Source organism: Harpia harpyja, chromosome 21 (genome assembly GCF_026419915.1).
Source record: "Harpia harpyja isolate bHarHar1 chromosome 21, bHarHar1 primary haplotype, whole genome shotgun sequence".
Taxonomy (NCBI): domain Eukaryota; kingdom Metazoa; phylum Chordata; class Aves; order Accipitriformes; family Accipitridae; genus Harpia; species Harpia harpyja.
This window is the reverse complement of record NC_068960.1, coordinates 2,309,147-2,594,458: the sequence shown is the minus strand read 5'-3', so window position 1 is coordinate 2,594,458 and position 285,312 is coordinate 2,309,147. Positions and strand designations below refer to the sequence as shown.

General features: G+C 48.2%; 2 protein-coding genes and 1 long non-coding RNA gene across 5 annotated transcripts; 1 reads left to right on the top strand and 2 right to left on the bottom strand.

Annotated features, from left to right (window-relative positions):
• Positions 1 to 658: 658 nt before the first annotated feature.
• LOC128134828 (uncharacterized) lies at positions 659 to 10,374 on the bottom strand. Its single transcript, XR_008232849.1, has 4 exons — positions 10,120 to 10,374; positions 9,414 to 9,659; positions 9,033 to 9,309; positions 659 to 2,721 (listed from the first exon to the last, which is right to left on the bottom strand). It is a non-coding gene; the product is annotated as an uncharacterized LOC128134828 (long non-coding RNA).
• A 43,427-nt stretch (positions 10,375 to 53,801) lies between these two features.
• On the bottom strand, positions 53,802 to 59,377 carry SOX8 (SRY-box transcription factor 8). The gene is given in 4 exon segments (XM_052773292.1): positions 53,802 to 55,652; positions 55,654 to 56,147; positions 57,075 to 57,313; positions 58,579 to 59,377. Coding segments are annotated over 4 exon segments (1,419 nt in total). The 5' UTR covers positions 59,022 to 59,377; the 3' UTR covers positions 53,802 to 55,409.
• Positions 59,378 to 67,043: 7,666 nt separating this feature from the next.
• On the top strand, positions 67,044 to 273,775 carry LMF1 (lipase maturation factor 1). Of its 3 annotated transcripts, XM_052773479.1 has the most exons (11): positions 67,044 to 67,242; positions 77,647 to 77,956; positions 91,970 to 91,980; positions 127,141 to 127,289; positions 150,047 to 150,112; positions 207,761 to 207,928; positions 243,230 to 243,407; positions 246,460 to 246,613; positions 249,736 to 249,919; positions 260,234 to 260,346; positions 271,450 to 271,766. In XM_052773479.1, the coding sequence occupies exons 1-11, from the start codon at positions 67,062 to 67,064 to the stop codon at positions 271,622 to 271,624; spliced, it is 1,689 nt and encodes a 562-aa protein (XP_052629439.1). In that variant the 5' UTR covers positions 67,044 to 67,061; the 3' UTR covers positions 271,625 to 271,766. The 3 variants fall into 3 exon arrangements, with proteins under 3 accessions (XP_052629439.1, XP_052629438.1, XP_052629437.1); XM_052773478.1 differs by lacking the exons at positions 67,044 to 67,242; positions 77,647 to 77,956; positions 91,970 to 91,980 and adding an exon at positions 100,653 to 100,881 and having other exon boundaries at positions 271,450 to 271,775; XM_052773477.1 differs by lacking the exons at positions 67,044 to 67,242; positions 77,647 to 77,956; positions 91,970 to 91,980; positions 260,234 to 260,346 and adding an exon at positions 100,653 to 100,881 and having other exon boundaries at positions 271,450 to 273,775.
• The last annotated feature ends 11,537 nt before the right edge of the window (positions 273,776 to 285,312 follow it).

The following is a 285,312-nucleotide window of genomic DNA, read 5'->3' as shown; positions in this document are numbered from 1 at the left end:
CAAGTTTTTCTCCAGATGCAGCCAGTCCAGCAGGGAAGCTGGAGCAGAACCCAAAACTCCTCCTTCAGCCCAGTCTGGAGGGCGAGTTTGGGTTTGGGCTCAAACAGGAATACACGCCTGGAGACAGCAGAGCCCCAAGGCTGCATTGTTGGCCTCTCCTCTGGATCCTCCCATTGGCCTTGCTCTTGGATTTCATCCTCCTCTTCCTCACTTTCTCAGCCTCTAGAACCAAGACATAAATGTTTCCCCATTCTGTAGAGCATTTTGAACAACAGATGAAAAACATGACTGCTAAATATTAATATGTTCAGTGTAATGATCTTCTCTTCATGGAATAATCATTCATATTTATGGGGCAATTAACTGATGATAGATACTATTGAATATGCAATATGGGGACTAAAAATCCTGCAGCAACAAGGGCCTGATGCTGCATTTCTGACCCTTGCAAACCACTCGGTGAAGGAAATTAGTCTCATTAACTTTAATAGAGCCCTTAACCAGAGTTAACGGCCCTTACACAACCAAGTCTTCCTCACACACAAGGAAATGCGCTCCATCCCTCTACTTACAGCCTCTCCCAGCTCCACTGGCTTGTGCTTTGTAAACCCATGGTTTGTTTAAGGGCTCAATTGTATTTAAACGACAAAGACTCATCTGTAGCTGCAGTTCCACCATTTCAAAGCCATATTAAAAAACTGAGCTCTCATTTAGCATTTAAATCTGCAGAAGCATTTTCTCAGTTCCCTAGATGATTTGATTTTGCACAACTGGGATAGGAGACAACCTAAATCTGAGATACTGGGGAGTCGGGGGGGGAGGATTGTTTTTTTTTCCCACCTGACTGCAAAACCAGCAGCACGAAACAAGACCACAGGGTGGCAATTAAAGTAATTACAAAAAATTAGATCCCTCCCTCTTTTTCCCTCGCATAATGGCAGGTCATTAAAGTTAATAGTCAGGATCACATTTGTACATGTCAGCAAAAAGTCATTGCAGCATCTTTCATCTCCGCTACTGCACGCAACTTTCCTCCCATTCCTTCAGTCTCCGAGGGAGCAGCACGGTATGTTGGCTTCTGGGTTTGGGTTTTCTTCGTGTTACACCTGTTGCTGGGACTCGCCAGCAAAGGCTTCAAGGTGCTAAAACTAGTCTGTTGGGATAGGAAAGCTTTCAAGTACTCCGAATATTTCGAGGTCGGGGAGGAATTTGTGTTAGATGTAACCCCAGAGACGGCTCTGTCTGGAGCCGGAGGTGGGTATTCGGCAGAGCAAGGGGAAAACCAACTTGAAGCGCCTTTGATGGTGATGTGCCACTCCAAGGGGTTGTCTCCACCCCGCGCAGGCGGGTCCATCCCCGTGCCGTGCCACGGCTGCCCCGCGTTGAGCTGGCGGTCCCTCTGCGTGGGGGTGGCTTTGGTTTGGAGCATCTCTCCACCACCACTTCCCAACAGAGCAACCCACCCATTCTTGAAAAGACCCTGTGGGGTTTCCCGAAAGGAGAGAGCAGGCATTTGCATGGCAAAGGGATGATGCCAGCCGCTGCCAGTGCTCAGCGGGGCCATGTGTTTTCTAAGGGAGGGCTGACAGTTGCACAGGATTAATTTTAGTCCTGGTGACCATGGACGGGACCCGCGCATGCAGCATGGACCAGGCACAAGCCCTGTGCAGGATCAGTCATGAAGGGAAGCTCGTTATGGGAACTGAAGGGCAAAGAAGCCATTTTATTTCCGCTTTTTCCCTTGCAGTGCTGTGAGCCCAAAACAGACATGTGAGATAAATGAAATGTGCCTTTTGGGTAAGGGATCCAGGCAGAGGCATCGTTTGGGGTTCAGACTGAACGGGGAAGCCCATGGGTACCACACCTATCGTGTCTGATTAGCACAGAAAAGGGCCTGTTCTGGGTACGGACACAGGTCTCTTCACCGTAAAAACTGAGTATATCACAGTTTGTAAACTGGCCTGGGGCTCCCCATCGAGACAACGGCAGAGTCCAGCGTGCATTCCTGAGGCCACAGAGGGCTAAAAAGGCTGGAAATCAGGCACAGTCCTGCCTATATCCTCCTGTGAGCAACAGAAGATCCTCCGGAGTACTCTGCCTTGGCCCAAAGCATAGAGAAGGGCTGATGGATGTTCTCAAAGGAGCCAGGCCCTCCCGTGGCTGTCAGCACCTCTGTGGACACGTACACAGATGTTTAGGGTTGACTATCAAGCCACTTTGCTCCATCCCAAGCAGCACAAGCTGCTTTTCCCCTCCTAATGCCTCCACTCCCTCCATGCACACCAAACTGTTCACATCATGCTGTTTGTGGCGAGAAGCAAAGTCCTTCCAGGGGCTCTTGGCAGACGGCTTGTCTCTCTTGCTGGGCTCATTTTGACTTGCAGAAAGGAAGGACAAGAAGTGGGGTGCGGCTGGACTTGTTGCAGTCATCGTTCTTCTGCCCTTCTGTCCGAGGACGAAGCTTGCTTCTTTTCCCCGCTGGCATTTGTGCCTGTCTGGAGCAGGGAGGAAGACTTTGTCTCAGAGACACAGGCATCAGGGAGTAATAATCACTAACAAAGGGAAACTACTACATGCAGCGAACATGCAGAGAGATTGCTGATTTTATAGCAGCAAATGATACTAATAAATACGTGGGCCCCAGGGGAATCTGCCGTCACGAGGGAAGTTCCAGGTTTCAAACCACCAGCTGCTCCGGCCGGTCTGGTATCAGAGCATGACCTGAAAAAAAAAAAAAGGATTCTTATTTTACATTTGATCCCGGAGAGATGGATAGTGTCTGTTTTTGCTGAACTCATCAGCAGGCCTCTCTCGACGGCTGAGTATGCCAGAGGCTGTTGAATGATGCAGGCTTGATGTTATCCTAGGAGAAAATTTCATTTCCCCATTTTTACGCTGGAACGTCTCTGAACTGTTCCAGCTGTTTGGGAGTGAAGGTTCTTTGGGAATGATGCACCTCAGTCATACTCCTTTTCCTCTCCACAGATCAAAACTAGCAGTGACATGACAGCATGAGGCTTTCTGGAAGAAGGGAAGAAGTTCCTGCCATGGTCCTTTTGGGGCAAAAGGTGCCGAGTACTGAGATGTGTGCCTGGGAGGATGGCAGGGTCTGGAGCTGCTCTCCCTGCTCCTGCCATCCTTGGGCAAGGGCTACACTTTCCTCTGGTCCTCACTTGCCCAGCACGGATTTTGGGAGCCCCTTTGGAGACGTACACCCTTTCCTCTTTTGGAGGAATAACCTTGCATGGATTCACCAGCACGCCTGACTTCATTTGGGAACCAGCTTCACCTTCCCCTCCCAAAACCCAGAAGAGACGATGGCTTTGAACCCAATCTGATACGTTCCATGTAGCCATCGTAGAGGGTGACTGCCCCCAAAACTCTTATTTGAGCGAGGGCTCACAGCTCGGTTTGTCTTTTACCTTCTCTTCACACCTTGTATAACAGAGTATGTCTTTTGCAGCCAGGACTGCAACAGACAGTTGCAAGTCTGTCTTGTGGCTTCCAGTGGCCCTAAAAACTGCAAATAATATATGCTGGAAATTCCCTAGCCTTGCCCATGCTTTTGCTGTGTAAGCCTTAGTACCTCCCATATCATTAGTCCTCCTTTGGCAAACAGCTATTGTGCATTTGATACTTTTATCTTTTAACAGTTTTCCTTTACATTTTTCATCTGCTAAATTGCATTTTTGTGGGCTTGTCTCTCTCTTTTTATTTTAGTTTATGTTAGTTCTTTCCCCGGTGTAACTGTACTCTTAGGAAGATTTTAATTACCTTCCTTTAAAGCCAAATGACAAGTAGAGCATGTCATTTGTAGCTAAAGTATCACTTGAAAATGCAAAAGCCACGGCTTTATCGGGCTTAAAAGCTTTCCTGGAATATGTTCAAAAACTGCTGACTGGGCAAGATTAAACATCGCAATGTTAAGTAAAAGATCTCCGCATGTGGTATTCTTTTATTCCCCCGGGTGATCAAGTTAAACTGCAATGCAGCCCTCAGGCCTTCTTCTAAAATATTAAGTTTTTTTTCTCCTTTGTGCAATAGGGAGAGGGGCTGGGGCTTTGGTGATGAGAATCTCAAAACAACTGTACCCGAAAGCACAGGGGAGCTGAAGCCACGATGCCTTCAAAAGAGATCGGGTGTTTCTAGAGCAAAGCAGCGACAACAGAGGGCACCTGAGGAACAGCCCTTGTCCAAACACGCCGCTCCCACACGTCACGCTGAGCAAGAACCTCCGGCAAACCTGGGCGGATTTGTAATCCCGCGGCACAGAAACAGCCTGGCTGCATCAAGGCGTTAAGGGAAACCATTTGTTAAGATGATTTGTCGCGTGGGGGTCAGCAAACCCAGCAGGGAACCCATCTCTTAATTGCCGGGACAACGACTGAAAGTGGGACTGTGGCACGAGGTGAGCGGGACAACAGGAGCCCAACAGCAACGAGCGCCTTCCCTGCCTGGGGAGCCTTGTGCTTCGGAGCAGGGCCCCAAAATCCATAAATGCGGGAGGGATCTGCCTGTTTGGGTGTGCCGAGGGGATGCCCGTCCTCCCTGCACCCAAGGCTGCCAGGTCTGGGCTACTCATCAGCGCAACCTGTATTTTCTGGGACCAGCAAGCAGGTTATCCCAACCTCTTCTATCTGAGACCTCTTCTAACCAAGTCCCTGGGATCACCAACGGGGCTTGCACCTTTCCCCGTGGGTAAGACGCTGCGTGCAGACAGCAGGCAAACAGCCCGATGCAATAGCAGGAGCAGTAGGACAGCACGGGGTCTTTGCAAGGATCCAGCGGGCAGAAAGCTGGTGCTGGGAGAGAAAAAAGAGGTGGTGATAACCGAGATACCCGCGCACACCTGCAGACATGCAGAGGTGGCTCTCACAAGGCCCCGAAGCACCGCAGCGATTTGTTACGTGTCTGCGGTATAAACCTCCTTAATGTCAGCAGGGTGCTAAGAGCATCGAGAGAGTCTCTGCTCCAACGTAACGCAGCGCAACGGGCACTGAACAGCCCGTGCTGGGGTATTTCAACCAGGCGTGAGCATAACCCATCCCAGCGTAGCTACTAGAGCTTGGAGGTGTGAGCCATGCTGGTGGACCCTGGGGAGGCTGGGGATGGAGTGGGGACGTCACCCCATCAGGGGCAGACCCTCCACCCACCACCCGCAAGGAGCTTCGGTTTAGATTTCCCTGAAGGCTGTAGGGAGCGGAGGATCTCTTAATTTATGGTAACAGGTTTTCCCCTCCCTGAACACAGTGAGATGATCCTGATATGCTGGCCAAGAGCTCCTTAAAAATGCTTGGAAAGAAGAATTCTGGGATGTGGAGGGGAAACACTTATGGTTTAAAAGGCACATTGGACTTCCAGGTCTGTCCAGATTGTCTCTGAAGAAATCCTCTGAGAGCTTGGATTATTCATTTTTAATACGAACAGGAACCACCTGCCTGCAATCACACACATAAACTGTTTGTTACTTTGCAATGGAAGAGCAGCTTGCATGCTTTTTACTGTAATGTTTAACCCACTGTGTGTGTTTTGGAGCTTTTTCTTCTTTTAATTGAAAACACACTTTTCAGATGTGCCATGTGCTCGCCCCTATCTCCCCCCAGCCTCCCCAAAAAGCAGGAACAAATCCCAACCCTTGCAGAGGGTGCTCCGTGGTTTGAAGCGGGGCGATTTTGGCTGACAGAGCGAGTTGCAGGACTCAGTGTGCAAACAGCACCGAGGCAGGGCTGATAAAGGGCCCAGCTCACCCACTACATCGTCATGACAAGAGATCCACCGCACCTTTGCCCACTTCTCCTGCTCGCTGCCGACGAGCCCGCGCTTGGCACCCACCTTCACCTCCCTCTGACCAGCTTCTGCATCCCTTTGAGCCACTCCTAACAGCACAAACACCGAGCTGCTTCTCCCTTTTGCCCTCCTCCTTCCCCAAAATTCCCCAGGGTGATAGAGGGACACATCCTCATGTCTTCCTCCAATTGCTGAAACCTCCCGGGCTCGGATCTCCCAGGCAGGGAGCTCAGCCAGCAGCCGGGAGATGCTCTGTGCATCGTGTCCCACCGGCTCCCAGGCAGGACCCTGCAGAGAGAGGACAATCCCCAACGGGCCACCTTCTTCGCTCTCAATAACTATTTTGCATCACTCAAAGTAAACCTCAGAAAGTTCATTTTCACTTTTTAAAAACTCCTTTCAAAACCCACTGGAAAAAGAAAGCAGCTGACCAAACAGGGAGAGAAACAGGCAGAGGTCTTGGAGGAGGTCGCCCAGAAAGATTTCCATTTTTCTTTCTGCAGATTCATTGAACCTGATCAAGTTTCCCCAAAAACACCAATTAAGACTTCTAGATCATTTTCCCTTCTTTTTGGACAGACAGGCCAAGCAGTGCTCATCACCCCAAATTTTAACCAGCTGGGAAAACGCGGCGCTCAGTTTTGAGCCAAACGTCCAACATTGGGGTATTTTGTTGTTGTTCCTTCTTTTTCCTCTCCCTCCAATCAGGGAAATGCAACAGTTTGGCATCCTTGACCTGTGTGTATGTGTGTGTGTGAGTATGTGTGTAGCTGTGGGTGTCTTAGCAGCTAGAATCGCCTTTTGTCCCATTGGGTTTCCATAGGGACTGAGCATTCCCTTCAATAAAGGGCTCCAAATGAATGTAGCCTTCTCAGGGATATCATACAACCAGGCCTGCAAAAGCCTTTTATTGGGACATTCACCTCTGATGGGATAATTTTACCTATCGGATCACATAATCTCTTCCCCTGATGCTGAGCCAGGAAATGAAAAAAGACCAGTGGGGAGATTTTTGACTCAAGAGCCAGGTTCTGCTGCGATGACAGCCTTGATTACTTGGTCACAGTCGTCTTAAAAGACAAATACATCGAGCGAAGCCTAAAATTACAATGCACAACTAGACAATAGGTGGGGCAAGAAAGAGAGCAGTGCCCAGACACTTTTATATCAAATTATCAGCGTTTAGTCTATTCATAAATATTTCAGTGGGTTAGCTAGCTAGTGGAGCTCATCAGGCTGGAAGTGAAGATATCTTCTTTTGTTCAATTTTTGTCCGTGCCAGTAATATTTGGTGCAAACACAGGTGATTGAAAAAAACACAGAGGTTAAGAGGATTTAGGAGAAGAGGATTGAGATTAGCACACAAGCAAACTGAAATGTTAGCCTTCCTCCGCTCCCCGTGCCCTGACTTGTTACCACATATCCTTTTTCATGGGGTAACATAATCATAGCAAAGCGAAAGGTTGCGCAGCCGGGCAGAAGGTAATTAACAAATACCTGGTTGCGAGAATAAACTGTTTCTACCCCAGAAGAACAGAGCCGAGGTTTCCGCTAAACCCTTTGGGTGCAACTCATCAGCCCCACGAAAACAAAGCTACTAAGAGGCTGATGGCGAGTGCTCCCGCTGCTCTCTGCCCGGGGAACGGGTAATCGTGCTGCCACAGCACCAGTCCCGGGAGCAAGGAAGGGCTGAGTTGGTCCTTTCTGCCCAAAGGCAGGATCAGCTTCTCCTCTCTCCTTTCTGGCCAGTCTGCTCTTAATGCAGACAGACCTTCACAGGAGGGTGCTTCCCTGTAATGTTGCTTCGCTATCCTCCCCCCTTAGCAGCTTTCAGCAAAATTCAGTCTGAACCTCTTTTACTGAAATTTAAGCCCTCTCTTCTCTACCGTGCATGTGGGGAACTGATCGGTCCCTCTCTTTTTTTGCAGCAGTGTTTTGAAGATTGCTCTCATTTGCTTTTCCAGTTCTCTCTTCCTGAGGCCAACAACCCTCGTCCCTTTACTTTCTCCATCAGGTTGTTGATTCATGCTCAACTTGCAGCCTGTAATAATCTTCAGGCTGTTTTCTGAAGAACCCCTGCCTGTCCCGTTGTTTTGCACCTTTTCCAGTTGCCCATGGGTTATTCCTGCAGCACCTCACACGTGTTCCTCGGTACACCCTGCTTTGGGGGTCACCCACTCAGCCTTGTTGGGAGCACTTTGAGTTCCCACTTGGCACCCAGTATGAGGCAGTCCCTCCAGCACAAGGGTCACCTGCTCATTTAGTAAGCATACACTTAGTTAGGGTATCCTGATTGTTAATTAGAAGATTGAATAGCATCAGACCTTGGGCACATTCCTCAAGCCCATGGAATCCACTTTCCATATCCAGGTGAACCACCACTGGCTTCTCCCCCTGAGTTCCTCATTTCACACCCACCCTGACATAGACAGTGGTTTTGAAAGGCCAAATTGCAAAGTCTTGTACATCCACCAACAAAGCAAGTCCAATGTAAGTAATCTGCTTCATGTTTGCACTTCTGTCGCTGCACCTGAACAATTCAGCTTTTGAAAGATAAGGCATTTCCCTTCCAGAATGTCAGTGTTTTGCTGGAAAATGGTGGCTTATACTAAAATGTCACCATTGTTCTCCCAAAATAACTCATATGCTTGTATAACTTATTAGCTATAACCACTGAGCTGCTTGTCAAAACACCGGTTGTGTTCCCACTAGCCCATCTGAAAGGGCTGGGTCCTGTTCTTCCATTTTTCACTATAAATAAAATTACATTTTTTATATGAAATTCACATTATGGTTGCAGAGTTCATCTGACTCCTCAGTTAGGAAAATATCCCATTTGGTCTAAGCAAATATGCCAGAGCAGGGTGGCCAGCCTTCCTCGCCCCATGAGCCACAATGCAAAATCTCCACCACAGCAAAAGCTGCAAGATCCACGTCACATACAGCAAAAACCCTGAGGGGAGAAAGAGCTCTGGGGCATCATAAGGACTAAAGGCTGGGGGAGCAGAAAGGAGAACTACGGAGAATACATCCCTGATGGAAACTGGTCCCTTGACCCTGGATGGAGTCCAGCTCACCCCACCTGAATTCAAAAGCATGACTCCAAATTGACAGGAGTGCCACTCAATCAAAAATGCCTGTTTATAGCTTGTGCTTAGTGGAGGAAAGCCCTCTCCTTCACTGACAATCTGTATCTATTTATAGGGATCTGAGGGGTGGAAGACAGAAAGTCTCTTTGTGCTTACCTCGGGCTGATAATTTCTGGGAATTCCACCTTTCCCTTGCCCCACAAGTTCATTATTCACTTATTATGGGGAAGCAAGGCAAGGCAAAGGCATGCGATCCACTGACAAGTCACCTCCTAGGGTATTTTCTAGCCAGAGAAGGAAGTTGCAGCTGGGTTGGTAACAAAGACATCTTCCCTTTGATTTTCCCCCTGAGCCATTCCCTGCAGCTTCAGCTTGTTGCTTCAGTGTTGATCTGCCATTTCACCTCCACTGCGAGCCTTCCTTGAGAATATGCCTACATGAAAGAGAAGGAAAACCCACATGGGACGTTATTCTCTCACAGCCAGACAGAGCCATTATGATCATCAAGTCTGACTTCACACGTAATACAGGACATACCTTTCCACACCAAGCTTAGAAGCCCTGCGTGAGCCGTAGCAGATCTTTGTGAAAAACTCCTGGGGTTAAAGTCTTCAAGCGACGGAGAATCCGCAGCACACCTAAGTAATTCCCTGCTTGCTCCTACTGGTGTCTGCAGCTTGCAATTCCTGGAGAGGGCAAGGACAAAAGGCAGACACAGATCCTCGTTCCTCTGCGTCAGGAATGTTTAAATCTGCTGATGGGCACTGAAGGCAGTCTCCATTCCTGGAGAGACGAGAAGATCAGGCTCATTGCTAAGCTGCATCTTATTTATCACACAAAACCAGCATTTTGAGCTGTTTGTAAATTAATCGCTTTGAAAACAAAAACACTCCTGAAAGTCAGTATTTAAGAAAGGTCTGTGGTGGAAATGGGGATTTGGAAGGACTGGAACGAATGGGGAGGTCTTTTCCATGCTGTTTTGGAAAGAGCTAGAGCACCTCTGTCAGTACCAGGGTGGCAAACCAGCCCACCCGAACAGCACAGACCCTTAACTCAACCCACAATTTCCTCTCTCCCCCTTGTTGCCACTCCCAAGAATTAGCTAGCCAACAGCTCAGGGTGGGGACCATCTCGCTGAAATGCTGCCGCAGCATCATGGTGCTGTGCCGGAGGTTGCCCAGATCCACACACCCCCATAGGATTGCATATCCCCCGAGCAGGTCATTCCCAAACTTTGACTTACCGCCTCCTTCCTCTGGAACATCTCAAAACCGTGCCAAGGGGAGCGCCGGGTGCCGAAAGGGTTAATTGGGGCTATCTGCCGGTTCCTGGTGGAGGCTGGAGCATGTATGCCAGTGACCAATTAATCAGACCGGCCACTTTCCCCGGCTGCTCCAGCTGGGCTGTGTTATGATCCTGACCGCAAATAAAGACAGCAAGGAAGGACAACACAGGCTTTCAGTCGGGCAGATAACCCGGCCTCCATTCCCAGGCAGATCCCCCCAGTATCAAGCCCAAGAGAAGCAGATCACCCCCTCTCCCGGGGGGGAGGTTCAGAGTTCAGGCTCATTAGCGCAGGCTGAAGGAGAGCTAATCAGGGAGGAAGAGCTGATGTCAGAGCCCTGCTCACCCTGCCCTCTTCCCACCAGGGAGGAGAAGCCCTGGGCTCCCACACTGATGGCACGGCCATTAATTAGCTCATTGATGAGCCCTGGCCGCCCTGCCCTGGCACTGCCTCTCCTGCGCCCTGACCCTGGCTGGGGTGCAGGTGTGGGGCTCACCGTCGTGTGTCCCCCCCGGATTCCCCGCAAAACCCCTCAACCACATCGCAATGTGGGAAGGGAAAGGCCATGTCCACAGGTTTCATCACGGGTTGGCTTGAAGGAAAAAGTCATGTTTCGGGTGAAACACAATCTTTGTAGAAGCTGAAGGACCGCGTAGAAGCATGGCATTCGTTAAGGTCAGCGGCAAAATCCACACTGACTTTCCCAAGGTTGGGGTTTTAGCCTGGGGAGAAGGCAAACAGCAAAGCAGCGTCGCTTCATATCATCCGTGCAGAGCTACGGTATCATCCTGCAAACACTGCTTGCTGCTAAAGATGGACCAAGCTCCCCCCCCGCAGGAAAAGGGTTCGTTGCTTTGAAAATCATTACGGAAAGTTGGTGCAGTTGAGCAGTCCAGTCCGTAATAGCTTAATCCAAAAAGGGCTGCTAAAACGCACGATTTCAGTTCAGTCCAGCTGGGTCCTTGTGTTGCATTCGTCTCGGTGGTATTAGATGGCAGAGCAAGGGAGTGATATCAGGCGGGGGGTGGGGGGGGCAGAGACGGGACTCCCAGACATCTGCCACGCAAACCATATACAGCCAGTTGGCAGCAGCCAAAATCCTGAATCCATTGCACAGGGCAACAATTTGGGAGCCTCGACCCCGCTGCGGTGGGTTACTCAGGTGAGCCAGGTCTCTGCAAACACCTTCTCAGCCCAGGACAACTCGCAAAATCCTGGGTCTACACAGGGGGTTCACCTCTGGCTGGTAGAACCCCAAACAGACCACCGTGCCAGACCAGCCTGGAGCCAAAGGAGCATCACTTCGCTGTTAAAAACGTGCAGGGGAAGGGCTGCCCCTGGCTGGGTGCAGATGTCCAACTGCACCCGCACATTCCAGGCTGAATTCAATTTTCTGCTCCTCACCCAGGGCCCTGGAGAGCAGCAGCTGCCTCAGACTGCACCTAAGATGCATATAAATAGAGGCATAATACCTTATTATAAAGGAATGCATGCCTAAGCAGGAGATACTGTTACCTTCTGAGGAGGAAGGGGGAGGAGGCAAAATGCTGCACAGAGGAAGGAAAAGTAGGCTGACAGAGATCTAAATTGTCTTACAGTAACAAGATACTGTCAAGATAAAAAAAAAATCACATTAACCCACTCCTTTTGCATTGCAGCAAAATAAAGGGCCGAGTGCTGGCACCCCGCGTTGTGCCGTGCTGGGGGAGGTCCTGGGTTTGCTTCCAGGATGTTGGGATGAGCCCTACGTCCTCGACGGTGCGGCACAACCACGCACGGTTCCGCTGACGCCTCTGCACAGGGATACAGAGCAAAATCGGTGAATTGTGGAAACTACCACCACTGCACTGCAAGACTCGAGGCTAGGTTTTAATTGAAGGGCTGAAAGTTACTTTGGGTATAGGGGAGCATTTGGTCCATCCGACATGTTCCTGGGCATCCTGCCTCGGCAGCGTGTCCCGCGGCACGCAGGAGCCGGTACGAAACCCCTGCTCTGTATGACATCCCCACCGTGTGCGTGGAGCGTGGGAACCACCAGGCTAAGTGACATGGCAGAGGCCATGTGAGAAATCAGTGGCAGAGCAGAGCTCTGACCCTAGGTCCCCCTCCCCAGTCTGCTCTTTGTGCAATTTGGGGACAATCCTGCCCCTCGTTCGCAGCCAGCAAATGCAGGCAGACCTTGGTGCTCTGCCTCAAGATCTGGCAGAAATCCTGCCTGACATAAATCAGTGAGCAGCACCCAGCGAAGGAGAGCCGAGCCAGAGCCCGGCGTTCCCCAGCTGTGTGCCCTCTTCCAACACAGCAGTCCTTGAGGACCTCGTGGGTTTTTTCGAGGGTTGCCTTATAATTGCGCAGGTCCCTGCAGAGCCCCGCTGTCCCCACGGGCTGCGTCCCCAGCGCGCCGCACGCATGGCTGCTCAGGTAGGTTAGAGCAGAAACAAATCTGTGTTGGGCTGAGCTTGCCAGCGCTTCGGCTTTGATCTTCCCAGCTGGGGATGTGATGTAGCACCTGCAGAATTATACAGTAACGAGGGAAAGGAAAGTTTCTGGCAATTAAAAGGCACCGAAAGAGGAGGTTGGGAACCCATCAGGCAGCCCCGGCTCAGCGCAGCGCTCTGCGTGTCTCAGGTTTAGGGAGCTGGTTTTCAGAAGGATTTTTAAATTGTGTTTGCTTTTCCAAGACCTATTGCCTCGCCTTGGCACTTGCGCTCGAGCACCAGTATCCCCTGTTAGCTATTGCCATTGCACATCGAGAAAGGGAGGACGGGGCAGCCCCCGCAGCTGGCGATGCCCCTTCCCGGGGCTGCGGGGCAGTGGCCGTGCCCACCCATGCTGGTGGCCCCGCGTGGACCCCGGGACATCGCTCCACTCCTCTGGCCAACTTCTGAGGTTTCCTAGCAATATTACGTGCTACCTCAGAGCAAAGAAAACACATTTGTGGAGCATCTACTTTAGAACAAGGACGCAAACTGGTGCCAGCAACCATGGAAACCCCAGAGAAAACAACTGAAATTCATGTTTATGTGCAGCTCCCGGTAGCTGCAGCAATTGGATTCCCACATGAAAGGGGACCTTCGGTGGCCGCCGTACACGCTGACAAACCCTCCGGCTGTGACCTTCCATGGACGCGCTGTTTAATAAAGCCAGGGAGAGAGGGGAAATGTAAAGCTCTGTGTTCATTAGTTAATGTTCGCTAAAGTACTTGGTAGGTGAAGCTGAAAAGCCTTGTACAAAGGCTGGACGTTTCATCTTTTAGAGATATTCCTCAGCAAATTCAGGTATCAGCAACTTTGGGTTAGACAAGGACTGACTCAATGGCATTACACAGTGGTAAGGGAAGAGCAGGGCCTGGACCAGTTTAGTCTGCGGGATTTACACTGGGATAAAGCAGAGGGATGGGAAATGCACTCGAGACTTTTACCAACTGTCAGAGAGGTCAAACAAATTTCCAGATTGAACCCAGCCAGAGCAGTGAGTCCTTATTCCCTTGCAGCAAAACTGGATTAAGCCAGGCTCTGCAGTCTGAGTATTTCTATGTCCCTGACAGTGGATGCAGACTGTCATCAGCAGTCATGCGAATTTACACCACCGAAGACATGGCCCCCGGCTGACGGAAGCAAACATCCCGAGTCTGGTTGTCTTTGGGTTTTGTGAGAAGGCTTTTTGGGGAGAGGAGATGGTTTTCACGTTAAGGATCCTTCCATTTCTGATGGTTTGTGACAAGCATAATCCCATACTAATTAGATTTCAGTGCGTGTGTTGAAAGCACTGTGCACGTTTAGATCGGTTGGGGTTTACGGAGACTCTTGCTTGTTCTGCACAATTGTTTCAAAATTAATCCTTGGAAGCCAGAAAGCTCAAACAAGATAGAGCAGCCAGAAACCCAACAGCAACAAACAAAATCACTTTTTGTTTTTTAATTCTCCTGATCTAGTTGGGTACTAGGCAGGTTACAATTTCTGACATTACGCTACCACTCAAAAATGTCCCAAGCTGTCTACTTTCATTGCATCAATGATATCAGCTGTGTTGACCTGCTCTTAGATAGTTTTAATTCTGTTTGCTCTTGGCTAAACTCCGTTCCTAATCCTATTTTCACCCATTTCTATCCAATTTAATACAGCTTCTGTAAGTCAAAATTAATTACTCCATGTGCTCTCCCAGCCCTGTGGTCTAAAGGAATAATAGAGAAATCCCACCTCGTCATTAGCGGCACCTCATGGCTGCTCTCATCCAGGGAAGATGTGAGAGGGAAAGGGAGCTGCATAAAAAAATCGTAACACATTGCTCATTTTTGCAATTAGTATTTCATCCTCACAGCTCTCTCCTCAGTATGTCTCCACATGCCCATTTTCTCCTTATTAGATGGTGATACCCATGGAGGAACGCTGATCTCTTGGGGCAAAGCAGCAAGTCAGCACCTCCAGGTCACCTTCTCTCTTTTCCTTCACCTACTCAGAAATAGTTCATTTGCCTTTCATTTCCAGTATTAATTACTCCTTCTGTCCAACCTTTGCCAACGGGGCTCCCAAGGGGAGGAAGGGTAGTTGTCTGGTCACACGCGTCTCATGTTTCTTTAGTCAGGCCTCCTGGTTTATGACTTACCCCACCTAAAAATTGGGTTTGCTCTTTGCAGGGGTGTTGTATTTGAAGTAACTGAGATTCGTAAAGTATCCCGAAGATGTAAAGCAGAATTCTTACTAAACTCTAGAATAATTATTTTATCCCTGGTTTGTAGGCACCTAGGAGCTCCCCTATATTTATGATGATATTTATTCCTATTTTTTATTTCTAATTGTTTTAGCCTATGTGCATTCTCATGTCCTTCTTTTTCTTCTCTCTCTATAGATATCTCATAGACACACTACATAGCTGAGAGGTATTTGAAATTTGGGGTTCATTCTCTGGTTTGACTTCCATTTGACACACCACGTCAAGGACACAAGAGCTCACCCGGCCACTTACACTTGTACGACACATCCACACATCTGCAAAACCACCCTATCGCCAGGCACCTTGTGTAAGAGCAAACATTTGATTAATATAATATAATAAAGAGCTATATATGCAAACATCTTTTATCCTTCACGCAGACCACCAGAAGATTTTTTCATTACACACAGACCATGGATGGGATTAATCGTAACTTCAGTCACTGGAATTACAAAACTTGGGTAAAAGGAAGCTGTGCTAACTGGCCAGCAGTGCTCTGGCCAGGCACTGGACTTAGAAGAGGATTTGGTCTGGTTCTTAGGAGGATGGGCTGGCTGGAGCAAGGGGCAGCAGGGGATATTTTGGGGTGTTTCCTGAGCTCCTGCTCCTAGGATCTGTGAGCAGGTCCAAGTTATTGGGATTCCAGGGGGGCATCGCTTGCCTGGGGACACTGGTACGGGGTCTGCATACCCTCAGAGGGGAGAGCTTTGTTGCATGAGCCCTCTAATTCAGAAGGGGAAAAATTAAGGAAGAGTAGAGCAATAACATGGTGAAAGAGAAATAAGAAATGTTTGTGTCTCTCTGTGTAACTGTGCACACCCAGCAACCAGTCTGGCCCAGACTATTGCCTGTGTTGATGTGTTTCAGAGCTAATTATCCTTGTTGGAAATATACAGTGCAAAGCTTTAGAAGGAAACTTCAAACACAGTGTGACGGGATTCTCAGCCACGAGATGCAGAGGGGAAATTTCCTCCCTAGTATTCAGTAAATTGTATGCAGAGGGTAGTCAGAGTCCACCAGTAAAAATCAAATGGCTTTTCCTGGGAAGTGGAATGAACCACAAATATCAACTACATGATATTCCAGGGCTAAAAACATTCAGCCAATATAAAGGTTTGAATTTTCTATGTCAGAGAAGAAAATAAACCCACACTATAATAAAGCAAGGAGTTTACTTTCATATAGGATTAGATCAATCACGCTGGCCCATGCTCTGTACCAAAGGGTACGATCCAGTTACAGAAAAAGCTACTAATAATGTAAAAATCAGCACCATTAAGAAGATGCATTTCTGCCGTGTTCAGCTTGACACGATATCACTGCAATGCTCAGACGCATTATGCAGCATAGGCCATTTGGCATTTGAGGAAGCATTTGCTTGTCTTCTTTCTTAATCATCTTTAATGCACCTGTTAAACCTTCATTAGAGGATTTTGCATGCTCCAAAATATGGTTTGCAAGCCACAAAATAGCATTACAGATATTAGATAATCACGAGACATTCAATGTGAATATCTTTGCAAGAGCAGCACAGTATTTATGTGATGTTTATGAACAGCACGCAACTTCAGTTTGCTCTCAGAATAAATGCTGTGGTCATAATTTTTCTTTTACCGCCGCAGACTTCTTATTTCAATGGCTTTGATGAAGATACTTATAATTAAGCTGTTACAAAAAAGTCAGAATTAAGAGCAAGATGTTAAAGAAGAGAGATTGACATGCCAAGAAATTACTTTTCTATGCAACACGTGAGTGTCCTGCAGCTGACTATAACAGAGACAGATACTCATCTTGAGTAGCTGCGGTGTCCCAAGTATCAAGGAAAACATGTTTGGAGGCTGGAAGTCATCATTTTCCTATAACATTATGCTAACTCATGTAAACAAATTGAAAATGAAAGCTTTTGAAGAATAAACTTGACTTCCATCAATTTGTTTCCATTATATATGCTGCATTGTTTTCCTTTTAGCCTCAGTAGATTGTTCCTCTTTCAATTTTTCAGTAATTAGCACATCAGGGGCTATTGGTCAGAAAGTTGTTTTAGGATTCGCTTGCCACAAAGCGGTAAGACAGAAACACGCAGAACAGTATTGCGAGGCGTTGTGCCTTTCCTAAGTGCCTGGGTCTTATAGAAAATAACCTACTGTAGCTATTTCTTAATAGCGTTACCCCTTTAGCTTCAACAGCAGAAGTTCATGTTGCAGAGCTGACGTATTTTGCGCAGGACTGGCCAGAAAATTATGTTCCTTCCTAATGAAGAATGTCAAGGTTTCGCAAGTCCTTTTAATCCCCACCAAGGTTTTTGGAAACTATTTGTGAAAAAAAAAAAACAACCACAAAGAAGAGAAAGACCCTGATTGACCCACCCGTGCCACAGGAGCCAGTAGCTTGCTTGGTGGTAAAGCAACTCCCAAGGGAAGCAAAGAGTAAAACTGCTTGTTATATTTCATATGCTAACAGAGTTGTGTTCCTTAAAGATGATACTTAAGTGCTAAAATACAGCAAGCACAAAGGTGCTCCTTCATTCGTGGAAGCCATCATCTTAAAGTAATTAACTGGGGATTAGTAAGAAATGATGCCCAAACAAATGAGATACGGAAGGGCAAGAAATTGTATTCCTCTCTTGAACCTTGCGTTACGTGGAGAGCTGCCAGTGCAAACAGCAATGAGAACAGAGCGTTATGTCTTAAGAATAATGAAAAAATAAGATTGGCAATTAGAGCTGGATGGTTGTTTTCAAAACAAAGCATCTTGGGGGCGGACAGTGCTCCGCCTGCGACCAGCACTGTCCTCTTCTGCTGTCTGGTGTCCCGAGAGCTCGGCCTTTCTTCTCTCTCCGGTAGGATGCTACCATGGATTGCACGGGACTTGCTGCAGCTTCCACGACTGTAAATCAAAGGCTGTGTCAACAGCATGTCAGCGGCATGAAGGAATGGCGCTGCTCCTCATGCGAAGTTTTCTTCAAACAATCTCCTCCTTTCATTTGCCTTCCCGTGACTGATGCATAATTCAAGAAGCGAGCGCAGGAATCGCGGGTTTGCTGGGAATAAAACTGCACCGGCTATTGCGTGGGGAAGTTTTATCGCTGCGAAGCACCCATACGGCAGGGCTGGGCTGCCCTTGCTGGGAAGGGAGCGTAAGAACTGCTCGAGCACCACGTCCAAGGGTTGCTCCCATCAGGTTCTTTGCAGACTAAAGCCCCGGTCTGGCGTTGCCCCCCCCAGTGCAAATCTGGCCTCGAGCTCCCCCCCGGAGCTGTAAGCACAGCGCAGAGACCCAGCGCTCCCAGCCCTCCGCACGAGCCGGAGCACCCCAGGGAAATGACGAATCGACACAAAAATCCCGACCCCGCTCTCAATGAGCCCCGTGCCTCCCCCAAAACCTTCACGAGGCGCACGGGCTGCTGTCAAACCCCAGCGGCTCGTGTGTCCGTGCCACTCCTGTTGCCGATGTCCCGACAAACGCTGAATTTGCTCCCTTGGGAGCAGCCACCAGCCCTGCTGCTGCTGCTATTGAGGAACACCACAACCCAGCGCCCCGGGGCTCTGCCGGCAGCTATAAATCCGCTGACCTCTGCCACCCGCCGGCTCGGCAGCCCCTGGAAATCCAGCCTGCGCTTCGCTGCGCCGCAGCAGCCGAGCTCCCCCGGTAAAAGGCAGGCGGTCGCCTCGCAGACGCGGCGCGCGGCGCGGCGATTGCGCTGGGAACGAACCTGCCTTATTGGCAAGCCCATGTGGAGGAGAAGGAGGCAAGTTGTATAACCTGAGACCGGTAATTGAGTGTGTGTGTTAAGTAACTTTACAACCATGCTTCGCTAGGAAGCCAATAAAAGGGCAAAACACAATTGCCGGGTTTTAATTAAGAAGCGAACATTTAAATGAGGTGCATCATCTGTTTGTATTAAACGTGTTTAATTTAATTTGTTATAGTACACTTATTAAATAAATCAGCTTTATTGAATTTGCTATGCTGGTGGCATGCTGAACAGAAGTGAATGGAAAGAAGCCGGGTCTGGAATTTTCTTTTTAAATCAACCAAGGTTCTGTCTGCGTGCAGCGACACTCAGGAAGATTAATTCCAGTTAATTAAAGGTGTGAATTTAGAGCAGATCAGTTCAGCCACCCCAAAACTCTGAGCAGACCTCTTCATTCAGAATTCAAACGCCATTGATTCAGCTCAGCTTGATTCACTTGGCATGCAATGTAAGAAATTGAATTAAGGCCATTTGAAATCTGAATGAATGTCTGCACTGGCCTTTCTCGGGGTTTAATTTCTCCCCTTCTTTTTCCTGAGCATCTCCGTGTGGACCAGAGGTTTGCAGGAGCCATGCAGGCTGGGTCGGCAGCCTCCGCTCTCCCAACCTTCAGCCTTGTTAGGAATCGCCGGCAGCCAGAAAAGCAAAGTGCTGATGGTAATAAACTCCCCTGGCTGGCACTGCCTGGCTGATCTCTGCCCCGCTCTGTCCTCTCCCATCTTCACTCTGCTGTGGAAATGCAATATTTCAGCTCATTGCTACGGGAGATCCAGTATAGAGCTATTAATACGTACCAGCTGGGAAGAAATTTTCCTGCAAACTTCGGCCTCTGTCCAGACCGCAAATCACTGGATGCAGCAGCTCCTGGGGCCAGGACTCCGGCTGCCCACCGGTACCTGGCCTCGGGCTTCGGCTTCTGCATCTGCACCACGGATGGTCTTACACCTCGCCCGGGGAGCGGACGGACCCCCAGCTTCAATTCCCCCGGGCGCGGGGGTCAGAGACGCGTATCCAGCACCGGCGTATCCAAATGCAACCCCACCCCCCCCCAGCATCTGACATTTTGAAAAATGCCATTACGAGGCTCGGCCTTTTCCTGGCTCGCCTCCATCCCTGCGCACAGTCAAGTAATACCTACTTATTTCACAGGATAGCCAGGAAAGTTTCAAAGCCGCTCGCAAGCCCCTCCGAACTCCCCAGCCAAAGCAGCGAGGCCGAAGCGTCGAGCGTCGGGGAGCTCGCGAACACGGCATGTTGTCTCCGTTCCGGAGGGGAGAAGCAGGCGAGCATCCCTGCCGCCGGCCGCTGCCTCCCGGGGGGGGCCCGCACGCGTCGGAGCCCTCCCGCCACCGCCCCGCGTGAAAGAGCCCTTGCGGTCCCCGCTGCCGGGCGGCGAGGCAGCCCCTTGTCATCCCTTCAACTTTGTGCGCGCTTTTCCTGGGAGGAAAATGAAATTCCTGCCTTGGAATTGGCGCCGCCGTGCCAGAACGGCAGTGACCTCTGTAACCACACAAGATTTAGTGGTTACTTTATTTCAGCTGTAATGAGGCTTTGTAAACCACTAAAAGCCAAATGTTTTCTTCTCCTTTAACTCTTGGTGGATCGCGCGAAATAAATAACAGAACAGACGTGCTGTCTGTGCATGAATTGAGAATTCGCTTGAAATTACCCAGCGTCTGAAGTGGGTGAAACGGTGGTACTGAGAGCAGGTAGGTGCTGAGTGAGAAGTTATTTGGAGAAATGAGCCCTGAGCTCCTTCCAGCCGGTGCAGCCGCCGCTGGCCGGGGGCACGGGGAACGGCTCTGGGCGCACCGGGGAGAAACCAGTCTTCATCCCTGCGCCGAGACCCGTGGGGCGATTTCCTCCAAGCCTCGCTCAGGCACACGTGAGGGGTCACCTAAGCTCAGCCAGCATCATATCATGACTTTCCCGAGAAACGTTTGCTCATCCTTCTGATTTTCTCTCCAAGTTGCATCTGCAGGACGATCCCTTTGCATTAAAAAGGGGTCCTGGCTGCAGTCTGCCAACTAACACCACCTGCCTGGAGTACCAAAGACAGACACCGGCTGATAAATACAGTTGAAATAGTAGTTAGGGGCATGTTTTCAAAGATTAAATGCTCTTTCTTTAAATATACTCCTTATTCCAGAGCCTGCCTCGCCACAGTGGATAGCATTAAAGATGGTGATGATCAAAACACGCTGACGTGGCTGTGCCTTGTAGTGAACTTCTTCACCCTTTGCTGCTACTAAAAAAACCCAACCAGTTTCTGTGCTTTGGAACAAGTGTCCAAACGTTTGCCACTCCCGTACCAGCAAGCTGCGAGGGCTGCCGGGGCGGTGAGGTGGGATGTTTTGGGATTCAGCAGAAGGGCTGGGTGGCGGCAGTGTCTCCCCAGGACACAGGCGATGCCACCACCATGCCACTGCCATGCCGTTGCCGCTGGGAGCAATGGAGCCACACAGGATTCAGCCTGGGCGACCCAATTAATTTGGAACAACTGGAAACATCTTTCTCCAAGTTTAATTTGCTGCATGACTGAATACAGCCGGTGTGATGATTTAACGTGGGAGAGGGGCAGGGCCCCAGGCAGGATGATGGCACTGCATCATGGAAATGAGGGCTCATTTCAAGGTCCCTTCCCCAGATGGGCCATCGCGGGGTGCTGGGAGGCACGGGGCACCCAGTGATCAGGCTGCTTGTCTGTAAAGCCAACGCACGGCACCTGGTGCAGGGCACCGAGACCAGGGATCTGCTGCACAGCCTGCACCCAAAACGAGAAGGGCATGACTTCTACCTGCTGTTAGCAGAGACAGGCTGCTCATCACGTGTAATTATTAATTTATCAGAAAACGGTATCTTCTGCTATCCAGACAGCTGCAATGGCCTGTGCCTGCTATTCCTCCCCACAAGGTGAGTTCAGCTGCACGACTTACCCTCTGCTGTTGAGATCAGCCCTTTTGGGTGGAGATACCAGGAGTCTGCAGAGGGTGAATTGAAAGTCAGGATTGCTGGTTTCAACCCCCAGCTCGACCCCAAGTAGATAACAACAAGGGAGTAACGAGCTTTCATCAGAGGACTGATCTGCTCATGCTCAGCGAAGATCAAGAATTTCCATTAAATTCACCTTGTGGGTATTTTGTGCCCAACCCTTTGCCCAACCAACGCCGTGGAGCAAACAGTGGCTGGAACAAGGGACTGGTTTCAAAGTGTTGGAGGGATTCACCAGATTTTTTCCAAGCACACCGTCTCTTTGTTCGTGTTCTGGTAAACTAATCCAGCTTGATATTCCAGTTTTTGTTACAGCCATGACCTTTTCTATTCTAATTCACATATATAAATCTAACCATTTTGGCATCTGTTAACCTATTTGCTGTAACAATAATCTTGCATCAGTAAGTTCCACAAGTTTATAACCTATTGTACTGCACCAATTTTATTTAAATAGATAAAGTCAGATTCTCACCTGCACTAAGTTGGAGTGAAGTCAATTTATGCCATCAAAAGAACCGGCCCAAAGTTTTAATTTCATCAAACACCTCTTTGATCTTCTATTAGAGGAAAGGGAAAATAGAAGCACTTTATAACTGGAGGGCATTATGCCACACGTTTTATCTTCTTCTGCCTCTTAATCTTTCAGAGTGGAACTGTGCTGTCCCTTTTAACCGTTCCTGGCTAGAGACTCCCACCGCTGACTCTCTGGTCTGTACCGACCTTCAGGAAGGCCAGCGGATCACCTCTTTGTCTTGACCTGCAGGACGAAGCTCCTGCTGGGTTGTCCACTGTAAGAGGAGAAGACACCTACACATTGCAAACCTGTTTTAGGAAAGGCAGCAAGTAATTCCATACCTGCAGGGTGCCTTGCACCTCTCGGCGGTGTTGGGTGCAAGACAAGATTCTGCGCTACATGGACGTGGTCTTATCTAATCTCACTGCTCTCAGGTTAAGGAAGGACCTTATCCTGTCATTTGTTCTTGCTACTAGGAAGAACCATCTTCTCCGCATCTACGGTGCTTCACACGTAACACCAAACAAAGGCTTTACTGTGCAATACCCAGCCACATTCTCCTTCTCACCTTCCTCTTTAGTCCCTCCCTTGACCTCCCCGTGTTCCCCCAGATGAACCAGCTCTCGTCCCATCGAGCAGCCCCTCTGCAGCCAAACAAATTTCCTGTGTGTGCTCCCAACGTAATTTCTCTGTGATATGGCCTTTGGGTTGAAGAGGAACCTGGGAAGGTTTCTGGAAAGGCATCTTTATGCCTCCATTGTTGAGTGGGCCAAGGAACAAGTGGGCCAAGGAACACCATACGACAAGGCATTTTTCCAGTTAGACTCCTGTTTTTTATACATTTTTTTTGGTGTGAGATCAGTCTGAGCTACTGAAAGGGTCTGAAAGCTCAAACTAGGTCAATGTGCAGTGATTGCATTGTTGGATCGCTGCCTTGGTGATATGTATCTCACCAAGGACAAAGCCACGTTGCCTTGGCAGGCCTCTGAGCTATCATCTAAAGCTGATCGTTTTCTATTTCCACCAGCTGGGGCTGGATCTGAAACCCCAGGCAGTGATGGATGCATAAGCTGCCTACTCAATAAAACAGCTTACCTTGGAGCCGCAGGAATCCCCATGCTGGGCTTTGAGCAAGGAATTTAATCGAGTTGGGTCTCCCTTGTCTTCAGGAGTGACTCAGGCCAACTGCTTGAGAGGAAAGTGCGAACAGGCAGCCATGGGCCAACGTACCCAAAAGGGAAGTTTTGTCCTTACCCCTGTTAATTAGAGCTGTGCAGAGCACTGAAGCATGAGGATTTATAACCTTTCCCAACTATTGCTTCTGCGTTTCTCCTAAGGCTCTCCAGCTCAGGGTGCTGGTGTTACACCACCGTTCCTACTCCCTCCTGGAGCCCTCTGCTCCAGCGCATCTCTGGATCACCTGCCATGGCACAAGGCATCAGCAAGCCCAGACGGTGGTTGTGCAATAAGCTCTTGGAAACTCTGTAAGGTTAAGACATCCTTATAAACAGAAGAAGTGTTATAAAAATTGTATTTCCAACCCTTCGCCTCTCCCTGGGTGCCTTTGAGTCATGTTCTTAATGGCAAGGCAAAAACCCCCGAGCTTTTCATGTAGATGCTCTGTGCTGAGATCCACTCAACACTAGGAAGAGGGCACTGGGTTCTCTTCTGCTTTTACAGAGCCTACACAGGGGCATGTAAGATTTTTTCTAGAGGCTCTCTTGATGGGGACAGGAGGTAGATCTCAAGAAAGATTGATTTTTGGCATCTGACACTCATGCCAAGTTGCAGCCTTGTACTGCAGAAGTGGGGAGTGGAAGTCCCGAGGACTCAATGCGGGAAACTCTTATGTGCATCACACCCAAGCAGTCGCAGTGAGTTCAGCAGGACCACACACATGTGCAAGTACCACCTGGCTGAACAACAGGTACAGCGTCAGGGCCAAAGGGAGAATGAAGACAAAATCGCAGAGCATGGGTAGGCAGTGGTCTTCCACACCCTGCCCGAAGGCTTACCCAACAGAAGGGGAACCCTGCATTTATTCCCCACCCCCTACAGTTAACATAAATTAGTGAATCCAAACCCTACCTGCTGACCCAGTGTTGATGCAGCATCGTCAAACCAGCTCATGCTATTGACCTTGGCCTGTATTCTACACTCCTTTCAGCTAAAGCTGCATCTTCAGAGACAAAACAGGTGAAGTCAGGCTTAGTTAATTCATTTTAACTAACTTTTTGACTAAGTCTGATTTTTTCTTTGTCTAGGCAAAAGCAAGAATGGACTCATTCATGGTGTATAAGACCGTTGCCAGGCATACACCTGGAGCAGCAGAGGCTGTGACGAGAGCAAGCGGGTAATTATCACACAACCATAGCTGTGACCCACAGCAAGTCCCTACCAGCCAAGAGCTGGGGGTTACTCCCTGCACAGGCAGGAAAATCCATTGCGACCGTACATGAAGTAAGCCTGCACACTGAAAGAAGGTGTCTGCCACTTGGCTGTGCAACAGCAATCACGACAGAAGTCCCTGGCTTGTGAAGTTGTCAAACTGTAAAGTTAATGAGGTAGAAATGAGAGTTCGGTGCAGGCGTCTGAATGTTCGAATTACTCCCCAACGGGTTTGCCCTCCTCTTATTGCAGCCTGCGTAAATGAAGTGACTAAGGGTCTCCTTGGACTCTGGCCAACTTGCCACTGCTGCTGCAAAAAGTGTGCAGTCTTGTTTTGCAGATTAATAAATACGAAGTTGCCGGTGAAGGAAGAACATGTGGTTTCTAAGAACTAGACAAGCAGGAAAAGCAGACAGACATTACACTGCTCCTTGTCCTGGCGAAAAAATAAAAGCCATACAAGCCATGCATGCACAAACACCCTTCCACCAAGCACGGGAAAGCAGTGTTGGTGTGAGACAAAGCAGGGGTGTTTTCAGGAGGCTGGGGGATGCTGGGGGAGGCAAGGGCTCAGGTGCTAGATGGAAAAAGTTGGAGATTTTTGTGCTTTGCCACTGAAAGAGGAACTTAAACTGGATGCCTTTGGTTGGAGTTGAGGTCTGCTTTACCTGTGTGGAGGGACAAGTTGATGAACACACGGCTGGCATGCCAGCAGAAGAAACCACCTGGTGAAGGAAGACCTTCCCTTTTGGTACTGGTGAGTGGGTGGCTCTGTAGATAAACTCTTAGTAAGCATAGGTGTGCCTTTGCAGGAGCCCAAGGGCAGGACGAGTAACACCGCAGGTGGAAACAAAATCAAGAGACTTATGTGCTACGGAAAGGGATGAATTGAGACATCTGCAAACAGCCTTGCTGGCTGAGTAACTCATATATCCTTTTGGGAGCCCCACCATCTGACCTGCAACACTATGTTGAAGTGTAGGAAAAATATTAATCGTAGAGAGCAAGAGTAGAGTTAATCCCACAGAGACATTCGTGTCTAAGGATTGTGACTATGAGATTTTGTTCCTCAAAATCCTACCAAGTTCGCCTAGAGAAGTGGATCGTGGTCCTCATCATGGTCCTGAAAAGAATCATGCAAGACCTCCATGAGAAAAACTGAAGGAAGAGCACACACCACAAATTTTGAATCATTTCCTTAATTGACAGAAAGCTTAGAGAAACCTGGAGCAGGCGCTTGCGCTTTAGTGCAGCTTGAAGCCCCAACATAACCAGAAAGTTAGAGGTGTGCTGGTGATGTCCATGAGCTCAGTAAAATACCCTCCTCTTGAAACTAATTACTTCAAATAAATCCTGACTGCCCCTGCCTTACTGCTAAAGAATCAATGGGCCCCATTACAAAGCAGAGGCTCAAGGAACAACTTTTAGCTCAGGATACAAGCAAGTTCAAAGGGATTTGAAAGTGAGAACAAGGGCTGGAACAAGTCTTTCACTACTACTAAGGCCACAGGAGTGATCTAGTTAGGTTTAGAAGAGGATTTGGAGCCCATTGTTGTGTCTTCCCCACACCAGAGGAACTGATCCGTATGTCAACTTTGAGAATAGACATCCCAGCAAACCCAAACCATTACCGACGTGCTGATCATCATGTAAAACAGGCCAGGCCCTCACTGCTAACATCTGTATGCTCTGCATTATCAGCACCATCAAGTTTTCTCTACTTAAGGCTCGAATCCATCCCCAGTGCGTGTTATTTTGATAAAGAAGCAGCTGTTTAGATCCTGTATGGTATCCAGTGTGCAGACAAACACATGTAATGGCAGCCCAGGGGTACTCTGCTCTCTGCTGATGACACATACAGCAACAGGGAAATTGTGAAGATCAATTTTACACCTAATTTAACATGAGTTAACTTGTCTCTGTAAGTTTCCTAATGGAACACAGTCCCACTGCGTGTCACTTACAGCTGTTTCCTTTATTTTGTGACTTCCAAAATTGCCGACTTGCGACTTTAGGAAATTGCCAAGCTGTGACTTTGGATTTTGCCGACTCGTGCCTTCTAAGAGGCTCTGGAAAAGCTCCAGGGAAGCTCTGCGACAGCTCTGGGAGAGCTTTGAAGTGTCTCTTTGGGAGTGGGGATGTCCGAGATGATTCTAGAATATGTCCAGCTCTCAGATACCTCTAGGACAAGGTCAGCCCGGGCTCTAGAGAGGCTCTGAGGTGGTTTCAGAAAGTTCCTATGAGCTCCAGGAAGGACTCCCAGGAAGAGCCAGGACTGCTTCAGGAGCCTTTGTACTTGTGCTATGGGGATGGCCCTGTGGGGGTCCAAAGAAGCTCTGGGTAGCTCTTGGTTGCCTCTAGAAAGGCGCTGGGGTGCTCTGGAAAGCTCCAGGGAAGGTTTGGTTTGCCTCCAAAGCAGCTCTGGAAAGGCTCGTGTGAAGGTAATGGGGAGCACCATGAAGGGTCTAGAAATTCTGCAGGATCTACAAACCTCTACAGATCTGCAGATGCCGCAGTGCTACCCTGCAAAATCCAGTTGCAACTCGACAACTTTGCAGAGTTTCCACTTGGTAGCCTCAGGAGGCTGGGACTGCAGAATTCACATTTGTGACTCAGTGAATCACAAAGTCTGTGATTCACCGTGTTTTACTGATTCTTGCAAGTGTTTCACATTTGTGGGTTACAAATCTGAGGAGCTGTCAGTTGAAGGGCAATTTTCAAGCATCCTTCTGTTCCGTTGCTGTTGCTCCAACACCTCTGATGCTTCCTTCTCTCTCGGAGAGAAGAACCGGAATGCAAAGAGGACAGGGCTTGAGCCTTCCCACATACCTGCAGACCTTCCTCCTCTTCATTTATTTCTCCACAGATTCAGCAATTTTCCATGCACACAATTTTATTCTAAGTTACTTCTCCATGTTTAATCACTACTAGGAAGTCCGCACTTTCCTGCCTTCCCTTCTTCTCCCACAACAGATGACGTTTTCTTACAGGTTTCATACCAGTGTCCAAGGGCACAGGTTTTCATCTGCCTTGCCTTCTCTCTGCTTTAATATCTGCTTCCCTCCGTATCCCTTTACCTTCCCAAGCAGGAACTAGGGGCTTTATTCCACGTGTCTTCCAAGTCTTGCTGGATCTGTGATTTTAACTCCTGTTTTACCGCTAAGGCATTGCTTACACTTTGTATTAACCCCTAAAGAACAGGACTTCATGAGAGGGATTTCGGAAGGAATCAGATTGCAAAGTCAGCATGCCAGTCCAGTTTAATATCATACCAACATTTGCTTGTAATTCTTATTTAAGACATTTTCACCAAAGCACATTTTGGCCCCAGTCATTCAAAAAGGCACAAGAGTCTTATTTCCAAAGCACAAATCATACGAGAGATGCCAGTTCACGTGAGTCAAGTCAAGCGGGCCAGATTTTGTGGATCTGGCACCTCCTTAAAAGTGCTTTGCTCCATTGCTGGACTGGCTGTCCTCACTTGGGGACATCTTTCCCTGGGTCTCTTTTGCCACTCCTGGCTGTATTATACCTGCCCACCGCCTGCTTCTGCTACAGAGAAGGAGCCGAAGCCCCGTAGCCCTCGCCCGGTGCCATTAATAAGATGAGATCATTTTGCAGAAAAAAATAATCATTTTTTTCTTTTGCAGAAAGCCCCGCTAGCCCCTAACGCGCACGGGCTGGGACGTGCGCTGGCGACGGCTCCTTCCCACCTCCCCAGACACGGCTCCTCCGAGGAAGGCGAGCAGCCGCTCGCTCGGTGTCTGCCTCGCCTCGCAGGGCACGGAAACACGAGATCTTGTTCAGGGGGCAAATAATATATTTCCAGAGCGCAGATGAGTTTACACACTGCAAGGCAACACTCTTTTAAAGTGGTGGCAACAGCTCCTGTTCTGCAAACCTCGACTTTATTAGCTCCCATCCCAGAGCTGGAGCTCGAGGTTGCTTGGGTTTTTTTTAAACACAGGTTAAATGCTGCAAGGAATCAAAGCGCTGCTTCTTCCAGCTGTCTTAATCCTCGGAAAAACAGCACAGCGGTTTCTTCCTATTGCAGTAACTAAGTCTTGTTTCTGCTGTGTCCGAAGCTTGATCTTATGCCATGTTCCCAATTTTACATGCCAAAATCCTCATCTACCCAAAGATACAAATTAGGCACAGTTCGCATCGCCTTCTGTCTCTCCCATGCCTGTATTTCTCCCTTTTTCCTATGAGGGCCTTTTCATGTAGGCTGAGCCACCGGGAAAAATGTGAGCTGCCTCTCAGCTCCTTGGCTCCGTTGTATGGATGCTGGGATTATGTTGCAGATGTTGCGTGCGCTGAATGTGTAAGGATACTACATGGTGGTGTCACAGCTGGACATCCCATTAATAGGAACAATATTTGGTTTGAGCCATTTTAATTGAAACCACGGCTGTAGCAGCATGTATTTTTTTCTTAATCGTACGCAAACGTGTTCCTCTCGGCCCTCCCCGCCTCCTGTGCGACAGTTATTGCTCTAAGACATCTGGTTTCACAGTTCAACAAGCACAGGCGTATTTCCACCATGTAGTTCTTTGCTTGTTGACAGGGCAGAATTTTTTAATATGGGGTTACTATCATCCAGACTTCCTCCACCTCCTCATTTATGTGACGGATACCTCTAAACAGTCCCTCAGCTCCTCCATCTTCAATCTGCTGGCCCAGTTTTATTAGCTCGCATACATGACACCTCGATGTCTGATTTCCCGCTCCCCTCCCCTCCTAGGTGAAATCCAAACCCCAAACATGAACCGGACCTAATACTTTCTTTTTTTTTCCCTTTTGTTAAGGTCTGTTCCACAGAAACAAGGCCAGCAGCTTGGAGCCCCTTCGTGTTGCAAGTAATTTGCAAGTGGATATGAGGGCAGGACGAGCCCCCTCCCCGGTTCCTGACCAGGGCTGTAGGACAATGCAGAGCCGCTCTGGAATCTCTTTTTTTTTCACTATAACCTCAGATTTTGCACAGACTTTATACTTTGCAAACTGCAAACTGGTACCTGTGTGAATGCAAAGGGTACCGCCAGCTGCCAGGGCATTTCGGGCTTTGGCATTTTGCAACACAAATGGTTGCTTCACTATGTGCCACTGTCACCAGCTTTGCTGACGTCCAAAAAAAAAAAAAAAAGCCCTGCTCGGTGGCAAGGCCCTTCTCTGCAGGGTGGTTTGCAAAGGGGAATTGATTTGCAAGGGGAGAGGTGCCCTTCGCAGGGGAGCACCCTCACCCCCAGGACAGAGACACCAGTGGCACTTTTTGCCCCAGGCTGAGCTGCCCATCCAACCTCCCCCTTCACTTCTGAACATCAAAAAAAAGCAGTTTTATCACCAGCACACCCCAAGGCTCACCCCCTTGGTCCCTCCTGAAGAGTCACGTTCTCTCCCATCACGCTCCCTAATTTGTGCCTCACGCAGCCGAGGAAACCTGCACCAGTAGCTCCAGTCCGGCTCCATCCCCAGCATCCCGGAGCTGCTTCCAGCGTTTCCCCGTGGCACCGATCGGAATGGCATCGCACGGTGTAACTGTGACATCTCACGTAGTCACCGCGCTCAGCGAGTTAAGGTTTGCATCCTCCCGTCTTGGAGGGGTTTCTCCAGATACGAATTAACCCCTTCAGCATTGGACGAAAGCGTTCAGCCCCGGTCTAGAGACTGAAGGTGGGGACGTGACTTGCACGGGGCAGAGTGGAGGTGACACGAGCTACCAGCAACAGGGACACACATGTAGACTGTGAAGATGGAGTTAGTTTATGTAGATCATTGAGCAAATGAGAAAAGGCAGAGTTTATATTGCATTGGCCTGGAGGGAGCCCGGTGGCAAAGCAAGGACTGCAACCCAGAAGTCCTCGCTCTCCAAACCATCTTTTTTTCCCAGCCTAGAGCTGCATGTAAAATAACTCCAGCAGATACTCGTTATCTGAATTCATGCTCCACCTAAAAGGGATTTAAGCCTGGCTCACAGAGGTGCACTTTCACAGGAACAATTGCACCTGCTTGCCCAAGGTGTGAACTTGGGTCTTTATTTTCTTTTTAGGCTTTATTGTACAAAAAGGCAAAACTCAGAAAAAAGTAAAATTATTAGGTAAGGTAAAAACAAATTTTACCTTTCATTCTTGGTTTATTGGTTACTGGAAAATAAGTTTTACAAACTATCTCTTGCAAAGGACTTGTTTTCAGCTAGTTTATATAGTAGCTTTTGTTCACATAAAAATTTAGAAAGCTACTTTCCTCTTCTCCTTTCCCCCCCTCCAATACATAAGGGAGGTATTACAGTGTGAAATATATCTACCGCTAGCAGGGCTGTGTTGTGAAGCTAAAATGAACACAGTAAATTCTGAGAAGGAATTTGTTTAACCTATAACCTTAAAGTAATAAGTGGAGTGCTAAATGTTTTGGCTCACACTGATATATTTTTATAACACTTGGCAAGGCAGCTCGGAGTCTGAAAGAAAAACTTGAGTGCTGGAGAAACAGCTCGCTGCCTCTCCATCTCCGGGAGGCCGAGCCTTGGCCCAGCACAGACCCTGTCCCTCCATACGGGCACCAGGAACACGCGTGCGGCCACGTGTGCCCACGCGTGTGCACACGCGTGTGCCCGCGGCGGCCGCGGGAGTGGGACCGCGGGGGGATGGCGAAGCCGGCACGGCTCAACCCGGCGCGCCCCATCCAGCCTGCCTGGTTCAAGTTGCATTAGTTGCATTTGCTTTTTTTTTTTTTTTTTAATTTAATTAAAATCCCTCTGGAGGGTTTGGGAGAGAGCTGGGGCACTGGGAGCCGGTGCTTGAGATGGTGAGGGTCTTGCGGTGCTCGGTCCCCTCCGCGGGCAGCGGTGGCTCAACCTCGGCGCCGGCTGGGACTGACCCCGGGGGGCCCCGGTGCTCCCCCCCCAGTCCCCATCTGCCACTGGGAGCAATAATTACCCTCCTCCCTCCAGCACGCAAACACGTTTTCCCAAAGATTTAAGGGGGATTCAATACGCAGGCCTGGTTTTCCTTCATTAACACCCATTTGACATGGATTTCAATAACATCACCCCCTGCTCGTGCCACCACCGGCGCTGAGCAGCGGGAGCGCGGATGCTGCCGGTGTTTTGCCATCATCTCCCTCCCGTTCGGCACCAGCTTGAGCGGCGGGGCAGGGGGCAGCGGGTTGACCTCGGCTCCCCCCGCCGCTCCCTGGGTGGAAACCTGGAGTGACCTGGCCTGAAACCACGGAGCAGGAGTTTGCACGGCTGAGATGCAGACCAGGATTCGGCCCATCGCCTGGCGGGGGTCCAGGGTACAGTCTAGCCTGAAGCCCGCCTGTATACTTTGGTTGCAAACCCACGCGCCGCAGGTTAAAGCAAATCCTTCTTTCTTTCCAGACAACGTCACTCCTGTTGCATCTCAGCCCAAGGTGATATTTTTCCTGGGGAGAGACCAAGGGCGCAGCGTTTGAGCCGGGATGCAGAGCCACAGCGAGGTGCTGCCGCTGCCGGGGCAGGGCTTGCAGGGGGGGATGCGGGGATTCGGCTTCGGATCTCCATTTCTGGGGTCTGCAAAGGTGGGAAACGAGGGGATCTCCCACCTGGGAAACACCCCAAGGACCGTGGGCAGGCTGGATCCTGAGCAAGGCACTGGGGAGGTGGTATCCTCACAGTGCAGCAGATGGGAAAGTGGATTTTGGGGCGATCACCGGAGAGCCATGAGGTTTCCCAGTCCTCCCAGTCGGAGCTGCAGAGGCACGGCAAAGGGGGCTCACCTGTAACCCCTGATGCTGCCTTGATAAAGAGGAAAGTGTCTGCGCTCAGCCCAGGACAGCATGGGTCCCCTCCGGCGCTGGGTGCTGCCTGCCACCCCCTTCACTTGGGAAAACAGCATCTGACAAAGACCCTTCACGCGTCCTTAACTTAAATACATCTAGTGGCGCCCATTGCCGTAGCTGTGAGCATCCATGCCTCTCGTCCATGCAGGATACTGCCCTTGGGAATTAGAAAGCGTTAATATTCTGTGTTCAAAGATGGGGAAACTGAGTCACAGCACTATGAAGTGACTCTCTTCGGGGCTCATAGAAAGCCCATGGCAGGTCAGGGGGTGCCATGTGTCAGGACAACCTGAGAAGCTCGACCCGTCTCTGTCAGCCCTCTAAAGCTCATGGGAGACAAGGGGGGATCCATCTTCTGAATGGGGGTATTTGCCCTCCCGTTAGCAGCCCCCCAGGAAAGCATGCTGCTCCCCCAGGACCCCTACCCCAGGGAGCAGGGATGGCGGCAGCAGGAATGTTTCATGTCCCTAGTCCTCTTCTTATTTTTTTTTTTTTAATTTGGCATTATTAATCTCTGGGGGGGTATAAATAACCTTACTCACCCCTTCCCTGCCTCCACCTCCCAGATCATTTACTGTGGATTAATATTTGCTAGCTCGTTTGCACAGTAGCCTGTAGATTTTCAGCCTCCTCGCTGGAATGATGTTGACTTGCAGAGAAATTACAGGGGCTTTACCCTGGTACAAAGCAAACAGTGTGTGCTGTAATCAGACTCAACACCTCAGCAAATAATGAAAAGAGATATTATGTGGCTATAATTTCCACGCGGGATTAGGTGTTTGTCTTGTAAAGCATTCAGGTGCCGCCGGGTGTATAAACGAGTGTGTAATTATGGTCATCAGGTTAAACAGAGGGAGCAGGAATCCGACCCGGGGTTGGGGCGTGCACAGATGGGCCTGACGGTAGCTGTTAATTTGCAGCTATGAATGGCTCTTACAGGTCCGGGGTATTTGAGTGACTCGGCTTCTATTTATGGTTCCCGAAAGCGGAGCCCGATCCAAGGCTCGCGGGGGTCCGCAGGAGCCTTTCCACAGCCCTGCACTGAGCTCCCTTCAGTTTTGCTTATCTTATTTTCGGGGTAAATCAATCACGCGCTGTCCCCCTGGCTGGCACAAAGCCACTTTGTCACAGACCAGGAGATGGACCTCATCTGCCTGCGGGGTTTTTGTTAGATCAAGGAGGAAGACCCGGGATGGAAGAGCGTGGGGTGACACTGCTGTCCCAGAGACACATCCCAAAAAATGGCTCTTTGCTCTTCGGGTATGTTCTGGAGGGGTGTAGGGCACCAAGTGGGAAGGTGTGATGGGACAGGAGCACACACTGAATTTCCTCCTGAATCGGTGCTTTGTTCCCTAAAGGCTGAAGAAGGACCTGCCCATTTTGCCCTGGCCAGCCAAGAGCTGACAGCTATCCCTGGAAAAACCACCAAAGGCACCCAGGGCAGAAACATCCACCCACCACGAAAAGGTGGGGTGGTAACAGGCTCTTGCCAGCCAACCCCAACAGGGTCCAGCATGGGCCAACCAAAGCCCAGAAATGGAAACCAGGCAAAACCCAGACTGGGAATAGGGACTGGTTTGGGCTGGGAAGAAGTGTTTGTTGCTGTCAGAGACCCTATGGAAAAGTGATGGACTCAGCATCTCCGGATGGATAAAGGGCATGGGCTGCTGTTTGGACAGCGAGGCCCCACAAAGCACTCCCTCTTCGCCCCGTACAGAGATAACCTGATGGTACTTCATGGCCGACAAGACATTCCAATGCCATCCCAGCCTCTGGCTCTATGAAACCAATGCGTTTTGCCCTGCATGGGCTAAGCCTACCCAAGCAGCTCAAACCAGCGATCCAGCGTTCAAGCAAAAAGCCCTCCTGGACAGTTTGTTCCACCCTGTGTCCGTGCAGGGGACTGGAGCCGTAGGGACGAGGATGACTCCCAGGAGGCTCCCAGGCAGGGAGACGAGCAACTTTGCAAAGGAAGGAGCGTTGCACGGCGGCCGTGCTCAGCTCCCGGCTCGTGTCCCAGGTAGGCAGAGCCGGGCAGGAGCCCAGCCGCCGGGAGTGGGATGGAGGAGGATGGAGAAGGCTGGGCTGGCTGCCCGGCCGGGAGGACAGGGCGCTTGCCCAGGCTCTGGCACAGAAGCTGGAGGCTGAAGGGATGGTTTGCAGCCCCAGAAGCTGCCTGGAGCCGTCCCGGCTGCCCAGCCTGAATTTACCCCGTGGGGGAAGGCAGAAGAGCAATACACCCCCTCAGCACTCCCAGGGCATCCCCCGCTTTTCCCTGCCGACCCGACCCCATCGCGGGGGTTCCCCTGCACAGAGACCCCCCCACCGAACGCGGTGGGTCGGTGCCTGCAAGGAGACGGGTCCGCAGCATCCCCCGCCACCCTCAGCCACCTCCGCGCAAGGGGAGCAGCCGGGCCAAAACGTCTCCGCCGCGTTCACGCCTTCCCCGAAACGGAGTCGCAGCTTATTATAGCAAATGTTATTGCAGCGGTGAAAGAGGCTGCGTCCAGGAGCAGGCAATATCCTGCCTGAAATGTTCAGGGACCTCTGCCATGTGCACATTCTTCCACGGCATAATTAGGGTGGCAGGCGCTGGCGACAAGCGCGCAGTCTGCTCAGGACGGGGTTGTTGGGTTGTTTTTTTCTCTTCTCTTTGCAGGAGATTCACCTCAGATGGGGAACACACTAGTTTATTGAACACAAAATGTTCCAGAGGAAATCATTAAAGTGGGGTGGAGTGACAGAGCTCTCGGTTAATGTCACCTAAGAGAAAAAGGGCTTCCAGAAAGGAAGAATTCAGGAAAGCCCTAACGGACCCACATGCTCTCGGTGAAAAACGGGGACGTGAAGCTGACGCTCTCCCGGGAAAAGGCTGCAGCAAACCGATGGTTTCTGGGATCGGTACAAATAAAGCATAGCACTCGGTGCTGTACGGCAGGAGGGTCGGAGAGCCTTGCCGAGGGGTGGTGGCAGAGGGGACCTGTTAGCCGAGCCATGCTTGTGGTTGCCTCCAGCCAGGGATGCCGGTATTGGGGGAAACTGCCCCCACATCTTCTGAAGGCTATACCTTGGCTACAACATTATTTTCAAATTAAAAATTTCAACTATCTCTTTTCGATGCTGTAAGGCCTCTGATTTCAGCAGGGCCCGTGCATCCGTCCTTGTTGGAGACTCGTGCTTTCAGTAAAGGTCCTCGCAGCCGGAGTTGCTGGAGTTTGATGAGTCTGGGCTCCCGACCAGCCCCTCTGGTCGGTGCGTCTGCCCTACCTCCTCCCGTGCAAAGTCCCTGCTGCTTAGTAGGGGTTGGGTTCAGCCCATTCCCTTAACACAGACACAAGCGGCATCTCATAGGAAACTGGGATTCGTACTGTGAGTGGTCTTGGGACCACTCGCAAGGCTGGGCTGGGCGAAGATCTGCAGATCTTCAGGCCTGCTTGTACCGTAGCCTTCATGGGCAGTGAGCCCTGGGGTGCTCTGAGGGAGGGATGCTGTAGGTATGTGACTTGTAGTGTCCGGATGTTTGGTGCCCTGAAAGAGTCAACAACATATCTAATAATAATTCACTATTTAAGTCCACTTCAGCCAGGGAAACACAGGGTTTTAACCCAGACTAAGTAACCGTAAAGCCCATCTCCTTAGATTGCAGAAGAATTAAAGAGTTTAGGGGGAAAAATTTAACTACTGAGTAGGCTTGTGTTTGCTAAGGATGTCTGGAAATAACTTCTTCATTCATTCCATGCTAGGTGGGCATATGGGGGAAATGTGTTACCCTGGGCACTGTCTTGGGTTTCACGTTAAAGCATACATTTAATATTTAGCTTGTTGTTTTCCTGTTTCCTCTCTGGGGTGACCGAGTCCCCAGGGAGAAGCCTCCACAGCTATTTTGGAGCCGAAGTATGTGATTCATTTCAGGCGACCTATGCAAACAATAACATAAGTGCCTGTCATGCCTGTCCCCAAGAAGCGGAGGAAATCTGTCATGGTTTAAGCTCCTTGGTGGGCACATCACTGTACAGCAATTTTCTCACTGTGCAGCAATTTTCTCCCAGCAACCACAGGCGTGGGTGCCACGGTACCGCTGCCAGGCGTTTGCCAAGCTGATACTCCAGCCTTCAGCCCAAGCTGAAGTGCGAGTTTGGGGACTTCAACCCACTGGGAGCTGCTCCCTTCCCAAGCATCCATCCCTTTTGCCTCGTAGCTGCCAATCCCCTTACAGCCGTGGTCTCGCCTTCCCGTTGCAGCAGCCTATCCCACAGAAGAATAGCACAAAGCAACATGAAATATATGTCCCAGAAAAAAAGGGCTGTGCCTTGGCTAGAGAATGAATAGCCACCTCCCAGCTCTGTGCCAGTCGGGTTTTCTCTAAGAGGTCTGGCAAGGAGCAGGGACAGCGAGAGCATCCAGGGCTCGGTGGCCCTGGAGCAACCCGGCACAGCGGGTCACCCTTTCAAACCGGCTCCGTGCCCCAGCCGGCGCTGAGGCTGAGCGGGAAACCTCTTCACAGCAAAGCGGGGGGGATATTTATTACCCCTGTCAGGATTTGGGAGTCAGAGAGTGGCAGGAGAATACAAAATCCAAGCCCAGGGTACAAAATCCAAGCCTCTGAGGATAGGGAGGTTAAATAAAAGGGCTGTGTCCTGCAGGCCAGAGCCCACATCTCCCTCCCGCTCTTGAAAGATGGGTTTCTGGTCTTGCTGCCCGCATGGAGAAATTCTGTAAAAGCAGTGTCTACAACTTGGCCCATGGCTGCTCCTTCCATCCCCGTGGCACAGTCCCTGCCAGCCAGTATCCCTCCGAGCCCCGGCTTTGGCTGAACTGGGAGGTGGGTGCTGTCGTAGCGATGGAGGTGCGGCGGGCAGGGATAACACTATTCAAAAGACGGCAGGGTGGGATTCGCGTTCCCTTCAGCTTTTGCACCCTGCTTTCATCCCATCCAAAATGATCGCACCTTCTGCGGGCAAGGAGCAATGCGTTTGTAGCTACACGGGGCTGTCTCCTTCAGGAGGAGCCAGAGAGACGTGAGTAACGGGACCGCGGCCGCCCGCATCCCGCTTGGGCCAGGTTTGGCTGACACGATGCTGCCCGAGCCCCTTGTTCCAGCAGAAAACCAGGGACCCCCCCCCCAGGAGCAACACCCAGCACCCTCTCGAGGACTTACAGGCAGAAGGGACCTTTCCGATGGCATGCTGGGACCTTGGGAACGGGCCAAAGCGTTTTATTTGCTACAGGCGGAAAAGTTCTTCCCTGTTACGTAAAGCAACATCATCACGCCCAGTAAAAACGCAGCCACCTCTGGAAGTGCTCGGATTAGCCATGAGAGAGCAGGTTTCGGGTGCCCTCTGAGCCCCTATGCCAGTACAGCTCCGGCAGGGCAAGCGACTGGAGAGCTCGTGGGAGCTGGAGGGGATGCAAAGCTCTGGAATGAAAGGGAAGAGTATGTTGATCAGCTAAAGTTCAGATAGTTTCACAGAGGCAATTAATAGATAAAATTTAGGCAGCTAATTGCAACAGACGCAGCTGCATTTGCACAAAGAGGAACAGGATTTGTAAAAGTTGAAAAGACAAAGCTTTAAGGTCCTCATCCTCCAAACTCTACATCCAGAAATCCCTTGTGGGCCCAGCAGCAGAGACATTGATATCCACCAAGAGAGCTGTAAAACGATTCTCTCCCACCCTGGTACAGTTCCAAGCAGCCTCTACATGGAGCAAATGATGCAAATCAGTGCCCCTCTCTTTTGCATCTCATCTGCATGCCTCCTCTCGCACCGTGCTGGTCTGCCCACGCTGCAGCCCTCAGCTCGGGGTTGGGGGGGGCAAATGGGGAGGGACTGCCTAACTGGGATGGGGATAGGGATGGGGATGGGGATAGGGATGGGGATAGGGATGGGGATGAGGCATTGGTGCCGTCTCATCCGAGGCAGAGCCCAGCTTCAGAGCCAGCACCATCAGCTGGCATTTTCCTTCCTTGTCTCCTCTGTAGGAGCTGATGCGATTCAGCTTTGATCGTCTTTTAAAAAAGAATAAAAGTTGCAGGGGAGACTGATTTCAGGAGAAGATCCCTGGGTCTGGCTGGAGCGAGACGGCAGGCAGCAGGCTGCTTCACTGTCAGCAGAGACCACTTCATCTCCCCCTTCCCTGTGCCTGTGTGTTGTCTCCAGCATCCCTCCTCAGAGAAAAGGAAAAGCAGACGCTCACAGCAAAAAACCCCCCCTTTTGCTCTCGGAGCAGTCAAGCAGCTAGGAATAACTCCAAGGGGGTCCTCAAAAACAGCTGCTCCCCTCTTTGTGATCCTGGTTACGGGCCTGGGCAGCTCCTGAGAGCCGGGGTGGCTGTGACGAGCTGTGGCGTTCTCAGCCAGCAAAGCCGAGAGCGAGGGGCTGCAGGAAACACCGAGGGGGAGCAAAAGCACAGTCCCCCCCCCCCCAAGAGCCCCCAGCCCACCCACGGCCACCCACAGCCCCCAGCGGGCATGAGGGCATTTGCAAACCCTTCATATGGGATGATCACACGGAGTAATAATATTAATAAGAGTAATAAAACTCCATTCTAACTGCGATAGTGAAGCCGGAGTGTGGAAGAAAGAAAAAATTATGCAAATGAGGCTTATCGGCTGATCAGAATAACAAGTGAACTTGATCTGGAAGGGGGCAGCCTTCCTGGGTAATGAGGATTATTTACCCATGATTTCCCTTGCAAATCAGCAGCGGGTTCCCAGAGCCGGGCGTGCACCGGGCGATGCTCAGCGCCCAGCTACGCCTCTCCGGGGCCGCGGTGGAAAGCCTGGGGAGCACACGGGGCACTTGGCCAAGTCTTCAGCTTTTTGCAATAAAACGCTGATTCTCAGGTAGGCGCTTCCCTCCGCGTTGCCCCGGGGTTTGAGCCAGGTGCCTTACAGACACATCATTTTGCTTTTCGTGGCCACGCTGTGTGTGTAAAGCAAAGGAGAGTTCATGTCGTCCGCAGCCTTTGCTGAAGAGGGAGTTGCAAGCCACAGAAGCGAGTTTACATTTTGGCAATTAACAGTGTTCATAGCTATTTTTCACGTTATTAGCGGGCAGAGCATCTGTCCTGTATCATGGAACAGCACTCGCCAACAGCCTTGAAATCCTCTGCAGCAAGGCCGGGGTCTCAGCAGGCTGGTTGTCCTGTTTCCTCGGCTCCAAGGGATCGCCCTTTATTGAATCCAGCTTCCAAGCGGCGTTCAGAGAGCTGTCTCTTCAAGCTATTTGGGTCTTACCCATGCTTTCTGGGCCAGGACTATTCCCATATGCATGATCCATGTGTTCCAAAATATTAGTGTATTGGAAAGGTCCTAACTCAATTTCACTCTGCGTTTTCCAGACATTTATTAAAACAGTGAGCTGTGAAATTCTGCTGTGGATTCCCACCGGCTCAATTTGTGTCTGGGATGGAGGAACCTGGAGAAGACCCATCCAGCGCGTACCGGCACAGGGGACACCCTCACTGGGTGCTAACGGGAGTATCTCACAGGGATCCCACTGCAATCGGTGAAGTCAAAGCTTTTTCCTTCTGAATATTCAGTACAGGACGCAAGGAAATGTCACAAATAGCTGGAGCCTCGTTGTTTCTGCAACGAGTAGGACTCCAGGGAGCATCACCTCCCTTTTTATCGAGTGCCCCGGTTCCCAGCCCCAGCTCACTCTGCAGTCTGCTGCTGCCCCACGGGAGGAGCAGATACGTGGAAGAGGGAGCAGATGTACCACAGACATTGTGCTGGTGCTGCTGGAGCCAGGCGGTATGTCAGGATCGAGCCCATCCCGAGCTGTGTGTTATCTTCCCTGTGCATGCTCTTCCAGGCTTCTGGGAGCAGGATTTCAAGGTGTCACCCATCGGTGCAATCTACCACCAGGACCCTGGACCAGGCACGAAGGTGGAAGATCTCTGAGCTGAGGCTTCTGGTGGGGATACGTGGTCTTCAGGATGGGGGGTCCAGCAGAGGAGATCTTGCCCTCCCAAAGGTTTCTGGTGAGGGACCTGCAGCGGGACCGTGCGGGACCTCCCTTCCTTCCCACCCCAGCTCTGCCGGGGGGATTTTCCATGGGACAGAGGGACGTGGCTCCTTGTGAACAAGGGTTCGGCTCCAGAGACACCTGGCCGGTGTGGGGTGGGCACGTGGAGCTCCGCCGTGGGCAATCCCGCGCTGCCGGCAGCACAGAGGAGCCGCTACAGCCCTGGAGAGGGGACGGAGAAGTATGAGAAAAGGGGAACAACATTATTAAGGCCATGTGAATATTTGGGGCAGAAGGCCAAGTCTGGCAGGCTCAGTGTGCTGAAACCCACCACACCCATGCCCAACAATGCATATTCATTTTGGCGAACCGGGGGGGCGGAGGGCAGCCGCTCACATGCTTGCGCTAGGACTTTGTTCCAGAGCATCATGCTGTGGGACGGGGACGTCCCGGCACAAACATTGTCCCATTGTCCCTCTGCCCCAGTGCTCCCACAGTCCGGAGCTGGTCTCCAAAGAACAGATAGAGGAGGCAGTTCAGGGTCGTGTTTCCAACCTTGAGGCCATCTGCGCTGCATGAACTTGCCAAGTTCAGCATTGCTCACCCCAATAATCTACAGAAGGATTTGCACCATTGTTAAAAATGTAGAGGCCAGCTCGTTACAGGAGGTTATAGTTTAATTTCGGTGATGGTTTCGCCAGGAGTTGCTGTAATAAAGAGCTCAGGGCTTCGTGGGCTTTGGGTACTCTCAGGCCAGGTTCAGCTCTCGTTACCCTTGTGCAAACCCGAAGTAACGTTCCCGGTGTCAGGAAAGATGCTGCATGTTTGGAGGCTTATAGATGAAAATGGGATTTGGCCTAAGATTTCTCCCAACAAACCTTTCTCATGCAAATATGGCCATTTTGCACACGCCTTGAATACCAAATTAGTAATGTTTTACTGCTCAGTCTCACATTTCCCCCACGTAACCCACACCACCACGGCTGTCCGTGCTGAGTACTGGCACACGGCTTTCCCTGCCCCGAGGGTGGATTTTGCTGGTAGTGATTCCGCTCGCTGCAAAACCAAATTGCTGTTGTTACACCAATAGCAATGTTGACCCATCAGACGGGACGGCCAAGGGCTGCACATATGGGAATACTTGGCCATGGAAATTGGGAGGAGCAGAAGAAATCAGGATGAGACAGTGAACCCGGGAAGCTCACGAGGAGCTTTGCTCCGGCTCTTGGTTGTAGACGAAGGTGCCCGAGCATCACAGGACCGGGGAGGGGGCGGGTGTAAAACCCCCAGATTAGGTAAATGACCATTAGGCAGAAGTGCTGGAAGAGAATGGCATATTTCTGTCACGCCGACCGTAACCAAGGAGCGGACCCCTCAGCCCCCAGCCCCTTCAGGTGTCTGTGCCGGCCCAGAGCTGGGGGAATTTACTTTTGTCTGGCTCCGAGTCGTGCTGATCCCGCTGCAGCTGGGAGGGGATTTCCCGTCAGCTCCAACCCAGCTGCTTAAAAAACTCTTCCACTAAGTGAGCTAATATTTCATGAATAAATTGAAGTGGTCAAGTCCCATTTTGTGCAGAAAGCACGGTTCCCTGCCGATTAGCCTCCTTGGTACTTTCTGGGATATAAATAACTTCACAGGCTCATTCTCTGCGCCTTTCAAAATAAAAGCAACATTCAGTTATTTGATTTTTTTTTAATTTTATGCAAATGATCTTCTGTTCTGTGTTATTATGTAAACGAGCCAACTGAAATGGTAATGAGGCAACCCAGAAGTATGCATATATTAACTGCCGCTATAGAGCTTTACACCTACAGAAATGGCACTGAATTACATTTCTAAGGGAGGGACAGGTGTCCTGAGGGTAAAGATTTTACTCCAGGACTTGGTTACTTCTGAAATCCCTGTATATGAACGCTCCTTCCTACACAGTAATAGTCAAGCATTCAATTCGAAGAGCAAGTCAGCACTTCAGTCAGAAATTGCTTATTTTCAGTGTGGGAAAATGTGTTGCATTCAGTTACCATCAGTCTGTGCAGCAGCAGTTCACATCCCACCTCCTGTGCTCCAGCAAGTCTAGCTCAAAGCAGAGTCCACCTGAGTACAGACAGCACCAGATAACCCGCGATGAAGACAGACCTGCAGGAATTTTTCTCTCCGTGTGCTCCGTTGCAATAGGGGAACCTATGGAGAAACTATAGGAGAAACTATATAGTGCACTGCTCTAGGACTGGGGAGAAAAGAGCGTTTCTGGGCTTGGGTGAGCCCATGGGGTAATAGACATATAGGATGATACACACACAAGAGCAACTTTTTGAGTGCTTAAGGTAGAGGCAAAGCACATTTCCAAAGGTCACGCAGTCTCCAATGAAGTCCATGGCAAAACTCAATGGTGTTAAAGGAATTAAAATGTTTCTGCTCCCTAAACCACATCCTTGCATGCTCAGTGGGGTCCTCTGCCTGCTCTCCTCCAAGGTGCCACATGGGACACACCTCAAGCGAGAAAAACTGCCGTGAGAATAAGACAAGTAATATCTTCATTTTCTACACTCTTCAAGAATATTCAAGGGTTTTAACCAAGGTGAAAGCACCAGTTTCTCACCTTTATAAAACACCCTGCTAGAGCTGAAGCTCGGATCACAAGGGAGCAGATGCCTCAAATCCTTCCAAATCCCCATGTTGAGCAATGATGTTTGAAGCGATTAGAGGCACAGTGAGTACCGTTCCCAAGAAGGTAGAGCAGATGTTATACGCAGAGGTGCATTAAGCTCTCCGTTGCAGCTGGACTGCAGAAATGTTGGCCAAAGTCCATCTCAGTATGTCTGACTGCTATGACTGTTTGGCTCCAAACACAGTGGACTGGACCTATAACTTAACAACACGGATCCGTTTTTCACAGTTTGTGAACTCACCGCTGTGTCAGGAGCCGGAGTGAAGTCCAGGGACCTCCTGAAGGCAATGGGAGTCTTGTCCTTGATGTCAAGGCACCGGGAAGCTTAATATCTGTAGCTTTTCTTTAAAAATTAAATGAGAACCAGCAAATAATGGATAATTCGTGATAGGAAAAACTACACCAAGTGCCTAGGTCTGATCCAAAAGCCTGTGAAAGCCTTCTGCTGAGCCGACTGGGTTTTGGAACAAGCCCGTAGTGGTAATAAAAATAAATCCCTGTAATTAGGCAAAAGGAAAAATCCAAAAGATGCCATTTGAGCCATTTAGGGCTCCAAATCTGTACCCTGGGGCTTGGGCTGGGTGGCCCTGAAACCTCAGGAAATCCAGCGAGCCCACGGGAGGTGGGTCGTGGGGGTCCTCAGCCATCCCCGTGGGAGGAGATGAGGGAGCATCTTCTGCACCCCAGGTCTCAGCCTCCTGAAATGGCAATTCCCAAGGGAGCCGGGGTGCCCCGACCCTGAGCAGGATGAAGAGACGTCACCCAGTTTGGGATCTGGCTGTCCCGTTCCCGGTCTCTGGTGGCATTCCAGCCCCAGCTCTGCCTGCCTTTCCCTAAGAAAGCTCCATCTGCTCCACCGGCTCCATCCTTCCTTCCTGCAGGCATGCATACAACAGTCCTGGCCGGGCTGCTTCACCATCCAAGATATAAATGTCATTTCAGGCAACGCTACAGCCTTTTCTGCTTTGTCTGCTTTCCCTAGATTGTATTTTCCCAGGGATCTAGAAATTTATCACTTGGAAGGCATGGCCCAAAAAGCAGGATTTATTGCTCAGAAACCAGGAAACCCTGCCTTTTAAAGCATGTTTAAAGTTTATTTTTCACACTGGGATGAGGCAAATGTCACCAGCATCAGCACCAGGAGCGTATTGGGCCCCAACGTGAAGTTAGAGACGGGGACAAAATTCTGCCCAAAGTGGATATTTTAGGTTTGGAACTGACATATGTTACTTGCTTCTAGCAGGCTCTTTCCAGCCCAGACTGAGGTCTTTTCGTGGAGGCAGTGAAGCACCAAATGGGGAAAGGAGAAGGAGAAAGGAGACTGATTATTCTTGCCATCACCTGGTGAGCCTCATGATACAGTAATTGAACAGAAAGCTGAAATTAGGTAAAAAGAAAGACTTCTTTTTTTTTTTCTTCAGAGCAAACAGTTCAGCCGCAGAACTCTGCCACCGGCAGAGGCCAAGAGCAGAGCTGGGTTCAAAGGAGGGTTAGACAAATTCATGGAAAATATGCAACTTCTAGGCATAGCATTGAGGCAACGCAAGTGTCTTACAGCAATTGCTGATTGCCAGAGGCTGGCAGAGACCAGGGGAAGGGCTATTTTATACAAGCCCTGTTTGTTTCCCTGGTTTGAGGGGGGGTTTGTTTGCTACTGCATGGCAAACCTACGTGTGCCTTTGCAGGGTACTCCTGAGACAGACCTTTGCTCTCTTCCAGTGCAGATATTTCCATCTTCCCCCTTTCTTCCAAGCAGATCTGAATATCCATGCAGTTTGGGGCTGATGATTGTTTTAGCATTTCTTTTTTCTGGGGGGTTTCACAGGATCTTTCCTGCATTCCCAGAAATAGAACACAAACATCTACTGCTCGGATGTTTTGTTAAGTTATTTTCATTAAAAAAACAAACTTGCTTCCATCTGGGAATTTTGTTAAGTGTTTTAGATATGTTTTTAACTTCTCTGTATCCCATCACCAGGCGTGGATTTCAGCCAACTATTCCAGGGCTTGAACACACAGCTCTTAAGGGATGGTCGGAATCTGGCTCTGAAGCTCTCACCTGACTTCGTTCCGATAGACGTCGCTCCAAGCTCCTCCTCCGCAGATCTGATTTCTCCCAAATGTTGCGAATATCTGGATTCCTGCCTGAATTTTGTCCGTTTGGGTCCAGCTTTATCTCCGTCTCCATCTGGTGACCAGGAGAGGCTCTCAAAGCCAACAGACCTTCTGGGCTTCAGGTGGCCCCGGAGCAGCGAGAGCTTCGGAGGGACGGGAGCAAGACCTGGGGGACCTCGGCAGCCTGGGAAATTCCAACCCACCTGCGGAGAGTCTCATCGGGGGTTGCATTCGATCCTCCTCGTTAGGAAAAGGGGGTATTTGGAGGAAGAGGTGACTCACTGGTCTCCGACAGCACGTGGGTGACTCGCGGCTCAGCTCCAGGGGCCAAGATGCCACGATGATTGCAGGGAGAGTCGTCTTCGGTGGCAGAGCAAGTGGCGGTGGCATGCCCCGGCTCGGCAGGCACCAACGCTCCCCGGCCGATGTACCCCTCGTCGCTAATAACAGCTTTTCGTTTTGCCTCCTTCCCAGCTGCAGCATGAACGGAGGAGCGCAAATGGCAGGTTTTTTGTTTTTTTTTTTTTCTCCTTTCACAGTGTTAAGAAGCTGAAGTCTCAGGAGGAACATTACGATTTCCCGTGGAACCAGCTACCTTCCCACCTCTCTTTTTTTATTATTTTATTTTATTTTTGTTTGACATGCGTGCCTTTACTTTCCCGAATGAAGAGTGCCACTAACTACCTCTTAAAATATTATTACAGAAGGGCTGTATTCTACTGAGAATGGCATTTTTTGTAATAACCCCATTTTCCTTTTCACTTATTCTTACCTAAAAAGTTTCAGATTGCAGCTCATCCATCTCCCTGACACCCAAATCCCCTCTCACATTTTCAAATTTATATATATATTTTTTTAACCAGTTATTAGCTCATAGTACCCAGGGAAAAAAAAAACAAAAACAAAAGAGAAGCGTGAGAAAGGGCCAGGCCTTGAGCAGAGGCGCGAGATGCTTGTGTGGGTACATCAATTTGGGCTGCTGTTTTGGGGAGATTTGTTGCAAACGGGTGGCTGCGGAGCCTGTTTTCTCTCTGCAGCCTCCCTCTGCAAAGGGCTTTGTGGGGACACCGCGGTGTCACCGGTGGAGGGGGACACCCCTCATTCTCTCCCTGGGTCTTGCTCCAGCACCTGGTGGGCAGCTCCAGCCCGCTCTGCCCCGCATCATGTAGGGGATGAGACCTGCTCTGCCCCCAGCCCACCCGGACAGGAAAACCGGGGACCAAAGACTGCGGAGGAGTCGAAAACCAAACTATCCCTGCTGTTTCCTCCAGCCAGGACCGGAGAGGTCGTTTTCTGAAGGATGTGTGTGTGTGTGAGCTCATCCCAGAGCAGCAGCGGGATGCACGTGGTGCTAAAAACTCCCTGACCCGGGTCCCTGGGTGTCGTGGTTTAACCCCAGCCAGCAACTAAGCCCAGCACAGCCGCTCACTCACTTCCCCCCACCCAGTGGGATGGGGGAGAGGATCAGGAAAAAAACCAGTAAAACTCATGGGTTGAGGTAAGAACAGTTTAATAGGACAGGAAGAAAATAATAATTATAATAATAACAATACTAAAATGACAATAATCATAATAAAAGAAATGGAATATACAAAGCAAGTGATGCGCAAGGCAGTTGCTTGCACTGACCGGTGCCCAGTTAGCTCCTGAGCAGCCATCCCCCCAGGCCAGCTCCCCCCAGTTTATATACTTGGCATGATGTCACATGCTATGGAATATTCCTTTGGCCAGTTCGGGCCAGCTGTCCTGGCTGTGTTCCCCCCCCAACCTCCCCTGCCCCTCCAGTTTTCTCGCTGGCTGGGCATGAGAAGCTGAAAAATCCTTGACTTAGTATAAACACTACTCAGCAACAACTGAAAACATCGGTGTTATCAACATTATTCTCATACGAAATCCAAAACATAACACTACACCAGCTATCAGAAAGAAAATTAACTTTATCCCGGCCGAAACCAGGACACCCGGGCGGGAGGGGAAAGATGGGGACGGGATATAGCTGGGGATGCAGAGGCAGAGCTGGCAACTCCGTGCTGCCCATGTGAGCCTGGACCAGTCCACCCCAGTCCATCCCAGCTCTCCCAGAAGTCGGCAGGAGGATTCAGGCAGGCTGCAGGGGCACTCGGCGGCGTTTGCTCCTCTATTCCTTGGAAATTGAGGGTTCATCCATGGCACCGCCAGCCCCTCGGCCAGCAGCCAGCCCGTAGGAGCGCAGCTCCCCGGTACCCGGGGCAGGCGGGGGGGTGTTCGCTGCTTGTGATTTGGGAGGGGGAGGGCATCTGCGCACTTGGTTATCAAACAGCAGCGAGGTCGGGCGGCATCCTGAGGCCGGGAGGGAGTTTGTCAGAAATGAAGTCATCCTCTGCGAGCTTTTGAGCAAAATTTAAAATGTAATCTTTACCGCGTGAAAATCTCTGGGTTACGGGAAGGTGGCAGCTTTCTATTTTCAGCAGGCTGTGATGAATCACTTGCAAGGGAAAAGAAAGCTGTATCTTCATTAAAGCTTCCTTTTTTTCCCCTGAAACTTTCAACCAGCTGTGCACAGACCTGACAGTAAACTGCTATTCCTACTTGTTATCCTCTTTAAAAAAAAGTGCCTTCCTCATCAAAATCACACCTACCCACCGTGCTGGGATTTTTATTTATTCTTTCTCTTCCTTCTGTGTGTGTGGTTTTCCTTATAACTCACAGGCAACTGCTTAACATCAACAACAACAACGAAACTTTGGCAGAAGCCGCCTCAAAGGATCCGTGTGCGAGATGTTCAATGAACTTCCTAGCTACCAATAATTCCAGTTGGCTGCTTTTCCTTGAGCTGCATCCTCCCGGCGTCGGGGTGTGGAAGTGGTCAGTGCCCCATCGCTCGCGGGGGCTTCACCAGCTGCACGAGGCTTCCCCGAAGGGCGGCTCTTTGGGACCGGGGGCGAAGTGGGAGAAGTTTATTAGTTCTTTGCCTTTTTCTAAATGAAGCTACTTCTCGCAAGTCTAAATATTTACTGCCGTTTCTGGGGACACACACACACACACACGAAAATTAATAAAACCATCCGCGGAGCGAGATTCTGATTCCCAATTATTTTGCCTTCGCGAAGTTAAAAAAAAAAAAATCCCAACTTTGTTTGTGCATTCTTATTGCAAACACAATGCCAACAATGGCTAAATAGACAGCATAATAAATAGCACCACAATGCCGACATAAAGGCCTTTCTGGTACTGCATACAAAATATAAACTGTGCCATGCCATTATTATTCCGGAGCCCTTGCTGAAACAGTGCAGTTGAAATTCCACCCCCAATGTGCACCTAATCAGCCATTCAGAGCCCCTTAATGACTTGTCAGTTCTTTGCCCTGCCATTTTCTGTCCAATTAATTCTTTTATTGTGCACCGGATAAAGGAAGACAAAGGCCTTCCATGCAATAATGAATCATTAAAATTCAGCAGCTCCTCTCTTGTGCTCTTGGCTCCTCACCAGCAATTCAGGCTGTTTCGCATTCGTTATGTGTGTGGTGGTTAAAATTCACTCTACCTCAAACAAGACCTTTCAAAATGCTTAACCCTTTCCTGGGTGAAGACCTCCATCACTATATTGGGAATTTAGACACACACACACACACACACAAAAAAAAAAAAAAAAAAAGAAAAGAAAAAAGGAGGAGGAGGGGGACGAGCGAGGGGAGGAGAAAGGCAGGCAGAGGTATTTTGGGTAAATATTTTAATATCACGTCTCTGACAGTCACAATATTGCCTGCACACACAAACAAATACAGGGAGCGGGAGCGGATGCCAGCGCGGCTGTGAGAGCGGTCGGGCTGCGGAGCCGCGGTGGGACGGGTGTGCGGGTGCCGTTGCCCCTGCCCGGGCAGCGCTTTCCGACCAACGCCAGCAGCTTTGCATCGCTTTCCCTAAACCAACACAGCCCTGGGAGCGGGTGGCGGAGGCAGGGAGGGACACCCTCTTATTTTGGATTAGGAGGGGCTTGTTTTTCATTCCTAATTGGTTTAAGATAAACTGAAAGAAGCCGGCTTTTAAACCTGAATAAGTGTGTCCAACTGGCTTTTTTTTTTTTTTTTTTTTTTGCACGGGTTTCACTAAATCAGGTCAAAACCAACACTCCAGTTAAGCCAGTGACACACTGTGCATGGCTGAGCTCCGCGGCCATATGGGAGCGGCTTAATAGGGGTCAGCAGGAACGCCGGCGGCTCTTTCAAGCGCGGGGAGGGCAGAGCCCCGCTTTCGGCAGCACCCGCCGTGTTTAGCCAAGTGCCAAACCATTTCTGAGCAAAAAGCCCCGGGCTGGTGGCAACAGCCACCCCACCGGTGACTCCCGTCCCACCGCGGTGGCTCTTCTGCGGGCAGTGCCGCTGGCAGGCTGCAGCAGAAGCCGGGGGTAGGTTTGTTTTCTTGAGCCCTGTTAAAACTTTTTTTTTCGGTGCAGACCGCGTGGTTTTGTGGAAAGATGTTCCCTCCTCGTGCAGCGAGGTTCTGCAAAAAAATAAACTCACTTTCCACCTAAGCCACAAAACCAGCCGCCATTCCGGCCACAGCCCCGCTACTGAAATCTGCACTTCTTCGCAAACTCTCTGCAGCAGAAACCCCATGGCCCGAGACCCACCATAAGCCACCTGGGCTGACCAAAGGGCTGTCGTTCCCAAAAACCCACACTGGCCGTCAGGGAGCAGCCCCTGAATCGCGTTGTGTCACACCGCACTGACAAGGATCGCCCTGCAAGCGGGCTGGGGTTGCAGGATGGCAGTAAAACGAAGCAATTTGTAATAAGCACCATTTTCCGTGGTTTGGGCTCCGGGGGATTATTTTTAGCTCCTGCTGACTCATTTGGGAAATGGCTTCCCCTCCCCGAGCCTCATCCTTTGCCACTTGGTGCCATCCTTAGCTCCTGTGTATAACACATATAAAGTGAACTTAAGATGACACCGCCCTGGCTCAGCTGGGCAGTGGCAGAGGAGACGGGACCGGGGCTGGGCTGGGTATCCCTGGCTCCCACGGTCCTGTGCAGCTCCCCTCCCTTTGTTAATTAGGGTGCCATGTGACAAACCCCCCAAAAAACCTTGTAGAACCTCTGCAGGGTCTCTGAGGAAGAGCAAGGCAGTGGGGAGGGACGGGGCATCGTGTCTCTTGGGAGCTGGAGTTCCTCCCTGCATCGCTCACGGAGAGGTCAGGAGTTGACGTGAAACTCCCTGCTTCCACTCCCACCCCCCAAAAAGGGAGCTTGGAGTCCTTCGTGGTGAATTCGCACTTAGAAATTTGCCTTCAGACTTAAAAGAGCCCTAAATCACTTGGCCCCAACCTCATGCTCTCGAAGACTGAAAATAGGGCAATGTTGGAGTTTCCTTAAAGCCTTCCCGGAGGGTTGGGTTCATCCAGGCTCCCCTGGGACCAGACCCATGCCATGCTGTCTTCACCGCGGCACCTCCTCAGCTCCTCAGCCTTGTCCCAGCAGCTCCCGTGGCCGCCGAGCCTTCCCACGGGCTCGCACGCCACTGCTCCTGCTCCCAAAATCTCTCCGGCTTTGCACGGCAGCGTAGCTCTGCGCTACCTGGGTCACCGGCCGCAGCATCTGCCCGCTCACCTGAAAACGGCTTTTGCTGTCCTCCTGGTGCTTAAACACCACATACTCCAAACGACACTCACATCTCTAGTTATTTTTATTTTATATTTAATTATTTTTGCCTCCAGATCGCAGGCAACGTGTCGCCAGGGGCTGCGAGCATCCAGCCTTGGCCATGGGAGGATAAACTTGGCAGAGGGAGCGGGCGGCCGCAAACGTCTTCTCGTCTCATCGAGCATTAGGCCGGAGAAACCAGGCGAGGACAGCCAGCCCCGTGGCTGCTGCTTCCAGGAGCAGCACGTGAGGATGGCCAAATCCCTGCGTTGGGATCCCACGGGGACCAGTCCTGCGTGGGAAGGGCCGGGAAGCCCCACGTCTCGCAGCAGAGCAGAGCTGCTGGTTGGGTCCGGCGAGCCCAGCTGGAAAAGCCAGACATCCCGAGGAGGTCAATCCGTAGATGGGGAGCAGGGATATACTCACGTGGAAGTTTATTAAAACTAAACACCCTCGTAGAAATGCCATTTCAGAATTTCTTTGCCATAAACCTAATACCCAACTGTAAAAAATGTGTAACAAAAGTTGATATCACTCCAGGAAAAACTATAATAAGGAGGATGGGAAGGGACTTTTTCCACCATGCAGGAGGAATGTGGATACGGTCTATAAAATTAATTTCCTCTTTCTTACTAAACAGTACCTTCTGAGCAATTCAGATAAACAGCAAGATTCATTATTCTCTGCACCAAAAATAAAAAAGAGGAACTTTTATCGCTTGTGTATTCCTGCAATTATCTTGAGAACCCTTTTTTGTTGACAGCCAGGGGTCAAAAGCCGGTCTTGGTTTCACCTGATCTCATTGACTTCTGCAGAGACATTCCAGATTCACGCCAACACAAGAGCCATCAGAGCCGAGCTTGGGACACACAATGCTGCCATTCACGTCAGGAAGACGCTCGGCTCATGGAAAATCACTTCTCTTTCTGTAGACGATATCTACACATAAAATGGAAGAAAAGGATAATGCATGAAAATGCATTTATACAAACAGCACTCATTTCAAATCAAAATGCTCTTCTCTGAATATAAACTGTGCCCCCGATCAGTGGTTTTCTCCCAGGGAAGTTAAATGGGAGACTCGCGCGTTTAATTGTAAATCTAGGCGTGGGGAATGAACTTCGGGTGCTCTTAGAAATTTCCAGCACACCCTAAAGCCTGAGTCCCTGGGATTATTCAGGCCAGTGAATTTTACCTGCCTATCACCTTCTTGAACACCTATTTTGTAACATCTTTGAACTTTACTCAACAGCAAACGTGCAGCGAGTATCCCCTACTCTGCGGGATGCCAAAAGTAGTTGAATGTCACTATTCAGCATCAGCTATTCAAACGGGAGCTGCAGAGGGGTCTCCAGGGCTCGCGTTATCACTCGTACCCACCGAACGGCACAGAGCTAGAGCAGTTTGTTTCTGCAAACGTTAGTAAAAGCTAACTTCATCTCGCGAAGCTCGTAGAAAGCAAAAACAAGTGGAAAGCAAGCATGGCCAGAAGGGAACGGATTTAAAATCTGCATGTTTTGGACGTGCGTTTCCTCGGTGCAGCTGCCAGGCTGGTGCGGGGGCCCCCCGGCCGCCCAGGGCTCCCGCAGCCCCCGCAGGAGGAGAGCACGGCTCCGCACAAACACCCTGCGGCTCCCGGCCGTGCCAAGGACGTTGCGCTCGCTGGATGTCACCCCGTGCTAGGAAGCCACGGCTGGTACGATACACTGGGAGAAGAAGAAAAAGGAGAGAGGGAAGAGCTTGGTAACGTTCCGCAAGCCTGCGGCTGGGACTCATCCTGCCGGGTGCGCAGACCCCCACCGTGCTCTCCCGTGAGCCAGAGACGCTCGGGTGTGATTTTTAATTTCAGTATTTGGGGTGATTTACAATACCATCGCTTGCAGATATTTTAACTCTGCTTTAGAGATGAGTCCAGGTATCAGCGAAGTCACTGCAAACCTTGCTATTAAACATCAAGAAGAAAGTGAAGATAAGCACTTATATTCCCGTCTCTGCCTTTTTTCCCCCAAAGTGCGTGACTCGACCTTAACGTGCAGAACAGGCAACGCCAAAAGGCATCTATTTTTCGAGCGTGAGTTAGGATTAAGACTTGAAACTTGTATTGTAACTGGAGGGAGGAGAAAGGAGGAAAGAAAGTCTCCTCTGAAAGTTATTCTGCAGCTTTGGCTTATAGAGTAATAAAGTCATTTTGCCAGCAGTTTTGTAAATGAGCGAAGAGAAAATGGTGTCCAGTTACAGACACTCTGGCAAGATAGCTCTTGGCAGATACTGCAAACAGCAAATTTGCTTTGGGACTCTGTTGTTCAGACTTTGTTAATGTTCTTGAGCTTCATTAATTGTCATCACATTTATTTTCCCCATGTTAAAACATTTTCCACAGTGCTGCACTGCAACCAAGTCCTCAGCGCGTTTCTCAGGCAGGGGTGGCTGGATTTCCCTAATCCCAACCTTTTCCTCCCAATTAGGGCCCAGCCTGAAAATCTTGCACCATTCGTCTGAACTGGTGAAACCGAACTGCAACTTAGTTTATATGAGGGGGAAAAAAAAAAAAAAAGTCACAAATGTAACTATTTTAATGACTGTATTTAAAAAAAAAAAACAAACCCAAAACCCACTACATGCAACATATAATTTTGTTGCTATCATAATCAAGAGGTATTTACAAGGGCTCACCAACCAGAAAACAGAATTTGTTATTGTAAAATTCCTACGTGCTGTACAGAATAAAACGAACTTGGTCTAAAACCATGCAGTCTGACCTTGCAAACCCTTACTCATGTGAGCAGTCTCAATGAAATCCTATGAAATCCTTGGGATTATGGGCATGGAAATACACTTCTCAAAGAAGTAAAAAAAAAAAAAAAAAAAATTATAAATGGTGTCTTACTATGGGATTTTTCATGTACAGGGAAAGGGAGCACGGGAAAATAACAACAACCCCCCCCCGTCAACAAACAACAAGGTATTAGGAGAACAGAAAACCTTGGTCAAAACAGTTTATTCTGAATAGCCTGTCTCCTTCAAAGCTGTTCTCCGTGTTTCTTTTCAGCACAGAAATAGGCTCAAGCAGAAAGAAAACATAACACGTACTTGATAAAAAGCAATTTTTAATTTTATCAAATTGATCTGTACAAAAGTTAGCATTGCTTAGTCAGAAGCTAGTGAAGAGAACAGTTAAGTAACAGCCAAAGTCTTTCAAACTTTATACAGAAAAATAGATTGCATAAAAATGAGTTTTCTGTATTTTCCCCCACCCCCACGTCCCCAAAAGGAAATATGCAAAAAATATTTTTTAGAAAAAGAGTAGGAAACATAGAAAAGGTAAAAAGATGATAACCTCTGAAATGTGTTTTTAGATTTACAAAGTTTTTAAAGGCACAAGTTACCATAAAATAGATGGTTATTATATGCTCAGCATACAATGGAAGAAGTAGAAATATATCAATGAAATATTAGTCTAAAACTAAGTACCTAAAAATTTTTTAGTGGAGAAGATTTTAGTTTCACAGCTTGATGGATGATATCTGGTCCCTAGAAGCCAAAATTAAAGCAGAAGGTGAAAATTTCTCATTAAATTACATCCTCCTCTAAAGTAGTCCTGGTTCTGAAAGTGTACAAAGACTCTGCAATGCCTTGAATCCAATTTTAACGCCTGAAAGCAGGTAGCCAGAAAAATCGCCTGCTCCTTTTTGCAATCGTTTTAGCCTCCCAATTTAATTAGTAACTTCTCCCCCCCTTGGTATTTTACATTCCCGTTTGAGTTTCCTGTTGGTGACCAGGTCTGCGATGGGCAGATTCGTTCAGTCCCTCTCTCAAACACGACTGCTGCAGCGGTTCAAAACGAAAAAAACCCAAAAACCAACGAAAATCTATAGACTCATAACACCATTTTATTGTATCATCTCCACTATTTTTATGCTCCCTCCCCACCCCATCTTTAAAATCTTTTAAAATTCTACTTTTTGCACAAAATTACTTCATTAATTAAAAGACAAAATAATACAGAACATAAATACATATTTAACAGCTTTAAAAAAAAAAAAAGAAACAAAAAACAAAAACACTTTAAGCTTCCAAAAAACCAAAACAAAATGTTAATTACAGCCAAACCTTGCTTAGAAGAACTCTTGACTAAAAAAACAAACACTTCAGACATTTAATTGGTTGGTCCCACCAGACTCGTTTGTTCCCACGAGATTGTTACACGGAATAGCCGGGTTTTCAGGTTTCATCCGCGTTGGTCCGAGTGAGTTCTTGCCCTCAAGGTTGGTCCGTTCCTCACATTGCAATAGACCCTTAAAGTCTCGAACAGCTTTTTTTTCTCCCTCCTCCCCCCCCACCCCCCCTGCTCCACTTTTGCACTTGTCAACTTCCACGACGAGTAAGTTCAGTTCAGTCCTCACAGAGGAGTCGAATGGTTTTGTCCTTCATTTATTCAAAAGGAATCGCTGGTCCTTTTTTTTTTTTTTTTTCTTTTTTTCATTATTTTTTTTATTTTTTTAGGTTGGATTAATTAAAGAAAAATAGAGCTCTGTCCTTTTGGAGAGTTTTGAAGCAAGGGGACATCCAGTCGCAACGAGCAGAGTTCCCAGTGGCTCAGGAGGCACTTCGGAAACTATCGCGGCACTCCACGCTCTTCGTCTTCATTCCTTCATTAGTGCATATGTCGGGGAAGCCCTCGGGGGCTCCGCGCATCCTTTAAGGCCTCGTCAGGGTCGTATAGACCGGCTGGTCCCAGTTAGCGGTGGGGCTGTGGGCCGGCGGGATGGACAAGCCGTTGAGGATGGGCGTCGCGTAGGGACGGCGGGAGGAGTGGAAATAGGGATACTGGTAAATGCTGGAGGGGTAGCCGGGGTAAGGGTTGTAGTAGTTGGAGCTCTGGAGGTCCGTGTAGTCGCACTGGGAGCTGGAGAAGGAGGCGGCGGCCGTGGCGGTGGAGGCGGGTGGTGGCACAAGCCTGGGCGCTGTAGGAGCCGTAGTCGGAGTGCGCGGGGGAGCCGTGGGACTGGTCGCTGTAGTGGCTGGGGCTCAGCTGCTCCGTTTTGATGTGCGGCCTTTGCTGGCCCGAGTCGGCGGAGGACGGCGACGCCGAGGCCGGGCTTTTGTGAGTCCAGACCTGGTTGGTCCCGCCGGTGCCCGTGGCCGAGTGGGAGTAGGACGCGCCGTAGGAGCCGGCGGCGGCGTTGGGGCCGTGGTCGGCCGGCATGGCGGCGTGGCCGTTGAGTGGCAGGTACTGGTCGAACTCGTGCACGTCGAAGGTCTCCATGTTGTTGATGACCTCGCTGCTCAGCTCCGAGATGTCCACGTTGCTGAAGTCGATGTTCTGGCGGCCGCTCTCCACGAGGCGGCGGCCCTCGTGCTTCAGCTCCTGCTTGCTGCCGTGGTGGAGGTCGGTTTTGGGGGTGGTGGGTGGGGTGGGTGGCCCGTGGGTCTGGCCTGGGGACGAAGGGACAGCAAGGCTTTAACAAGAGCGGCCACAAAACACCCAACTCCTTCAAGAACGATTGAAAAAAAAAAAAAGCGTGTTTCGCCCCCCTCTTATCGCAAGAGGGGAAGGGGGATTTAAATCTACAGCCCCGTGTTGGAGGTGGCTGATGTCCCCCTGCGACCATGCCAGGGACGGTGTCCTTGTCCAGGGTAAGCCACCCGCATGAGTGATGGTTCGCAGCGGGGAGGAGAGGCCGGGGAGCGCGCTGTGCCCATCGGGATCGCTCTGGGACACGGCGGGACACCCCCGGTTCCACAAACTCCCCCTCGCCTGGGAAGCAGAACCAGGGGGGTGGATTTGGAGGGACCCCATCAGCCTCCTCCCCGCGGGCAGCCTGAAGCCAGCCCGGCTCTCCCGGAGGCAGAGAAGCCGGGATCCCCAGCCAGGCTGGGCGAGAGCGCAGACGCGTCTAAAGCTGCAGGACGTTCGCAATCCTCCTGGAATCTGTCAACACGCGCCCCGTGCCAATTCGCAGCGCCGCTGAGAAGCGGGGAGCTTCGGGGGGAAGCCGCCTCTCCAGGACCCGCTCCCCCAGGCACCCTTCGCGTGGCCAAAGGTTTATTAACCCTTATTAGCTCGCAATTAATTCTCCCCGCTCCCGGGCCAGCTGGGAAACCGGGATCCCTGCGCTTTGGGGACTTCCTATCGCACAGTCGGCTTTATAAGCTTTTACTACAGAAAACAGTGGCCACGTTCACAACCTGGTGCAAAACCCCAGCTCTCAGGGCAACTACTCCTGCTTTTAGATGGCCCCAATCCCACTGATATTCATCCGGGGAGCAGATGAGCCCGTGCCCGCCAGCTGGTTCATGTCCCAAACCAACGCACCCGGGACCTGCAGATTTTTTTTTTTTTTGCCCGTGGGGGTCCTTTACCTGTGTGATCACCATGATGGTGGGAATCTGCCATGCCTCCCAGCCCGCTGTCCGCTTTGTAGATCTGCGTGCCGGCGTGGTGGCTGAGCTCAGCTCCAGAGTCGGAGTCGCTCTGCCCGGCTTTTACACTTTTCCTCCTCCGTGGCTGGTATTTATAATCCGGGTGATCCTTTTTGTGCTGGACCCTGAGCCGCTCAGCTTCTTCCACAAAGGGACGTTTCTCATTTTCGCTTAACAAACTGGTTTAGGATGGATTTTTTTTTTTTTTTTAAAGAAGGAGGAGGGGGAAAAAGAAAATAATCCAAAATTAACATTTTTCCCTTAGAAGTTTTCAGCCTATTTTCAGGCTCACATCCCCACTTCCCATACACCGATTTGAACAACCAGAAAGTTAATCACAAAACGAATTTGCTGTAGCAAAAAAGAGCTAAACTATGTTGCAAAAACGTATTAAAATACCAACTATAGAGGTTCAGAAGACACCGACCGCTATGGATACCTACAACCAGACAAAACAAAATCCCCCTGCCCCATTTTAAATGCCTTTGCCAAATATTATTCCTATGTTTGCCCTACAAATGCCACCCCCTCACCGCGACAAACAACGCTGCCCATTTCCAGCTTTGTTTGGTGCTTACAAAGAAACCACGAAGGCAACAGCGACGGGATTATTTCTTTCAAAACTCTCCCCTACCCAGACCTCTCTTTGCAAACTCTTGGAGAGTCTCAAACCGCAGCGGGAGCATCGCTGGCCCAAACAGGCAGGAAAGATGCAAGTTTGGTACAACCAGACATGACCAAATATACCACACGGTAAAACGTGGCTCGTCACAGAGCCTTGGAAAGCAGAGCGCACTCATATGCCGCCCAGAAAAAAAAAAAATATTTGCATCGGTGGGCAGCGCTGAGCATGCCAGCACGCAGATAAGAAGGGAAATTAGGAAGCAGATTAAAATAACTGCTAAAAATCGGCTTGTTTGGTTGTATAGCTTGTTAAGCAACAAGCAAGCAAGCCAGGGAAAAAAAACTTTTAGAAAAAGCCATTGCAAGAGAAGCAATTAAAAAAAAAGTCTCAATCTCCTGGGGACAGGGACACGGGAGAGGGAAGGGCCCAGGCTGCACATCTTGGTGATGGAGCAGGGAACAATCCACCCGTGACAGCGCTGGGGCAGGACCCACGGGCAGCGCTGCGGCCGTGGGTGCCCCGGCCCCTGCACGGGGGCTTTTTCGGTCCTCTGCAGCGAACCCACAGGCTCTGGGGGATTTTTGCACTTCAGTTAGAAACGCTTTAAGAATCCCCCTGCGGGCACGGACGGCCAAAAAAGTAGTAATATTAATAAAAAGAAATTAAGTAAGCGGTGGGAGAGGGACTTCAGCCGCGCACCCCCCCGAGGCAAAGCCCCCGCCGCATCCCTGGGCACCCCGGGGGGGTCCCGCCGGTGCAGCCCCGCGGCGGGTCGGGGGAAAGGGGGGGGGTCGGGGGGCTGCGGGGTCCGGGACTCACCGCCAAAGCTTGCCCAGGGTCTTGCTGAGCTCGGCGTTGTGCAGATGCGGGTACTGGTCGGCCAGTTTCCTGCGGGCGGCCTGCGCCCACACCATGAAGGCGTTCATGGGCCGCTTGACGTGAGGTTTGGCCTTGAGCGATCCGTTGCCGCGGACGGGCATGGGCACCAGGCTCCAGTCGTAACCCTTCAGCACCTGCGAGACGGCATCGCGGATGCAGGCGGGGAAACGTTCGTCCACCTCGGCCGCGTCTACCTTCGCTCCCAACGGAGCGGTACCGGGAGGGCGCGGGGCGGGAGCGGGGGGGCAACCCAGACCCTCGGAACCGGCGGGGGAGAGAGGCGAGTCGGAGTCCGAGTCCACGTGGGACATGGAGCTGGTGGTACCCGCGGGGCTGCAGGGAGCCTCCAGCGTTTTGTCGTGCTCCTCGGTCATGTTGAGCATTGGTGGCCGCGGGAGGGATGGGGATGGGGTTGGGGTTGGGGTTGGGGGGGGGGGGGGGGAGGGAGGGGGGGGGAAAGGGAGCGAGGGGCAGAACCGCCCCGAGGGTGAGGATGTGCCCGGGCTGGAGCGGCGGGGACCGCGCAGCCCTCCGCGGGCGCTCGAAGAGCAAGAAAGAAAAAAAAAAAAAGAAAAAAAAAAATTAAAAAAATGAAAAAATCTAGAAGAATAAAAATAAAAGACACAAACGCGTAAAAATCAGCCGAAAAATCAAAAAAAACACAACCAAAACCAGTCCTGCTGCCGTCCCGGCGCCCCGCTCCCCTCCGCGCCGCTCCGCGCCCCGCGCCCGGCCCGCCGCCGCGCTCCACGTCCAGTGCGAAACTCGGCCCCTGGCAACAAGTTACTTTAAGGGGAGGGCAAACGGCTCCTCCTCCGCCGCCGCTTCCCATTGGCGGAGCGGGAAGGATCATTTACATAAGGGGCGGGGCGCCGCCCTACCCGGGGCCGCGCTGTCCGCCCGCCCGCCCGCCCGCCGCACTCCCGCCGTTCCGCCGACCGGACCCGCCGCTGCCCGGGGCGGGCGGCTGGAGGCGGCCCGGCCGCCGAACGGGCCCTCTCTCGGCATGTGTGGGCGTCCCCCCCCCCCTATTTTTGCCGCTGTAAATTGTCCGGGAGGGGGGGTGCTTCGCCGCACCACGGTACTAGCGGGGGACCCCCCCCGACGGCGGGGATGTGTTTTATACCCCCGGTGTGCGGAGGGGGACCCCCCCCACCCCGTCTTGGGGGAGGGTGGGGAGCAGCGGGACGGTCTCCGGGGTTGAGGGGCTCGGCGGTGGGTTGCTGAGAACCTTTTCCAAGCCGCGGGGGACGGGGCCGGCGCGGTGAAGAGGTGCGGAGCGGCTCCGGGATGGGGCGACAGCAGCCGCCTCCCCGGAGCTCCGGTACGGCGGGACGCACCGGGCGGTTCGTGCCCTGGGGATAGCCGGTTACTTTCTGAACCCCTTTTCCGCGGGGGGAACTTCTGGGGAGGCCGGTACGCGGCAGAAACACCGGTTGCAAGCGGGGTCGGAGCTGCCCGTGTGCCCCCGCAGCCGGTGCAGCCCTCCGGCAGCCGAGCCCCGGTGTCCCCGGGGCCGCCGTGCGCTCCCCGCTCTCTCCAACGGGGCAGATAACGGAGGAAAGCGGTGGATGGCTGGAAAGAACCGAAACGAGCCCCTCCGTGCCCCTCCACCTCCCCTGGCCCCGTCTCGCCTCTCCTCTCTCCCCGCAGCCTTCCCACCGCCGGGCTCGGGCACCGGGGACCCTCCCCGGGCTGCCCTGGCCGCGTCCCGCCCGAGGCCGGCGGCTTTGCACCGTCCGGAGGAGAATGCGGCACCTCGGGGGTGAGCCTGGGGGTCTGGGGGGGGCGGGGGGGGGATTCCCTGCAAAATCTCCCCTGTCAGCTCCGGCTGCGGGAGACCCCGGTGCGGGGCTGCGCGCCTCGGGCCCCTCAGCAAAATCCCCCCTTTTTTTTTTTTTTAAACCATCTGCCTGCTCGGTCCGGAGAGCTGTCCCTCTCCAAGCGAGCCCTGGTTTTGCAGCATTTATTTGAAGCATTTGATTCTAATTATCTGCGGAATCCAGCCTTCTAATTGCGACTGGAAGAAAGCAACTCCCCAAATTCCAGTTTTATCCGCTGCTTCCCCCCAGCCCCGCTAACCCCCCGGAAAAAGAGGGTCAAGTACAAGATTTACAGGAAAAAAAATAGAAATTGTGCGAGTGCTTCAAGCATTCCAGCGTTTAAAAACTAACAGGAGCGTGGGGGGGGGGGTGAGAGCATTTTGTTTAATTACTGCAGTGTATAATCACCTTGAAATAAAGCGTATGCTTTGAATTTAAATGTAACACTGTTTAAATGTGCCTGAATGTCCGTATGCCTTCTGTGTGAAAATGAATATATTCCATTAAAGTGCAAAGTGGGATTTTATTTTATTTAAAAATTCTCTCATTTCCTTATTAGTAATTTTTCAAGATTTCAACTTTTAGTTTGTAGAGTCACAAAGTGAATTACCTTTGGACAAAGGTTGTTTGGTTTTTTTTTAAATATAATTTTACAAAGTGTCATTTTAAAAAATACTGACTTCAAGGCTCAAGGCATACTATATGTGTTGAACTTGCAAGTGAGGATTAATTGAACTTTTCTTCCAGGGCCCAATCCAAAGCTTAACGAGATTGTGGACAAGTTTCTGTTTTCCCTGGGCTTTGGACCAGTGGCTTTGCAGTGCTGTTGGACACTTGGCAAAACTTTTTTTTTTTCCCCTCATGTGACATATGATTAACATACATTTCTGTAATGCCTGTCTCTTTGGGTTCTCATAGCTCTTTAAGAAGTTTACCTTATTAAATACTGTGAGTCAGGTAAATTGTCTTTCATCTGTTTTAGAGGTGACCGAGTCAAAGCAATAATCACTATTTTTAGTGTATCATTTCAAAGACAGCCTCTCCTGCGGAGCACCTTCCTCAGAAGAGTGAACCTCATTGCGTGACTGAGGATGAGAAGGGATTTGTGGGACACTCGGAGCTTTGGGGCAAGCCCACGGAGGTAGGAATGAAAACAGAGTCCCTATTTTCTGATCCCTGTCTTCAACTACAAGTCAAATTCCTGCAGAAGAAGCCCCCAAGGACAGCAGGAATTGAAGACATTGCTTTTCTCCCCCTTGCATGCTGCTGCCTTTCACGGCTCCCCAGCTCTGCCTGAGGCAGGGAATTGCATTTCTCAGCCCACACACTTGAATTCCTCTTTGTCCAAAGCAGGTAGAAGGAAGAGGACAACTTCTGGTAGTCGCTTCCTCTCACTCTGGAGATGGGCACGGGGAAGAGGTAGTGCCTGGAACCACAGCAGGATACGTGTCCTGCTTCATGTCTGGTTTTGTGATCTTGCACAAACCATTTCATGTCTCTGAGTATCAGTTCTCAGCCGAGCTGGTGGAGGGAGCAGTGTTGCCTTGCATTTCAGACAATCCGACCTGGGCAAGGCTGCAAGAAGCTGAGATGACACAGGGAGAGGAGGGAGCTGGAGCAACTGGGAAACTTCAGTAGCTCACGTTTCCTGAGAAGTTCACTCATCCATGAAATGGAACGAGATTATGCTAGGACAAGAAGTGGGTTCAAGTGGCATCATTTGTCTTACAGGGTCTTTTTCAATTTTTGTATGACAAAGTACCAGCGATGTTTGCACAGGGATGGGCAAGTGATGGAGCTGCAGGGCAGGTCTTGCAGTGATCCTGCATGATGCGTCATCTAGACCCGGCCTAACGCTTCTCTGTCTTGACCCAGACCTCTGCAGGGTGGGCCCTGACATTGGGATTTCCAGGAAAAGGGTGTAGATCTTGGAGGGAAGAACCGAGATTGCTGTTGCCCAATGGAGCCTTAAAGAGTGCACCCAAGCGGGGTACATTTGGAGAGGGTTTGTGGAACAGAGCTGGCTGTTCCTGACAGAGAGCGGGCACAGCAGAGGTCCACCAGCTGCCTGTCAATATTGGTAACACTGCTTCATTTTCTTTAAAGTCTGACACGGTCTCCAATAAAGCTCCTGGCCAGCTCACACCAGTGTTGCTGGGGATCAGGCACTAAATACAAGGTCTGCATGCTTGGCTCCATCACATTGTCACTTGTCACCTGGGAACCCTCAGAATTCCCACGGGACAGAGGTGGCTTGATCTCCTGTCCTGGTTCCTCTCTGCCATGCCTATTTGTTATGCAGGAATAAGTGTGTGAGTGCATTGGCTTCAGAGCAGTCAGAGCCCCACTAATGTCAGGGAGGAGAAATTTCATCTTCTGTAGAAGACAGGGAAGGCGTTTTCAGAGCATGAGAGCATGTGGGAACCACTGCACGCGAGCGGGTATGCTCTGCAACGCGTGTACGTACTGCACTCCTTTCCTGGCTGGGTGGAGGCCTGGCCCAAAGGTGGGCTCTATCGCTTAATCTGATCGAGTGGTAAAGTTATCATTTTTCAAAAAATGGCTACCTTTGAACTGCGAGCTGATTTTACATGGGAATTTCAAAGAGCAAATAGAAAGAGCTGTACAGGGGAAGAAAAAACCACCCCTGATCAGATAAGAGTAACCTATGGGTGGTGTTAAAGTAAGCCTCTGACATCTGCAGGATTAATGCTCTGCCCAGAGGATACAGCAGTTCAGTGGCAACTTGGAGATTACTGTGAAACAATGTTCATTCCTTTTCAGGAAAGCTCCTGTTATTTGAAAAGAAAGGAAAAAAAAGACCTGTGGTAACTTTCAACTAATTTCAATTGAAATAGCAGTAGAAGAGCTGAAAAGCTTTGCTCTCAAGATGAACTGTAGTGATGGGTTGAATTCTACGCTGTGTGCTTGTGAAGGCCCCAGCACATAACCTGTCCTACTCATGCAATTTTAAGGCTAAACTTACATGGCTCAGCTGCTTGCAGATCAGTTTAGGTCCAAAATTTGTCCTCTGTTCACACGAAATGAGCCTCGCTGCTCTGAAAAATTCAGGAGTAAGAGAGACAGAACCTTTTTGCAAATTTTAATTAACACCTGGGGTATTTAGTCCTTGGCATTTCCACAGCTCCCACCACTGTGCTTAGCTGTGCTCTTGAAATTCTTGTTTTCACCTGCACAGCAGGAGTGAAAAATTACCGTGTGCTGTCATGAAAGTCACTGTGTGCTCCCACCACAGCAAGAACAAGTTTTTATTGCACAGCCTCATGCAAAGCCTGGAATTAGAGGTGTTTCCATGGATTGTGAAGAGCTGGGGAGTCGAGGCTCCCACCACCACGAGTGGATGCAAACTTGCACCCCTTGCACAGCTGCTGCAGTCTGCTGAGAACAGGGGGGAAAGAGAGAGGCTTAAATATTAGTTTAATATTAGTTTTTACTGTGTTAATGGGGTGCCTAGCTCCAGCATCCCTCCTTTTTCTGGACAGGAATAGTTTGGCAGCTGCAGGGCGAACAATGGAGGAACACGTCCCCCAGCAGCTCTTTTCCAACCCAGGAACATTTACCTGGCGTTGATACAAGAAACTCTGCACACCTGCACTGGGCAGGACTCCACTGACCTCTCTCCTGCTTGAAACGCAAGCAGAGAGCAGAGCATGGGATTCCTGAGCCCTTTTCTAGGTTTCATTATGCCCGCAGATATCAGAGAAAAAGGCCATTTATTTTTAGAAAGCTTTGACTTCAGCGTGAGTCAAAGGCAGTGAGGGCTTCATGAAAATCTTTACATGTTACATTGGGCCTGGTGTGGAATTTCTGCTAAAATAAAATAGCCTTTACTAACAAGTGCTTTTATGATTATTAGTTCTTTAATATCCCAATTTAAAAAGTTAACTAGTGGCTTCTTCTGTGTTTTTATCTTGCAGCTTTCCCAGCCTGAAGTTGCACACCGTCGTGCTGACAGCCAAGGACCCAGAGGTGAAAGCAATTGCAAACCCAAAAGGGACGGACTTCTCTTTGGGTCTCAGAAAACATGCATGCATAAAGACCAAAAACAGTGGAATTCTGTTCAAATATTCTAAGATACCAGCAACAAAACAAAATTTGCTTTTGCGGGATCAACAACACACAGGTATGCGTTACACGTTAAAGGCCAGGTGAGACACTGGCAAAGGATCTCTTCTTTCCTCCTGCACAGCACAGGCTGGACAGCATCTTTTCAAAATAATGGAGAAGCACAATTCTATTAATTATGATTACTGTGATTATTAATTGTTTGTCCTATGGCACCGTGTAGGAATCCCTCTTCTGAATCAGCACCACCTCATTTCAGATGCTGTACAAATACAGGAGGAATAAAGGTAATTCTTCCTCTGAAAATCCTTTTCAGCCTTAATCCTGCTAACCCTGGAGTTAAAGATCAGATTTCCATAGGGAAGGATCAGGGATTTTAATGGAAAAAATATTACCGCTGGAAAAATCTTAACTAGTAGAAGGAAGCTCCCAAATTCTTTGCGAGATCCCCACCTCCCATTTAGCGAACGCAGCTGAACGCTCAGCAGGATTGTGTGTAACTGCATTATACATAATTGAATGTATGTTTTCTTTAGAGGAGTCCCCAAATGTTAATGCTGCTTTACAAAATAGTTATTTCTGCACACATTCACTTTCTCTGTTTTATTTAAACCCAATTCCTGGCAGCCAGAGGGGCGAAAGACTAGACCTGAATGAACACAGAGTAATTTAGGGTGCCAGGGACAGCAGGGTTGAGGTGCTGGTGGGGACAGCTGCTGGGTGCTGTGACAGTAAATGCTTGTTTCTCTGTCACTTTTGCAGCTGTTTGGAACACAGCAAAATAGGGTCGGGCGGGGGGACGTGGCGGCGCGCATTTTGTTGAATGAAGATCTGCATCAATGATGCCTCAGCGCCTGCCTGCCAGCCTGACATTTATGAATCGCTTTCCCTTTGAGACTTTTAAGGCTCAGAGCCTCGCTCTTAAATATCTTGTTTGCGTTACTTGCTTGGTTTTTACATTGTTTTCTTTTCTGAGACCTTACTTTGAAAAGAGGGAACGCGAGGGAAAATTGCGACATGAAGATAAAAGCTGACAGTAGGTAGGTGAGCAGAAAACCCGACGCAGATGATGATCCACACAAAGCTGCATACCAGCAGGAACTCAGAACAGAGAGGAGGTCATTTGATGTTCTAATCTGCCGTTTTATTGCACGTTTTCCTTTATAGCTTGAACCATCTTCCAGTAAAGCTGAAGGAAAGGCTTCCATTGCCTTTTATGAGAGTTGGATCGGTCCTGGAGAGTAACAACATTTTTCTGCCATTTAATAGACTTAAAACTTTGCAGCTCGTATTGTTGGAAGGTGCTATTGACACACGATGTCCCTCGAGCTCAGGTCGGCTGAGTTTGGTGTTCATTCCTGCTACCGTCCCAACTTGTGCATCTGGCAGATCTCAGAGCGATCTTCAGCAGTGAAAACCGACCCAGTGCAGCGTTCCCTTCCCAGCTCCAATTATTCCTTTTCTTTTTTTTTTGCTAAATCTTTAGCCTAAACCCTCCTCTTTTCCTCAGTAATTTCCTCAATTATCCAGTTTGTTTTACAGACATTTCCATTTAATGTGGAATTTGCTGTAAAAGTTTCATAAAGACCCCACAAAGGAAACCATTAGCTTACATCTCTTTAAATTTATCTAGCCAACCCTTGTGGCTAATCCAAAGGGAGAGCGAAACTGCAGTATACCAGAGGCCTTTAACAAATAGCTTATTTTTCTTTCCCTATACAATGCACCATTATGTAGGGTTTTTTTCTAAGGAGAACAATGCAAGCAGCGGTGATGGGAAACTGGAAAAACAAAAGAGGCATTTAGAAGGGACCGCTTTACAGTCTGAAAAGCATTGAATAACGTTACACCTGATAACATACTTTCTCAGAGACCATCGAACGGTTTAGCACGGCGGTGTTTAGCACGACGGACACCTAAACTCGCTGGTGACCGCCGAGGCCGCTTTATTAGTGTGGTTTTGCTAAAAAACAGCGTTTATGAACTCATAAACGGAGTCAAGTGCTTGGCGGCTATGGAGTACTATGAAGTAGAAATCACGGCAGCATCAGAAGTGCCAAATATCGAAAGCCTGAGGAATTTAACTTAAAATTATTCCTCAGGGACGGAGCCCGGGGACGGCAGGGTGAGGTGAAGGGGCTGCGGCCAGACCCTGCCCGTGCCAGCGGACTCGGCTCCACAGAGGGCCCCGGCCTCCTCGGGCGGGAGGTGGGCGAAGGGCTTTTGCAGCCAACTCCTTCCGTTTCTTTCCGGTTTTGCGGTGCTTTTTTTTTTTTTTTTTCCCTTTTTTTCCCTTAACTTTGCACTTCCTCGCCCTTTTCCAAAGGTCGCTCCCTGGGGCCGAGGCGTACAGACGCCATTTTTCCCACAGAAACCGCGGCTGTAGTGACACGGCCGGCCCGGGACAGTCTCCCGCCATCAGCGCCTCAGCCCGGCGGCGGCAGCCCGCGTCGCGGCGGGGGTGGCGGAGGGGAGGGCGGGCCGGCCGCACGCATGCTCGCTGCGGGCTCCGACATGGCGGCGCCCAGCGCGGCGCTGAGGCAGAGGCGGGCGGCGGCGGCCGACGGCGCCCGCGGGGCCCCGGAGCGGGTTGTGGCGGGGCCGGCGGGCAGCGGGGTCGGGTCGCCGCCGCCGCCGCCGGGCACCTTCTGGCTGACCCGCATCGTGCTGCTGCGATCCATAGCCCTGCTTTACTGTGAGTCTCCGGGCGCTGGCTGCCCCGCGCCTCTTTCTCTCTCCGCTGCCCGGGGAGCGGGGTGGGGGGCCCGGCCGAGCCCCGGGCTGCGGTGGGGCGGCCGGGCTCGTCGCCACGCCGAACCCCGTGAAGTCCTGGCGTTGCCCCGTCCCATCCCTCATGGCCTTTCCCCGCTGCAATGCCTCAGGTGGGGCAGGCGGGAGCCCTGCCACGGGGAAGGGGTGAGCCCCCCCCCCCCGGGTGCCCCCGCCGGCGGGTGCTCGTCCTCCCGTGGGGTCCGTGCTGGTGCTGCGGTGCGAGGTCCCGCCGTGGTGGGAGAGGAGGCCCGTGACCGTCTTACGTACTCCGTGGTGAATTTCGGTTTGCGGGACAGGGGGGGCTGCGGGGTGTTTTGCCCCAGCTCCTGGGTGCAGACCCCGGCCCGGCCCGGCAGGGCTGCAGCAGTTGCGCTGAGGAGCCCTGCCGGCCTTTTACCAAAGGACTGCTTCGTTTTGGCTGTCGGGGGCACGTGGTTGCGTACCCAAAGCTTGAGGGGACGAGCGAGATGCGAAATGGGAAGCGCCTTTTGTTTTCGACTCTCGCTTTGCTGGTGGGACGGGGACCCTGGGGTTGGCAGCTGGGATGGAGTTGGGTGATGTTGGGGCTCCCGTGTTGGCGGAGCTGAAAGGAGAGGTTGCTCGCACCACGAGGCTGGTACCTGTCAGCAGAGCTGGTTGGGGCCGGTCGTCCTTTTTCTTCAAGGTAGATGTTGTGAGCTAACTGTGCAAGAGAAGAACTCTTTGTCTTATGCAGAAGCAGATCTTTAGCATCTTACGTAGGACTGGAGAGAGATGACGTCCTTGGGTGCCAACGCTACCAGTCGGGACCTAGAATTGACGTGACCTTAAAATGGTTAACGGTGAAACCAGTTTCCAACCTCAGCTGTGCTTGTTTGGCTCTCGCTTTGGCAAGTAACGCTGAGAGCCGTGCTCAGAGCCCACTAGTGTTCCACTTAAAAAATATTCACAGTGAAACCTAAACTGACATATAACACACTACATTACAAATTCTAAACTTGCCCCAGATTTGTCCACAAAATCGTTAGGATTTGTAGGCTGCCAGCCTGCTTAGATTATTTTGCATCAAAACCATGCAGAAGTTGTAGTTTTGTATGGTTTTGACACGTGCTCTGTTTCTAGTTTGGTTTCAGCTCTCGGTGAAATGTGGGGTTATGACTCTTTCAGTCAAAATGAAAGCGATTCCGATATTCCCCCGTGTGTAAATCCAGACTGCTGAGTTTCCCGTAGCTCGGTTTGCAGTTTCCTTATGAAAAACTGATTAGCGTTCTCCGCCGTGTGTTCGGTGGAGGCTGCCGCTTTCTGATCGCGGCTTTGGGATTATAAATATGCCGCACCTGGGACCAAATGGTGTCCTGTTGGGCGGTGGTGTGTTCGATGGGAAGGGAGCAGGTGGTGGCTGGACGGGTGGGAGTTGGTAAGGGGGTGATGAGGCAGAGGAGGGCAAAGAGCGACTCAAACGTATGAGACCTTCTGGTGGCTGGGTGACCTGATTAGGGACAACGAGAGCAGTAAGAGGTGAGGAGCAAGTGTCCGATTCAGGGTCAGGTGAGTTTCAGTGTGGAAATGATTGAAACCTATGGGCTGCAGGGAGAAAGGGAGAGTGAGGATGCGTAAGCCAGAGGATGAAGCTGAGATTGCATGCTGATGAGGGAAAGCGGGATGACAGAAAATAGGGAGAGGAACTGGATTCCGCACTTTTCCAAGTAGGAGAGGTGAATGGGAACACCTGGCAGTGGCAGAAGCGGGGAGGAGACACCAAAATGCTTCTGCAGTCCAGAGTGAGGAAACCTTTTTGAGAGAGGTAGCCTCAGAGGAAGGGGTTTGGGTACCAGAGCTGGAAGGAACAGGGTAGGAGGATGGTTCTGTCCTTTGAAATGGAAGAGATACAAGAGAGGAAAAGTTTACCTGCTCGTTATGCAACTTTTGCTTGGTTGCAATCAGGTAACAGTGATTTCTGCTGCTTGTTTTGATTGAGTAACAGGCAAACAACCCAAAGCCAGAAACCTGGGCCAGATTTGAGACAGGTCAAATTCTGACTCAGGCTGTCACTTGCAGCGGTGTTGAGGCCCCAGCTCTGATCCCGATGCAGGAGAGAAGCTGTGCAGCCTACAACCGAAGCGTTTGTAGGGTGGAAACTAATTGGTGTCTCTGAGATGGAGAGATTGTGAACAGGCAGATTCCTCTGTCAAAGGCTGCAAAACCATGACACGGCTGTTGGGATGGGATGCTCCTGAGGGAAGGTGGGTTGCCTTTTGATCTCTTCTGAGAGCCTGGGTTTAGAAACAGCAGAAAACAATTTAAAGCTTCTGTGCCAAGCTGCTCTTCCAAGCTCTTTTCTGAAGATGGAACCATTTACTCTGACAGATTATTTTTTTTCCCAGGCACGGCGATTCTACACACGCCGAGTCTCAGACTTGCTGAGGAAATGGTTGATGCCGTTGTGACAGTTTGACATTCCTCAGTCGTGGGATGTTTTTCCCCCTTCTTTCATTTCACCCTTTTAAACGTAACCCTTTCATTCCTGCTGTGTTAAGCAACAAATCCTTGGGGGGAGGACTTTGTGTTAAAGTATCAGGGAAGTGGTCACTGCCTGATGATTGTAGCTCCTGCTTATTAGTGCAGCTGTGTGAGCTGAAAGCTTGTTCTCCCTCCTAGGTGGAAAGGGAGGGGTGGGAGAGGGAAGGACCCAGTGAATGGGGTAGAGAGAAACATTATTTGGGCTATACAGTGATGCTGAGGGGCAGAATCACTAAGCGTGATCTGGGGGCCTGTCACCTCCTTCCTGCCCCCCACTCCACTCTCGAGAGGCTGCTTTATTGCTTGATGCGAGCTGGGGAGATGCTTTCCCTTTGGATCTTCTCCTGTGGAAGGAGGACAGGCAGTGCAAGGCGGGTGTGAAGAGTCCTTCTGTGTGCCCTCCCTTCTCCTCCACCCTGTTTGGTTATAACTGCTCTCCTCTTCTTTTTTTGAAGGGAGTTTCCAGAAGCAGCCAGAGCCTGGGAAGTCCCTGGCAAAGCAGCTGTTGTCTGAGAGGCAGGTTAGAGATGAGGAGGTGGGAAAGGATCTGATGATTCGTGGAGGTCAGTGACCAGAACCACCTGCTGCTTGCAAGAATGGGAAGGAAGGGGAAAATGGATCTAAGCTGAAAGTGCTCAGCGAGGTTTGCTCTTTGCAGCAGGGCTGGGCCAGTGGGGACCTCCTAGCTGAGCACTAAGGTAAATGAAATGCCTGTCTGTGTAATTCTGTTTTTAATAGTAGCTAGCACTGTGCGCTTGCAAATTCAGTGACACTTAAGTTCTTATAGCTGCCAGCCCTCAGACGCATTTTCAGATCCGAGACCTCTTTTTCCAATTCACCAAGTCAGTGTGGGCAGACCAAGTGGTAAAACCCTTCTGGAGGAGGAGAGTGTGAAGTAACACAGAATCCAGCCCTGAACACTGAGGAAGAGAACAACTGTGTAGGTCTTATCCTGTGCTCTGCTGCCCAGACCCCTCTCTCTCTTTCTGTAGAGGCATCTTTATATGCTACTGGTGTGCCAATGGAAGAGACTTGTCTCACAGACTTCCACCATTGCAGCGGCTAACTGCAAACTCTAATACAGTAATTCATGGGACAGGGAAGTTTGGAGAAATGCTGTTTTGAGATTTGAAGGTTTTCCGTCCTGGTCCTGCACTGTGTGTTTGTTCTTTATGGCAGGGATTGACATTTTGTCAATACAGAAAGTCTTTGAGGTCTTGTTGGAAGTGCTGTAACAGGTAAATAGCTGGTCCCAAAGCTCTTGACAACAGATGTGCATTATTTGCTCCCTTCACCCTCCCTCTAAATCATTGTTAAGTGCCCTTTTTGGATGATTACTATCATCAGATTCCAGATGTAGAAGTTTAAGTAATTAGATACCACTCTTCCCAATTTCAGCCAGGCTCTGTAGAGTGCTTTGAAATAAAAGCTATTATTTAAATCCAGTTTATCTTCCTTCTCCTTACGTATTGTTTAATAGTAGTATTTTCTTTCCCCAGAGCTAGAGCTACGGGAGGTTCATGCTACTTCTTCCTAATTCTGAAATCCAAAGCCTTCTCAGGGGGGGTTGGCTTCCTGTAGGTTCCTGGCTCGCCCCGGTGTCCTTCCTCCTCTCTTTCTCTGTCATCTCCCCTGCTTTCCCCCTTCTCTTCCCTCAGTTATATTGAAAGGCTCCCAGTAGCTTTCAGCTTGCCTAGTCAGGATTATAGTACATCTTCTGATGCTTTTTCTCCCCTGGAAGGTTTTATTTCAGCGCAGCGCTTGTTAGCAAGTCTGTACAACAATGGCAGTATGTTAGCATGATGTCCTCTTAGCAAGCTACATGCCCCCTGTTTAACTCTGCACGAAAGAGCCGCGTAAGCAAGACAGAATTGCGTTTGGTCCTGAACAAAGCACTTTCACTGTGGGAAGATAAATTCGTAGCAAGCTGTGATAGTTTAAGGGAAGTGATAACAAGAACTGAGAAGGAAAGAATCTATCTCCCAGTCTGCTGCTTGCCTAGCGCTGGTTTGGAGCAGAGGGATCTTCTCAGGGCATCCTCCAGCTGCAGGCTGGACTGCCGCTGGTGTGGTTTTGAACAACCTGGGTCCTATGGGGGAGCTTTTTAGCAGTGCCACAGCCCAGCCTTTTCTATTTGCTTTAACATTATTTCAAACAAAGAGGCAACGGGGAGATAAGCACTTAAAAGCCTCCAAAGCAACCACCCCAAAGTCTTTAGCTTTGCTGTGAATGGCAATAAAACAAAAAAAGTGTTAAGAACAGACTACTTTGTTGTGTGTTTATTTGTGGCTGTAGGGTTGCAGGATGAAGAGGGGGTGTTTGGTTTCACTCTGGCTCTTTGCTCAGTACCATGGTGTTGTTCCTTCTGTGTTGCAAAACTTTGCAGGGGAATTTGTCAATTGAAAACTTATTTGATTCATTTCTCTGATAATAATGAAAATACCATGAATATTCTCCCCCTTCTTCTTTTCAGTAGTACAACCTCAGCTTGCCAGCATCCAGCATAGGGCCTTTTTGAATGCCTTGTTGGGTCAAAGGTGCACGTGATATATGGCTCCAGGCAGATTTTTTTTGTGTGTGCAAAATGTAGTTTGGTTTTTATGCAAAGCTCTGTGCTCTTGGTTCATTTCTTCTTGCGGTTTGGGCTTTAAGTAAAAGTTAAGACTTCTTTTAATGGGGGGAGAGAGAAAGCCATATGACCGGAAAGTTTTGGATTTCACATCTTTAAATCTTTACAGAGCATGAAGAATGGGATTCTCTCATTCTCCTACCATGACAGGCTGAGCCTGGACCAGGGGAAAGGAACTGAGGTGACAGGGCAATATGGATAGACCAAATCATTTCAGATGGGTGACTCTTGTGTTGCATGCTTGGGTTGTGTTTATTAGTAGCATGTGGGTTTGAACAAGGAACCCCTTCAGTTTGGGGAGAGAGAGGAGGCTGGGAGGGGAAGGAGAAGGTGGAGGGGGGGAAGTTAATGGAAAAGTACAGTAAAGCACCTTCTGAGGTGAGAATAAGTAGTGAAGGTCTATTAGCAGTTGATGACAATTTACATGTATTACTTATGTAAAGATCAGCTCGCAGCAGGTAGAGGAGCGTGCTCCCATGTGAGCTGTCAAAGGCTCCGTCTGCCTCCTGAGTGGGAGGGAGCATGGGAGTCACTGAGGCTGTTTTTTCAATCCGCAATAGTCTGAAGAATGGCAAAGTGCTTCAGGTGCAACAGAAGAGGCTGGCATGGGCTGAAGATGCCCAGATCCAGAAAGTATTGGTAAAAAGTCCAGGCAGTGAGCAGCCATGGAGGTGATGGACAAGGTGATAGGGTTTCATGCTGGGTCTGGAGACTTGGAGGTGTGCAGAGCTGTGCTGGCAGTCTGCAGGGGATGTCCCCGGATTAGGAGCCCAGCCACAGCCTCACGTCATTCCCAACTGTGATGCCGGAAAGGATAGCTATGGGCAAACGTCGGCTTCTGCATCCTGGTCGGCAAAATGTTTTCTGAACTCTGAAAAAGCGCCCTTCCCAGATATGCTCTGATTTTGTAAGTTGATACAAGACAGTGAGAGTCACTCTGAGGAGTTTGGCCTGCTAAAGGGGCTGGAGGGAGTGGGTGACTGGACCAAGCCCTGCCTCAGCTTGCTCCATCCTGAGGGAATCTGCTGTGGACTCCTCAGTGCAGTACGTGCCTGAGCTGGAGGCAGCTTGGGAGCTGGTGGAGGCAAGCTGCCTGGTGCATACGAATGCAAGTGTTTGCTGTTCTTGATGGAAGAAACAAATCCTGAACTGACAGGAGATGCTGATGAATGCATGGCCCGAAGTTTGCAAATCCAGGAGTCGGGTTTGCTGAAAAGGAAGGCAGATTCTCCTGAGCGGGATGCAGAGCTTTGCAGCTCTGTTGATGACTGAGATGCTGCCCACTTGCCTGGCTAACAGTGGTGCTCAGCGGCTGCCCACTCAGACTCTCTTCTGCCATTTCAGCATCCCTTTGGGTGAGACCCTTCTCTCTTTGCTGCCGAAGATCAGAACATCCCTGGGCTGGCATGAGCCTTGCAGACAGCCAAGAGCACAGCTTTACAGGGTGTTTGGAGAGGCTGAGGTGGATGCAGTGCCATTGCTTGAGCAGACTCCATCCGTGCCTTGGACCCCACGGCATGGTTAAACCCAGCATGCTGCGTAGGTGGGTCCCCCCAGCATCAGCTGACTTACTAACCGCTGAATTCTGGTTCATGTAATAGAACTGCTCTGCCACCCTCTTGCCAGGAAGAAGCTACAGGACAAAGACAAGAAGCGATTAACCTCGCCCCATGCCCCGGCATTGCAGCGAGCATGCCAGCCAGTGCCCCAGGTGGAAGAACACTTGTTTGACCATGTTTACCTGGAGGGAGTGGGAAGATGGAGAGTGGAAAATCCCCAAATACAAGGCCAAAGGGAAAGAGGTTTCAGAATAGGGGTTAAGGAAGAAGAAAAAAACCACAGGCTTTGGGGGCAAAATGGACTTTCTGCCCCCACCCCGCCCCGACTAAGCCAAGATCAAAGGGAGAGAGAAGGGAGCAGGGTCTGTGTTACAGTCAATTTAAGGATACGGTTTCTCAAGGGGGGTTCCGGGAGAGGAAGGAATGACAAGCTGATAAGTAACTTCCCTTTTTTCCCCCTGGATGTGTGCATCTCCTGTGTTGCTGAAATCCTTTGCAGTATCTGTCTTTAGTTTCAACTATTACATGTGTCCGGTAACACGGGAACCGCTGCCTACAGGTTGATGCCTCTTGAAGACTTAGCTGGCGCCCTGGGAGAGTAGGTGTAGATGATTTGGTGGTGGGGTTTGAGAAGCGGGTGCTGCCTAAAGGATGCGCCCTTCAAATTTGCTCCAAAAGATGCTGGAGATAAGTGGAGAGGGAGCACGGAGTGGTGTGAGACAGCGGCTCAGCTTGGGGAGTGTCCAGGAGAGGGAGCTGGATCCAGGACGGAGCAGCACATCTAGGAAACGCTGCACACGTGTGAGCAATAAACGGCGCTCGCCGGACGTGGGCCCCGATGGCTTGGGAGAGTGATGGATCGAAGCGTAGGTTGGAACGGTCAGGATTTGTGTTGGGTATTACGTGAGTTCTTCACCAAATTAGGGCTGTTGCCGATGGGATTTAGTCATGAAATGGTAACGTGCGAAATATCAGCAGCGCAGCGTCTTGTGAGAAATTGGTGCCCTGGGAGAAAACCACTTTGGAGCCCAAACTGGGCAATCTTTAGATGTGCAGTTCATGCCAACCTATAATGCAGTCTTTGCTGCTTTCAGACTTAAAAAGGCTGTACAGTATTTTGTACATACAATGTGTACTTTTCTGCAATTGCTATAGTTTGTTTTTCCTAATTTACCCTTTCCTTGTTTATCTTGCATACTGTGCAGGGGTCTAATTTAGACTTTTTTAGAAAAAAAGCTGCTTAGCAGTTATGGGTTGGGGCAGCAATTTCTGTAGCATTTAGAGGTGAATTTGATTAGCACTTTAGGAAAACTGTGCAGCAAATTGCAGTGCTAATCAAGGGAAATCAAGCCATGGAGTTCTAAAGCAGAGTTGGTCTTTATTTTTTTTTAAAACCAAAAATGAAGATATTAAGTTGTTTGAGGCTCAGAAGCATTATATTTCTGCTGGTTTCACGTGTCAGGCTTTCTGATTACACAGTTGTGTCGAACCGAGTGTTGGTAGAAAAATATGAATACTCTGAAATATAAAACACTTAATTTGGGGTCCCAAACTGATTCTTTAATGTTGCGATCAGTTTTTCTCTTGTCCTTCCCTGTCCATAATTGAGTAAAATATTCTATGTGTCTTTTATCAGTTTGTAAAATCCTTCACTGGGTGTAAAAGACGGAGGGAAAGAGACGCAGCCGATTAAACCCCCAACTTTATTGTGTTAGCGCTGTGATTCAGGATCTGTTGAAATCAATAGGAACCTCCCAGTGACCTCAGATATGCATTGGATTGTGAGTTTTAGTGCTTTTTCAAATGAGAACAAAATACACGCCATGTGCAAAGAGATGGAGTAAGTGCTAAGTGGATTAACTGAAATCCACTGGAGACCTTTGTGTGTGTCTGGGGGGAATGGGACATTTATTTTTATTCCCTGGGGCTGCAGACTTTGGGTTGCTAGTCAAACTTCAAAGAAATGGGAATCCAGGCCTGAACTCCGGGTATGGTTTCACATAGACTTTCCACCAGCATTCCCAGTGAGAGACACCAACCAGATGGACACCAGAATTCTTGTTTGCAGAATGACAGTATTCAGATAAGGAGGAAAACAGATTTGATCATTAACTAAGAACAAATCGGCCTTTTGCAAGACCTCTGGTATTGCTGCGTGTGACGTGGCTGGTGTTTGGATAATGTTTGAAAGATGGGTAAGTTAGCTGCTGGGAGCAAAATGTATGGAGCCTAATCAGGAAATGTTGGCCTTCATCATTTTTTTCTGAGAAACGGAGATTACTGCAGTTACGAACTGCAAATTGGTAACCGGAGGAGATTCCTAAAATATGAGATAATCCCTAGAAGCTGACCAACTTTCTCTGTAGAACATCAAATTCTAGGTCTATGATCTGTAATTAAATTGCTTATGTGCTGTTAAAAAAAGCATCTGGCTGTTCTAAGATTGTCCAGTGCAAGAGCATAGACACTATAAATGAGAGAGCTGTAGTGACATGTAAAAAGTAGCAATTTAGAGGACAGGAAAATATTAAGACTTTGTATTTCCAACCTACCAGGATGTGAGAGGATTCAGAAGGTCAACCCATAGCATAACTACTGTATTCTGCAATTGCAATGTATAACCATTAACTGTTACACTGCCAAAAGAATTAAGGTGTCCTTTGGATGCCTCTTGAATGGTGTGTATGAGTTTAAGCTGTCTCATTAACAATATTTTGAAATATTAAGTGTTTTCAATATAAGGAAATAATCCAATACTTGACAGATGCACAGATAGTGTTACGTAAAAGTGGAGATACATTGTCCTCTAAAGTCAAAGCATAACCTTGCAGGCACAATCTGCTATCAGTCTGCCCTGGGTTGTTTGTACTGGGAACAGCAGACATTGTAAATCACCATCAACAACAAAACCCATGCTGGAGCTGTTGTCTATTTACACTGCAAAATGTTTTGTGAAACTGAAATAGGAAGGGTCAGAAAGTACAGCTGTGTCTGCTGCTGCAGAGCTGAAGGGAGTTGTGTGTGCTCTGCTGGCTGCTTCAGCTGTGCTCCCCGCTATCTGTGCGTGAACTGAGGGTTTCTCGGTGTCTCCTTTCCACATGCTTGTTGTAGAAAGGAAATTCTGTCTGAAAGTCTTGAAATTAATGCATTACTTTCACTCATAGGCTGCAGTGCAATTAAACTGCAATTAAACTGTTTTCCTCATCTGCATTAGGAGATGAATAGGGTATGTGACTAACCTAGGGTCATGCAGAGTCTAATGGAGCTGGGCTGAGCCTACTGTTTCTACATTGGGTCAGGTCGCTCAGTTACAGGGAGCTTTTCCCAGAAGTGCATTGCTGAGTTTGCCTGAAGCAAGTGGCATGTCCCTTACAGCTGTTGAGGAGAAAATTATCTCAAAACAGACTCTGTGCCGTTTCCTGGTGTGAAGGCAGAGACAGTATTTATAGAATTCCTCTGCCTTCTGCATTGTGGTTAATAGAAATGACTGTGTTGTATTTTAATGGAGATGAGGACATGTGAATAAATTCCTTCCCGAGGCATGAATATATTTCTGTAACTCTGGACTCAAGATATGTACTTCAGCCTGGATGATTTCTAATACTGTTTGGTTTTTTTTCCCCTCCTTGTTTTCGTCTAGTTATGGCCTTTCTGGTGGCATATCATCAAAACAAGCAGCTAATAGGAGAGAAGGGGCTGCTCCCTTGTAAACTGTACCTGCAGAATGTCAAAAAGTATTTCAAAGGGAAGATAAACCTGGATGCTCTGAGCTATGCACCAACAATCATCTGGTTTCTGGACTGGTCAGACATGGACAGCACCTTGGACTACCTCTCCCTGCTTGGCCTTGCAACTTCAGCCTTCGTATTGATAACTGGATGTGCAAACATGGTCCTCATGTCTGTCCTGTGGGTTCTCTACCTCTCGTTGGTCAATGTTGGACAGATCTGGTAGGTTAACAATCTCTCTGCCCTGTTTTTCTCTGTAATCTCTTGCTGTTCATTGTACACATTGACTTTCTATTACCATTTGAGGTTGGTAATCTGGTAAGGAGTGATGTAGGAATGTGAGATAAGGAAAGCATTTGGCAGAAATGAGTTATGGGCCTGCCCCTGTTCTCTCTCTTACCTGGGATATCTGCCCTAATTCCCCTTGTCCTCTGTGAGAGGCAAATTGGCTGCATAATGTGCCACGTTACATGTTGTCCCTGCTGTGGAGTACTTTCCCTTATGGCTGTTGCAAGGGAATTCCCCTAATAATTGCCTTTGGGATGGTTTCTCAGTTTTCAGTTCTATCCAGAAGAGAGCTGGAACACTCAAGATAAGTACATAAAGCCTGTGGGGAAAAAGTAAAGGAGAAATAGTGACTGTCTGCATATTGCCTTGCTGCAGGGAAAGGCTGTGGTGCAAAAGGAAAGGCTTTATGTGGTCCTTGCACTTGTTAAGGCCCCAAACACATTGGTTAAAAGAGGATGGGCCCTCAGAAATCCAAATTTCATTAGTTCACCTCTCCAAGTACCTCTCTGCCTGTAGCAAAGGTGATGTGGTAACTTTGGGGATGTAAAAGGCTATGCCATGAAGAGGTGCCCAAGCTGTGGACATGATACAGCTGTGTCACTGGGATGTTCTTCCTAAATCTTCATGCTCTGTGACACGACAGGACACCTTCCCTATAGATGGGCTCAGTGAATTTAATTTTAAGGATTTGCATGTGCTTGGGCAGCCCTGCTTCTTGTCCTGTCCCATTCATTCCTATCCTACTCCAGATGGTATGCAAGTGGGTGAAGGATAACAGCTTCAGTTTTCTGAAAAGCTCTATTCTCTAAGCTCTTAACTCAGCATGAACTTAAGACTGTGAAAGCAAGCCACAAAATTTGAAAAATAACTTGGTGGATAGTTTTCCGTTGCCCATTTCCAAGTTATTCCAAAATCGCTTGTCTATTTTTCTAGATGTTTTATGTTACAGGGCAAGAATTCAAGCATCATCCTGCTCTCATTTCCACAGATACAGGAGACTGTGTCATTGTAGCAGCAAAATCTGGATGTGTTCCTTGACTTCTTTCTCTTTGTGTTTCTGTTTGGGGGGGGGAACCCTAATAACCTCTCCCCTAAGCTGCAAAGGTTTTGTGGCTGAAAGCTGGACCTGCAGTGATTCCTGAGGCTGAAGGTTTGATCTGGCTTGTTCCTGAAGTAGTGGTCTTACTAAGACATTAGCATGCCAGGCTTTCTTTAGTGCCCACAAGGCACTCTGGAGTGCTCAGTGTACTGGTGCTGTGGCTATAGTGGTGCTATAATGTTGTTACAGTTTTGATTTAAAAAAAAAAGCTAGCTGGAATGTGTTCTCCGTGTCTCGTTGGGCAGTCACGTTCTGTGCTGGTCCTCTGCTCCCAGCTGCTTTTCCTGGTACAGGCAGACTGAAGGCAGAGGTGTGATGTCTTCTCTGCCAGTGCTGGAGGGGTGACAGTTCTGCAGAACTCTCGAGTTTTTTGCCAAAAGAAATCCAGTTGTGGCTGTTGAATGTGTGTCTGTTTTGTCATCTTTCAAGTCTTTAAGGGAGAGGCGAAAGGTAGGGGATAGAGAGGGGAGACTTTTTCCACTGCTGCACTGAACCACAACCAGTGTCCAGCAGACCATGTCCAAATGCTTCTTCTTGAGGGGGGGTTGAAAGCTCGCAGCCAAGCATTAGGTCTCTGCAGCTCTGAAGACAATGAGCTGGCCAGCAGGAATGCAAGCGGAGCCCAGAGTTTGCCTTTTGTGGATGCTGTGGTTGAAAGGAATTGACTCTTGATATTTGAGATAAGGCTGTGTTTTTTCCTCCTTTGCTACTTTGGATTTGGAGTTTAAAAGTTACTCTGGAGCAGGCAGGTGACTCCTGGTATACAGCAGTAGCACACCGAGGGAATGGGTCAGGTTCTTCTGGGGAAGGGGTGTGAGAGAGATTGAAAAGAGGGGGGATAGGAGGCATTGCCTCAACTTCATCTCTTCTTAATTATGGCCTTGAATATATTAAACAGGAAATTAGGTTCTTCTTGTAAAGGGGTGAGGGAAAAGAATCAAAGGAACCCAGCAGTACAGTTCATTCAGCTGTGGTTACATTTTTCATTAGATCTTCTGAAATGGGTCACTGGGTGGTCAAAACCATATTATTATTGTGCATACAGTGTGACATTCAGTTCCTTGAGAAGGGGACGCTGGGTGGCTAGGTGCTTATAGTGCAAGTAAACATGGGGAAAGAGCAAAGTGGGGATTAACTAGTTTCTCATTGTCCTTTAGGGAATTGTGGTGGCACGAGGGATGAGCTGAGAGTACCTGAAATCTCATGAATTCTGCTGCTGATCTTGGGTGGCAGCACTGGCCTTAAAACTAAGGCTTAAAACTCCCTTTTCACAGTGGTTTGTAGGTAGGGTTAGATGGTCCATTAACTTTGTCTTACTCTCAAATTTGGGCAGATTGAGAGAGTTTGATGAGTTCTGATTGTTCTCCAAAGCATCTGTTGAAGACCACAGTGACTTCTTATAAAGGGGGAAAGGACAGTGTTGTCAGGCATTCCTGATTAGAGTTACGGGATAGCTCAGCAAAGAGGCATCTGAAACGAAGAAGAAATTCCTCCTGTGGCCACATTGCTTTATAGTTATTGTACGGTCTTTCTTAGTGTTCCTCTTCAGCTGGCAGGCGTGGACTCCTGCGAGCTGGCACTGCTGGGCTGGACATGGACCTGTGGGCTGACCCGATCCAGCAAAATCCTTTGCATTAGTTGCCTAGGAAGCCTGTTCAAGGAAGATACGGAGTGATAAGGAGGAATAGAGCTCTCTTCTTTAGGCCTGTGAGGAACAATTTATTCCTTTTATCGCCTTTTCTTTTTCTATTTTAATTTTAAATGTTTCTATTTGTTTTGGGCTGGAGTATCCAGATACCGGGTGCTGCTGAAGGAGTGAGTCTTTCAACTGCTGTCCAGCTGGCTTGGGCTCAGAGTCAGAGGAAGCTTTAGAAGAGCAAACCATCTCCTTTGAAGGGCAGGACGTGTTGCCTGCCTGCCCCGGTACTGCCGACCTCCACCTGTGAGCTGGGGAATACAGTGTGCCTGGGGACAGCTGAGCCTGCTGTGACAGCATGGCAAGGGACCAGCTAAAGGTCTTTGAGGGTGTTATAACCCTCAAGAAAGCTGCTCCTGGAACAGGCTGATGTGAGCTGTTTGTAATGGTTTTTGCGGGATAAGGATTACTTTGGCAACCTAAAATCCTGAGAACTGGGGCCAGGACGTTGTCCTGGCCCTGAATTCTTGACTTTGCCAGTTTACTGTTGGCTCTGCCAAAGCACGCTTGAGCTGTCTGAAATAGGATGCACTTCGGTGGTTCTCAAAACTAGGCTAGCTTTCAGAGAACAGCATATTAATTTTGGTACCTGTGAAGTGCGGGGCCAAGATTGCCTTTGCCAAATTTGGAAGTGGAATGCACCAGGAAGCTTTGCAATTCTGGGCACTCTGTTCCCAAAACAGCTGTGGTATTCAGGGTCTGCTCAGACTAAACCTGGACGTGTTCTTTGGATCATGGGGCGTGCGTATACTGGTGCTCCACTTGCATCACGAGTTCAGTGCGTCTGTCTTAAAATACTGGATTTTTTTTTTCCCCCTCTGCCATTTTGAACTTTTCTTTTTGAAGTAGGAGGAGACTGTCAAGAATCTGAAAATCTGCCAGTGTGAAAGAATATATAATGTCTGACCCATAGGCTGGGTGAAGTGCTTAATCATTATGTTAATTTTAGCCTTGATTTTTCTTGTAATTTCTGCAGACTATGCCTAATTTCAGTAAAATAATAATAGTAAAAAGTGTCCCAGTTTGTGTATAATAGAAGCTATTTAATGAAGCTGAAGATGCCTAAAAAGATTTTGTGGGAATTCCCCATACTTCAGCGTCAATTTTGCAGAGTGCAAGTCCTGCTTGTCTAGGTTCAGTCACTGGAAGACCAGTGCAGCTCCACAGGTCCAACATGAACGGCTTTGCCTTTCTCCCCGCTTCCTCCCTCCTGAATATTGATATAATGGATTGTCGTATATTTAAAGAAGAATGGGAAAAGCTGCCCCTTTTTTTAAAAGTAAAAATGCTTGTTGCAGGTGACCTCATGAAACCTCTATTTGTGGTTTTATTCCCTATGGTTTCTGCTGGGGCATATGTCTGCAGAGATGGACCATGGGCAGTAGAGGTCCTTTGTCAGGACAAGCTCTCCGGGAGAGGCATTCCGGCAGAAGTTAAATCATTTTTGCACCAGAATAACTAATGCACTTCTAAAGTGAATTCGTAATTCTGGAATAAAATCACTTTTATCCCACAGTAAGGTGTCTCCAGGGAGCTATTATATTTTCTTATATAAACAAACTTTTAAACTACTTTGCCACTGATCTCCTGTTTCTTCTTCTGTTGTTTCCTTGCTGAACCCCCCACCCCACCCCCGGCATTTTCAAATGTCATCTGAAAACCCTTCCTTTCCCTTGGTTTTTGTGTTGTTTCATTTTACAAAGCATGTTGCCCACTGTTAGAGAGTGCAGTTTGTAAGACACTTGATACAAAAGCTAGAATTGTGGTTTTTTAAATCCTATTGCCTTTTTTTCTTTCATGACTAAGATTCTGGTAGAGTTACAAGAGCTCAAGGGAATAGGTTAAACAAGCCAATAAATAAAACGTTATAGCATGAGGTGGCTACAGCGTTCTTTTCAGTGTGTTCTTCCCTTGTGGAAAATGTTGGTGGAGCTACTGCTAACAGGTATTTAGGGTAAAATAAGACTAAGCAGCATACCTTTTTTTTTCTGCAAGGAATATGAAACTGAACAGTGCTTCACCACTGTACAACCCCAGAGATTGCGGGCGAGTGCCGTTCGAGCTGTGCTCACGCGCCCTTCGAAGCCCGCACGCCCAGGTGGTTTCCAAGAAGTTGCAGGTGCTGCAACGCTTTTCTAGAGCACGGAGGGGAGGACATGCCTCTGTCTTTCTGGCCCAAAATGCCTGGTGTTTTTTCGTATTTAGCTGATTGAACATAATATTAATAGATTTTAACTTTAATATTAAGGACTTATTGGAGGGACAGGTATACTGCAGGTCATGAAAGCATGTCTCTGAGGCATGTAATTTAATTGCAATTAAATTACCGTCCTCAGAAGTTCATTTGCAACAGAGAAAGAAGAAAGACTTGTATGTCATGAAGGTTTTGTGGTTTATATGTCTCATTAAAAACCACTTGACCTATGCAGGACTTTAATCACAGTCTTCTGTGTTCTAGCAGAGGAACTGGCGACTGGTTCAGGCTGAACTCCATTAAATGCTAGGGGGCTGATGAGATGTTCAGGGCTGTGTTTTCACTCTCCAGGAGGGCATTAGTAGCTGTTAAATGGACCTTTTCCCCACTTTCTTTCCTCTTATATTCTACAGCTTTGGTTTTTCACTCTAAAGCACTTGGATTTTTGTCTAGTGTCATCCTATCCAGTAAAGGTTAGAAGCAGATCTCTTCCGAGTTTCTTATTCCAGCTTGTAAAACAGCCAGTGTGTGAATTGTGGGCTGGATTTGGCAAAACATCATTCACATTTTTAAGTGTACTCGTTTGTGACCCTCTTATGACGAGGGCACAGCACTTATGGAGGTACTCATTTTATGACTGGAAGAGTCCTAGTCTGACATGCAAAATACAGATGAAAGAATCACCCTTTGAGCTTCCAGTAGACCAGAGCCAGATAAAGGGTGAATGAACGTATCCACACGGGTGCATTTGAGCTAATGCACATTTTATTAAGTAGCATGGGTAATTCGGTAAGACTTTTTTGTCTGCCCCCGAGCAAGCAAACACTGAAAGATCAGGAGCTGTACAAGTAGGGAATAGGAACTTGTGTGTCCTGGGTTTCATCAGTACACTTGGTTCACTTGGGAAGTTCTCCGAGACCTCATTGTACGGGCAGGAATGAATGTGTCAGGCTGTACTTAACTGTGTGACCTGGGCAAGGTCTTTCCATCAGTCTATATCCTGCTTTATCTGCCTGTCTGGAAGTAATTCCCTGCTTGTACTGAGGGACTGTGAGACTTAATTGATATCAGCTTTACAGATATTAAAGTTTGAAGTGCAAGCAAAAATTAATGTTGTGCCTGAATCCAGTGTACAATTTTGTGTATTTAAAAAAAAGTGGCTAGGATTTTAGATGAATCACATTAACAAATATCACCTTGATGCATATGCTAAATTGGAGTTATTTGAAGTTTGCTAGGGGCTTTGCAAATAACCCACTTGCAAAGAACCCTTTATGCAACCTGGTTTTATTTTTCCAGCTCTCCAAAATATCCCAATGACAACAACAACAACAAGAAAACTTAGAATATCTTATTCCTTTATCTGGCCCTGGCCTTGGCAATAAACCTCAGGAATTTCTTTGTTATTGTGGATCGCAGCCTCGCATCCCTTTTACTCCGAGTTCCCCTCCCTCTTTCCCCAGAAAGAAAAGATTATCTCTAGAAACGTAAACCAAAAGTTGAAGGATCTCAGGGGGTCATCCTTCCTGTCGAGGAAGCTGCTTTTTGGCACTTCCTACTCACACAGAAGAGAGGGAGCGTATCGGTTTCAAAGAATGCTGTGAGCAGTTGATATGACATATTAATGAAAACAAAGATTAATACCATGTGACACTGTTGCCTTGCAGTACAACTGGGAACTAATGAGGCTAATGAGAACCATATTTTTGTTTGAGAGATTAAAATTTAATCATGGCTGATGTCAGAAATGAATCATTTAGCGTTTCCCCTCCCAGCATGTGTAAGGTTTCCCCTCCCTGCTCTGGGCTGGCTTTTGGTTTAGCAGTAGTTCTTGAGAGGGGCCAGCCCCTTGCCATCTCCTCGCCTGGCATTCAGCATGGCTGGGAAGGAGGAGGTTGATGCAGTGGCTGGCTGGCCTTCCTTAGTCCCCGAGACCCGTAAATGTGTGCTCTGCAGCGTGAGGTTGCTTGTCTTGGTTGAGGCAGTTGAGTTAAATGCAGGTGGCAGTGGGTTGTGTGCCATTAATTTAGCTTGGCCTTTTTTGAGGGGTAAGGTGGAGCAAAGAACGCAGTTGCCATAGGATGTCCGAGGAGGTTTGAGTGTGCTCCTGCGCACATCTGCTCCAAAAACCATGCATTAGTCTGTGAGAGTCGAGTGGACTGAAAAGGTAGGCGGTGATGAACCTGATGAAGAAGCCAGGTCCAGCTATGTTATAAATTTGAGAAGATCTGCATGAGCTGTCAGTAGAAGAAGAGCTGCCAAAAGCTTTAAGGGCTGTCAAGGGATGCTTCAGTGGGGTCTCAGGCTGCACCAGGTCTGGTCGTTGCCTGCTTCCGTGAATATATTCCTGGAGAAGAACTGACCCGTGGCAAGTCTAACTTGCCGTTGAAACATGATATGAAAAACAAGAGAAGAGGCTTTGGTAAAATGGTGTGCCGGGGTTTCTTGAGCAGCTGCAGCATGGAAATTGCAGCATTACTGCTGAAGCTATTGATTTTGTAGCAAGTAGTGCCTCTAAGATTAATGTCATCTGAATAATGTGAATGCTTCCCCTGCCCCTAACTTGATTTCATGAGAAGACCATGTTAAAACATCAGTGGCAATTGGAATGGGATATGGGGTGAAGCCATGGCACAGGGAGCTGTGTATACTCTATGGACAGTTAATAACACCCCGTTGTTTCCTTTGCACAAACTGTCTCTAGATTCCAATCACTTCTGCAAATCACAGCCGATGAGAAAATGAGAGCAAAGAAATTATCAGAAGATTATGTGGTTAGTGGCATGGTTCTGCAGTGTCTGATGTACCACAGGGCTTTGCCAGAGACTGAGACAAATATTTTTTAATTGCTTATTATCTGGCACATCTAATTGCCAGCTGTAGCCAGTATGTAGACTTGGGTATTGATTCCACAGCTGAAAGACTTAGGACAAGAATGAATAATGTTTTTTCTTTTTTTTTTTTTTTTTTTTTTTTTTTTTTTTTTAACTGTAACTTGCCAAATAGCTTCATGCACCCAGTCTGGTCCAGCACACGTTCATGTTGTTTAACTCATCTAACTTCTCCAACAGCTGTGGTTGGAAAGAATGTTAATACAGTGATTGGTACAGCTGAAAAGCAATCACGGGTTAGGGAAGGGTCCAAGCCATGGTGGGATCTGTGTTTACTAACTTCCCTAAGGGTCTTAATCCAGAAATTTATTCTTGAGAACAGTGTTTGCTACCAGTGGTGCTGGCTCATCACTGGGCTGGGGCTACTGCACAACCAGAGTTATTTGCAGGGCTGAGCTGTGTTACAGGAGAAACGTTCCAGGTCTGTCTGGGTAAACAGGAGCTCTGTCCTGGAGAAGGGGAGGCAAGCAACTGCAAAAACAAGCAAGTTCTCTTGGGGGGTCTGGGGTAGAAAGTAGGTGGAAACTTGCACTAGAATAACTCATGTCTTTGTGAACTTAGTGTAGAAGAAATCACCGTGCTTTCACTGAAACCCATAGCCTTGCTGTAGGCTTCTTCATTTAATGGGGAATTGCACTCAGTCTGCAGAATGGTTGGCGGTGGGGGGCCAACCTTCGGAGAGAGATTAATTAATGCAATTCAATTGCCCCTTTTTTTTTTTTTCCCCATCAAGGAATGGAATTACGGAAATGCAGTTTTCCTGGGATTTTACCTGCCAGCATGCTGGCAGCAGAAATACAAAACCTTTCTGCTGCTGGTCCTGAAAAAGCAGGATTGGAGCACTCATTTTGTTCTGCCTTCCCCGTGCATGCACACACACCAAAACACTGCAGTGGGACTGACCTCTTGTTCTAGGCCTTGAAAGTGTTCAGGCTGATGCTTACCCCTTTATTTTCCATCAGTGTCTGTTTCCACTTGCTGTGCACATGCTTTTCAAGTTTGTTCTTGCCTAGGGAGGAAATGCAGCGATTTCGCAGGTCGGGCAGCCTGGTGCGTCTCCGGCGGGGTGAAGACGGGCAGAGGAGCTGCAGTGCTGCTGTGGTCGCCTTTCTGCTGCCAGCTCCCATTCTCACCTTTCCTGCCTTGGACTCACCGTCTGGCTTAAGGAGCAGCTCAGAGTAGGGTTCCCGAGGCTGCCGTTTCGGTATCTGGTTTTGGCACTGGAAGGATTTAACCAAAGCAAACTTTACTTGAGTTTGGCAAATTCTGCAGTCGCGTAAGCCAGGGCTGGGAATAAGTTTTAGCTTTGGAAATGAGCATGGACAGAACAGTTGGCGAGTGCCGGGGCTTAGTTGGGTAATTCACGTTTGGTCTCTTAACCAAGCCTGGTTCCCTGCCTTGCAAGGGGAAAATGAAGTGGTGCTTCGATGGTTTGCCGCCTGGGAGCTGCCGCTTGCTCGGCCGCAGGGAGAGCCGTGCGGCAGTGCCCGACAGCGTCGCGGCTGCGCGGGATGGGGCATGGGTGCGAGCCCCCGGCGTGGCTCCAGGAGGGCGGCCGTCCCGTCCCTCGTCCGCTGGTTGGCTCCATCTCTGCTCAGGCACCTTTCCCAGCACCATGTGCAAACCAAGGAGCAAGCCTCATCTTCGAGCGCTCTTTTTTTTTTTTTAATGTTATCCCTGTTCCTTCCATTTAAATGTGGATCTTGTAATTACAGAGCGCAGAATCCCAGTTTTTAGAGATCTGTGACCACAATAAAGTGAATCCAGAAACCAGACGAGTGGTTTCATTTACTACCATTCTAGCTTATTTCCTCCCCCCACGACCGCTGTGCAATACTAAAGGCTTGGCAGCAACTGAAACCAGCTGTCAAAAATGTTTCTTACCCCCACACTTTTAAGTTAATGATGTTCTGAAATTAATGGTGCACTAGACTAATTCTGTCATCTCATTTTGATGGACTCTCGGTCTCTTGCAAGTGATGTTTGCCAACTGGCTTCTTTGTTTTGAGGCAGTGTGCTGAGGAAGTGGATCCCCAGGTGCCAGGTACTGTACGTATATATACATTGAAAAGTTGGGGTTTTTCGTCCTGAAGTGTTTACAGCTTTAATTTGGTTGGTATATTGTGGTTCACCAAACAAGCTTTCAGGCACGTAAACCAGTAACTTTTAGGAGCGTCATGTGCAAGACAGCAGTGGATGAGGTTTTCCACTTCTTGGAGCTGCGGAGGTGTCAGCCAGCATCTCGTGTCTGGTTGTCACATTGCGCTGGAAGTGGCTACGGCCCCATGCTGGGCAGAGAAGAGGCACAAGCCTCGGCGGCGGGGAAGAAAGTGGCCTGTTGTGGTGAAAAGCTGAAGGAGCTGAGTTTGATTAGTTGAGAGAAGGGAAAACTGGGAAAGGAGACAAAGATCTTCAACTGCATGAAAGCAGCAGAGAGGATGGAAATTAGCTGTTCTCTGTGTTCGCTCTCTCCACGTGGATAGGACAAGAAGCTGTTGGTTTACATGGTGGAAAGGAAGATACAGGTGAAACATAAGGAAAAGCCTTCTAAATGTACATATGGAGGAACACTGGGTTGAATATCTGGAGGGGGAGGTGGAGTCTCCATCGCTGCTTAGACAGGCATCCATCAGAGGTGATTCTCACACAGTCAGTCTTGCCTTGGGGCAGGTGGATTTTCCACATTTTCTATACTTCATGGCTTAGCCCTTCTTTTCTCCCGTAATGCAATGCCTGGATTTATGGCAGGCGGCTCATCCAGCTTTCCCTGTTACTGAAATTTTGGAAGGAAGCTCTTCACTCTGCCAGCTGTGTGTCCATTTGATTGCCCACTGCGGTCTGAGGCTGCTGGTATCTCCTGGGAGGATGGTTCCCTGCTTCCACTTCTCCCTGGCTGGGTACCCGAGGGAAGACCGGGGCAGTTAATGTGTCACATTTCTATCCTTCACAAGGAAAGGATACCTCACGGTGTAGCTTCTGCCTGGTTTCCATTGTGGAGACGTGCTGTGGAAACCTCATCAGAGCAAATTTTGGAGCTGTATCCTGATGAAGAATAGAAAACGTCTCTGTATTATCCAAATACCTTTTCCCCCATCCCAAGTTATACAGCCCAGAGAATAAGGGAAATTCATAGTGGAGATGAAAGTTGACATCTGGGTTCACTTTCCGTAGAGGATGTTCTCCATGGAGAACAGTGAGAGAAGCTGTTAACACCAGCTGCAGATTAGGGATGCAGCAGGGAATTATCCTGCCTGTGGAAATCAGTTTAGTTGGAAGGATCTTGTGGTGTTGGGTGCTGCCGGGATGTGAATAGTGAGTAGGACTGGTTTTTTTCTTTTTTTGGATTATAAATACAGATGTATTTTCCTAGTAAGCATCAATAGATGTAAAGATAAGAGTTCCTGTCTATGTTCTAGAAGTATTTCTTAATAGACTCTATTTAGAATTTTGTCATGCTTTACAGACTTATAAGAGGAGTCCCTGTCCCAGAGAACTCATGCTTTAAATAATCTGTGTAGCTATGGGGTAGGTGAGCGGAGAAGGTATGTAAATTTGTTGGGCAAGCCTGGCCGATCTGCTTTTCCTCCTCCTTGAGCAAATAGAAACCATCATCCCGCATGCTTTGCATGCAGAAAAAAAAGATGTTATACAGAAAAGGCAGTGTTTTCTGCTGGGTTGCTTTGGGAGCTCCCTGTTCATTTGGACAGTGGTGCCCGCGCGTGGTTTGGAGCCATGGGAAGCTCTTGCAGAGCCGTTGTCTTCAAACCCAGATGAGCTCTATGCTGCCTCCGCCACGGGCACTGACGGCAGGAAGTATTTTCATCAGGAGTGATGTAGTTTAATGTAGTTTAAACTATGTTTTGCTATCAATTTTTGCTTTCCAGGAATATACTTGAGCTAGAATTAATCAGCATGACAATGTGGTGAAAACAATTTAACCCAAATATTTGATGATGTTTATGATTCCCAGCTGATACTTACAGTCTTTTTAAGTGTGACATGAAGTTTGCCTCTAATGACAAGCCATGGCTAATTACATTGTTTTTCCAACCAGAAAACAGAAATGACATCACATTTTAATTTGATTTAGAAAATCTGAATGGAATATACTTTGAATTTGCAAAATTTCTGGTTTTGACAATGTGCGGATCAAAAGTTACTCTGTTGAAATTTGCCAAAAAACCCCAAACCCGCAAAATCAAATCCATGTTTTTTACTTGTCATTATCTGTCGGTGATGTTTCAAATGCCAAGGCAGGCAGCAGGAAAAAAAAAATCCGTTTTTTTAATAAACATTTCTGTTTACTCTGTATAAGCAAGGAAGAGGACCTTGAAAAGGAAAAATGGTAATTAGGTTCCAAACTACAACCTGAAGTCTGCAGGAATTGGGTACCTGTCTGTTTGTACCTATAAAAAAAAAAAAAAAAAAAAAAATCCCTGCAAGAAGCCCTGCTGCTTTTATGTATTTGGAGTGGGCCATTTGGTTTGGTTTCCTTGGCATTTGTATCGCAGGCTTCTTCAGAGAAATAAATTCACAAGTGTTTGCCTGTCATCACATGACAAGTTATGGAGCCTAGATTGATGTAATCAGCAACAGACACACGTCAGAAAACTTAATGTGGTTCAGAAGAATACAATATTTTATTAATTCCTCATTTTGTGTGTGTCTCTGTGTGTGTGTGTTTTAAATGAGCCTCAGGGGGTTCTTAACTTCTGCCAAGAAATAAGAATAATTCGTACAAGTTTATGTTTAACTGCACCACAACTGTGGTGGAGAATAGCAAAGTTAGGTTGTCCTTAATGACAGATATCTTTATAAAGAACCACTTTTATTTAGAAAATTAAAACTTGTTGTGCATTTTAAAATTACTGCTCTCTATACATCAGTAGCCCTGTATGAAATTGTTGTTAAATACGTAGTAAAATATTTAGATTGAAGGATTGTAGAACTATTCGAACTACGTGTGTATGAGTATAAAATTTGCACATCTATTCAGGACATTTTCGCTAAAAGCAAATCTTTCTGAAAATCTTTAAAAGCCTGGGGTATTTTTTTGTTTTGGGGTTCTGGTGGGGGTTTTTTGGTTTGTGTAATGCAATATGCTGCAGATAGATATAATAAAGCCCTGATGTGGGATTGAAGCCATAATGGGAGTAAACACAAGCTGTCTGTTGAAGAACAGCATCTTAAAACTTGTTAACCTTTGCATTTTATTTTTAATCGGAACTGGTAATCTTACAGAAAATCACTATGTTGTAGCTAAGGCTAAAGGTAATTTCAGTGACAAGACCAGTTAAAAAAGCAAGTTAAATGATGCGTCAGATTGGGGCAAAAATTCACATGAAAATGATACAGTAAGTGTGTATCACTTTTCCTGAGACACTGAGGATTGGTGAGCATCTAGTACACAGCAGTCAACTAGCAGATGCCATGGTGCTAGACTTTTCTGTGTTCAAAACAGAAAAAAACTTAATGAGTAGTTCACTAGGAAGAAGTAACTTCTTGCTTTTCAGCAGTGTGGGCTTCCTCAGTGCAGAAGTATGCATTAAGCTTTGTGTTTTTAACAACTTCAGTTGTTGCCTTCTGCCTGGGAAGTGCTTAGCATGCTTTGGAAACCTAAATGAATAATCTTGCAGTGGAGCCTGGTTAAGCCGCACTATCAAGTAGGTTGTTCGCTCAGAGGAGTTCTTCAAGTCAGAGGGAAGGTGAGGAGCAGCCCTTTGTAAAGCCCAGTATCTGTTGTGATTTGGGACTGTGCTGTCTCTTCTGGGTATGCTGCTTTAGCATATTTATCGGAAGAAGGGTGGCCAATTGCTTGGAGTGCTAAATAAAAGCTTAATTTGTCCAGAAACAAGGGAATTTTCTCTTCCTGCATGTCCAGGTAGCAACAATTTACCATCTAGTGCCTTTGAGTTGCATGCTGCATGGTTCAGGCATGTTTCTGTACTATGTGTTTTGAAACTCAAAATGTGTAAAGTTTGAAATAAAGCTAATATGAGACATAGGTTTCTACAATCGATCAACCAAGATTTTAATTCTTTTGCTTTTTCTTCATTTTGTTTTGCAGGTATTCCTTTGGTAAGTGAATAAAAATGAGAAAAAATCTGCAGTTATAATTTATTGGTGCATTTGTGGGTATGTAGCTTTTACATTACTCTAGCTTGCTTTCTCTATCTCTCTCTGTCAAACTTTTAAGTTACGATTGTCTCTCTTCTCTGCCTTTCACTGAATTTCTTTCTGCCTGTATGCCCTTAAGGAAGGGAAAACTGGTGTAAATTCTGTAAATTGAGATTGAAGGAGACTTGGTGGAAGGGTTGTGTAAGTACCAACAGCAACATTTGGAGGGTGACATTAAAGGTGAATAGTTAAATAAGCCTGAGGCAACCAAGCAAAGCGAGGTCTGAAGGACATCCCCCGGGAGGGAACGTGTTCCTCCTAAATTCCAATTCCTTTTCCACTGGTAAATTATATGAACATCAAAAACTTCTCACTCGTATCATCTGCTTTCCCAGTGGTGTGTGGTACAGATATTACTCCTTTGGAGATCTGGAAGGTTGATTCGTGCTTTGTACAGGTTGGGGTTTTTTCAGCATTAAGTATTCCAACCCACAGCCGGAGTCTAAATGGAAAGTTAGAAATCCCGGTAGAAAACATTCCTCTCTGTGGAAGTGTTAGGAAAACCGCTACTGTACTTCTGATGTTCTGGGAAGGACTGCCATGGCATAATGTCTTAAAACAGCCTATTTGGTCGTGTCTTCTCATCCCTTCAGCCAGATGCTCATGCTGTTGCATGGGTGGGTGGAGAAGGGTGCTGCATCATTGTGTGGATGAAAAGGGGATTCATATTCCTAAGTTGTCACTAGCCAGTCACAAATAGAAATTTGGTTATTCTAATACAAGGCACAAGAATAGATAAAGTTCATTTGTGTCTGTGTATTATGGAGGCTTGCAAAAGAAATGACTGAGCGTGCCTCCCCCTTCTCCTTCAGGGAATTGCATCTGTCTCCTTGTTTACTAATTGATCATTTTAATCAGTTGTAAGTGAACGAACTGTTTAATGTATGTGGGATCACTGAGACGGTGCTTCACCAAGTGGAGAAGCAGAGCAGTATGGAGAATTGTTTCCACTCCTGTGTGGTTTTGTCATTGGATGTGGGTATTTTAATCAGCTGGACTTTACAATACGAATCCAGACTTTTGTTGGGTTTAGTGAGGACACCCATCTTAGTTTTAATTCAAGTTACTCATCTTCTGTGTGTTTTTTCCACTCTCACTGGTGGTTGTAGAAAAACTGCTTTTTGCAAGTGGTGTTTTATCTTTCTTTGGCCTTTCTTTATGTCCCAACTGGATAGCCACCCTATGAGGATTACTGAAGTCCTTTGTACGCAGTAGGGTCTCTCCCTTCCTTGTTTTTGGCTTAAGGGCTACTTCTGAGTAAGATGAATGAGATGTAAATCTTGAGTTACTTTTGTTAGAATACAGGAAAACCACAATATTTTTGTTATAATATAGCTGAAACAACAACATTGTCATCCATTGCTGTAGAAGTACATTAAATATTGCTGAGCTCTGGAAGCCTTATTCTTTGGTAGCATCTACTTCAAAGCAAGATCTTAAAAAAAAAAAAAATTCCTGGAGAGATCTTTGTAAATGCTGACTGTTTCCTATTCCCCTCCAGGAAGTGTGCTTTTTTTGATACATCTTAGGATGGATTTTGGTAGCCTCTATTAAAATTGCAGGCTGTCCCTATGAATTTTAAAGAACTCCAGAGTCTGGAAATAACAACAAGCTGTTAGGCCAAATGGGATCAACTGGTATTGCCACAGGTTTTGCTCTTTGCTCTTACTCCTGTCAGGTAACAGTTATTAAAAACACTCCTCACTTCAGGGAATGAACTGCGAAACAGCCGTGCAAGGGCTTTCACAGTGCAAAGCACCGGCCGCGTTGGACTATTTATCTTTGAAAGGTGAAGAGGTGCTCCGCAATGCAAATCCTGGAGCGGGCTTCAGCTTGGGGGTTAGGGCTGTTCTGAAATTAGCCGAGCTGTAATAACTTCTTGGCTTTATTTATTGTTATTCGGGTATAAATTTGGCTGTAGATGTAGCGTGGCGTGTTTCGGTGAGCGCGTGGCGGTCTTCCATCGGGTCCCTCCCCGTGGATAGGCACAGCTCAGGCGTGCGAGGCTCCCGGCCAGGAGACGGGAGCGCCCGGCTTGATGGTCCCTTTTCTGCCCTGCTTTTGGCAGTGCAGTGCTCTGGTTGTTGAGCGTGGACTGTACTCTGGTGGGAATGCTCGTTGGCCGGACTATGCTGGATTGCTTTGGTTCTTCCTAGCTGAGCTGAGGCTGCCGGGAGTCTCAGGGATGGATGGATGGATGGATGTGCTGCCTGTCCTCGGTGGAGCACGGCTCCGGGGCCAGCGGCCAGGCTGCTCCTGGAGAGCTGAGCTTTTGTGGCAACTTCATCCTCAGCCTAAATCTCCTCCTTGAGCTTTGGTGTACCAAGGGCTTTCCTCCATGGCCATCTCTGTTCAAGTCCCTTTCTAGGTGCCTTGGTGACCTGTGTGTGCCACCGCGAGCCAGCTGGCCTTGCTCAGCACCTTTGGTCCAGGCTCAGCTCCAGAAATGGCAGGTCTCCCTCTCTCTGAAGGATGCAGCTGCGATGCTGGGACTAGAAGGAACCAGCAAGGTCAACTTGTTATTTTATCCTTCTTTAAAATTAAGGACATCTTTTCTCCTGGCTTAGAATGAGACCAAAGCTGCTTCAACAGATTTGCGGTGTTGACAGCTTTGCTGTTTCAGACCCTTTCTGGGCAAGGGTGTGCTCTCCTAGAGCAGTAGTTCCTGATGATGCTTCTGTCTGACATAGATACCCCCAAGGATGGGTTTTTTCCAGTGGAAGCCTGATTTAATATAGTGATTTATTATTTCTGTTCTAACAGAGGCTTTGAAAAAGATTATGCTCTTTTACAGGTTTTCTTGTCCTCTTTCTTCTGCCTTATTATTGTGTTAAGTAGCCCCAGATATTCAGAAGACAGTCTGATGGCCCTAAGATATTGGTCAAATGAGATACCAGTGGGGAGCTAAGAAGAGCTGCAGAAAAGCTGCAAAGGTCGCATGAGTTGTAATGAACAGCCACATCTCTCTGTAGAGTAAAAATCCAGGTGTGATGTGGGAAAATGATGTAACTGTCCAGGGAGATTCTGACTCCACATCATCACCTCCGTGGCTGTCGGATACCTCTCGGAGCAGCAATCTGGATTCCCAGCAAGGAACACGCAGAAAAGACAGAAATGCGTCTGTTTACCTTTTGGCAATCAATGGGATCATTAAACGGAAAGGATTGAGAAGCAGCTGATCTTATTTGACTCTTGATGCACAAAAGTGTCCTATTTGGAGCCAAAGCAAATGTTTCCTTGGGGATCGTTCCAGAGCGCCTTGCTTCTGCACTCTTTGCAGGCCAACTGTATGGCTAGAATTAGAAGCATATTTTAAAAGTAAGAGCTTTTTTTTCCTCTTACAGTAAACTTTCTTGTTAATTTTGGTATGGAGAGAAGACAATCACTGAAGGTTGAATTAAACTCCTAGGTTTTTTCCATTATCTGTAAACATGGAATAAGCAAATAATTTAGTTCATACCCATGCCTGTCCCCAAATTTTATATTGCATCTATTATCTTCAGAATTTAAGATGAAGTGTGTTTTGATTAGAAGTAGAATAAAAAGTTGAGAGCCGAGCGTACGTAATTCTCCATTACTTTTTAAATCCTCACTCTTTACTTCAATGCAAATTGTTCCAAGGAGGATTTTCTTTTAAAAGGTCTTCAGGGATCTTGAATTTTAGATGTGCATTGACATAAAATTAAATGTTAAGAGTGCACAGCTGGGGTTCTGGCTTTTGCTGTACAAGATTGAGATGTTTCTCCTTTGTGAGTGCATGTTTCCAAGGAAGGAGCGACGTTTTCATATTAGTTGCACTATACTAGTGAGCAGCGCCGTGGTCACGGAAGAACGTGAGAGTAAGTTGAAATGACTGAGGTCAAACTTCACTAGTGCAGGCCCAAAGCTTAGCTTAAAAGTGTACCGAGATGGGGATGTGTCTGGGTTGAACTGTGCCCAGAGCTAACCCGTTGATTCCTGCAGGCCCGTCTGCAGCATCTGCGTGGTGGGTGTGAGGTTGCCTGAGTGCAAGAGAATTCACTGGCAGAGGTTTGCTTTTTCGCATGGCAGCACGTAAGTATCATGCTAGCACCCGGTGGCACTTGTTACCCCAGTAGCTCACTGTACAGACGGCATGTGGGAGAGACAGTGGCAGCCGGACGTGGAGGATGGGTTGGTCCGTGTTATTCCCGGAGAACTTTGTTCTGTTCGCAGCAGGAGACCATGGAGCCGCGGCGCGAGTGTCCCAGCAAGCCCCTGGGAATCGCTGCGGGGTTGAACACCCAGATGGCCATAGGCTGCTATTTATTCATCCTCCCCCTGTGCCGAGATGGGAGGGACGGGACTGCTTACCGACTGTTCCTGTTCCTGGCTAGTATTGTGATCTGCTGTACCTATTTCTCGTGTAAGAGTGGGAAACTTTTCTCTCTGTCTTATTAAATCTATTTTTCAAGCTGTCACTTAACCAGGTCTAGTGACAGAGTCGGATGTTTATGTGGCCCTGGACACTTGAACTCTGGTGTTTTCAATCACAACAGCACCTTTTGCCAGCCGTTGTGAATTAAATACTCCTCATGACCTTTTACCCTCGCCGCTCTTAAATTCATGCTTTAAAAACAGCTTAATGAGGGGTTTACTGGCCCAATTGGAAGTTTTTATTAAAACCTATTAGTGTGCTAGAGTAGCCTGCCTGAAGGAAACGATTAGCCCAAAGCAACTAAACTCGGAGCTGGCCCCTAGCCACACCAGGTTTTCTCTAAACTGTTTCCAGACCCACGTTAACCCTAACACTGCAGCTTGCATGGTATTCATATCCTCTGCTTTAATTTATAGCTTGTCTGATTCTCTCCCCAGCCTTTCTCCATGTTCACGAAAGCATTTTGTTTTAATGTAATTAGACCTGCATTAAAGGGCTACATGCCTTCATTCAGGCCTGACTCGTTTGAGAACCTCAATTAAGTGGAAGCGTTCCCCCCAAGTCCTCTGCTGATGCTGCCCGGGGAAGGACCTGCCCTACGGACGAGGTGTGGAGCCCGCTCGGACAAAGCCACGGTGCTCTCAGGGTCCTGGTTAAGCTTCCCGTGAGGAGCATCCCAGCATCAAGTTGGTGATGGAGTTGCATTGGTGGAACACCCTGGGGTTTGAAATGAAGCCATCTTATTTGGAGGACACAAACCTCAGGACAATGTGCAGGAGCTGGAGGGTAGAAATCCCAGCTGGCTTCCACTGCTAACTTGCCGTTGGATCTCAGCTTGTTTGCTTTACATCCATGTTTTATATTCAAAGCTGGGCCAGTGGTTCTTGACCATCTTCAAAATAACTTTACAATGCTACTGAAGCCCTGTAGCCATTACCTTTGTGTTCTTGTGCTCATGTCTCCATGCAGCTGAGACAAGCAGGCCAGAGCTTCTACTTGTTAAGAAAATTGCTGTAGCAAGTCCTATGCCCCAAAAGTGCTGAGCAGCTATCAACTTTGTACCTATTCCCTCCCCATCCATGCGCCCAACTGCTTGTCCAGGCTTCCTGGGATGTCTCCTGAAACCACAAGGTCTTTTGAGAAGGGACTTCCAGTTCTTTTTTTTTTAATTTTTTTTTTTTCTTTTTTTGTATAGTAGTTTGCTTGTTTGTAGGTGTCTGCAACTACTGAACTGAAGGCATGAAATAATACAAAACTTGTAAGCTGTATTTAGTGTTTTGCTGGTGGTGGTCTTTGTTGGCTGGCTGCTGAAATGACTGTCCATGTGTTAATGGTACATCCCCAAAGTAACGATACATCACCCAGCAAGTCACTGCTGTATGTATTGAATGCACTTGTCAGGCTTTACATTTTCCTTTGCTAACCTATAATCAGGGAAGGCAAGCTGAAGAGTGAGACATGGACTCTCACTTTTAAGACCTTGTTTTAGCCTGGAAAGAAGCCAGATTCCCCCATAATAAGATTACAAACAGTAAATATCAAAATTAATATAAAAAAAAAACCGGGGAGTTGCCAATGTACCAACTAGGCTGCTGTTTAAGTGACAAAGGTTTATGTTCTGGGATACATTTTGAGCATCATAAAGCATAAACAAAGCACAAACCAAAAAGCAACTGGTCCCTCTCCACACCATGCGTTTCCTGAGTGTCACCTCCTGTCTTTGTTTTTACTGGCATATGGATGCACCAACCTTGGGAGGTACCTTTTAAAAAGAATGTTTAAGGAAAAATCTGCCATTAAAGTTATTACTGTAAAGTAGTGCCTTTGATTGCAGCAATTATGCAAATGATTTTAAGGGATAAAATACTTCTTAACAAGGACTGATGTAAATGGTGGTGCTGCAATGAGTGCATAACTTCTTCAAACAAGATCTTTCCATGCAAGTAATTTTCTTTCAGCCCTTTGCCATGTTGCCTGGATGTCGACCTGTGTAACCGATGACCGGCCTGCGGATGTGATTTTTATTTTCTCTTAATACAGGAATGTAAGTGGGTGGAATGGGAACGCTGGTCTTGCAGAAACTGGGAAACCCTTTCCCTAAGCAAATTGTTTCTCCACAGTTCTTGTGACTGACTTTTGTCCTAGCCTTAACAAAAAGGAAACAAACAAAAATGCTTCTTGCAGGCAGAGATTTTCCTCAGAAAAAGGCGAGTTGGACTGGGTGACTAGCAGGAGTGGAGCTCTCCTTCATTAAGGCTCTTGCCTTGATGCGTTGCCAAAGTTAAGTTAAATGAAATTTCCTCCAGTATTAGTTTTAAAGCAGAGAAGTTGGATCCTTGTCTCCCATAGTTTGGAAGAAAATTGACCACCATTAGTAGCCAAGCATCTGTTGTTGGTGTGGCTGGGACACTTATCTCCTATTTCAGTCTGCACTGCTTAAACTAAGCTTTTGGCTCTTGGTGGAGCAGAAATGCAGTGCTGTATGGTGCATGGCATCAGTTATGAGGCGGTTTACTGTTTCAGTTAAAATTATTCCCAAAAAGTGTCTATGCATGGTCAGTGCCTTGAGTTTGGACTAGGTCAAGGATGTTCTCCCCTTATTATGTTGTAATTGGCCCGCCTGCAGCTGGCATAGAAAGGCATAAAAGCCAAAAGACTTTATAAAGTCATTACAGTGAGCAGTCGTGGAGATACAGCAGCATGGCAGGGTGCCCACACGTGACCTGAGTGCTGTTTGTGCTCTGCGAGGTCGCCGAATTGCTGCATCCCTTTGAAACCTCGGCATTAAAGGTATGGTGGAAATACAAAATGAGTGCGTGTGTTTTGATTAGTGATGTGTCTAGTCTGCCTGAAAACCTGCATTGTGGGCAGAAAGCTGCAGGAATTAAAGATACAACAGCAAGAAAAGGAGGTCTTGAAGGTCTGGTGGCATAGATGTCATCTACGGGTCTTGGAATGCAGTGGATTACAGGGTATTTTGTTCAGCGTGTGCTTCAAAAACAGGCACAGCCTGCACGAGGATGCAGAAGCCTCTGTCTTTGCCAGCAGCGGCGACAGGCAGCCCCGTTGTTCGGTCGGCGTTGGGCTCGCACGCGAGCGCTGCGCCTCTGGCGAGAGCTCAGATGCTATCGCCCAGATCGAGCTGCGAATGCCCAGTTTGGCTGGAGCAGGTGTAGTAATTTGCAATTATAATCGTAGCTTCTGTTTTTGCAAATCTGTGTGCAAATAGCGAGGGTATTGTATTCAGAGCTTCATAACCTCCACATTTTCTCCTGGAATGCATTCTCCCTTTTTGGGTGCTTTTCCTCCTTTATAAGGAAAGGATTTAATGTGCTTGCTGCAATGGTATTAATGTCTGCTTAGATTTTTATCCTTTTGACAAGATTCTAATGAGAGAAAATTTGTATATGTGTGTATTGATTTTAAATCTGGGCATCTTTGTACTAGGAGAAAGACAATGCAGTTCGATTTAACTCTAATTGCTATAAGCGTGTAAGAGTGCACCTATTCACAAATATACCTGAACAGTTTGGTACTGGCACTGAGTTAGCTTGTGTGCGTTATAAAGCCAGCGCTTGTTCTCCTTATCTTGCATTAGTGTCTCTGTTATCTGCTATCTTGAGCTTACGTTGGATTTGTGTTAAGCGTTTCCGTTAAACTTGGGACTTTGTGCAGTGTTCCCGGTTGCGGCTTCCTGTGCAAAAGCAAAACCAAGACTAGGGTTAATAAAAGTGCCAGCTCACTTCTTATAAAAATAATACTAATAAAAAAAATCTTTATAGTAGCCTTTTCATAGAGAGGTATATCTGAACAAAGGCACTGGCTCTGATCACGCTCAAATTTTTGAGGAGGATTTGACTTATGTCCAAACATCCCAGCTTGGACTGATTGCTACTTGTTTGTGTAAAAAAAGAAGGCATTTCTTTTGCCAAAGAAAAAAGCTTGTTCCAAACTCACTATAGGCAAGGGGAATGCTGCCCACCACCAAAAGGCTACCACCACTTGGGGCTGAGGTTTAGCACTGTCTAATAATGCATGGGGACGGTGCACAGCGTGAGACAGGGTGACCTGAACACAATGCCCACTTGTTCGGGGGGGTTTAAGGAGGTCAAATGTAATTACCCAGTTGGAGTGTGGCCGGGAGAGGGTGATTAATTTTCCCACTCCTTCAGAAAAGCCTGTGGGAATTTTAATGACCCCAGCGATAAGATCCTCAGTTTTGTGCATCATCCAGAAAAGCGGAGCTCCACCTGCCCAGCCCTGCTGTAACGTTGGGTGTGCTCGGATTCGGGACCAATTCGGCAGTGAGGAGGGACGGGGAGGTGCGGCACGGGCGAGAGTGCCATCTGCAGAGTTATCATCCGTGTCCTACAGCACAGACGGGTTTCCCAAAGGTAACCAGGCAGGTATGACCGCTCTGACCTTGCTCAGGTTGTGGGTTACCGAGAGGTTGCAGCAGTTGTACTGACTGTTGGGAGTTGTTGCTTCTCCCTCTTTTGGTTGTTCCTATTGAATTACACAAAAGCATGAATTTTCCCTCTGCAGAACTGGAGCAAAGTCTTTCAGCAAGGCTAAGCTTGTACAATAGCCACAAAAAATGTTCTTGTAAATACTGTACTATGCGATTATTTTTTCCTTTTGTTCTATTTTTAAAAACAAAACTCAGACAACTGTTTGAAATAGGATTTTTTTTTTTTTTTTTTTTAAGTGTTTAGGCAATTGCAGAGGCCGTCAGCTTTATTTTATGTCCTCACCTCGTTTATGGGTTACTGCTGGTTTTTCTGCTTCTGAATAGTGCCTTCTTTCTGGCCGTAGTGCTCACCTATGTGTCACCGTGTTTGAAGGATCTTGAGTGTTCTGTTGCAAGCTGCTGAGCAGGAATAATGGCACTCTTGTTGTCCCTGTGCTATTTGCCAGTTGTCATAAATGCCAAGAGTCAGCACAGCCCAGGCATAGTCCACTTACTTGGTTTTACCTTTTAGAAAGCAGTCAGTTCTAGTGAATATGTCTTGCAAGCCAGAAGGCCAACATAAAAGCATAATACACCTCAAAAGTGGGAGATGGGTAGTAAAGTTTTTTCTGATTTTTAGTGTGAAAGAGAAGTTGGGGAGAATCCAGTGAAAACAATGGATTAGGTCCATGACAGCGCTGGCTTCAACAGGCTGACACTTCTCAGCAAGGTGCTGTTTAAATTCATTGTGATATCGCCAGGCTTTTGATAGAAGGAGGCTGAAAGATGGGCAGAGTTGTCTTCAAGGCATGCTTCGATCAAAAGTTCAAGTCTGGCATGGGAGAACAAGTTTTATTTTTATTTTTCTATTTTTCTGAAGTTAAATAAACCTTGATGTGCAGAGTAACCCCTGAATAATAATAATAATAATAAACTGAAGGACATCCAAGGAACTGCTGGCATTTTTATTTTCCATTAACCACACTGTCATTTCTAACGTGCATCTGATTTATCTATGTCTGGTTAACCATTCAAATGCCCTTTTTCTGACCTGATATATATCACATAAAAGTTTTATGGCAGTAATTTATAGAGGATGATTACAGCTCTGAATGTGAAGTTTCGGAGCACCATTCTTCTTGGGGATGGTGGGTCTTGTTGGGTGTTCCTGAGGTATATGGTAGAATTACAAATTAAAGGGTTGAGGTCTTGGGACGTGGCATCTCTGGGCAGCAAAAGGAAGTTGTGTGTGGAGCCCTGAGGAAGGTCGGTGAGAGTATGGGCCCTTTTTAAGGAATCCAAGTCTATGGGGATGTTCTTCATCCTTCCTTTATTCTGGATTTGATCTGGAGTGTGGAAGTTTGAGTAGAAGTCCGTAGGTTTCTGGATGCTTTCCATCAGGAGTGTTTGATGAGCAGAAACGCACGGGAGTTTGGGTCAGGTTAAATGGTCTAGATCTTTTGTCTTTTTTAATCAGTCATAGGATTTAAAAAGGTCTTTGTCTGGAGAATCATCAGCAGACCTGCACTGTACCTTGAATGTCTCTGTACAAAATCCCAGCTGCTCAAATGCAGATGTGGAGGGAGCAGTAACAGCATTGCAGTGGAAATGGTGTTTTGGAAGGAGGAAGAACACTAGAGTATTCCTGCCCATTTGTATCTGGTACTAACTTTTTTTGGCCATGCGTTAAAAACCAGTATTAATCCACTGACTTGACCAATAAAATAAAGGCCCAGTTTCAGGACACAGATCCTAGTGTGCTCTCATCTGCTTTTATTGTCTCCTTTTTCTTGCTGGGACAAGGAGGAGTGGTGTGGGGTTTTGGGTTGTTTTTTTTTTTTTTTTTCCTTTCTTTTAAGTTGTTGTCTTAAGGGTATTTATTTGACTGTTCGATGCTACTGAGGGCTGAAGAGGTTAATGTATTTATGCTGGCAGAGTCCCTTTTTGAAGCCTGTGTGTTTCTTCACAAGTCTGTATTTTGAAGTTTATTGCATTTTCTGTGTTCACTCCAAGTATAAAGACTGGTAGAAGTACTGGGGTTGGGTAATGGAGCGAGAGCCAGAGGTCAAGTTTGATCTTCCTCTAAGTGCCGGACTCCTTGATCTCCCCAGAGCGGGGAACAAGCTGTCACTCTTCACTGTCTTTGCAGAAATTGATGCAAAAGTGAGTGACCACATGAATGGAGCCGCCTATGGATTTCTTCTTAAAGTTCCTTTGTCCAAGAATGTCGTTTCCTTGTAATAGAGATAATTCGTGGGAATCCACCGGTTTTAACAGATTTCTGGATCAGGAAAATGAAGTCAAAGTTTTTGGAATTGTTGAAACTCTTTTTGTCTTGCCATCTTTAAATTAGAAAAAAGCGTGTCATTAGTTCAGAGAGACTTAGTATATGGAAAGTTAGAAAGCAATTGCACTTATTATAGCAAAAAGTGTGCTAGCAGTAGTGTGTTTGTGCATGCAAAAAAATGGAACAGTGCAGCACCTCAAAGCCGAATTAAGATCAAATCTGTAGGCTTAGTAGCAACCAGAAATACTGCATTTCTTGCCTCTCCCCAGATTTAATTGTGAGCAAATGGACTGATTTGTGTGAAGAAAATGATTAACAACTTAGCATCATTTAAAACCTGTATCTTTGTAAACTTAATGGGGTTTGACTGTGTTCTTGAACGCATCTGAACTTCAGATTTCGGGTAAAATCATTCCAAGGGCAAATGTGCAAAATTTGAAACAAAAGAGAGGGCGTGCAGAGAAAAGTGTGTGCTGTGCTGTTGAATTGTGTTGAGCAATGTCTCAGATACCGACCGCACCAGGGAGCTTGGGCCTTGGAGCTGCCGGTTTTCTTACTATCCCCAAAGCATCTTGTTTGACTGTAAGGAATTTACTGGGGCAACTGGGACCTGAAATATCTTGTGTGTTTTTATGTGATTTGTGGCATCGTTGCACAGAAGCCAAAGCTGATGCATCTGCTTCCTACTGAGGCCTGGGCGCTTCAGCACGCTGCTGAGTGGGATGCCCTTATTTTCTTAAATACTATACTAGCACTTGAGTATTACAGTTTTATGTTATCATTTTTGATTTAAGGAGAATGCTACCTAGCCAAATACTTCTGACCACCTCCTCATTGCATCCACCATATTCCCTTAAACTGTTAAAAAATTTGATTCATTTATTTATTTTTAGTCTAGCGAAATAATTTTTCTCATGGGTTTCTTTTCCGTTTCTAAACTGGGTGAAACCGCAGTGTTAAGCCATCCTCTTCCCAGTCGTATATAGGAAGTGAGCATGAGCCAAGGTACATATTTTATGTTAGTCAAAAGAGATAAGTGTCAGGATTTCAAAGTAAATTCCACCCTGCAATTGCCAGTGCTGAAATTTCTGCTGTACCTTGGCTCTCGTGCCTTGATTCAGAACAGTTGGCGCTTTTATTGCAACTCTCTTGTATTTTCATATTCTTTTGTACGGGGCGGGGGGGGGGTGCCTACATGCATGCCAAAATTATCTGTCCAAGTTATGATCCCTCTAGGAAGACCCTTGAATGGCAGGAAAACTGCAGGTAGCCAAGCCGGAGAGGGTGCTGGCCCGCGAGCCACAGGTGTGCCGGACGGGAGGGGAAGAGGAAGGCGTGTGATGCTGTGCTTTATCGTCTCGGAAAGAGCAAAAGCAGCTCCTCTCCTCGCTCAGCAGAAGGCTCAACACCTGAAGGAGGTGCTCCATTCCCAGGGGTACGTAGCTGTTGCGGGGAGGGAGCAGGCTGTGTTGTCGGTGGGTGGGAGATGAGCCTGGTGCGTATTAACCGCATCTTCCACGACCTGTTCCCCTTGACATCAGGTGGGGATAAGACTTTCCCTAAGGTGCTTCCAGACCTTTATGTAAAGCCGCTATATAAGAGCGAGAGGTTGCTACTCGGTTAAGGCACAGTGCCTAAAATAACAGTGTTTTAGTAGCGGGATTTTGATTTCTATCCTATGCTTTCAGGCAATTAGGTGATTAAACCACCATTAAAACCGGACTAAACAGCTCAGGGTTTAGTGGAGCAGATAGCCGAGGTGCGGAGGTTTATGAGGTTACTTCTCGATTTGCCATTTATTATGAACATTCGTCAGGGAGGAGATACGGGGCAATTTTCTGTTCTGTTTCGCGCTTGCCTGAGCCACGTTGGGTCGTGTCCGATTCGGCAACTAACCTCGAGCTCGGCTGGAAGACCTGCGGGATGGAGCCCTTTGCTTCTGTGAGTAGGAAGGATAAGGAATCCCGAGCGGCAGGCTGTGGTTTTAGCCGTGCAGCCTGAGCCTCTCAAGAAGGATTGCTCAACCTCCCTGGAGCTGGCTCGGGGCTGGCCGGCTCGCTGCGTGGGCAGGCTGGGCTCCGACCTGCCTGCTGAAGCCCATGCAGGGACGGCTTCCAGGGATGAGTGGGAAATGGCAAAGGGCAGGAATAGGTCCTGCAGCTCCAGCCTGGTCGGCTGTCACCACCCAGCCGCCTGCCTTCTGCACAGACGGACTTTTTTGCCTCCGTGAAGGAGGTGTTGGGGCTAGCGCAGGATGACTGTGCTCGCACGCAGTGGAGATCTGCCTGGGAGCTGAGCGGTGGTACTGAGGGGAAAAGTCATCCTGCAGTTCTCCAAAAATAGGGTGGTACTTTTGTGTGGGAGGGGTGAAAGGAGAGAGCAAAGGTGATCCCCCCCCCAAAAAAGAGTGAGGGGGGAATAAACAAGCTATGCAATAAGTAAGCAATGAGCAATCTGGGTGCAGGGTGGGGAGGAGACGTCAGGAGGGCTCCTCTGGGGAAAGGAGCAATGGGAAAGGTGAAGGATGAGGGGTAGAAACCGATGGGGAAATCGTTCTTGTCCCTTGTTTCGGATTGCTGAGGTAATGTTGTTATTTTCGAATAGAGAGCTGGAGTGCATGGCAGAGCTCAGTTCCCCCGTGTGATGTCTCTGCTCGGCCTCGCAGCTGCAGGAGGAAGGCTGTCAGCGATGGGAGTGACGGGCTGCTGTAGCTGCGGGACAGCCATTTGTTATCGCCAATTGTCACGAGGGCAAATGCTGCTGGGATTTTTTTTTTTTTTTTAATGCAGTTTGGTAAACACGAGGGCCAAATTCCAGGTGTAAATCTGGAATAACGTCAGTGCAGTTGGATCTGCCCAGCTGTGCTGGATATCTCGCTTGGAAGGAAGCATGGCACAGAGCCGGCATGCTGGGCTGCTCCGCTCTGCTTGCAGACACTGAAAAATTACCAGAGGGATGGGGAAGGGCAGCAAGGGGGAATTTGATGCCAGGGAGGTGTCTAAGGGGGGTAACACAGGGCTGTAGCTCTTTCCATCTATTCTGCCCTTTGTTAAGCTTTGAAATGCTACTCTGTATTTAACCAATAAATGTATTATGTTCTCATTTACGTGATTTACTTCTTAATATGACCTCTTCTGAGTTATTCAGCTTTTAAAACAGACGTGCCTGATAGCTAATGGCCAGGGAGAGGAGGAGAACACTTCAAAGTCAAGATTAAGTGCTTTAGATTCAACACTTTAAATTTGAGCTTCAGAAAATCCAGCTATAGGAATTGATGTTTACATGGAAACGTGTGTGCCTTCATCCCGAGGCTTCAGCAGGAGGTTAACCTGGTGCCCTGGGCCCATCTGGGAAATGCCCAGGTGATACTGGTGCTGAGCAGCCCTAAATGACGGCAACTGAACCGGGGCCAGGAGCGACCACGGGGCCCCGACATCTCCCGGGGCAGGCGCTGGCACCGAGCAGCATCGCTCCACGCCGATTTCCACACTCGTGCAGATCTGCGGGCACGGGACAGAGATCTTTGTCCTAAAAGGCTCCAGGATTTACAGCTGCGTTGGTTGTCGAGCCCTTGGGAAGGGAGTTGGAAGGCTTTCAGTGCTAAGAGCTGTCTTGCCTGTGTCCTTGCTGCGGAGTGGGTGAGGTTCAATCTGAAGCGTCATTTGGGCTTTAAAACTTATCCCCAGATGCAGGAGTGAACCAGACCTCAGAGCAGAGATAAATCCACATCCTTGGGGGCTTCTCATGGGCTCCTGGGTCTTGTGATCAGTGCTGCAGCTCCTTCTGTGTCGTGATACAGTACAGCTCGTTGTATAAAATCCTTGCTCACGTTTTGCAGTGTTGTGTCAGCTCTACAGTGTAGCTCAGACGGTGATTTTATTTATTTACTTGAAAAAAAAGTCACTTGCTGCGTATATTTCAATCTACAGGAATATGGAGAGCTCCAAGATCTGTGCAGTGAAAATGGTATATAGATAGTTAAGCAGGGGAATTTGGCCAAGACTTTCTGGCACACAGCTTAGACAGTTAGAATAATTTATTATAATATTTTCCCATCTGTTTGTTATTATTAAATATGAAGTACTGATGTTGCACAATCTTACCTTTTGGATTTATGTCCAGAAGAAATCGGTGTACATTTTTATTGAATACCTTTTAACTCTAACTTATGGTTACGAACAGCATTTTGAACTTCTCCTTTGTGAGTTTAAAGTAAAATTAAATTAAAAAACTCCTGACACATGCCACTCTTTAAGGGTCAGCACTTTCTTTTTGGAAAATTATCCTGTACATGAATATCTTTCTCGAGTGTTTTATTTCACTTCTAAATCCTGGGTTGCCGCAGCTTCTTTTCCTGCTCAGGATGTATGTGAAAGTAAGTAGTCGGTTTTGCAGTTGTGTCCCTGGCCATGCACACACGGAAGGCAAAATAGTCCATGTTTATACAAGCACCAGGTATAAAACTGCTGTGAACTGGAAGGTTCATGTGATTGCCAGAAAATAACTCCTGCTGCTGGACTGCTGATACCTGCTGCCTTGAACTGGTGCAGCTGGGCTGGGGGGAGCTGTAGGTTTCCATACAGTTTTGTCACACGTGCTGCTTTGCAGGGCCACCCTCTGTAATGGAAATAACTCTGTAGACCAACAGGTATCTCCAGAAATTCCAGATAATTGCTAAAAACTCCCCTCTTTGCAGATACATCGGTTTGGAAGAGGATCTGGGCTCTTCTTTTGAAACAAAGCACTTTTTCACTCCTTTTGGTCCAGAGGCTTGCTATGCTCAGTTCTCTTTATTTCCACGTTTCTAGATACTTCAAAAAATGTTTTATCTTTGATGTCTGTACATATCCTTCCATGTAGTCATTTAGAGTGGGACATTGTGTTGTGCTAAAAAGCTATTGATCTCTTTTAAGTGGCTTTCGAGACCAGCTGAGCAATACTACATTTATTAGAGAGAAGAGTAATTTTTTGTACAAAAGTTTACTGCACACGGTAATATTTAAAAATTGGCTGGTTTATAGAGTAATTATTTTAACAAATAACGCAGGTATTTTAGAATTGCTTTTGGTTCCTTTACCATGTTTCAAATTATTTTAAAATAAAACATTTTTTCTCCCTTCCATCCAGGGCTTTATTGGTGTGAGCGTACTGTGGCCTCAGGTGTATGATAAATCACTGGAGTAAGCGGTGCTGGTGTTCGGGCTACCTTCACACATGTTTCCAGTTACTGAATTTCAGCCCCCAGCTTTACTGACAAGTTTCCCATTAATGATTGAAGGTTCGCATCAAAGACTGGATGGTTATTTCTACCGATAAAAAGAATGCATTCTTTGAGTGACTATTTTAGAGGTGTTTCCATTCACTTGCAATTTCAGCATTAAAGCGGTTGCAGGATATTTTCCCCTGCTTTGGGGTACTGATAACCATTTGTATGGAAACTCCCCAAGCAGTACTTGCTATTTTGCGTTTCCAGGTTGGCTTTACGTCGCTGAATGCTTAGCGAACTACATGCTCCCTTGCTGGATCACTCTTTGTTCTGGGGCACATGCGTTTTCAGCCTGAATTAATAACGCTGTAGAGTGAGGACAGAAAAGCCAGTGATTAATTCATATGGTTCATTTTATGCACTGAAGTCATTTGGATTTCTTACAGCGGGGAGAGCCGAGCGGGTGTACGAGTCTTGTGGTATTGGGACATATGTGAATAGCTGTTTAATATCGGTTGTCACTATCCTGTGTGATTTTTTTTTAATGTGGTTGATTTCAGCGGTTTATATAAAAATATAAAAAGCTGCTTCTTCAAATTAGAAGCAAAAATTCTAATTATATGCTACAGAATATCCTTGCAAGTGAATTTGATGTCGCACGCATGGGAAACCCACCACCCAGGTTGCCGGCAGCCTAACCGTGGCTGGCTGCTTTGTGGCCGTGGGGCGGCGAGGGGCAAAGGAAAATCTTGCTGTACGCTGTGTTATGTTATCATTAAACCGCTGAATCCTTCCAACTGGCAGCTTCTCAGCAGAACTCGGGGAATGGTAATATTTGTGGGAAAACATGCTTCTTTTTTTCTCCCTTCCTTTCTTTAGCAGGAAGGCTTCACGGCGTTTGCAGCTGGGCTGGAGAAGGGCAGCGTTTGGAGTTGCTGTAGGTAGATGTTTGCTGGGATGCCCAACCCCGTGTCTTTTTTCAGAACGCTGTTGATGCAGGATCTGTCGGGGGGCAAGAGAATTGTTTTGTTGGGGTGACCTGAATCAAGACCGTGACCAGAGGTTGCATGAGCATCGGAACATCTTTGCTGATAAACTGGCTCTGCAAACCACTTTGCTAGGCACTGCTGGGTTTTCACACCGAAGTGGTGGGCTGTGCAAACCCAGCCAGCCTGCAAGTGGTGGCCAGGCCATAGTCATCCAGGCTTCTCTTCCCGACAAAGTTTGGGTGAGCAGCCTTCGTGCTGTGCTACGCCCTTAGGAGTCTGTGCTGAATATCTGTGGTCACAAACAGAGCAAAATTCTTGCTCTAAACATCTCCAAGAATTAATTTGCAATTGGTTTCAATTTTGTAGCAGAAGCGATAAGTAGTAAATGTTTGTTAAGAGCTCTAGGAAGTAGGGAAAGGGCTAATGATTTTAAAAATGCATTGCTGGGGAAAAAAAAGCATTGCCAGCTGAAGTGTTGGACAATTTAAAATTAAAGATTGCATCCTGTGAGTGTGGTGGTGGGGTTTCTTGTTTGTTTGTTTTTGTTGGTATTTTGTTTTGTTTTTTTTTTTGTTTTTATGATCTCCTGGCTAGAGGAGAGGAAAGACAGGACTGGATTTAGGGTTGTCTTTATTGCTGTGTTTTGTTACTGACTATGGGATGTAGACATGAATAAAAATAGAATTGCAAGGCTTAAAATATTAGCTGTTGCTTCATAATGTTGCTGTGTCAGGAGCTTCAGGATTCCTCCATCGCTCTCTCTGGCCCTATAGATGCTGCAACAGTTGTCCAGACCCTGCAGCTGGAGGGGCTGCAATACCCTGCGACAGAAGTAGTTAGTGTACTTAATTCCCTGTCAAGGGAAATTGGTTTGATGGATGGGGCAGAAAATAAGAAATGAAGAGCCCCGCAGTTTGAAACCTGCCGGGACTGCCGGTGCCACCGCCGGTGCCTCGGGAGCAGGTCTGTGTCGCTTTGGTGCCTGGTGTGGTGGTACCCGAGTTACCGTGCAAAGCCACCTAGCCCAAAGGACGCGGGAAAGGTGGTAAACTGAGGCAGTGGCACAGCCTGAAGGAGACTGTGGAAGACTGGAGACTTCCCACAGAGTGTGCGGCACGTGTTTAGTCTTGCATAGTCATTTCTGCAGAGTGCAATTATGTAGTTACTTTGCCTTGGGTAAATATAGATTTCAGCTAGCACGAGTTTGAAGTGGATGTTGTAATTTTGGGAACATATATCTGTTTTAATTTCCTTTCCAAGATTTTCTTGATCGCTCCCTTGATACTTCTCCCATCAAATTATTCTCTTGACAGTTGAGCGTGACAGCTCAGGTCTCTCAAGAACATTTGCTTCTGTCCCAGATGAATTTTGGCTTGGAAACTGCGTCGGAGGGGACAGGTGAGGACAGGTTGGCAGAGCAGCGGTTTCTGTGGCAATGCCTGCAGAGTGCAAGCAAAAGGGGAGAATGAAGCATTGGCCCAGAACCGTCTTCAGGCACCGAAATTGCCGGTTTTAGGGCTCGGCTGTGCCCACCACCCTCCTCTGCTTGCGGGGCACAGCCTGGGCTGCAGTGCAGGCTCCGGTGCTTGGTGGGGCGAGCGATGCTCAGCCCTCCCACCCCAGGACCTGGGCTCGGGAGGGAGCCGGGCACAGGGCTGTCACCCAAACTCCCTGATAACTCTGTCGGGGGAAGGATTTGTCCCAGGATTAGGTGACCAGTGCCACCGTGGGAGCACCTCGGTGCTGGGTCTGCGTGCCGGGGGCTGAGCCGTCCTGTGTTGAGCGGTGTCCCTGGGCTGCCAGGGGATAGAGCTAAGGGTGGGCTGAGTTACCGGGGGAAAACTCCTTGTTTAGGTGAATTACCAAAGGCCGTTGAACAGCGGCTCTTCAACCTTCGCAATTAGATGGTGTCTCCGAGCCCTTAGGCTTGCCTTTCCTGAGTATCTCAGTAAAGAAACCCTCCTATTTACCCAGGCAGGCAGTTATTACTTTTTTAATCATTGTACTCTGCTTTACTATCACTGGTTACAAATTGTTTCTTACCTGAATAATTCTGTTTAGCTGGATTTAACAAAATAGTGTGAAAAAAGGAAGCACAAGGCATGTAACATTGTGCATGCAATGATTCAGGAGGAGTTAAGGAGCGACGCTGCAATACTGTTTAATCTACTGTGGTCACTATAAATCCTAATAGCTGCCAACCATGTGTTGCTCATGTTTATACCTGAGCAGCAGGTCTGTGTTCAGACTCGGGGCCCCACCTTTGCCGAAGGTCTAAATAGTAGTTTTGGGGTGTTTTTTATGAGCATAACGATAACATCTAAGTTGCCATTTTTGCCAGGTTTGATGTTGAATTCTGCCTCCTTGGAAGCTGAGCGTGGCTCTTCAGGGAGTTTCAGGAAAATGTTTTTGGAGGAATATTTTTACTTTTACGTTTTGTTAGCACGTAATGGTATTGACTATTCATTAGTAGGCAACAACTCTGCAAAATAGCCAGAAAACAAAGAAAAATATACATTGTTTTCCAAGTGTTGGGGAAGGTTAGGCACAGTAAAAGTAATTTATCCCAGCTGGCATTCCCAACCATAAAACAAATGTGTAGTGTCTTCCAAAAAATAGGGTGGCTCACAACTTCCAGGAATCAAGAACCTTGTTTTCCTTCAGGCAATATTAACAGTGATCATTCTAATAGACAATGTGCAGTTAATGCCAGTTAACCGTGGCTGTATCATTAACAACATACCTGATCTGGTAGTTCTTAATTTTTATTTAATGATGTCCTAGGGTATCTGCAGAACTTCTGCTGATGGATGTCAATATCAGAGCTAAGGTGCAGGTCCCCCTAATGAGAAAGTGTATGTGAAAACACATATACAGTGGTCTGTTTTCCTCTAGTTTCAATGTTTCCAAGAAAAAAAAAGGTTACTGAGGAATTTATGCTCATGCAGAAAAAAACTCAACATTGGAAGTTTCCTTGTTACTTCTGTAGTGATAAATTTGGGGTTTGTTTTGGAAGTTTTTCTTCTCCTCTTCCCTCATATTTTTCCTTTGTGGCTGCATCTTTGTGTTGGAGCCTGTCCTGCCGCGCACGGTCCCCATCCCAGTGTCCCTTCTGCAGAAGCAGCGGCCGGGGGAGCAGAGGGCCGATGGCCGGGGGCCGCCGCAGCCCCCCACCGGGCACAACCTCCCTGCAGACTCCCATCGCCCTCGCTGGGCTTTTGGCAAGACCTTTTCAAGGTGCATCGAGGTAAGACCCGTTTTCAGGCACAGGAAATAAAGGACCTAGAAATGGTAATTTATCATGCCCGTCAGGCAAAGGGGAGTTTAAATATTTGGAATATATTAATGCTAAATACTCTGTGTTGCTAGGGCTAATTTCCGCTGAAGGGAAGCACGTTCATAGGTATTTTAAACCGATAAAGCAAACCTGGGTCATTGCTATGGGTGCTTCGCTGGGGCGGGCGGGTGACACCTGTAGGGGTTTAAGCAGTGGGAGCCAGCCGGGAGCAGGATGCCCCGTTGCCGCTGTTACCGGCGCTAACACCTACTGTGGCAAAACTGGGGGGACTTTGGGGTCGGGCAGCGGGTCTTAGGGTCACGTCTGCCTGCCTGTGCTTGGGGAGGTGGCAGGGACCCTGCACCCACCGGGTGCTGTGCATCGGGGGATGCGCGGCTCCCAGGAGCATCCGTAACCCCACCAGGCAGCCCGGGGGGGCACCGGAGCCCTTCGCTGGTGTCCCAGCCTTCTCCCGCAGCTGTCCCCAACCCCAAAACGCACGGTTCGGCCGTGTCTCCTCTCCAGACTCACGCCCCGGCTGCTCTTACTGGGGCTTCCTTATTTTTACAAAGTGGATTTCAGAGTTTCTTTTAAAACCATCATGAACAGTTAAAACAACTAAACCACAGCTGTCAAAATAAATAACCCTGCTTTGTGTTGCTTTATCTTTTTGTTTTGTTACCACTCTGAAACTTGCTTATTCCTAAAAATGGAATCCACAGTAATTCTCACAGCTGCTGGTTCAGCTTAATAGGGGTGTCTGTCTCCAGCTCTCTTGCCAGTGTCTGAGATTTTCAAGTTTAACAAGTAATATCTATACATGTGGGGAGGAAACACAGTGAATGGCATGTTAATAAGAGCAACACTTAATGAATGCCACATCTGGCTGTTTCTCAGCATAAACCTGATTTATATTTACCTTTTTTTTATCAGATAAAGTCTAAATTTGCTTTTTAGATGCATATTATAATTGGGTATTTACTCCTGTTATTTTGTAGGTCATAAGCTGAACTTCTGTATACTTGTGTTTGACACGGGTGGAAGCTGCTCTGGATGACTGCGGTGCATCTGCGTTTCATAGAGGGAGTAAAATATTAGGACAGGCTGAGAAAAGAGCTTAAAGAAATGACCTGAGATCTTAAGACTCTTGCAATTATTTCTCTCTCCTCCCAGTGTATCCTGGTGAAGACTGACAAGTAATTTGATCATGGTGGGGAATTTCTGTGTTAGAAGGAAGAGATAAGGCAAAATTAGGGCAATGTTTGGGGCTGCCTTATGGCAAAAAAAATAGATAAAATTTTATGGTTTTGACATGCTACTTAATAATTGTAACTGTTTCTGGGGAATGGGGTGAAGAGGTCATCATCTGAAATCTTGACATCAGGCCTGCAGCATTTTAATTAGCTCTTCTCTGTTTAAGCTGGAAATGGCTGCTTTTGGTTCGAGGTGGCTGAGCGCAGCTCTGCGTCCTGGGCTGACTGCGGGCGGTGCTGGCTGCATCCTCCTTCCCCCTCTGTCTCTGAAACCCATTAACGGATTGGCTTTAAAGGTGTCCAAAGGACACTTTTGGCTTTTTTTCAAAATGAGTAATGATGGGAAGAACACCAGCTTCTACAATGGGTGGGTTTTGTTACTGCTGCTTTGGTAATTTCGCCTTGATATGTGGCAGCAGATTCGCCAGGGTAGGACGGTCGTGTTGAAGGTTTAATGTCTCCTGCAGACTGATCATCCGAACGGTTCCTTACAGATCCATTTGCTGTTGCTGAAAATAACTATGTTGAAGTATTTCTGATTTCTTTTATTGTTTATAATGTTCAATGCATTATATGTTAGTTTAGTTGTTCAGGCACTGAATTAAATGATTGCTGATCTAGTTCATCTCTTTCTTTGTATCAACAGGGAGATTTCAGGACTTGGAAGACTTGGTGCATAGTTCAGGTCTCTGACCATCAGCATTTCTGCTTGTTTGTGTGTTTGTTCATCTCTTTGTACTGTGGAGGGAGAGAAAGACTTCCTAATGCAGTTGACTTTTTGGCATTTGTCCCGTAATTGCCAAAAAACTGCTGCTTCCTCCTACATATCCATCAGATCTTTTTAAAATCAGATGGGTTTTGAAAGCGGCTTTTTGATTTCCTGAGGTCCGCGTTTGGTCTTCCTTCCTCCTGCTCCCTCTTTCTTCCTTTGTTCTTGGAGGTTAAAGCTGTGGGTGTTGAGGTCCCGTTAGTCATTTTGGCCACTTCTGAGCTCATCATGTTGAAAAATGCCTGGATTAAACCATTCCTGAATTACAGCAAATTTACATCACTGAAGCTTCGTTAAAGTTAGTTGAGTTACTTCAGAGTGATGTAGCTGAATGGAGAGTCTTGTTTACTTCTGCTGGGACGGAGATGTCCTAAAGGACACGGCAATATCAATTTTCTTATTTAATTGTAATCCTGAAAAATAGCCTTCACTCCGGACAGAGCAAATCCCCTTTTAGAATCAGAAAATTCATATTATAGGTACTGTAGTGGTTTTCTCATGCTGTCTTATACAAACAGTATCCTGCTTTTTTTGTCTGTTTGGGGTTTTTTTTAAGGTTTTGAGTGTAAAAGATGGTGCAGGAACGTAACTGAAAGCTCCACGTGTGGGTTAAAGTAGTTTTTGGAGTTCGCCACTGCCGAAGGAAATGGTTCTCTCCCTCCGGATGGCTGTTGGCTGGAGCGCTGCTGCTGTTCCCTTGGGTGAGCGTGGCCGGCGGGATCTGGGCTGTGCAAACACTGGCTCTCCCCAGGCTCCCGCTCCGTACCTGCTTCGCGGGGCTGATGATGCCTCCTGGGCGTTTGGAGTGCGCGTTCTGTAGGCATCTGACGATGGGTTGCGTGTAACTGCGTGTGGATGAGTGTTTGTCATGCTGAATGGTGGGACCATGACCGTGGCTGGCATCTCCAGCCCATACACTGGTAAGAACAGCTCGTCGGAAACCAATGTGCCGTGTCTGCTAGCTAATATGCAAAGTTGTGCTCTCCTTCTCTGGCACTCCTTTTTAGTGCCAGGACCTGTATTTCCTCTCCTGCACCAGGATGGCCTTTCATGTTCAACGTAAAAGTTGGCCATAACCTGCTCGTGGTCTTCTCACATATCACCTTTGAGATTACACCTTTGTTATCGCTCCTGTGATCCTGCGGCTGTTGGGGTGTTGGATGGGTATATCTGCCTTGAGGTTAATGAACTATGCAGGTTTTTTTTCCCTACTCAGTATACAAGCTGTACTTTAAAGGCACTATGTTCAGGCAAAATTAGGGAGGCAGAGAAAATTGTAAATGAGAGGTCCACTTCAAACTGATGGGGAAGCCCAGTGAAGGAGTCGTCCCTCGGTGAGTATTTATCATCTGCAAATGTTGATGGTAAAACATGTGCTCGCATGAGGCTAAAATGTGACCTCTCTAGGGCAATGGGAATCTCACATGATACGGCAGGAAAAATTTGTCTAATATGCTTTTTATTTCAAGACTCGCTTTCTGTCTGCTAGCAAAATAGCTTGCCAGGTGCCTTCATGGTATTGGTTTTAATTTGTTCTTGCTTCAAGTGTACAAGTGGGGAATGATAGTTTTGAAATGGTGAAGAAAGCAGGCTGGTTGAGCTGTTAGGCTCAACGTTGCCATGCTAACCATGTTAACAGCTGCTAATGGTTTCTTAAGCTGCCAAAGCAGCCTGAAGATAGATTTAACACCCAACAGACACCTGTTTTTAGCAATTTAACTCTGCAGGCACATGGCACAGTACTGCAGGGGTCCTGTCCATAAAGAACAGATAAAATGTGTCCAACAGGTTGCTTGAGAAGGTGGAAATTGCTGGCTTTCTTGGTGGAGAGTAAGGAAGAAAAGCACAGTAAGAAGGAATGTAACCTGGAAGAGGCGAGCACCAAAGGGATCTTTTGGTATTTCAAACTCAGCTCTGTTTTCCAAAGCCCTTGGTGTCTTTCTCTCAGTCAGAGGACCCTCATGTCCTTGGTTGCAGTGTCCTCCCAAGGTTCAGAGTGCTTTGCAGGTGGGAATAAGGTGCCACTTCTCCCAGATGCTGGGAGGCTCCTGTTCCATCTCTGAACGAGTCCACCTGTAGCAGGACCAAGCTGCAAGATGACCTTCCCTGGAGTTTTAGCCCCAAGGCAGTGTCAGAGTCCCCACCGGCTGATCCCAGCACAACCTTAAATTTCCTAAATTAACATTTGTGCTCATTTCCACTGGTTTTCTCCCTGCCTCTTCTCTTGGTGCGGTTTATGTCCGGTGACCACATGGACTGCAGTGGCCACCAAAGCCGAGCAGAGGGCCATCCCCAGAGTAGTGGGGGGTGCTGGTGGAGGGGGGGCCCTGCTGGGACAGGCAAGCTGGGATAGGGAGCGTGCGTTGCATGCAACAGCGATGGTCTTCTGGTATATCTCAATCGTGTTGGGGTAGACTTGAACTTCTGACCCAGTCAGTCCCGTACCAGCTCTTGATCAATGCTGGGAGAGAAACATATATTTCCCTGTGAAAGAGGGCTGGGAGCTGAGGTTCGCCTCTCTAAGGCTTTCAGAGCCACCACTTCAGCTTGCTGAAGCTTTGCTTGGCCATTCATTGCGATAAAGGGGCTTTGAGAGTTTTCAGTTGCTGAATCGCTGTTAGCTTCGTGGAGGGAAGGTGCTGCAAATGCCGGTGCAGGATTTCTCCCCTGCAGAGAAGAGCAGTGTGTTTGCAGAGCTCTGTACAGACCAGCTCCGGGCTGAGCAAATGGGATGTTTTTACGTGAAGTGGATTTCGGGCTGTTCCAGTCACATAGCAGGAACGTGTATAATAACTACTGATGCCTGAACAAACCTTGACTGTTCTGGTTTGGTAGGTGAGGGTCAGTCTCTGCCCTTCTTGTCTTTTGGGTATGTTCTGGTTTTGCTTATTTTTTTTTAAGCCAAAACCTCCTGACTCTATGCACTTGGCTGTGCCATCGTGTATTCTTTTCATCTGATCAGCATGGATTTCCAGAAAGAAAACTCTCCAGAAAACTGTAACTGGCTTTTAGTTATATCATGGACTTCAAAGCAATCGGCACAGAGAGGATAATTGGAAAGCAAATCCCTTCCAGGTTATAATTATTTGTTCCAGGAACCGGAGTTCCTTAGTGATGATACATATTTTCCCTTTTGTTTTCCTAGTGCCATGGGAACCTGGCAGTAGATGGTCTCTGCTGGTATGTGCAGCATATACCTGAACCTCCGCACCGGGGAACGGAGGAATCATGATACTGGATTCAAACCAGTGATCCATCAAGACTTGCTTCCAGTAGTACCAGAGCCAGCTGCTTCAAAGCAAAACAGAGCTCCGCAGTAGGCAGGTTATCGGTTTCGCAGGGAAAGCTTCCCTCCCACAGCTCCTGTCAGCCAGGGATTGTTCTCTGCCTTCAGGCTTTTTTGTTTCAAGCCTTTAAAGCTGCTTTCTTTTCTTCCGCTGAGAATTGATTGAGTGGGAACACGCTGCTGTGCCCTAATGCAACGTGTAGCACCAATGCTAAATGGATCGTATCGCCTGGTCATGGTGGCATCACTTGTCCTTGGCCGCTCCTTTCATTCTGCGTCTGTTCCCAGCTCTGTTCGACATCTCATTTCACAGTCAGTCCGTTCTGTCGCTTCCCATTTCATTTACGAAGTTCTCTGTGTCGCACGTGGTTTGTGGACTGTTGCAGGATGCCCAGCTTTTTTTCTCCCCCCGTCTTTGTGGCCAGCCTAAATCCTGCTGATCTTTGTCTAAATTTATTGATGGCCATCATTGACCCTGCTCCTAGTAATCTGTTAGGCGGGAATGGGGTGGATTCCCCACGGTGGGAGGTGAGTCCAGAGGAGCTGTTAAACCTGCTGTTGGGTTGCCCTGGGGCCCAGCACCAACCTCAGCCGTGCCTGCAGGAGGATGGTGGGGAACACTGGGAAACCACTGTTACCTCCTGGCTGTGAACCACTCCTGGTGCTCGCTGCCCTCAGCTCACCAAGAGTTGTGGCACAGGTTCTTGTGGCTGTTGGCCGTGTGAAGATTTTGAGGGATGGCTTGAGATGTTGAGAAGTCCAGTGAGTAAGCAGAAGCTGCTGTGGTTACGCATCTCCAGAGACAACAGACCCCTCGCTGACAAGCAGCAATGCTTGCGTGTTCTCCTTGCCTTGATGGCCGTGCTTGAGAGGTGCTGGCACCCGCGAGTTCATACGAACACAGATGAAATTATTTTCGTTACTTTAAGACAGAGTAATTAAATACAGTATATACGGATCCCTCAAAATGACAGCCGCCCACAGAGCTAAAAACAGGAAATCCATTAACTTCATTATTTAAAAAATAAAATAAAAATCCTCCCAACTGATTCCTCTGTCACTTAAAGTTCTGCATGGAAGGAGGGCTAATTTAACGCTGCATTAACTCACTGTTATCACCCTCCTGTTACCTAAGTAGTTTCTAATGACTACCCTGGAGAGCACTTGGAAGCTTTTAAAAGTTTTTATGCTAAATTTTTTTTTCTGTGTGGTTTATACTTTAAGAACAAAAGTTATTGATAACATTTTTCCAAATCTTTTAACAACATCAAGAACTATTCTGTTGGCTGCAGAAGTGTGAAGTATCACCAATCTCTTGTCTCTTTGGCAGATGAGAAATCTGAAACATTTAATAGAGGTGGTGGTTTGGGAAAATGGATATGGCAGAGTTTAACTGCGGGAAGCTAGTTCAGATCTTGGGCATGTTGGTGTTCGTGGCAGCAGCGTGTCCTGAGGGTGGGAGTGGAGGATTGGGGTTATCTACTCTTGCCCAGGACAAGGTGTCAAAGGGGACTCTGTCCTTCAGCCCTCTGAGCTTTGGCTTTCATAGCTCTGAAAAGACTCGAGACCCCATGGGGCAGGCGGCTTGCAAGACATCTCTCTGTGTTCTGGGATCTGTAAGTGAAAGGCACCACCAAACTGAGAAGCAATAAATCATTGTCTTTCCTCATTTTCTTTTCCTCAGAGCTGTGGTGGACCGATTTCTTCCTTTTTTAAGCATCTCTCCTTCTTTCTCTGCCCTAGTTCAGATGTGCTTCTGAGGTCAGCATCTGTTGTGCTTGGGTTTTTTGGGGGTGACTTCAGAATGAAGCATTCTTGTTGCTCTGCAGTATTTTCAAGTCTTAAAGTTGAAACTTTCTGCTTTATAGCCATCGAAAAGAGAGCTTTGCTGTGCTCCTGTGGTGTGTGCCATGCTAATGCCTGGGCTTCAATTTCCCCCTGATTGAAGACCTAAATTATTTCAAAGTTAAGTCTTGCATGTGTGCTCTGCCTGCTGATGGAGGAGATTCAGAACTGCTCTCTGACATTTTTAACAGGGTTTTCATGTTTACAGACTGACTATGTGACTGCAGAGAGACCTGGTCTTTCCATCAGGAATCACCAGGAATCCTGTCCATCAGGAGCCCTGGGAAACTTTTAAAACTTGACACAAACTTGTGCTCTTTGTGCCTCTACTTTTTACTGATATTTGGAAAGCCAGAGAGCGAGGGGAGTGAATCTGTCCCCCTGATAGGTTTGTTGTCCTTCTGGAAAAGGAAAAATGACTGGAAAAAAGGCAAAAAGGGTCAATGTGGCAGGGGAAAGACAGCTGCTGGCGATGCCTTGTGGAGGGTCCAGTGCTTCTGGGGTGCAGAGCATGAGCGATCACGGTGTGAACTTCTGCACAGCGAGATAAAGCCGTTCACTGAAGATCCTTTGCTTTCCAAGGGTTTACTTCTTCTGTAGTCTAAGCCATTTACATCTAGCTGTTGCTCTCCTTAAGCCTGAAATGGCACAGCAGCGGATGGATCCTGCTCACTTGGGTTTTTAGCGTCATCTTCAGCAGCGTGATGCTCTTCCCCTGCCTCAGGGCTGGCCGGTGAGCCCGCTTCCCTGGCGCTTGTCTTCAACGGAGAGGAAAAACCAGCATGTTTCAACAGGTGGTAGCTGAGACATATGAAACTCTTGCGTGAAAGCCAAACCCAGTTGAAACTGGTGATAATTTTGCTATGGGTTTTAGTGTGGCCAGTATTTCACGCTGGAGATAAAAAAGGTATTTGTAGTTAGCTGGCGGGCGCAGTATTTTAACTTACTAGAGGACATGTTAGCAAGACACTTCAAAACAATGCAGCTCTTTTTAGGATAGTTAGGAGCTTTGCTTTCCTTTGGGGAAGTTGTTGCTATGAATGATGAAAGTTGGAAAGATTTACAGAGTATTTTGTTTTTAAAAAAAATAAAAAAAGTAAGGAAAAAGCAGAAACATCTATTTTTCATGGGTGGGTTGAGGGGTTTTTTTGTTTGGTTTTGGGGGATTTTTTTTGAGATTTATCTTTCATAGCTGGAAAAAAGGGCTAGGTTTGACCTGACTGTTCTCCTTTAAGGCAGTATGTTCTTATTAAAAAAAGTACTGATATATCAGTACAGTTCTGAGCATTTTCTAATTTGATCTGCGTTTCTGCAAGTGGGAGATGAGTACGGATGGCAGCGTGAAGGAAGAGACCCTGACGGGGAAGGTGATAGGGATGAGCGGTGGGTGCAGAAGCGAAGAGCAGCCCAGTGCCCATGGGAGCACACTGGCAAGTAAACACCTAAATACTCAGCGTATCGCTCGCTGCCAGACACGGGTCCATTTGCGTCGGTTGAACCGCACGTGGTAGTTGCGATGAGTATTTGCAGACTAAAGTCCTTGGTCAGAATATCCTGTAGTCATCAGCGTAACCCATACTATTTTCAACAGGTGTTTTAACGCTATAGCTGAAATGATATCATACTAAATTTCAGGGAGGTAGGGAGGAGAGGCTCAGGAGCAGTTAATCTAATTCCAGTGTAAGTCAGTCCGTATTGGGTATCTCCCTTGCTTTGGCTGCCGGGGAGTCTGACACACAATATTCATAGGGAGACAGCTGCACTGTCCGCTCCCCAGCTCCTCTGTGTGCTGGCTGCAGAGAGCAAGCTATAAAACGCGTGTACGTTGTAGAAGCATTTGTCTGTGCCATGCAGACGTGCTCTCTATAAATTTTATGTATGGATATGTATACGCAAAGAGAGATGGTTTGCTGTTTCAACTTATCCCGTATTTTAGGAAGGGGTATTAATAAAAATAAATTCTCTGAGCTATTGCTACCGTAGCTAGGTATGGGTTTTGATTTCGACCAGATGATTTTTTTTCTCAGAAAGTTAGATTAATTGAAAATAAGAAACTTCATTATCTTTGGACCTGACTGTTTTGTATTTAGTTCTGAAGGCTTTCTGCCCTTCTCTGTCTAATTGCTTTCTCCGCGACTGTCCATGCAAACAGAAGACTGGTTTGGGATGCGGGAAGGCTGAAGGTGCAGCGTGCAGGGCTGGGTGGGAGGGGGTTGCACTGGCTTTCCTCTATAGCCATGGACAAGCTGCGATAACTTGGCTGTTTTTTTCATCAGGTATTTGATGGTAAATAATAAAGATGAAAATTGGAAACCTTAATGATATAATGTTATATAATCTATATTCCATTAGAAATAATACTTTCTGTAGGGAGCCATAATGGGGCTGCTTTGGACTTTTTGGAGAACGTTTATACCAAAATGACTCCTTTTTTTTTTTTTTTTTTTTTTTATACATGTTAAGCACCAGTAATGTTTTCTACAGCGCATCAGATGTTCCTGCCAACGCGTACGGTCTCTGCCGAAGGACGCGGTGAGACCGCACGGTGCCGGCTTTCACAGTTCCTCTTTCAAACAGCAAATGGTTTTTGACTCTAGAGATCACTTGAAGTTGAGCTGAATTTCCTAGCTGAAAAGTTAAACTATTGGAGGGTTTATATAATTTTAAAGAAGAAAAACATTTGAAAACCCTAAAAGGGATATGCGAAAGCTCTTTTTGGTTTTGTTTTTGCTTCCTCCCCTTCCCTGTCTTTCCTGCCCCACGGCACATCCTCCCCGCTTCTCCTCCTCCCCTGCCCCAGCAGAGACCTCTAGAAAATGCCAAACTATGGATTTTGCCGCATCAAGTTTGGAGCATGTAACAAACATTTGAAACGCGTGTAGGGCAAGTGCAGCCACCATTGGCAGTTTATTTTATTTCAATTTTAAAAAAAAAAAAAAACAACAACAACAAAAAAAAAAACCACCACCCCGTGGCTCCCTCTCCGGCTGCGCGGGAGATAACAATGGGGCGCTTTGTGCTGCTCTGCAGCTGCTGAAATTTGACTAGATCCAACTGAAGAAAACAGGAGCAGGTGGGTCAACAACGTGACCCTTTCGTTCCCAGCAGTATCAGTGTGCGCCAGGGCCGGAGGGACCGGGGCGGAGGTGAGCCCCGACATTTAGCCCGGGCAATAAGGATGTGTTGGTTGGCGCTTTGAGGATGGGAGCTGCCTTTCTGAGATAGCCCCGATGCCTCTAAATATCGTGGGGTTTGCTGCCATTTATAAAATGGTTTTCACTCCAAAAATGCTAGGATTGGGAAATGTCACTGTGCATGATAAACTGGCATTGCTACAGGCAAGAGATCTTTGCTGCGTTACCTGTGCTTTGATTCCCACATTGCCGCTAGTTTCTCCGTTTGTGCGATGCTCCGTGGCTGCCACACAGATAGATGTTCCTAAAGCTCCCGATGCCCAGCACTTGCCCTCCCCTCCCACAGCCCCAAAATGGGGGATCATTTAATTCTCCCTCTAGGTCCCCCACGTCACAGAGATGACTTCCTTCATGTCTGTGTTTTTGCTGTGCTAGAACTGTCCTAAAAAATGTTGAGGGTGGGAATTCCTGCATCTTGGAGGAGGGTTCGGTACGTGGTTCCCAGTGTGTTTGGTGGAGATGGAGGATGCGTTTGTGTCGGGCTTTTTCGCCTGGCCCTGCTGCATCAGCAAATACATCCCATCAACACTGCCTACTTGATAGCAGGAAAAGGAGGATGATGGTAGGGAGAAAAATACTGTTACTGCTTAGCTGAACGGGTCAGCTAAGTACCAGTTGTTCCTAAGGTTTTCCCTGCCAAGGTGTGATGACTTGGTTGACTCCTTGTAGGTGTCACAGTGTGTTTGGGCTTTGTGAGCCTCAGAAGTGGTGTTAAAAGGTGGCAAAGCTCAAACTTCAGCAGTGTTCAGCAGACACATGGTTACAGCCTCGAGCCTGTCTAAGATTGCAAGGGATTTTGAGTCTGAGGCTTTTAAGGGGTAGACACGAACAACTGTTTGCAAGTCAGCAGTTAAACGCAAGGTTTCTGTTGATGGATCTTGTAATCTTGCTTTCTAATATCAACTTACAATAAAGCGAATACAATACGGAGCAGAGCTCCCCCCTTTTACGCTGTACTGTGGATACAGTTGTGATGATCAGCAACGTGTTCACGTCGTTTAAAGTCTTCCTGATTTAGTTGTAATTTTTAGTAGAAAACATGACACACGTATCTCGGATAATCCTACCATCACAAGCGCTTGCATTGCTTATGGGTAGGATCAAGCATCAAGGCTTAATTGTTGGCACATGATGAAGCCTGTAAGAGGACTAACAAGTTAGTCAGGATGAGATCCATGCTAAATGGGAAGGGAGAAGCAGTGACAGCTTTGGCAGTGGGTCGGGAGCGGGAGGGCTGCCGCAGGGAAGGGTCCAGGGCGAGGAGCTGCCTGGGGTGGAAGGAAGGTGGATGGAGGCTGGAGAAGGAGCTTCTGCTGCTAAGGGCAGGGTATGTGACTGTTTGGGTGATGCGTGCTAGTACGGAAAATTGATCTGCATGACCGCATTACCAGCTGTGGAGACTCAGTCCATCAGGAAGAGGGTTGTTAATAAATCAGAGGCTCTCCGTGCATATCTGCATCTTAAACTTGGTTTTTAGCAGGAACTTGCTGCGATCTCCTATGAAGGCCAGTAGCAGAGCAAAGTACAGCGCAGCAAATTTACCCATTGCCATCAATGGGTGCAGAGCAGACGGAGCTGGACAGGATTTAGCAGCGTGCCGAGAAGGTTTAGACGGAGACTTCTGAAACGGTGCTGTGACCGTAGTTTGTCCTTGGCTGCACTTGCAGTTAAACCCTGTTTGGTGCCGGCTTAGCTGCACCCGCTGCCAGCCCCCGTTGTCAGCAGCGGGTAATTTAAGAGGTTTCTCCCAACAGCTGGCAGTACTGTTTACTCCGGTCCTCCCCTCCCGCCGCGGCGCTGAGCTGTCCCCTTTGCTGGCACGGTTCGCATCGGATTATGCTCTTGGACTCGCAGCCGGGTGGTGGTGGTGCCAGGATTCAAACTTGTCCCTTTGGAACAAGAAGCACAGGTGCAGGCTGAACTCATGATCCTCGGAGGCCAGCACATACCGGGAAGGCTTCGGCATCGCTTCGGACACACGCGCGCTCACGCACGCGTCCCCGTGTGCTGGATGCGTGCTCGTATAATCCATTTAACGCACAAGAAATGTGTCACGCAGGATCGCGCGATCCTTTTGTGCCCCTTCCCTCCGTGCACGCGAACGCCTCCCTAGGAGTTTGGTTTAAAAATAAAATAAAAAAAAAAAGGTCGCTGTGTGCTGCTTGGTGAGAGGCAACGCTGCTCTCGAAGGGAAATGCATATGTAGGGATCTAAAGGCCGTTTGGAGATGTAGAGGCGTACGCCTTCCTGCTCAGCCATCCAGCGTGCATCCTATACGTCTGCAGGGGAACACAGTGATTAACATATGAAAACGCTGATAACAGTGGGATTCTTGTGCAGGCAGAAATGAAGGAGATATACTACCATTTTGCTGCCAGTTAGACCCATAACTGCTATTTGTGGCTGGGTTTAGTAACAATTAACCTTTCACATTTTGTATTAGCCATTGCTTTCCTGGTGCAGCTGCTTTTATAACAATATACTTCGCTTCTCTCAGAAGCGCTAATTTTGGCAGTTGGGGTGTCTGTTCTAGAAACCACAGGATGTATGGAGGGAGAATGGGGATTCTTTAATAGCTGTTTGACATATAATAATCTTTTTGAGAAAAAAACCTGCATTTTGATTTAAGGGACCTTGTGCATATTAAGACAAGAAAAGGAAATTGCATGACTGCTACTTAAAATATCTTAAAGCAAATTTATCATAGTTTTGCTTGTGTGACAACATCAAATCACAAGTTTGAAAAATCTCGACCTGGTGTGCAGTCAGGTGTCTCAGGCTGGAGCTGGAAGAAATTAATGCCTTTGGTAGGCGTTTCCCTGCCTGTTTGGGCTGGGTGAAGGGAGGTGTTATGGACCAAACTTTTGTCACTGCCATTTAAGAACTAGTAAAGTGCCTGGGGGACTCTTGGGAAGGAACATGGCTACAAGTGACCCGTGGGCACTGTGTGGTTTAATTTAAGTAGACACGTAGATGGGAAAACCAGCATCTTAAATGGCTCCAACGAGGTTGCTGAGTTTTCAAGAATTGTCCCTGCTAGTGTGCCATTTAGTGTCTTGGGGTTTTTGTTACTTTTTTTTTCTTTTTTAAATGACTTCAGAGTGCAATTGTATTGCACAGAAATACTTGAAAATAAGAGCGTGTAATTGGAGGTAGGACAAAGTTGGAGTAATTTTATTTTGGCATCAGTACATTGTTACTTAAAGAAGTAATGGAGGTTGGACTTCACCTGTCAAAACGGAACTGCTGTGTTCTGGCTCTTCCAGAATAATCATTTCAATATTTATACTCTGTGCTGTGCTGGAAAAAGAAAATGCAAAATGCAGATTTGCATGAAGTAGGTTATCGTCTGCCTTCTCCAAAGCGTCCGATATTGCAGGTAACAGGTTCACTGTGTGGTTACAAGGCTGTGCTCTGATCTCAGCTCTACTGGTATTCAGTCTAGAGTGATTTTGCTGAATCCAGCAATGTGTAAAACTGGCTTGATGGATGATTTGGACTTTTTTCATTATGATTTTTCTTTATGATTAAAAATTCAAAGCTTCTGGTTGCACGTTAACATTGATGATGAATAAGACTTAATGTGATTTTAATCATTGTCTTTTGAAGATAAAGACTACCCCATTTTGGCACGAATCCAGTAAAGTCAGTGGGACTGGTGCCAATCGCTCGGTCAGTCCATGGTCCGCAGGAATCAGTAGCGGCACTGATCAGTTGTGTGCCTGAGTCACCTTGCCAATTCCCAGGGCACTTAAATCACATTTTCCTTTGCTTCATAGAAGTTCTTATTTTTTCTCTTGCTTCATGCTGAGTAAAATAACCACGTAAACAACAAAAGTCTCAGTGTGTGCGCTTGGAGAAGAACACCACAACCCAATGCACCAAATGTAGATGCACGTCATTCACACTGTAGCTTAAAGGATCTGAATTCCCAGTGTGTGTGATGTGTGTGTTAGGACAGAGTTGGTACCTAAGTTCCCCCAAGTTAAACTTAAAAAGCATGACAGGTTTCTTTTTCTTCTTGGGTGTTCAAAATTTGAGAAAGGATAACTTATAGGACTTGTACAATAACTATTTTCTTTTTCATTTCTCACATGTTGGCACTACAGGATGGGAATCACAGCTCCTGGAAACGGGGTTCCTGGGGATATTCCTCTGCCCGCTCTGGACCCTCTCCCGCCTGCCCCGGCATACTCCTCCTTCCAGCATTGTCATCTGGGGCTTCCGCTGGCTGATTTTCAGGATCATGCTTGGAGCGGTAAGTGGGACTTCATGTTTTTGTGCGTTTTGAGGTGACAGCAAAAGGAGTGTCTCATCCTAGCAGAAAACTTCCCCCTGGTCCAACACACTGGAGTCCTCTGGTGTAGGAATTTTTCTGGTTGCAAGGAAGAAGCATGTAGCAGGAAATCTTCGCGCTCTGGTTCACAGAATCTTTCAACTTACTATTAGTGTTTATTTTAAGGAGGGCAAACATAGGAGTAAGAATATCTGTGTTGAAATGTTGGTGCTGCTCTTGTGATTGGCTCTTGAAAAGGAATAAAAGTGAAGTTTGAGACTTGGGCATTGTGGCTTAACGATAAGATGGGAATCCAGTGGGTAATTCCCAGGAACCAGGAGCTTTACCCTGAGTTATTTTTTCTTTGTGTGTGCTTTACTGAAATGTCATTCTCTGCTCCGCATTTTCAGAGAGAACAATTGCTGCATTACTGTCCCGGTGCCAGTGGAAATTCCCAAGTAGCTTGTAAAAGAATCCATCAGGAACTGACACATCCTTGTTAAAATAAAGGCGTGGCAGGGGTGTTACCCTGTCATCTGGATCCGCATTTTGGACATTTCAAAATATCCCCAAACTTTAAGCTAAGGATCATCACTGTAGGAAGAGATTGCAGGCGGGAGGGACATTCCTGTATGCATTTCCTCTAAAATCCTTTTCTCACCCCAGCTCTTAAAGTGCTTGAATCTGTAGTTGACCCTAATAAGCTTTAATTATCCTTCTGCTCTTAAAAAATACAATAAAGACAAACTTTTTTTGTGTTAACCTTAGTGTTACCTGTTTTCAAGACAACTTTGTTAGTGGCAAACATGTTATTGCAGTAGATATTCTTGGAAAATGCATGCTGTACGCTTGTTGCCTCGAAGGACGGCTTCCCAGCCCATGACAATTCAGCAAATTCAGCTTGAAAGAGCAGAAAGTTTTGCTTTTTCGTGTGCGTTGTGGAACTGGTATTTCAAAACCCACTCTTTGACGTTGCATTCATTTCTTTGCCATAGCTATTGTGTAGCATTGCCAGATTTCGCTCAGCTTCCTAAAGCAGCAATTCTTGTTCATTATTAATTCCTGCAATTCTTGCTCATTATTAATTAAATAAATCTGGTCCTGCTGCGGGGCGATGCAGATGGATAAAATGACTCCTGAAGGTCCACTCCAGCACAGCTTTCTATGCAGATATATATCTGCGTGTGTAGATAATCCCATATATTTTAATGCAACTGCTGGTTGAAAATATTCAGTGAGGGTTTATGGAACAAAGTCATCTTTGTAATGCTTTTAAAATGCAATAAGGCTTTCGGTTGGAGTTAGGTGAATGGTACGGTTTCTAGCATCCTGCCACACTGCTCCTGCCATACGCTGGGATGGAGGCTACTGGATGCATCTGTAATTGCAACTTTACTTTAAATGATAGAAATCCAGTCTTTTAGGAAGCCTAACTTGTAGAGAGAGGGTCTTGTTTGACAGTCCCCAGGATGAGAGCGGGAGATGGAGCTGATGGGAAGATCTCCGTGCTGGGCTGAACACACAATGTCAGGACACTCATGGCAAACAAGCTGTTGTGATTAGGTAGGTTAAGTGCAGAATTACTTAGACTCTTGCAGCCTGTTTCCTGGAGTCTTTTCCTGGGACAGATGGGAAGTTGCTATTAGAAAAAAAGCTGGAATGGGTCTTAGCAAAACTGCTGATAGGAAAGGAATTGAAGGGGAGCATCTGCAGAGCTTGGTGCTGTTTATGGGAAAACAATGTCGGAAGGGAAGTGTGGTAGCCAAGCGAAGTGCAGTGTATGGTTTTGGGGGAGAATAAGGGAAGATAATCCTTGAAAATGGCCTGCCTTAAACCAACGGACAGTTTGTAAATCTGTGCGTGGGCTCTGCTGCAGCATCAAGAGTCCGTAGCCTGGAGAAGCAGTCGGGGTGCTTCAGGGCTGGCACCACTGCGGGCTCCTGGGGCACAGAGGCACTGTCTTCATGGCATCAGGGACGGGTCTGTGGCGGTGCTTACTGCTCAGTGACACTTCTGCACGAGGTGGCCGGTTGACTTGCTGCTGGCTCCGTGCAGAGCTCCTTGGGGACGGTAATTTACAGTCCACGTGAACATCAGAGATGAGGAGATGTGGGTCTCCGTGCAGTTGATGCAACAGGTATTAAGGGCATGTTACTGGTCTAGTGAGAATGGTTCTGGTTTTTGGATGAGAAAGTAAGGGTGGTTTTGGTATTCAATTTTTGTGAGAAAGTGTCTGTTGTTCTTGATGCTTTCCCGTTTCTCATTTGGACGTCATGTTGACTTGGTTAAAACTGAGATCTTTCAAAGTCGGCTGGAGAGGGACCCCGTCACATCTACCCTTGAGCTGGCTGGAGCCACGTGTCCCCGAGCCGTGGGATGGCTGCGGGAGGTCACAGTCCCAAGGGCAGCTGCTCTCCGCCTGAGGAAGGATTTCTACAAATTTAATGCAGTGCTTAAAACTTAACACACCAGCCACTATTGAGGCATGGTTTTTACACTAGTTTTCAAGTATTTTAAGCAACTGTTTAGGGAACCCAGTTGAAGGCTGCTAACCTGCCAGGAATATCCATCCACGTTTTATTACAAATTAAATTTCCTGTCCTCTCCTTTAAGCACAGAATGATAAGCACTTTAGTAGCTGGCCTGTGTGGTTTCTTCATTATATTTTCTGAGGGCAGCAAAGGTCTAAGTTGTTAAAGATTAGTGAGTGCAGTAACACGGCGCTGGCTGGCCTTTAACGACAGTCACGGGGACCCGTGTGGGTGACCCGAGGGGTCCCAGCCTCTGCAGGACCCCTGTGCAGTGATTCGAGAGGAGCTGAGCGTGTTCCCTGTCTTGCTGGATTAGATCCCATGAGGTGACCTGTTAATCCTCTGACCTGGTGAAGTCCAAGATTCAAGTTACCTTAAATGCAAGTTAGACTTTGCTTTGACTGCGGGGCTTGGGGGGGGACGTGGTTGTGGGTGGGAGGTTCTGGGTTTTTTGGGGTGGGTTTTTTTGCTTGTTTGGTTTTTTTTCAGGAACCTCATTGTGAATGTATTATTTGGGCCATTTATCACCTATGACATTTTCACCAAATGTCAGTATAGCCCCTTTGTCCTCAATGGATGGAGGCTGACTCCTGTGGTCTTGATGCTTCTCAGCTTCTGAAATGCTTCTTCTCAGTTGTGATGCTGATTATAGAAAGAATTGACAGTCCGTGACACCACATGTAGGGAAACACAGCTAATTTTCTTAACAAGTTATATTATGATTATCAAGTTTGCATCCTGCTTTCCTTTTAAAATGGGAGTCTGATTGAGCTTTGCTCTGTTCCTGCTTATTTATAATATATATTCTGAATTATGGGACAGATTGGATATAAAGGAAAACCGTGCTCACCAAACATCTTTGTTACTGTTATCTCTGCTGCTTCTTGGTTTTATCTGGAGAGTAATAACTCTCCTGTTATTTTAGGGAGAGCCCTCTGCAGAAGAGATGCCGCCCCTTGAGTCCCTTGTCTGTCTGGGTTACTGATATATAAGTAACAGGCATGGGAGAGGAAAACATGGAAAGGTCATTAAATGGGGATCTATACAAGCAAGTGGAAATTGGTGATTGATGGTATCTTTAATGTTTTGGGGCCCAAACACATGTACGTTTCCTTCTCGGCCGGGGTAATGATGCTTGCAGGCACTGGGAAGCGAGTTTAATGCGTGAAACCGAAGTATCCTCCTGGAGCGCAGATGCACCTGCTCACAGGCCATCTTTGATTTCTTCCCTCATCTGGGCAGGAGCTGAAGCATGTGCACAAATGTGGACTGAAGGAAGTTTATCCTAGGGGTAGGATTGGCAACGATGATATCTTGCACAGAAAGAAAGTTCGACTGTCCCACGTGGTTCTCTGGGGACCCTTCTAGCTGGTTGGGGTAAGGCTTTCCTTGGAAAACGCCATCCTCCAGGCAAACGACATTCCCTTGGGTCAGCTTGGTTTTTCTCACCTTGTGCTGGATGTTAGGTGAGCAGTGCCACGTGCGGGTTTGAAACGCACCCGAGATGGGCAAGCTTGTCTCTCTTTTGCAATGTGATGGCTCCTAGTGAAGACTTCAGATTCTTGTCCCATAGCTCTTCTGCTTTCTGCAGCCGCTTCCTGTATCATGAACAGTACATGGGGGTCGATTTCACTTGTCAGCCCCTTTTTTTTCCGTTTGGCATATCATATTTGGGAACTTTTTCCATGTGGAGCTCTAGCAACCAGAGACTGCATTGAAGCACTAGGAATTCCTACCAAAAGGAATGCTGATGTGCCGATGCCCGTTGCAGCCCCTCTTGTATAAGCCTGTGAAGGAATGGAAGATCGAGCCCAGTAAGCTGCTGGCTACAAAATAAACCTGACTGTAAAGCAGGTAGGCTGGACCTAAAGGACGTTATTTCCTAACCAGAATTGGCATGATTGTTGCTATCGGTCTCCCCAGAGCACATTAACCATCATCTCAAAAGCTTCCCATATCCTATCACCCCACATGCTTATTTACAACCTCCTAGTTAAGGAGCATTGGAGCAGTGATATGTCTTTATACTTTCCACCACGTAAACCATAGAAGTCCACAGAGCTGGTGGAAGATGTCTGAGCAGCACATGCAGGTCACGGACGCGCTGCGCCTGCTCCCCTGCTTTGCTGCTGCCTTTTCTTTTGTGTCTCCCTGTTAATCTCTGCCCTGCTTAGGAGGTGAATTTTGCTCCTGACACATCCCCAGCATGGTCCTCTTTCCTCCTCTCTCAGTCTTAACCAGCTGTTTGCCGCGGAAGCATGCGAGCACTGTTGTCCGGCTCCAGACTGGTGTACGGGAGCCTTGCTGTTTCCTGACTAATCCTCCCCCCAAAAATCATGTCCAGATCTTGCTTTATTGTGCATCCCTTCCCTGGGGGCTGGCTGGGCTTGCTTGGGGGGGATACAGCATACAAGAAGTAAAATAATCCCGGCTGCGTACTTGCAGGAGGTGAGGAGCACAGGCAGGCTCTGCTTCTGGGGTTTGATTGGCAGCAAGTGCTGGGCTGATCTCAAATATTGCTGACTTTTTAAAAGGCATAATTACGTGATTCAATCTATATGTTTGATGTTCCTAATAATCCATTAGTGCAGGATGTAAAGACGGATGCTTCTTAGGAACATGCAGAGGCAACAGAATAGCAGTCCCTTTGTGTGAGTGAGCAGCTTGTTAGGAAATAAGTGATGCAAACAGACGTTTACGGGGCTGATTTGCCTCAGAAGTGCTCGGTGACTTGATGTCTTTGTCGGTTTGCTTGCGACTCTCTCTCACTCTGATTTCTTGAAGCTTGGAAGATGCAAAGCATTGTTTTGTGTTTCCACAAGAATCAAGAGGTGGGTAAGCCAAGGTGTATGCCCAGCCCGTCAGGCGTTAACCAAGGACGTCAAACAAACCGCTGTGACTTGCCGAAAGGAGCAGCCCGCGCTGTCAGTAAGGTACTTTGCTCGGCAGCATTGCTGGGTGGTAATTAGGTGTTTTGACATCTGCAGCTACCTGGGGAGGCATCGAAGGCACGATGCTGCACTCTCAAAGCTTCGGCCCTCTCTCAAGTATATATATATTTTTCAGCAGACAGAGTTTGTTTTCCAGCTGCTCCGTTCCCCGTAGAGCTGTTGTTGGGGTTTTTTTTGATGGGTTTGAGGACGGTGGGGCTGTCTGCGTGCTGCTGGCCCAGCTCCCCGGTCTGGGTCAGCCTCTTCTCTGAGCCCCTCGCTGCAGGCTGGGGGTCCTGAGGGGCTCTCGGCTCCTGGCAGCCATTTAGTCAAACTGCAGATTTTTATAATCGCCTGATCCCCAGTACTGAGACTCATCGGAGGAGTAGCCGTGCTTCCCTGGTTCGGTGGAGCAGCATCTCCCCTGCATCTTGTAGTTTTTCAGAGCCAAGTCACATTTGTGCTGTCTGGGCTTTGTGCTCTGGCCGAGCTGTTGGGGGGAGTTTCTGGTTTAATGACCAGGGCTATGATCGTATGCTGCACTAGGTGAGGCCATGGGCTTTACCTCTGAGATGGGCAAGTTTCTGGTTTGCTTTTGTTTTTTTTTTTTTTTGTGATAGGCAGCAACATTGCTCGTGAGCTCTCCTTTATCAGAAAATACAATTTGTGGCTAATACCCCATACAGCAAATGTTAGTCCCATTCTTTTTTTGCAAAAGACTTGAAAGTAGATGACAACTTTGTCGAGTTCATACATTACGTGTAATTACCTGCTGCAGGCAAAACCCTGTGCTGGGGGAGTCCAAATACCTGCCCCAGTTGTGTTTGGGGGCAGGCTGGGGAGTAGCTGTGAGCTGATGAATTGCTAACACTGTGTTGCTGAAACTTCATAGTAGATCCTGAAAGTCGTTAGTGATTGCGTACGTAAACCATAAAATATAGTTTCTGTTTCTTCATTAGTTGAGTGTCTAAGAAACATTGTGTGCATACTTGCTCAGAAATGTGAGAATTTGATTTTCGTCAACACCTGTGTGTGTAACTATAGTAACACTGATAAAACTTAGTAACTGAAAAAACACATGGAAAGGGATAGGAGTATGGGAACGTGATTTTACTGGGTTTTGGGAAGAACCCTAGACAAGGTTCGTCCTTGAGCCCCCTGCAGCCAGCGTGGGTGGGTAAGCGGTAGCAGTGCTGGGTGTCGGGGGCATCTCCTGATTTCTCTGCCGTGGGGTTTTCCTGCGTTGCACGAGCTTTAACAGCCCCCGTCTGGCTTGCGGTGTGATGCCACGCTGTGCTGCGGAGGAGCTCAGGCTGCATCTTGGCATGCATCGAGCTGAATCTTGACTTGCAAAGGCTGATGCTTTTGACCGTAGACGTGACTTTTATGATTTCCCCACCGATTATTCCCAAGCGTTGCCTCTGCTTGTTACACACAGCTCCTCCAGTCTCACACCAGAGGGGTTTTTTTGAGAAGAGACAGTTAAATGTGCGGCTGTTCCCTCCTATCGGCACATCTTTCTGTCGATAAAGCAGAGATAAACGGGTGCGTAATGAGTTCAGGTCTAACTCTTGGCGTAGTATTGCCTCTTCCAACACGAGCTGGTGAAGTATGGTGGTAATGATGGGACAGGTTAAGGACTTACCAGGTCAAAAAGCAAAGCAAGCAGCGAGTCCCCTGTAAAAACCGCCCTGCTGTTGAGGTCAGAAAATATGACTTAGGGGCTGGGATGGGGAAACGGGTCCCAAACTGAGCCAGAGGAGAAACTGGGATGAGCACAGGCAGAGCAGGAACAAGGATGTGGGAGCCCTGTCTGGCAAAGGACGCCGTGCCAGTCCCAGCGAGGTGCCGGGGCCCCTTCCCGCTTGGGCAGGTTTGTCAAGCCTGGTGCTGCCAAAATCATGCACAGCCGTGTTCAGGCCTGCCCAGCTCCGTGCCAAGATCTGTCCTCGCGTCATTACATCTTTGGCTTAACTGGGGAGAGCGTTAAATAGCAGGCAGCTTTGAGTGGAGGATACATGAGTGGTATTTAGGGGGGTGCATGATAGCGTTTGCACGTGTTATTTGCTCCATGTTATTTCAGGTTTGGAGATATTCAAAGTATGCGTGTAGGTTTTTAATGAGTGCGTATCAGCCGTGCACAGCCTGGATTGATGCCGCAGATGAAGTTAGCGGGGAAAGTCGTGCGAGGGAACCCTGCCTGGAAGCGTGAGCTGCTGCTGTTTTACTGCAGCTCTGTGCGGCTGCAACTGTGCAGCTGGCATTTGGAAGGCTGGTGCTAAAAGCAGCATGGAAATGTCATTATCCGTTTACGGCTGGTGTTCCTCCTGTAAAACATGAGGCACACGAAATGCCTTTAGGTCAGGTTGGACTTGAGGCCAATGAGAAGCAAGAGCTGAGACTGAGTTTTCTTGCACCAGAGCAAATGCGAGTGTTTGCTGCTTGCACATGGCACACGGCCGCCGTGATGCTGTCGGGTGTTGGTGGTCCCTCTGGAAGCGCTCAACAGTGATGGTGTGCTTCAATTTATGTGGCTTTTCATCATCTCCATTTAAAGCCGTCTCCTGTGCCTCTTCCCTCCCGCCTTTCTCTTTGTAGGACACAAATGTGGAGCCTGGCAGTTCTCTGTATTACACACAGCTGAGGGCTTGGTGGTTGCTGTGCTGATAATACGGATCCCATCCCAACGCACGCTCTGAGCAAGGGAGGTGTCAGTGGGAATATCGATGATCAAGAAGGTTAAATGACTTGAGATTCCCACTCTCTTGTTCTTGCAAGCCTGCTGCATCCCTGTTTCATGGCAGCAGAGCTACGGTCCAGGAGCAGCCGTCCCAGGCCAGCATGGCTGCTCACCACTATTGAACAGTAGCGGGCTGGTGCTGGGATTTGCCCGCTTTGGTCCCCGTCTCTCGGGTGCTCTTGCTCGGGGAGCGGAGCCGGTGTCACTGGCGCGAGATGTTTTCAGACCTGGCCAACAAGGGAGGGAAAACGCTTTTAGTGTGGCCTGAGGGAAATGGCGAACTGACATGCACTTTCAAAAACCAGGGAACAACAGGAGTCGTGGACCCTCTGTGATGGACAGGACCCGTCAGTGCCCCTCTGCTCGCAGGCAGTACCGTGCACCTTGGAAGTCACCGGCACAGCTCCTCTGCACCCACCTCTCCTGCACCTCTTCTCTGGGTCCTTTTCCTATTGCCATAACCAGGTGGAGATGCTGGTGCTCTGCGAGCAGCAGTGCTTTATAGACAGGTATATACGGGTGAGCCCGTACGCATCAGGATGGGTTTGCGATGCCCTGTGAGCAGGGAGCAGGCAGCACTGCTGAGATGTGTGCGTTAGTCAAAGGACCGGGTAGGTCACGTTTGCCAGCTTGATGATGTGATGTTCTGTGCAAGTAATTATCACTACTGGAGATGCAATGAGGAGGGGGGGGGGGATTCAAGCGCTGGGGGTGTAATAGCACTTTGGGAAACTGGAAGTAAAGAGGGAATTAAGGTGGAGCTGTGTCTTGCAAAGGATCACAGACATATGGAATAAGTTACCAGGGAAGGTGGCTGGAGCAGAGAGTGTAAGTGAGTCTGAGACATCTTGATTAGTTTCTGGAGGAAAGGATTGAAGAGTGTAGTGAAAAAGCAGGGAAACAGGATTTAAAGCACATTACCACTTTAATTTAAAAGTGCCCAAAGCAAGGAAATTCAGATTTAAAGCTGCCAATCTATCACTGGCTGATGCAGGTGTTGGGGTTGGGAGGACTCCACGGGGTCTGTGTGCAGATGGGTCCGTGCCCTGCAGGCTCCGCTCCCTGGCCGGGGACGTGAGCTTGGGCAGCTTAAGCCCAAGCCTCAGGTTTGCCCCAAGAATTATATCCTTTAATATGTGCGTTATGTAATAATATACTAATAATATTTATAATATATATGTATTTTTATATAATAATATTATAATTACCTGCTGCGTGTGCAGTGTCCTTGACACCTTCTTTGTGCGATGCCCTTAAAACTGTTGCAGGGGCTTCTGCCTGCTCGCCAGCCTGGTGGCACGCCAGGAGCCGGGGACGGGGTCATGCGGGGAATGGGGTTTTCTTCTCTCCCTTATCTTCATGTGTTGGAGAGCCCTTCCCAGGAGTCGCTCCCCCCACTCCTCCTCACGCAGGGTACGTCATGCGGAAGGTCCTGAGGGGCACAGGGGGAATTCAGGGAAACCCAAGTGCATCTTTTCAAGTGGTGATTTGTGACTTGGCGGTCCTTCCCCTTGGTTTACTTTCTGTAAACAAGATTTCTCTTTATTTTTTTTTTTTTTTCACTTTTGGGATTTCCCTTTCTGAATGTAACTACAGACTGAACTCCTGCAAGTCTAAGCTCTGCATCTCCGAGTTGTTCAAGTACATCCTTGGAAGAAGCCGCTGCAGAACAGAGGAGTCCCGGAGCATTTTTTGGCAGGCAGAGGCTTAGAAAATAATTTAAATCCTCTGGCGTTTCAAGTCTACACAAAAGATATGTTTCCCCTTTTAAAGGAGAAAAAGATCATTTAAAGTGGTAGTCTTGGGAAAGAAATAGCGCAAAAAGATTTATAATAATTAGCAATAAATTCTTCCTCTAAATTCTCATCATTGTTTCCTAGTAAATATTGTCCATCTTTCACAGAGATGTGTTTTCAGAGAGAAGGGATCAATTATTTCCAGATTATTTGTATATCATTAGATATTTAATCTCTTTTAAAATTATTTTTTTATATTCTTGCTATTAGAAAAAAAAACGTTTCTTTTAAGCAACTGCAGCGAGTTATTTTAGAAACTAGTGGTTCATGTTAAACTCTTCATTTTTCTTGTTTTGTTTTTGCTTGGATTCTGTTAAAAGTGTCATAACGTGGGTGGCATTTTAAAGGTTACTGGGAAGGGTGGGGATGTGATTAGCTAATAAGGGAGATGAACTTTCTGGCAAAAAGGATGAAGACTTTGAAGCAAACAGAATCTGGATGCCTGTAGTAAAATAGCATTAGATGTACTGAAATAAAAGTTGGAATTTAGGCGATCTCTGTAAATATAAAAAAAAAGAAGAAGAATCAGACGGATGTAGTTGTCATTTCAGTGACAAGCGTGCCCTGATCCTGGGCATTATGGCTCTGAAATTGAGAATAATTATTCTAATTTGTTTTATTACATTAGCGTGGGTAGGAGGGAAGAAAGGGAGCTTTCTTTTATGGCTTTCTCATTATTCATAGGCGAGCACGGCGGGGCCAGGCTCCCGACTCCTGCGCCGGGGCTTCATGGGAATTTTTGGAAAATGATGTCTGCAATGTTCTGACCTTTGCCGTCCCAGCTGCAGCCCTCCTCCTCTCTGCAGGGATCCCACACTTGACTCCTTAGCAACCTCCTTTGTGCCTCTGATCTCTCTCCATTTGTCTAGTAATAGCCCTTGGCAGGAAGACTTGTTGTTCCTTCGGTGGCTGTAAAAGGCAGGGAGCCGCTAATGCCAAGTACTTTTCAAAATCCCTTTCACCCACTCCTTGCAGCGCTGTCTTCAAAGTCAATCGGATGCTGGTGCAGTCATGGTGGCTTCTCAAAGGGTCTTTCTGGTAGCTGGGGGAAAAAAAACCCCAAACGAACACCGGTGACTTCTCTTTCAGAGAAGCGTTTTCCAGTCCGTCGAGTTGAGACGCTTCACGGTTGCGTTTCGCGGTGACTCCGGTTTGGCTTTTGCGCGGGACCGACCTGCGCCCGTTGCGGCAGAACGTAGATGTTCACCTCTCCTGCGGGTGGGACCTGTCCTGGGGCTGGGGGTCCCGGGGCCGCCTCGGAGCCCATCCCTGCCTCTGCGGGAGGGTACCAGGCGGGTAGGGTTTGTTCACCTGAAGGTGGGTTGTTCCAGAGAACCTGGAGCCTGGTCCTACCGTCTGCCAGTGTTGGACCAGAACTAATGTTCTCCAGGTGATGGGGAAGGGCCGTCATCTTGGCGCTGGCTTGGACCTGAACGGGGCTTTGAGCCGATGTGCAAGGTACAGAATAAAGCTATTTAAACAGCAGCGTCATCTGAGGAGCATAAGCTTGTCATTCTCTGGCTAAGGAAGAGGTATTCTAGCCCGTTATTCCTCTCTCTTTTCATGGAAGGAGCAGGAAAGATTTGAATTACCGGCTGTTCATTTAATGAGAGGTTTGTATGAACATCAGGTACAGCTCTTTTTAAAGCCTTTAGTTTGCTGCTGTCAGGGTTGTAGGAAAAAAAGTTTCCAAAAAGCCTAATACCTGTGCCATGTCTTCCCCGTGTGGCATTTCTTAAAGGAAGGAATCAAACAGCCCCTGTGCAGCGCGCACGATCCAGATCGTCCTTCCTGCGGCGCGGAGCTTGAACCCTCCGGCAGAGCCTGCAGGTGGGAGACGGGAGGGTGGGCGAGACGCGGAGGGTCTGGATAAGCCTAGCCCAAATCCAGCCTCTGCCACCAGTGCAGTTTGTGGCAAGCCCTGCTCCAGGGCACTCTGCGGTTGAAGATTTGGGCTCATAAATTATGCAAATATTTAAAAGTATGCAAACAATTTCAATAGCCATAACGTGAACCTTGAGGCATAAAAGGACCATAGAAAATGTACTGAATTTTCAAAAAGCTAGAGCCCTTGCTGGTCTTGGGAAATAAATATTGTGTCCGCTCTGAGGTATATAAGAACAAAAATGTCGTAAAACAATGTCATGGAGTTCGGAGGCAGTTTTACACATCCAGCAGGATTGTGTCACTGCTGTGTATTGCTGCTGTAGTGTCACACCCGTCGAGCATCTTTCCTCTGGTGAATACAGCCTTTGGGCATCATATTTACTATTGAGGCTGAAATATAATCCGGAATTTTTTCAAGATTTATCCTTTCAAATGCAGAAGAAAGCTGGAGCAGGCAGGCAGGGAGCAGGCTGGGCGACCTGGCGCGTAACAGCAGGAAAACTCGAAGTGCTTTAGTATTTCAGTTGTGGTCTAAAGGCATCGTGTCAGGTCCCTCGGATTTGAGTGGTTCAGGTGCCGGGGTCCGGTGGGATTGAGGAGCGGCATAGCTGGCTGTCCCGTACAGCCCTGTCCTACAGTCCTTAAACTTTTTTTTTTTTTTTTAATTTTAGCTTTGTAAAGCTCCTTCCTCTTCCGTGAACTTGGGGTCTAAATTACAGCCGGTTTGTCTTCAGAATACAGTGGTATATGTTTGGCTTTCAAAGATGTTGAAAACGCTTTTTCTGTGGGTAGCAGAGGCTGGCGGGTGGCTGAGTGCATGAAGTGCAAGGCACGGTTTGGGATTTTCTCTGAGAGTGTTTTGTATCTATATTATGAGAAAAATAAAAATCTAGAATTTAAGATTGCCCTTCATTGAGATTTTTTTCTTTTTCACCCATCTTTTGTGTTGTGAAGACACAGAAAGAAGGTCTTTAAATTGACTCTAAATTTATAACGCTGGTGCCCTGTACCCCACCCTTCTCTCCAGAGCCGGTATCAATAGGGGTTTTGCAGACATAGCTTGAGTCACCAGGCTTTTTCTCGGCTTCCCGTGCTATTGGCCTGTCTGTACCATTTTTTTCAGAATTAATTTTGGGCTGAAAAAGTCTCAAAGAGTGCTTTGTTCCTCCTTGACACTCACTCCAGGGAAAAAAAAAAAAAAAGAAAAAGAAAAAAACCGTGGAAAATCTGACATCTGCATTGTAGAGAAAAATCAATAGATAGGGAGGAATATAATTATCCCCCACTCCTGAAAGAATTTTTAAGATATTTTTTGTAACAGTGACTCATATCGGCTTAGAGCTTGAATGACATTTTAATTATTTAGGCTTTTTTTTCATTTTGAATCACCAAAGTACAGCAGCCTGAAAGGGGTACAGTTGGGCAGAGCAATCTGCGTAAGATGAAAAGGAAGGATTTGGCATGTCAGAGTTCAGCCGCTTCCCTCCCTCCGAGCGGCGTCGGAGCGGGAGCTGCGTGGCTCGGGGGCTTGCAGAGCAAGATGCTGCACCGAGCCGCAGCGACGGGTGGTGGATCACCCCTGGGTCCGTGAATCATGTTTGCTGGCATCCAGTAAATAAGGAAACAGTTTATCTTCGTTGGAGATGTTTTGCTCCTTATGCGAAGCGTAAAATCCTCGTGGAGTTGTCTGTGATGGTGCATCTTGATGCACCCGCTGATGCTTGTGCCTGGGTTTGATGTTTTGGGGAAGGGGGTCAGGGACGAAAGTGGGGCTGGTGGAGTCAGTGGGGGAGAAGGGAGCAAGGGCAATGCTGTGGATTTTGTTTCGGCGTAGGCAGGTTTAATTCGAAGGGGATCAGCTAATGAGAAAGGCAATTGAGAGGAGAGTGAGCACAGCAAGGAGAGAAGGAGAGGTCTGAAGCAAAGCTGGAGAGCAAAGTCTGTGGCCGGTGCCCATCCGCGTGGGGCAGAGATGGGGTGAGAGCCTCGTGCGAGGTCTGGGGGAGCTGGAGGTTAGACCCGCGGGGACCTTCCCCGGAGGATGCTCCCCCTCGTCTCCGTTGGGGTGGCCGAGCTGCATCCAGGTGGGACGACAGCCCTGGGTTGTGCCGTGGGCAGCGGCTGGAGGACCCGCAGAGCGGGGAGACTGGAGATGGGTTTCTGTGCTGCTCATTGTCCGTGGTGGCTGTGGTGTGGACACGGTGGAAGGGCTCCTCTCCACCTCTCCTGGGATGGACCCCCACCGTTCCCACGCTCCGAGCCTTCTGCAGATCCAGAAGGTCTGGGGCAGGTCCTGGGGGTCCAGGGGGGATTCTCCTCATGGAACATCTGCCAGTGGTAGCAGGGACCAGGCAGCCTTCACAACTCAGTGTTTAGCTTCATCCTAAATGGCAGGAGCTAGGGATGATACAATAAAGAGGAGCAGTGTCCAGATGTGCTCCTCTCACTGAAAAAATACAGCAGAAAAGCAAGGACCCATTGTCTTCACGTGTCCATCCTCTCTGTGATTTGCGAAGGTGATCCCCAGCATGCCACAGTGCAAATTCAGGTTTCAGTACCTTAAAATCGAACAGTGAGGTGTTTTCGGAGGATGCAGCCGGCAGTTGCGTGGCTCGCATCCCTCTTTGGTTCTGCCTTCCAGTCCTGTGTTACGTTCCCTGTGCCACCGTGTGCCATGGCCTTAGGTTTGGGATTTCTGCCACGATTTAATCAAACTCATGAAATGTAGGAATCAAAAGCTCTTCATAAACTTCCTCTCTATGGCTTAATTTCCCCTGAAATCCCTTTTGTTGGATACTCTTTCGATGATGGGAAAAGAGAGGGGGCATGTGAGGTTACTCAATCAAGCAAGACTGGAATTGATTCAGTGGGAGTGAAGGGGTGATTTTGATTTCCACCCCCAAAGTCCCCTGGCTGCCAGTTGGCAAACCTTGCAAATGTATTCAACAATCTACTGGGTTTGAAAGAGAATTTATTAGTCATAAATAGCTAGTTTTCAGCAGGCTTACTGAGTTTTATAAACCGGACTGGTTCGGTGTCCTGCTGGCTGGGTCCAGGAGGTTGAATTTTTGCAGCGTGGGTTTTGCTAAGAATTTGCTGGGAAATATATTTTTTTTTCTCTGGTTGCTTGTAGATCTGCTCAGGTGACTGCATGGTCATCTTTCCTTTAACAGTGTAGTAGGCTATCAAAGCTAGCGATGATGCTGGAGGCAAAATAGGGTCTTGTTCCACATAGCCGATATCTTATCTAGACCCGACAAAGGAAATAAAAGTACAGTGACAAAAGTCATCTGTGACACCGCTGGTGTATCCAGGGCACACGTCGGCTGAGTTTGGGAAATGCTATTTATATGTGACCGCGAACACATGGATGCAGAGCAGGGCTGGTGGATGGAAAGTGCATGGGGGCTGAGCCAGGACGGCAGAGTGGCTCTGGTGATTAAAACCAGGCATTTTATTGAACACCATTAAAATTAAAAAAAAAAAAAAAAAAAAAAAAAAAAGTCCTAAATGTAATTTTCCTTCCCCTGTGAAAAACGCTGGTGAATTTAATGCACCTTAATTGTGAGAGCCTGGGAGCCCCGGAGGTTGGTGTTTTCGAAGTACAAGCAGGTGCTGCATCTCCATCCTCCCCTGTGCTCCTCAGCCATGCCCTAAAGGGAGCAAACTTAGTAGGGGAGAAGGTATTGAGCACATATTTCATTCTGGATGCTAATTCAATCCAGGGTGAACATTTTATAGTTCTCATGCGGACAGCAGCGCGAGGAGATTTCTGAGTGTGCAGAATGGCCTGGAGCCGCAGTCAGCTGTAAATTAATATGACAAAGATCTCAACTTTCCCCTTCCCCAGGCCAGGCTTTCTTATTACTGGAAGGGGCTGGTGTGCACGGTCTGGCTGCCACGAGCTTGGCCAAATGATCAAACCCCGGTGTCTTTGTAGCCACCATCCCACCAGTATGAATTTAATAATTCTGGTTAGAGCTGGATTCAAAGCAAGGCCATGGAGGTGAAAGGGCAATTGCTAGTTCACTTAGCCACCTGTTTCCTTCCCTTTAGCTTATATTTAATTTGTATTGCTGAATACCTTTCCCTTCTGATATGCAGGGCTTTGAAAGTCCCTTCACCCACCCCCAATGTGCAAATAGACCCGGCGTTTCTGGGGGTGCTTGTTTTTTTCCTGGAGTTGTAAGCATGTGAGCATGCATTTGCCTATAACATTGGGAAAAGAAAATAAACTTTAAAAGCCATTTTCCTGTCCCCCGCAACACACATACACACTCTTTTTAGTTTTATCTAACGATTAGAGCAGAACATAAAAAGGGAAAGATTCAGAAATGTTTTCAAAAATCCCTATCTCCTGTCCATTAGTCTCCAATCCTTATGTCAAAATAAATGCAGAATTCAAGTTTTTAGCTAACGCTCTGCTAGCTCAGAACTAGGAAGAAACTTCCTAAATTTGCCACCTTAAAAGGAAAAAAAACTTTTCAAGTGATTTTGGAATTTAGAAAACAAGGAACAAGTTATTGCACTGAGCTTCCTATAGCACATCTTTTCCATGTTTCCCAAATTATTACATTGCCACGTGACAACATTAGGAGCATTATGCCAAGCTGGAATAATATAAAAACATGTATAAATGAGAACAATGACTTCTTATAATAGCAGTGACTTGAATTGACAAGAGGAAGCCACGTGCCGCAGGAGCGAGTGCTCCTGGCTGGTGCGAGGTATTTAAAAGACATGTGGACGTGGCACTTAGGGACATGGTTTAGGGGGTCTTGGCAGTGTTAGGTTTATGGTTGGACTCGGTGATCTGAAAGGTCTTTTCCAACCTAAATGATTCTATGTGGTACCCGCAGGGCTCACAGCTTCGTTCTGCGTTGGTGCAGCATCCCGCCCGACGGGGTCCTGGTGACACTAACTCCTCAGTGCTATCGCCGTGGGAATAGTAAATACCCATACGCAGCATGGTGTCAGGTGCTGTTTCAAATTACCTGGGATCTGGAGGTTTTCTTCTTTATTTCAGGCTTGTGAAATGTGGTCGGTGTGTTGTAAGATAACCAGGAATAATGACGTTACCAGCTGGCACATAGCCCCCGCTTTGCAGGCAGCCTAACTTCGCAAGTTTAATAAAAAGTCAGGGAGATGGTTGTGTTGGACAAGGAGCTGAAAGCGGGATGAGAAAGGCTTTCCTCTTCTTTGTGACGCTGTCTTATTCTACTCGCATCTTTGGGATGCTTCAAAAAGGGCCATAAAAACTGGGCTGGTTTAGTACACTGAGGTGCGGTCCGGTCTTCAAAGTGAATTACAGTGGGTAAACACTTACCTGTCATTTTTTATCACCCAGCAACTGGAGCTCAGTAAAGAGCTCAGCTCCTCAGCAAAGAGGGGCTGGCAAGACCCTGCCCCGTGTATGGCAGCGGTTCCTCAGGAGTTAACAGTGGCTGCCCTTGGAAATGTTTTTCTGCTTATTGCCTACCTGTAAGCGTGGCCAACTTCTGCCAGCATTAGTTAGCGCTGAGCTAACAGGTCAATTTTGACGTTGTATCAAAAAACACGTGGTACCTAGAGGTGCTTGAACACCACAGGGAGAAATTAGAGGGAACCAGGCTTGGCATGGAGAACACCAAACACTGGAAAATATGAAAAGGGCTCTGCAAGTGTTGCTTTTTTTCATTTGCTTCCTGAGCCTTGAATTTATTCTTTGCAAAAACTAGAGACTTGTACATGTGAGAGAAAGAGCGATTAAGCTGGAGGCTGGTACAGCAGGTTTGTGGTAGCAGCTGCCTCTATCTGCTGCCTAGAGGCTACTGAATGTTCTAAATGCCTTTAAATGTTCTTGGACTTTGAGGGTATCAGGCAGATACTACTCTCAAAAAATGTCCCCGACAGTAAAGGAGAAGTCCTTGGTTAAAACATTTCCATCCTGGTCTTTCTGACAGTCAGGTATTGCCTCTAACACAGCCTTAATGCAGCGAAACGCCAGGTTTGTTCTTAAATCTGCCCCAGCTAAGGCTGATCTGCGGAGCTCGGTTTCAGTCATGTACTTAGAACGGAGTGCCTTGGTGCATTAGAGCCTAAAGACGGAAGACGGGCCGTTTCCTTTCTCTTTTTTCCTTTTGCTCAAGCAATGCTACCAGGAGGTAGCTGGAGGTATGAGATCCGGCTGCGATGCCCTGCAGGAAGGAAGCAGTTAGAAATGCGATTTTGGGGACGTGAGCCCCGCTCTCCAAAGTGCTGCTGAATGATTTCTTTCCTTTCCTTGTTTTCCATTTAATTTGTCCATATAGTTTACCTCCTGAACTCTGCTTAATATTTGCCCCCAAAATACTCCTTGCAAGATGTTTGTAGGTTATGTCCAAACAAGAGGAGGGTCTTCCAGGTCTGCTGGAGTCTCGCGGGGTTGTCCCATGCACATCCCGTCTGGCTCCTTTTCCTTCTGGTCCCTCGCACGTCTTCTCCTCATCCAAAGAGATGCACTAGGCTCTGCTTGTCTGCGAGCAGGGGATGGCGATTTTTCCCCGTGCTTTGATCTGTGGTATGGCAGCATAATCTGCTGCAGCTGTGGAGTCCAGGCCATTTCAATATACGCACAGAAATCTTGAAAATGGATTGGGAATTGTTAGCAGACTGAGAGAAATCCAGTGAATGTGAAACTCCAGCAGATGTGGGGATCCCCATTTGCTCCCCTCTTCCTTTCGTCCTCCTGTGCTCACTTGGACCCAGATACCGTTTCTCAGACTAAGTTTGCATCTTCAAGAGAACAAGAGCTGACTTCCAAAAATGTCAGCAGAAGCCAAATAATTAGGGGAGAATGTGTAAAAACAGAGTCCATCCGAGCATGGAGGAGTAAGGTATGTGAGAGCTTGTCCGGGATGCGTGTGTCCGTACCCAGGGATCCACAGCTCTTCACAGCAGGAGCCACCTTGGCTTGTTCTCCTTTTGCGGTCCTCCTCAGCAGAGACGAAGCTACAGAGCACGTGGATTTTCCTGCACCACATGCTCTTGTTTCTTGGTCCAACTTCATTTGAGAACTGGAAGACTCACATGCCAGTGTGGGAGTGGAAGTGGACTTGAAGACAGCAGCAGGGTAAAGAAGACTTGAAACGCCCCCTAATTATGAGAGTGGGAGTTTTCTGTGCTGAAAAACAGATTTGATATTAAGAGCTTTAAGTGACTTTCCTGTTTGAAAGTGTTATAGTAAACAAAATGTGATTAACTCACTTAGTGACTCATTGCAGGAAAGATTTTGATTTTCAGTATGATGTTTTTCTATCATATACTTGTTTTAATTATCCCTGCTGATTAATAGAGCTTGATAACAGCTTGGGCAAGGTAGGAGGGAAGGTCATCAAGATAGCTGTCCTTTTTTAATATTCCAGCATTCTTGCACAGAGCCTTTCTTAGTGTCCGTCCTGTCACTGACAGGGCTGCCGGCTGCGGCACATCCTGTGAGATGCTATCAGTGTATCCTGTAATTTTAGAAAAGGTTCGAGGGGCAGAGCGAGCTGCGGATGATTCGGGAGGGGGAGATGAAGCCATGGCTGTTGACAGCGAGTCTGTCTTGTCCCTGCCTCCCCTGTTCCCGCCCTCGCAGAGTGATGGAGAAGAGAATGACGGGATCTGCTGAATAACTCACTAGAGAGCAAAACAGCAGAGCAGCTGGTGGTACCCACCGCCCTGCTTTCCCATCCCATAAGCCTTGTATGATATCACTTTGCATCCATCGTGCTTTTATCTGTGCTTTTTGGACCAGCTCTGCTTGGGGTTTTTTTGGTGGTGGTGCTGGTGGGGGGTGTCCCTTTCATGATGATGCTGAGATGCAGACCTCCCAGGCCAGGGTATTTCTAGGTCTGAGCTCCTGGCGTGGACCCATCTCAGCCGTGCACGGAGCCACCCCCAGCCATTCCCATTGCAACCTGCGTAAGATGACAGCGTGCACGAGGTTTGAAGGTACCTCTCCTCTGGAGGCTGCTGGGAAGGCCAGTGCTCAGGCTTCAGTGTAGCTCTCGGGGAGTTTTACAGGTCTGAAGGCCAGGAGGGATGTGCAGGGTACCAGCATCCCGCGGGCTGCCCACCTTCCGGGGATGGAGCGTGCACCGCGCTGCTTTGGTACCCTTCCTCATTCCTGTTTTGTGCAGAGCTGCGGGAGACGCCACAGAAAACTTTGCCTTATGGCTACCTTCCTTATCAATCACTTCTGTAAAATAATGATTACCCTTTACTATATCTCCTTGTTCTTCCTTGGTTGTTATGATGGTGTCGATTTGCTCTGTTGCATCTCTAGCATTTGCCTCTGCGCGGTGATGCTTTTCCTGCAGCCGATACTCGATGCTGAGAGCTGGAGGGACCTGTGCTGTCTATCTGGCGTTTTCTTCGTTGACCAGAGGACGGTATTGTGTACAAATGGCCCTGCCGGGGGGAGCTTTCATCCTGCTCCAGGAGATGTGCCATCAGGAGTTTGGGCTTTTACTGCCTTAACTCTACCAGGTTCTCCAGGTTTATTCTTGGCTAAAAATTACAGGATGTAAATTGTCTGGATTCTTGGATTTTGAAAATGTGTAATAGTTTCTGTTTACTGTCCTCTTCAGTTAGTATTGGCATGAGAAATACTTCATTTTTTTTATGACTAGGGAAAAAAAGGAAAAATAATTTGGAACAGCAGATGGGCGAAATCTGCTTGAACTCAGCAACGTGCCTGATAACAGATATAATTTAAGGCTGTAAACAGCCCTATTGAAGGCTGTTGGGGTCACCCCTATTCACAAAGACATACGTGTCTAAACATCATCTGGTATAAGGCTGAGACCAAGAAAGGTGCCTATTTCCTATTAATTTACCTGCCAAATAAGCTTGTAACTATTTTTGTGGATCTTTGCTTAAGAAAGTCTGTGTTGTTAAGCCCAAAGTCCAGCTAACTTCTTATATTGTCTCTGATAGCAGCCATTAACAGGTGCTTGGGGAGGAATATAAAACATAAAGTGATCTTCTGGGGCAGGTCTTGGCAATTAAATGGTTGAGGGACTTTCCGGGGAGGAGGCTGTATTCAGAAGTTACCCCGAGCCTGTCCTCTGGGAACGTGCCTCATTCCTTTTGAACACATTTGTACTTTTGGCTCCCATAAAGTAAATGATTTGCTGTGTGGAAACATACATCTTTTGTTCATTTCTAAACCTGCTACTCGATCTCTCCATCAGATTGCCTTTACGTCCTGTATCAGGAGAAATGGTCAATAATCGTTCCCAGTTGACGGTTTCTGTATCGGTCAGGAGTTACTAGACTCTGTCCTCTCTTTTCCATGCTCGACAGCCCTGGGCTCTCGGACATCACACAGCCCAGACACAGCCTTGGGAACTGGGTATTTGCTTGTGAGATCTGGACAGGTTTGGGCAGGTCTTTAACTGGAATCTGGAATTTTTCTTGAGCCCCAAACCTGCTAAACTTTGTTTAATGCTGCATGTGAAGATTTTTTTAGCAATTTGGATGAAACTAATAGGCCAGGATGTGCCATAGTGCTGGAAATTCCTCCTCCTCCTCTGAGCTCTCAGATTTTAGCACTGAAACGTCACTGCTCTCTTCCTGAAAACCTTCCCTACTGCAAATGTAAAGAAGCTTCAGGGTGCTCCTGGTGTAGCCAGCAATGGGTCCTTGCAGAAACTCCCTGTATTTTTCTACTAAGGCAGGAACGTTATAATTAGGGGCAATGTCAGAGGTAGGCAAATACCCCCTAATTGTATGCAGATGATAGACCCGGTTCAACCTTTTGACTAGTGAAGCTTTCCTCAATTTGGGATATTGTGATCCTAATCAGGGACCTTTCCACCATACATCAAAGCCATCAGGCTGAAGCCGCATACCTTCAGGCTGGCACGGCTTGATTGCAAGGCTTCCTGCTAGCAGGCTCATCTCTGGCCAGGTGTCTTTCCTGCTGTGGACGACTGATTCCTTTCTACTCTTCGTCATTGAGGCAAAGAAATTTAATCCCAATATTACTGCCAGCCCTGGAATGGACCCACTGATTTGGAAATTTCACCCTCTTGTTGCCCTGAAATATCAATGCACAGCAACCTCTGATACCTGCTTATTTCATTGCCAACCTCTAACCTAAGGTGGAGGAGACCTGTCATTAGCACATTCATCTGTGTTTAGATCTGTCAGCTTCCTTCCCCTTCTCCTCTTTTGTTTCTCTAATTACTTTGATTGCATCTCTGCACCCAGCTCAGGGCTGGTGAGGCTGCGGGGTCCCCATCCCAGTCTGGGTCACTATTTCCTTTTCCATAGGCAGCAGAGGCGGCTTTGCGAGAGGGAGATAATTGGGTCTGGATTTTAAAATTGTGAACGCAGCTGTGTTTAGGTCTGCAGGTAACTTTTCAGTCTGTTACACAAAGACGTCCCAGTGGCAGAGCCTGTTTTTTCCTATTGCTTCTTGATGCTCCGCACCTCCCTGCCTCGTACCCAGCAATGCTGGAAGCCGATGCTGGGAGCCCTGGGCTGCTCGTAGCTGCTCTGCAAAGGCTCAGGTGTGGGTAAGGCGTCTTCCAGCACCCTTTAAGTGACGTGGCATATTCCACAAGGATTTTGTGTCAAATTTTCAGTAAACAGGCAGTGGAAGGAGTCATGTTGGAGTTCTCATTGCATTATGTTCCCTCGGGGACAACAGCTGGGCCTGGGGTGCAGATGTGCCGTGGGTCTCCGGGGGGTTGTTCCAGCCTCTGCACTTCCCTGCCCTTAGAGGCTCTCCCTGTAGTTCAACCGGAGTATTTGGCATCTTGAGATAATACCTTGACATACAAAATAAAGTAAAATAAAATATTTGTGATGATATTTTTTTGTCTTTTCTTTTTTTTCTCCCCAGGGCCTGATTAAAATTCGAGGAGATCGCTGCTGGAGAGAGTTAACTTGCATGGATTATCACTACGAGGTGAGCAATCTGCACATTAAAACTGATTCCTCTTGTCTGCGTTACTTCGGTAGAAAGTTTTTCTCTAACCTTTTCTCTTCTGCCAGGCTGTTCTCCATGTTTTCTTTCTTTATCGTAGCCTTCTGTCTCTGGCAACACAGTCATGTCCATGTGCCAGCTTGGTGATGCTATTTTTCCCAACCACAGTCCTAAAAGACCAATTTCTCTCTTTCCCTCCCCTCACCATCATGGACTGATTCAGGAGCAAACCTGAGCCTCACTGAGAACTCCCTCAGTAAAAATGCTACAGGAAGGAACAGAAGGGAGTTTTCCGTAGCATTGTGCTGAATGCTTTCTGCTTATGCTTCCAAAATGTGGACATATGTAGACAGAAATAGAGCATCTCAGTGCTCTCCAAGATGCAGAGCACTAATCGTTGGCAATTCAGAATTACATGGTTTTATCTTTTTGACATCTGTTTCAGTGATTACATTGTGTTCTGATTATAAACTGTGGTATGTATTCTGGCTCTGAGTGTCGTCTCCTCTTTGATTACGGAGAGAGGAGCTCAGCTTCCCCTCTCTTTTTACCTATATTTTTGCATTTGCATTTTGTATAAACAGTGTTAAAAAAGAAAGAAATTGCTGCGTACAGCAACGCTCCACTGGGCGAGTAGCCCTGGTTTAATGAAGGAAACGATACTGAAGCAATATTCCCTTCTTTAGATTAACATCGCAGCCACTGCAAATTGCACACTGTGTTATAACGCCTCTGCTCTATAATCCATGTCCATCTAATGAGCGGGTGAGCGCGCCGCATCTGTTAGCACGAGGCTGCAAAGTCTCAGCCTGGCGCAGTTTCTGGTGCTGCGTTTGTCCCGTGTTGGTGAGACCCAGGTACCTCTTCGTGCCTCCACCACGCAGTTATTTTCGGCCAGCAGGCCTGAGCTGTGAGCCCCTGGAGATGTACCTGTGGGGTGACATTCTCAGCGGACCTTCATCACGTCTGGAAACCATTTCCCCCTTCCAATTAAACCTGGCAGAGCCTGACTTCTCTGACCTGCAGAACGTGTTCCAAGGTGTTGCCTATGAATTACTTTTTACAGGGTAGGCACGCTGAGCAGTGGAAACAGGGACGCTCGTACAGGACCTCTGTCTTTCCACAACTCGTGTGAAGAGAATTGCATGCGAGTGCCAGGGACCACGTTACCAGTCCTGTTACAGGATTGAGATTCCTCTCCCCAAAACAGGAAAAAAAAATCTATCAATTTGCCAGGCACTGACGCCTTTATTTTTTGCTCCTGTGACTGACTTAACTGGTTGCACGTTTTGAAATGGAATTTTGCAGGTCCAGAAAGCTGTATCTGCCCGTTCATCTTTAATGCTCCTTTTTTTGTTCTTATCGTTTACTTTTAATTGGGTTTCACCCACTGAATGCAAAGGTGGCCTTTTACAAAGGCTGCTGCTCGGTTAGCTCTTGTTGGACCATCGGTGTCCTGCTTCATTCTGAGTAAAACTTTGGATGCAGAGACCCTTCAGCGCTGCCGTTCTTAATCGCGGACACAAAGGTGGCTGCAGTAAATTGTCCTTTGGTTTTGCCTCGCAGCGCGAGGGCTCTGCTCCATGTGCTGCCAGGCACCTGGCAGCAGTCTGAGAAAGGCCAGCTCAAAGCGAGCCCCCCAGAATCCCCCGGCCGGCTCCGTTGGTGACCCCAGCCCGCAACAGTCAGCCTGCATAATCCCAAATATTTCAAATCAAAACCAGAATCAGTTCTGTGGCCCAGAAGGCTAATTAAGACCATTCCTGTCATATCCATAATGCAGGATCCCCAGCCTGTGCAAGTAATTGGGAACAGGGGCAGGGGCCAGATCACATTATCAATATCAATTATTTTAATCCGCACGAAAGAAGCTGCAATAAAAGGAAAATGAAAGAGGCCAAACTTTGTCTACCAGCGGTAACAGACAAAGGACTGCAATTCACCTGCTCATTTCAACCAGCCAGAGGGAGGAAGAAAAGGGTGAAGCTGAAGATACCTCTGTGAGGGAGGGAGGGAGCTAGGAATCTGCTCATAATTAGGATGATAAAACTGGGTATTGGACCAGCTCGTAAGTGGACCTGGGCCAAATGTAGTCTGCTGTGATGTATGTTGGCCACCCCAGCTCTCCTGTTCCAGTCCTGAACTGCAGTCCAAAATCTACATGAGCTTCTCTGCCAAGAGAATTAATGAAAACACATGGCCTCCATCTCTCGCATGGTGAGCGCGCCCTGGACTATTTATTTGTAGTAGAACCAGCAGCTATGCTCGTGGAAAATAACATTTCCACTTTTGTCAGGAATCGTGTATAAAATAGTAAAATGTTGTTATGGCTTGGGTAATTAAACGGAGCATATTTTTGCTCCCTCTTTCCTTTCTAATGTGCAGGGCCTAAATCCCACCCTTTATGGAGATCTGCTCCTCAACTGAAGACTCTCTGTTTAGAGGGCTTACGATCTGTGACGCTGTGTAATTTGGAGAGGGAAATGGCAGAACGCATGGTTTACATAGGAAAGGTATTTTCCTACCAGCCTAACTCTCCTCTGATCCCTGAGGAGCAGATGGGCTCCAGTAAGTATGGAAGAGAAAGGTAGACACTGATGGGGATGAGAAGACTTTCCTACACCACCATACACAGCCTGGCACATGGAAACTACCTGGAGGCTGGGATGAGGGGTGGGGGTAGAAACGCTCGGCGGATTAATCGTGGCTCTGGGTGCCAGGAGTCCTAAACTCTAATCCCAGCTTGGCAACACACTGTGAACAGGAAATTTAACCTCCTTCTGCATTAGTTTCTTTGCTAACGGGGCCAGAGGCTCCAAGGTAGGTGCGTGCGTTTGCAGCCTGGTGTGCGTGCAGGTCGGGGCTCCTGATGCCCATGGTACCCCGGAGCTTCACGGGCAGCAGTGGAAATGCATGAATAGTGCATGCTATTTTCATTAGCATGTGAAAATGGATGTGCCTGGGTGGTAACTGGCAGGTGAAGTCCTGGGGTCTGACATGCCGTGGGCTTTATTTATCATTTGTTGGGTTTGCCGTCGCTTCACTGCCGGCTGTGGTTAGATGGCTTTTATTCCTACAAGAAGCCCCAGTAAAAGGAAGGCTTTCGCTCAGTGGAACCTGTTCCTGATGCAGTTAATGCAGAGGGAAGCTGCTTCTGGGTTTTAGGTCTGTTTGTCATCATGATTATTAAGCATTTATCTACTGTGTACACAATGGTTTACAAATATGCGTGCAGCGGTTTGCAGACTGAAGCTAGATTTCCGCTTCCACTGGAGCGCATGGCTCGGATCCCGTGGCGTTCGGCGGCATCCCACCCGTTGGGCAAGACGGAGCAGCCTCGGTTCCCTGCTTGTGCGAGCAGGGAGATGTGGCCGAGCGTGTCCCCCTGCCCGTCCCTGCCTGCTCCAGAGGGCATCCCTCGGCCCCTACGGAGTGCAGCAGCTCCCTCCCATAGCCAGGCTCCCACGCGCACCAGGGAAGAAGTCTGCTACGGGAGGTTTTGTGCCACTCGGCCGTTTCTGGAGCTTGCGCAGCTTGCGGGACGTTGCCCGGGCATGGGCTGGAGCAGCTTTCTCACCGCTGTTAGTAGGTACCAGGTCTGTGAGCCAGGCGTGGGATTGGGGAGCACCAACTCGCTCCCCAGGGGCCTCTTACCACTCCCTCCTGTGCCAAGATTTATCTGGCCCGAGCTTTGCTAATTCTGGGTGTGCTGCTTAGCTGGCACAAGCACAATGTCTTAACATGCTCCAAACGGAGAAAATCCTCTTGTGCAAGACCCGTATTTTAAAATCTCCACACCAAACCTGCAGCTCTCCAGCCCTCGCGCTTGCACTGCAGAGCACCTTGCGACCATATGTCTTGGCACGGGCCAGGTTTGAGTGGCACAGGCAGGAGATGAGCATTTCTGACCCGCAGCCGGTCCAAATGGAGCCCGTGTTTTTGGCTGGTGGTGGTGGTCTTGGCAGAGCAGTTAAGCAGATAATCTTAGGGGTTTAGAAACGGGAGAGTCCTACATGGTCACATCTATGGCATCTCCCCGTATTCCACTGCAGAAGTAGTCCCTGTGGGATGCAATCCAGTGATGCGTTTTCCCTAACGGCTGCCAAAGTATTGTTGCTTTTTAATTACAGACAGATATCTTGTAAAATTCAGCCACCAACTGGTAGGAACAGCTGCCGAAGCAGCTGCTTGGGCAGGCGAGCGCACGGAGGGGAGCCCCGCTGGGCGTCCTCCTCCTCTGCCAGCTTTGCCCTGAAGCTGCTTGCGACCTGTTAAACACATCCAGGAGGTCCCTCGTGTCCTGGTGGCCTGTCCTCGGCTGGGCCAGTGCTGGGTGAAGCTCAGCAGAGGTGCGAGCCACTGCATGCACGGAACCTGTGGCCCTTCTGCTCACTACTGGAACAACTCGTATTTTATATTTTTACTTTTAAGTTCATTTTTTAAAGTGATGCTTTAAAGGGCATGCCTTGTATCTAAGAGTTTCTCAATGATTTGCATCCTTCGCTGCAGAAAGCAGGATAGGAAGGCAGACTTACTACTGAGACGAAGATGAGGCAGAGGGATAAAGGGAAAGGAAAACAAAAACCTGCTCCCAAAGCAGCAAAATCTTTGCCATCGTTGGAAGCAAGACCCAGGATTTGCTTGCTTGCTGTGGAGTTATCTGTAGGTGCTCAGGCTGGGTCAGCTGCCACGAAGCAGGAAAGTTTGGAGGACTTTGCTGAACCAGCCTCTACTTAATAACTGAGTCACATTTTAGTTCTGAATTTGTCAGTGCTGCTGAGAAAAGCTTTGTTCTTTACATAAGACACTGCACAGCCACAAAGGTCACTTCTTCTGATTTGTACAAATTGTTGCTAATTATTCTGTAACTGTTTTTCTTAAATAGAGGCTGTCAGTCAGTGCTCCAGCTTCTGGCATACAGCAGCTCTCCAGTTCCTGGAGAAGCTCTCCAGAGCACAATGTCTTTTGTACCTAATTACGGGCTTGCTGACTGATAGCTGTGCTGATAAGGATGAGAAGGAAGCTCTAACTGCTCTTTAACTGCCTCTTGATTTCTTTTCTCCCTTCTCTTCACTGTATTAGACCTTGTTAGACTTTTCATGTAGCTTTTTGCAACCTATTATGAAACAAAAAGTAAATAATATCTAGCAATTCATTTTGATAAATCAGAAAATGATCTGCTTTCATGATCTCTGATGTCTCAGGATGGGCTTTATTCCCACAGTTTGCATTGCTGGAAGCAAAAATCGTCCTAACAGCGAAGCAAATACTCGGATCTCATGCTCAAAATGTATGTTTTAAAGTTATAAATTAATATGAGGGAAAAGGTGCTGAATTAAACAGAAAACAAGAATATTTAAAAGAAGTAACCGTGCAAAGCATTTTGGAGATCTTCTTTTTAATAACATATAAAATATTTATGTAGCATCCTAAGTTTACAATCATTGGCCCTTTACAGAATTTTCTCCATTCTGAAGGCAATAAAGGTGGATCCTGTCAGGACTGATGGTCACAATAATGAATTAAGGCCAACAAAATGTATTCCCAAGCTGTGGCTTCGCTGTGGAACTCCCAAGTCTGGCCTGGCTATGGGAGCTCAGGTTTAACAGGAGGGCTTTCCAAAACTGATGTCTTCTGGGGGAAACACAGATCTTCCCCTTACAACAGCCACCAAAGGGAAACCAAAGAACCCACCTCGGTGTTTCTGGCACAGCGTGGCACCTTTCCCCCTTGCTGATATGAAAGGGTCTGGTTTTGTTTCACTGAACGCAGAATAATTTGTGTCTCTGCTCCTTCCTTTGTGCAGGGCGTGAACTTGCATGGTTTTCCTGATGGATTTTGCTGGTTCCCCTTGGGACAGGAGGTGATGGGTCGCAGCAGTTGAGTTAGTGAGATCAGGGCTGCTTGCGAGTCCCGGCGCATGTGTTATCAGATGAGGTTTGCTGCAGAATTGGTTGAGGCTTGGAGGAGGGACAAGATGCAGCCTTGACATGGGGAAATTTTACAGATTTTTCCAAAAGCATTTGAAAAGGGTGTGGAAGGTGGGGTGAGCTCAATGCTGCTGGACACGTGGCTGTGAGCCCAAGACGACTGCCTGCCCTCAGCCTCTGGGAGGGTTTTAAGAAGTGACCATGGGATTTGGTAGATGTGCTGTGGGTTTCTGGGGTTGCTCCCAGCCTGCCGTTACTTGAAACAGTAAAATTTGTACTCTGGAAGATATGTTTCTGTGAAATATGAGTGAAGTGAGTTGCGGTCCATCTCTGCCCTCACTGGACAACTTGCCAGGTAGAAGCCAAAGTCGTTGTTGATGAGTCCTCTGTAAGAAGAGCAAGGAGGAAACAAGGTTCTGCCCATGGTGGATTATAAATGCAGTTTGTTTTCATCTCCTGTTGTTAGAGCAAACTGTTCTTTGAGTTAAGGCGACTGATAGCAAAAGGAAGAGCACGCTTGTGTTCAGCTTTTTTTTTTTCCATTTGGTCATAAGTCTTGAAAAATGACCTTTTCGGAGGCATAAGTGAAAAAGCAGTTGTCCTCATTCACACATATGAAGGGCTGCTTAGTGTGGATTTGAAGCTGAGGATTAGGTGCTTTCTTCTGGTTTTTGGTGATTTGCATGATGTCAGTGCTAGCAGTGGAAGAAGGGCCAATTCCTGACCTTGCCTGTGATCAATTAAGTAACAAGATCCATCATAAGGTAAGTGCATGAAGCAATAATATTGGCAGATAAATGTCAACACGACATCAAAAGCTTATTATGCTGTATCTGGATTTTGTATCAGGCTGCTGCAAGAAGGTCTCTATCTGAGACAGGTTTTCAGATGAATCCCAGGTGCTCTATGTTGGATGCAAGATATCTTTGAATGCGATTTGCTAGAAATGTTTGTTATCCCCAACTTTGGGCTGGGCTCTGTTGTTCTAATAATAGTTAAATGTGCACACCACTTAAAAAAAGAGAGGGAGCAAATGCTTTTAAAGGCAGAATTTGTGCTCAGCTTGGGAAGACAGGTATTGCTAGGTTTGCCCAGGTTGGGTTTACTGGCAGAAGCACAAGCAGAGATTCAGTGACTATATAACTTCCAGCTGAGCACTTCTCGGAAGGAGGCCTGGTTTTCCAGAGTTTGGGCGCTGGCAGCGGGTTCTGCTGCAGACGATCAGCCCTTCTGAAAATGAGGTCTGAGCTCTCAAAAGCTGCGAAGCAGTAAATTTTCAGAAGTGTAACTGTCCTTGTGGAATTGCAATTTTAGAAGACATAATGGTAAATAATGACATTTATGCCCAGTCATGCTGCTTTTTAAAAAGTGAAAAGGAATACAGGTCTTCTGCAGTCAAAGGATGCTCCAGAAGAACTAGGGTGATTAATAACTTTGGACCTTAAGCAGAACAAAAGCAGATTTCTCCTACTTGCAGGGACATGGTAGGTGATATTTTATTCCAAGCAGAGTAGGCAGGGAAGCTGCTTTCCAGAGTCATGCGCTCGTGAGAGCATAGGTTTAGTGTCAGCCAGTGTTTGGTTGAGGAGTCTGGCTTGTATTACCCTGAACAGCAAACATGACAGACGAATGGTAAGTGGATTCCCAACCACCTCAAAGTCAGCATCAGTTCAGCTATCGTCTTCATCGGGACGAGGATCCTGGCAGTGAATTTAGGAGAAGGGGGAGGAGTGTCTGGTCAGAGAACTATCGAAATAAAAGGTAGAGCTGCAAATCAGCATCATAAAGCAGACCCAGCATCTTTGGCCCAGGCTCAGGAAACCACATACTACTGAAGTAAATTGGATGTACGCAGGTGCTGAGAGAGAAACTTTCAAAATAGCTTTAAAAGGAAACTAAAGGCAGGATTGGAGGGATGGGATAAGCAAGCAGTAAGTGAGCTCTCCCAGACGCCAGCTACCATGGGTGGCAGAGCGCCGGGTTTGCTGTGGGATTTTATTTATCTCTGCGATGTAATCCAAGAACTGCTTTTCTCCGTGCGTTTCTTCACCAAAAGTAACTGTATTAAAACAATCAAAAATAAAGTGAGCAACCTCTGTGATTCTCACTTTGGTATAAACCAAGCAGGTTAGTGGCACCTGCCACTTGGGTCACCCACTGCTTCCCACCAGTTGCCCCAGCTTTCCTCTGATTTCCAGCAATATTAAAACAAAATAGGATAAACTAGCAAAAGTTTAGTGGAAATGCCCCCCAGGTAACTTTCTGTTGTGAGCCTTTTGAGGTTTTTTGAGGCGTAGGAAGACATTATCCCTCCCCACTGCCGGGATCAGCAGCAGAACTGTCAGTCACACACTATAAATGCATTGGGAATATGCCAATACCGTTTTCAGCAGTAATACAATTCCTCTTCCTGGATTCTTTTCTGTTTTTCTTAAGGATTTGTTTTAAGCCTGGTGAAAGCTTCCTGTACAACTATTGGATTTCATCTCTTCGTTACACTCTCCCACTGTTTCAAACTCGTTTACAGACCACCCAGGACCCTCATCACTCGCCTTAAGTATTCTCTTTTCTCTTCCTCCCTCCTCCACCCATTTGGTCTTTTTCAATCCTAATCAGATTAATCCTTAGAACCCACTTCGCAGCCTCTTAATCAGCTCTCCATGCTCTGACCCTGTATGTGGCTTTTATCCTGCTGGCCAGCTTCTCCAGCGGACAGGAACGATGGAGCCCATCGCTTCCCTCTGCCTACCAGGGGCTGTGGGGAATAATCTACTGCTCATGAAATGTTCAGGACCCAGGAGGTTTGTCAGCTTTGAAGATAACAGAGGCAATGCTCCGATAATTATTTAAATTGTGGATTTATGAGCTAGTTAATGGTGGGTTTTAAGAAATCTGCAAAGAGAAGAAAGATGACAAATTTCAGTGCTATCTGGAAGACAGAAACGAGAGGGGAAAATGATAGAAGAAAATTTAAGAGCTTTCCAGTCTTTCCAAGTATCATGTCTGTTATCTCTCTTGCTTTATGGACAAGAATTGCCCGGTTGGCCTCCCCGATGTGGTGTCAGCAACTCCTCTGTTTCTACCACGGCATCTCGGTCCTCCAGGTTCCACAACCACGTCCACCAGGCAGGACTGGCTGCCTGGCCCGGGACCCTCTGCCGTGGTGGGGCAGCCTCGACACCCGGCTTGGGACTTGCTCAGACCTTGCCCAGAGCCCTCACACAGGCGTACCCACCCCCGCATACTCCAAATAGTCAAAACGAGTCTCCATGGCAATAAGTATAATGATTTTTTATCATCCTTCATGGCACGCGTGGACGTTAAATACTGTCTTTTCTGGTCCTCTACATAGCAACATGCTGGCTGCAGTCTAGGGAGAGTTGGTCTTCTCATTCATTCCCACCTTCCCCTGTGTTTGTAGGGGATTAACCATCATTCCAGTTCCCTTGCTTCTGAGACCTTTGGGATGATGCAAAGTGTTGGTGTCTGCCAAAATGTAGTGCTCTTCTTTTTCTGTAATGTTTGCTCTCAGCGGTCCAGAAGTCTAAGCGAAACTGAAACTAGAACACTGCAATTTCATGTAGTATCAGCTGCAAAATGGTGCATGCAGAGCTCCAACGTACAATTAAATTATCCAAAAACCAGCCTACATCCTTGCCATCTGCTTTTCCAGGGAAAGCAAAATAATTACATGCTTTTAATTGCAGATAGAGTTTAAACAAATAGGGTGTTGGTTTACAAGCTGGTGCTTTCTTCTTTGGAGATCAGGTTACATTTTCATCAGATTATGAAAACATGCTACTGTTTCATCTCTTTCTTTGACTATTAAATGTGTTAGATTGTTTAATGAATTTTTGCATAGTAGAGAAGTCTGTCCTAATTTAATAAGTAAAATATTGAATTTGTTGCCTACAAAATAGCAGGCGCACAAAAAAGTTCTGAAGAAGCTGCATTCCCAGTGGTGGGTGTGTTTGTGCATCTCTCCTCCTTTAGTCTCTTACTAGGATTTTCTTACAGGAATAACCATAAGAAGCTATTCCAGTTCTCAGGTTAACACTGTGTTAATTATTGCACGTACCAAAAGTTGTAAGTAAGTTCAGCGTGAAGTTTTATTTCCACAGAAATGTTGGTCTATCCAGGAGAAAGACCAGCCATTGGCAGAATTTCATAAGTAGTCGAGCCCTTCCGTTTACTGGTAAAAGTTCGAATTACTTGCATAGCTTCTATTTACATTTAATTTATGCTGTTTCCATGCAATTCTCTGTGTTTTCAAACTTTCCATGTTGAACATAAATACTTGATTTGACTTGCAGCACACAGATGTCACTTCAGTAGTCGAGGGGCTGATGGCCGGATACAATTCCCATACACATTTCCCTCCCTACTGTAGATCAGTAAGAATTCCACGTATTTCTCCAATGCATTTTTTTTCTGTCTTGCAACTATTACAGTGCTCACAGCAAGCCCTCGTAACTCTGTAAAAAGAAGAATACGGCGTTAGGATGGTGCACGAATGAGTTAATAGTAAGTCTCTGCTGTGGTGTTTTGCTCCAAAGTCGTGTGCGCCAAACTGACCTTTAATCTTGGAATATAAATCACTTTCCAGTCCTATTATTTGTAAAATCCTACAGGCTTGCAAATGCACAAAAGAAGCCTTTGTCTCTTATTAATTTAATTTATAGGTTAAAGTTTCAAATCAGTGGCAAGCAAAAGCTGATTTACTATTCACTTCAGGAATTGCTGTTCTGGAAAGCACGGCATTTGCTACACTGCCTAGAAATTGTGATATGTAATTAGGAGCTTCTGTAATTATATATAATGTAATATAATTTGCTTATCTTTTTTGGTATGTATTATACATAAAAGCTGGGAGGGTAACTCAATGTGGATTAGCTCTTTCAACCCTAAAAACTCGACAGATCAGTAAAGCCACTGGTTTTTGTCTTACTCTATTAACATTGTGGCAGGATCAAAGTTTTCAAGCATTTGAAGTTGCTGCCCTTTTCTTTTACCTATAGAATCATCCCATCATCTCTTGTACAATGCCATCTGTGCTGCAACAAAAAATAGCCACTTCTGTGACAAAATTTAGATAAAAGCAGTATGGAGCTTTTTCCCGTTAGTTTAAAACAAGATAACCATTCCTATTTTTTTAATTTGATTTAAGCTATGAAATTCCCATGTGGAGTCAGATGTGGGACACTGGTTTCTGTTCCCAGAGCTGGGAGTATTCCCATCTGCAGTTCAGACCCATTTCTTCCACTTCGTGGGATTTCTAGTTAAACAATTTTCTAATCAAGTTTTCTAGTCTGTCTCAAAATAACTTGAGACAAAGAAATAAAACTTTTTCATAACCCTGGTGTCATACCACATTCCAGGGTAAAAGCTTTGACCGCTCAAGGTGCTCACTAGAAGCTTTTACCTCTTCACCAATTTACGTGGAAAAGTAGGGATAGTGAATTTTTGCCCTTGCAAGCATTATGGAAATATTTGTATTAAAATTGGCATTTATCTTACTCATATTCATGAATTCACTTATCTATATTTTCCAAGGATCATATTCTTCCTCCTTCCTTTCAGCCTGGCCGTCTCGATGGCTAAAAGGGATTTTATTGCTTTAGCGTTAATCAAGACATTTGACAGAATTGAACTGGATCCTGTCCAATTAGACTGAGACAATATTGAATTTCGAACTGTCATGTTGGATCCATTTGAATGTAACACAAGCTTGTCGGTCTCTGCAATCAATACATCGGTTTAATAATCCCAGCCCGAGGTGAATGAATGCCCACCTTTCCCCCGCAGCCGTGGACGGTGACTGAAGTCGGTGAAGCTGTGCCTGGGCTGCGTGCTAGGGTTTCCCGTCGGCTGCCGAGGGCACTGAACAAAAGCTCTGGGGGACAAGCAGGGAGAAGGTTTTTTTTCTTCTTCTTAGAGCCACGTTCAATGAACTAGCCTTCCTCAAGGAACCTGCTAACATCTGGAGGCTTGCTGCTGGTTCCCCTCTTCCCCCGGGCTTGGCACTCCAAGGTGTTGGCTGCCTTGGTGAGTTGGGACCAGCACCCCTTCTTCCCCTTAGGAGTATAGATATAAGGAAGAAATTTTTCACTATTTCTACAACTTTTTATGATGAGGGTGGTGAAACAGTGGAGCAGGTTGCCCACAGAGGTGGTAGATGCCCCATCCCTGGGAACATTCCAGGTCAGGTTGAACAGGGCTCTGAGCAACCTGATCTAGTTGAAGATGTCCCTGCTTGTTGCAGGGGGGTTGGACTAGATGACCTTTAAAGGTCCTTTCCAACCCAAACCAGTCTATGTTTCTATGATTCTGTTACTGCTTTTTTAAATTCTGGGTGCCAGGCCATCCCCGCTCACGTGGAGGAGAGCATGGGGAGACATTAACCAGCAACTGCTGGAGCTGAGCAAATTCTGTTCTGCAAATAATACTATTAAAGAGCATTTACTGAAATATAAAATGAGAGTTGGCTTTAATACCCACTTGTCTAACTGCATCGCTTGCCACAAAGAACGTGTAGGTTTGTTGGTAGCTCAAGGGCCTTGCAACAGTCTTCATCTTGTTTGATAAAATTTCCTGTCATCTGTCTAAGGAGTAGAAATAGTATCCCACGCAGGAGGTGGCCCACGCTCTGTGTGAGATGAGTTAGGATTGGTAAGTCCTTAAGGCAATAGTTGCAATTAACAGTTTGCAGGCAGCCCACAATGGAAATCTGCTTGAATGTGTTATCCTTGGCCCCAAGGCAAATAAGTCAAATATTTTAATTCAAGGAGTTAATTGCGATTTTAGCAGCTTTTCAATACCAAGTTTGGCAGATGATGTGAAACGCTGTCCTGCTCTACTCTCAGCCAAATGACTAGGAACACCGGTGCAGATGTTGAAACCAGTCATGAGCAAGAAGAGGCTGGGAATGTTTCTTGACTCGTTATGTCATTCATTAATGATTTTTTAGTGTTGCTGCCATACTTTAAGTTGCTGAAAATCATCATAAAGAGTATTTCCAGCAACTACAAAAAGAGAGCCTCATGAGCATGGTCAGATCCTGAGACCTCTAACCAGTAGCTGCCAGCTCAGAGTGCCGTCTCCTTTTGCCCTTGCTCACCGGCTCTGTTGGTAAACAGAGCTGATAGATGTTTCACAGCCTGTTCCTCCTTTTGAACATTGAACCTGAACTATCTGAGTGCACAAGGGATTGACAGGAGAGAGCAGGAGCCAAAGAACACTGCAGTAACCTCTTTTTTCTGCCAAAAGAAGTGAAAGGATAATGTAGCATGTAGTTATCAAAGGGTAGTTTTCTCAAAGCCGGTCAAACCTGACTTTCCTAATTGAACTTTGGTTTTATTATATAGAGAGCAACTCGCTTTTGTAACTAGCTGAGATTAAAGTTCACATGAGGGTGCCTCTCCGAATTCCTGCACCCCTGGTCAGGGGTGCTGACCTTGGTTGTGGGTGCTGTCGTTAGGGGAGATTCTTCTTCTAGCAGTTCTTGTCCCAACCTTGATTCTACCGGAGGACGCGTGGGAAGGTCCTATAGAGATTGTCAAAGAGAGACTGAGGGTGCCAGGGAAGGATCAACACCCGAAACCCTCCAAGGGGAGGCAGCTGACCCCTCTCCGTGTCAGGGTGCCCCAGTTGGCTCCTAAAGGGCTCCTAAAGGGATGCTCTTCTGCTAAAAGTGTTTTCCTTCTGCCGGCGGTCCCCACGCAGTAGCCTTGCAGGGCAGGAGGCAGTTGTGAGGGGTTGGGGAGCTCACCATTTCTTGGCCAAATCCTGCTGGGATGCAGCTTGTAAGAGGTGCTGAGCATTTCCAGCAGGTTGATCCCTTTGTTTCCCAGAAACCTGCACACACACAGTTTTAAAAGGGCAATCCTTTAATTCTTTAAGCCACTAGTCTGAATTTCACCATGGTCTGTGAATTTGTCGTCATTGAGAATTTCCTTTAGAAGTTTCGTAAGAAATGTAACCAGAAATATGTCTTTAAAAAGCAGTTTTTCTCCATTAATGCATTTCACTTCTGCAAAATGTTTGATCGTTAGTATTCCTCTGTGTATGTTTGTGTGCAATTTTCATCAAGTTGCTCCAGCCGTACATTTTCCTAACCACGAGCAGGATCTAACAGTGCTTTTTATAACTCCCTTTTGCAGTTATCCGTGCCAAATATGCAGCAGCAACACACATGACCCAACTGTGCTACCAGCAGACAAGCATTAGCTGATTACCTTGGGGGGATGTAAAGGCCAGCAGTAGTTAACAAACATGGCCGGTTAGCTGCTTAAATATTGGAGATTTGCTTTCTATTGTTTTATTACTCCTGTAAGTCTCGGCAGTATGATTAACATCAAGCCCATCACTTTCCTCGTTACTGTAATGAGTTTATCAAGCTGATGGGTAAGGGTGGAGGGGAGTTCCTGGGGATGATGGAGTGCAATGCTGCACGGACATGAAAGCCATGTGTGTTGCGTTATGTAATTAAATGCAAAACTTTCTCAACTAGAAAGTACTTCTGAGATTTGTAGCTGATATGTTTTCTTGTTTGTGGGACAGCTGTAGGTAAAAGGAAAAGCTGCGGTCAGAAGGACTGTAAAAGATCAGTACGGGGAGGTTTTTTGTTGCCTTTTTTTTACTTCTGAAATAGAAGATCTTCTGAAGGTGGCAGTTTAGCAACTCGAGTGCTTTTGAGGATTTTAACCATGGCTTTGTCCTGTTTAGTGACTTCGTATCTATACCCCATATTAATTATTGGGTCTTACTCTTCTTCCTAGCTAGAATAACTGAAGAGTAACCCAGCGCAGAGGGTCAGGAGGCAGGAGTGGGACCCCGCAAGGCTCGAAGGGCACGAGGGAGAAGCTGAAGCACAGGAGCAGGTATTTACCCGCAGGTTTTACTCCTTGCTCGGCACCGTCTCCTGTTTTGTCTGACAAGGATGAGTCCAGGTTTCATTTTAAGTGATTTGCCTCCAGCAAATCTCAGAGGAGCTCACGCCAGGCTTGAGACCTTTCAGCCTATCTCCCTCTGAGAGTACTTTCTCTGGGCAATAATACGGGCTTTTAGCAGGGTTGCCTCTACATCAAGCATGGTATGGGTTTAATTTGCTAGTTAAGATGTTACTGACTTCTCCTAGATTTCTAATGTTTCCCCTTCTACGAAATCTTATATGTCACCTATATAGGAGCCGTTTTGGCTGGGGGTTTTTAGGAGAGCACTCAGGAATTTCTTACTGTTTCTCTGGCACTTTAGTTCAATTTACACTGTACGCTAAAGAAATAGTTCCCTTTAGGTTAGGATAGGTTACACGCTCTCCTCCATGGAAGAACAAAGGACTGTCTGTTACAGCGAGCATGGTTATAAGTTGGGAGGTGATGCTGCAGACGGTGAGGATGCGAGACAGGATTTTGGGGGTGTATATCACATTTAGGGGGTTGACGAGCAGTGAGAGCATAGCAATAAAAGAGGACGCAACAACCCCTTAAATACTGGAAATCTAGAAGTAAATTAAATTATTAAAGCTCAGGGTGTTGGCTGCATTGTTGTTTCCTATAGGGACCCTGTAGCAGCCCTTTGTGGTTTGGGGAGGCTGGATCCTGTGGTCCTCGCTTGCTGAGAGGGGCCAGCGGGGTCAGGCGGGTCGTTGCTGCCCTTAGGCTGTATTGGTGCCTGTAAAGAGCTCTGCCCTCCTCCGGAGGCCGGACGGACTCATCCAGCTCCATGGAGTCTGTTGATGCTGAGCTTAACTTGCTGCTTTGTACCAGATTTGGGGTTTTTTAGTGCTGCTGAGGTGCTGGTCTAATGCTGTGGCTAAAGGCAATGGCCAAAACTGGGTGAAATCACTTCATTTTTTTGTTAGCATCAGTTATTTAACCATATCTTCATGGGGAACGTGAGGTTTTGCCTTCCCCTAAGTTGTCCTAGGTGGTCCCCAGCGTACTGCAACTTTTGCTGCTTTTTCGGTCACATCCTCTCCGATGGCTGCAGGCTGATAGAGCCTATCTTTGCGTCTCGGTGGCAGGGGAGCCCTGCACAGGGCGTGCTTTGACATTCCCAGGAATGCATGAAATAAAAGCACTATATAGCCATAACTGTGATGTCTTTTCATGCAGACTTGTAGTCCACCTCCTTTTTAGAGCCCGCTGGAGATGCGCTCCGTGGCCTGGTGTTCGTGTGCCTCTGGTGCGTGCAAACCTCTGCACAGTAGCAAGCTCTGACCTCTCTTGCAGGACTTTTCACGCTGGGAAAAATGAACCCCCATGGACCCTTAATAGGTGTTTTCATGTTTGGTTTAAGGAGGCTCCACAACATGCTGGTTTTATGGGTATTGCATTTGTGTGCACCAGAGCTGGGTTTAGGGTCCCTCAGGGATGAATGGCCCAGTTACTGCCCAAGTCTTTTCTTCCAGAAGTTGTGTTTAGAGGTAAAGCAGCTGTAAATTTGTATAATTTCTCCTCTGCCATCAGACACTGCTGCTGGAGTATAGGATTGAAGGCCACAAAAAAGCTAGGCAGTGACTTTTACCTTGGAGTAGTGGTTGAAATGATGACTTGAAGTTTGTTTCTCCTGCTGTTAACATAACTGCTGCCTTTGATCCCAAAGAGTAGCTAGAGCAGACCTGGGCATGCGTTGCTGAAGATGTTGAGGTTTCAGCACCTGATACCGTGCAATGAGTGTTGACTTCTTAGATCTCCTCCTGCTCCTCTTAGACAATCCCAGGCCTATGCCCTTACCCTGTACCTGGTTTGCCCAGTGCAAACATGGATTTTCATGGGTTTTGAGGATGAGACCCAGATCCAGGGAGTCGTTCTGGAACGTCATCCACACGATGACCAAAAACCAGAAGCCATCCCGGGTGTGGTAGCCAGTATAGTCAGCTAGGGAGGCAAGGAGAGCAAGATTCTGTCTGAAGCCAGATGGGTACACAGAGCTTGAAAATAATTGCCAATTGCTCAGTAGAGCATCCGACTTGACACGCTTGTTCTTAGGGGGAACTTCCAGCAGCCTTCCTTCACCCATGGCTCCCAGAGGAGTTGTCCCTGTATCTAGTTGCCACTTTCTAAGCCCCTGTTTCTTGAAGATGATTGCCCCTTTGCCAGCCGGTAGATTCGAGCCCAGCCTGCCCGAGGTAATGCCAGACCTTGCGCTTCTGTTCTGCAGTTTGTAAAATGGCTTAGGAAAGAGTAAGCACCGTGAAAAAGAGGAGATGGGTCTCATTGTGGAACCAAGAGATCATACGTGTCTGATGTGTGCTGTATGAGTACATGCCAGAAAGGTGACAGCCAGGTGCCATGGGAATATTTGATTTTTAGCCAAAACATGCTCTCGTAAAAGCAGCTTGGGAAGAATTCCTTGTAGCGTGCATATGTTCACCTTGGTCCTGAGCGTGCAGTGTGCTGGCCATCAGTGTGTCCAGGGAGACTCAGTCAGACGTCAGTGGGTAGTAATTAACTCACTGTTTAGTATTGTACATTATTAATGGTTTTGTGGCTTCTGAGAGAGCCCGACTCTGGATTACTGTTTTTTTATTTAGTCCATTAAGAAAGCTTGCTTCAGGATTTGGTTCTACCTGTTGAAAGAATTTATTATAAAAGATATTGAGAGCTTTGTCTTGTTTCGTTTACAGATTTCATGGGATAAATTGTATCCATGTTACGGGACCATGAATGTATGTCTATGACACCAGCTGTTTTTGATAAAATATAAAATGGCCTGTCTCAAGTAAATTAAACACAAATTTTACGAAACAATTATGCATCGGCCTTTTCATTCCCTTCCCTCAAAGTTTGAATTTAATTTTATTGCTTGAGATTTAGCAGAAATTTAATACTTTATCTTCTTCTGAAGAATGAACCATCTCTCCGAGGCCCAGCATTCCTTTGGCTGTACAGCATGGATTTGGGGTTCCAAGCACAGCTTATGTTTTGCCAAATTTAAGTTACTCTGTACCCAAGCTGCCCGAGTTTAGTGGATGGTTAAAACTTTTGAAGTTTGCTCAAGAATGTGCTTTACGTTTAGTTGCATGGCAGGAAAGATTCCTCCTTTTTAATTTTTCATTTAAAGCAGCCTTTGGTCAGAAAGCCAAACTCAACCAAGACGTCATGAGCCACTAATCTTTCAAAATGCTGGGTTAGGCCTGCAGAGGTATCTGTTTATTCAATAAGGATCCAAGACTTATCTTTATTGAAAGAAAGTCATTTAGAGCCACTGATGCAGCACTTAGTTTTGCGGTTATTAGATGAGCATCTAATCTGCTCTGCAGTGGGGACGTAGTCCTCCAACTTTACTAATGATAGGAATTTCATTAGTGTCTGTGCGGCTCCGGTGTAATAAATACTTCCACGTGTGAGTGTTTTGACAGTTCAGGATAGGAGTTTTATGGACGTTTGTGCGTAAAGGCATCCGCTAGCACAGGATCATTTGATGTATGATTGAAACAAAATGTGATCGGTGTTGCTGGAGAAGGAAAACCTGGCACACAGGTGGAAGGGGAAGAGGGTTTAGAGGGTGTTGTGGGCATGGCTGAAGCCTGGGAAACCCTGAGGTACCATGGCATTGGTGTCACGGGAAATGTGGTGGGTCAAGAATATTGAAATGGGATGTCGTGGAAGAGGAGGACACGCAGAGGCAGATCTGTAGGAAACCAGGCTTTGGAGCTTCAGCTCCTGATGGCACAGCTCTCATGGCTTTTGGCACTGTTTGCTGCAGGCAGGAGATCTGCATCCCAGGAGATAAAACTGGGAAGGAAGCTAATACTGTTGAAGCATTCAGCAGATGCACCCAGGAGCTCCCTCCTGGCTCAGACCATGGCCTGGGTCCAGAGATCGGGCTGCTTCATATGTTGTAGAGCCGCTGGCTTAGGCTGTCTCTAGGAGTGCCATCTAGTGCTTCCCTATAGTACTGGAGCATCCCAAACCCTTCGTTTTGGAGAAAGTAAGGCCTCCGTTGGCTTCTTTTGTTGTGTTAAACCAAGGACTTGTGGAAAGCTAGGTACTTTGGTTCTAAGTTTCTTTGGAGGCTTGATGTTTGTCTTCTGCTCGGCATGGGTTTCTGGATTGAGTGCGAGATGTGAAGTGGAAATCTCCTCAAACAGGTCTACGTGCATACTGCAAAATTAGCTTGTATTGCTGTCCTCTGTGTTTGAGAAGGGGAGCATCCCTGCAGGGACTCAAGCGTAGTTAGGCAAAGGCAAACAGTCCCCTCTTCCCTTGACTTTGGGATCACAGCGCGGAGCTGGGGACAGACGATGGGTTCGCCTTCCTGGGGGTGCCCGCTGTAGCTCCCAAACTGCAAAAGTTAATTTGTTAGAGACAGGCTCTGGTGTGACAACTGTCAAACCGTGAACACGCTCTGTATTAGCGAATATGGTTGACTGTGGTCTTTATGATATGCTGCTCTGTGGAGTCACCTCCTTGATATTAACGCTGTGGGGTAGAACTCTTGGCTTTAAATGCTTATTTCCAGTCTGCTCGCTCAAAGAATGTCCTTTGTTCCTGTAAACTAAAATTGTGCAGTTTCTGTGGAAGGATAGTGCCCTGGGCTATCTCGTAGGAGGGTTGAGGTGGGTGGAAGAATGATCACATTATTCCCCGTAGACATGTGGTTAACTGCACATGTGGAGGGGCTGCTTTTATGGGCGCGGGTGTCTGCGAGAACGACAGGGTTTCTTCTGATTTGCAGGGGGAGGAGGGGGGGAGCAGTTTGGGTTTGCCCCAAAGGGCTTCACCCCAAAGGTTATCATGATTTTGTAGCATTTGCCCTCGGTGAGTTTGGCTCTCACGTGAAGGTCCCCAGCTCCCTATCGACACATTTGCAGGCAACTCTGAATTGCGTCGCTTTTTGTGAGTTTGTGCCAGAGCTGTATTATTTTAATGTGGCTGTTAGCGTGTAAATCTGTCCGTATTGCGGCATATAAACAACAGCGTTTTCCCTTTACAGTTTTAAAAAAAACACAGCGTTGTTTATTCCTCTGGTTTTTGTCCAGTAACGCTGGGCATCTCCTGCCTGAATGCGAAGGCTGAGAAAGCAAGTCCCATTTTAAAATGAAATAGGAGATTGTCTGCCTTTTGATATTTGAAGTAATTCCATTTCTCGTGCTTTTCTAGAGGGTGTTCTTGGGTTAGCGAGCTGGTACAGTGATGATTCGATTAGGGGTGAGCGCTGGATACGGGGACTCTCAAAGGCAGGGACAAGGCTTTCCGCATGGGACGCTCTCTGGCAGGTCCCCGAGGCATGCGGCGCTGGCAGGAAAGCCATTGTAAAGCCATTAAAGGTGTCACGCTTCTTATCTGCTTTTTGTTTATTAAAAAAAAAAAAAAAAGGCTACAAATAAAGCAGTGTCACAAGATCCTACTTGTAATTGAGGGTCCTAAATTAATTAGCTATGGTGAATGTTCTGCATGGCTTTCTCTCTCCTCTGAAGAAGGACCCCTTTGTGCATCACGGCTGAAGGCTGCCCGGGCAGGATCCACACATGAAATACCTGAGGGCATCACGGGGCCTTTTCCTCCCTCTCTTATTTTCACACTTCTCTTCCCCTTTCCCTGCCTGTCCCTTCAAATTCTTTGGACGGGAGGATTTCCTAACATCTCTTTTCAGCGTCGCTTCCTCTTTGGCTCCCTCATGTTTCCCTTAATGCCTCTAAAACCCACAGTAGTAGTAGTGTTACCCCGGTGTTTGATTTTTAACATCGGAGTTGATGCCGTGGATTTCCAGACCTCCGCGGGCTGGTAGATGCAGCTGATCCTTTTCCAGGGTCCGACGCTGCTCCTCTCACACCTCTCCGTTGGTTTGACCACTGTGACTGTCAGGTTTTAAGTGATGTGCTGCTTGTGCTCCTCTGCTGTGCCTCTTAATTTGGGACTTACGGGTTTCTCTTTAGATTTGCTTTTTGTAGCCAGTTCCGTCCTTTTTTTGTGATGTTCGACACTGTTTTGCTCTTCGTTTGTTGACTGAGCTCTGGCTTTCAAGAGTACTGGCAGGAGCAAGTCTGGATTTCGCTGGTGTTGGGGGTTTCTGCCTTTTTTCTATTCAGTCTCTTCAGTTTTTTTCCAGTGACTCCTGCATAGCAAATTCAAATCTACAGACAGTAGCTGTTAACCTTGAAAATACAATTGTATTTTATATAATGATATTTTATACAATTTATATTTTTAAATTACAATTTAAAATAATTAATCAACAGACTCAAGGCCCTTCCAGATTTTACGTTTAATTTGTGCTTCCTGATCGTACAGGACAGGGTTCTGCCCTCGCAGTGCATGCACGAGCTTTTCCCCACTCAACACCCCCTTTTGCTTGGGGATCCGCAGCTGAGGAGCAGAGCTGCTGGCAGATGAGGAATGTGTCCATCAGCCCCGAAATAAATCAGGATGGGAAGTGTGTCGGGGAAGCTAATCCACCAGCTGTTCCACCAAGCTGTCACTGATCGCTCAAAGACAAGAATTAGACCAATATAATAAATACGGGGACGTTGTTCTGCAGACACAGGTTGTCTCCATTCCTCGTAAGGGGAGGTGTTGAGCCAAGCTCCGTGCAGAGCATTCCCGATAGCTGAGCATTCCTGATAGCTGAGCATCCTCTAGGAGCGGCCCCCCTTTTTCCGACGGGTATGTGCTTTCATCAGAAACACGCTCTGCTGCGCCAGGAGCTCCTCCAGCCACTGCTATGTTAATGTAGGTAACCTTGAAGAGGGGTAAATCCAGTGAAAACCCGTTCCCCCGCAGCCAACCTACCAGTGCAATCTGGGAACCTGACTATAATCTGTTCCAGTTGTAAACTTACAATCAGTCCTCACCCTACTACCCTTTTAATACTTTTGGGGCTGTTTAAGCTAAATCTGCTCAGCATGAGTATAATCTTATTTTACTGTTCAATGCAATGTTGTTGCAAGCAGGCCAGGCTAATTAAACTCCACAGCCGCTTGTGTACTGACACTTTTGATAGAGTAACTGGAGTAATTCATGTTTAAATCCAACAGCCAGCCGAGCCAGGGCTGACATTGGAGACATATTTCATAGAGCAGTAATGAGCCTAAATTTCAGGTATGCGTCCTCTTCCCCAGCCCTCAACAATATGGCTGCAACACACTGTTTACTCAAGGAAATTAAAGCCAGCAATGTGCATGCTGTGTTTTTTTTATTTGTTTTTTTGTGTTAAAAAAAAAAACCCAACAAAAAACCCCTCACGACACCCTCCCTGACTGTTAAAGTTCGTGCATGATTGATTTTAGTGGGTGGATTAAAAGAGCAAATCTTTTTTACCACGTTCCAAATCATACATCAGAAATCATAGGGGAGACATTTCTGCCCTGAGAGTGGGGCGTATGTTATCCCAGTTTTAATTGTGAGGCCTGGATGCGTGCAAACTGTTTCTTAACGTAATTGGATGAGGGTCACTGGCTGCCCTGAGATATATGGGCACACTAATCAGAGAATAATTTCAACCAAGGTTGAAGTTGCCAGTAAAAGTTGTAAAAGTTAATTTTATAGGAGTTTGTACAGAATATCAGCGAGCAGTTTTGTAGTTATGGTTTATTTGCTTTGTCTAGTGACATTTTTATTATGTTTTATTATTATTATTTGTGTTTTAAATGCAATTTTGGGCAGAGGGGAAGAGAGTGGAGGGAGCACTGACCTGATTAGCAGCTGGAGCAGCGTGTGCAGATGGATCAGCCAAAGTAGGAGGTATTCATACACTGATGTGAACTGCCCTAGTCACAACCAGAATTAAATCAAGTTGCAGGATGATTTATATATTTTTACCCTTATATTCTTTCCTTTGATTTCCAACAAGTGGTAAAGCCCATCCAGAATGTATTAAATAAGTGGGTTTATATATGCCATAGCCTATTGCTCTGTAAGGATGAAACGCTTTCAAACTGCTGTCCTCGGCCGAGCCCTGCAGGAACGGCAGGCAGGGAAGGTGGGACGTGGTTCACGTGGTGGGAACGCACACATTTTGGGATGTCTGCGGGACAGCAAATGCAGAGAGCAGTCGGTTTGGAACTTCATCAAACCCATCTCAGAAGATAGTTTTTGTGTTAGAACTATGCGAGTCCTTCCTTAATCTGCCCCTAATAATGTTAGATTGTGTGGTTCCCATTAGTATTAATAGATATGGCTGAAACCCAATGTCGTCAGGTATAGATTGCTTCCATTTATATTCTTATTTCAGGTGAAATGCTTCATACTTGGATTTTTGCCATACTTGCCTTTTTTCCTCCATAAGTTTCAGCGCAGTCTGTCGTTGAGTGGTGCAGACCCATGCCTCTGATCTGAAAGAAATCGTTAAGGACCTAATTGTATGAATAGGCATGCGATAGCCCGCAGGAAAAAAAAAAAAGTAAGTCTTATCCCATTTTGAAAACATGCAGTGGGAGAACTAAAAGTTAAGCAGTGATGGGAGTTACCCTGGAGCTCAGCAGAGAGAAGATCCGCGGGGATGTCAGCAGACCCTCGCTGGAGCTCCCTCGGCCCCTATCTTCAGAGCCTTCCTGCCGAATGCGAGCAGGCACCCTGCCAGGAGTAGGCTCTGCTGGGTACCACACCAAAACATACGGTATAAAATGTTATAGCCCTTATAAATGAGTAATTGCTTTGGAAAGAGCCCTGTTAAAAGAGCGAACGATGTCAGTGCCATGAAGTTACCCATTAAACTGGAGCAAACACCTAGAGAGTCCAGGTGAAGTCGCTGGCCAACACTGACAAAGCGCTGCTGGATTACAGTTCAGCTCTTGTCTGCGCGCTCTGTTTGAAAGTCTGGGCTCTGGCCCGAAGTACGGTTCCCTGCTTTTTCAGCAGCATGACTTCAATGTACGTTCTCAAAATAATTTTCTGTGGTCCTGGAGAATCCCCTGAGCTTTACAGTTTAAATAAAAGCCAGACCTCAAATGAAAGCTTTGTAACATTCAAGCAACCCACGTTGACGGTTTCTTCAGCATGGCACGGCCCTTTTTCCAAAAGCAAACAAGATAGTCACACTTCTCAATGAAAGATTTTGGGCTACTAAATGGCCTGAAATGCTTTTTGATGCCTGTCTGGTTACCTTTGTATTTTCTCCTTCTGAAGTGAATAGTTTGGTGTCTGGAGATACTGCTGGTAATTTGGGACTCGTGCTTGTTCTATCCCCAGCAGAGATGTTAATGTTTGGTAATGAGGCGCGGCAGTACTGTCTCATCAAATTTTCCTTGGAGGATGTTGAGCAAGGGTTTGGAATACAAGTTAGGAGAGCATCGCTCACAGTAGTCTGTCATGGCATCAAAGGAGCATCCTTGATTTGAGACGGTGTTTCAGCTGCCCCGTTTTATCTGATGCTACCACCACACCAGGTTGCTCCACAGCCGCAGTGCTCCTGAGGTCGGTTCCAGAAACCCGAGGTCCTCCTGCGGTGGGGAATTGGCTTTGGGAGCCCTGTTCTCCCTGACATGCAAGAGGTGAGATGGATGGCCGGGGAACAGGAGTGGGAGACGCTCAGCAGCGGGGAGCTCCAGGTTGGACTCTGTGAAGGTCCGTTCCTCAGAAACGACCTTGCATGGTTTATTTACCGTCTTCTAAATGAAATATTTTTAGCTGAAAGTCACTGGTCTGAATGCAGTGTTCTTCAGTTTGCTCCCTGCGCCAACCTCAGCTTGTCCCAGGCGACCCACCTCTGTTGCAATACAAACTCGTGACGGCACAGAGGTACCTTGTAGAGAGGGGAAACGGGGCGAGTAAGCACAGGTAGCTGTACATCAAAGCCCTCTGTACGCGTTGGGGTGGTGGTGACCTTTCCTTCCCAGCAAAGCCGACTGCGAGCAGAGCGGGCGGCCAGCCCAGCAGATTATTGCCAGGCAGCTCCGGGCTTCCAGCCTGCCTGCAGCCTGGTCAGCAGTTGTGTTTGTTCACGGTCACAAGAGTTTTCCGCAGTCGCTTCACATTAGGCAAAAATACGACTTTTTCGAAGAGAGGATTGTATAATTGGAATTGTTTTTCAGAGCCTGTTGTGAGCACCATTCTTATTCACCTTCCTGTTATTCATCTTAGCATGTCATCTGAGCTGCAAAATCTCTATTGTTTTCTGCTGGACTGAGCCCGGTAGCAGAAAAACGACTTTGGAGAGACCTCGGGGGACTTCATCACTAATAATAAACCGCTGGAGGAATCAGCAAGTATTTTGCATTGGCATTCGACACAAAACGGGCATTTTGCCATTTGACTTCAGAGAGTAGCTGCTTTTCTTTTCTTTTTTTTCAGGCCCACTGCATGTGTACTGAGGTTATGCTGCTTGGGCTGCTCAGCTGCACCTATTCAGCCATGTGCCAGGTGATTTTTTTATGACATAGGACTGATAAAATCGAATGTAAACAGCATCTGAGAAGTGTTTGCCCTGTGAAACGCTGCAGTGTTCCTCTGCTGGTGGTAGAATGGGAGTTCAGATTCGTACATATTATCAGAAGCAAGAGAGACTGTCACTATTAAAAATTATGAGCCACATGTTTTGAAGGTCTATTCAGTGTCTGCAGGACAAGTAAAATGTTAGGGCCGTAGCAGTTGCTGGTTGTAATGTCCCAGGGACAGATGTATTTCCTTATTTCTGCAAACTTCAAGTAATAAAGTTCAATTGCGCCTGTAGTTTTGAAAAGCAGGGAGGTCACTCATCCCTTTGTGACATCTGTAAAATATTTGGTCACAGGCCTCATCCCCTGTATAAAGACCGTCATAAAATATATCTTCGCATTTATGAATTGAAGCAAATTCTTCCTTTTTAGTAAACATATGACTATATTGGGAAATGTGCTCTTTTACATTCTTCTCTTTATATACTCATGTGCTGCGGCGTTGCCAGCTGTCCCAACCAATGCCACAAAAAGGATGGATTTTTGCAGTGAGTTACCTTTTCCCTTGCACCATTGAGAGTCAGCTATGACTTTTATCTGCTGCTTTCTGGAAGTTTCACTTGATGCTTGTGTCTATAAAGGCTGCGGCCGTGCCTCTGGTCTGCAGGGCAGGGGGAAGCGCTGCTTCACCGGGGGGATCTGCAGGGGTTGACGTGGTGGCCGGTGGGTACCAGGGCCCTGGACATCCTCGGTCAGCGTTTCTGCGTGCGGTTGCTCCAAGTCACAAAGCCCTACAAGCGGCGTCAGCGCAGGCAGACGTGAAACGTGGGAGGCCAAACAAAAAGTAAATGCCACTCGATTCTGTTTATGCCCAATAGGGACATTGTTTAATGCATGGTTCCTGGTTTGCGGAGTGACCCCTTCTAATGCGCTTCTGTAGAGAAGGATTCATTAACACGCTGTTTAGGGAATTCTTGAACGCTTTCCCAGCAGTTTCCTTCATTACTGCAGATGTTAAATTCCAAGAGCTGGGCTGCAAACAATATTAGCGTGGGGATGACAGATGGACGCTTTAATTTTGATGCCTGCACCGCTCAAGTTTTGATGCTGAAGTTTCATTAACCGGAGCAAAAAAGAAACAGTAGGGACAGGAGAGATCTCACGTACGGGCACATACCTCTGACGGTGGGGTGAAGCTGAGCTCGACGGAACCAAGTGGCTTCCCAGGTCCCTGCACTGAGGGCTGGGGGGAGGATGCTGCAGGCAGTGAAATGCATGGTGTCCGTACCTTTGCTTTCCCCTATATGTCTTGAACTTGTAGTCTTTTTTTTCCAGTTTTGAATGAATGCTAGGGGGTTGTTTCTGGCTCGTGGAGGTTGTGGGGTGAGCAGTGGCTGGCTGGTCCCCCTTCCAGGTAGTTACCTCCTGGCTCTGAGACCGAACACAAAGCTCCTAAGAGCAGAGCCTGGTCTGGTGGAAGGGCAGCGGGCTTTGGAGCCGGCCCCGCTTTCCCGTCTTGCACCAGCCCACTGTGCGAAGAACCAAATTAAGAGCTCCGAGACCGTGCTTTAATTAAATTCAAAAGTACCCATAAATTCCACTCATTTTTCATTAACGTGTAGAACCAGGAAATCATGCTTTTGGCTCTCAGACTTCGGTAAGGAGCCCAGCGTAGTCTGTCTCCTGTAACTTTTTGATGGCTGAATCTATTAATGGGCGAGAAATTACTTAATTGGTCTCTTCTGTTTTATCTGACATGGAGCAGTTTCACAGCTCCAGTTCCTGGATTCAGGAAAACGTGTTTAATTTTCACCATACATCTGTGTGATTTGTGACCTGTAAGTTCCTTCTCTCACCTAAGCAGATAGTATCAGTACGGGGCTTGTTGATATTTAAGAGGGTGCCTGTCTCAGTGGTTCTTTATTTTGGTTTTATGTTGTTACTGCGTAGGTCTACTCTAAAGAGCTCGATCCTAGCCGTGGGCAGCCCACATGGAGGGGACAGCTGAGCTGGAATACACTTTTATTTTATTATTATTTTTGTTTTACCTAAGAGCTGCCTTTGGTCCTTGACATGTAGTAGGTCAAAAAAACAGAATTCTGTATCTTATTGAACAAAACTTGGATGCACAGACTCCCATCTCCACTGCTATTTAAAGAGGTTAGGGACACAGAATGGGATGTGGCTCTGTGGTGTGTGGTCTTGCAGTGCCCAGTTTATTTATTTCACTAAAGTGGGATGCAAAAATATTTCTTTTGAGTTCTCAGCGTGGATGGGAGTGGATATGAGGACAGTTCGCTTGCTGTCTAAAATCCCCTTATCAGGAATGATACGGTTCTTCGGGGTGAATGTGAGATATTGATTATTCTCAGCACCAGTCTTTGCAGAATTTCTTAAAAAGGAAAAAAAAAAGTGGTTTTAATTATTATAAGTAGGAAAAATATTTGCATTATTAAAAACATCTGCATCCAACCGAGATTGCTCTTATCAAGTGAAACATTAATTGCTTTTGACTGAAGCAGCAGCATGCTTATTCAAATATGCCTTTCATTTTGACGATACTGCTAATTAAGCCCTTTATTTTATTTAGACAATTATGTCTAAACAATTGTGGAGTTACAGTAGCTCTAATTGAGCTCTTATTTTCTTACCTGCTTAAAGATTACATGTGGCTTTAAAGAGAGAGAGGTGGGGCTGGGTTTATGTCCCGGAGGATTTAAAACCCCAGAATCTAACACGAATTGGTCAACTTCCAGTTCCTGTTTCCGTCTGTAAAGTTTACAGGGAGGGTAGAGGGGTTTTTTTACTTTTTTTTTAGTGGATTCTGCTTTCCAGAACCCTGTATTGACATGCCGGGTGTGTGGGCTGCTCCTCCCGTGAAGCCCAGACCTGTTCCTGGTGTCCTCGCCCAGAAATGCCGGAGCTGAGACCGGGCGTAGGTCTGCAGAAGGGACAGAAATATCCATTGCATTGATTTGTAGATAAACCGTGAGCTACTTTGATTGCACCCTCATCCCTGTGTGCTTTTATTCCTACTGAGCACATGCTTTTGCTCCCATTCCTCTTCCTCCATCAGTACAAACTAGCAACGATGCTACTAAACTTGCCAGAGTTGCGGGAGAATGACTTTCTGCAGCCCTTTGCTTGCAGTTTGGTTTCTATTTTTAGGGATGTTGGAAGGAAAAGAGGATCCTTTCTCCTCTGGTCACCAGGCACCCGTTTCCCCATCTTCCCTGTGTCTCTGTGCCTGGCACCCGGAGCTCAGTTGCTGCTCTCTGACGCTTTAACTCTTGCACCCTCGTCTTGCTTTATTGGCTTGTTCTGCCACGCTGATTTCCTTGCATTTATAAGCTATATCCACGTAAAGCTAAGAAAAAAACTTCCAACTAGTGAAACGTGTATTTCCCCATACTCTTTTTATAAATCCCTCTGTTTTCAGTGTAATTAATAATTCACAGCCCCACGCTTAACTTTTTCCCTCCTCTGTTGGCTTTCTTTGCAGCAGTTCTGAACTTACAGGTATGTGTTATTTCTCTTTCCTTGTTCTCTTTTTATTTTTCGCCATCTGCTCTGTTTCCTTGCTATGTGGTTTTCCCTGCGCTGCAGCTGCCTCGTCCCCACTTTCCCAGTGAGTTCTCCGGGGTTTTTCCCGAGTAGATGGGAGTGAAGGGCTGAGATGGCCTTATCAGAGCTGCCTCTTCGCCAGTGCCTGGGCAGGATCCATCCCGGCTGCTTTAGCACTCCCAGACCACGCTCGTGCTGCTGCTCTTCGTCGCTGCTTTGCCTTGAAAAATTGCTGCGAGAGGAAAGCGTGGAGCAAGAGAGGCAAGATTTTCAAACTACTGTATCAGTTTAGTAACGGGGATCAAGAGTTGTTTTAACTACATTTCCTAAACATATTCCAGGTGTGAAATCCGTAACTTGCCTTTCCTCCTTTCTCCCTCTCTTTCCTTCCTCTCCTCGGGCATTGCGGTGTGGGTTTCTTTCTTGGCCGCTGCTAAAAGCCACAGCAAACCCTCCGCCGTGCCCGGCTCAGCAGCGGGAGCAGACCCTAGGTGGTCCCACGGCTTTGCCAGCGAGCGTTTCAGATCTGTGGTGGGAGGATGTTATTTCTTGAGATTCCTAGTGCGGAGAAGAGCCCCAGAGCCCCGGGTTGGGGTTCGGATGCAGTTGCGCCCAGTGCTGTTCAGGTAGGGAGCAAAGGGTTGATGGAGTAAATGATGAGCAGGTGCACAAGTGGAGACAGACAGATGGGCAAAATTAAGAATATACCCATCAGTCTGGTGGGCAGCAGTCTCCGTGTGTCGTAGTAATACCACTTGATTATTTTAGCACAAGGTGAAGGACTACACGTACAAGGGAGGCACCGGGACTTGGTGTCAGACCCTCGATGTCCGTGAGGCCGGGGCAGGACCGTGCTCCCCAGGCTCAGTGCTGCTTTTGGGGAGCAGGCAGAGGAATGTGTGCCTGCCTGGCCATGAATAGATCTCCCTTACACCTTGGTTATCCTGTGTTTTGGAAGAGGAATTCATTATTTTAATCACTGAAGTATTTCCCGGTTTTGTTGTCAAACACACAGCTGAAGGACAAGGGAGTGCAATTATTCTCTTGCTTAACAACTTGGATTTTTCACATCATCAGGAGAGAGCACGAGTGCTTCTGAACCATTCAAGCTGCTTTAACTAATTTTTCCACTTGAAACAAATGAGCATGGCCCAGAAGTCCTGGGATATTAATCTCTGTTAGGGTTCCTGACCACTTGCCTGTCGTTGCAGTACCCGGGCACCTCCCTCCCAAATTAGCAGAATCCCCAGAGGGGCCTGGGTATTTCTCTCCTTCAAGCCAAGAGCTTTTTCTCATTTTTCTTTAAGGTGAAGGCCTTCTCCAGCTATGTGTGTTTGGGGCCAGCCTCAGCGGCGTGCACGTGTCCGTGCTGCAGACGTCTGTCCCGCCAGGAGATTCCTCTCCCTGCTTGGAGCGTGGGTGCTTTTTGCAGGACAGTCTCCCGTCATCTCTCGTGGGGCTGATGGACAGTCTGCTCTCGGGCACGGTGTTCTGTCTGCTGCTCCCCCCAAACCCTCTGCTCTTCCACTGAGCTCGAATGCACGCACATGTAAATAAATATAAATAATATTTTGTCAACAGTGCGGGGTGGGGGGGATGTTTTGAGCCTTGCAGTCTTGTTTGTAAGGAAAAGCAGCTGAAGACCTCCCTTGCCTTTTCCACCTTGTTTATACCTGTGAGGCTAGTTATTAAATTAAAAATACACGTGCCCTTTAGGCTTATGTCTGTTTTAAGCACCAGGGTTTGTATTTTAGAGCTTCTGTGGTCTGCACCCTTAGAAATATGGGGTGCTCTGGCCCTTTCCCTTGCTGCCTTCCTGTCTGCCATCTCCCAGTACCTCCTCTGTGGTCACCGAGGGGTTCGGCGGTGCTGAGGGGCTGGTGGTGCCAGCGGTGGGCACGGAGGGGACCCGGGACCCCCCAAGCCGCGGATGCTGCACATCCCTGGGACTGTCGTGGTCATCTGAGGTGCAGGTCCCCTGGGGCTGCAGACAGCTGACCCCTTTGTCCTCATCTTCCTCGCCTGGAAACCAAGCAAATAAAGTTATTACTAGACTTCTGCTAACTAGTAGCACTGGTTAATCCGCATTTAGTTGGTGTCCCGCAGTTTGAACAGGGAGGTAGCGTTAGTGCCATACCTCTGCTCTCTGCGGTGGTGCAGAAGCGTGTGCTCGGCTGCACCAGGCAAAGGGGGGTGAAGAAAATAACTCCTTCTCCTGCTCCTCCTGCCCTGTCTGTTGCATCCTGTCCCAGCAAAACTCTGGGGAACTGAAGAGCCCGGAGGGTTTGCCGGTGGTCCCGTCCCACATCTCCCCCTGCTCGCTGGGGCACTGAGGCCCCGGGCACTGGCAGGTGTCTGTCCCGGCGGGGTAACTGCCCTGATCAAAGGGTATTTACTGTCCTGGGGACAAGGAAGGGCTGTGTTATGTGTGTTATGTCAGGTGCGACCAGAGGCTAACAGAGGATTTTGTCCTCGTGTCTTGATTCCCGTTTTCTGGAGCTGTTTAGAAAGTGTCACGTGCAGAGGGGTTCCCAGTGCCGGACCGGAGCAGGTAGAGCACAGACTTATCTGTCTCGCTCTGAAGCGAGCCGGGTTTGTTATTGCTCTCCCTAAAACTCAGCAACAAAGCCGGGTTTCCTTGTTTGTGTGTGCTGGGAATGTCAGGGGGATGATGGATTTGGCTGGAAAGGTAAATAATCTGCCAGGCTGAAGCGTAGCCCAAGCAACCCTGAGAATGTGCAGTCACTATCTTGAAGGCCTTTCATTTGTTACATTTGATTTGACAGATTCTGGTGATTGCTCAATATTTTCACTCTGCTTTGGACCCACACTGTTTATTTCTGTTAGAAGTTACTTAAACATCCCAAATTTGTTCTTCTTAAACAGTTGCTTCAGTTTGTAGAGGCTTTAAGGCAGTAGATGCCTCTGACTTTGCTTGCGGTGCAAATAAATAAATAATCTGTTTCCAGGACTTCCAATTTAGTTCTGTTTATTTTCTTTTAATACACACACATGCACACAAAGTAGCTGGAGCTACAGGGAATGGTGATGCATTGGGTTAATTCCATCCTTGTTTGTTTAAAACTGATGCACTGCGATGTCCCAGAGCAGGGAGATGGGGCGTGTTGGAGAGATGCAGCGAGTACTGTTTAAAACGTGCTGAATTAAATGGCTGTGCTGCCAGAGGAGAGACAGGCATTGCTGCGGCTTCTGAAGAAATGAGAAGTGTAGGCAGATTTTGGGTAAGACAAGGCCGTGGCGTTGACGAATTGTCACGTGAAGCCTGAGTCAACGAGTCTGTGAGATCCCTTTCCCTTCTCCCCAGGGTGATGCTTGCCACTCAGTTAGATTCTCCAGATTGTTCCTTGTCTCCTACCTGCAGTACAATGCTGCCCACTTGAAAGATCATCTGAAACATCTCCCAGGTCTGCAAACTTCGCGTCACTGTGCTGCACGGAGGTGACAAAACAGGCTCCCCTTAACACACACACGCCTGTGTCTTCCCACCCCACTTGATTTTGCAGCAAAGCTGCAACATCATCTCCCTTTCCCCAGCTGGCCCGTAGCGGCAGAAGCCCCAGGTGGGTGCAGTGGTGCTGTACGGAGGCACTTTTGGAGCTACGGTGTGTTTGACTTGGGGAATTAATTGCAATTAGCTCTGCTGTGGGAAGCACACGCTGGCTGCGGGGTCCTGCGTGCCTCTGCTGTCCTGCTGCGCTACCCTGGCGTGGTCCCACAGGTGAGACAGCAAGGGACGCTGCAGTGCCAGGGTCATTCCCAACCCTGGTCCGTCCTTCCCAGGGCTTCTGCCACTGGCGTGTCCCGGGAGCAGCAATATCGAGGAGGTCTCCAGACGCTGACTCTCAGCCTGCAGAAGTGGATGAGACTCTTTTAGGGGCTCCACTGCCTTTTGGATGTGTCCCTTCTAAGGGAAACAGCAGTCCTTGGGGCTGGAGCTATAGGGAGCTGCTACCTTAGTTAAGGCTAATTAAGAGCGTAAACTCTTCGGGGCAGGGTCCTGTCTTTGTTTCAGCCCTATAGGCACTATAGTAAAACAAATATGCAAAACAATAAAGCAGTAGCCATGTAATACAGCTTTTACTCAAGAAATGAAACCTATTGTTTAATTGTAGTATTGCCAAGCTGAAAAGGAGCAGGGGGAAAACCCCTCTGTTAATGCTAGTGCTTTGAAATACTTACAGCTGCTATCACATAAAACCCATGAAAGGATTATTTTCGGAAACTTTGTTGGCACGACCGTAAGGTCATTCTTTATTGTCAGCCAAAGCCATGCTATTCTGGGGCAAAGCGTGTTGAATTTGCTCAGTGTTCGGTGCTGGCTTCCCGTGTCCCGAGAGTGCTGGAGAAGGGGGACGAGGGGCAGCCCTGGGACCGGGATGCAGCGCAGGATGCTCTGTGAGCAGGAGGGGGATGCAGGGGCAGCTCTTGGGGTTCGTTAGAGCGAGCGCCGCTCGGAGCGGAGCTGGCATTCAGGCAGTGGTAAGGGCGTCACGGAGCGTGCAGAAGTTGGTCATCCTGATTTAGGGTACAAGGTAATTTGTCACTTGTAGTAAGATGGTGGTAATTTACGATTGAGGTTTCCTTCCAGGAGCATCTTACCAAGGGCTCCCTGGCGTGTGGTGTGCGATCAGAGATGTCCGGCAGCAGGACAGGTAACGTAAGGAGGCAAACCACTTGCAGTAACATTTATAAGCATAATAAACCGACGGTGCAATTAAAGCTGTGAAATGTTCCCGGAGCAGAAAGGCTCCCGGTGCCAAATGCCGGTTCTGCTTGGTTTGACCCGGAGCGCGGGTACGTCCGTGGGACGCAGCCTGCCGGGTGTGCGCAGCGAAGTGCTGCCTGCATGGGGCAGGGGCGCAGGCAGGGGCGCAGGCAGGGGCGCAGGCAGGGGCGCAGGCAGGGCTGCCGGACCCGTAGCAAGACGTCCGCGACGAGGGCACAGCCCTGCAAGCCCTAATGAGGGCTGGGGAACGGAGCTCCCCGGTTTTTGTTTTATTTCAGTGCTCTCAACAAAACAAGCTAATATCTACCCAGTGCCTGGAGCCATTTGGAAGCAGATTAAAAGTTTTCATCGGCTCTTCTTAATAGAGCCAGATAAACCAGGCTAATAGTCATGTGTTGAGTTATTGAAGGGAAGTTCAGGTAATATGCAATCACCTTTAACCTTCGGCTTCCTAAGACCTCCTGCTTAGCGATTGTTTGTCTGTGGTGTAAACCATAGTCCAGTTCATAAATTATTATGTAGTTCCACTAACCTTAATGCAGTACAGGTTTCACGGTGTTTCATTTTGTAGTGTAAGCTAATTCTGGCTGTGCACACAATAAAGCTCCAATGCTGCTAGAATTAACCCCTTCCCTGACAACTAGGAGTTTGCCAGTAGGTGAATTATCGCTACTTGTGCCCTGGTCTGTATTTTGTTCATGGCCATGACCCACGTGTAATTCTCTCTTTTGCAAGTTCCTAGTGAATCTGAAACATTCCCTGAGTAAAACATAGCTGGAAGTTTTTATAAAAAAATTTTTTAAAATTTCAGATGTCATTTTCAGAATTCAAAGTTAACACCACTGTGATGACTTCTGTCTGAAATTTATGGTTAACAATTTTACAGCAGGGATATTAGAAAAACGTATTTTTGTGTAATGTCACATACGATAGTTGTCTGATGTTTTTTAATTGAATAGGAGCCAGTAGATCCCATGCATTGTGCACTATCCTCTCCACTGACCGTGGCAAGGAACTAGTCCCGGAGGATGTTCAGATGTGGGGTATGTCTGCTTGAGTCTGCCTTCTCGTCTGAAGTGTCGGGAGCTGAGCCCCCCTTGAAACACGAACATCTGAAACCGCCTAACGCCAGTACCGTCCACGCAGAGCTGTACCCTTCCTTCGTTTGCGTAATTTCACTCTAAATGAACTTTATGGCAAGGGGTGCGACTGCACTCTGGAACTTGTTTCTCAATGTTTGCGGGTGTGGTGGTGTGTGGTTATTTTAATCCTGGTGTTTTCTGGCTTTTGGGCTACGTTTTCCTGCAGTTTATTCAGACTCGCTGCCGGAGTATGACAAATCTTGCCCACCTAACGCATTGTTTCGGGCTGCTAAGAGACGGAGTCCGGAGCCTGGCTGGCTGCCCTCCTGGCTGCACAGGGGCGATGCTGCCCTCTGCGGGAACGCCGGCTCCCCGAACCCCGCTGGCTCCCCGAACCCCTCTTCTCCTCCCCGAACCCCTCTTCTCCTCCCCGAACCCCTCTTCTCCTCCCTCGCTCCAGCCTCTCGCCCTGCTTTTCCTCCTCTGCCTGCCCTCACGAAGCCCCACCGCACAGATCGCTGCCGCGGGTTGTAATCACGCCGTGGAACGACCTCATGGGTAGTCCTAACTGCAAAATACCCTGCAACATATTTTTCTCACCGTGAAGAACCTAAAATTGAAGCGTTAGACCAGCGTTCATCAGCAATCTCTATCTGTTGTGGGTTTTGTGCCCTAGCACTCCCCTTTTCCCCGCTTTGCCTAATGTTTCGTGCCAGGTCTCGGGCTGGATCGCAGCGCGGTTTCTCGGGGTGCTGGTGCACGTGGGTGGGTTGCTCGCTCCCACGATGCTGGGAGAAGGGCTCCCACCGGAGCGGGGAGCAGAAGCCGTCCCGTATAGAAGAGCATTTTCACTGATGTTCAAGTCTTGCCTTTATGTGCTGCTTCATGATACCTTAGAAGTATAATAAGCCGATAGATTCATATTGCTTTAATAATGATAATGGTGCATTAATTTAATAATACGTTAATATAATGTACTTAGAATTTAGCTGTAAGTGATGATTTTTTTTTCTTCTTATGAACACCTGTGGAAATTTCATTTATATTCATACATTCATACACTTTTTTTTAATCACGGTTATTCTGAATTTCTTTCAATAGCTCCTCCTATTCAGCAGTTACTGCTTTCCATTTAAGTAGCAGATATCCTACCCTAAGGTGAGGGTTGGCTGATATGCAGCATAACTGAAGGATAAGAAAAGGTCGAAAACCTTTTGAAATGAAGAGCAGAGTCCTGTTGCTTGCAGGGGCTCCGAGTCGCTGTAGCAGGAGGCTGGGTGCACAGGCATTTTGGGGGTGTTTATGCCCAGACTGCTTGGCAGGTTTTATATGGGGACTTTGACATTGTAATTTTTTTTTTACGGAGAAGCCGCCAGAGGTGACATTCGGATATTGCTGTTGGACAAAGCAAACCTTACGGACGAGTAGCCATTTTCTGCAAGCGGTTGCCTTTCGCCTTGCTCTCCATCAGCCCTGTACACCGGTGTTCTCAATGTTTCTTGTTTTTGGAAAAAGGTATTGCTTCATTAGCTCTGCAGGATTTGGATCGCATCCATGAGGTGGGAGATTTGCACCAGAGGAACTGGTCTGCCATTGAGGCCTGCCTCGTCTCTGATCTCCGTCCAGCTGGCTTTGGGAAACCCTCTGCTTTCTTGGTCCTCGGTTCCTTCTCCTGGAGCTGGATCTCATCCCCCGTCCCGCTCCACCGCGTCAGCTCACCCGCGAATCCCGCTCTGACCCCCCGGCCCAATACCCAGGACCAGGTTACCTCCTGCTCCCCATGGCTTGGGCCAGACCACCTCCTGTGCTTCCCATTGCTCCTGGCCCACTCCCACCCCACTCATGGTGCCTCTCTTGTATTATCCCACTCAACCACGTAGTAGAGACCTTGCCTAGACCAGACAGGAGTCTCTTACAGCTTCTTCATCCCCCTGCAGCCAGACTTAAAATACAGCAGTGCTTCTTAGGAGAGCCACCCTATCCGCCTGCTCTTCGTGCTGGTCCAGAGCTCTTCCAGCTGGGTTCCCAGCCCTTTTCCTTCCTTCTCCTCTTCTTCTAGGGTGGGTGTCCATCACTCTCCTTCTTCTTCCCTGGTCCAGCCAGAATGGGGGTCCTCGGTCTCCGGAGGTCCTTGGAGGCTGGCTGTGGTTTGTGTTATCGCGGTGTCCTCCGCAAGAGGGTTCTCAAACCTGCAGAGCCACAGGTCGTCTTCTCCTGGCACCCAGCACGGTACTAATGAGGGAAACTGTCCTAATCTCTCCTTTCTCAAACGGGCCGCCCATCCGCTGCTGGCAAAACATTCAGGACGACCTGGCAGGAAGATTTGGCTATACTTTCATTTGGGTTTTTGTCACCTCATTGCAAACACTGCATGGTCCAGCACGTCTCTGGACAGCTTTTCCCCTCTTCCCTTTGAACAGTGAGTAATAACCAACTTGCTGGTTGAAAGCAGGGACGAGTCTGCATTGGTACTTTATTCCTGCTGGAGTATCTGCCTTCAGACTGCCACGTGCACGACCTCCTCGGGATGGTGAATGCTATTTCTTTGCCCCTTTCCAGCCAAGGGCTTAGCCCCCAGAGTGGATTCCCTCATACAGTGGTTTGCAGGTTCTCCTGGCTTTCCTGGGAGCTCTGGAGCCCCTTTCCTCTCTGACACTGAGCAACATGATTATTGTCATCTTCCACTGACCCTTGGCAGTTGAATAAGAGACTCTTGGGTTGAGTCTAGTCCACTGCAAAACCAGAGTGAGAAGCCATTTGAGATATCTCCAGGCAGTCAAGCCCACAGCCGGGTATTTCTGTTGTTGACTTGTATATTTCATTATCTCCCCTCCCAAAATTCTCTTTTCTGCTCCAGGCGTGGCACATTCGCAAACAAGGCAGCAAATAGCCATGACTGTCCTGAGGCAAATATGAAATTGTTGATTCAGAAAGTGCCAGGAAACACAGGATGTTTCTCAACTCCCATCCCACCTTTGGAGTCTTTTCCGTGGTGACATGGTTGTATCAGGTCACATAAATTGTACCGATGTGGCTGCAGAAGATAGGGAGATGGTACGTGTGGGTCCTCAGCAAGGGCTGGGTACAGAGCCCCTCCTATCTCCATCGCCACTCGCATCTCCTTAGAGCCGCCTGATTTTTTATTTTTTTTTTTTCCAAGGAGTCCGTTTTCCTCCCAGCAGCAGCAGCCGCCGCCGCCGATGTTAGTTTTTCCATATCCACCGGGAACCACACTCCTCATTAAAGCCGTTCCAGGGTGGGAGGAGGGGAGGGATCCAGTTCCTTCCAACAACACGCCGTGCCGCCCGCAGCAGGCACGACGCTGGGACGAGCAGAAAACATTGAGCCATTGAGGAAAGCGGCGGCTGCCGTAGGCACATACCTGTGAACGGCTCCCGGTCTGCTCGCTGCAAGCTCACACCTATTGGCACCATCTGCACAAAGAGGTCCCTGATAATTTAAGAATCCTCTTTAAATGTAACCAGAATCAGAACAAAAGCATAATTTTCACATTCCTGTTAGCTTCTTTGTGACCGATCCGGGGAGCCCGGGAAAGGAGTCCTTCAGGGGCTGATTTGCCCCCGCTTCTCCCCTTTCCTGGGCTTGTTTATCTGTATTAATTAATTCATCCAAGTCTTAAAATAGTTTGGAAAGTCAGTTGCTCTTTGCTTTTCCCCTCAAAGCTTGTGAGAGGAGGACAGTGAATTTTTAATGAGATTCTTTCAAAGTGTTTGCTGGCTACGGAATCCAAAGTGCTGAAAACAAATTCATACAAATCTGAATTTTATAACCAGGCTGCTCTTGAGTTCTCTTTGCAGTGACTTAACTTCCATTCTCCTGAACCTCCGCAAATCTCTTTGGTAGTTGGTATCGGTTTCCTCAATTGCCAAAAACCTGCATTCTGCAAGGAAGAAGGATGATAATTGTATCTGCCATGTGAGTGCTGTGCCAGTGGCTTGCTGGGGTCTCTGTCCTCGTGGGGAAGAATGAGAAATCTATTTACATTCAAAGCTCTTGGCCTCCTCTGTCTAAATGTGGTCGGGTTTTCCTTTCTGTCCTGTGAAATGTGGGCTTATAAAACGGTACTTCTGTGCATGGCTTTTTCCTCCTGCCTCCCAGTTGCGTTGTCTTAGGGACCAGCTGGACGTGCTGCAGGTGAATGGGGTGTTGGAATCACGTTTTTGGAGTTCAGTCCTTTTTAAGTCAAGATGTACTGTTGGATAAGAAGTTTATGTAGAATTACTTTAGCCCTTAGTGCTTTATAAGAAACGCAGGACTGGGTCGTTGCTCTGCCTGTTCCAGGTATCCATTGTAGCGTCTGGGAGAGATGCAGACTTCCAAAAAGATAGGAGCAAATGTGTGTGCAACTGCAGGACACTTCTGTACTTTGGTCCATGGGGTCAAGACCCTGGGCAGACTCTTGGTCAGGATTTAAATACGTATTTGTCTGTGTGAATATCAGCTTTGCGCGTGAAGCTGTGGGGCTTGTGCATTGTAACTGCTTGTGTGTGTGCAAAAAAGCTGCTGCAGTGGACCAAAGCTGGTGCTCCCTCAGCTGAGGAGCAGAAGAGTGTGTTCATACAACGTCTATTGCTTTGTTGGTTGGGAACATCAGAAATGAGTTTCATGTGTGCTACATATTAAGAACTTCTGCTCTGGGATAAGACTATCGAGTCTTTTTTTATTATTTTTTAACTGGAAAATTCTGGTTTATTTCTTTATTCACGTGGGATTGCCTTCAAATAATTAAGTTCTATAAGATCAACCACAGTAATGTTTATATGGAGAAAATTATTTGGGTAGTTTTGATACATATGCTGGCAGTGAGGCGAGGAAGTGGAAAAAATGGTTCAGCATAGAGGGGAGGGATTGTCGGGGGGACGAGGGAGAGGGGCTGGGGTGACGTCAGCTCGGCTGCGTTCACAGCCCGGGCGCATCTGCTAAAAGATGATGACAGATTGTAAAGTGTCATCATTATTGAACTGAAGTGGTCCCAATTTATAAGGCTGATTAAAATTATCCCTGTCCACATTTTTCTGTAGCATTTCCTCCGGCCGGAGAGATGCCGCGGACTCTCCGGTCCGTCTGACCCGGAGGGGCTCTCGGTGCTTTCCAGAGTTGGCCGCTCTTCCCGTGTTTGCTAGTTTGTTCCTGATCCTTGGGAATGAGAGGTTATTAACAGTGGGTACCAGCTTAACATGAAGCAATGGTTAGCAGTTCATAACTATTTTTTCCTCTAAATACAGGAGGAAATTGCTGGCTATGGTGAACTATAGATGTTTTAATGGCAAGTGCTGTTAAAGAGTTTTACTTCCTGGCTTACTTATTTGTAAATTTTATTTTAATTAGTGCATTGACTTGGAAACGTGTTAATCACTAATAGATAGGTTCTAGCAACTCTTTTCTTTTTGGGCTGGTGCATACTTTTAATGCACTGAGCTGCTTGTGTGGGCGAGAAGCTTACTTTTTAAATATTTTATGGAAGGCACAAAGTCTCAAAGGTGTTTTATGTGGCAAGCTAAAGATGTAATTTAATAACAACAAATAGTTGAGGGGTTATTCGGGGAAAGTTTGCCTCTGTGCAGAAATGCTGAAGAATGTAATGGAAAATCCAAATTACCTATGCATGGCACGCTGCTTTCTGTTGCCCCCCAAAAGGACGAGCCTGTGGCTTTATTTCATTTGATTGCTCTTTTTATGGTAGAGTCTGATCCTAAAGTCTTTGCTTTTCCCTGCTGGGTTTCTGTAGCGCGCAGGGTCGCTGGCTGTGGGACATCTTCCACTCCTTCCACTGGTACATGGCTTTCAGGAGAGGTTTCCAGAGGCGGTTCAGGGGGTTGGACCCACTGACCACTTGCACATTCTGGTTGTGATAGTAATAAACCACGTTTCTCTAGATACGGAATTTTTTTCCTCTTTCCAAAAGCCCATGTGCCAAGAGACTCACTGAAAATTCAAGTTTCGGGGAGGGGGGGAGGAAGCTGATGTTTTAAAACTCTCTCCAGACGTTTTCTGTTCCCACCAGCTATCCCAAAATTGGCACTGAGTTAGAAAAGAAGAGGCCGGCTACAAACCCTGGCTCTTCCCTCCTGGCAGCTTGCGGGAGCTCGGGGCACTGCCCTCCAACCTCCGAGATAACGCCTGCGGCGCGTTTCAGCTCCTGGTGCCGTCCGGTAACGAAGTTACGCCTCGCAGAGGAGAGGGATTATAAAGGAAATGTAAAATGATTTGTAGCAGAAGTGGCATGAAATGTCATTACAGGAGAGGCGGTGTAGGCGGGGGGACCAAGGGACGGGGAGACCCCTCTTCTGTCCTGGCCGATGGCGTTGATTTAATATAGCGTTGATTTAATATAGCGTTGATTTAATACAGCATTTTAGCCACGACACTTTTTTTGTGCTCCTTTCCTCCCTTAAGTTATGCCATGTCTTTATTAGGCTTTCTGCTCTGATCTGTCACTTCCTCGGTATTTCCACAGCATTCAGCATAACTGGGTCCCAGACATGGACAAACTGCTATCCAAACAAAAATACCAGGTTTTTTGTGCAAACGCATGTGGGATGAGCAAATGGGACAGCTCTGAGCTCACTCTCACCTTCTTGTTTGCTCTTTCTTGGCAGTGAGATGCTCAGGACTGGGCTTAGACAGTTGGAATAATCCGTAAATTATTGGCAAAACTTGTGGCACATTGCGCAGGTCTGTGCAGTTATGGGCAGTGGCTCTGTGTAATGGAGCTGTATGGCTTTGCTCTGCATTGCAAATCCAAATTATTTAAATACTTGGGTAGGCAGAGACGTGCGTGGGGGTGGCCTCATCCTAACATTACTCTTTTGCTCTCTGAATTTCTTGTGGACAGTTGCGTTTGCTTTATTTTGTCCTTGATTTAAGTACAGCTGGAAAGGCATCTTAGACTGTATTTAATAACTAGTCCTTCAACACAGAGAGGTGCAGAAAGTAATTTGTCCCCTTGCCAAGCACCAGAAAGAATGGGCATTTTGTTCTTTGCTTCACAGTGATTTTACCTGGGTGTATTATGGAAAGAGAGAAAGACTTGTGCTACTGTTACCCTGCACGCTGTGTTGATTTATTGAAATTGGAGCCTGCGAGTGTGAGTCGCGAGGTACGTTCTGACATGGAATTTCTAGGAGAAATATACAATTGGCCTGGTTATTATTTTTTCCCTCCTCCGTTCGCTTGGGCCTGTTTCCAGCTTTTGCACTAAGGAACAAGACTTTAAATTAGTCTTGAATTTTAACACAATGCAGCTTTGCCTTCGTAATCCCAGCGTTTTATTTTAAAGCATCTGAGCTTGTGTTCTTGTTTCATCTCCATCACCTTGCTCACCTGCTCTGAAACAGACAGTTTCTTCCCTTCTTTTTTTCTTTTCTTTTTTTTTTTTTTTTTTTTTTTTTTTAGAGGAATGAATTAAAAAGAGGCTGCAGGCAGTTGTCCTGCTGGGCTGTAACCGTGCCTTCGCTGTGACTTAAATGTCATCGTCCCCCTTCCCTGCGCATCCGCATGGATTCCGGCTGCCTTTGCCGGTGTGCACATCCAGGCAACCCGTCGTCTTGGCAGGGGAGTTCCCGACGGAGCCAAACCTGGACGCAGGATTTGCCTGTTTCTGTCCGACACGTGTGGCCAAGGAGGTGCCGCGCTCTGCCTCGGAGCAGGCGGGAGGAAGAAGAGGAGCCAGGCTGGGCTGAAAACGGGTTTTATCAGATTATTGACTAGGAGCAGGCTGTTTGCAGCGGAGCAGAGTGGTAGAGGTTGGGTGAGAGCTCGGACATCACGTGGTCCAAGCCCTGCTCACACGTGGCCTCAGCAAGCTGGGGATGCACTGGAATATTTTTTCTTATTTAGGCAGTTCTTAGGTTGTTGTAGAAACTTAGGATGCTGACATTGCAGCGAGTGCTTTATATGGCCATTTTACTTAGAAGATTAATGGCAAACTGGAATAAATTGATTGGGCTATAACAGAACTTTATCTCTTGTTTAAGTAAAAGCATATGTGAAAGGCAGGAGGAGGGTTTGTTGGGTGAGATGGTGTAGCTGGTCTTTTTTGTAGGGCTTTATTTTGATTTATGTGCTCGTATTTGTATATAATTTTGTATCTGCTTCCAGAAGCTGAAAAAGACATTGCAAATGCAGTGGGATGAAAATGTAGGGATTAGAAAGTGGCCTGTTCGTTACAGGTAACGAGATTTGAGGAAGGCGCTTGGCCCAGGTTCAGCTAAAGCAGCAAAGGAGTTACTGCTCTGCATCGGGTGGGCACTCTCGCTTACTGGGAGGAGAAACTCCTCCTTGTATGTGAAGTTACCGGAGGAGGTTCCACTCGGGCATTACAGTCACGTATAAAACGCATGGGAGAGTTTCAGCTGTACGTGGTGAATTACGTTCTCACCTCTTAGTCTTTCTATTAAGATCGTCTCTTAAAAACCTGTCGCTGTGTTATAGAGGGAGGACACGGGGCAGCTGAGCGTTGGCTCCCGTGTGGCAGCCAGATGTGTGCTGGCACTGGGGAGGGCTGGAAGAGTCGAACCCTCTCGTATCTCAGTACGGCCTAAGAAAGCATGGGGTGCGTTGGCTGTGGAAAACTTGACGCAGATGAGAAAACCACAGGGAAGGAATTGTTTGGAGACATGGTGCTGTGTTATCCATGTCTGAGATCTGTGAAAGGAGTGAATTCCCTGATAGCAACTCTAGTTAATTTATTTCCTCTTAAGCTGTATTAAAATATGTGAAGAAATCCTTCTCTTAATTACTATTGCCAGCATACATATATTTTTTTTGTATTGCGTTATTTTTAGAGCAAGAAATTCAGGATGAGTATTTTGTACTGATTCTTTTAGACATATTTTGTATCTCCTTATTAGACATCTAGACTGCTTCTCCTCCAGTTTTAAATTATTTACTGGGCAGGTTTTAACTCTTAGAGAAAAGCTCTGATCTCAGTTAGAACTCTGCGAACCCAGCAGGGTTACCTTGCGAACAAGCCTTGAATCTGTTCCCATTAACAAATTCTCGACAAATGAAGTTGGGATTTGAGCATTGCAACGCTTAGATTTTCTCTGTACTTCACCATTAGCGGGTACCTTAATTATTGTCCCGCATAGTTATTAACAGTATCTGTGATCGTCAAGTTAAAGCACTTCCACAGGCTGATGTTTGCCTCTTGACGTGTGTAGTCATTCAGCAGAACACTTCAACGCGTGCTTGCTTTGAGACTGGGAGCAGTCATTTGCCGACAGATCGGGACCAGCACAGCGGCGATGACCTGGTGAAAGGCAGCGGTCGCTGCCCTGGGATGGTAAGAGTCAATTTTTGTGAGCACACGTAGGACAGAGAGCTGGAGCTGCTGGTGTGTAGAGACCGCGGCAACTCAGCGCAGGTCCTCTGTAGTCCTCCCACTTTCCTCTCTTCCAGTTTGATCAATGGCAAAAAGCCACCTTCCCTCGCCGGTGAAAGATCAGCTCCCAAGTAATGATGTCCAGCTGTCCTGACAAAATGTGATTGCTCATCAGTTTGGTTGATGACTTAATCTGGGGCTGATTAGCATCTTGGAGACCGTCCAGATGATCAAAAATGATACATAATTGTGCTGCGGGACACAGTTGATTTAACATTTTAGCATCCTCCCGGCTCTCGCGTTGCGATGCGCGTTTGCTCTCTACGAGGCTTGGTTTTGGGGAGGAAGGGTGCGCTGAAGCCGGGCGCCTGTCGTAGGGAGGAGGGTGTGAGCTGGAGTGGCTTGGCCTCGTGTCACCAGGTGATGGCTGCAGGGGACGTGTCGGTGGCCGGGGCTTGGCCAGGCAGAGGTGCAGAGCATCCCGCGCTCGCCCCGGCGCATCGCTCCCCGCAGAAGTTTGCTGTGCCCTCGGGGTAACGATAAATCCGTACAAGCGATAAAAATCCTCTCCTTCCCCCCCGCAAAAGCTGCGTCCTCAAGCAACTGAATACATTTTCTGTTTCTTCTTGCAGCTTTTCAGATCATCACCCCAACGAGACTTTTTGCTGCCGGGGGGAGCCGTTTGGGGAGCAGGAGAGCGGAGAAGACCCAAGGGGAACGGATACAGGGACAGCATCTGCTGTCTGCGGGTGAGACGGTGCTGCGGAGGCAGCCCGGCTCCTGCCCGGCAAGGGTTAAAGCTGGAGCAGGGACTGCTGGAAGAGTTCAGTTGTTTCGCATTAGGCCGGGGCGGCCCTGGCTGCCTTCCGTGCTCTGGGAGCCGGGGGCCGAGTCCCCAGTGTTAAATCTGCGTAACCGATGCCGTACAACTGGCACCAGCCTTGACCACAAGTGGCCGTTAAAATAAACATCCCCGGGCTTAACTGACAGGCAGGCTCAAGGAGAAACAGGCCTGCATGACGGGGAATATTAAATACCCGGCGAGAACCTAACTTCATCAGGCAAACACACCCCCCCCCCCCCCCCAGCATCGCCCCAGCCCCGCGGCATCAATGGGCGCAGTGTTTGGGGCAGGCGCGTGCCTCTCCCGGGGGGCTGAGGGGCTGGTGCCAGCGGTATAGGGGAATATGCGAGAAATTCAGCCCCGAAACACCCACCCCGGGTAAACACGACGGCTCGAGCCCCGCGGCGGCACAGGGACCGGCCGGCACGGGCACCGCGGCACCGAGCCGGGAGGCAGAGCCGGAGGAAGGGGGCTGCCGTCCCGAGGTTGCTCGGGCTCTGAGCTCCTGCTCTGGGACGTTATTTGGCATTAGGAAAGGAGGTAAAAGGCTTTATTAAAAATGAGATGTTTGGCTTAGGTCGGCAGTCTTATTTATAACGATGATTTGCAAGCTCTCCAACTCGGGACGAGTGTGAGGGCATTATTATGTCCGCAGGGATAGCGGAGCGACACATTTATTGGGTGGAATTTATCTGTCTACAGAATTCCTTTTTTTTTTTTTTTTTAGAAAAGCATAGAAACAAGCAACACTTACAAAACAAGCAAGGCGATTACACAAGTGCAATACTTGACGGACCTCGAGGCAAAAGGATTTGAACGTTCAGATGCGCATTGGTTGGTGCTGGTGGGAGAGACTTCACCCAACCCTGTAGGCGACCTAAAGTCCCTCTTGGTTAACAAGCTACTCCAGCACGTGCTGCTTAAAATCTGTCACGTTTTTGTGCTGGAAGGTAAACCACCAGAGTTATTAAGAGTGTACTATAGAAATTTCCATTCCTAAATTGTCCTTAAAAATATAGGTAATTATTATTTTTACCCGAGGAAGGCCTTAAGCAGGACGAGGACATTTATAACAAGCACACTTTTGTATCCAGATGTCCAAGGGTGCCCAAGCCTGTTTCCTGGCATTAGCAGAATTTAATATTTCTATCTGTGTTCACTACATGTGCGTATTACTTCCTAGCAAATTGTCATGTCTTCGCAAGAAGTCACTATTTTAACCCTTTAATTAAAAAAAAAAAAGAAAGAGTTACTGGAATTATTTCCACACAAGAAGAGGCAATGCCTGTTTAAGTGGCTGTAGAGGTGCGATTCGTTGGCGAGAGAGAGAACTGGCTGCTGGGTTCATCCAACTGTTAAAAGAGTTTGTGCGTCGGCTCCTCATGGCAAAGAGTTTTCTAGTGAATTGTTTCACTCGTCCTAAATTCTTTCAGTCTGCATCCTTTGTTACTAGGGAGAAAGCTTAAAACAGAAGTAAGCTCTGCTAGGCTTTTGGCTACGTCTTTGGGACAGCTACCTGGTTTTTCCTGCTTTCTTGTTCGCGTGAGGGAGAATGGCTAATGCAGGAGGTGACATTCGCTGCTTTCCAGACTCTTATGCTTTGGCAGATTTTTTTCTTTCTTTTTTTCCCTAGGAAACAAAAGGATTATTTTTATCCTATCCTGCTCTATAAGTGCTCCTAGATGAACAGGAGATTCAGGCCTGAATTCTCCTGAATCAGCCACAGCGTGTCCTGCGGAGCTGGTTCCTCTAGCAGAGTAAAGCAGCCTTAGCGTGAGCATCACTAAGTACCCAGTGAAAGGGATGACTAATTTCTACGCCTATTTGAAAGGCCCTTTTGACCAAGTATCGCAGAGAAATCTTTTTGCCTGCTTACAGTGTATCCAGAAGCTGTACTGCTTCAGCTAGAAAGAAATAGCTAAATTTGTAAAATACTGTGGACTAGAATGGGCAGAGTTATCCTGGTGTTTATATCAATGTATTTTCTAGAGGAGAATAGGTATAAGATATACCACATGTTATTTTATCTATATATTAAACTTGGATTGAATTGGCATAACTGTTTTGGATTAACAAAAAAAATTACATCTTCATTATAACCATGCAAGGCCTGTCAATAAATTGGAAAACGTATGTGGCAGAGTTGTCAGGCATTACTGCTGAAAAATGGGCTGGAAGAACATGTGAAACAAGATGAGAATGTGTTACAAATCTCTATTTCAGTGTCTAAAGCAAAGAGGTGAGGTTTACAGGAGCACAGACATCTTCTGTCTGCTCCGGGAAGTACTTGAGTGTACTTCTCAGTACAGATGGGTAGAGTAGCTCCATTCCCTATACTTTCTCAAATCCCAAGGACCTTTATTTTCATCTTGCCCTTAATGACCAGATAATAAAGAAATAAAAATGTATTAATCTGGTGCCACAGCGACTAAAGCACAGAGGAGCAGGCTTCACTGATGTTACCCACCCCAGAAGACTTGCCCAGGGCTTCTCGAAGGCTGCGTGCTGGGACTCTTAGGAAAAACATGTATTCCTAATGATAGCCATCCATTTCTGCACCTCTCTGTTGGAGTGAAGAGTCAGTTCAGGGGGTTTTGTTATTCTGGAAGGATGTTTTAAGTTACCGTTAACAGCGTTATGGGAAAATGTGGCAGCTCTTTGTACAAACATCCAGGAGGATGGATGGGAGCTGACCATCTTCAACTAGTTTCACCCTTTCCAGCCTTGCAAAAACACCTGGTTAGTGTTGGGATCACTCTTTTGTTTCATTTTAATATGAATGTTTCAATTTACATTATTCTCCTCCTTTTTCTGACTTCTCAGTAAAGCCCAGGTGTCTCGCAGAGGTACCCAGCACCAGGACGCCTTTCCCACCATACCCTCAGACCCTTCCACCCCTTGGATGTTTCATTTACAGCAATGACTGCTCAAACCAGCTGGCTGGTTGAAATAGCCGCATTTGAGGCAGATGATGTTGAGCGTACTCAGTCTCTTGGGCAGTTGGAGAGTTAAACGAGGCAGCCCGTGATGCCAAGTTCCCCCTCCTGCCCCCGGCACTGGATTTGGCATGGACCGCAGTAGCGTTCCAGTTCGGAGAATTCAAATGACCGTCCAGGTAGTCGGTTCCTAATGGCACAATTTACCCTTTGTGAACACGTTTTATGAAAGATCCCACTGTTTGTCTCAAGTTGTGAAAAAAAAAAAACCCAAACTAACCCAACTGTAAACGTCCAGGCCACGAAACTGCCTAATCCAAACACAGGCACGAGCCGGGGGCTTTGCTGGCGTTTGCCGCCCGCGGGTTTTGCCCATGTGTTCCTTGGCCTGGTGCTGAACATCGTATTTATGAGCACACACCAAAGAAAAAGCAAGCCTTCTGAAGGAGATACAATCCTGGTTTTAGCACTGGACTTTTAAAAAGCAAAAAAAGTGAAGTAATGAGGGCCTCTGGGAGAGCAGCCATGGTCCATTTTTAGAGTCGTGGACGGTAGGTGAAAGCCCTGGGTCTCTGGGTCTGCCTGAGCAGGCGTAGAGGTTGGAAAGATGTTCGGAAAGATGTTCTTGCACCCTCTCTCTAAAGCAGTGAATTTGCCCTTCAGAGCACATCCCCAAAGAGAGAGAAGGGACCACACTGCATCGTGACGGTGTTCGGTGTAGATGGAAAATGGGCACTGGCTGGTTTGGCAATAACTTGGAGTTTGGGGCAGATCCACAAGGATGACGTACGTGACCCTTCCAGCTCTGTTATCGCATGCATCTGTATCTGGGGCTTTCCCTGCTGCAGGAAACCTCACAGCCTTCCACGCTGGGAAGGGGGGAGTGCTGGCACCTTTTGGATGAGAGTAGAAAGGCTGAAAATAACCCGGCAGCTGCCACGGTCCCCGCAGGCATCCCGACTGCTTGCAGGGGTGGCAGAGGAACATGCTTCCTAGCAGGGTATCTCCCCTTACTGCACTTGTTCTCAACTGGACATAGCGAAGTTGTACTGAGAGACCCAGAAGACGATTTGCCTGTAGATCCTCAGCAGGGAGAGCAGGCTGTGCTCTGGGGATATGGACTTTTTCCTAATTGAATGCAAGCTTTTCTTCTTTTTTAACATGGCAGACAGTTTTTCCTCCTCCTCCTCCTCTTCTGACCTTCTTCTATACTGTAGGTTCAGTTTCAGCTGCTTAGGGCAGCCTGTGATCTGTATTTTTAGTACTTAAAATGAATTTTAAAGTACTTTTTGACCCTCTGGTAGTTATGGCTCTATCTGTAGGCAGCAGAACACCGTCACAGCCCAGGGCTCTGCAACTTCTGATGGAAAAGAGAGACCTTGATTTGCAAAGCAGCGGACAGGAGTCCTGGGGTAGCTTTTGGTTCGTGCATCCTTGTCCTTGTTGTACCCACAGGTAATGGTTGTCCATTTCCCGTAGCAGGCAGCATCCCAGTGCTGCTTCCAAAGCTCCCTGTTCATCTGCTACATCCAAGGGCTACAGCAAACCAGAGAATAACCATGGTTTGAAACAGTGAGCTCAGCAAAGCAGCCCTGCGTGACAGCAGCGCTGGCTCTGTGCTGTCTTGCTGTGTGGTGTTGACTGAATATCCTTTTGTTTGCACTGGTTTAAAAACACACTAATTTTGGTATCATTCCACGGCTGTGTTATCAACTAGAGCGTGCCAGGAACTGTGCTGAAAAGGTCAGAAAATCCCAGTTCATTGAAAATTCTCGCAGAAAAATATCGTAGTAAAATGGTCCAGAGAAGACCATGCAAGTGACCTTGCAGAGGTCACAGAGGGGAATCGTCAGAGGGATGAACAGGACAGGATTATCAAGGGATTCTTCAAGGTGCCAGAGATCTCGAGGAAATGGGCTGTGGGACCCAGAGGTCCCATCTGGTCCTAGCTGGAGTTAAGAGCATGGAAGATGCTGGTCGCTGGGGTGACCCATGCTCTTTGGGGTGAAATGTTGACATCCTTTTCTTCAAAACGTTTTGTACTCTGGCAGAATAAGGAACTGCATGAGCTTTAGTGTTGGAAATGTCATCTCAGTCCACTTGATGGTGGAGCTTTGGGTCTTGCAGTGATGATAAATGCTGAACGTGGTGTCCTGGCTCCGTTTTCTCTCCTTTCGGCTGCTTATTCCCAGGATGTGGCAGCATAGCTGTTGCCTGTTATCCGATTTACCAGTTGCTCGTAAGGGGGTACCTGGTGGGAGCTGGCAAATCCATCATCGTGCTCATGTACCGAAGCGATACCTCTGGCCTGCAGGAGAAAAGACTAAATGAACCCAAAAGTAATGTGTATTAAAAGAAAATGTAAAATGGCAGAGGCCACATGAACTAAGCAGAGGTATTTTCTAGCTGTCTAGTCTAACGTTTGGTATCATTTTTCTCTAGGATTACAGGGGCTTTCACCTCATAAATTTGTGCCTGTTTGAGGTCGTTAATCTTTCTTTACATGTTGCCTTGCAATTTTAGAGCTTTGCCACCATCTGGGATCACATTTTAAATGGAGTTTCCACTCAGTACGTTCCTTTTCATGAAATTATTTATATATAGAGAAATATATAATAAATATATCAGGACTGGGTTGTTTTTAAACATTTTCAGTGCTTTCGCAAGGGCTTACCTTGTGTGGAAAAACTTGTCTTCTCTAATAGAGAGCCATAATAGTGACCAATTAAAGGATCACATTTGCAATATGCTTTTAAATGGCAATTTAAAATATTGGTGAGCGACCTGCCTCACGATCCGCCAGGGAAGGTGAGCTCCATCGGAGAACGCCAGGCCAGGGAGCACATCGCTGTGTCGGAAAATCTCGGAGTATGAGATGCACCAGGAAAGCACCATCTTTTGGCAACTGGATATCACAAACCTGGAGAAGGATTGCTGCAGCTTCCCCGTTGCCTTTGGGATGGGACCTTCTTGGTGAGCGTGTATTGCCCTTAGCTCCTCTTTCTTACAGACTTACCTTCCAGCCTGGTCCGCTCCCTAAACCAAACGTGACCCATCTCTGGTGCTCTTAATAAACAGGCCTTCTCCCCAAAGGCAGTAATGACCCGCCGTTGGTTGCACCAGCTTCTTCTGGCCCCGCCAGAGCCAAGATGTCTGTTCCAGGCCCTGCTAATTATTTTAGAGGGATTTTGAACAAATAAATAGCCTGAACATTTCAGCGGTTCCTTGGGTAATTTTAGCTCTGGACCCCTCCAAGAATGTACAGCATAAATAGGTGAATCTGTAATACATCCACAATTAACTCTATATACAGCGAGCAGCTCGGAGGCACGCTATGGAGGAATAGTGTCAATAAACAGGTATGCTGCGGGCCGTGGAAATGTGGTCTTTGTTATTGGAGAAGGATAGCTCTGACCAGGAGGTAGGGTGCAGTCTGGAAAAGCAAACAGTGCAGCTATAGATCCTTCTGCCCCCACCCAACTAGTTGGAATTCAGAAATCCGTCATTTCAGTGTATCCCTGCTGAAGTACATCCTCGCTCGTGCTGGTGTAAATCAGGGCTGACTCATCATGAGCAAAGCTTGGCTTTGTAGCTAAATGTCACGGATGTGGCAGGAAGGTTTCACCTACGCTAGTGACTTTGCAAGTGCAACTTAGTGAACAGGAAAAAAAGATTCCCCGGGATATTTTATAACGCCAAGGCATGAAATTGCACAGCAGAATTTTCTCCCAAGACCTTTTCCCCTTCGGCATTTGTAGCCACATGTGCAGCCATCATTCCCCAAGAAACCCAACGCCCAGACGTGAATCATTTCTTGATTTTTCATGCTTTTAACTTTTCATTGCTGAGGCTTCGCTCAGCCGGGAAAAGTAGGGACCTGTTTCAGCTTTGGAAAACCTTAGACGGAGGGACGGCTGGGGAAGGGAGTTAAAAATGAAACAGCAGATTTATATATATAAAAAGTAAAAATATATGTTCTACATCTGAAGTTTATTTAGGTCCTTTGGGAGAGTGGCGCGGCACTACGTCTCTACTAAATTGCCAACATTTTATGGTCGTGCTGGCACTGAGTCAAACACACATCTCCTTGGCTTGGGTTGCTGTCTTAAAGCAGGCAGATTCCAGTATGTTTTTCTATGAACTGAATATTACTATTGACTGGACAAGGGAAGCTCTGCCCAGCAAGAACATATAGGTAACTTTTCTTTCGGATAGATCTAGCGAGACTTAATTATATTGATATTGTGTGACTGAAGAGCCGACCCCTTGTGACCCACCCGGACATTAGATCTCTGTGCATTTTAAGACAGGTACAACTTTTTTTTTTTTTTCTTTTGATTTTATTTTGATTGGAATCATAGTAATAATTGGAAAGTTTCAAGGGGCCTATTTTTAGCCGGTTAGCTGTTGTGTATGCAAGTATGTTAGTAGCATGCACGTGGAGCCTTGTGCGCATGAATGTATGTATAAAATACACACGGCACAAGGTACCGCTGGGATTTACACAAGAGGCTGAGCAGTTTGCTGCTCAATTTCCTTTCAAAACCCTTGCCTACATGTGTATCTTTGTGCAAAATCGCTAGGTTGTTCATCAATCAAGGTTGCTGCACACGTAGAGCACCTACCACAAAGCCTCACCGGCGAGCGGCGAGGAAGCAGCAGCTCTCCGTAATCCCCCCCTGTTATGAAGAAGGGTGTTTTGCAGGAGTCGTTGGTTACTATACAGCACGAGATGGTCTGACTTCAGTCAAGACACGCATCTTCCCACACTTCCCAGCAGCTGGGAGTGACCCGGTTTATCTCCTTTCTGCTTGCTGCCTCTTGCTCTTCTGCCCGGGGCTGGGAAGCCGTTTCTGCTCGGGCTTGGGAAAGTGGAGCTTTGATCTGCAGATGCGTAAGGAGGAAGGGTCAAGATCTAAAGCAGAATAGACTGGCAGAGAAACAGCCTGTTGGATCATGTTGATCAAATTATGCTCTGCGATGGAGAATCTCTTTTATTTTTTGGTCCAGAGTACAAGAGAACTGAGAGCTTTTCTTTGAAGCTGAGAAGATGAGTTCATGCCTCAGTGCCTTGGGAAGCTGGAGAACTGTGCTTTACAGTTCATCTGTACCTTCCACAAACGCTCAGGAAAACATTCAATAATACCTCTCAGCCTGGTTTTCCAGGGTACTGCTCTTCTTCACACCTTTCTGTTTGTGCCAAAGGCTTCCCTCTCTTTTGACTGTTGGAGTCTCCGGTGCCCGCAAGCTGTTACTGAAGTATTTGTTGCGCCAAGTTAATTCTATTTCTTTTGACCGAATAGTTGCTTCCTCTCATAATTTATTAATATTTGCTGTTGTTCCATTTCCTTCTGTTTTTCAAGATTTTTCTGCCATTAAGCGCGCTCAGATTTGAGTGGTTTGGTTAAGTAGGTGCCTTTCAGTGGGGAAAGAAATGATAGTATCTAGAGTGTATAGGAATTATTTATGGCTCGCTTTGTTTTTCCCCAAGCCAGATTTCTGCGATGGGCACCCAGGGTGATACTTCGAAAGGCTGTCCTTAGCGTTGTTTTAATATTAACGCCAAGTATACTTTTGGTTATCTGAATCAATAGATAATAGGAGTTTACCTTATACAAACAGGTAGAATAATGGATTTTTTGTTCACCTTTCTGAAACTGATTCATTCATAACTTGCTACTGTGTTTTGAAAGACGCCTTGTGAGTTTGAGCTGTTGAGGTGCTCGGCCGAGCGAGCAGATAAAACAGAGGCTCCTGAAGCCGTGCCATGGTTTATTGTGGAGAGAAGGAAGGTAAAACCCCGTCGCTGCAAAGGATAAAACTTACTTGATCTAGCTCTGGGCTCCTCCTCGTTTGTGATCTTGAGAGAAGAGGGTCTTCCCTCCCCTCCGACTTCACCTCCCATGCGGCACGGTTACTTGCATGGGATTTGTGCCGCTCACGCTGTAAGAATAACATCGCCAGCCCTGTCTGAGCAGTGGGTTGTTCGAGGACAATGTGGGACTTGTTTTCATGCACACGTGTAGGAGAGCCTGGAGATTTCCCTAGGCTGAGCTGGGGTATCTAACACTGGGATTAAATACGCCGTCGGAGTTTATGTAATGCCATACCAATAAGGAGGCTGAGAGGAGAGACCATGTGCATTTACAGTCCCAGAGAAGAGCGTTTACTCTGGTGTATAATAGCCTTCTGTTGGGTTTTAGTAGCGTATAGTTTAGTAAATTAGGAGTCTTCAGGTACTTAGCACTTTAATGGTTCTCACTAAGAACATAATTAAACCATAGACCCCTTAGGGAGAAAAAACAGTTTATTGTGCATATTTTTAGAATCTGTTACCAGCCCTCATAAAACCTGGTAGATACAAGCCAGAGAACATGCCTTAGCTGGCGACCCAGAATCCATTCAGCCGCCCCCGCCGAGTGTCGCCCCGCAGTCACACGTTACAAATCTGCCCCGTGAATTATGGAATTAATTTTCCCCAATCTGATTTCAAAACGCATTTGCAGCGCAGTTTTTCTCCGGCTGCTGGAGGTGTGAGGGAGGCAGGAAGTTTATTATATTGCACCTTGTGCTGACACATAAAGCTGGTTTTGGCTAATCGTTTTTTTATTTAAAAACATTTTATGTTTCACAGAGGTATCCAGAAATGAGGCTTGTTGGAGACAAGGGCTCTGCTCTGTTCCTCTCACCATGCGTCTGCCTTGGGCTTGTTTATTTAGTTGCATCTGACTTGGAGCTGCGTTTTTCTGTGCCTGTGTGTGTCAGGAGTTCACAGTTCTCGATGTAGGGGAACTCCTGGCCGCTTCCTAGGATGCTTTTCCTTGCAAAGCAGCCACAAAGCAAAGCGTAAAGCTCAAAATCCCCAGCGAGACAAGCCGGGTGAAGTGATCCTGGAATGCTTTTCCCTCCTCCCGGGTTCTGACACCGCCGCCTCCAACACCGCCGCGATGTTTCCGTAGGGTATGATTACACTGGGAAAGCACTAGGCATGCCTGTGGTGGGCAGGTACCCCCTCTAACCCCAGCGATGCACCCCAGCAGGACCCACCGGACGGGCCGTCGGGTGCCCCCAGCACCCCTGGGCAGCGGTTGACTGGGGCAGAGGAAGGAACCAGAAAGCTTTCCAGTATCACAGGTGCCTGCGCTCGGGGCCGCTGTGATTCACACGTTGCTCTGGGTCTTTGCTCTTGCCTCAACACCCCCTCCCCGAGTAAACACGGCTTTCTCCCCGGGAAACCTGTGCCGCGCTACACCCGTGCTCGCAGCATCTGGAAGGCATTGGGAGGAACACACACACACAGAGCGCTCTCCTCCCCCAGCAGCCTTTAAACGAATTTCTGATACACGCGAATCGCTTCTCTATCTCTGTGTTTTGTTTTCCGTACTTGAGGTTTACACACCGGAGAAGTGGCCGCAGCGGTGGGGAGGAAGGGTCCCGTACTGATAGTGCCCCCAGAGGCTCCATCACCAGCGCTGCTCTTATCAAATGCATTTCTTTCCCTCTGTCAAATCAAATGCCGAGGAACCCTGTGTTATTCATGGTGTGTCTGCTGCTGTTCTAGACTTTCAGTCTTGCTTGTCATTTGAGTTATCTTGCCTGTCGCACAGCATTGCCCCCGCTGACACCGTGATGGTGTCAGTGCTGATAAGGTGAAGGATGGAAATGCTATAGCACCTGGGAGTGAATTATTAACCCACGCCAGATTTCTGTACTTTGCTTCTCCTTTTTCCCCATTTCTACTTCAGGATAAGAATTAGGCTGCCGCTAAAAGCCATAAGCCACAGCAGACCCAGCTGGCCAGCCCGGGCTGTTCCCACACGAGCCCGCACGTGGCTGCAGCGTGAGCCCAAACCAAGAACTTTCTTCTGCTTCTTGTCCCACTGCACTGCGTCTAGAGGCAAGAATTTTATCTTTCTGCCCTTAAGCACAGCAGGCTGGGGGGAAGATGTCTTGAGTCCCAGCCCAAAGCAACGAGCGGGATTTGCTGGCTGTGGTTGGCCTTGACGGATGAGGGCATCAGCGTGAGTCTGTGATGGAGAGCCAGGGGATGGGGGAACCGAATGGCACGTTCGATAGCTAAGGATGGTCCTTGCTTTAAAATTAAACAGTGTCAGCCCAGCCCTGCAAAGCCACAGTCAAATATATCACTGCTCAGCGCCATCGCATTACGAGAGTTAATTACATGTGTAAGTAGGTATGTAATTACACGTGTAATACTGCCTGTTCTCCGTGGTCCCCGGCCATAAGGGCTGCCTGCGTCGAAGGGAGCGGATCCAGGCACGCTGCCGATGGGGAGACAGGCGGCGGCTGCGTTGCAGGAGGGGATAAGCAGGAATGCCGCCTTCCTGCGGCTCTGGTATGTTAGAATCGGGCAGTTACGCACTGGAAACCGGCTCATCTCGGGCTAAACGTTACAACCTGTAGGGCTGATACCTCATCTAGGTCAGTTTTGGTTAAAGCACTTAAAAAAAATTAAAAATAGAAGAAGCCGAGAAAGCAACCTGCCGTTTTGGAAGGATAAAAGCATTTCTCAGCAATTTGGGATCAAGGTAAAAAAAATCTCCTTGTGAGCCTCCCTGACGTTCTGGGAATGCTCAAGAGCAGTCCAACAAGCAGATTAACTCGAAACAGGTCCCGTGCGGAGGGGAAGGACCCTCGGTGGCACCCGGGGCTGCTGCTGCCCCGGGATGGGGGGAGCCCTGACCCCCCACCCCCTTGCCGGAGCGGACTTGGCAGAGCTCCTTGACCCCGACACCGCTCCATCCGGCACCGCTGTCCGAGGAAGGAAGGATGCGGTCTCCTGTCCTAAGGGGTTACAGCAGCCTCAAACCCATATAAAGCAACAGCTTTATTAATCCCAGCTTTGCTAATAAGGAATTACAATAGTTGTGGGATTTGGCAGTGGAAGCACACTCAGTTGCCATGCATCGTACAGTATTTTCCCTGTTTTGTTTGTATTTTTGATTTAACTACAAATAATTTAAAGATGTGTTGTGTCTCCTTCAATTAAAATTTGCATCTTCATCCTCTCTTTTTTTTTGTCGCAGTTCTAAAACAATACTAACGAATTTGAGCTTGTCAGATATGCTAAGATAAATTGGTAACTTCATTCTTTCTGCTAAAATTGCAGCATTTCTAAGGGTAGCAGTTATTAACCAATGAGGATTTGGTTTTGTTTCCTTTGTAAAATTTGCAGCTTTATTGTACTGGATGGAAGATCTCCCGGTGTCAAAAAATTTCAGGCTGATAGAAGAATAATATTGTCACAAGGCCAGTATGTAAATACCTTAACCAATATAGCATGTTTAGAGGCATTACACTTCCCTCTCCCAAATTACGATTTTGGAAAGCAACTCTACCACCACATTTATTTCAAATTTAAACATTTTGAAAGAATATCTCCTAGGTCTCGAAATCTGGTTTCCATTCCTGGCTGTGTTTGACCTACTGTGTGACCCTGAGAAAATCTTTTTCTCAGTTTCTGTATCTGCTTAGTTGCTCTGATGATCTTCAGCAGTCATGCAGAGCAACTTAACATCCGTTGGTGTCGAGCTATGTGTAACATTTCAGTATTAAATAATAGTGGTTTAATTTCAGATGAGTGGGTTTTGGTAATGATGAAAAAAGAGAAAATTAAAACTCTTGGGTTTTAGATGGTGTGTTGGTTTAAAAATTCCTTGGGTTTGCATGAAGAAAATTGAATGAAGTAATTTTCTCTAAAAAGAAATGAGTGCCCAGAGGCAAAGGATGGTTCTTCTGCGAGCAAACTTGGGGAAAGAAACAAGGAAAAAGGCCAAGAGCTCTGTAGCTCCCTGCAATGATGAGCCTTGGAGGGGGACTGATCCTTTTTTTCTTCCATCTTTCAGACGCAGCCAGTGCCCAACCCCATCGCCTACTTCATGCATCGCTCGCCGTGGTGGTTTCATCAGTTCGAGACCCTGGTCAATCACTTCATCGAGCTGGTGGTGCCGTTCTTTCTCTTCCTGGGACGGCGGATGTGCGTCGTACACGGCCTCTTGCAGATCCTCTTCCAGGTGAGATGCTCCTGGGTTTCCTTCATAAGGGTCACATCTTCACCCGGGGTGGAGCAGAGGCGGTTCGAAGGGTGTAAAACCTCTCCCGCTGCCTGCGCCTGGGGGCCATGGGGTGGGCTGGGACCTGGATGGCCGAGATGCAGACACGCATTCCTAACGCCGGCTCCGTAACCGGCAGCCAGGACGCGGGCACGCGTGCCGGGAGCGGCGGCGGTGTGGTTCGCTGGAGCCTGTCTTCTCCGAGCAGGAGCAGCAACCAGAGGAACTGACTCAATCGGCAGGTCGAGAGTTCAGGCTCAAGCGAATTAAGATGATTCACAGCTATTAACTGTTGGCGCTCGGGTGGTTTGCGCTGGCATGGCTGCTCTTAGTGTGTTGCTGGAGGTTTGTTTCCCTTGCCGCTGGTTTGGTTTCCATTCATTGGGATGGCAGAGAAATGTCAGCCCAGGACTAGTGCACAGGGTCTGATCCGGCAGCTGTGGAAGGCTAGGATGAATTCTTGCAATTTCTCCGAAAGTTAATTTTTTTAGACTTCTTTCACCCTTTGAAGGGATCTTTTTATGTTTAACATTCAATATCTCTGAAAACATTTGAGCTGCTTTTTACAACCACCAGGTTTACTGAGCCTAGGTTCATAGTGAAACTAATTTCTTCAAAAATTAATGGCATTCACATTCCAGTTGATTTTGTTGGGGGTTTTTTTATACATGAAATAATTAAATCTGTGCAAAAGTCAGAGGACAGAAGCTCCTGCGCATATACTTCCCTACTCCGCATCTGATTTCTGTCATCTCTGACCCAGCAAAGAGCTCAGTAAACCCCAGCCACTCTGACTTGCAGAAGCGCAGCCCTTGCTGACTGCAGTGTTTGTTCAATATCATTTCAGCATCATGAAATTCATATTCGGTAGCTGTTCCTGCTTCCTGTAAATACGTGTGATGATTAAACTGGAGAACAGCTTATAAACTCTTACCGGCAAACCACAAAAATGCTGATCGGATTTTAAAGGGCTGACATAAAACCCGCAGGATTTGTGCCCTCGCAGAGATGCCCACTCCTTCTCCTGCTCCCGAAACGCATCCTGTTGTGTCTGGGTACCACCGAACATACAGCTTGTACCTTTGCTCGCTCAACACACCTTTTAGCGTCAGGTTTTTTTTGTTAGGATGGATCTTCTCAGGCAGCTGGAGTTCCCGGCAGCGGGGCAGAAGAGGTCTGACCCAAAGAGGTGCCAGTTCTGTTTGCGATGGGCATCGCACCTGAGGTTTTCGGTATCACTGGAAGGATTAGTTTCAGCCCAACCCTAAAAAAACCTGCTCTTTTGTCTCGTGGACAAAGCAAAACATCCCATCTCTGTTGGCTGCTCGTTGCAGAAGCAGGCGGGCGTTGAGACGCAGTGGAGATCGGATTAGCAAGCAGGAATTGCGAGTAGAAATACTTTTGCGTGTAAGGAAGCGTAGGGAGGGCGGTGATGGCTCTTTCTAAGGTGAGCAGACCTAGAAAGGAGCAGAACACACCACGGCGAGTGGCCTGTCAGAAAACAAACCACGTTGCCAAATTCCCCGGCTTTGGCACGGCTGTCGTGTCTCGGGGCAGAGCTGTCGTGCTCTGCTCACTTCTGTGTTGGCAGAAAAATGATAGCGTAATGGCCTGAGATAGTGATGCTTTGTCTTCCCATCTCTGCCCGAAGAAACTTCCGTGACCGAAGAGCCTGACCAAACGCTCCTCTCTCATCCCCCTCTCGGCTCTGGGTTTCTCCATCCTTGCCGAGTCCCGGGGCACACGGGGGATGTACCCCGAGCCCCCGGCCAGGGCTCTGGGGCTGGCACTCGCCTCCAGCACCCTCACGGCTCCTCCAAGGGCCCCTAACGAGCAGCACGACTGTTTGTGTGCTGGGCGACTTCAGACGGAGCCAGTGGGATCTGAAAAAGCCAACTACATACAATAAAGGCTCATAATGACATATTGTAAATGCATGCATCTAACCACCCTTTAATTGGCGCTTTATTGATAGTTTGCAATTACTGACTTATTTCTATCATGAGGGGAGTCTGCAAAGGAAAAAAGGGTCCCAGTGTAAAATGCAGCTCTGGTGCATTTATAGCATTTCAACAAAAACCTGTTTATTTAATATTTACTGCCCTTTTCTTCATTCAGAATGACTTTTATTGACAATACTTCTGCTCTGCAAAGGAAGCAATAAAGTTTAATGTTGATATACCACTTAATTCTGCTTTTCAAGATTTGAATTGACATTACATGCAAGTTTTATTGGACATTTTATAATTGTTATTGGAGTCATGGTGGCTAGGCTGAGTAAGTGTATTTTTCCAGATTCCAACTGGCCTGGAGAATATTGCTTTGTCAGGAACCCAAAAAAAGTTGTGCTTTAAAGAAAAAAGTTTTTTCTTTTTTTCAAGTGTGAACTTATTCTTCTTGCCTAGTTCACCACGTTTGTAAGGAAAAAGCCTTAGTGAGTTTGGGAACGTCAGAGAGGAGGGGCTCGGCAGCCCGCCGGCTCGGCAGAGCGGAGAGCGTGCCGGGAGGATGGATGTCTGTTCCCCACTGGATTCCCGTGGGGTTGTGCTGGTCGTGCCATAGGCAGAGTGTGGTGGTCCCGGTGTGCCGGACCGTCCTGGGCCACCTACGGTGAGGGAGATTTGGGCGATGATGACTGAAACACACACTGCGTAGGCGCGTCTCTGCACCGTCCCCTTCCTGTGCTCGCCCACCCACCCGTGTCCTCACAAGACCTGAAGCGGGGAGCCCGAGGAGCCGGGACACCCCACGGTTTTGGTGCTTCGTGGGCATTGATGTTGCTGTGATCTTGGTTCGGGGTCTGCCTGCTCCGATACGAGTCCCCGTAGCTTGAGCTTCCAGAAATCTCCCCCTTTGGCTGCTTTTTGATCTCGAGTAAATTGGACAGTCTTACTTATTGCAAGCCTCTCGATATAAATAGTCTTTGCTTAAAAAAAAAATAATCAAGGAGTGGGTTGAATGCTGGCCAGTTCCCATTAGAAAAATCATTATTTATTGTTGCTAACCACCAGATCGGGGAGGGCTTTGCGATTTACAGCTGTGGGTGTAGTTTTTGCAGGACATCTGCGCACAGAGAGATTCTCAGTCAGATCGCAGCGCCCAGAGCACGTTTACCAGGATCAAAGGTGAGTAGAGAGAAAATGTCATCCAAGATTTTAACAGCCAGGCCCCATCAGCTGCTTGTCCCCGGGGCGGGCTGCGGAAGAGCTCCCCAGCCGCCAGCGCAGCTGCTGGCGGTCCCGGCCAGGGGCTCGGGGCTGGGGACTGTCCCCACGCAGTGGCGTGGGGGTCCCACGCACGGCAGGGACGGTGAGAGCAGGCGCGTGTCCTCCGCGCCGGTGACTCTCTGCTCCCAAGAGAGAGGTTTGAGAGGGCTGCGCTGACCTTGTCACTAATTGCTGCGCGAAACCCCCGTCCCAAGGAGGCTGATTGCACTGAAGAGAAGGCCAAGGAGGGGAAGCTCTGGGACATGGCAGCTCCGAGGTTGAGGAGCCTCGCTCGGCCGTACAGCCGGTGCAGCCAGCAGGCAGGTTCGTGCTCAGCAGGACTAGACAGCTTGACTGTGCCCATCTTGCTTTGTGCCATCGCACGTGTCCCAAAAGCAAAGGCTCCCAAACTCCCGTCTGCACAGGTTGACATCACCCCACGAGGCGTTTTTCTTCCTGTGGTGCCTGCTGGGATTCAAACCCCTTGGGTTTCTGAGAGCCAAAGTAGTGCATCGACCCATCCCGCCTGCAAGGGAGCCTGCTCGAAAGATCTCAGACGGCGCGAAAGCGTTAGCAGGTGATGGTGGCAAAGCCTCCCCATTAGACTGTCTGTGCTGAGAGCATCCCTTTGCATTTAGAAAGAAACCTTAGGTGAAGGGCAGCCAATTATAGAGGTTCTCCAAGGTAAATATGCAGCATTGTTTCAAAAAAACATTCTTTCTAGCATTTACGGTACGTAGAAATCCAAATCTAAACCAGAAATTAAACTAAATGAAGGCTTAACTTTTCAACTTCGTTAGGGATTTATTGTAAGCAGGTGCCAGACTTGACGTGCCGAGTAACACTGCTGCAAATTGTCTCTGCCAGGAATAAAGCTGGAGGAGAGACTTGTAACTCAGCTCCTTCCCTGCTCGGCTCTGCGCTCCAGCCCTGTAAAATCAGGCTGGTGAGAAATGGTCAGTGTGAGCCACAGAAACCTCCAAATGAGCCTGAGGTGGAGTTTGCCCTTTGCTCATATACAACCGAGGGTGCTTAGAGTTTTTGAGAGTTTGCTAAATATCGAAAGCTTTTTGCTACCACTTACTGTCATCCTTCCTGGGGAGTACAGGGACATTTTATAGCTGCTGTGTAGAGGCAGGACCATGTTCGCCAAGATGCTCGTGTCTGGAGCAGGGACCTGTGCATCTCCTCATTAGGGTTAAACTTCCAGTGCTGGGGTTGGGGTTTTGGACACCGTCTCTAATTCATAAGGATGGGATTGTTTTCACTGAATGTCTCTTGATGGTGGCTACTGAATGTGATGTTCGCTTAACGGGATAGAAATCCAGCTGCAGGTGGTCGCAGTGGCCAATGTTTTACAGATCGCTTTGATGAACGATTCTTTCATTTTGCGTCTGATGGTACCAATTGGCTGATTTTGTAGCAGTGTTGGGATCTGAGCCTCAAAAATATACATGTAGATCTGAAGTACCCCAATGTTCAGGAGAAATCAAGTCCAAAATGTGGCTGTTAGTATCTGGAGGGGGAAGAAGAGGTCTTGGAGGGTCTTGGAGACCACAGGTGAGGTCTGGACGCTGTTATTCTTGGTTCTGTAGAAGCATGAAGCCAGAGCCTGCCCGTGCCCTGAGGAGCTTGTGGTTTTAAGGGGAAGGGAGGATGAAGGTGCTGCGTGGGAAAGGCAAGTCCTTTCTCCTGCCCACAGGTCGGTGGCACAGGACCCCTTCCCACCACACCACCTACGAGAGCATCGCGTTGTCTCCCCCCTCTCCCCGCCGACGCTTCCATCCCCCGTGCACACACGGTCACCTTTGCCTGCCCGTAGGTCCGTCCCCGCGCTCAGCCACCCACAGCCGGCGAGAGCCGAGTACCAGCGTCCGTGGGTGAAACCGGAGAGGGTGCAAACCCACGGCCCTGCTGCTCTGCGGGTGTTTCGCTGTTCTCTACAGCTGGCTCCTAAAACCCTGAAGCTGCATGTTTTTCACGACGTCTAATGCGCAGCTTACACCAGCAAACGTATTTCTTGGCTCCTTAAGCCAGGCAGTAAAATTACACTGCTTGGCAAACGAGTTGATGAGGGGAAGCGAGAGGAAAGCCAAAAAGCCAGCAAAAAGCCACCTTGCCCCTACGAGCTGGCAGGTAGTGCTGGGTTAGAGAGCACGGCGAGGAGGCTGCAGTGCCTGGGCGGGAGGGGGCTGAGGTTTCTTACAGCTGGGGGCTGGTTTCGGCTGTGCCAGTTGGGAAGGAGCTTCAGTATCGCAAAGGTGAAATCCAGAAATAAATAAATAGTAAATGGAAAGTATAAGGCTAGCGCTGTTGGACAGGCAGGGTCATTCCTTTGCTTCCACGGCCCTGTTTTGGGTCATAGTCATATAGGCACAGTTTGGGGTTTTTTAGGATGCGGGGAGAGTTTTAGGCCTTCGAATCCCTTTGGATTTGAATGAATCTGGGGAGCCTGACTCTCCTTTCCGTGGCCCCTGAACGCTCCTGGCACGTCCTCCTGCGTGGAGCATCCTCTGCGCAGCCTCGTGGCTGGGGATCTCCCGGCGGGGGGCCGTTCGTGCCAGGATGAGCTCAGCCCCCGGCATCACACGTCAGGACAGAAGTTCCCCGAAGGAGCCAGAGCGGCGAAGCCTTGGGGTTGCCAGTTCTTCACTGCCACCGGTCCTCCTCCCGCGGAGGTTTGGCAGCGGGCTGAAATTCGGGCTGTCCCAGGTTGTTTTTCAGCAGGAGCCATATATAAAGCGAAGGGATGACAATGCCAAGAGCGAAGCTGAATTCCAGCCTTGCGGAAGGCAAAGATAAAACCTCCGCAGCCAAAACCCCCTCGAACTCAGAGCTCTGACAAAGCAAGCTCCCGAGACAGCTCTCGGGGTCCGGCCAAGGAGCTGCGCGGGAACGCGGCAGCTTTACGAGCTGGTGGAGGGCCAGGGGGGAGGACCCGCTGAGATGGAGCCCCTGGGGTGGGGGGGGCTGTGGCAGAAACCTCCTGCCGTGGAAACCTCCGGCTCTTTTCCCTCGGAAAACAAGCTCTGAGCACTACCCTTGCCCAGCCGGGCACTGCATTGGAGACTCGCAGCCCCTGCCCTCCTGGGAGCCGGGAACATGCAGGAGAGTGGGCAGGAAAGTCATTGTCCTCTTCTTTTTTTTTAAGCAGAAAACAGTTATTGAATAAATAGATATTTTCTGCCCTTTTTTCCCTTGGCTTGGACAAACCCCAACCTCCTAAAAATTTTGATGGAAATGGACGTTTTCCTCTAGTTGATCCTTTTCCCATCTCCTCTCCAAAGCTGTGCATGGGAGGCAAAGCGGGGGTTTTCCCCCCTCTCTTTTGGGAGGGGAGGACCAAGCCCCCCGCTTCCACCGCTGCTGCCTCTGCCACGCCGCAAGACGTTGGAGGGATGAACTGCCCTTCCAGCCACACACGCGCAAATTAAATCATGCTGTTGCAGTGCCACAGCTGCAACATATTGTGTTGCTGACTTAGGAGGTAGCAGAGGTCACAGCAGCAGCCCAGAGAGAAGGAACAAAAATTAAACGGCTCCCCCCTTCCCTGCAGAAAGTGTCTGAATCCAGTATTTGTTTTCACTTGTCAGATACTAGCTCGGTTTTGTTCTTTTTCTTACACTGGTGTAAATCAGATGTGTCTCCAGGAGGATTATCGGGGTTACACAAGTCCCAGGCTTGTGGCAGAAGAATCAGGCCCTTCAGTCGTGCTTTAATTTTGCACCTATAGGACATTTGCACTGCTCAAGTAGTTATTTTTCTTTATTGATGCAGAGTAGCGTCGTTACCTCGTGAACACGCTGTGCATGAGAATAAAGCCGCTGCCCCATTTGCCGTAGGAGCCACCCCAGGGTTGCTGGGAGGCAGCAGCCAGAAAATTCGGGCATCCATTCTGCACCTCTCCCGTAGAGATCGGCAACGTGAGTACCCTGGAGTTAAGACCGTAAAAGAGACTGCAGATGGTATTCCTCCAGGTGATATTCCCAGGCCAGGCTCTGATTTCACTTGCAGATCCCCCGCGAGGTCGGATGCTGGGGAGCGTGGTCCCCCCGGACCAGCATCACTGGCAGCAGCATCCCCGGGAGGGTGCGAGCGGGTGGGTGTTCCCTGCTCGGGCTGGGCAGCAGCACAGCCTTTCCCCTGCGAAAACAAAGAGGAAATTCAGCCTTCACAAAAGTCCAAATTTTGTTGATTTTGTTGTGGTTTAGAAAAAAACAACAAACGGAAAACGTCCCAGGAAAATTAACAGCAGAACACGAGTTTGCTGCTCGGGGAGGAACGGTCCGATGGAAAATAGTTTTGCAGCTCAATTGTTTAAAAATCTGCTTTGGGCTCAGGTCTGAGACGGAGGACGCGGGGAGAGCGTTTTAAAAGGTTGTTTGGGAACCTTGAAGCGCTGGCCTGGGATGACGGAGATTAATCATCAGCGCCGCAGCCTCCGGGTCGCTCGGGCCAGCCCTGCGCACCCATCCCGGTCCCACGGGCGAGGGGCGGCCGGGGTCCTCCTGCCCCTCGCTCCCTGCCCACACAGGTCCTCCAGCCGCCCGCGCTCAGCCCTGGCGCGGCTCCAGCTCGGCTTTTCTCGACAGCAAAACTAAAGGAATGTGAAATCAAAGGAGTTACGGGGCAACTGTTACATTTAAGCCACCTTAAATTAAATACCAAGCTGTACCCACCCCCAAAAAACAATCTAACTTAAGCAGGCAGAACCCAAACTATTTAATTACGTCTATATTTGATTTCACGTCCAGCTTGATAGTATCTGTTGCGAGGCGAGGCTGCCATGCCAGACACGAGAATACCAGCACATACCACCCCAAATCAGTAAATAACGCTGCTCGTATAATGGTGTCTGGTATTAGTTAGCAACAAGTTAAGTTCTTGCATTCTGCAGTAGTCGGAGTGACTTAGAAACACTTACTGTTAGCCATAGGAGTGCATTTAATTAGCTTCTGATTCAGGGGACTAGGAGTTTTTTTCTCCTCTTTTTTTTTTTTTAAATCATTAAATAAAGTGTCACCCCTAGCCAGTGCTGTAAACTCTATTTTGATTGTGGCTGCAATAACCCCTTTGGGCGTCATTCAAATTGTACTAAACAGTTTCTGGAGAGTGCTGGTTTCTCTCAAAATAAACCAAAGTCCAGCTTTGACAAGCTCTAATGAAAAACAAATTGTTATATTACTTAGAAAAATAATTTGAAGGAAGTCTGAATTAGTTGTAAAGGTGGAAAAGGTTCAGCTACTTGAAAATAGAAATTTGGAAGGTATTTATTTTAACCATTAAGCCAGCGGCCTTGAAATACAGCCTTGTTTGTTACAGAATGCGCCTAACGAGAGACATGAATCATGCTGTTAATCAGTATGGGAACTTGATTAATTGGAAGGGGGACCGTCAGTGACTCCAACAGGCGGAGCCGCCTGGCAGCAGTCTGCGCCGGAGCCCTGGAGCTGGTGTGATTTACCATCAGTCATCCTGCTGGCACGCAGAGAGAAACTTTGGAGGGATCCCACAGCCTTGGGTTTGCGGGTTGTTGTTTTTTTTAAATTGAAAATAGAATGTGGTTATTTGGGACACTGCCGGCCTTTGATTTTTGGTGCCTATGCGTTTGGTCGTCCAAGTTGAAACGTGCTGGTTTTCCACGGAGGAGGGTTCAGCGTGTCTTGGAGGCACCTTGTTAAGGTGTCCTGGGCCGGGATGCCTGTCGTCTCACCTTTGCTACTGACAGTGGTTTTGCTTATTAAACCGGAGAGCGAGATTTTTACACCCAGCTATGAAATCAGATTTGCATGGGAGGCCCCTGGGATGCAGGGTGCTGCCCGGACTATAAAAACGCAGCAGGAAGGTCCATATTAATTTTCGGTGTTGACTGGGACTCTTGGTTTTGGGGCCAGGAAGAGGTTGAGTGAGTTTGGCCATCCAAGAGCACTGTTCTCTTTCAGAGCAGCGTATATTTGCTCGTGTGGCAAAAGGGTACGGTGGCGGGAAGGGCAAAGAGCGTGCGGCCGTGCCGCGGGATGAGTTCCAGCCGAGTTTCAGGTTCGCGGTGGAAGGTGCCACGTGTGCCGGGCTGTCCCAGGGACGGCAGCCCGCTTCGGTGCCGTCGGTATCTCTGTGCCACAGTGACCGCCGTGGCCAGGCCAGGGAGACCCGGGGACCGGGTGGGCTCCGGCGGCCCCGTGTCCTTGGGCGTATGGCTGAGCACTGACGTTCAGAGATCACAGGTTAGATCCCCAAACTGCAGGACTTGCTTCAGTATAATGAAAATGCAACCGGTTCTCTCTGCCCTTGGCATTTCTTCTGCGTTACAGCCTTCCAGGGTACTCTCAGGTCTCATTTTCTGTGCTGCTCTGTGTAGGCTTTACACCACTCTCCTCTTCGCACTACATGAACACCTTCCAGAGCCGTATTAAATGACATGGCTGACATCCACCACACGTGGTCCGTCCTTTGCCAAGGGAAGAGGCTGTGGAGTACTTAGGCTCCTAGGGCTCTGGGGCAGGGTCGGGGTTTTTTTTTTCCTCTGTTTTAATTTTGCATTTGATTTTGAAGATTTCTCTGCGATCCAGAACCTTTGTGTCTGCAGTCCTCTAGCAGAATTTCCAGGTGCTTGGGCTCGAAGAGAAAAATCAATTACGACGATGTTGTCAGTGAGACGATATGAGTTGGCGAGGCTGCAATAGTTTCAAAACATCTGCACTTTCCAGATGTGATTCGCTCGGTGCTATGCTGCAGCATTTGGGTCCAAACAAGGATGGGAGATAAAGTATGTGTTGCACATGTGATTGCATGTATGTGTAAGTGTACGTATAAAACATTATGTCTAATAAGAGCCAGACCAGCTATAAACCAGAGATGTTACTGAAGTCAATGACATGATCTTGAACATGCACTGTTACCATATTTCCAGTGATGATTATTTATTTATGTTTAGGTGTAGCTACTAAAGCTAACTAAAACCATTACGATCCATTAACGTTGCCCAAGCCAAAGGACTCGCCCACTAATACGTGTCAAATGTCTTTAAGCTGTAGATTTATCCAGTTTCGGTGTAATGGCTTGAAGTGATGGTAAAGTTCTTCCAAGTTTAATCACATTTTCTGTACCTTATTCCTGATCTGAACTGGTCACACTGCATCTTCCCAGCCCTTGGCTCTCACCAAGTGCTTTGCTTTTCGGCAGGGTGACAGTGGTGGTGGTATTTGGATTTTGCTTTCTCTCCTCCCACCATCTAGATTACGGGACCTTTAAATAATGTTTTATATTCCATTTCAAAAAAAGAAGAAATCAGAACAGCCTAACTGGAAACAGATGGCAGATTATGAACTTTTTTTAAAGGGAATTTATAATACATGTATTATGAAGAGAATCATTTAATAGTGTCAGATGTAGACGTGTGAAGACAGAACGTGCCCATTCGAGGAGTGGAAGGGGCTGGGAGTGGGCTGTTGCCTTTGGTGCGGTGTTCTTGGGGGCGAGGGGAGGATTTTGCTGCAGTTATCGGCTACAGCGAGCTCTCCTGGCTGAAATGAGGGCTTCCTACCATTACTGCTCTTTAGTCTTTCCTCTGGTATCACTGGCTGGCGGAACAGTTTTAATTAAACGCTTACCTGGGGTTTCTGGGTTCAGGTTAGCAAAGCCAGGGAGCCCAGTGGGTCAGAGCTCCTCTGAACAAGCTCTCCCCTCCGTGTGTTGAAAATCTGACTCTGTCGACTCTGCCTTTAGCCGTGTCCAAATTTCCCTGCGGAGATACAGCTCTACGCATCTTCCTCAGCAGCAGGAGTCTTCCTCGGCGGCTTCGCCCGCAGGGAGGGGTGTGCTGGGGCTGAAGGGGGGTGCAGGCTGTCTGCGTGGCTGTGGTCGGCTGTGCTGGGACCTGACGGGCAAAGACCTGAGCTGCAGATACCAACTCGTGGGCCAGGTCTTCATTTGGTGCGATCGGGGTAACTCAAAGTTCATCGAGACTGCGTGCCCAGATGATACCTTCTGTCCTCCCAGGTGGTCAACTCAGCGGCTTTTTATTAATTTGCATATTTCAATAAGTGATTTTCTGCCGAGTTAAATTAGTGCATCTTTTATGTGTGTGCATAGTTGGATTTAAGCACACCTTGTGTCAGCTGAATGTACGGCCATCGAACTACCCACAGATCAGAGGTGCAAGTTTTACCAGCATCCCTTGCACAAAGATCGGATAGCTTTAATTAAAGCCATTAAAATGAATCCCATGTAATTTCAGAGTAAAGACAAAGCTGTGGAACTTGGTGTCCGGGCTGCTTAGGGATAGAGGTGAAGATGGATTTTGTAGTGTCCCGCTTTGATGAAAATAACTCTTTTGCTTGTTCTGGGCCAAGTTGCTGGGTTTAGTATTTCTCTGTAATGATGCTGCCTCCAGAGAGGTTTTATTTTGATTTGGAAGTGTTGGGATGAGGATGCGGCCCTGAGATACTTTAGCCCACACGCAGTTTACACAGCTGTATTATCTGATTCCCCAGGCACCACCAAAGACATTATCTCTTTGGTGATGCAACAGCTAGAAATTGCAGGAAACCTGTGTCACTCATTACTTTCATCTTCCTATAAAAACTGGGGTTTCTTGGAGCCGGTGACTCAGAGAAATCGCCGATTAGTGCAAGATACTGTTCGAGCAGCTGTGGTTTGTTTGCTGCGCTGGCTGAGATGAGTGATGTTGCACTTGGATGCAGGCAGCAGTGCCCGGCTCTTCCCGGGGTGCGCACCCACCCACGCGTGGGATGGAGACGCTGCACGATGGTCGGTGGTGATCCTTGCCTGGAGAATTGTTTGCAAGCCCCCAGGTCTCACCTTTCCTTTCCCTGGGGGTAATGTCGGCATTTTGCAGAAGGATAATGGATTTCTCTTGCTGCCATAAACTGAGTCAGTGGCTGAGCCTTGAGCCCCAAAACACCTTGTTCCAGGCCAGCGTTTGTAGCACGAGGTCTCACCTCTCTCGCTTTCCTCTGAGGGACTCTCACCTTTTTGTTTCATCTCTCCCAGGAGCACACTGACATTTTGTCTGTCCCTGGGAGGTGCTCTTGATTAACTGCTCGTTTCACACATATGCAACTCCCTTTGAACACGGGTTAAGGTAAACAGGAGGAACATAGGTTTGGTTTGGGCTTGGTGTCCACATGTGGAGCTATTCAGGAAAAGATATGGCACTTTAAATTTACACCCTACCTTAATTAGAAAAACTTGCAAGCCCTGAGAAGCCCTAGATGAGTGCCAGTTTTGCGAAGACTGAGAAAGCAAGTGCCTAAACCAGCGTTCCCTACTCATCACATTGGCACTTCTCGTGACTTGTGCTGATGAGGGAACAGATGAAAGACAAAATCCCAGAGGCTTTCTGGTAGCCATGCAGCTGATTCATTCAGCTAATAAAGATCCAAGGATCTGAACCCTCTAAAACCTTGAAAAGCTGGTTCCCTTATATGAAACATATCATTACTGAACTCATGCTGGCGTTAGAGGAAACATCTACATGTGCATAGCACGGGTCTCTCCCGGTTGCACAAATCATGTATACAAAGCGGTGCAATGGGAGCGTGGAGAAAGTTGAGCAGAAAAGCTCACAAAATAAGCAGTAAATCCTTAGAGCAGTTTGGGAATGTTTAGTACCAGATTATGGCCTGTGTGACATGGCAGTCGGGGTTGGTAGGGCACGTGAATTGATTTCTTGTACCTCGCGAGCGAACAAACAGAGAGGAGGAGAGGGTCAGGATTTTGGAGGAGCCCTTCTGCTTGCAATGGCAAGTTGCTGCCTGGCTGCCCCTCTTGCTTCTGGAGCGCCCCTGTGTCATCTTGGCTGGTTTCTGTAGCGTTTGGGTAACGCTCTGCATTGAGTTTGTGCCAACAGCCCGAACTGTAGCCGTTCTGGCCAGCTCGGCACCATCAGCTCAAGGTGGGCTTGTCGCATTCACAGCTGCGTGTGCTCCATTAACCTTTCTCCCCCAGGACGTAGCAGAACCTTCTTTTTTCCCCTCAGAAGGTGTGAAAGCCCCAGGTCTGCTCTGGGAGTCAGAGGAGTGCCCGAGCCTGCTGTGCTCCTCCAGCAGCAGTGGCAAGCCGTAGCCTTTGTAACCAGTGAAGCCATGAAAACGAGCAGGTGAAATGAGGAACCAAAACCTCCCGTGCCAAATGGTCTTTGCAAAATGCTTCCCCCCCGGTGTTTCATAGCGATGCTTTTCCTGTTCGTCTGCTCCTGTTTCAGGTCCTGAGCCGCAGGAATGGAAGTGACCCCTCGCCCGTATACTCAGATATTCGCCTCTGCATCCTCCTGGGGTGCAGAAGCAGTTGTTCTTATCTGCCTGGGTTTTCCAATGCCTGAAGTGTTAGGTAGTGCCTGGCAGGCACAGATCACTCTAATAACTGTACTGGTTGTTTCTTTGTGAAGCTCATCTTTTTCCTGGTAAAAAGAGATTGATGAATTTGTTTTCATCCTTACCTTAACCAATTCCTCTGCAGGAGCCATTTTTACCCAATTTCCAATGTCTTTTGCTAATACTTGCCTGGATGCTTGGGTCTGTGCTGCCCTGTGCCAGGAGTCCCGAGGCTGGTCAGCGTTCAAGGTGAGAGTTCCCTCTGTATCTCCTTCAGCTGCATCCTCCTTCCTTGAAGAGATAGTGGATTTCAGAAGAGGTTAAATTATGAAAGCTCAGGTCATTCTTCCTGAGCAAAGTAAGAGGTTAGGGAAAGAGGGGATTTGCTGAACTCTACATTCCTGTAGGATGAAACAGGTTGGGAGAGAAGGAAGGACAATCATTTCTCATCTGCCAGTCAACTATCACGTCATGGTCTACTTTAGAGCACCTGCCAGCTCCTGCTGCTAGGTGCGGTGGAGAGATGCAGAAATACAGGGGCAGTAGAAAACTCAGGACATAGTCAACATAAATTTAAAAATTTCCTCTGGAAAAACAAATCACACTGCATTGTTTGTTTGGATCAAGGTTGGGAATTAGTATGGCAGGAGTGGAGAATGGGAAAGGGACAGGGATTGCTTTTATTGCATCAATAATGTAATTTATTCCATAGCCAACCCTTGAAAACCAGTTCTAATCCCCACAGAAATCCCTCTGTAGCAACAACAGCAAATCTGCCAGTTCTCCTAATCAAACGCTGATCATTACTGTGGGCCAGAAACCTCAGAGGGAGCAAAGCCAAGGTAAAAGGGTCAGGATCTGGGGGAGGGGGCACTCTGAAACCCAAATCAGCTCTGTCTCTGTGATTCAGTGCGCAGATGGGATGTGCCAGAGGCACTACGGGGCCACTATTTTCTTTCCTCCCCGCAAAGTGTTCAGGGGCAGACAGTGGGGTCCTAAAGAAGTAGAGACATCATTTTCCTGGGGCTATTTAGAAGAAACGTGACCGCAGATGAGAAATGGACCTTCAAAATGTTGCCGTCCATCCGATGTTCCTTCCCCCTTCCCCTTCGTCCACCCGGCAAAGAAGCAGCGATGAGCTGGAGAGCCCCTGCTCGGGCGGTCGCCTGTCTCTGGTCCTGGTTGCCATCAGTAGAAGGGTTGTTGGTGCCTGCAGTCTCCCTGCTGGAGGGTTTGCCTCTGGCCCCCGTTACCGATTACTGGCCCGTAGGGGAAGGGGAGGGAGATGTTTTCATGGAAATCTGTACCTCAACCGTCTTGGCAGCCAAACCTGAAACGGCTCAAGTCTTTTGCCCCCAACTTCATGTTTATGGTCAATCTGAAACTCCACCTGTGATCACCACATGCGTCCTCTGCAAGACTGCAGTAAATTAAAGCACAACAGGGAATTTTAAGAAATACATCCTCTTCCTTCTTGGAGTCAGGTTACATCGACCTCCGAACATCTGGACACAGTGTCTCAGGGCTCCCAGAGGTTCTGCCGTATTAAAGGTTCATCTGCCTTTGTTAAATTCCCGGCCTTTTCCCTTCCTTGTTGCCTCCTCTTGATTGAGCATTGCTTTCAGTGTGGCTGGCCATCTATGTAATTGGTATTTTATGTTCAGAATGTAAAAAACACCGTGGAATATCTCTTGCCTTTGGTAAACACAGATCCATAACCCATCGCCATTTACTATGCTCATGGGAGAAGTCCAAAGTAAAATATGCTCCTGTTTTTTCAAAAACCTAAATTCCTTCTAAGCTACTGGTTACCAACATCCTAAAAGACTGAAGTATAATGTTCATTTTTTTTAAAAAAAGCTATTCCCTGGTATTCCCTAGGTAACAAAAATGCATTTGTTGGTATGATGCCCCTTTGCTTTGAAATTCCTTTGCCTGATCTCCAGGTTGCCCTGACAGGCAGGCTTTAATCACCATATCCCGCTCATGGAAATGAAGAGCGCAGAGGTGGAAGCAAGCGGGTCCTGTTGCCTCCAACCCTCCGCTGGGTTTTGTTGAGGGTCCAGAGCAAGAGAGGGATGCAAAAGCCATCAGGTGGCTGTGCAGGAGCTGCGGTGGCCGGTCCCATGCTGGTCCATGTGGTCCCTGCTCAGAAGATAACGTTGAACTAGAGCATCTCACAGAAGTCACCCCATCCTCGCTCCCGGGGAGCGACACATCTCTGTGCTCCCCCCATAGCACCGCAACCCTTTAGCTGTTGAGCAAAGATCAACGGCCAGAAGGAAAACGCAACTCCAGCTTTTTGCTTTCTGCCTTTCAGGCATAGGCCTCAAGGTTTTAAAGACTTACATATGTGTTTCACTTGATGTGCTCTGAGTATTCCCATTGAAGTTAACTAAGTGGATAAGACTTTGCAGGATTAAAGCCAAATGAGTCCTCACCCACCATGCTGGGAAGTCTCGTTGAAGTGGGTCATTGGAGGGAAAGGAGGAGGAGTCAGTACGGAACTTGCCCCTTTCATTTTATGCTTCTATTTATTTAAAGGATATTTTTTCTAAGACAGCTTGGGGGGGAGGAAAAAAAAAAAGCCCCAGGCTGTGGTGTAACCACCACAGTCAGATGTTGTCATGACTACTAAACAAGAAACCTAATTTATAAAATGAGGAAAAACATATGAATGTGAAATAAAAGAGAAAAAAGAGAGAGACAATCTTAAAATATTAACTATGATGTAGAGAAAAATATAAACAGACACAGCTAGGAAATTCCGTAAGGAATATGACTTGTTTAATATTAATCATAAAGGAAAAGATTATGAGAGCTCCAAAGAGTGCCAAATGAAATACTCCACACACATCCACTACTGTGATAAGAGTCCTTGCGGTGGTTTTTCTTGGCTGCTTGGACGGTCAGTGCTCTCGGCCACGCTCCGGTGGAGATGCCCTGGTCAGAGGATGCTTCAGGGATGTACGTGGTGGTTCTGCTGCTTCCCTCTTCGTGGTGCTTTTTCTGCCTTGCAGTACTGGTGCAGTGTCTGAGTGCAAACCTCCATCCCGTCCATGACAGCCAAAATAAACTGTACTTTTATTTAAAATATCAGTAAGTTGGGGAAAGTAACTGTGTTTGGGGATGCAGAGGGATTTCTGTGAATGGATCAGGTCAGGAATGGATCTGATGTTCCTTAAGCCACAGCTTAATTGTCTTCCAAAGCTGAGGTTGCTGCAGAGAAGTGGCTGGGCGCATCCCCTGAGGTGTGTCTCAGGTGGGCTCTGCTCCCTGCTCCTGTCTCCGTAGGTGCTGCGTCGCACTGCTGCTCTCCTTGCCTTGGTCTTGCCATCTGTCCTCTCCTGGGTTTGGAAAGCCCATGGAGATCCTGAAAGCAAAGCATTAGAGAAGTCCCAGATGTTGACGATTTGATCGTGAACACTCATGAGTTCACAGGCTAACGACCATTCTTCGTCCAAGGCAAGGTCAAAACAGGGAACCCTGAGGGTCTTCAGGACCAGGCTCACCCACAAGACACCTCTGAGCAGGTACCACAGGGCTCCTTTGGAGCTCACTGGGTCCATGCTAATACCTTTGCTGTGTTGGGCTGGCACCACTTATCTGTTTTCTGGTGACAGTGCCCTGATGTAGCCCAGGGACCCGTGACCACCAGCACCATGATAGCAGTGGTGCCACCACAAGACGCCAGAAAGGAGCTGCTCTGACCACAATTGCCGATGAGTGAGTACTGGGAAATACCTATGTGGTATCTCGGGTGGAAAATCCTGGGCAGAGCTGTAATTTGCTGCTTCGTTAAACTTCCCTCAGTCATGTCTGAGCTGCTCATGTATCTGTCACGCAGAGATTTCAAGGCTAAAATTGTGCGTTGGGAGATTAATGCCTTGTGGCACGTCCTGTGCTCCATCGTGTAATTTTGCAGCGGTGGGGCTGGCTGCTCGCGGGCCACATTGGACCCGGCTCTCTGTTTGGCACTCGCTTGTAAACTTGCTGGTTTACAGAAACCTTAAGGGTTCCTTCTCACTGTCAGAAGAAATTAAGCTACAAAGCCATACTAAAACTACCCGAAACAGTGTCAAACTGAAGTCCGTAGCATGAAGGTCCAGGATGTAGATGCCCACCCAAGCCAGGACCTTCCAGGGGGTGGACCAGATTCTCTCCTTGCAGAACTCATCTAGCAGACGTGAGCAGTGCTGCTGCCCCGCTCTCGGCTCACAAAGCGCCTTTCCTCCTGCTCGCCGTCCCGTCCTGCTCTAACCTGGCACCGGCCATTCGCACACAGCCGCGCTGCCAAAGCGCTAATCACGATGTTGACGGTGCAGAGAAACGGGACCACCAAAGCTCCCTGCATCTTTTCCCAGCTCCCTGCATCTTTTCCCAGCTCCGCGCTGGCGTGCAGCTGCCTGGGAGTATTCGGATCCCTGCTCCTTCTGATCGCTGCCATTTCAAATGCCGCTGCAGCAGCACCAGCTGGTGCCAAGCAAGTTCTGGGCTCTTCTGCTCTGTGTCTTGTTCCCCCTCTTCTGTCTTAATGTCACGCCAGCTGTCACCTGGCTCAGAAGAGCTCGTTATTCCACTTTGCTAGATGAGGCTGTTTGAATCGCAGACCCAGGCAATACTGAATTTTTGCTCTCTCCGTCTGTTGACAAATCTAATTTGCTGGTGAATAATGAGTAACCTTTTAAAATCAGCCCCACGGCTGATGTTGATGCACTTGGGTTTTGTTGAATGAGTCACACGCTTGCTTTGAAGCGTAGGAACTTACTCACGGACAGGCAGCTGTATTTCATCCTCTACTAGAGATTATTTTGAGCTGGAAAACCTCAAGCCCCGTGCAGCTTTTTTCCAAGAGTGCATCTCTTCTTGATAACAGTGCAGCTGCCATTAAGTTCTTGTCAATGCAAGGGCTCATTGCGGCGTTCCTTGGCCAGCAGTAAGGCTGTCTGGTGACAGCTCTTCCTGGAATATTCTGATATACATATATTTTCATTCCTCTTCCAAGGTTCATCTCATATGTAAGCGATCAGTGCAGCAGCATGAGCAGGGATCTCCTTGCAGCTGTGACCTTGAAAGTGGGTGGCATTTTCTGCTTCCTCTCCAGCATCCTCCGGGATCTACATTTCATGTGATCCCATCTGACACAGGCCAAATCTGTGCTGGGAAAAGTAGTATGATACTACCAGGAAATACCCACTGCACTAACCTCTTTATGGTTGAGCTCTTCAAAGCTCCCTGTAGGAGACAGGCTCCTTAGGCAGCTTTTGAAACCGTAATATGCCATGTGTGCAGACAGCTACCTATGAGATAAATTGCACAAAGTTTATTCTTTTGTATGTATCCCTTCAGAGCACCTTATCTTTTCTGTCTTCCTCTGCAAACCTAAATGCAGGGCTTTAGCTTCTTTTAAATGTTTGCACTACTATCTAGTGCTAAAAGGACGCAATCAGTTCCTGTACTGGGGATCGATTTCAGTTTTCTACAGGCAAATAAATGTGCACACGAATGCACAGGTAAAATAAAAGAGCCCCCAGTGAGGCTGGAGCAACGCTGAGCATCCTGGTCCTCCTGGGTTCTGCACATTCTTCCCTAGCTCCATCCCACCAGCCATCCTCGGGCATGGGGAGGGCAAGAGCTGAAAGTTCTCCTTTTTTGATCATTTCATAATTTACGCCTCGTTCCCATTGTAACCTAAATTACAAGCAAGGCGCCCCAACACTGAAAAGAAACTGCTGCAGATGGCAGCATAGAAATGTGTTCTTTAACACGTTTTGTGTTTTCTTAAGCATATCTGGGTTTGCCCGATGTACATTTCATTTGCTACTTACTTAAGTCCCTGCCACTGACAGCTTGGGGATTGCTAAGCTACCATCTGGGATGTAAGTAAAATGCCTTTTTTTCTGTCTTCTTCTTTTGGCCTCGGAAAATTTAACAAAGGCTTTACGTCCACCGGTTGGGCATTTCATATTTTAAATACATGGTGCAACGTGTCAGCGAGCTGGCCGGTTACATCATATATTTGTCACAATTTTCAACCCATTTTCTGGTAGAGTGGAGGGAATGGCTTAGGGTAAGGGCAGCGGGGAGCAGCCAATGCTTTGCTGCCTGCTGCTAAGGCTCTTCACCGACGGAGATGCTAAGGCAACGGTAACTGTTCCGCACTTTCTTCAGGTTTCTCCTCTTTTCTTTTTATTAAACATAGCATTTCTACTAAATTTTTTACATTCAGTACTTCATTTTTTATCCCTGAGGCTTTTGCAGGCTTTCTTTATTAAAATCAAATGGTAACCAGCCCCAAATAAGGCACCGGATTATTTTTTCTTGGTGCGTTTTCACGCCACAACTGTTTTCTATTTCTCCTGAGCTTGCAGAAGCCCACAGCCGACCGCTCAGGTCCGTGCCCGTACGTGTGTTAGCTCCGAACGTGCTGCGAGAGGTTGGTTTGGTGGAAAAATCCAGGTCATCCTGGATTTTGAAATACACCCAGCCTTGGCTTTCAGTGACACTGAGTAGCCAACCCAAGTTAAATATTTTACTGCAGATGTTGCTAAGAGCTTAGAGTTCCTGAAATTATGTACTTTAATGAGGCAAAGAAAGTAGCTGCAGAAAGATATAAATCAGAGAAGCCACCAGTGTTTTCCACCATAGTGTCAAGCTGATCAGATGTGACATCCCCTTTACTTTTTCCTTGCATTTTCCTTATGCCTGCGGATGTGGTCGTGTCCTTTCCTTTTTAACTTTAAAAGGAAAAGATGAGTTTGAATCTGTGTTGGGATTGAAATGCCAGCGAATTTGGGGAGCGCAGTCCTGATCCAGCTTTTGCATCTGGCTGCTATGTCTCCACAATTGGTCGAACCAAAACCTTGGATATGAATTGTTTTGAAAGGGATTCGTAACACAGATCCCGTTTCCCTGTGCCAGGCCTGTCTGAGATTTGAGGTACTTAGCCTGCACATCTAAATTGATTCCAAAGAACATTGTTTTCCCCATACTCTGTCTTTAATACCAATTTAATCCAAATTTTACCAAGACCTGGACAGATACTAGGCAAAAAGTTTGCTATCAGAATAGATTTTTTCTGATGTGTTCTCCTTCTCTAATGGGGTTTGCTGTTATTTTGGCAATTGTTAGATATGTCTAAATATTGTAGAAAAAGTGAATTTCAAAGGAGCCTGCAATGACTGTATGTGGAAAGGGAATTGAAGTATTTTCGCCAGAAGTATTTTAGCATTCCTTCAATCAAGGAATATAAACAGTTCCATGTGACTTCAGACTGATCCAGGATTTGAGAGAGCAGGGTTTAATTCACATCATTTCTTGCAGAGGGAATTTTGAACCCACACGTCTCAGTGAAGAATGTCCTAATTAGTAGAGAAAAGGATATTCTAGAAAAAGGGCTTTAACTTTCTAGTCTTAATACTGTTCTACTTTATTATTGATAATTCAATAATCATCTAGCATTTATTACAGTGGAGTTCTGTGCTTTGCCGTGTAATTGGTGAGTGAGTTATTGATTTATGCCTGTTGACAGCCTATTCCAGATTGCAATTAAAACAGGATAGACCTTAAACAAGGATTATTGCTACTAGGGTGAAAAATGCTTTTGCTGAATACTTCTTTTCCTGTATGTTAATATCAGGAGATATTGCTTGCTCTGAAGCAGAAATGGCAAATGAAACGGTGTCTGTGGTTTGACCAACTCATGAGTCAAACCACTGGTTTGTCCTTGCAACGTCTGGGTCCTGTTGAAGCTGGTGGGAAAGGCCCCGTGGAGCTGTATGCTGGTCTCAGTCCTCTGAAACCTGCCGTGCCTCAAACCCGTGTACCTTTTGGGAAGGACTGAGGTGCTAGGGACGCCTGCTGAGGCGTTCTTGATCCCTGCTACTGTGGAAAGCCAAAGGGCCATGATTTTGCCACTTGAATAAGTGACCTACTTTTGGTTTTTTGCACATGACTGAATTCAAAACACCACCATGTGGCAGTGACTTCCCATAGTCCCATATTCCGTATTCCTTAGAAGTATGGACCTAAGGTCCTTTCATTCGAGGGGACGTATGATCTGTCAACATAAAGGCAGTATTTCCTCTGCTGAGGGCTTCCCACATCCTCGCATCTTCTTAATTCATCCGTCTGACGTTCCCTCTTTGTTTCCTATCCACTAGAAGACGAGCCATATGCTCCATGGCTCACCAAAGGCATCTCCAGGGTGACTCGCAGGCTGCGGAGAAGACGTTCGGAGGGCTCTTAGAATCATAGAATCGTTTAGGTTGGAAAAGACCTTTAAGATCATTGAGTCCAACCGTCAACCCAACGCCACCATGCCCACTAAACCACCTCCTTACCAAACCTCGCGTTACAAACGACCACCACCCGGGGTGGTTTCGCAGGGATGACCCACCAGCCAGAGGTCCAGCCGCGTGAGCGGCGCAGGACCGCGCCACGACCACCTCTCGGCAGCCACCCGGTTTCCCACGGGGACGGTCCCTGCCACGGGTGCGCGTTGTCCCGGCTGCTCCCGAGGCGCTGCAGCCCACGGCACCGCAGGTATTTGTCTCCGTCCGCTTCCAGAAGTGCATCCAGCCAACAGCAGAAGCAGCCCGTGTAACTGTTTAGGTTTTTGACAGTTTTATAACCTTAAATTTGCACCTTATGGAAAACTATGACAGTTAATGATTAATTGCCATGTTGGAATTTTTCTTATGATGTCTTAATATCTGAGTATGTAGCAGACCTCAGCAGAGAGGAAAAATAAAAACTTGCAGCAAAATGCTCCCAGAACAACTTGACTAGGCAAATATTGCCCAGTCCAGCTAGTGCTGTCCAAAAGACGTGGTTATATTTAGGATTATTTTTTTAAAGCTGTAATACTATTTACTAGGTGTCTAGCTCAAATTGGAAACCGGCTTGAAAGGAAGCTGTGAAACCATTTTTCACGGGTGCGTTCTTCAATCACTTTTCAGCAAAAATGTTGGTTTTGATATCACAGACCAGCTGCTGGTTGTTAACCAAAACAGGCAAGAGCTCGTCATTAAACACCGCTGCTGTTGCCCTCTGAGAAGACCTTAATGCTGTGCTAACAAGAAGAAAAAATAATTCTATCATTTTTTACAGTCAGATAACTGCTTTCAGCTTCTTTGCCGTTGATCTGCCTTATCTTGTGTCTGACTGTCCCCACTGGTGACAGACCTGGCTTCGTAGCTGCTCCACGCTGATGTGCAAGTCGCCCAGCACTCACGTCTCACCGCGACCGCAGGGGTTGGGAGCTGGCAGCCCGCTGCGGTTTGGGGCTGTGCATGGGGAGAGAGCGGGTGCTCGAGGAGTCCGTAGCCTGATCCTGTTGCTCTTACTACAAGAAGAAAATATCAGACACAGGATGGCGATTGCACTTGAGTCACCTCTGCAAGCTCAGATCTGATGGTGTCCCACAAACCAGAACGGTGGTCTTCATCCTGGATGGGAACGGGGTTCCCGGGGAAGGTGCTCAGAGCTGGGTCTGGCCCATGTAATATTTTGATAAATCCACAAATTATGATTGGAAAAAATCCTTTCCAACCTGCTCTCCCCGTGGAGGAGGCAGATGGAGGGCAGAGCCTGACGTCCCTCCGGAGCACGTGGCATGGGGCTCTTTCCAACATAACCCGTCTTGAGATACCACTGAAGCAGAGCACTTCTGCTGGACTTGAACTCTACATTTGCTATAAAAGTATTTTTAATGAGCAGGACGGAGCTGGTTAGTGAAACACTTGGACCGTTAATAGATGTAGAAATTTTTTAATGTGCTGTTTGACTTTATTGATGAAATGAGCTAATCGGAACGAGTGCTGCTCTCGTGCCGAGTGAAGAAACCCAGGCACGCTTGGGGGGAACAATACTCTGGTTTTGCACAGCGCTCTTGTCCTGTGGATGGATCCTAAAGCATTTTGCAAACGGCACGTCTGGAGCTCTGTGCCGGCGGTGGGACATCACCGCTCCTCAGCTGTGTGCCGGAGGGAGCGGCTGCCAGGGCTGCAGGGTCCCACCGGGATGCCGGGAAGGGCTGCGGGGCCCTTGGTTGTAACAACCTGACTTGGAGTTTGGGTTGAGGTCTTCTGCATCCTACTTCTCCCGGCTTCGTAGAAAATTCCATGGTCTCTTTTATGACCATGAGTAATCAGGAACTTGGTTTTACATCCTGTTTCAAAGTCCACACAAGGCCCCATAATTACATGCTAATACGGTTTTCTCGGGACTGAATCGGGGCCAGATCCTGATGTCATGCTGGTACAAACCAACGAGTTAGTTCACTCCGGTAGCTCTGCCTCTTCCTGCTCCACCTCCTCCTGACGGCGACAGTAGTTTTGATGGTGACCTGCCAAGTCTTCTGCTGGTGGTTAGTGTTTCGAGTCGGTGCCTCGTGGGGGTTACCTGCCTGCAGGGCTGGTTTGGGTTAGCAGCTAGAATTGTTTCTGAGTTATCCCTGTATGAGCTCAAAAGCTGAAGGTCTGTAGAGAGGGTCTCCCTCGCTCTTTTGCCACCCTCTTTTCATGTGCTGACATGTTCTCCATGGAGAAACTCTCTGTCCCAAAATTGGAGGACTTGGTCTTACCTGGACTTGCCTTCCTCACCTTAAACAGCATCCTCATCTAGGAGGTCTGCCACTGAAATCAACTTTTTGGAGCAAATTGGAGTAAAATCAGGAAGAAACTATCTGAACTTGGTCCTCTAATGTAGGATGCTGCTGAAAAGCTCGTTGAGATTTGCTGGTCCATGGAAATGCTCTTTGGCCTTTCGTAAAAAAATAAATGAGGTGTCGAAAGGTTTTTGCCATTAAGTGTCTTCGTGACAGCTTCCCCCTTTAGGAAGTAACTTCACCATCAGGGATGGAAAGATGTTGATAATTCAGAGCAGAGTAGCAAAAAATTCCTTCCTTCTGTAAAATTATTCTTTCATTTTATATTGGTTCAACACTTACATAAACAGTCCTTCGGCAGTTATTTAGCCTGTAATATATTAATGTGGAACACTGTAGCCTCTAGCAAGAGTCAACGGATCAAGCAACACCAAGAGGTATTTTACATAACAAAGCTGCAGAGCAGAATAAATGTGTCAAAGTCAGTAATTCGGAGACATATCTCGGCTCTGCAGGAGCAGGACGGGAGGAGTCCGGTTGTGTTTCAGACCCAAAGCGAGCAACCGATCCTAAATTCACCCACAATACTTTGGTAATCGAGTTAGACGTATAAAATTTCCTAGAACAGGAATACTTACTACAGCGTCTTGGGCTACATGATAAAGGAAGGTAGGTTTAACCCTTTTGGTACTGGACTTGCCTCTCATCCCAGTATCCCAACCCCAGTCCTGGGTGGTTCAGAAGGGGCAGCCCGCACCGAGCCGCCGTCGCCCGTACTTCTCCTGACCGCTCATCACTGGAGGTCAGGTGGAGTGCTGAAGCGTGCGATTTGGGTTTTTACATATATATATATATAACCATAATCACTCCACTTTCGCTCTCTTGCTGCTCTTTAAAATTTTTTCCATTGAAAATCTGGAAATTGTGCTTATCCATAGAAATGCTCCGCAGTCAAATCCCATAATCTGTGGGAACTACAGTAGGTGGTTCATATAGCTACAAATTAAAAATGAGTAGGGAGTGAGACATTTATATTGTTTCACATTTAGATCAAGAACAAATGTCGGGTATATAACAGGAATGGAAAGGGTTTGGTTCCCTATTGCTTTAGCACAGTTCTGTTTGTAACTTTAGACCTGGTACTCAGACCTGGGGATTGCAAAAGCCTTACAGTGCTATTTGTAATGTGTCAAAATCTGACCCAGTTCAAGGACAAATTTTAGTTAAGATTGCTGCATAATTGCTTTTGGACGTCTATAGTTATTTAATTCCTCATATATTTCTATTCTACATTTGTAAGTTCAGGGGAGTCTGTGACTATTCAAGTATTTATAAATATTTTAAATACTGACCTCTGCTTTTCAGGGATAAATATGGGTCTTTTTTAACACAGGCAAACAAAACTCTGTATATAGCATATGAATTATAAATGCTTTGAATTCTAGCTAATTCCTCTGACTCTAAATGAATCATTTGCATATCTTTGGTCATGTCCGAGTGACCCCCGGCTAACTGGAGGTGCACAGCTCAAGGGCATCTCAAGGTTTATTATTTTCTTATTTCTGTATTAGGTGTGGTAATAGTATGTGGGTTCTCTCCTATCATCTTGTGGGAAGGAAATACTCAGCCTTCGCCTATGAAATCACGTTTTGGATACCAAATTTGGGCTATTCCTGACTCCACGATATTCCCAGTGAGCTGGGTAGGTGCTTCCACCCTTTTTGGAAACTCAGGGCTGAGGTCTCTGAGGAGCGTCCGGGTGTCCTGCGATCAGGTGTTCCCACAGAGAAAGGAGTTCGCTTTCTCTCGTGGGCTGTGTTTTGTAATGTGAATTAAGTTGAGATCACCTAATTGACTGCACATCCAAAAGTAAACCGAAGTCAAGCCACATTCTTCTTTCTCATCTTACTGGCAAAACTGACTTTGCTTCTTTTTCTCCTGGTACTTCCAATAGCTTTCTGAATGTCTGTGGGATTCACAAAACCATTTTATCTGCTGTCTAAAACAGAGCAAGTGGACAGAGGTAATTATTTTCCTATGTATTTTTCTGCACTAAATAGCTCTGCAAAGCAGAGATTAAATCCTCATGCAAATGTTGAATCAAGAAGTTAACAAGAGATTAAATTAATAATAGGGGAAAATTAAATGTTCTTGCTGTTGTCATTTAATGGGAATTTTTTGCCCGTGCCTACAATAACTTTTGGGAAAAACTACATATATAAGTATTTTTCAAACTGAAACCAGATGGGGGAATGATAGCCTGTTTTTCTTTGTGGGAGGCTATGTTTTCATGGTACGCAAGTAACTGGAGGCACATTAAAATCAAATTTGGCTTTTGAGGCTTGTCCTTCCTATCTCTTACAGGAAGGACCAACTTTCGGTGTTATGAGTTTCAGCTTGTCCTAAGAGTAAGAGATTCTTTGGCGGCGGGGCCGCAGGTTTCAGGAGACCAGAGTTAACCACTTAACCAAAACCAAAGCGATGTATGCCTGTTCGGAGAGCGCTGGTATTTTCTTTTTAAAGATCCATCCCAGGCACAGATGGCACAGAGACTGTGGGTGACGAAGTGTCCCCAACACAGCCGGTAGCGCTTGTGCTTTCAATTCCAGTGGCACCAGTGTGCCACCATCCGCCTTTCACCCAGCCCGGCTGCTGGGTGCCCAGAGGAAAACCAGAAAGAGAGCAAGCCGGCAGAGGAACGAGGAGCGATGCTGGGGGACTGGGCAAACCGATTGAGGTAGGTGATGGCAAATCTCCCTTTCCCTTGGTGTCATCCGTACTGGGATTTGTCCCCCTCTGCTCAAAGGCATGGCCTGGCTGGGTCATTTCCAAACTCCCGCTTCTCTCTGGTTCCCACGGGGAGCCGAGCCACCCGTGGTGCCTTTGCTCAACCACGGGAGATAAGTCTGGTGCAGGCGTTTCTCTCAGCTGGGACCCTTGCCGTTAAGCCCCTGTGGCTGTGGAGTAGCACTGCCGTCACACGCGGGATGGGAAGGGATGGGGACCAGATGGTCCTGCCGATGCCGAATGCCACCGCTTTCCCTGGTAGCTCCGGAGAGCACGGCACATGCGTTCTTGGGTGCTGAAATGGGCTCCTCCTCACATCTGCTCCTTCATAAGGATCCATTAAATCCATCTTAAAAGACTGATTTCCTCTTTCCTTGGTGACATGCAAAGTCTGTTGAGGAGCGTTCTTAAGTTCTGGTCATCCAGCAGCAGGTCCATCAGGAGGAGGGGGTCTTTGCTGTCCCGATCAGCAGAGCTGATCACTTGTGGCTCTGGGGATCTGCAGTGAGAAGGTCCATGTGGGACCCTGGTACTGCAGTTCTGACAGGGCACAAATGAGCTGGGCTTTTCTTTTCTCCAGCTTTCACTAGCACGGAGTGAGTAAGCGGTGGTTGTATTTTGTGTGCAAGGAAGGAGGTTTACTTTTGTTTTTTCTACATCCTATTTTTTTTAGTTGATAAATTTGGTCTGTGTTTTATCTTGAAATGATTAGTGCCTTTTTTGTAACAGTCATCACTAAAAAGTCACAACTCATGTGGCTGTTGGTATAATTAATACCAGTAACAAAGCAGGATGACCTCAGCCACAAGCAGGGGAGAGCTGCAGAGTACTTAGCTAAGTTAGATTTTTTCAAATCATCTGAGCCTAAGGAAATCTATCCTAGGGCTGTTAAAGAGCTGGTTGTTGAAATCCTGTCAGCGTTAGTGATTATCTTTGAGAATTCGTAGAACATAGGTGAAGTAATGAAAGAACGGAGAAGAGCTAATAAAGTACCTGTCCTCTAAAGAGAGAAAAAAGGAAGAGCCAGGACATTGCAGAGCCATTACTGGAAAAATACTGGGAAAAAATGATGAAACAGGCCATTTCTAAATACCTCCAAAAGACAAGGGGGATAACTACAGCCACCGTGGTTTTGCCAAGTGCAGACCATATAAATGCAGTCTTCTTTCCTTCATTGACAAAACAAGGCGCATGAATAGAGGATAAACAATATATGCTTTTACTGAGGCTTTTGAAACTGTTTCACATAAAATATCATAAACAACCCAAGAAAATGGGGTCTTAAGTAGGAAATACTGTCTGGCGGACAAAACGGGTTGGAAAGTCTGTTCAGCAGTTATCAATGGCTCACTGTCAGAGGGAAGGATTTATCAAGGGGGCTTCCCCAGGGTCTATCTAGGGATATTCAGGGGTTTCATTAATGATGTCTAATATTAGTAGACCACGCTCAGGTAGAGGGTATTGGCGCAGATGATAAGTATTCAGAATAATCTTGGCAATGCGATTGAGTCGGTAGGGCTGCACTGTTGCAGAAAGAGCAGACGTCCTACTGGAATATATAAATTCTTCGTGCTGCGAGTATATAAATCCTTCCTGCTCTCTGCCGCTGGTAAGGCTGGAGCTAAAAGCTGTGGTTCACTTTTGGGCATTCCCTTCAGGAAAGATATGTCCCAGCTGGAGAAAATCCAGAGGACAGTGAGAATAAGCAGAGATGTAGAGACTGGATTCACAAGGCCCAGTTGAACCAACTGGGATCGTTTAATCCAAAGGAGAACATTACTGGGAGGGAAGAGGCAGTGGACGAAGGACAGTTTTCACCTATATGAAGGCTATTGCAGATAGAAGAGAACAGTCTTTGATGGCTGTGAGCAGAGAAGGAGTCATGGGATTAAGAATGGTATTGGGAATGGTATTAGGAATAATTTAAAGATAGTGGAGCAGGTAGCCCAGGGAGGCTAGGGACCTGGCTCCATCACCCAGCAAGGCTTCTGGGAAGAGTTTAGACAAACACACAAAGGTGCAGGTAGAGATGACTCTACCCTGGGGCAGCAGGAAAGACTGGACGGCTTCTTGAGGTCTCTTCCAGCCCTCTGCTCCTATGTTTTTCTCTTTAAATAAATTATAGTTCTGCCGGGCACCCCAATTCTGGCTCTTCTGTGCCAATGGCTCAATATCAGAAAGCTCGAGCGCTGCGTGGTGACCACGTCCCCATGCTCGGATGGAGCCTGCAAGCTCCAGCCAGCCCTCGACCGCGTTTAAGAGTTTACAGCCCGTTGTTGTTCCTTCTGGACAAATATAGTCTGCTACACAGCATATGAGCTTCTCCTACCTACTGTATGTTTATAACAATCTGTGATTGAAAAAAATAAAAACCAGCCAAACAAAGAAGTCTAACCTGTAAAAAAGTTATGGGTGTAGGTGCCCATTTTCTGACAGAGGGGTTTGGTAACAGTGCAGGGGACAGAAATGTAAGGAATAATTGTTTTTGGGCCTAGAACCAGGAAAACTACTTTTCCAAATTAATCCAGTGAGAGCCATGAATCCACAGTATTTCATATCACACTTCATAAAACTCCAGTCATAATCCATAAAACTGACATTATTAGATTAAAAACCTCAGTTCCTCCTATAAGGAGCTCGCTCATTAGACATGCTGTAGTTTTATAACCTTAAAGTTCCTACCCAATTACCATGATTAATACTGTGCTTTAATAAAAAATTTTTAAAAATCACCACAGGGGTTGATACCATCTGTTTGTTATAATTGTGCATTTAAATATTGTCCAGCAAGAGAAGGACACTCAGTAAACACAAATCGAGACCAAGGTAGGGAGGGCACAGCCCATCCACCGCAGCAGAGCTCCAGAGGGTGGAGATAGGAAGATGCGGTTGGGTTGCGACTGTGGTCGGAGCACAGAACGGCCAAGCCTGGCACGGTGCGAAGGCTGAAATGACCGAGAGATGTGCGCAGCGAGCTCTCCTTCTTCCTGCAGCCGGCGGGGAAGGAGCAGCGATGCTCTCCGTGCTCTGCCACGCCGGCAGCACCGGCTCCTGGAGGGGTTTGGTGTCCTCTCCTCCACAGGTGGGTGCGGAGGAGGTCCAGCACCCACGCACCTGCTTTGCAAGTGGGTGAAATAAGACCTTGGGAAGTTTGGTGGCTTACCCCAAATCACCAGCACCAGCGTCGGGCCCCAGCTTCAGTTCCCAGGGCAGGAGGTGAGCGCACGGTGATGACGGTGGTGTCCCTGTCCACGGCAGGAGGGTTGGAACTAGATGATCTTTAAGGTCCCTTCCAACCCAAACCATTCTAGGATTCTGTGATCTCTGCCCTCACTGCCCTTAGAAATTCACGTTAAATTAAACTTCCCACCAGGTACCAGCGCGACTCCGCTTTGCCAGAGCAGGACACACAGGCTTAGGAGGTTTCACGCAGAAAAGGAAGGCTTTAGGTAAATGTGCGCTGCCTGCCAAGGCAAATACTAGTTTGAATCGCAAAGGATCCGCTAACCCCGGGGGATGCTGCACTCGCAGGATCAGTGCTGCAGAAGACACCGGTTGCTCAGCTGACAAAGCTTCACCCTTAATGCTGGCCGGACACGTCAATCAAATAACATATACCTCGTGCAAAAACGGCCACAAAACCGTTTGCTAGGACAGCCACCCCTCGGCACGTTTGAAAAATCATCTGTTTTCCTGTTAATCGACTTTGAAGCGGGAGTTCCTTTGAGGTTTATTTTTGCAAAGCTGAGGGGTTCACAGTGCTCAGCCCCCCTCGGGCAGGGTATAATATTAACCCGTGTTTGAATCCGCTGCCGGTACCCCGGGCAGCAGTCGCAGCGGCTGGCGCGAGTGTCGAGACTCGGTCAGAATAACTGAAGTTAAAAATGTGTCAGGTTCGTGATTCCACCCACAGACCAGAAAACGCCAAACTTGTATTATTTTTGAATCCCCTGATTTTTAAGGGCTGGTGGAAATAAGATATCTTGCTTCTGACTTCCAAGCAATAAAGAGAGGTGAATCACTACTAAAAAAAAAACTCCCGTGGACCACCCAGTCGCTCCGTACAAAGCTGTAAAACGAGCCTCGGCAGAAGTGGCAAAGTGCAGAACTATTTTCTTAATATTACTGCAGTTGCACGAGGCAAATCACATCAGAAAAGGATCAGAGTTTCCTAACAAAGTAGCTAAGTGAGAAGTGTGTTAATGAGTACAGGCTGATTAATATGCATTGAACTAAATCACGTTCGGGTCAAAGGGGGAGCACCAAACCTCAAGTGTAATATGTTATGTTCAAGGACCTAACATGTGTATGTAATTCAGATTTAAATACTTTTCTCCCCTCATAATTCTGGATAATTATCCAACTCAGGATAAATAAGTAATTATTTTTTTAACTAAATAATAGTTAGGACTTTTGTTACTTACTGTAATTGGTCAGATCTCTTATTTTTTTAAGATTATGTGACTGTTACTGAAGAGTCCTGCTGGGGTTTTGAAAATTGTAACTTGGAAATCACCGTGTTTAAAAAAATGGTGCCAGTCATATAAAATATGAAATGACGTGGGTTTAACATTTATTTGTTGTTGGTTTTAATGACAAAACATACATCTTTTTAACAGAACACTGGCTGAAAGTCCTCAGACCGAAATTGTGCATGTATTATTGATGTTTGCGTTGTGGAATAGTATTTTGGGAGACCACCTCTTATTTTCGAGCGGGAGAGTAAGCACCACAGTGAGCCTGTTTCAGGGAAGGAGAGGGCACGCTGGGTGGGGGCACTCTGGGATAAACCATGGGGAAACTCCAGGGACCAGTGTTTGGGCACGCAGGTATTTTGGGGGGGACTTGTAATTAAGACATTGGATTTGTAATTGGGAGATTCGGGTCCTATTTCAGGTTCTGCTGCAAGACTCCTTATGTGATCCTGAGTGAGGTTCTTTAAGGTGATATCCCCAGAGAGCGTTGCTGAAATAAGAATTAGCTGCCAAAATTCTTCCGCTCTCTGCCTGTAACACAGCTGTAATACATCCTAATTTTGATCTAACTTTGTCCGGTATGTTTAGATTTAGGTTTTTTTCAGGACAGGAACTGTCCTCTTACCATCTGTTTTGGCAAGTCCAAGCTAAATGGGTCCACGTTGCAACTGAAGCCTCCTCATGTTACGTGAGTATAACAAAATCCTAATAACAACCCCCCGGGTAATGCCCAAAAGCCCTTGAAAACAAATTAAGCGTGCTGCTTGTGAAGTAAGGTTGCGGGCTCATTTCTTTGCACCCACCCGTACGGTTGGCACTGCCATGGAGACCTTGCTCTTGAGCAAGAGGTCAGAGACCTCCGAGTGAGGTCAAGAGACACCTCTCTAAAAGCCAAGGGCAGCATGAAGAAATATGTAAAAAATATATTGCAGCGTTCCCAGACATCCCAGGATTTAGGCAAAGACTTGCGGTCGTGTGGTCTGTCTTGTGCTGTAGGAAGTTTTACCACGATAGTGGCTACGTGATGCGTTACACCGTGGGGTTGATATCTGCCCGTACCTGTCTGAGCTTTCATCGTCCTGGCCAGAGGAGGAGAACCTGCAAGGTTCAGTAAGTTTTCCTCTTTGCTCGGGATGTAGCTTTTTGGTGTTCGTTGTGGGGTTTTTGCGTATGTTGGAGAAGGCAGACCCAAAGGTGTGCTTTGCTGTGGGAGTGGGAAGTTTGTGGTGGTCTCCAGCTCCCGAGGAGTCTTCTCGCGTTTGACTTGAGTTCGCTCTTCAAGGCAGCCGGGTTTCCTCCCGAGACCCGCTGTCCTCGGGTGCAGCATGGGCTGGAGGAGCAGCGGAGAACTTCAGCTCTGCCTCTTGGGTCTGTGGTCAGCCCTTCGGCTTCTGCATCTCCTCAGGGCTTCCGAAAGCTTCGTCGCTTCTTCACTGAGAGGAGGAGACCGGTGGCAGGGCTGAGGTTAATTTGGCAGGAGCGTGGTCCACGCTGCAGCTTCTCTGCCTGCGGCGGGATGTTGGGGGTGTTGTGGGTTCGTGCGTTTGGTCTTGCACTGTCTTGAAAGTCTTCCTTGACCACATGTGCTAAAATTGTGAGTAAACAGTTCGCGGGAGGATAAAGTTCAGCTGTGTGAATGGAGAAGTGTTCTTTAAATAAAATAATAGTGGTGCCAATCAAGGTTACAGCTTTCAACCCAGCTGGAAGGTGGGCAAGTTCTCATTAGCTGGTCTGAAGGCTGAAAAATAAATGACTTGGTTACATCAGGGCATTATTTTTCGACGTATAATACATTAAGTCAGCTTTATAACCTTCATTTTTTATGGATAAGATGGTGAGACTACTTTCTTTTCTTTCCTTTTTTCCACTTCTTTTGTTTTAACATGTCTGAGGAACAGCTAGTTAATTAGGGCTAAATCCTAAGTAATGTGACTAATGGGACAAGAATCCAAACCGGCCTCAAAACTCACATAGTCCCGAACAGACATCAGCTGCTTTTTTCTTCTTGTCTTTGTGTGCATGGATTCCCATATATTGTTTTATGCCAACACGCTAAATCGCTCCTAACACGTTCCTTTGTGACCGTTGCGATGGCTGGACAGCCCTGGGGAAACCCAGATGTGTCTTCACGGCCACCGCCCTGGGGTTGGCTTCATTTGACACGTCATTTTGCTGGCGCTGGAGCGAGTTCGCAACGTCCGTTCTGCATCTGCTGCAAGTCTCGGCGTCAGCAAGGTTGAGCTGGCAGCGATCCCTTCTCGGATGAAACATGGAGCAATTAAATGCTTCAGACGCTTTTGGTTAAAAATCACATTGCGTATGAAAGCAAAGCAATAGATTTTTGAGTCTGACAGTTCTCAGCATCCTTGGTGGTGTCAGTGCAGCTCGGGCTCCTGCCTTCCAAAGGTTAACGGGCAGATGGGATGAAATTGGGCTGTGTGACACGCGGGATGACGCACCGTGGGTTAGGAGCAGAGACGTCTGTGTGATGCTGGGAACTGCGTATTTGGAAATTGCTTGTGTGTAGGGGTTGTGTCCACGGGTTGGCAAGCACTAACGTGTCACCCCGGTGGCAAAGGTAAATGTGGCGTTAAAACACAGCGGGAGGGGTAAGTCTGGGTGGACGTGAGAAATGTTAGCATCGCTGTACAAGTTCGTGGTGGGACCCATCTGATATCCTCCGTACGGTCCTTGTCAGCACCCAGAAAGATTGATTGAACCTTGCTCGGGTTGAGGGCATGGCTGCTGGGATAAGCAGGCAGGGAATTCCTCTGGGAGAGGAGGCCAGAGCAGTTTGGCATGCTTTAAAGTATAAAAGCGGAGAAGGGATGTAACTGTACAAAGAAAACGGGGGGATCTGTGAACAGGTAAAACACTGGCTTAGAAAAAAATGAGTAAGTATAGACTGGGCTTGAATAAATTTAGGCTAGAAAAACAGAAGTTAAAAACAATGCTTGTGAGAAGCAGAAATTGCTCTGTGCATTCGGGTTTATATGAAGCTCTGATGAAAGGCTCTGGTGGGGGATTTGCATGTACCTTGAGTAGGGGTTTACCTGCACCTTCCCCCGGCTGACATGTGAACATGGCGAGGAAGTGCCATCTTACAGCTGCAAAATGAAGCCATGTGCTGTGAAGATGTGATTCATGACGAAGGCTAAACAGGCAGTGCCCAAAGACGACTGCCTGATGCTCGGTAGGGCTTGCTGGGGAATGGCAAGAAGGTTCCTCATGGTTTTCAACTCATTGTAAGAGTAAGACAAAAAATAACACGTGCCTACAAAAAGCCTTTCCCAATGTGTACAGATATTTATGGAGACTCCTCCAAAGGCTCACAGATTTTTCCACTTTCTCTGCCTTACACATGCAAGACATTCTCCTAAACGGCCAATAAAAGCTAAAATTAAAAAAAAAAAAAAAAAAAAAGCCTCTTAAAAACTGCACACTTCTATATTTAATGCTGCTCTTTAATTAGAAGTTCCAATATTTCCTCCTGAAGGGTTTCAGGAACGTTGCTGTCACAGATACGTCGGCATAAGCAGGAAGCAGACGATTCCCCTGGGGCCAAACCGCTGCGCCGTCACCGGGAGCACTATGGAAATCGAGTCACACTATACCCTGGCTGATCTTTCTCCTGCTGAAAGCAAGGACAGAGCTCGCATTGCAAGCCAGTGGGGTACATTTGGGCTGTAGCCTGGGCAGGGAGGGAAAGGTTTGCCATCACTGTTGCAATCGTGGAAAATCAGCAAAGTACGTGCTAGGGTGCTAAAATCTATCCGGCATTTCCTTCCCCACGCTTTTCTGTTGTCATTTAAGCAGATGCAACACCTTCTGCTGCTTTCTTCCCCATTTAGGTGCTTCTGATCGTAAGTGGAAACCTGAGTTTCCTCAACTGGCTAACCATCGTGCCCAGCATCGCCTGCTTCGACGACAGCAGCCTGGGGTTCCTCTTCAGCTCCAGGCGAGGAGGGGTGAAAGAGCGGGTGGCAGAGATGCAGCTCAAAGAGGCAGCCGGCGAGCAGCTTCCCCTGGGTGAGTTATTCCCAGAGGGGGAAAAACTGGCACAGAGGTGTGTTTGGTGTGCTTATCTCAAAAGCTGTCGTCTCCTCCTGGAGCAAACCGGGGTGGGCAGGGAGATGACTCTGCCCCTGCGTGGTCTGCTCGGGGGGTTGAGGGTGCCTGGACCTCGTGCTGCGGATGGGGAGCGTGAAGGCGGTGGCTGGTTCATAAGGGTCTGCGGGGACGTTGCTGCTAAAGGGCACGTCCCCCGCGCAGCGCCGGCGTCCGCGGCAAGTCCGAGACCTCTGCTCCCGAGAGCCAGTCCTTCCCGTTCTCACCCCAGTGAGCATCAGGCTCCAAGCCGAAAGAAGCAACGTGGAGTTGCATGATTTATCTTGTGATTTTTTTTTTTTTTTACTTTTTTTTTTTTTTCATTTTGACTATTTAAACTCAAGGACGAAAGACCCAGTGGGTTGAGGTGAGGATTTTGTGGTAGAAGTTGGGTGCAGAAGCAGCTCTCACGTTTGCTCTCCTCTCTCCCCCGTGGCACGGTGGCCCTGTGACCCATCTGCCCTTTGCACCCGTGGGTGCTAGCGCTGCACGAGCACCCTGCTTCCCTGGTTAAGTAACTGGACATGAGGTTCATCTTCTAGAAAGAACCGTTGTGGGTCCAACAACTCTTTTGCTAACTGGGAAAGAGTCGTGGCTGCTGAGAAGGTGGCCATTCCCCGTTCAATGTCCTGCTTGGAGAAGGCGAGAGGAGCAGCTGCTCGTGGGCGCTGCCACGGCCAGGAGCGAGGTCCTCGAAGCAGGGAGGAGGTGAATTCATGTTCGTAGCCTGGATATGGAAAAGCAAATACAAGGGGGTTTGTAACTGAACAAAGGGGATCAATGCGGCTGATGTTTCCTTCTGAAGGGAGTTTTCAAGCAGCCCTGTTCCAGAAGATCGCCTGCACAAGCAACACTGGGATATTTTTCATGGGGCTGCATAACAGATGTAGAGTTGTGTTTGTAGCATTTTTATAAACCACATATAAGCAACAAATTGCCTATAATATCAACAACAATCACAGATGCTCATTTTTAAATATACTAAACATCTGTCAGAAGAATGAAAAATGTCAACAAGATACAGCATCTGTCTGGAGTCCTTTCTCATCTACTAAGAAACACAGCTTATTAACCAGAAGCATTAGTTTCAGCAAGACTAAGGCAGTTTTATTAAACTGTCTGTGTCTCCTATCTTACATATTTTGCTGGAAGAAATCTTCAACAGCTTTTCCCCTCCGGTAGCTTTGCTTTAGAGGCTGTGAGAGCCTAGAGCTTTCCTACTAACTGTATTTTTGCATCCAGTCCCAAACAACACTCAAGTTGCACCTTCCTTTCTGGAGGAGAAACCAAAGGGCACCTCGTTGCTATGGCACTCGGCGAGTCACCGTGAGGGGGAGGTAGATCCTTTTTTGAAGAGCTTGCTCCTTTTCTGTGATGTTCTCCAGAAAACCTTACTGAGCCAGGGTGCCCAAGCAAGGAGAACCATCCCTACATAGCACTGCTCTGGAGGGTAGATGTGTCCCTGTTCTGGGCTTTTAAAAAGGGGTAATCCATAAGTAAAGGGTAGGGTATCTGTAATATTCTGGGTGAATTTGGATTTCTGTATGTTTTTTCCTGCTAACAAAGCAGAGGTTGTTGAGCTGGTGCTGACGGGCTGTGTGGCAAGAGGCTTAGAGGAGCTCTCACCCCTGGGTCACCAGAGCAGAAGACAGCAGGGTACCCAGCCATGCCCTGCTCGTGACCTGATTTTACAAGACTCTGGCCACATCCTTGAAGTGTGTGTGTTTAATTCCTACTGAGACCTCGAATTCCCATTGCTAGTGCTCAGCTCCTGCCTGCTCGATCCAGATCCCACTGGCTCATGTCCCATGCTCCTTCCCCAAGTTTTGCTCCATCCTTGCCATGTAGATTTTTTTTTTTCTTGTATTAAACCTTTTTTCTCAGTAGCTGTGACTCCAAGGGCATGATGACCATCACCACCTGCTGCAGGACAAGCAGTCTGTGCATGACTATCGTCATAAACTATGACCTGAGGAGCCGCTGACGCTGCCCGTATGGTGGAGAGCTCTGTGTCTGTACCTGCTCTTTCATTACAGGCTAGGAAGTTCAGCCCATCTAAAAGACAAAAAAATGCCCAGCAGACTCCTGCTGCTCTCGCAGCAGCACGGGGGGGTGAAGGGAGGCATCTCAGCGAGCTCCTTCGCAAATCAAATGATTCTCCAGAAATGTTCTCAGACTAAACAATTATTAATAGCTTCTGAGAGAGGTTCAAATAAACATCCCTCTCCTGCAGAGATAAGGGGAAAGCTACATGCAATTGCTTTGAATCTGATCCTTTGGCTGTTAATGTTAAATAAATTTAAAACGGCCATAAGGGTAGGAACCCCTCAGAGGTCACGTCTGCTTATTTGTCTGATTGCAGTAGGTGTCTCCTTAGACTGAAACCCAGCACAGTGCTGCTCCTGCAAACCGAATACCAAAGCCCTGGTGAAGCAACACACGTCTCATACATAAATGATAAGCAATAGAGATTTTGCAAAAGGAAAATGAGGTTTGAATGGAGCTAGTGAGCGAGAGGGAGGAAAATGCAAGAAATAAGTTGGTGGTGAGAGCCTGGGGCAGCGGGGAGGAGGCAGCTTCGGGCAGGAGCGGAGCCACGAGGAGCTGGAGGCACTCCACGCACGGCTTACAAACCAGGAGGGCAATTTTGAGCCAGGCGCAAGTGCCAGCTGTGTTTTTTCCCCCTGTATTAAAGCAATGATTAATCTTACATTTTAGACATTTTTCTTTTTAGCCCTTTCTCAGACTATTTAGAGAAAGGCAGATCTCTGGAGCGATAGCGTATGGCCCTTGGCAAGGTCGGGGTGATAACGGCGAAGTGTTTGTCAGCCCCAGCCCCGGAGCCGAGAGCAGCTGTGGGCACCCAGGCAGGGTCCCGGTCACTGCTGGGGGGTGGGCAGGGGAGCTGGGGGAGCAGAGCCCACCGCCGGCGGTGAAATCACCTTCTTCTGGTCTGCTTTTGTGTCCCGAACAGGCTGCTATGTCCGCAAAGTGGTGAACATCTCCTTTGGCCTCCTGATTGCTTATCTCAGCATCCCGGTTGTCCTAAACCTGCTCAACTCCAGACAAGTGATGAACACCTCGTTCAACCCTCTCAGAATAGTGAACACCTACGGAGCTTTCGGGAGGTATGTGTATTTTAATGGCACATTGTATGGCTCTGCTCCTTTCTCCAGCATAGTCTGACAGCCAGTCTGTGTATCTTGAACCTAAAGAGAAATCCTTCCAGTAGCCAGTAGATTTGGAGTATCTGTTTATGAGAGAGAAGGAGAAAAGGAGCAGGTTTCTTTCCCACTGCATTCCAATTTATTTTCCTTGAGCTACTTTTAGTTAGCTCAGTATATTGATGTAGCAAACGTAATAGCAGGATGAAAATATCCGTAAGAGAGTTCATCCAGTGGATAGTCTTCACCATCACCAGCCCGCTTTATTTATGGTGAACTTCTCTTCCCCTCCGCGCATTTGCTCTCCCTTATGTAAATATTCACATAAGCTATTGGGTAGCAGATTTTAGGCCAACAAAAGGAAGTGCTTTTTCCAACGAGTGACTTGGGGAATTCATTGCTACAGGAAACTGTGGAGACGAAAGTATAAATGGCCTCAAAAAAGAACAAGACAGATTGAGAGGACAGGCCCAGCAGCAGTCTGGCTGCTGCCTTCAGCTCAGGAAATCCCGCTTACGGCTGCAAGGTGGGACTGGACAAGGGAAGCATCTCCAGCGGCGTTTGCAAACAGGCTGGTTTTTAAACATCTGAGTCTGGGGTTTCTGGGGACAGGTCACCAGGCTTCGGTCAGCCACAGTTGGGCTCACCATAACCGCTCTTGTGTGCCGTCCCTCCCAGCCTCTTCCTGACCAGGACAGCTGAGAAAATGCTGAAAAGCAGGGCTTCGTCAGAACAGCTTGCCCCAGGGGCAACAACAGGGCCAGTCTTCTCTGCTGGGACCTCTGGCTTTGCCACCGCCTCGCTGTGGTGGCCACGGGGTGTTCCCCAGAGGTCTGAGCCGAGTGGTGGGATGGGCGGCTCTTGGGTTAGTGGGCTCTGGACAAGGTCCCCCAGGAGAAGCCAACAGTAATTAAATAGGTTTTAGAAAAGGCGAAGCAGGTTGGCTGTTGAGAGGGCTGGCTGAGCCGATGGTGAAGGGGAGGAGCAGGTCTCACGGTGAGCACTGGAGATGCAGAGGACACCTGGAGCACTCAAATTAGTATGATGTTTTCCCCGATTTTTCAAATAGCAGAAATTTCTGTGGAAAGAAAAAAGTTAGAAAAACACTTGGTTAAAAATATCAACGCTAGTTGTGGAAAATGCTGAAGATTCTCCTTTTTTTTTGAGAGAGGGAGAAATAACCCTGAACCTCTTTGAAGGCTGGAGTGGTGAAGCTACGGGAGATTGTTTTCTTTGGGTTGTTGTTCTTTTTCTTCTTCAGTCTATGGTTTCTGTTTCAACAGTTACCAGAACCTAAAGAGCATGTGATGAAATGCTGCTGTAATATGTTTGTAATTCCAGCCTATGTAAACCAATAAAAAGAGGATTGCAGCTTATAATGAATATACGATTATGTGAAACTTGACATATTTTGAATCACACAGTAGGAACATACTTTTATTAGTAATTTGGTGTCCCTGATTTACAGTGTGTTTCTAACCATTGGGCAGCTGGCCACGGCTCATAACTCAGCCCAGCGTATAATATGGAACTTGGCTGGAGAATCCAGAAATCTATTAAATGTAGGTAACAATTATAAGCGGAGACGTACAGCATTCCTTGGGTTGTAAGCATCTATCACTGGAAGCCATCAGGGGAGAAGGTGGAGGCTGTGTGTTTCCAAACTTTCAGTTTCTTGGGTTGGAGGAGGAAGGACCAAAGTAGTAAAAAATTAAAAGGGTGTTGGGAGCTGGACAACTTTGATAGGCAGAGTTACGCAGTTATGTGTTCGTTATGGAAAACAGCCCTCCAGTGTAGGCGAGCGTCACTGACAGGTCATTGAGAATTTGGTGATGGTGTTTTCACATGGGCTTTCTGTGGCCTCGGGAGTTTGCCGTCCCCGCTGCTCTGCCACCTTGCTGTGAGAGAGAGTCCTGCCAACAGCAAAGGCTGCCATGACCCGCCATAAGGCTGGGGTGCTTTTGAACGAAGTTTCTGTGCATCGAATGGGTATGGGGGTCTTTTTTCTTTTACATTTTCTGCTTTTCTTGGCTTGGTTTGCATTGGCTCACACATTACATCCTCCTCCTCCTCTTGCTGAGTACTAGCTCCATGAGACCTGTCTTCCAGCCGGGATGGTGAAATGTTTGGGTGCGTAGAGACAACTGTTAATGGTACCCCAAGACGAGCTCCTGGGGGATGCTCCGTATGGAGCCAACCACCTCCCCAAGGCCCAAGCGGCTGTAGCCAGTTAACCCGGGCTCATTGCGAGCGGGTCCTGCCCTTCGCCGTGGCCAAGGCTCGAGCCGAAGCTCAGCGCTCCGTGACCAGCGGTGCGGTGGGGAGAGCCAGGCTCGCAAAGGGGATGCTGGAGTGGTCCCAACTGGAAGCTGCTCTGCTGATCCTGCAGCTGGAGGTCTCAGGGCCAGACCTCTGAAACGCCAAGGCAGGATTTCTGTGCGCAATTGCCTGTGAAACTCCCCCTGCAGATATCGTCGGTGGCCGTGCCGTTAGGGCAGCCGCGCATGCCAGTTACAAGCCTCTATTTTTGCACAGGGCACATGCTAAAAACCTGGAGATGGAGCTATGTATTGTGACCATCCTTCATCTCCGCTTTCTGGTGTCATCAGGAGCTTGTAGTCAGAGAGCTCTTGTATCATGGGAGTCATCAGAGTAACAGAAACAAAGGTTTTCTTCAGAAACATGGGACAAAGAGAGAAGTTGGTGCAGGTTGAAGATGCTCATGTGGGACTTGGGAGACACTCCTTATATTCTCTCAATGTCTTGGACAAGTGTTAGGCTCTGATCTAGAAAGATAGACCCATCGATTTCAGTAGGAATCTTCTTTCGGGGCCATCGTCCCTCCTTGGACTGGCACAACTGCAGTGTGATAGAGGGGAGTGTGGGAGGGCATGGAAATTGAAATTTTCCCTGTACTTTGCTGCTGGAGAGAGAAAAGTCTGCTGGACAGACAGGTTCTCTGTAGCGTGACCCATCACGATCCAACTGTACCACAAGGCCACTGACTCGTGTTGCCACGTTGTCTCTCATGAACTAGCAATTTTACATGACTTGAGACAAAAACAGTATCGTGTTGTGTCCCACAGCATTACCAAGGAGAGAACAGAAGTTGTCCTTCAGGGGACGTCCAGCCTGGATCCCAACGACCCCGCTGCTGTCTGGGAGGAGTATGACTTCAAATGTAAGCCCGGGGACTTGAAGAGGAGGCCATGCTTTATAAGCCCCTACCACTACCGCCTGGACTGGCTTATGTGGTTTGCTGCCTTCCAGGTACGTGCCTTTTGGGTGTCTTGAGACTTGGGTGTCCCTGGACCAGGAAAAACAATTTATATGAATTTACTATGTGCCGGTGCGGGTGAGGGGATATTTGAAGCCCCAGCTAAGTTAATTACGTTAAAAAAAAAAAAAAAAAAAAAAGTTGTATTCCTAAAGGATGTCTGCTGCTAGTGTAATGAAACTCTTGGAAATTTTATGTGAGGCTTTTTAATTGTTTCTCAGCAGCAACAAGAGTTAAAGACATTGAGAAAGCGCCCAGACTGCACCTGCCCCTGGGGACGCAGTGGCACAGCGGGGCAGAAGCTGCCTCGCAGGGTGCCCGGGACTGGCCAGGGCTGGCAGCATCCCCCGCTGCCCGCTCCGCCGGCCAGCTTGAACCCGCATCCCTGCTGGGGACACCCCTGGGGACACCGGCCGTTGCTTTCACTGCCTGCCTGCCTACCTATGGACCCAGGGTCCCTCAGAATGTTCTCCCCCTGTGGTATCAGCAAATAGGTGACAGCCATAAATTAAAAAAGAGGAGGGAAAACTTGTAAAATTAGTTATTTTACATCTTTTAGCCTATTCTGCAAAACCTCATTCGTGTGAGCATGAGAACTTGGACCGGGTTTTACAGAGCTGGGGCTTACAGCAGTGGCATGAGACAAACCCATCTCAGACTATCACGGGCTTTCTCTTTGTTCCCGTATCCTCTCCCGGTGTATTCTCTTCCCTCGCTCCTCTCCCCCTGCCCCAAACTTCTCTGTTTGCTTTCTTTGTGGTATTTTCATTTAGGCGCCTTTTGGATTCCTCAGCGATGACATAACCATCGCTCTTTGGCTATGGTTTTATATTTACCCCGCTAGTTTTTGTGTGCTGGAATTTCATTTAATCTGCATTAGGTATGCTTATCCCTCAGCAAGCCGACAGCAAAGGTTAAAACTCAAACCAGCAACGGTGCCCAGCGTTACATAAAGGTGCAGAAGGTTGAATGGGAGCTGTCGGTTTAAATCTGACTGTATTTTGGGAGGGCTCTAGCAGTGCAGGAGAAATCCAGCTTACCCGACCGAAGGTCGCTTCTGAGATGAGAGAAAGACTGTTTGTTTCCAGGGCATGAAAGCTTTAAAATACAAAGCGCTCTCAGGTTTAAAACCAAAGGAGGACAGGGCATAAATACCGATGCATCACAGGCGAGCGCGGGCTGTGCCGGTGCCGAGAGATGCCGTCTCTCCGCAGAGCCGGGTCGGGTGCTGAGTGACCGGGATGTACGGGACAGCCCGGGGGGGAGGAGGAGGAGGAAGAGGAAATAACACAGCCTCCTTTGCATCTTTATTAGTAGTGTTTAATTCACTGAAAGGTTCCCCGAAGTGTTTCTGTTCGCCTGGGCGCGGGGGGCTGCTGGAGCGCGTGCCTGCCAAGGTGTCTGTCCACACCGGCTGATTAACAGCAATTAGCATTGAGGGTCTCCTGGCGCTGGCAGAAGGAGGGTGCTCGCCTCCCGTGCCGGAGGTGTGCGGCAGCCCCGGAGCGCGTCCGTCACCTCCCTGCTGCAGCGGCTGCCGGTGGAGATGGGTCTGTTGCCCCTTCCCAGTCATCCCAGTTTGTCCATCCCGTGCCCACTGCAGCGGTCCCTCGTCCCCTCCTGGCGCTGGGGACTTTGCCGTGACCCCCCCGGTGCACACAGGTCTCCGTGAAGCAATTTCAGATCCTGCTTAGAAGAGGTATTAACAAAAGGTGCAGAAAGGAGGAAAAAAAACCTTCTGAAAAGCGGGGATGACTCTGGTTGAAAACAACAGGAAGGCAAGTAGCCTGGGCACGGTAGCAAGCGTTTTCAAGTCTGGATGATCAAGCATGTAAATACCTGCTTCACCATGGAAGTAAATCCCATTTGGAGTGGCTGAATGTTTGTTTGAAAACTGTGAGCTGTATATTTGGTGCCAGCTGTCATCCCCAGGAAAGCTGGCTGTCCTGCCGTGCCCCCCGCGCTGCCGCAGCCAGGAGAAGTCGCCGTCGTTCGGATGTTGTTTAGACGTGACTCACACAGAGCGGCAGAAAGGATGAGAAACCAGAAGTCGAAACCCCAGAAGAGATTTGTGAAGCCAGGCAAGTTTTGCAAACCCCATACAGTAGTTTACGGAGTCCATAAAACCAAGTTACTTCAGCCTCTGGATTAGATTTAATTTGTTTTTAAAAGTTCTGGATTTTTTCTACGCCACCGCTCGCAGTCTGCCCCATTGCTTCCCGAGCAGGCGGCCGCAGGGCTGGTTTTGCAGTTCGTTGGCGGTGGCCAGGTAAGGAGCTGACATATCCAGCTCTGACAGGCTGCAGAAAAGCCGGGGACTTGGGGAGAAGATATTTACCATCCCTTTGTGCTGCTCGTGACAGGTTCCTCTTTGCACCTCATCACCGCTTGACATATGATGCCTTCCTCCGCTCGGGGTTTCCTGCGAAACTTTCCACCTTGGCTATAGCTGCAGGATTCGCTTTGAAGAGCCGGAGCACGGGAGAGCCAGGCCCTTGGCACGGCTGGCGCGGGCCGGCACGGCAGGGGAGCCGCCGGCATGGCCCTGGCGCAGGAACGGGAGGAGCCGTGGTGCTGCTTCACCTCTGAATTGCAATTTATTAGTTGACTGCCTCTTAATTACCGTTCCAGTAGTGCCATAATTATATGTAATGTAGCATGGCATTATTTTCCAGGAAACAATTTTCGTGATGTTAATTTTATTATCTAAATAGAATATGCCTTTTCACTTGTTTTCTAAATCCCCTCTTTGTTTTGTATGTCTCGACATCCCGAGGGTGCTGTAGCTCTGAATTGAAGCCCTTCATTTAGTTCTGGCAGGGACATAACCCGTCCAGAAACATGTCTGCGTTGCTTCTTCCCGTCTGCAGAAGGGGAAAAACTTCCACGAACCGGCCGCGGCATGCGGAAACTTGTGCGACCCTTTTCAGTCGTTTCTCAGCAGCCGCCTCGGACGGGACCCCCTTCACTCCATCGCCCAGCTGATAACCTGGTCGCCTGCATGCAAAGTGGGCTGGGGTGATCTCAACAAAAATAATGTGTCTGTCGGTCAGTAACTGATGTTCAAGTGCTTGTTGCTGAGGTCGGTCGCTCCGGATCACCTACCTCCATCGAAGCAATTTAAACCAAGGTCTGAGCCAAGTTAATGCACGTGCACGTTTTTAAGGGGAGCTACTGCTAATTGAAAAGAATGGCACGATGTACTCATTGCATTTGCAGATGCCACCAGGCTGTGAGCACGACAGAGGACAAGGTCTAAAAACCCAGCGATCTTGCCGGTTTCGGTCCGAGCAGACAGGAGAGCGTGCACGGTGCTGCACACAGGCAGGACCCGTCACCTGCCCCGGGATGGGATGGAGCAGAGCACCGTGCTCCGGGGAAGCCTCTTGGGCTGAGTGTGCATCACAAGATGAGCACGCTTACAAGAAGGCGTTGTGAAAAGGCAAACACGATACCATGATAGGCGAGCAGGCGTTCGGCCGTGTATGGTGTCACGCTCCCACTACGCTCAGCCGAGCACCCAATTTGGGAAGGATGCAGCTGAGTGGCAAGGGTGCAGAAGAGGGACCCGCAGAAAGAGCAGAGGTGCAGAAAACTTCTCCCACGGCAGCAGAGCGAACAAATCTGCATGGGCATTCCTTTCTCAGAACAGGTTTGGAATAGGTGAAAACCTACTGCAAAGGGGAAAGCAGCAATCTGTTTTCTGTGTCCCTGCAGAGAAGGGAGGAAATAATGGATGAAATGGCAGAATATGATTTAATCTCAGGAAAATTCAGGTTAAGCATTAGAAAAATCTTTCACCTCTTGACACTTAATTGTGTTAGTGCAAAGACATCCTGTTTTTACAGAAGCTGGAGACAAATTGTTAAAGCTTTGTCTGTCGTCCAGCTACTGATGGCAACGCTCCTGTAATTATTTGACTTCTCGTTTATGATGGGCGTTTGTAGAAGGAGCCCAGCCATCACAACCCAAAACTGAGCTATGCTGTGCTGCATGTACAAAAAGCATTACAATTTTTGGCAGGCTGTGGGTGGATTCAGCATCGTTAATAAATAGCAACCAGAAAACAAAATGCTGCTCATAGTTTTGGGGCTTCAAGTTGGACACTTTTCCTGGTAGCAGGATGTCTTGGACTTTACAAAAGCCAGTTGTTTATCGTACCAAAGATTTGTTCTTCACCAGTGGGCAGCAGTGGAAAGCCTTCAGTGCTCTGAATAAAGAAAAAATCAAAGGGAAGGCTTTTCCCCTCCTTACTATGGCATGAAGGTTGTTTATTCTGTTCGGGGACTGCATTTGGCCAACGCGAAGGCATGCTCTTGGTGCTTACCAAATAATAACTACTCAAAAAATAACAAATCTAATGCCCTCTTCTTATTGTTTTTTGAAGCCCAGTGTCTTGTTGCATTGCACCTTGAAGCTGCTCCAAAAGTCTCTGAATGTCGGCACTGGCACAGAAGCGGCTCAGGCCGGTGGCCCGTGTCGCTGTGTCCTACAGCGACTGCAAACTGTCAGCAAACCCACCGCAGAGCAGCATTTGCGATGCACTGAGAAGCAACGTGTGTTTTCCAGATACGATGTGTAAGTTTACGGATAAACTTCAGCTGCCTTCCTAAGAGAAGAGGGAAACTTCAGCAAAGGGATTGGTGCTCCGAGGATCTTCCCTGGGTGGTAACAGGGGGTCGTGACGGAGACTTCGCGTTATCACACACGAACTGGAGGAGCTGAGAAAATGTAACCTTATTTATAGAGAAGGCAGATTAATATTTTTGTGAAATATTTTATTCAAGCCTCTGTTATCTTGGTCTTCCAGACAGAAGGTGCTTACAGGAAAAAGCTGCATGGCAGCAGAACGGAGGAGGAGGTGTGTGTAACGTAATAAAACCTAAACCTCATGTGCAGTGTACTAAGCACAGCCTTTTACATTTCCTTTCTTCCCCCTTCTAAAAATACAGGCCTCAATTCACTTCCATTTTCCATTGCAGCATTCATACATTTTGGTCCATGTTCAGCATGTAAGAATTTTATTTTCTTCTTTTAACTGTGATTACTTGTCTCCCTGTGAATATGAATAATTTCAAACCCCCAAGCTGCATTTAGACAAACTGCAGGCTGGATCACGGGCAGACTCACCTCTAGCAGTAATACTGTGATGGAAGTGCCCAGAAACCCAAATAAGACTGATAGCCTATCGTGCCGTGGACTGTATAAATACAGAGTAAGACCTTGTCTATGCAGGGAATGATTATTGTCTGCAGTGGCTATTGTATCTCCCTGTCTAGACTCTATTCTGGAACAAAGTGACTTTTCTTTCCAAATACAGAGGTGATACGGGAGCGAAGCCAGGTGCACGATTTCCCTGTATAGGCAAGATCGAAGAGCCGGTTCCCAAAGTCTTGCTCCGCCTTTTATTCCTCGGCCCGGACCTGCCGCGCTCTGCACTGCACCAGCCTCCTCCGGGGACCTGCTGCTTTCCCAAGCATTTTCTAGTAGGACGGGCTAAGGGATGGCTTTTAGTGAGGCTTGAGAAACTGCCCCCGCTGAAATACTATACATTGAGCCAGACCTGCGGAGAAACGGCTTGCCTCTCTGGGAAACTAATAGAAAGAAGGGGATGTGGTTATTGGAGATAATGAGAAGTGATGCGACCTGACGTAGCCTTTGACCTTCCTTGGTTAAGTCGCTTGGGTAGCAGGATGGTAGCAAACGGCAGGTAGCTGGAATATTATAAAAAGGCAAATGGTTGCATTAGTAATGCCCTCTTTTCTGTGGGACATGGATTGTTTCTCCAGCTGATAGCGCAAGTTCTCTAAACGGCAACAGTTGAAGGCGCTCAGCTACAGAAGTGGAAACAGCAGTGTAAACAGCAATGTGAATATTGGGTGAAAATATCCAGGATGGTGGAGTTACTGCTTTACATCCCACAGTGGGTAGGCTGTGACGTGAAAAATGCCCCTTACGACACAGCGCGGGAAATGTAAACCTCCCCTACCCCTCGGTCACCCGCCCTCGCACACCGAGGCCGATGTGAAACCGTGCAGGGCTCCCAACCATGTGAAATAATAATGCTGGGCTCCTGTGCCAAGTTTCCAGCTGTTTCCACATGTGCATCTCATACTTACCTCCTCCCGTGTGCCTGTGCCAGGACCGAGATTCAATAAAATGCCACACTAATCCACAGTCCTTTTTCATTAAATGACCAATTAAAGCTAGAGGAAAAGGGTTCTTATTATTATTATTTCAGTTGGGAACATGTTCCCTGTAGCGCCGGGTGGTTTTTATATGTATTTTTTGCGATGATTATATTCTCTTCTACTTTGTTATCTCTGCAGAGTTTCGTCGCTACTGCGTCTGGTTTGCCCCCAGCTCCTCGCTGTTGCCTGACTTTGCGGTGATTTGCTTTTAAATTCTGTAAAGTTATTAAATACTGTTGTATACAAGTTAATGTATTCAAGGTGAGAATGCCGTGTTTATACACTGGTAGAGCATATAGGTGGAGAGGTCAGAGAATATAAACAGTTGGAGAGATGGCTCGGGGCAGCGTTGCTCCCGGGAGGTCGTGGTACCCCGGGGTGCGCAGTGATGTCGTCTTTGTTAGTCCACTGTGTTATACCTAAAACCTGATTTTCGGAGGTCTTGGGTGCTTGTACCAGCTGTAAGGACAGATAAAGCTGATCTGGTTTGCCGGAGAGTTGCGCCCGTTTCATTTCTGTGGGTCTGCACGGACTGTCCGGGAGCACAGAAAGGCTTCAGCTTTGTGGTGAAGGTAGCGTTGCTTTGGAAACCTTACCCTCTGCCTGAGCTGCCGTTCTCAGGCATTTGAGTTGGGTTGATGATGGGGTTTTTATCTGTTTAGGTTCCTTAGTTGCTTTCTATGCTAAAACAGAAAGAAAACTCTCAGAAGATAAAGGAGAGAGGCATGTCCCTCCTTTGGGGGGTCTGCACCTCTCCAGGGATGCTCTGTTCAGGGTCGGACAGCGAGTTGTGCAGCTCGGGGCACATTTCGACATGCTCTCACCAGCCACTTATAGCAGCAGGCTGTGCGGGTTACTGGTTCCCCAGTAATCCCAGCACGGGTATGGCATGGGCCCTGCGTGGCACGAGGGGAGCTGCAGCCCCAGGTTTTGGAGGACAGGAGCCTGGTGTGGGAGTCTCGGTCCGTGCCCGTGTCTTGACGGAGGTGCAGGGTCAGTCCCCAGCTGCCTGTCTTTGTGCTCGGTGAAGATCCAAAACCTAAAGGTGAACCCAATGCGGGCATGCATGCCCACCTTAAAGCAATATGTGCATCTGCCCTGGCTTTTTTATTAATCCACTGGACGGTTCAAGGTCTGACTCTCCTGTTTTGCATGCTCAGAGCTGGCAAAAGCAGAGCGCAACGCCAGGCGAATCCCTCCCATCCTGATGGTCGCAGCTCTGCAAACAGCGTTTGGGTCTGGGTCTCACTGGATCCACAGACAGAGGAACTGTCACCTTCCCACCTTGTGGTGAGATCCTTCCCTGGACGCGGCCCAGATCTCCCGGACTCTTTTTTTCCTCCCTTTGCCACCATATCACTTTACAGAGTAATGAGTTAAACAGCGCGGTCGTTAGTGCAGCTCGGCTCCTGCGTGCTCCGAGCATCGGCGGCGTGCGATATCTAAGCCTTCGTGCTGGGGGGAGTGTGGGGGGCTGCACCGGGTGGAAATTTCTCACCGCAGACTTTGCTGGGGCCAGACATGTTGTAAATTTTACAAGAAAAACACTTTACAAACCAGAAGTCCAACTCTCATGCGCATGGAGCTGCTAATTAACAATTTGAAGACCATGTGAGCCAGAGAGCTGATTCCACTGTTACAGAGCCTCCCGGTTTTGAATCGGGCTTTGAAGATTTGGGGTCCTCCATAAAGCTCTAGCTCCGGGAGTCTGGTGATTTCTGTTTCTGTTCTTCTCCAGCTTCTCCCCAGCTCGCACACAGAACCCTCACACCTCCCAGACCCTCCTAGAAATGACGCTTAAAATCACACAGAGCACTTTAAAAAGGGCTCTCCAGGGAGGCACAAGATGCTGAAGGTCTGACTCGCGATATTTGATCGTCTGCAATCGCTGTCGCACCTCTCGGGAGGTCCCTGCTCACAGCCAAGGATTCCCCCGGGGCTGCAGGTCTCAGCGTGGCACCCACCCTCCCAAAGCCCGGCCCGAGCCGAACATCTCGGGCATCGCGGAGCCCTTGAGGGGCACGGGGCTGCTGGGCTGGAAGTTTTGGCGTGAGTCGTCCTGTGACGATGCAGTCAGGCCCTTGGCAGGGATGCTGCCGGCTTTTCCTGCAGCCCTGCCAGCCCTGGCAGGGTTATTGCAAGACTTGCAAGGTTTATGTTTAACATCTCGCGTGATGCCAAGCTCCCGGCTCCAGGGCTCACCGCGGCTCCCCTCCCAGACCGCTGCGTCGGGGCCACGGTGGCCTCGGTCCTGCGGGGGCCGAGATTGCCCCGTCCCAACCTTGGGAGCCACCACCACCTCGTCTGCGCCGGGAAGGGGACCGGGAGATGGGAGGGAGGGGATGGCACGGGGTGTCGGTGGAAGGAGGGGTGCGCCGGAGCTTAGACGGGGCTTTGGGGTGGGCAGAGGCTGGCGTGGGGCTGGCGGTGGGAAACCTCCCTGGCTCCACCACCCATCCGTGCTGGGGGTGCAGCCGGGACAGCAGACGGAACGAGCCGCACGGTGAGGCAGGACGGAAGCAGGCGGATGGGGAGAGTAATCTTTTTTAAAAAGTTGTTGGCTTAAATAACTGTGGTTTTCCTCTAAATTGTGATGAGCACGGGTCAGAAACCCTGAGAGGTAGAGCTGCTGCTTGATGGGCCTTTCCCCGAGCGTTTGGTGTTTTCCATCTCGTTTCTCTCCTCTGTTTCCCTTAGCAACGGAAATAACAAACTTTACCATTAGAAAAGATTTGCCGAGTAACTTTGCCTTGATGTTCTGCATTAGTCACAGTCCTGCAGGTACAGCTGCTGGGTTTCGCTTTCCCACAGTGTCCCCTACTGCTTGCATTAAAAAATCCATTTAGGTACACATTAAAAAAGGAGGAAAAAAAAAAAATCTTAATGGAAGTATAAGGCACAAAAAGTCACAGAAGGGAAAATGGATTTTATGGACCCTCAGCAAGAATCCCTGCAAAGAGCATGAGAAGCGTGGATTCGTGGAGGGAGGTAAATGCAGAGTCAAGTTCTGCCACTGCAGCTTAGACTGCGGCTCCCGAGAGCTGGTCTGCACCCTTTCAGCGGCTGCATGATTAAGGGTATGGCACAGGCATGGGATGTAAAGAGGACAGATTAGATTAAAGGAAATAAAGAAGAGAAAGGAATCAGGAATAGAAAAATCACTTTCTTCTGTTTTCTCTCTGGTAACACAACAGGGGAAAGCAGCCTGGTTTAAAATGATGGATGAATCGTCATTTCAAAATGTGACGTTACTGTTCCTCTGCGGAGCTTGTTGCTATAAGAAATGATTAAAATCAAGCGTTCGGGGGGGCAGAATAGGCAAGAACACCTCCAGCTATGGTAGCTACGTGTAAAGTCAAAAAGAGATTTGTGATCTAAGACGGAGGAGGAGCAGCAGGTGATGGGTGTTGGGGAGAACCGGGGGTGGTGGGTGCCGTGTCCCCAGGGAAGGACGGGCCGAGCGGCAATGCGCCGCGCTTTCCTGGTAGCACCAGTTGTAGGCTTATTCCTGGCACTGGGACAAAGCAGTGCCGCAGGCTCAGCAGGGATGCGGGGCTGGCAGAAATGCCCCTCAGGCATCACGCCTTGAGCAGAGGTCACTGTCCGGGCTGGGCGAAGGTGGAGATGCATCCCTGACCGTCATCTAGTCTCTAATCATCAGCTGGGCTGTGGTCGCTGGCCGTGGGCACGCTTTTCGCCCCTCTCAGCTGTGATGTGAATTCCTTTGGGGATGCTTGAGATGGAGGATGCTACTTTGCAATTGGGGCAGGCTGGGAGAGTGCACGTAGCCGTCCCAGCTCAGCTAACGAACGACTCATTAAACCTTTGTGACTTGCGCACCCTCGGTTGTGTCCGTACCCTCGGGGATGATTTCCAGACGAGATGAGCTCAGTGAAGCTCTCCCTGCTCCCCGCGGATGCCAGAGGGTCTCGGTCTGGAGCTCAAGGTGTTGGATCCCACGGGATCTGTTCCCTGCAACACCGGGAAATTCCTTGTTTGCTACCCAAACCGGTTGTAATCTCTCCCCAGAGACCACACAGAAGTCTTTCGTGCTAATAACACTCCATGACAAGCCCAGCAATGCCTAATGTTTATATTTCTTTTTCCTTTCCCAAGACCTATGAGCAGAATGAATGGATAATCCACTTGGCTGGGAAGCTGCTGGCCCAGGAAGAGGAGACCTTGTCCTTGATGGCCACGAACCCATTTGCGGGCCGAGCACCCCCACGGTAAGCTTGGAGTTTTGCCGAGGGAGCTGGAAGTACCCGGGCTCCGTGTTGTTCCTATCCTGGATGTACACGCGTGGTTTCTGGTGATGGGTTGGGGTTTGTATTTGAAGGTACCCAGTGGTCTTTAAATAGGGTGGGTTTAATACGAGGACACCATGAAGCGCTGGTGCTCGCAGCACCTTAACGCCTTCCTGGTGGGGACACAAGGACCCTTTGGTTGAGCCCGTTCCCGGGCAGGTCCGTGAAGGGCTCGGCGTCGCTTCTCTTGGACAGAAATCGTAACTGCTGAAGTGGTTTCCTGCCCGTCAGCTTTAGATTTTTTGCCATGATCACTTTGCGAGCTCATATCAAAACTACCATTTCTACCGGCCTACTGAGGTATTTCAAAGACAAAACAGTCCGGCAGAAAGGATTGGGTTTGTGGACACTTGTCTTGGAAGTGTTTGTGTTTTCAATGAAGAGACAAAGCAAACATCAGCAAGCGGAAGGCACAGATGAAACCCCAAGGTTTTTTACAAAAGGAAATTTTTCACAAAAGTGTATTTTGTTGATGAAGTTATTTTTAGCTGAGAAAACATTTTAAGGGAATTTTGGATCAACTCAAGTAATATTATGCTCTTGCTAATATTTTCCATTTGAGGCTCTTAGGATGCACTGCAAACAAGGCTGAAAGTTCACAGCACCATGTGAAATGAACTTCCTCTTGAACCCTGCTGAAGTTTTTCAGCTTTAGCGCAGTGCATCCCCCAAACCTTCTGAGGAGAGACTCCTTTTCCAGCCAAGACACTAAGAACTTCCACCTTTCACCAAACCGCTTCCTCGGAGACAGTTTACACATCCCAAGGTGGTATAAATGTGCAAACCCAAGATGGTTCATACTCTGAGCTGAATGTATATAACCTGCAAAAAAACAGAGCAGAAGCACAGGTTGGAATACAACCACTGAGTTGCCCATCATCATATTTGAGTACTTCTAATAACCGCATTTCTGGGGTTCCCCAGGCACCCAGCCCTGTCTCGTAGCGCACAGGCACCTTATCAGAGCATCAGTACAGGCTGATGGGAACATACTCCCTCCGAGTACAGGAGCCAAGACCTCTGTAAGAACAGTTATTTTGGGGGTTTTGCACATATTTTCATTTGAGAACCCGTTTTCCCGTCGGTGCAGCATCACAGAGCGAGCCAGCGGGCACTCCCGGCAGGATCCTGCCCGTAGCCCAGAGACTCGCAGCCGTACCGGAGTTCCCGTAAACGATGGTTTATAGCTCAGGGCGCGTTATAGGGTGGTGTCACAGTTTGTTGGGTTACCCGAGCAGAGGATCTGTCACACACAAATAATGACGCCTTGGCTCCGGTTCAGGAGGGCTCGCGGGGACCTCTGTTAATTATTGCTACAAAAGGCGTGCTGGGCTAGAGCGGCACAGCCCTTGCCGCAGACGGATCCAGCTTTAATAATGCGTACGGAGGGGTTTTAGCTCCGATGAGCTGCGCTGGGGTTGGCTTTCCGTGCGAGGAGCAGCGCGCTGATGCTGCGCATCAGCTGGTCTCGCTCGGTGGTGTTGAGAGGAGCACGTGAAACCTCTTTGCTCCGGGTTGCGTTCCCGTTTTGGCCGTGTTTTCTCTTTGTTTTTACGGACCTTCGTTTGACTGCACGTGCGTTTATCAGCCCAAGTGGGGTCCGCAGCTTGTGACAGCGAGCTGGACCTCCCCGCCGCTCCCTGCCACCTCCTTTTTGGGGACTGCTCGGAAGACCCCATGGAGGTGGCACCTTTCTGGTGGCCAGGGAAGGGGCACGGTGCAGCCCCAGCACTTTTGCAACCGCTCACGTGGCGAAGGCGGTGGGTGCCTCAATAGGGTGCTAACGAACGCCGGAGCTCACAGCGGGCAGAAGTTCAGCCCAGCGACAGGGCTCGCCCACCGGGATCCAGCAGGAGCTGGGTCCGTCGGGAGCTCGTCGCGGAGATGGTGTTGGGGCATCGTTTGCGAGGCTGAGCTGGAAGAGCGACCGGAGAACCTGCATTGCGTCGGCTCCATCTCGGGTGGATTTATCAACCGAGTCTCTCCAAACTTTGCTCGTGTCCCCGAGGCTCAGTGCCATAAATTCACCGAGCGGCGTTCATTGTGGGGTGTTCCTTTGCATTGCTTTTTTTTAATTAAAAAAAAAAAAAAAAAGTAAGTAAGTCAGACCTGAGTATTGGCTGACCCCAGGGGTTTTAGCAGAACCTGGGACCTTTAGACACCGAGTCACCGGTTTGAATTAGGTGTCCCCTGGTGCCAGCAGCCAGAAGCCATGACCATCTGGTGGCTGCTGGCAATAAACGACTCTCGCGGTTCACGGAGCGACAGAAGCATTTGATAATCCCAGAGCTGTTTATTACCACGTGTCCCCCAGTGCCATAAACGTTGCTCCTGGTACTCACCGCGACTGAGGCTGAAAACAAGACATTGTAACAGATTAAAAATCAAGAAAATGTATAACATGTCTTGCTTTCCAAGACTTTGCCATAGATGGGCTGCATCTCTTCTAAGCTTTCTGGCATCAGTGGTGTTAAAAAAAATTAAAATAAGGTAGTTGAACACAGGAACTCATTTTAAAATGAAAATAATGAAGTGAGATGTGGCTGGGATAACACTACTTTGCTCCAGGTGGTGAATAGTTTTTTTTATTGTATTCTGTAACAGGTGAGGAAGTGAAATGTTCAGGAATTTAAAGCAAAACCAAAAGCAAATCTTTATCTTTGTTAGTTTTTATAGGATGACGATTGCAGAGCGTACCGAGGAATACAAGCAGGTCCAATAAGTAATTACACAGCAGTGTGGATGCTGTGTTGAACACACGGTGCTATAGATCTTGTTGAACAGGGTCTTGATTCATGCGTTACCTTGGTTTAACCAAAGCACAGACTCTGTTTTCACTCTTTAGCAGCTAGTTTATAGTAGGAAAAGATCAGGATCCAGCACTGGTTTTATGTGTCAGCTGCCTTTGCTCTGGCATTAGCTTTGCTTTAAAAGTTTTTCATGGGTCTAGTGTATTTTTGGGTGGCGTAAAATAAAAATAACAATTTACAAATGCTCGTTTTGGCTCAGACCAAAATCCAACACCCCGTTTCACTCTGGATCCCAGGTTGTGGGTCACGTTTCGGGTTTTGGCGAGCCAAATCCAAACACCTGGGACATTGGCACCATTCGGATTTTTACCCAGGTGTGAAGGCGAGGGCTGGGGGCACGGGTGGGTGCTCACACCTCCCTGAGCTGGGGTGGTGGGCGCAGGGTCGGATCCTGCACTGGGCTCTCACGTCGGTCACTGATTCCCGTTGCTATGTACATTTCTTCGGTTATTCCTTGTTTGCTGTTAGCGCTTTCCCTGCGTAAGGGAACTGAAGTGACCGTTTGCCTTTTTTTTTTTTTCCACTTCTTGTGCCCCATCCCAGTTCTGCTGGGTTTACACTTGTGGCGCTTGCGGCTGCGTCAGCTCCTTTTCACCCAGCGTTACTTCTGCTCGGGCGAGCTCACCTGCTCGGTTTGGGGTTTTTTTCCTTTACATTTCAAAAACACCATTTCTTTGTTTTATTTTAAATGTCCCCTTGTTGCACGTTGAAGCTCCCGGCAGGGCTGGCGGCCCCCCTGCATCCCCAGCACGGCCAGAACCCGGGGGATTGATCCGTGCCCTCCGATCTGGGTGCAAGAAGTATAAGAAGAAGCAGTTAGCGGGATATCTTCTGTTTTTTTATCTGGACCCCTTATTAACTGAGCGCTGGATGCAGGCATCCTCAGCGCTGACGGCCGCTTACAGCCAGCAATCATCTTTTTGTTACAATTTCATTTTAGTTGTGAAAAGCCTTAAATTTAAGCCTCAGCGGTAACACCTGGAAAGAAAAGATAATTCAGGGTGGCTGTAGCTGTGATAGTTTCCGAAGGACATCCCTGCACCCTCACCCGTGAGCCGGAGCCCGCCTGCGGCTGCTGCAAACCTTTAACACACCTTCACTCCCACCTTCCAGCTAAGGATTGTGCCCACCGCGGCTCGGCTCCCTTCGGTAGCTGGGTGGAAAAAAACCTAATTTTCCTCCCATATTCCCCCGCGCCCCCCCCCCAGAGGGAATTTTGAGACTTAATTATTTTCATTCCCTGCTAGACTAAATAATTAGGGGAAGGGACTGTTTTCCATAAGAACATTACGCTCCATACTCCACGGAGTTTATTCTGTTAATGGAAACTCTACACCTTAAATAGCCAAGGGACTTTCAAAATGAGTTAATGCCTTCGAAATGAAATTTCTGAGACCAAAGTTTGTAGGTTTCTTTACAACTCTAGAAATTATAGTATTTTTTCAAGTGTGATAAACTTAAAATGAGAAACAGGTGACTGATTAAAAATGAGGGTATTGTTGAGCGCCCAGCCTAGCTGAGTGTGAAGCTTTACTTCAAGCACAGTGATGTTTGTGGAATGTAGATTTACAAAATATTATTGTGCAGCGGATAGTTCATAAAACACCAGCCGTCATAAATCTGAACGGTAGGGCTTTGGCTGAGAAATTAATAAGTGTTTAACACACTGCCATGGAAACAGACTGCAACAATGAAAGAAAACAAAAATCAGATTTTGCCTACAGAAGGAGGAAAAAAAAATCAGGTTTATTTTTGACTGAAGTGTTCGGTGTCTCTGATATTAAATCATGTTCACTTAAGGACTTTTATTCCAATTATAGTAGCACTTTGTTGAAAAAGCCCCAACACGTAGCTGAAGACCTGGATTTGTAGCGGTGGTGTTATTTATGGAGGCAGCACTTCCCATTTGATGCTACCTGGCTGCAGGAACGCAAGAAGAATATAGCGTTTGGTATTCTTTTTTTTATTTGATTGCCCATTTATTTCCCATTTGCGTCACAGCTACTGGGCTTTATACGTGGGGGCATGTCGGGCTGGATTTTCAGGCCTTGTAAGTCACCGTGGACCCTGGCAGAAGATGCAGGTGGTTTCCCCTGGGACCTGTGGAGACATACAACCCAAGCCGTGGGAAGGACTGTGTCATATTATTTGCACGGTGTAGAAGCCGCTTTGGGGGCTGCTCCCTTGGACACCCCCAAAATGGGTAAAGGTAATTCTGTGGCTGTTGAAAGCAGTGCTGAGAACAGGCAGGGAGTATGGAGTTACTGGAAAATATGGGCATCACTGGGATGTAGGTGGAAATGGCATTTCTGTTCTGCAAGGTCTCTCCCCAGAAGTCTTTAGAGGAGGCGGGAGCGGTGTTTATGGGCATGGGATGCTCCGTGGGGATGCGAATCCCTCAGGGTTTGAACTTGTGTTGCTGGATCCCAAGTGCCTCCTCTCACCCCGAGGCATTTCGCTGCCGGGACAAGTCTCCCTCCAAGTACCCGTGTGGTCCACGCAACGTGACGGTGTAAGGGAGCGATGTAAATCCGCAGAGTCCCCAGAGCCTTTCCCACGAGCGCTGGTGTCTTCTGCCCAGAGAAGTAGAATATTTTGTATGGTTTTCCCACTGAAAAGCAGCTTTGCCAGCAATGAAACTGTCCTGGGAGGTGACAGGATTCTCAGAGGGGAAAAACTATAAACACGTTCTTTTGGCTTTCTCACTGGGTTTCGCCATGGTGAAATGTTTTATTGCAGTTCATTTCTTCTTTCCCTAGGTACTATAATTTAAAAGAAAATCTTTATCATCAACATTATAAGGTTGATATTATCAGAATGAAATGATTCCACTGTCCTTAATGAAAGTTTCAGGGATTTTCTTTCAGTAAAAACAACCTCGGTCTTTCAGCATTGTCAGGGAGGGCAGAGCTCATCTCAGAGCATCGGGATTTCCCCCAGGGTGGGAAACGGGGTTTCCAGCCACCTCTCGTAGCGGTGGCACATGCAGCCATGGGGCAGCTTCACCGTGGCCGGGACTGCGCCGCGTGTCCCGTGGCCGTGGGAGGCATCTCCCTTGGCAAGGGCAGCTCCTGCCTTGGCTCCGTGGGGAGCATCGGCCGCGTCCCCGACACACCTGCGAAACACTAAACTGAAACCCATGCACTGGGTCTGTCTGTGCCGAAAGTAATCCTGGCCAGTGCTGTGAGCCTCGGGGGGAGCCAGGTTTCCTTCTCCCAAGGTTTGCTCTGCCCTCGGTATAGGTGCAGCCTCTGAGCCTCCCTTTCTAACCTGTCCCTGGGGGAATAAACCCACTTTCCCATCTCCCAGAAGAGTTTTGAGGATGCTCCGGCTCTGCAGGGCCAGACCCTGCAGGAGCCTTGGAGAAAGGGAAGTCAGCGGCGTTGAAAAACAACCCATAAAACTGCCCTTATTCTGCAAACTTGGGCCAAGATGAATTTACGATCCCTCCTGCTAACGGGGCTAGAATAAGCAAGAAAACCGATGATGGAGTCTCTGTTACTGTAATGAATTTGTACTTTCCACTGCCACTTGCTCCCTGATTTACAATGGAATGGGGAACCTCGTGATAAAAAAAACCCCAACAACAAAAAAAAACCCCAAATCGAAAAGACGCCCCATGTTTTGGTTTCTTTCTTCCCTCTCCCACCCCGCCTTGCCCTGTCAGGCCATTAATTCTAACAGAAACCACCGGCTCTGTTTTTTTCCCTCAAACCCCTCAGCTGTTGCAGGGAGACAGCTGCACCCTCTGGAACTAATTACAGCTGTCTGGGAGATTTAGCCTTCCATCCCAACAACTCCAATATTGCTGCTAATTTTTAACACGTACAGTTGGAAGATGTCATAATAGGCTGATATATGATCGAATCTTAAAAGTGCTACAGCACAGCTGCTACCGGGCATCTGGCGGGATGAATATATTGATTTAAAAAATAACGCGTATTATTTTTAGCCTTCCTGCCCTCCTCGAGGCTGTGGCTTTGCCTGATACGGGTGGCGATGGAGAGCGGGTGCTTGCCCAGAAGGGTGGTGGCAGGCAGGTCCCAGCATCCCATCCGGGGCGGTGGGTCCTTCTGGGCGGCTCAGCGGTCCTCCCTCTTCCAGCCTTCCGCACTGGGATCAGCGCCGTGGCTCTGCCAGCACCTCCCGGGCACCGCCGTGGGGCTCGGGAGAAGCTGCCAAAGGGGCCCTTCTGTCCCTTGTCCCTGTTGTTGTCATAGCAGAGAGGGTTTTCCGTCTCCTGGAGCAGAAATGTCCGACTTGCTTTATCTGACCGTATCTTGTTTCCTGGCTTCTCAAGAGATTATTTTGCCCTCATGTGTCTTCTAAGGGACCTAACCTGGGCTCAGCTGGTTCAGCCTGATGCTCCTCCGGAGCACTTCCCTGCCCGGCCGCGATAGCTGGTGCCCGGTGCTTCCCGGGGAGCCAGGAGGAGCTGCCGGCTTGCGTTCACTCAGTAAATCCTGGGAAACTGCTTGCAGCCGGGATTGTCCTTCCTGACCTTTCTGACTGTCTCCTCTGAAACACGAGTCTTGCTCATCCTTCTCTAAGTGTGGGTGACCGCCTGTGGCCTTAGTCTCCTTTTAACGTAGACAAAGTCAGGTAGCTTCCCCATGACCTTCTTGAAGATGTTCCCATTTCTGCAGAGCAGCCAGCAAGGTTCACGCGTGCCGGCGGTTTCCTGCATCAGAGGAGGCTCAGAGACCTGTGGATCCCTTCCACCAGCCAGAAGGTCTCCGCCTGAGCCCCAGAGTTGCAAAAATCACAAGCAACTGCTGATAAGGTGATCTGTAGCTTGTAGCAGCTTCTTAATCTGCAGGCAACCACGCATGCGCGCGTCTCGCCTGAGTTACAAGCTGTCTAGGGCTCCAAGTGATGCTTGTAAACTCTGTGAGCCCTGAAATGATGGACTCCGGGGTGTTAATGCTTCTGCCCTGTTAGTGCAGGAGCGCGTTCGCTCCCCAAATCCCAAGAGGAGGGAGTGGGTCCAGCGAGGCAGTGCTGGAGGAGTTAGCAAATCCTGTAACTTCAGGACTGAGGCACCCAGGTAGATTATAAATACGGGGGTAGCTTGTAAACTCTATGAGCCCTGAAATGAGGGGCTCCGGTGAGTATTAAACTCTGCAGCTTTTACATCTGTGAGCCTTGCAAGGAAAGATTCCCATGGGTTCCAGGTTTTCCGCATTTCTCCCACAGCCCCTAATCCTGGGAAGGACGGAGAGGACGGCTGGCAGAGGGTCTGGATGCCGCCATCGTATTTTGATGCTCAGAGGAATTCTGATGCTCGGAGGTATTCCCGCTGCAGTTTCTCCGTCCTGCAGCACACGTTGGCTGCTGCAGCCCTGTAAAGGCTCTTTGGTACGTCTGTTTACCAGAATGGAAACCTTCAAGTCTTGAATCCCAGGGAAGTGCCGGCGGTGCAGGACAGCGAAGAGCCATGGGCTGTGGTGTGCCGGAGCTTTATAGCTCATCGCTGGGTGAGTGGTTCAGCTCCTGGAAGAGCTCAGCTCTGTGGAGTTTACAAAGTCCACAGCTCACGGAGCTGGGTGGGTTCCTCCTCCATGGATCTTGTTATCCTGACGTGGACCGTGCATCCCAACACTCCAGCTCACGGCTCGGCTGGAGCAGGCTGGGGGGAGCAGAGTGACCGTGGCTGGGACGAGAAGGTGGCTCAATTTAGAGGTCGGGGGGCTTGGGGGGATTCTTGAGATTGATTTAGGCTCTGAACAGAAGAGCCTGAAACAGTCAGATAGAAAGGCAAACTTTATGCAACAAAAATGCATCTTCAATTGCATGTGGTTGCTTTAATGCTCACACGGTTCTAGTTTTACATGCCGATCCCTTTGATAGCAAACATTTTAATAGACAGAGAACATATGGGAAAAATCATACCAAATCAGATGATAGATATTATTTAATCTGGGCAGGCAAGCCCATTCGAAAGGGACAAGGAAATTTTCATTCCAGAGGGGTTATAAGACAGTCTTTGAGGTTGGGGAGAAAGCGCTTCTGTGTCTGAGCAGAGACCTGGCATCTCCTGAGATCTCCTAGGTCTGCCCCAGGAGCTCAGATCAGAGCTCTCCGCACTCTGCATCCCCTTCTAGAAAATGGGAACTTTACCAGATGGGGTTTGCAGATAGCTCCTTCAGCGTGGGGCACCCCGTTATACCCATATTGTGGGTGCACGTGGAGACAGGTCCAGCTTGGTAGATGCTCTGCAATCGCTTAGTGAAGAAAAACCCCCAAAAGACCCGGTGTGGCAGGTGGAGGGATGCTTTGAGCAGCAGAGAGATTGACATAAAATCAGCCACTGAAACTTTTTTTGGATATGTTTTTTGAATTCAAGAAAGCAATCGAGGAACACAGCTTGGAAATCTCTAACCATCCCGGACAGGAGCCTGCAGGCTACCTGGACCCGCAGGAACATTGCCATTCAGTAACGCTCTAATTATTAACAGGAAATTTTGTGCTCCTGCGAAGTAAACACTGTGGGAGTAACAACACTTCAGCCCCCCTTTGACTTTTACCAGCCTCAGAAAAGAGGCGGGGAGAGAAATGGCCCCAACCGTAATGAAACCAGCAGCTGCAGGGCAGCATTTATGGTGATAAGAAGCAGGTTTGTGCACCCCGAGCCCCCAGCCAGGGCTGGGGCATTGCCCCCTCCTCTGCCCATCGACTTTCCCGTATTTGAGGGCTGGTACCTCCCTGCAGCCCCCCCGTCAGTGGGCAGCGAGATGGGGTGCCGGGGTGGCCCGGGATGCTCTGCTGCGGAGCGGTACGGCATCGGGGGACACCTCCGTCCCCACGCTTCCCTTGGCACCCAGCCCTTACCCCTTGTTTAAATTAGAGCTGTCCCAGTGCAGCTTCGAATGCATTACTCTGGGCTTCCTTGGATCCCCTCTTCGTCCTCAGCGGAGGGGGAAACATGGAGATACTTGCCGTGTTTTCATTCCAGCCAGGAAACAATCAGAAAACAGATGATGATGCCGGTTGCTGCAAGTCAGCAGCGAGCGATGGGCGTGATGAACAGCTCCGCGTTAATGTGTTTTGTTAGGAGAATCGTTTCTGTATTGCTCATCTGGGTACCCAGCAAGATTTAAATTGAGATGTCGAGATGTGACTGCAGTAGACCTTTTAACTGGGTGCAGTTTTATCCGTCATCTGCAATCTCCCCTGCTTCCCATCGGAGTGCCGGTGTTACAAAGGTGGGCGCTAATGGCAAATATATAGGAGTCGTCCCTAATTATTTTAGCAGTAGGAAGGAACTTTACGGCTGCCCAAGGTGCAGCCCTGGGAGCGAGCAGCTGCAGGAGCGTGGTGCCCTGCTCAGTAGCAGGGTTTGTATTTTAGTAGTGAAGCAAAGCAGGTTTAAATGAGCATTGACATGACTTTGACATTTTTATATTGTGGGTTATTTTATGAACTTATCCAGCAAATGCGGCGATGCACTCTGCAAACAGGGACCACAACGCTGGAGGACCAGGGTGTTACTCCTTCTCTTGTCAGCATGCCCTACATCAAGCGGGACCAAACCTCCCGAACTGAGCGGCATGGTTAGCCTCCGAATGTGTTTCGCGACACTGATGAATGCTTCTTTCTGCACTGTTTTAAAATCTCCTTTTCTGTCAACTCCCAGGGCGGCCAGAAAACAGATGCGCTCGTAGCCCCGCTAATAAGCTGCGGAGCAGAAGGAGCAGCGGCTGGCTGGGGCAGAGGGATGCTGGGGGAGCTGGGGCGGGAGTCAGGCTCTGTACCTAAAAATCTCCCAGGCAGAAATACTCCATAGTTGCTCTAGAAAAGGAAAAAAAGAAAAAATTCCTGCTTTTATTACTATTCTTTCAAACTTGGTTGTAGACAGGTGTGTGGAGCGCGCGGCGGTGGAGGGGAGCACACAGGATGGGGGTATTAAAGCTTCTCTGCCTTGTGCATCGTTCCGAAATTGCATCAAGAGGAGCCCGGGAGCTCCCCGGTGCTTCGCTCCAGCAGGGTCGGCTGCATCGCTGCCTCCGGCTGCGGGCACCCCAGGGATGGATGGAGCACTGGGATGCAGGAGCTAGCCAGGCTGAGCAACCTTGAGCTGATTTCTCCATCCAGCTACAGAAAGGCTCAAAAATTCCACTCCCAGGGGACTGTAAATAGGGTCCGACACCTTTCTGCCTCCACCCGGCAGTGGTACCAGCCCCTCCTGAGCAGGCTGTGCTTTGTTTCTCTGCAGGTGGATCCGAGGGGAACACTTCAAGTACAAATTCAGCCGACCCGGGGGAAAGCACGCCAGCGAGGGGAGGTGGTGGATTCGGAAGAGGATCGGCCCTTACTTCCCCCCCGTCAACCTCCAGGGCCTGAAGAAGTTTTACGAAGACAGGAATTGGCCGTACCCCGTGCGGGACTGATGGAGGAGGATGAGCAAGGTCAAGAGGGACCGGCTGGGGAAGAGGGAGAGCAGTCAGCTCCCTTACAAACCACATGTCTTGGCTCTGTCTGTATTTTTTATCCATATCCTTGTTTACACATATTTTACAGAAGGTTCCCAGCCAACCTGTCCACCTGCTGTTGTGGTCTGGTTTTTCTCATCTTTCTGTTTCTTTCTGTTCATCCTTCTCGCCACGGCCTCGCCTGATGATTGATTTCTTTTGCCAGGCTGCTCCATTCAGAAATTGTCAGCTCTAGAATTTGGGAAAAAGGTGAACAAATACTGTGATTAGTTTTGGGTAGGTGTTGGTGTTGCTTTCCCCGACCCATCGCATTGTGTGATGGCTGCAGAGGCACAAGGAGAGATTTTGGGGTGGTCTCCTGTCTCAGCCAGCGGCCCCTGAGGCTCACAGATTCCCTGGGGTCCGGCATCGGGCAGAGCAGCCGGGTCCTGCTCTGCAGCCGGCTCATGCGGAGGTGATGCTGGCCAGGCACAGAGCACCGCTCCTCCATCCCATCCCATCCCATCCCATCCCATCCCATCCCATCCCATCCCATCCCATCCCCATGTGTGCCGCCAGCACTGAGCCATCAAAGCTGCTTTATTCCCAACACAGCTGTCCCCACGCTGCCCTTGCTGTCGCCCTGAGAAGGGCCCGGTCGTCACCTTCTCACCGCAGGTTAATGACTGGGCTGAGCTATATGTCCTGCCCGCCGGGCACGATCCGGCTGTCCTGCAGTTCATCCCCAGGGCAGCATAGCAAGCCAGGGCTGGGCAATGCCCCCAGGCTGGGCAAAACACCCTGGGACCTCACTCAGAATTTCTCTTGTCCCTCCTGTTTGCTTTGGAGTCTCCCCTCATCTCGGTCTCTGTTTAAAATCACCCCAAATTGTCCCACCACGTGGGTTTTGCTAGGTGAGCCCAAATCACAGTGACGGGAGGGAAGTGAGAGCAAGAACGTGGATGGCGTCTGAAACAGCCAGCAACTGGCCGGGGTAGTTTATAATAATCGATTGCTTGTTAGCACATTCTGCTGCACACGTTTCTTCTTGCAGGGGGAAAAAAAAAAAAAAAAGATCAAAGCAACCTGTGTAACGCATAAAACCCCGTTGTATCAGGCTTGCCTGCAGAAAGCCGCAGGTTTACTGTGAAACCCGAAATAGCTCCTTGCTGGAGCTGCCGTGTGGGCTCTGTGACTCAGCCCCGAGGACAAGCGCAGCCCTGTGCGGCCGCTCCGTCCCACGTCCCGTCGCTGCCGATGCTCGTGGGTCGCCTGGGCAGCAGCGGCCGGGTTGGAAAAGCGGCCGGAGTCAACAAGTCTGCCGCCAGCCCCACCACGTTTAAACAGGTCTTGTTTTAAGGCCTGGCAGCGCAGACACGCTGGGCTGAGCCTTCCTGTTTGCTTAACCTGGGATTTTTATAACTGGTGCTTTTTGTCAGCGGCCCCAGGGCTGAAATCCGCCTGTTTGGGGAGCTGGCGGAGTTTGGTGCCGGAGATGTCTGACCGGCCGGCGTTCGGGAGAAGCCGAGCATCCCGCGGGCACGGTCCAGCGCCGCCGGCTGCACGGCCACGCACCCAAGCAGGGGAGAAGAGCAGAAAGGCTCTTGCCGGGCTTTTCCCCCTGGCTTTTTGCAGTGACGTTCACCTTGGCCTCCCGGGGAGGAATTCCAGTGGCCAGAAAGCTTACAATAAGGCTTTCACTTTTCCAGAGCGAATTCAGCCCAAGCCGCAAGCGAAGGGAAAAGCGTTGCTGTGTGCCGGGCTCTGAAGCGGCTCGGTGCTCGGGGCAGAGCCGTCCTCCCCGGGGGCCACCGACCTGGCGGGGACCGATGGGCACCGCGGGAGGCAGAGGCGGTGGCCGTGGCTCTGCCCCCGTCCCCGGGGCTCGTCCGGCTGAGCCCATCCCCGGGCGAGATGTGCCAAAAGCAGCCAGGTGCGGTTTTGAAAGAAAAATGGGTCCTAACTGGGAAAAGCAAACCGGCAGGTTAAAGCTGGCACCGGCGCTGGCACGGGCACAGAAATGCCATTTTACACGTTTCTTCCCCCTTTCTGACCGCGTGTACCGAATGGGCACCACTGAGAGCGGATTTCTGGAAAGGGATTAAAGCAAACAGCTCTTGAATAACCAGCGGGAGCTTCACTCATTTTTTGTTTTTCCGAAAGTGTTAAAAAGGGAAAACAGCAGCAGCCCTGGGAGGGCAGCCCAGCCCCGGGTGCTGTCCCCCGGTGCCCGCCCTGGTGTGGCTCACCAGGGATGCTCCAGCTCCCACGGGGCCGAGGTGACGGGCGATAAATAAGGTGAGTCCTGGGTGTCACAGCACTTGTTTGCATTTGAGAGAGTGCCTGGTGTCCTGTCCGAGCCTCTGATTACCGGGTCTGCGAGAACACAGCTCTCCCTTCCCTTCTCCGGTGGATTCGAGGGCACGTTTGGACGGGGCTCCCTCTTGGTTTGTGGTTACTTCTCCTGCCCGGCTGCTCCATCCCTGGCAGATCCAGCTCGGGATGGCCGGAGGGAGCAAGAGGACCCTCCGGTGGCCTCCTGCCTGGGAGTTGGGAGACTCCCAAGGTTCTGCAGTGTCCCGGGAGGTGCCCGGCTTTGCCAGGGATGAGCCAGTGGGCAGGGAGCGATGGCTGGCCGTCGGCACCCGGGAAAGCCGTGACGGCAGCGGAGGTGCAGAGCCCATCGCTCGGAGCCGCCGCGCTTCTGCAAGGCATTAACGCTCTTGGCCAGGGACTGGGAAAGTCCTATATGTTACCCGGTCTTTTTCGAACCAAGACGAATAGTTTAATTGGCGGGGCTTGGAGCAACGTATAGAGCGCTCCAAATTGTAAATAACATTTATGACTCAATTGTGTTTTCCTAAATACTTGCCATAGTTGGAAACCAATGCTCTTCTGCGAACAATGGAAGAACATTTTGTTCCGATTACCATGTGGAGGGATGAGGGCGAACGCCACGATCCTGCATCTCGCTCCCATTATCGTCCCTCCTGGCTCGGCCGACCGGCCACGGGGCTGGGGACGACGGAGGCCAGGCTGTGTCCGTCGAGATCCGGCGTAGTTCACGGGTGGGGGTTTGTGTCACCACGGACGTGGGAGATAACGGCACGGCTTCACGCTGAGTATCTCCCATCTATGTGAGCTCGGGCGCTGCCTGCACTTACCTCATTGCCAGATGTTATTTGAAGCATTTAATTTATTTTTTTATTTTCTTCTCCCACGGCTGAAATCGAGCCCTGGAGTCGGATGCGTAGAGCAAGGCTGGACCCCGTCCTGTGGCCCCGTCTCACCTCTCGTGGGACCTTGGGCAGGATTTTTTTCGGCAGGTGAGTTGGCCGAGAGCAGCACACACCATCCGTGTGCTCTCTGGCTTGACGGGATTACGGAGCTTCCCATGAAAAGGCACTTTTCACCTTCCCAGGACAGCCACAGCCACACTGCAGAGCCCGTGTCCCGCTGACCCCTGCCACCAGCACCATCCCTGCCTCCTCGGGGCCGACCCCGCTCCCGGGCAGGGGCTTTGCCGCAGCAAAAGCCCATTTAGGATCCCACCTCCGTGGCTGCACCCATCCCTCCGCCGGGTATCCCTGCCTTGGGATCCTCCAGGCAAAACCAGGGGATTTTAAGTCACTGTTAAAAGTGACTTTGCCCCCCCCCAGCCGTGCTGACTGCTGCCTGTCCCCGTCCATCCTTCGGCTTTTAATGTGAGCAAGCTGGCACAGGCGGGCAGCCCCGTGCGTCTCCGTGGGTGCCGGGGAGCCGGCAGCTTCGGTAACAGCACGGGAGGGAGGGTGCCCCCCCCAGCATGGGTGATGGATGATGGGTGACGGATGTCCCCCGGGCATCCCTCGTGGGCTGGTCACCAGCAGCAAATGCTGCTGGGCTCCCCCCTCCCCAATTTAATTAATTTCTTTTGGTTTCCAACCTCTGGGTCAGGGATAATGGAACCCAGACCGGCATTTCCATTCCTGTTTGCTGCGCATTGTGCTTGTTAAGCTTTTTTTTTCTTTTCTCTTTTTTTTTTTTAAAACAAAAATTCTCGCTCCGCTCTGGAGCACTGGCTGGAAGATAATACACATTCAAAGGCAGTGAGGAAGGTGCATGCAAGGGATTAAATTAGAAACGTTTCCCTGGGACAAAAATTTTAAAAAAGAAAAGAAACAATTATTTAGAGGGGGTGAGGAAATCGGAACCACATTGTGCTATCTGTTGACTAGAGGTTTTCTGGGAGAGTTGGTTTTTTTTTTTTCCCTAAGCTATGCACTGGAAGTAAAACTTTGTGGCGTTCCCAAGTCAGTGCGCCGTAAATCCATTTGAAAGATAACTCTGAGGTCTGCTCCTGCCAAGCTCCTCTTCCTCAGATGTCTTTGAAGAGGGGATGGGGACACCCACCAAGCACCCAGCAGAGAGGATTAGGGTCCCGACATAAACTCCGCCGGCTCTCGGGTGCGGGGTTTGAGTCCGTCAGTCAAATCAACAATTGGCTGAACACCCCCGCCCTGTGACAACTCTCTTATCTTGGCTGTGTTTTCCCAGCTCATTCCCTGATCCGGAGCCTGATCTAATCCTGCTCCCTCCTACTGCTTCTCCATGAGGTCCAGCTAGGTCCCAGAGCCACTAGTGCCTCCCACTGCAGCCGGGGGCATCTCAGGGGACGTTGTCCGACCAAAAATAAGCAGGTTTATTTTTTATTTGCTTTTCCTAGATGAAAGTTATTGACCCTTGGGCTATTACGAATGCGTCTTCCGAAAGGTGCCCTCCCCTGTCCCAGTGCGTGGCCGTGGGTGGCTCTGCTGGGTGCTCCACGGTGCTCAGGGCAGGGCAGCAGCCAGCTCGCCTCTCCTCCAGTGCATCACCCGCAAAATCACGGGTGGGGAGGAAATACCCGGGAGAGGATCCCATGTGCGCGCAAATTAATCGACACCTTTCTTCCCCCACTCCTGGGCAGGGTCCCTGCGGGGAAGAGGGGATGCCGGGGGGGGGGGGAACGGGGCCGCGGGGAGCCCCGGTGGAGGATGCTCCGGTGTTTGCACGGAGGACGGTGGCATCACGTGGGCCCTCCAAATGCGTTCTGCACGTGTTCACCGGGGACGGCCGGGGCTCGGGGCATGCCGCCTTCCCCCCCCCCGCTGAAACCCCAGCGTGCCGCTGCATTCAATACTCGCTCGGCGATGGTCTGCTCGCAGCGGAGCCTCGAGCCCTCCTGCGTGGAAAGGTGCTCCCTGCTCCCTGCCCGCTGGCTCGTCCCAGCCCTGGGGCTGTTTGTCCCTGCAGATGGATGTGGTCGGGTGACTGGCGTACCCAGAGTTTCCTCCGTGGGTTTCGGAGGGTCCCTGCTGGGTCAGGGGGGGGTGAGCGTTTTCATCCTGGAGAGGAAAGGCTGGAGGAGACCCTACGTATCCTCCTGGGGAGAGGAATCACAGGCTCGAGGATGCTCGTGTTTAACCTGCGCTGAAGGTCGAGCTCCTGTCCCTGCATGTGGTGGGGACCACGCTGGACCTGCCAGCGCTGCCCCTTGCCCCCTGGGTCCTGCCCTACTGGCAGCTGAGTTTCCTTCGTGGATGACCAAACACAACGGGTTCCATTTCCCGCACATCCAAACCCCCCGTCCCAACGCGCCCAGGAGTTGCTGCGAGTTCCCAGGGACGGTCCCTCAGGACAGGTTGTCCCCTTCAGCTTTGTTTTATATTGCTGTAGATTTTTTTTTTTTTCCTGATGTCATTGCAAGGTTTTTTTTACTCCAGCAGCCCTCCGACCCGCTGCCAGGTCCCCGGGGGCACCCGCTCTGCCGCACGCCCAAAGCCAGGGCTCCCCAAGGTGAGTCCTGGGGATAACCACCACCGCGGCGGGTACCGACCCGGTGATGCCAGCCAGTGGGAGGTCCGGGCTGCAAGATTGGACTGACTTTTTTTTCCTTTTAGCCGAGATTACAGTGTTTTGAAAGCATGAGACCCCCTAGCAAGCACAGCTGGGTTTGTATTTCCGCACGTTGGCCGCCAGCTGCAGCGGGGTCGGATCCTGCAGCCTTGGCCAAGCTCATCTGGGCTGCTCTTCCCCCGAAAAAGGAAGCCTCCCCAGGCTTCTTTTTTTAATACCCCATATAAATGTCTATTCCTGTTGTTGCTGCTGGGGAACACAAAGCGAATATATACGGGCAGATGGATTTTAGCTCATCTCTTGCACAGAGGCAATGGCTAAATCGATCCGTGCTTGCATAATTTGGGAATACCCAGCAGTGTGGCTTTCGGAGCGAGCTGGAAGGGCTGATGCCCATGTCAAGAGGAAGGTGGTGTGGGAGGCTGGATCAGACTGTCCGGGGTCCCCAGAGGGGCTGGCTTCTTTGGTTATTTTATTATCCTGCCCACCATGTGAGGCTTTGGCTCAAACTTCATTGAATATAAAGTTGCAAGGGCTTTCAAGGTTTTATAGATCATCTACCTGTCTCCGAGCCCTCCAGGAGAGCTGTCTGCTGGTGGTAAGATGGAAACCTGTGCTGTGTGTTAATGTGCAACATGTTTACTCTCCCACAGGAATTTAAGATTCAGCTGGAAAATCTTTAATGGTGGATTTCTATTTGGAAGTTCTGTTTTCCCATCGGGGTTTATGTCTGCCGCAGGAACACAGAGAAGTTCCCAACTCCATCATCACCACGCTGGTCACTGGGCCCTGGGAGGACCTCTGCCCCTCGCCAAACCCCCTCAAACTGACAGCCGTCCTTTAAAAAAAAACCCCTCTAGGGTTGGTGTAAAAACCCTAAGATTTGGGGAAAAAAGTCATTCCTTCCATTTGATTTTTTTGAGATCCACCCAGGTCGCTCTTTCAAACCTTTCTCTGGCTAAAAGCGTGGATTTGATGTGTGTTTTGGGAATGCGGCCCCTGCAGCGGGTCAGCGGTGAGGAGCTGCTGGAGAACGTGAGCTTGAGCCTGTGCGAGGTCCTTGTGCGCGGCTCACGAGGCAGTCCTGGCATTACCCATACTAGCAGCTACAATGCGCCAACCCAGAGATTTCCTTATTCCTGAACCATTTATAAATGGTAGTTATTTGTTTTCAAGTAGCCAACCTTCAGTCTGGGAGTTCCCATAGAAAATACATGTATTCGTATACCTTCCCTGCTCCCAGCTGCTTTTAGAAGCTGGCTTTACTTTAATACATATTAAAGGAAAGAGCTTTTTTCCTTCCCGGTAGATTAAGTCTGGCTAAACAATTCAGTGTGAACTGCTGGGCATGAGGCAGAAACCTGTAGGCTAAATTACCCAGCTGCTATAAGTTTAGACCAGCAGGGATGAATTTCAGGATCGTATATTAGTTTTCATTTAATCTGATTATTCTGGGCTGGAGTTCCTGGAGGGTCTTCAGGTTATTGTCAGTCAAAAGAATCTTTAAAAGCTTCCATTTGCACTAAACTTTTCCCATTAGAAGTCTATTTTCATTATGGATCGATTTTTATTTTAATGAAAAAATGATTCTCCCAACCCCCTGCTTTTTTTTTTTTATCCCAGCCAGGGTTAAAACTGAAGCTGCAATGGGGTCTTGCCACTCAAAATACCATTTTTCTCTTTTGCTGAGGCCGTTGGCTTGGTTGAAGGAGCTTGGGCAGACGACGAAGGGGCAGATAATGCGGAAAGGCACCTCCTCTGCTCCCAGCGATGCTTCCTGGTACTGCCTCCTCATCCTCAAACCCTTCCCTCACTGGGAAAACGCTTTAAGTGGCTTGAATCCTGGGAGGATTTCTAGCTCAAAAGTCTCGGAGACTAATGCAGGACTAATTGATCTTAAAAGCCCCTTGCTGGATGGCTCGGAGTCGCGCTGTCAATTCACGGGCTGGTTTCTATCTGCTGCTGCCTCTCGACTTCCAGTTTGGGGAGCAGCGCAGCCTGGCAGGGGGGTCCGGTGGGAGCTGCCCCCCCAGGGCTGGGAAGGCAGCAAACCCCCTGTTTTGTGTTGGCAAGAACATCCTTGTCAGGTCTTTCTTTTGGGTAGGAGTGGCAGCTTTGTGGCACAGGGTAGCTTCAGGCTTCCCGGCGCTGAGCTGAAGGCACCTGCCCGGGGCATCCATCCCGCCTCGCTCCCTTGCTGCAGGAGGGATGGCAAAGGGCCGAGAACCTGTCCCAGGGTAGGAAAAAAACAATACAGAGATATCCAGAACTAAACCCCAAACCCATGTTCTTCATTTATGCAGGATTTTACATTGGATGTGCCAGTCTGAACTTTCTGGAGTCCACGTGCCATCCGTGCTGCTCCGGTAGGCGATGCCAGCAGGACCACACCAGCCCGGTGCAAGGCTCTGCAGGAACATCCATCTCCTGGTACCTTGTCACTGCCTAAAATCCTCTGTTTGCTCAGGTTTTGCACGCAGGCAGGTGGGGAGGAAGAAGCTGAGCTGCGGCGCTGAATCATCCCTGTGCGAGTTGTGCCTCAGCCGTGATGCTGGACACCGTGCGGGTCCCCCCCGATGGCATCAGGGTTTTCCATCCTGCTCTGCCTCCTTCTTCCCCCAGCGAGCTGGCAGTCAGGATGAGCCCCTGCCTTCAATTTTCTGTAGTCAGTGGGATTTTGCCATGCCCTTCATGTCACCGAAATGCTGGGTTTTCCCCCATTTCCCCCGGCACAGGCTGGGAGCCTACTTCCTCCGCGGTAGCAGCTCCGGATAAGATTGCACATTGCTGAGCTTTTCCCTGTGTGTGCCTGTTGCTGGGACAATTACACTAAAATCACACCACCTGCAAGCAGTTAGTTAGAATAATAAATAAGTGATAGATTATCAAATAAAGAGTTGGCTTCAGATGAGGTCATCCTAGCACCGTGTCGTGGGTCTCGGAGGGTTTGCAGGCTGCTTTCCTGCTGCTGATGGGCTAAATAGCTCTTGTATCAGTCAATAAAAAAGTTGTAGAGATTAAAGAATCAATTAGGTATTAGCCAAAGGGGCAAAAGCGTAACCCAAACATGCTGATAAAATCCAGTAGGTGATTATGGGAATGGTTCTTATTTCATTTCACTTTTGAAAGGAATAATTGCTCGTTATAGAGCATGGAGCGACCTGGACTGGATACTTTTCCAGTATATAGAGGAGGAAATTCTAGTGTTCGGCTGACGAACACGGAGGCACGCCGCGCTTTGGGGCTGAATGGGTATTTTTTGATCCTTACTTTGAGGAGTATTATTTTGTCCCTGCAAAATCAGCCGGGAGATCTCAGTCGGTTATTTGGTGCAGCCTAGGCCCAGACCACCCTTATCCGTGCCAGGGCACGTGTTCGGGGTAAGGAGAGATGCTCTCAGGGGAGGTGAGAGGGATGGGACCGAACACCGGCACCTGGGTATTCTGGAGCCCCAGGGCTCTGCTGCTTATCACATGAACTTTGATTAACCAAGTAAAATCTGATCAGCTGAAAAGGCATTTAGAGATGTATATACTAGAGGTTTTTTTCCAATATTTACCATATGGCCTTCCGTTTTCCAGGAACACACATCTGCAGCACCGGTCCTGGCCTGGGCTGGCAGCTCACGGTTGGGAACCGGGCTGCACAATGTCATGTTCTGCTAATTCATGCGAGCATTTATTAAGTGTTAGTCTAGTGCAAAGCCTTACCTCATTTTGGGCCAAAAACAGGGAGCACTCGCCGGGGGAATGGCTCCTCGGGAAGGAGCAACCTGAGCATCCCAGCCGGCATCGCGGTGCTGCCCGTCCCCTGCCTGCGTGGCTGCCCCGGGGATGCGGCAGCTCCAGAAACCCTGCGGGCGAGCCGGGGGATGAGCAGCAGGATGGGTCATGCTGGATTTGCTTGGGTGTTTCTGCAGAACGGGGCATTTGCCAGATCGTTTTCCAGGGAGGAAAGTTCAAATGAATAATGGCTTTTTTTTCCCCCTTGTGTTAAGATGAAATGTTTGGTTTTACAAGGGGAAAAAAGCATGGATTGCATCGTTTCAAGTCTTTTCAGTTTGGAGCTGTTTCTGAAGGGGAAGCCTGATGCTTTCAAGTGGATTTTTAAGTCATTGCCACCCCACAAGAAGCCCTGGCTGCTCACTGCTCCCGTCCAGAGCAAACATCCATTTTGAGATGGAGCAGCTCCCCGGGAAGGGCTGCCCACGCACTCGCTCCCTTTCCTGCTTAAAAGGGAGAGATTTACAAGCAAAAAAAAGCAAAAAGTGAGCCATCCTGCAGGCGCTCTGGGCCTGGGCTTACTTTGGAGGTGGCACGAGGACATCATGCCACAGGGACAGCAGCCACCAGCGTCCCCTTTGCCGCAGCACGCCATGCCAATTCGCCTGGCCGGGTCCTGCTGCCTGCGCTTCTTCCAGCCAAGCTCCCAGCTGCCTGGCCCTGCCTGGCCTGGATGCTTATATATCCTTCACAAAGCATTATTTTTATGGAGTGCCTATAAAGCACATGCACAATGTCCATCGCCGCCAGGCTGGCAGCGCTTCTCAGCCCGTGCCGGCCGGGCTGGGAACGAGCTGTTTATTGCTCTGTGCCCTCACCTTGCAGCTCCCCGTGTACGTGGGTGGGTGGGTAAGATGGGGAATTTGTTTTTCCCTGTGGGGTTTGGGGGTTTTTTTTCCCTTTTCACAGGTCGTATAGCACCAGGCCATGCCGTGGCGGCAGGCAGATTGCCTTGCGTGAGTTTGTTTGAGGAACAATAGAGAATTTCTCCCAGCGTGGCCGGAGTTTGCTCCCCGCTCGAGCGGGAGGTGATGCAGGCAGGCTGGGGCAGAGATGCACCTCAGCTGAGGCATCGCCTGGCCCCTGTTTTTCCACGTGCACAAAAAAACCCAGAACAAAAACCAGAAGCCCAAGGGCTAGCTGCCCAGCCAGCATAAAAGCTCTTGCAAAAGCTAATTTTGCCCAGCAAGCGATGGACGGCTGCAGCATCGGGAGGGGAAGAAACACTCCCGGCTGGTGCGGGACCGGCCGCAGCCGCAGCGAGGAGTTGGGTTTCAAGGGCGAGGGGAAAAAAACGAGCCCGATCCTCGCTTGGGGGCTATGCACCGCTAATCCCCTGTTTATTCTCCGTCTAGCCCAGCCGCCCACACTCTCCTAAGCTTTTGTTCATTAACAAGGTTCAGGGTAAAAAGATACCTCTGCGGCAGCTGTCTGCTGCGCCGGCGCATGGTCCCGGCACAGCCGGAGGAGCGGTTGGTGTCGGCATGGCCGCATCCTTCTCCAGCCCGGCGGTCCCTCAGCGCAACGCAAACTCCGTCCTCCCAGAGCAGCTCCGGCTTCGCGGGGTTTGGCCCTTTTGGGATTATTTCAGCCGAGGACCCCAGCGTAGCCCTGCAAAGGTTTTGTGCTTTTAAGAAAGCGGCAACAAATAGGAGGGGTCGGAGTTGTATCTGCGGGGTGGGCAGCCCGTGTAAGGCAAGATGGCTCTTGCTCTGGGGGTCTTGACCCTGCCACTATGGCACGAGCAACCCCGGGTGCTGCCCCAGGACTGACAGATTTAATTGGCAAATTAATCTTTGTCTCCTGGGCCGAATTCGAGAGCCGACTGCTGCCGGCTGAGTGATGGAACGAGGGGTCTAAGTGGGAAAGTGGGATCTCCACGCTCTAGGTTATAGATCCAGTTTTGCTCCCCATAAAGTGCTGAAGGAGGCAAATCCCTTGTATATAAAATAACAATAATTATTAGTAGTAATTTTTCATTAATTATTAATAATCAATAATAACGCAATTGCTGAGATACTAAGGCAGATAAATATACTTTGGAAACAAAAGGCCAATCTATAAGGCTAGGTAGAATTGTTCTTATCTCCTGGAATAAAGTAACTTTTATACAGGCTAAGAAGGTTTTGCAAAACTTTAAACAAATTCAAAGGTGACTGAATTTATATGATTTCAGTCTTTGAGATGATCTTGTCTGTCCCCAGACAGAGGGGAGATGCTGCCTGTACCTACAGCAGTTGTAGCACCCACGCACGTACAAAGGTTGTAGCAGCCACATCCAGCCCTGCCTGCAAGGGAGCGCAGCAGGAGCTGAGCTTTGCCCCTTGAGTGGGACCCGGAGGCCAAGAACCAACAGCGGAAAAGTCGGAATTTGAGTCAGAAGACAAAGGGTGAGAAGTTGTGCTTCTGCCTGTCTCCAGGAAGGCCTTCGGCTCCTTTGGGAATGACCACACCGTTCGGACAACCCTTGCCCCGAGACCCCTCTGCCGATCTGAGCGCTCGCCCGGTACCGGAGACTTGCCAAAGCCAGAGCCAGCCGCGGCGAGGCCAGACGTGCCGGTCACGGGGCGAGCCATGGGTGGCTTGGTCGACTCCTTGAGACATCCCAGCATCCCTTCCCGCTCGCTCTTTTTTCTCTAATTAATTGCGTTTTCTGTCCCTTTGTGGCGCGGGCGCGCGCCGGCTGCGGAGGGGCGAGCAGGGAGCGTGCAGCTGTGGGCTCGCCGGCGGAGCAGCCATCTGCAGCACCCGCCCGGGAAAAAAGCCTCGCAGCTGCGTACGCCTGGTACCGGCGGTACCCGGCCGAGGTCATTCATCACCAGGAGCCCGGGCGAGGAAGCTTGGCAGGGAAAAGGAAGACGGCAACCGCAGGAGGCAAATCTTAAAAATACTCTGCGACAGCGGGTATTGTAGCTGCAGCCTCGGAGCTTGTTTTCTCTTGCTGTTATAGAAGGGCAGGATGAGTCCGTTGGGTCCCGTGTGGGATGGAGCGGCCCCAACGTGTCTCCATCGAGCTGGTCCTGCCCGTTAGTGCGAGGAATGAGCCGTGCCCCGGGGCCAGCTCTGCCCTGAGAGGTGGGAGCGGGAGGCAGCAAGGGCATCCCTTCCCAAGAAGCATGGCAAGGGGGTATGAGCGTTTAAATCAGCAATGCAGCACGTTGGGTTATGTTGGATGGTGACGGAGGGTGCCTTCCCTGGCGTGCTCATGGAGGCTCTTCCTTACCATCTTTCCCGGGTCTGTAGACCCATCTACGCTAATGGCAAATGACAGGGGAGAGCAAAATGCGCGAGTTGAGCCCTGTGGGTACTTATGGGCGTCCAACTCCACCGGCTCTGGTTACATGAAATGCTGCTGAAGGCTCTGACCCCCTTTCCCAGTTGTCTCTCCTGCAGCAGCTGAAGGTCCCCACCATGGGCACCGCGGCAGCATGGATGGCCTCAGAGCAAGGACACAGCGATGGGCTGAGGTCCCCAGGCTGGGGAGCTCACATTTGCCACCCCTGACCCGGTCCACCTCCCCGGTCATTGCTCGGTCTAGCAGCGGGAGCCAGCAGACACCCAACGGTGATGTCCACGGCAGGCTCTGACGTTGCCTCTGGTCTCTCTTCTTGGCCCCCAGTTCACCAAAGAGGAGAGTGGGTATCAGGAGCTGCATGAGGAACAGGGGGTGACCACCCCAAAACCCCCCCTGCAGGTCCCTGGACACAGATGCCACCACCAGACCCATCGACGGAGATGGCTTTGCTCCTGCAAGATGGGATGTGGTCACCTTCCCGGCAGAAAGAGGTGAGAGCCGGGGAGCGCGGCCGCTCGGCATGGCCCTGGGGGGGACGGGGGACTGGGGCGGCCACGCGGAGCAACGCGACTCAGTCCAACGATGCGTATGCAAACTGGTTTTTCTCTCTGTGGGATGCCCCGTCTTTCCTGTTTACTTGTTATTCTGGAAATAGAACAATAAATAATTTATCGCCGATCGGTTGGCGCGCGTCCGACCTGTCAGTTAAGTTG

Coding starts and splice junctions, on each gene's coding strand:
- LMF1 (XM_052773479.1), top strand. CDS start 67,062: ATGGCGGCGCCCAGCGCGGCGCTGAGGCAGAGGCGGGCGGCGGCGGCC. Junction 150,113..207,760: donor GCATGGATTATCACTACGAG/GTGAGCAATCTG, acceptor TCCATCTTTCAG/ACGCAGCCAGTGCCCAACCC. Junction 207,929..243,229: donor TCTTGCAGATCCTCTTCCAG/GTGAGATGCTCC, acceptor TTCCCCATTTAG/GTGCTTCTGATCGTAAGTGG.